This window comes from Tursiops truncatus, chromosome 10 (assembly GCF_011762595.2).
Source record: "Tursiops truncatus isolate mTurTru1 chromosome 10, mTurTru1.mat.Y, whole genome shotgun sequence".
Lineage (NCBI taxonomy): Eukaryota > Metazoa > Chordata > Mammalia > Artiodactyla > Delphinidae > Tursiops > Tursiops truncatus.
In genome coordinates, this window is record NC_047043.1 from 31,409,765 (window position 1) to 31,687,171 (window position 277,407).

Sequence of the window (277,407 nt, forward strand, 5' to 3'; positions counted from 1 at the left end):
TGTCTTCAAATAATTCCTTTTCTGCTTTGCTTCTTTTGTTTCTTTTCTCCTTCTCTTCCAGTTTTTAGTTGATCTACCATTTCACTTAAATTTTCTTGCACAGCTGTAACTAAAGTAAAGATCGTCACCATACCAAGGTTTTCTCTGTTTGTAATACTAATAATTTTTAAATGTCTGAGACATCATTATCTTCTAGGTTTTCCTGGGAGAGAATTTCCTAGAAGGGAGCTTCCTCTGGGTGCTTTTCCCTGTATGTAAACTTGAGGATAGTCTGGAAAGTTTCATCATTTTCTCCAGCCTCAGATGTCACAGTAATGGTGAAGCTGGTTGGGTTTTCTGATAATACTTAGCTAAAACACTACTGAAGGAGAAAGTGGTATCAGGAGAGTTCATTTCTATTTTGGAAGACCAGTTGTTAGGAGGGTTGGATCAATGTATAATCAAGCTCTGAAGGAGTCAGGATAGATGGACTCCAGAGCCTCCAGTTGCTCTGTTCCTCTTGATAATCTGTCACTGTGGCCCTCACTGCTGCCCATGGATTGTGCAGACACCCAGGTTGCCAGGCAGGGACAGGTGCAAAGTCCCTAGCTGGGAGGCCTGGGGCCCAAAGCCAGGCCAGGCCTGCTGAGCAATGTATGGTTATTTTTTAAGGTAAAATTTATATACAATGAAATAAACAAATCTTAAATGTACCATTTGATGAATTTTGACAAATGTCATCCCATGAGTTTCAATATATAGTATACTCTCTGTCATTCAGTTCTTGTGCTTTCTAATTTTCACTATGATTTCTTCTTTGATCTACCAGTTTTTATTTTGTTAATGACTGATTTCTTTATACGGCCAATACAATAGTAGGCTTATACTGATGAAAAAACAGATGCAATCACTACATGGGTCTTTGCATCTGAGTTTAGTTATTTGAAGGATAGAGGAGGATGTCAGCACAAGCAGGAAGCATAGCATATAGATCAATTCTAACAATTTCCTGGACAGAAGGAAGAGTGGGTTTCCAGACCCCCAAATCCTAATAGATAGGGTTGCCAGATTTAGTAAATAAAAATACAGTATTTTATCTGATAATCCTACAAACAAGAAACAACAATTCTAGATAATAACTCTTAAATGAGTGAACATCATATCATTCTTTCTGGATGGCTAACTGCCCCTCTCCTGGCCCAGCGTAATGTGTGCAAGGCTGGAGTCATTGCACACTGGAGCTAGTCTGGATATGCGCCAGCAATTCCGTCATCTATGCCAGTTGCCCTCGTTAATATCAGACTTAAAAAATATAAAACAGGATTAAGCAGTTGAGTCAAGTATAGTATGTACACAGGCATGAACACAGATTAATATTAAAAATATAGTGGACATAATCAACCTTCACCTACATCTTCAGCTCCCTTTCTCACTTTTCTTCTTTTTCTCTGCCCTCCAGTCACACTGGCCTTCTGTGTGGTCCTTGAAATCACTATGGTTTCTCCTGCCACAGGGCCTTTGCATATGGCAGAGCTTCCCAAACCTTATGTCAGGAATGGGTTACAGGTGTGTCAAGAAATGATTCCTCTCAGCCCTGGAGCGAGGATGGGTGGAGACTGAGTAGGTGGTTGGAGTGGACAGAGCCAAAGACAATGAAAAAGGTAAATGTAGGGAAACACTGGATGGGGGTTCCCTGTGCCTAGAAGGCTTTACTCTCCACTTCTACCTCCTACTTACCTTCAGATCTCAGTCAAACATCACTTCTCGGGGAAGCCCCCCTAACCCCTCTGACCATGTCAGATCTCCTTACTATATGTTCTCAGGCCATCCTGTGCCCTTTCTTCATTGTACTTATCACAGTTGTAATTTTGTATTTATTTATGTCTTCTCAGCTTGACCTTAAGTTTTATGAGAGCAGGGACTGTGTTTTCATATAGTTGTTGCATCTAGCGATAGTCTATTCTTTTTCATTGTTATAAGGTATTCCACTGTATGAATCTACTATAATGTATTCATCCTACAGCTGAAATTTTTACTTTTATAAATAATGCCATGAGAACATTTTTGTATATCTTTTTTATCGTGCTAAAACATACATAATATTTACCCTTTTAACCATTTTTAAGTGCACAATTCAGTGGCATTAAGTACATTCACGATGTTGTACAACTATCACCACTATCCATTTCCAGAACTTTTTCTGTACGTATCTTTTTGATGCACATATGGGCATATTTCTGATAAGCATACTTTTAGGAAATGCTGGATCATAGTGCATATATTCAACTTTAAAAAATATTGCCAAACAGTTTTCCAGAGTGGTAGTAATAATTTACATGAGCCCTGTATGACAGTTCCCATGGCTCTATGCCCTTGCTTACACCTGGTACTAGCGATCATTTAAATTTTAATTATTCTAGTAAATGTGCAGCGTATATTTTTCCATTTCTCTGATAACTAAGACAGTTTAGCATCTTATCACATACTTAATGATCATTTAGACAATAAAAAGGGCTAAAGAAACAGAAAGAAGACAACCTATAACTTATGAAATTTGAAGCTCAAGTAGTAGTATTTGTGTGCTAGCAAGCAATTTACGTTTCTAAACATATGTCTCTCATTGATCAAATTCCACCCCACAGGGCAATATCTCTCTCACACTTCCACATTGCACATATGAATTTATGTCTTAAAAGACAAACAAAACCCTTTACTGGCACTTTAGTGGGGTTTAGGGATGTAATAGTGACAAATGTATGGATCGAATCCACCATGTTTAACATAATATCATATTTTCTAATTGGTTATTACTGGTGTATAGGGTATCACACTATTGCCATTCCACTCACCGAGCAGGGAGTGCCTAGGCTCAATTCTCATCTACAGACTGTCAACATTTTTGTCCCACCCTCTTGGCACACAGCTTTCCATAAGGCTATAACCCCAAGCAGAAGGTTGACAATAGTTTTGTTCGAATGTATGTAGGGGCAGGGGTGTCCTTGGCTTCAAGCTGAAAACCTGGCCCTTGTCCCCACCTCCTAGGAGGCACTTATATCTCCATCTACAGGAGCCAAATCTCTGACTGCTACCCTTGCTTCCAGACTTCTTTCAAAGCCCGGGGGGTCTGTGGCTTCAGCAAATTCACAGGGGTGTTCATGTTTTAAAGCTTAGATATCTTTACCCTTTTCAAGTTTTATCTGTCATTGCTGTATGTCTGCTACATGGGGTGTGTGTGTGTGTGTGTGTGTGTGTGTGTGTGTGTGTGTGTGTCTGTGAGTGAAAGCCTTAAGCCATTTTACCATTTTCATCAGTCTAGTAAGAGTTTCTTGAATTGATGACAGACAAGAGTTGTGACAGGATGTTTAATTAGATTCTCCCTGTTTTCTGTGAGGTTTCTGCAAAGGCCTAAAAAGCAGAAAGCAAATAGATGCCAGGTAACCTCTTCCCCCATCCACCTCAAAGGGAGCTGGGAAGAGATTGTGAACCAGTCTGCCAGCATTACTAATTATCCACACTGAGTCAATACAAGAGAATGAGAATTGTGTTGGGGAGTTAACTGTGAGCTCTATATTTCCTCTCTCGCCATTCTAGGGAGGGACAAGTGAGATAGAGGCCTCCACTAGCACCTCTCAGAATGTTTGGCTTATATCCCCTGGGGTTTGGAAGTCCATAGGGACTAATGTTCTAACTCCCACCTGAGGTAGTCCAGATGCAAGGTGCTGGCTGACCGGCTTCCCTGGGATGGTGAGTAAGGTGGGTGGCATGGAGAGCGAGCTGCACTGCCCTTGCCAGCAAGGCAAAGACGCATGAGTTGTCCTGTGGGCCAAGTGTACCTAGAAGGAAACCAACTTGGAGTCATTTAAAAAGGGTCCTTCCCATGAGGGATACCCAGAGAGGAAAGGGACCTCAGGAGAATATGTTTTACATGGGATGAACCTCCAGAAGGCCAAGAAGTTGGGGGGAGAGGAGTCATAGGCAGTCAACCAGAGGAGCGGCATTGCCTAGGCCCCAGCAAGAGGGTCATAAAAAAGCCCACAGAGGTGACACACACAAGAGAGAAAGAGCCAACATTTGTGAGTCCTCCACGTCCATAGGGAACCAACTTCCAAAGATAATAGTATCCTGCACCAATTGGAAAAAACTGTACCCCTTTCCTTTAATCCCTTCTTCTCCTCACTAAACCCTGGGGGAGAGGGGTTCATAAATAGCAGCTGGCCAGCAGGAGAGGAGGAGTAAACTCTGAGCAGTAAAGGCCGGGATGTGGAGAAGCTCGGCACACCTTCCTTTATCACAGCAAGCATAACACCTGAAGCAGGCAAGAGATGGGCGAAGGGAGATCCTTTAGCTTGAATGAAGTTTAGAGTTGAGTTATGTTTAGGGCAGGTGTGAAGGGGAAGCAAGACAGTTTTCCAATTATATACCATGGAGTCCAGCTCCCTTGATAAAAATAGTTATTGAATATTAGAGAAGGATTGAGGAGGAAAAGTTGATACAGAGTATAACTAACCCTGATTTAGAATGTATGTACTCCAAGTATCTACACATACCTATTCACATTTTCTTCATATTTACTTAGATCCCACCAAAAGCATGGGTAACCAAAACTCATATACAGGTTAATAAAGACAGGGTATACACCTCTGGCAGAGTTTTAATTGGTACTCTGCTCTACACAGTCACTCAGGACCCAGGCTGATAGGCTGCACCATCTGGAACACGTAGCTTCCTCTGTTGCCACAGCAAGAGAAGAGCATCTTATAACTCGTCTTTCCTGATTGCCTGGAAGTGATACAAGGTGCTTCCATTCACAGCTTGTAGTGATTAGAAATAGTCATAAGACTCCCCTTTCTGAAATGGGGAAGGAAGCGTTGTCCTTGTGCCCAGCATGAGAGGAGCCCCAGATATCGGTGAGCCCTGGTAATGTCTCCTAGATCTCCTAATCCCACCAACCCAGAGATGACTAAAATCAACTTCCATGACATTTTACATGGCAGCTTCACTTACAGAGGCTGTCACCTTTCTCTGACAGACCTTTTATGCTGCTGAGCTGGTGTATCCGAATCTCTGATTGCAGGTCTCTGCTGCACAGGACACATTATGAAATACGTTTTTAGACTGTTTGGAAACCTTGTACATAACTCATATTTTCTGGTTAAGAGCTATCACTTTCTCAGATTGTTTACTTTCTTCTACTTTTACCATCAATCCTGGTAGTTTTCTTTTCCCAAAGAAATCACATTAAACATTTTTTTCTTTACTGTCAAATTACACAGTCAAAAGAAAACAATGGAATTGGATTGAGATGTGGACAATGGGCATTTAGCAGTGTTCATTCATTAGCTGATAACTCATTTCCTCACGATGACTTCCCAGTATACAGATAATCCCAATTCATGTTTCAAATAAAATTGGCTATCCATCTGTAAAAAATAATCTCAGATCTTAATTTAATGGATTATGTGAGGATTCACACAAAGAACTCCTTGTAAACTGAATATGGGTTAACAAAATATATGGAAGAATATATTAAGAAACTTGACACGATGGCCTTCTTAAGCGACAAAATCCAAAAGTCAGGAATTCGTAATTCAAATGCCTGGAGGGAGCAAGCAAGTAATGTTGAGAGAAGAAAGCTGAGTGTGAGACCAATCAAATTGTAAAAAATTTATTTTTACTGAGCTATGACATAAGCAAAAGCCATTATACAAACATGTGACACTGGATACTTTTTAAATTTAATATGAAAAATGTAAATTAGGAAATGGAAATCTTGGGGAATTCCCTGGAGGTCCAGTGGTTAGGACTCCGTGCTTTCACTGCCAGGCCGGGGTTCAATCCCTGGTCTGGGAACTAAGATTCTGCAAGCTCAGGAGAGGCCAAAAAAAAAAAAAGAAAAACAAAATGGAAACTTTTTATAATTAATATTTTCTTTGTCCTGCCTTTGCTTTGCAATCCCAAACCTGATTTTCATACCAATTTTGGGTTTTGTGTTTCTAGTTGATACATGAAAACTGTCAAGCCATTACTTTATTTTGAAGTTTCACTTGGTCAGGGTCAGCATTTTTTTTTTTCAGGTTTTGACCATTGCTTTTCTTCTTTTACGTGTTATCTTTTTTTTTTTTTTTTTTGACTTTTGTACTTAGCATGCAGGACCCTGAGACTGGGGACTACCACTACAGCCAGGCGTCCAGGAAAATTCTAGTCACAGACTGGGGGCTCCAAATCGCTCGCAAAAACTATCCAGGCCTCCTATCTGTCACGATGTGGACCCCTAGCGGTGAGTGACCTTCCCCGTAAGTACTCTGGGTTAGACAGCGACAATTCTACTCGGATGCCTGCTTTGAGTTTGATTCTCGCTCCCGAATCCGCCCCCATTCCGCACTTCCCCATCCTCAATTTCAGCCTCTAAGAAAACAGGCAAACTGGAAAGTAAACTGTTGGCCGTCGTGCGGCTTCTATGGGATCCGGGACTTCTTTGGTCGCTCTTGCCGAGGTGCGTAACTTCCAACATAACCTAACGCTTTGCGGGTTATTTATATTCCCATCATTTATAACCATTTATTGTCCCCACGTAAATTAACACCGTTGCGGGTAGGGAAAAGGCAAAGATGCTTCCGCTCCCTCGAAGCCCACAGCGTCCCAAGGCCTGGAGCATCCCCGGAAGACCCGGCTCCACTCCCGCTAATCCCTTCCCTTCCGCCAGGGCCAACCGGCGCGGAGCTCTCGGGGTCACGTGGTCGCCGGGGGAGGGGAAGTGGGCGGCTCGGCGGCCGCCATCTTGCCGGCTTGGAGGCGGAGCGTGAGGAGAGCAGGTCGCGCGCTTTCCCGCGCCTTCCCTCGCCCAGCCCCGCGCCGCCCTCCGTGCTCCTCCCCACTTCTGGCTCCTGTGGCCGCTCCCTGAGTGGAGGAGCGGGGAGCCCCGGAGGGCGGGGGGGGGTGTGTCGGGCGCGTGCTCGCGCCCTCCAACCGCCAGCCGCGGCCGCGGAGGCGCGCTTGGCCGGGCCCCAGGGGCGGCGCGGGGCGGCGGGGAGGGGGCTGCTCTGGGTGCGGGGGCGGTGCGCGGCGGCTGTGGCGGCCCGGGCTGCAGCTGCGGTGGCGCGCTGGGGGCCCGCGTCCAGGGCGCCCCCGGTCGGAGCTGCCGCCGTGGCCGCGGCTGCCGGAGCCATGTACCGCAGCGGCGCCCGCTCCTCCGTCTCTTCGCACCGGCCTAAAGAGAGCGGCGGGGGCGGCCCGCGCACCGGCCGCAGCTCCGGCTCCTCTTCAGGCCCGTCTCGCCGCACATCGCCGCCGTCCTCCGGCTCCTCCTCGTCGCGGACACCGGCTCGCCGACCCCGCTCGCCCTCAGGGCACCGTGGCCGCCGGGCCTCGCCGTCCCCTCCGCGGGGTCGCCGCGGCTCCCCGTCTCCGCCCCGCGGCCGCCGGGCCTCGCCGTCCCCGCCGCGGGGTCGTCGCCTCTCCCCGTCCCCGCCGCGGGCCCGTCGCGGCTCCCCGTCTCCGCCGCCGCCGCGGGGCCGACGACTCTTCCCGCCAGGCTCGGCCGGTTTCCGAGGGAGCAGCCGGGGGGAGTCTCGCGCCGATTTCGCCCGGGACGGCCGCGGAGACCATCCAGGCGACAGCGGCAGCCGGGTAATCCCACCCCCTCGACCCGGACTCCCTTTCTACTGCAGTCCTCTCGCCCGGGGTTCCCGCTTCCAGAAACGCCCTCAGCCCGGGCGACCCGAGGCCTCCAGGCCGGGGTCCCCACATCGAAGGCCATCCATCCCCCCCGGCCTCCTCAGCGACGCCCAAACCAGGAGGTTCCCGGTCAGCCCATGGAGCTTCATTTGCACAATAACGGACTCGGGACGCGCCCGGGCGCCGGGTCGGGAGGCAGTGCTGCATTTCCTGGCAATAGGTTGATTCTCTCACTCTGGGTGAGGTGTGGAAAAGTTTGCCGGGGCAAGGGGAATCTCCTCCAAGCCGTGTGCCTGATACTTTTTCAATAGTTGGTGTCCTCAGAGTTCCGTGGTTTTGTATCCCCTAGACCTGAGCTGCGCCCTGGATCTTGGAATGGCTGAAATGTCTTTGTGGCGAGTTAGGGTGGCTTACACAGTTCCAGGGTAGACACCGAGAGTGTAAACTGTTAGCTCTCTAAGTTAGAGCTGTGCCTCCGAAATCGAAGTGTGGGTACCCACAGTTATTGTAATAGCTGTTGCTGTAATAGCTACCTAGTTATGTGGCAGGAATGATGCTTAGCCCTTCACTTTACACGTTCTCTTTGAACATTAACGACCGTTTGAGGTGAGGGTTCCTCATCTAACAACTGAGGAACTCAGAGAGGTTTAAGTAACTTGATCAAGGCCACGCAGCTAAGAAGTGGTGGAGTGTGATTCAGTTCATCTCTGCCTGGTTCCCAACACCCTGATTTTAACTGTTATGTTTCCCTGCTAAAGGGACAGAGCATGAGGTTAAGAAGTTTAGTTTAGACGTAATATTGACTTCTCACCATAACCACCTTGCTAGTAGAGCCTCCTGGCAGAATCTGGTGTTTTGGAATTTGTTTTTATTATCAGTTCACCAATCTTTAAAAAACAAACCAAAAAAAACCCACCCCGTGACAAAGTTTCTGTCTTACTGAGTGGCTTTCTAACAGTATCTGGGTACTCTGGTCATAGATGAGTTGACTTGTCACTGTGTTAAGATTTTCATAGCTGAGCATGTATAGTCTGAATGTTAGTCACTACAGAGAAAGTAAGGAAGACAGAAAACTACTAGTTTGTATAACCTCCCCTTTCTTCTCCAACGCAAAACCTATTTGCTCCAGTCTTTTCCGTCTCAGTAAATGACATCACCCATTGCTCAGCCAGAAACAGTGAACATCTCCCTTCTCCCAATCCGTAAGAATAACTTCATCTATCTAACCTGTCAGCTGTACCTCCAAAATACATCCTCCAGACTGTCCTGCTGCCATCACTCTAGTCTAAACCCTATGACCTCTTGCCCAGGTTATTACATTAGTCTCCTTTACACTCTTGTTACCATCCAGTTTTTTCTGTACCCAGCAATCAAAATGATTTTTAAAGACCTTCATTTTATACATTTGAGAAGTATTTATTGAACATTTACCATGCTGTTCTGGGCACTGGGGATACAATACTGAACATACCTGTCAAAAACCCCTGCCCTCATAGAACTTATATTGTAACAGCAGGAGTCGGATAATAAATAAGAGAAGTAAAAAGTTTTGGCATGTTAAATATGATTAAGTGCTAAGAGAAAAAGAAAACAGAAGGGAGTTATAATTTTTGATAGGGTAGCCAGAGAAGGCCTTCTGGGAAGGTGACTTTTTAATAAAGACCTGAAGAAGATGAGGGTTATGGACAATATGAGCATCTGGAGGAAGTAATGTAGTTAGATCATATCACTCCCCTGCTTGAAACCCTTCTGTGGCTTGTTATACTAGGAATAAAAACCAAGTTCCCTAACTGTGACTTCTGACTCTCTTCTCCTATCACTTTGCTGCAGTCACACTGGCCACCTTTCTGTTGCCCAAAACATGCTAAGCTCATTACAGAGCATGTTCTTTTTGCCTGAAACATCTTCCATCTGTTCTTTGCAAGGCTGACATCTCATCATTCAGGCTTCAAATTAAGTAGTATCACCTCAGAAAGCCTCCTCTAACCAGCTTATCTGAAATAGCTCCTTTTCCCCAATCTCTTTCATGTTATTGTGTTTTAATGACTTTATACTGCTATCAGAAGTGCTTTATTTTTTTTTTAAACCTGTTTTTGGCTTGCCTCCTTTACTGGAAATGTATAGGTTCTGGCAGCAGGCTTAATTCACTCCTCTAGCCCCATGCCTGGTACCAGGAAATTAAAGAATAAGAGGTCACTGATTAGGAGGGTTGGAAGCATGGACCTTCATCTAAGAAAAATGATAATTTTTTTAAAGTCCTTTATTTTTGGAGTAGAATCTTACCGTAGCCATTTCACACCTTGTAGGACCACAACTTTGTGACTAGGGAGGAGAACATTTTTGAATGTAGAGATATCTTGACCTTATTGACTACTTATTGTGTTATTTTTTACTTTTGTAGAGACGCTCTCCTGGTCTGCGTTCTGACTCTTCTTTGGAACAGAGCTTAAGGATCACTGTTGGCAATGACCACTTCTGTGTTGGCATACCAGAACGGCGGCGGCTTAGTGATCGACTGGGGTCACCAGCGGATAATCTGGAGGATGTGGACAGGTAGGCTTCATCGGAGACAGGGCACACACCATAGTAGTGCTTGAAGTTAGAAATGTTGCTGTTTTCTGAATGATGTATTTGAAAGGGTGGCGACAGCACTGAAGTTATACCCTGCATCCAGTACAAAGTATAACATTGGAAAAGGGTTTTTCAATGGGGTAGACTCTGAAAGAATTATGTAGGACTTCCCTGGTGGTGCAGAGGTTAAGAATCCGCCTACCAATGCAGGGGACACGGGTTCGAGCCCTGGCCCGGGAAGATTCCACATGCTGCGGAGCAACTAAGCCCGTGTGCCACAACTACTGAGCCTGTGCTCTAGAGCTCGCAAGCCACAACTACTGAGCCCATGTGCTGCAACTGCTGAAGTCTGTGCGCCTAGAGCCCTGCTCCGCAACAAGAGAAGCCACTGCAATGAGAAGCCTGCACACCGCAACAAAGAGTAGCCCCCGCTCGACGCAACCGGAGAAAACCCGCATGTAGCAACAAAGACCCAACACAGCCAAAAATAAATAAATTAATGAATGAAAAAGAAAAGGTTTAGCTAAATTCATGATATATCTATATCTACCTATCTATATATGAAACATATACACATTAATAGAAAGTGAGAGATCTTTTAAAATGTGTGTTTTCTTTTTTATATTTTCTCGGCTGCGTCGTGTGGTATGTGGGATCTTAGTTTCCCCGACCAAGGATCGAACCCGTGCCCCTTGCATTGGAAACGCAGAGTCTTAACCACTGGACCTCCAGGGAAGTCCCTAAAATGTTTAATTTTAGTTACTACTTTACAACCACTGAGGGCTGAGGAAGGGCATTTAATACTCCATAATATTAAATATAGATCTCAGGTACTAGGAACTTAGGTATATCTGGGAAGTAAATAATCACATTAGGTGTTTTTCACCTCATAAAAGAGTAAGGATGGGAGTACAGGGAAGGCACTCTTTCTGAGAGCTGAGAACCATGTCTATTAATGGTCTCTGCCCAGTACACTAGGAGTTTTCACAAATGTTTAGCAGTACCAATAAATCAATATAATGTTCTTTCAAACTGAGATTGTCCATACAGTAGTGCACAGAGTATAGGCAGGCAGGTTGGGGACAGCTGGGCAGGAAATCTGAGGACCACTGCTGCCCTTTGGTAATATTTACTTCAAAGCTTCAGTGGCTATTCAATGTAGTGAAGCAAAGCGGGACAGTCACATAACAGTGAAACTTCTGAGTTTCAAGGTGTGTAACTATTAATTGAGGCAACAGCTCTTGCGTTTCTGGCTGCTTCTATTTTGGGAGATGATTGAGTAGGTGGTGCATGGTGTGATTCTCTTCCTTCCTTGCTGAGGTTTTGAGGTAACTTTAGCATTTCCTCTTGTTAGTTCTGGGTATCACCTCACTTTCCCATAAACTTTGTTATGCATGTGTGCTTCAGATAGCCAATTGTCTGTTTAAGTTATAAAAATTAAAAATTTCCTCTTAGGATGTTTGAGGTTGTAATCTTCTTTCACGAATCCTGTTTCAGAGAGACAAATTTATTTTAGAGAAAGTGAGATTAAGACTCTAAAAGGAGGTCCCAGGCCATTCTTTAGACTTTTTGCCCCCAGCACTCTTGCTCAATATAGTTTGTGTGGATAATAACTGTCGGCTAAAACCAGGCCATAGGAATGTTGGCACTCTCAAGATGTCTTCTCGACTGTGAGTCCACTGTTCAGTTGATGAAATGAGCCATTTCCATCCTTTGTATGTAGGTGTGTGTTTATTTTTTTCCTGAGACCCTCTATTCTTTCTCTTCCCATATTGAATTTGTTAAATTTTAATACCTGGTTTGGGTTATAGCCAAATCAAGGGTTGTCAGTCTCCTCACCATGGCAGCTCTGTGTGTACGATTGTAACTTACTCTGAAAAGGGAACGTGAACATGTTGTATGAAGACTCTTAGCTTCTAAAAACTTGTGGATGTGAGGTTGATTTCCCTTGTTTATCAAAGTACTACGCACATTATACGTTCCATTCATGGAATTCTCATCTCCTAACTCCTCCTTGCCCTGACGTAGGTTGAGGGAGTAGAATTTTTTCCCTCTGATTTGCCTTAGGGAACAGACAGAAGCAAACAACTTTCTTCAGGCATTTTGGGGATTCAGCAGAGGAAAATAATGGGAAGTTTGGGTTCTGGAGGACCTTTTTTTTTCCTTATATACATTTTAAGCAGCTTTATTTAGCCATAATTCACGTACCATACAATTCACTCATTTAGAGTGTACAGTTCAGTGACTTTTAGTATATTCATAGAGTTGTACATCTACCACTGTGATCAGTTTTATTTTTATTACCTTATCCTTAGCTATTAGTCTCACCGCCCGCCCCAAGCCTATTACTAATCCACTTTCTATCTCTATAGATTTACCTATGCTGGCCATTTCATAGAAATAGAATCATACAACGTGTGGTCCTTTGGTGACTGGCTTCTTTCGCTTAACATATGTTTTCAAGATTCACGTTTTTTCATATAACAGTGCGTCATTCCTTTTTTTTCTTTCATGTAACAGTGCGTCATTCCTTTTTTATTGCTGATAATAATTTCATTTTATGTGTTTTGTTTATTCATCAGTGGTGGATGGATAACATTTTAGTTGTTTCTGCTTTTTAGCTATTATGAATAATGCTTCTATGAACATTGGTGTACAAACTTATGTGGATGTATATTATATGTTTTTTTAATTTCTTTAATGGAATTTGTAAACACAGAAAAAGTAGAATAGTACACTGAGCCTCCATGTACCCATCCCTACATTGAACAATCAATTTTTTAAGTAGATTTTATTTTAGAAAAGAGTTGGACTTAACCAAAGCTTTCAGAGAGAGTTTGTCAGTGGACTATTCTGAGCTGCAGGGGATCGGGGCCCTTTTTAGGACTTACTTTTATTGCAGCCAATTCTCTTTCTTATCCTTTGGGAGAACTGGGGAAGGAGGACGTGAGCTTCTAATCAACCTGATTTCTGCCTGTATTTACATGATAGCTCATTCTTTTAACTGTTTCTATTCCTTCTTTCATTGTTTTTTGCCTCCTTTTGCTGGAGATTGCAAGTTTAAAGTGAGTCTTTCTGAGAGCCATTTCATTATTTCTAGCTTCTTGATATTTAATGTTGGATTAGATCTTGGGCTAGTATGTTGCTTGGTGGAGACATGTAAGAGTCCTGGTGAGGAGCAGAATGTGGGAGCATGGATGCACTTTCCACTACCCATGGAGCCTGTGATTTTCCTCTACACTAATGTGATCAGAGACTATGTATGGTAGATGGTGTTTTGGCAGTGCAGTGACTCAACTCATGGATGTTCCTCCCTGGAAATAGATGTCTTCGTGGCTGACAAACCTACAGAGTAAAATGTTTTACTCTAGTTACGTTCAATTTCGGAGATCATCCTTGGTCATTCTCATTCTTTCCTATTATTTCATAGTACATTGGGACCTCAGAATTCCCCAAATTCTTAGGGAGGAGGTGAATAACAGGAACCTCAATTCCCATATGTGGCATGCTTATAGAGGAGGTGATAAAGTTTATCCTTTATAGTCTTTCATAAAGTTATTTATAGCTGTTACCCAGGTCTAAAACTGAACAAAGACTGGGCTGGCGAATGAGAAAAAGCAACTCTTTGATGTTCTACTTAGTCCCAGAAATAGGAAAACAACTATAAAAAAAAAAGAAAAGTCATTTCTCAAAACTCACAAAAAAACAGAAGTAGCTACTAGCATGTAGAAGACAGCAATAATTACCATCCTCTGAACAGTAATTCACTCTGAAGTGTGAGTGACATGTAAGTTTTTCAAAGTGGTATGCTTAAAGTGCTAGGGGATCTTTATTTCTATCTGTGATTTAAGTCAGAAGCTTTTAGGGGGCAATAGAAACTCTGACCATAGTGCCCAAAAAGATTAGGATATTGTGTGTGATATAGAGATCTGCGCTAAAAGGACAGATGTCCAATCCTGTATTTTTACCTTCATGCCATGAAAGTCTAAGACCTTTTTATTTCTATAAAATAAAAATATATAGTGAGATAAACCATCACATACTCTTTCTGGGCCAAAGATTAGCAGAGTGCTTGTGGATATCCAGGCAAGGCAGGAAAGAGGGTAACAAACAGGCTGTGAGGGAGTTTTATGGTTTTTAATATATGAGCCAGCAAAACAAAGCATTGGAGAACCTTCTAAAACTTATGAGAAAATCGTGCCAATTGGATAGATCAATGGTTAAAAAAAACTTTTTCCCCACAGTGAAACTCTTTTTTCCCAAAGGAAATATTATATAGAACTTTATTATATAAACAGATAAAGTTGGGACCAGTATGATTTCAGTGAGGTGGAAGGCCCAGAGCCATGCAGGCTCTTAACCTCCTTCCTTTAGGCAGCTCCTGAGCACTCTTCAGAATCTCTGTGGAACACAGCTTGAAAATCATTGATCTGAACTGGTGTTTCTCAAATTTTAAAGTGCATACAGATCACCGGGAGGGCTTGTTAAAATGCAGATTCTGATTCAGTAGGCCTGAGTGGAACCTGAGAACCTGCATTTCTAAAAACTTCCTGGGTAATACTGATGTTGCTGATTCAGACCACAGTTTCAGTAGCAAAGAGCTAGAATTTAGCTAGTGTGAAGTTGGGTAACCCATGTCTCTTTGTAGTCTGGTAGTGGTGTTTTTGCGTCTCCCAGACCCTAGCATGATACTATGCATCCCCAAAGTCTAATCAGAGAGATTAGCCTAAGAATTCTGTCTAGATACATTAGTAGTATCTTTGGTTAGAGGCTCCAGCTGCTTGTGCCCTGGGGAAAGGGAGAAGAAGTATTCCATGTATATACATAGATTTGTTCTTGGACTTCATGATTATTGTCTTTTGTTCTAAGCATTCTACAGCCCCCTTGCCAGATGTCAGTCTCTTAGCCTTGTCTGGTCTTGCTCTTTCCAAGTCCATTATATTCAGTGATGCTTGTCTCTTTTCTCAGGGATGACCTGACTGATGATTCTGTCTTCACTCGAAGCTCCCAGTGCTCTCGAGGTCTTGAACGATATATTTCGCGGGAGGAGGCACCTCTCAGTCCCTTCTTGGGACAACTTGACGAGGACTACCGAGCAAGAGAAACTTTCCTGCATCGGTCTGATTATAGTCCCCATGTCAGTTGTCATGATGAGCTGTTGCGGGGAACAGAACGGAATAGAGACAAACTCAAAGGCTCCTACTCTATACGACCTGAGGAAAGGAGCCGGGAGGCCAAACGGCCCCGTTATGATGACACAGAGAAGATACACAGCATGGGAGGTGATCACACAAGTTTTACATCGGGGGCCCGCAACTATCGACAGCGTAGACGGAGCCCGAGTCCTAGGTTTTTAGACCCTGAGTTTCGAGAGCTGGACCTTGCCAGGCGAAAACGAGAGGAAGAGGAGGAACGAAGTAGGAGCTTGAGTCAGGAACTGGTGGGAGTTGATGGTGGTGGCACTAGCTGTCCCATCCCTGGATTGTCAGGTGCCCTAACAGCATCGGAGCCAGGATATTCTTTACATCGGCCAGAGGAAGTATCTGTGATGCCCAAGAAGTCAATTCTGAAAAAGCGGATTGAGGTGGACATGGAGCCTTCCATGCAGGTCTATGCTGCATTTCTTCTAGGGTCTCTTGCTAGTCCCTGTAATATTTTAAAGCCTAGTTACTTTCCTGGGGGCTGTGTCCCTAAGGTATCTTTGGAATATGTGTTGGACCAACATTGTTATGCCTATGAGCCGTACCTTCCAGGACTCTCCAAAGGAAACTGTAGGCTTCATAATGCAACAGTAGAGGGCTTCTACTGTCATGTATTAGGCTTTCTAAACAGACATTTTGGAGAGTATCTATTAAAGGTTTTTTTTTTCCGCCTCTAAATTGGATAGTCCTTTAGGATCTTTGAATATGGGTTTCTTGGAAATGAAGCTTGAAGAGCAAAGGGAGGAGCTGATCTGAATTTTCCTCATCTCTCTTTAAAGAGAAGAAAAAATGTATGAGTGGTAGGACAGTAGACCAGAAATCAGATGATTCTGATTCTGGACCCGTCTCTACCACCAACTTGCTGTGTGATTTTTAAATAAGTGACCTAACCATTCTGGACCTTGATATTTTTTTCTCACTTATGAAAAGATGGTCAGGCATGAGCACTTGTTTTTACCTGTCCTTTTAGGAGCTAAATGTTTCTGAAGAAGTGCCTGAGGGCACTTAGGGAAGTAAGGGAAGGCGATCAGTTAGGGTTAACAGAGTTTCCTGACCCTACTTCAACCAAAGTAGCTCTGCTTTTATGTTTTTTTCTTTCAGGGATCCATAAAAAAGAAAGCAAGTAAGCTAGGGCATCTCTAAAGTCCTTTTGAATTCAAATTCCTTGATAAAGACTACAACAAATGGGCAAAAATGAAGACTCAATCTGCCTTCTTTTCTGTTTCCCCCTGCTATGGCAGAACCATCTGGAGAAACGGGAACCCAAATCTTGAACCTGGCTAAGGACCTCCCTTTCATCCACATTTATCTTTTCCCTATTAATTCAAGAAGAGCAAAGTATTTATGTATTTATCTCAATCACTAGTTTTCTGAGATTCTGCATAGAGGCTAATTCAGTTATGTTTGTCTTTGCAGCTTGAGAGTTTTTCCAGCAGTACCAGCTCCAGCCAGGATCACTCCCTTTACTCTGGACACTCATCTCTTCCACTAAGTGGTGCTATTGCTGCTTTTGCCTCAGAGGTTGAAAACAACAAGGGAACTGTGGTAGAGACTACCCTGAAGGAATCTCAGGGCAACCTCTACCAATGGGGCCCCCTCTCTGGGATACCCAAAGACAGCAGTCCCCTCAGAGAGCAGTTTGGAAGTTTTCTGTGCCACGAGGAAAAATTGGATATGAAGGCTGAGGGACCAGAGCGACACACAGACTTCTTGCTTCCTCATGAGAGAGCTAGCCAGGATGGCAGTGGTTTCTCCTGCATTCTGAGCATGTTAGCAGATTCTACCAGTACACAGGAAAAGAGGCGACGTAGCTTCCCTGACATTGAGGATGAGGAGAAATTTCTCTATGGGGATGAAGAAGAGGATTTAAAGGCAGAATCTCCACCAAAGCCCCTTGGGGGCTCTGAAAGTGAAGTTATGAGGCAGAAGGGAAGCTCCCTACCCTCTTCAGCTCCAGCTGTAAAGCTAGAATCCATAGAAGAGACCAGTCCAGAATATGCAAAGATTCATGACTTGCTCAAGACCATAGGGCTGGATATTGGAGTAGCAGAGATTAGTAAACTGGCTGCACGCACCCAGGAACGACTTCATGGCAAGAAGCCATCACGTTCCTCTGCTGACCGCCGTTCCTCTGTTGACCGGCACTTTTCAGCAGACCGCTGTTCCTCAGTTGACCGCCGTTTCTCAGCTGATCGGCGCTCTGCAGATCCTCACAGACTGGAGAGTGGAGAGGCACACCATAGCAATACCCACTCCCCAGAGGTATCCCATCCACACCCAGTCTCCCCTGTGGATCCTTACCTGCTCACAAAAAACAGCCCCCCGTTCCTAAAGTCTGACCATCCAATGGGTCATATTGCAGGACCTGAGGTGGTTGGCAGTGGGTTTCAGTCATCTGTTGCAGTCAGGTGCATGTTGCCATCAGCCCCATCTGCCCCAATTAGACTTCCACACCCTGCTTCTTTATCTCAGTTTCATATGCCAAGGGCCTCTCAGTTTGCTGCAGCTCGGATACCTCCAAACTACCAGGGACCTGCCATTCCCCCTGCTTCCTTTGATGCCTATAGGCACTACATGGCATATGCAGCCTCAAGGTGGCCCATGTACCCTGCCTCCCAACCTTCAAACCACCCTCTACCTGAACCACACAGGATAATGCCAGTTACCAAACAAGCTACCCGTAGCCGTCCCAATCTCCGTGTGATCCCCACTGTGACTCCTGATGAGCCCAAGCAGGAGGAGTCAGTGCTGGGCTCAATTCCTCCTGCCCAAGTGCCTGTCCATGTGTCCATCCCATCACTCATAAGATATAATCCAGAGAAGATCTCGGATGAGAAGAACCGTGCTTCCCAGAAACAGAAGGTGAATATTAGCTTTGGGCATCCTGTGCCTGAATCTTCTATTTTAACATAAATTTTTATCTTTTAGAGGGAGCTGAAAATTTGCAAGGCCCAAGGCAGTCTTTAGAGACTGCTGTCTTACCATAATTTTTTCTTTTATGTTTTCTCATTTGGACTAAAGTCTGGCCGTAGGTCCCACTGTGATTGCTAGACTTCTTTTTTAAGTTTATTTCTCGATCTGAATTATCAGCCTTAGGACCCTATGGGTAGGAGCTGGGAACCTTGAAGTCTTTAATATGACCTCATCAGGGAGAGAGGAACCAAAATTGGGCTGGGTGAAAGAGAAATCAGGAAATCTATGTTTCATCCCAGTGAGTTTTGGATCTTTTTCCTGTAGTGATTATGGGGTTTAAAAACTAATAACTAGTTGTTGCTTGGTAATTAAACCAAGAAGTAAGCTTTGCTTATTCTGGTTTAACTTAGAGTCCAGGAATAATAATATTTTTTGATACTTTTTTTTTAAAGTAGTTTTTATAGTGTCAAAAATAGTTTTTATACTTTTTTTTAAAAAAGTAGTTTTTATACTGTTCATCGGGTTCCCAGGCTATAGAAAGGGAGCAGTGGCTGGGGTAAAGATATAATAATTCTAGATGCTTTAGAGCAGTAGGTAAAAATTATGTAGGGATGAGGAATACAGAATAGAAGAATTTTGAATAGAAAAATTAATATGTACTGTTAATTTTACAGGTCCTTAATAACTAAAAACTCATTTTGTTAAACAAGGTGACCTAAGGATGATAAAATTGTAATATGTGTAAATTTGGTTTGCTAATAAAATTAGAAGAATTTCGAATAGAAAAATTAATATGTACTGTTAATTTTACAGGTCCTTAATAACTAAAAACTCATTTTGTTAAACAAGGTGACCTAAGGATGATAAAATTGTAATATGTGTAAATTTGGTTTGCTAATAAAATAATTAAGACCTGAGGAGAAAAGTAGAAAAGGCAAAATTGTAGGCCTAATCTCATTTTTTTTCCAGTTGAACAGAAATTTAGCTAATCCTTGAGAAGACAAAAAACACCTCTTAATTTTCCATGGTACTTGGGTGCCCTGAACCTCAGTCTTTTGGTTTTTTTTTTTTAAGTCTTTTGGTAAATAGGAAGATACGTTCCATACAACAAAACCTAAGACTGCAGAAACACTGTCTGGAGACTAGTGCTTTCCCTTTACGTTTAAAAACCTAGTACTTAAGTCAGGGCTGACAATACACAGATTTTTCACATGAGCTCCTTATATAGACAAGCCATATTTGTTTGTCCATTTGGTGATAGTAATACAGTTGAAAGATCAGGGCTTTAGGGCATGCGTAGCTGGATTTTAAACCATCTTACTATATGATCTTTTGGTATGTTACTTAGTCTTTTGCAACCTCAATTTTCTTACCGTGAAACAGATAGTTTCATGACTAAATAAGATGATATATGTAATGCAGCTAACACAGTGCTTCATCCGGTAACACATATTAGTTCCCTTCTTGATGGCTCCTTTTGGGCTCAGAACTACTATCTAATAGTGTAGTGCTTCCTGTATGAAAAAAGTACTTTCCGGTCAGTACAGTTCTGGAAAGGATAATTCTATTCTGGCACTTGGATTGGAATGAACTATCACCTTCACTATAAAGTCAGAGCCTCTGTGTGCAGGCATTTGGATTCTTGCATTCAGATATTATCTAGTGTGAAGGTTTATGGAAAAGAACAATAGAAAAGGGATGTTGGAGGCTAAAGGATCTCTTACCATTTTGTACTTTGCAGGTTATTGAAGAGAGGGAAAAGCTGAAGAGTGACCGGGAAGCTCGCCAGAAGAAGATGTACTATCTCAGGACCGAGTTGGAGCGGCTTCATAAACAACAAGGTATCAGACACTTCTTTGCATGACTGCCTTTTGTAACTTTAGTAGGAGACCCAAATGGAGAGCTTTGGGGATTCTCAGACAGTTCATTGACACTGAAGCTTCACTTTCAAACAATTTTTGATATAATTAGACTTATAGAAAAGTTGCATTAATGGTGTAAAGAATTCTCAGGTTCCATGATTATTAACATTTTACTATATTTGCCTTATCCATTTTTCTCTCTCAGTTGTGTTTGTGCATATGTGTATATTTTTCCTGAACTGTTTAAGAGTAAGTTGTAGATATGTATTCCTTTACTCCTAAACACTTAAGTGTGTGTCTTCTAACAACAAAGAATTCCCTTGGATAACCACAGTATGCTTATCAAAATTAGAAAATTAACAGTAATATACTAGTCTACTGATCTTACTCATATTTCATCAGTTGTCCCAATGATGTCCTGAAGCAAAAGAAAATGAAAGATTACACATTGCATTCAGTTGTCATGTTCTTTTAGTCTCCTTTAATCTGTAGTAGTTCGCGAATCTCCAGAAGAGGTCACATGTTTTGTAGAATGTCCTTTAATTTTGGTTTGTCTGATGTGTCCTTATGATTAAATTCAGGTTATGCATTTTTGGCAGGAACATCACAGAAGTGATGCTAAGTTCATATCAGGTGTTGATTTGTCCCATACTGGTGTTGTCAACTTTGATCATTTGGTTAAGGTGACGTCTGCCAAGTTTCTCCACTGTAAGGTTACTATTTTACCCTTTTCAGTTAATAAGTATCTTATAGGGAAGATACTTTGAGACTATGTAAATATTCAGTTACTCCTCAAATTTTGGCCCACTAGTTTTAGCATTCATTGATGATCCTTGCCCAAATCAGTTATTATTATGATGGTTGTTAAATAGTAATTTTCTAATTTCATCATTCCATCTTCGTTAATTAGTTGGCTTTCTACTATGAGGAGGAGCTTTCCACCCACACCTCCTCCCCCATTTATCTGTCCATTTATAACAGTATGAACTCATGGATTCTTAATAGGTAATAATATTTTACTATTATTATTTATCTTCATGCTCAAATTGCCCCAGATTTGGTCAGTAAGACCCCCTTTAAGTTGACTCCGGTGTCCATCATTTTTTGAGTACTTCCTTTTTGGCACAAGAAGATGCTCCATGATGCCTCTATTGATTCCACCTCTTCATCTATGCTTTTAGGAATTCACATACACTAAGAACATAGCAAGGCTTCTATATTACAGCTTGGTGATAGCATGGAAGAGTAGAAGTGGGAGAATATATAATTTCTTCTGTTTGGGTTTGGGCTGTTTAGGGATGAGAAACTTAGTTATTAATCCTGTGAGAATTAATTCATGAGGACCTGCAATTTGGAATAGGAGATAACATTAGGTGAGCTTGAGGCAAAACCTAAAACTCAATGGAGGTATTGGTGAAGGGTCGTTAAATCAGGTAAAGTCAAATATGTGACTGAATGTTTTTTGCCCTCTGAGTAATTCTTTAGTTCTCTGAAGAGGACAGCCACAGGATTCATAGTCACACATGCACACAAACTTGTATATACCCTTTTAGGGATTCATGCGGTGCCTCCCTGAAACCTATCCATAGGTGCTTAGTTAATAACCCTTACATAAGAAATAATGTAATCACTCAATCACTTTACCTCCATAGGAGCTTCAACTAAACCAGCCCATGTGGAAGGCAAGTCTCACCTGCTTTTAGAATGTTTTATGGAGAAAGATTTTGTGACCATAAAGTCTTGAGAATTAGTACTTATGACTGAAATATGACTTGTTAACTTTCCTAGTGCTTCTTTCTGTTGACATTTGACTACTCAGGGGAAATGCTGCGTAAGAAACGAAGGGAGAAGGATGGTCACAAAGACCCACTCCTGGTAGAGGTGAGTCGGCTTCAGGATAACATTATGAAGGACATTGCAGAACTTCGACAAGAAGCAGAAGAGGCAGAAAAAAAGCAGTCTGAACTGGACAAAGTGGCTCAGATCTTGGGAATTAACATTTTGGATAAATCTCAGAAGTCTTCAAATGACAGTAGGGATCCTACAGAGAAGACTGGGAAAGCAGAAAAATCCAGGAGTCCAGAAAAGGTGTCATCATCCTCAAACTCCTTTTCCAACAGCAAGGTAACAACTCAACTTTTCCTTTTTTATTGTATCTTTTATTTCCATGGACTCCTAAAGAAGCCTTCTAACTAACCATTTTCTTAGCATCCTTTTCCAATCTGTTCTTAGTCTTGCTAGAGTTATCTTTGTAAAGCATAGTTCAGATCATGGTATTCTCCTTCAGAATTTTCGCAGTTCCCCATTGCCCACAAAGTAGAATCCTGGGCCCTCCATGTTCTAGTTCTAGCATTTACTCCTTAACTCACTCCAGTTTGGCTTCTAGTTTTCTCATAACTCGTAATGCCATTTTGTAGGTTCATATTTAGCAACAAGGTCACCACTATGTTGTACAGCCTCAAATTCAGTTCTCAAATCAGTATTTGATATAGGGAACCACTGTCCCCTAAAAAAATGTTTTCTTCCCTTGGCTCCTATCACATTTCTTTTCCTCCTATATGCTGGTTGCTCCTGTTTAATCTCCTGATCTTTAAATATTTTAGTTCTTCAGGGCTCAGTTCTAGCCTAATTCTCTAGAATTCTGCTTTCTCCCTAGGTCATTTCATTCAGTCCTATGCTGAAATACCATACTGACAACTTTCAGTTTTATACTCTAGCTCAGGTGATTCTTCTAAGGTTCAAATCTGAGTGTCCAACAGACTACTCACTATTTCCACTTCATTGTCTCATAAACACCTCAAAATCAATATATCCTAAAGTAAACTAAGATTGTGCTCAACCTCCCTCTAACCTTTTCTTCCTCTGTTGTTACCCATCTCAGTGAATGATACTACTATCCAACAGTTTTCATGCCAACAACCTGAAGAGCATGCTTAGTGCTTCCCCCCCGCAAACTGCTCCACACACCAAGTCAATTACAGATTCTGCCAATTTTCCCTCCAAAGTAAATCTCAATTCCATTCATCTCATCATCTCTATTGCCATCCAAGTTCAAGCCACCTTCAGTTCTTGCTTGTGCTGCTACACTCTTAATTCTTTCTCCATATTCAGCTGGTGATTGAGATACTTCCTTGCCTACCTCTTCAGCCTCATTTCACGCCTCTTTTTTCCTTTGCTCTCTGTAATTTCGTTACTGGCATTTTCATTCCTTAAATGTTTCATCATTAATGTCTTTGTGTCTTCTCCTCCTTCTGGTTACCATGTGAAACCCACTCTTCTTATCCTGTCTTCTAACTAACTCATATTCATCTTCAGATCGCAGATTAAATTATTTCCCTGACTCCCTTCCTTCATTTTCCAGGTTGTTAAATTTGCCTGATATACACTATCATAATACCTGACATTTTCCTTCTTAGCGTTTATGGCAGTTGTAATTATATAATTACATGTGTCCCCCAATTAGATTTTAAGGTTCAAGGGATCAGGGACCATATCTGTCTCATTCTCCTATATAGTCCCCAGTACATAGCTCAGTGCCTGGCATGTAGCAAATGGGTAGTGCTCAAGAAATATGACACTACACTTTATACTCCTGCCACCTTAGAATGCTTGCACTTTTCCAGATGTGCCTTATGCTATTGTGCCTCTCTAATTTTGCATTAATAATCTTCTTAGCCTGTCTCCCAACCCTACTCATCCACTAAGGTCCAACTTGAATACTACCACCTCCGTGAAGAATTCCTGAATTCCATACAGATTGAGTCAGCCCTTTTTTAGCACTCCCGTAGTATGTTACTTTGTTTCTTTATAAGATTTATTTCATTCTGTCTTATTGAAAACATGATTAAGGTCATGCCTGGGGGCTTCCCTGGTGGCGCAGTGGTTGAGCGTCCGCCTGCAGATGCAGGGGACACGGGTTCGTGCCCCGGTCCGGGAAAATCCCACATGATGGGCCCGTGAGCCATGGCCACTGAGCCTGCACGTCCAGAGCCTGTGCTCCGCAACAGGAGAGGCCACAACAGTGAGAGGCCCGCGTAGCGCAAAAAAAAAAAAAAAAAAAAAAAACATGCCTGTTCTCATGCCTGTGTCTTCCACTAAATGAGAGCTTCTTGAGAATAACAGAATATAACTTATTTATTTTTGTGTGTCCCATGGCATCTGGTATATCTAGTACATAGTAGATGGTCAGTTAATGTTGGGGGTTAGAGAAGAAGATATTCTGTATTCTCTGTCAGCCAAGCTCTAATTTTTTCATTTCTTCCTGGGAGAGTTCTCTTTCTCAACCAGGTAAGACTGTATTCTTATATCAGGATCACTGAGTTCAGGGCCTTTGATGGGAGAAGAGCTTGAAAGTTCCGACCCTTTGTAGCTGACTTACACGTTGTTTGGGGTTCCATTTATGCACCAACCCCATGATAATCTATCATCTTGACTTGAGTGAGCCTTCATGCTCTCTGAAGCTAACAAGGATATATTGCAATTGGATTTTCATTTCAGCAGTAAGGAATATTCTCTTTACAAGCTCTGTTTCCTACCTGTCCTTGGTATTTCTTCTTTCTTTGCCTCTTTTTATTTTATTATTTATTTATTTATTTTTTGCGGTACGCGGGCTTCTCACTGTTGTGGCCTCTCCCGCTGCGGAGCACAGGCTCCGGATGTGCAGGCTCAGCGGCCGTGGCTCACGGGCCCAGCCGCTCCATGGCATGTGGGATCTTCCCGGACCGGGGCACGAACCCGTGTCCCCTGCATCGGCAGGCGGACTCCCAACCACTGGGCCGCCAGGGAAGCCCTGCCTCTTTTTAAAATGCATAGTTGGTTTGAGATTTTCTTTCTCTTGAATAGGTCATTTCATAAAAATAAACACATACACACAATTCCACAGTTCCGTTCACCTAGACACAATTGTTACTAATACCTTGGTGTTTATTATTCCAAATTCCGTTCGTCCGTTCGTTCATTTAACAAATATTTCTTGATCTCCAAAAAAGTGCCAGACACTGTTGTAGATATGGGAAGTATAGCAGGGAACTATATAGACAAGGTCCTTATTCTAATGAAATGGGAGAAGATAGTCAATAAGTAAACAAGTGCAGGTTAGGTAATGACAAGTGCCTAAAAAAAAGAAAACAGGATAAGGGATATAGAGTAGTTAGGGAAAGTCTTTTGGATAAGGTGACATTTGACATTCTGTGCCTATTTACATATCTGTATTGATTATTCAGATGTATTTTGTTACTTACTTTCCTAGTCTATCATGAACATCTTTCCATGTCAATAAATAGACTTTTATAATATCATTTTTAGTGACCTTATTTTTGTTGTTGTATGGATACCAAAATTTATTTAACCAACGAAATCACCTGTAGTTTGACATAATTTTCTAAGGATAAATGTCAAGGAGTAGAATTGCTGGGTCAAGGGTATAAAGAATTTTGAGGTATGTAATATGTATTCCTAGGTTATCTTCTGGAAAGATGGTGCCCGTTAGTACTCACCAGCAGTGTATGCATGTGCCCATCCCTTACCTGCTGGGTGCGATCTCTTTAGTGACTCTTGAATAGGACTCTAATAGGGGAAGATTATCTTTGAAGTCTTAATTGTTTCCCTTTCTCCATATTGTCTTCCTCTCCCCACCAGCCAGTATTCAGGATGCCCAGTTCCCTGATCTTGTCTACTGTGGAACCTCATTCATACTTACCTTCTCTGTGTTCCAAAATTTACCGTTTGTCTGTGCCTCACTCCCCAGTGTTATTGGGGAAATTCTCATTTCCTGAATTATCTTGTTCCCAGCTTGCTGACAAATGATTTCATATTAAAGTATTTTTTAAATTTATTTATTTATTTTTTGGCTGCATTGGGTCTTTGTTGCTATGCGCAGGCCTTCTCTAGTTGAGGTGTGCGGGCTTCTCATTGCGGTGGCTTCTCTTGTTGCCGAGCACGGGCCCTAGATGTGTGGGCTTCAGTAGTTGCGGCACACAAGGCCCAGTAGTTGTGGCTCACAGGCGCTAGAGTGCAGGCTCAGCAGCTGTGGCGCACGGGCCTAGCTGCTCCGCGGCATGTGGGATCCTCCCGGACCAGGGCTCGAACCCGTGTCCCCTGTATTGGCAGGCAGACTCTTAACCACTGTGCCACCAGGGAAGCCTTAAAGTGTTTATTATTGATACTTAATGTTGGGGAGTTGATATGTTTTAAAAGAGGATTCATGTTAACTCAAAGGTGTTAAATTCTAATGGTGATACTTTAGGCAGGTAGAAATATTTTACCCAGATCCTTTTAAGTCATCCCACATAGATGACTATCCCCTTTGTCTATGCCAGCCTTACTCTCTAGTTATCTGTATCAGGATGTGTCTGTGATAAGAGAGTTCACTATCATCTGTTTTTTGCACTTGCTTAATCTGTCAGTTACCTTTTCCATTTTGGTTTTTCTTCCCTCCCTAGTTGTCATTACAGTTGATAAATTTAATGTATTTAATCGCATAGGTAGCACATTTAACATCTACCAAAGGGTATACGGTAAAAGACTCCTATCCATTTCTGTTCTGTATTACCCCTTCCCAGAGGCAACCAGTGTTTCCATAATCTTGAGTATTCTTCTAGATATTTTAGGATATATAAGTAAATATATTGCCATTATGATTTATTCTCCACGATGACATGGCACTATGGAATCTAATTAGTTCTGTTTGAGCCTTGCAGGAAGATTTCTCATGGGGTTATTCCTAGTTTGTGCAGTTTTAGGCACTGGAAATATGGTCATATGGTCCTATTTCTGTTATTGTGGTAGGCTATTTGCTTTTTCTGAGAGAAGACAGATCTAGACTACTTTGAATTCCTTCTTAGTGCAGGTTTTTCCCCCTCTAGGAATCAAAGGTAAACAATGAGAATTCCCACACTAAGAGCCCCAAGCCTGCCGAGAGCCCCCAGCCAGCTGCTAAGCAGTCTGATCAGCCCATTGCTACCTATGAGTATTATGATGCTGGCAATCACTGGTGCAAAGACTGCAACACCATCTGTGGGACCATGTTTGACTTCTTCACTCATATGCACAATAAGAAGCACACACAGGTAGGTATCCTGCCCTCTGTTATTTCCATTCTTGCCCTCCTTCCCCTCAAACTCCTATACCCCCATCTGCATTACAAAGCTGGAAAATGAAACATTCTCATATGGGCAGGAGCCCCAATCTGAAGAGCCAAGAGATACCAACAAAGGAGACACCATCCCCAGGGCTCAGTCCAGGGGACCTGCCTGTAACTAAACACCATGACAAGTGTAAGTGAGGCTTCTGCCTCTTTTGATTCCTTGAGTACCTGATTATTTGTTTCATTTTATCCATTGCTAGTACTTGCTCTAACATATGTTTACCTTTTCCACAGGTGATTTCCGTTTAAACAGTTGGCAGAGTGGGTGGGGGTGGTTAGCTGGGGGCTTCTTGTCCCCCTGGTGTGGGGGAGAGAAAGAGAGAGAAGTGGGTCATTGAGTTTTTAGTGCTGTGTGTGAGCACCTCTGCCTCTTGCAAATAGACACTGGATCCCTACAACAGACCTTGGGCTTCAAAGACCCAGAGTGAAGCCAAGCAAGATGCTGTAAAGCGCATTGACAAGATAACTGTTCCTGCAAAAGGTGTGTTTCCTCCCTGCCTTTTCTGTGGTTTCCTTACATTCAGTCAGGGAAGAGGTATCCTTGAACTAAGGTACAAGGAAGCAGCATAGAGTGAGACATAACCATTACTTCTAACAAAGCTGTAAGATTGCCTTCTATATGCAAAACTAGTTCCTAAAGAAATAAAGAGAGCTATAAGACAAGAATGATCTCTACCCATATGGCTAAAAATCTAACAGATGTTAAACATACACATTCCACTGAAAAATATAACTTCCTTTGTGCTTGCTTTGGCAGCATATAGACTAAAGTACGGCTTTCTTCGTCACTGGCTTATGCACCAAAATCTTATTTATTTGAAATCTAGGTAAAAAAGAACAGTCAGAGGTGCAATATGACTGCCTTTTCAACTAAGAACTATAAAATATTTTTGAATAGTTGTTATTAGGGGCTAAGTTGAGAAATAGAAAGTTTCTTTGTCTTTAAACTTCTTAATTTCTTACCTTTATAAGTAGTCAGTGCTGCTACATCCTTTACATCTGTAGAAGATAGATTCTTAAGTAATTAATACCAACATGAGAGATCCTCATACCAATAGTACTGGGCTATTTGGGAGTATAATTTTTAAATCTCCTAAGATGCTTAGTGCTAGTTGGAGTTTGAGGAGAATCAGCAACAGAATTGAGTCTGGCACAGAAAACTCCTGAATTAACCAGTTAGTGTTCCCAAAACGTAGAAGGGGTAGAGGTCCTGAGTACAAGCTTTAAGTTGGGAAGACATACCACTGGGATTCATCTAAATGCTCCTGACTTGAAAGTGAGTAAGGTCCTCTATACCATTAACCATTTTACTACAAAAGGGAAGTGGGATTTCCTTTGGTTTCTGTCATCTTGGGTAGAAATGACTTATTTTCTTGACTTTCTTCCACTTCTTCCAGGCTCTGAGTTTCTGATTCCCATCACTGGATATTACTGCCAGCTCTGTGAGGAATTTTTGGGGGATCCAATTTCTGGAGAGCAACATGTGAAGGGTTATCAACACAATGAGAAATATAAGGTTGGTCTTTGTAGTAGCTTATGGAGTTTCCTACTTTCTGCAGTAATCCTTTTGATGTTGTCAAACAAACTCAGAGGCAGAAAAAGTCATTAATATTTCAAATTCCATATAATCACTGGGATGTTCTCCTCAATCCTAGTAAGCAATGCTGACCTGAGAGAACCATTTATCCTTGAGGAAGATGACTCTGAGGATTTCCACTAAATGAATTCTAACAGTGGTAGGGCCAACTTTTCTCTCTTATAGTATTTTGACCAGTTATTGAGCCTTTATCTTTTCTCTTCCTAGAAATATGTGGTTGAAAACCCATTGTATGAGGAGCGGCGGAATCTGGACCGCCAAGCTGGCTTGGCTGTGGTCCTAGAGACAGAACGGCGACGGCAGAGTGAGCTAAAGCGCAAACTCAGTGAGAAACCAAAGGAAGAGAAGAAAGAAAAAAAGGCAAAGATCATGAAGGAAGTAAAGGAGGATGACAGGGTGTCTGAGGAATTAGAGGACCAAGTGTCTGAAGGTGGGAACTCCCCTGAAAAGGCTGAAAATAAAAGGAAGGCTAGCATCAAACTCCAATTAAAAGAAGAAGTAAAGAAAGAACCACCAACATCTTCCTCTTTTGGGAAATTCAGCTGGAAGAAGCCAGAAAAAGAGGAGGAAAAAAGTTCAGTGGCCCCAAGTATTCCCAAAGAAGAGACTGTGGAAAATAGTAAGGACAAAGAGGATGGCAGAGCTGAAGCTGGGAAGGCAAAGCCCATCAAAATCAAACTCTCTGGGAAAACTGTTGTTGCACATACAAGCCCTTGGATGCCTGTAGTGACAACTTCAACCCAGACTAAGATCCGACCCAACCTGCCTATCCCATCCACAGTCCTCCGCAAGTCAAGTTCAGCCACAGTAAGCAAGCCAGCTCCTCTTAACACCTTTCTATCCATCAAGTCCTCTGGAACCACTGCTAAGCCTCTGCCAGTGGTTAAAGAGTCTTCAGCTGATCTCCTCTTGCCTCCCGACATCATCTCTAAAGCATTTGGAGGGGAAGAGGTGATTCTAAAAGGGTCTCCAGAGGAAAAAATGGTGCTGGCTGAAAAGAATGAGCCATCACATGTACCTGAACAAATGCTACCACCTCCACCGCCACCACCTCCACCGCCACCTCCACCACCCCCAGTTATACCTCATCCAGCTGCCCCATCTCCTGCTCAAGCAAATGCTATTTTGGCTCCAGTAAAATCAAACCCAACTATATCTCACACTGTCAGCCCTGGCTTCCTGGGTCCTAACATTTTGAACCCAGTATTACCGGTAGCCATCATGGCCTCAGCACAGCCAGCTGCCATTCCTTCTGATGAGACGGCTCCTGGGGTGAGTGAGAGTGACCGGGACCAGACCCTATTCTCTGTGTTAGTGCGTCCTCCACCTCCCCTCTCAAGTGTGTTCAGTGAACAAGCCAAAAAATTGGAAAAGCGAAATTCATGCTTAGCCACAGCCAATGCTAAGGATCTGTATGACATATTCTACAGTAGTGGTGGAAAAGGGGCCCCTGAGACTAAGCTGAGTGGTGGTCCATTGGCTAATGGGGAAAATAGAGCTGAAAGTTCAGACATCTCTTCCACTTCTACTTTGAACAGCAGTGCATCCCAAGAGGAGTTGCCTCCAGATAGAAATTTGGTCTCTGCTCCTTTAGTCAGCAGCCCTGAAAAGCCCATTTCAAAACCTCTGGTGTCCCTAGGGAAGTGGTCGGTGGTAGAAAATGTAGACTCAAAAAGCAGAGGCAGCAGCTATGGCTTCTTACAGCCTCTGACAAGGTTGTGCCAAAACAGGCCTTATGAGACTGTTACCCCAAAGACAGAGACTTTGGCCATGTGGACTTCTAGTTCCTTCCAGAGTGATGCTAATAGGGATGTATCTCCAGAGGGGAAAATTGAACTTGACCTGGGAGACCCTGGGCCACCAGGTGTCAAGCCAGCCCCTGAGCTGTCACATGTACACTGTCATACCATGGAATCTCAGAAGCTGTTAGAAACCCACCTTGTGGAATCTAGTAACCAGGATGAGGAAAGCCAAGAGCTCCACCAATCTAAGGATTGTGGAAAAAGTGAAGTAGAGACAAGCGCTGAACTAAAAGAAGGGGGAGTGAAGCTCTCTGAGAGGACAGTGGGAGAGGGAACAGATACCAATGTTGGGCCCAATCGTGTAGAGGATTCTAATTTGAACCATGGGAACAGATACATGTGGGAAGGAGAAGTAGAACAGCCCAACATGCAAATGACTGACAAAAAGGCTAAACAGTCCAAGAAATTGATAACAGGAAGTAAAACTCAAAGTAAAGTAGTGACTGAATTGAACGCACAGGCGCTCTCTTCCACAAAGGCAAAAATAGACTCATTTCCGTCAGAAGCTAGGTCTTTACTCCAGAACCCACAAGATATACCTGTGAAAATTTCTGCCCCGGAATTGCTCCTTCAGTCCCCAGCCAGATCAGATATGTGTTTGAAAGATAGTGAACAGGAGCAAGGAGTTTCAACTGCTAGTGAGGAGTGGCTAGAAAATTCAGCTCCAGGATCAGCTTCTAGAGCCTCTAGGTACAGAAGCCTTAAACTGAAGAGAGAACGATCAAAAGAGTTTCAGGGTAAAATGATCTATGAACTGACTGTTTGGGATGAGAACAAGAAGCCAGAGACCTGGGAGAGCCCAGAGAAACCCAAAGCAGAAGCCCTGGATCTTCGAGATGTCCATCCAGAACTAACACTGACAATAGAAAGCAAGACCTTAGAAAACTTTGAAGTTACAAACTTAAAAGTAGAAGAGCTTGCTGCCCTGGGGAACCTGGGGGATATAGGTGTTGATTTCTGCAATACTCGGGTAGACCCAGCACATAGATCCGCAACTGCCCTGTCTCAGAAAGTACGTGAAGAGAATTCTGTGTCACCTATAGGAAGTAATCCCTCCACTCTCCCTGACTTTGAACCAATACCATCCTTTTCTGAGTTTCCATTAGATTCTCCCAAAACCCTGGTGCTTAACTTCGGAGCAGAGGGTGAACAAAACTCATCTAATCCTGGAACTGGGAGGATCACTCCTAACATTTTGAAAACTGGACTTTCTATAGGAAATGTTGGCCTTGGCTTGGGGAGCCTAGAGGGAACACACCAGGCCCTTGACCTGTTAGCAGGAGGAATGATGCCTGAGGAAATAGAAGAAACTTCTCAGTTAGAGAAACAAGATTCACTCAGATTGGAATCAGAAACAATTAATCCTTTAGGCCTTGGGCCATCTCCTTGCCTTCCGGACCTTGTTGACTTTGTCACACGGACATCTGGAGTTCAAAAAGAGAAGATATGTTCTCCTCTCTCTGAGCCAAGTGACCCTCCTGAGTGTAGTTCCCTGGAGATGGGACCACTACAGTTAGAAATACCGAATGCATCCGTCACGGAGGTAGCAATTCCTCAAGTAGCTGAGTACAATGACAGCCCTTTGAATATGGTAAAATCTATGGCTTCAGGGTCCCATACAAGGGAGCAGGTAGTTGGAGGCAATACAGTCCCTCAGGAAATAGCTGCACAAGAAGCTGCAGTTGATGACATCCAGGACCACACAGAATCCAGTGTTCACAACTGAGAATACAAATTCAGAGCTACTTGTGGATGAATCAAATTGGCTTCTAGAAATCAGGTGCCCAGATGATCCAGGACTAGTTGGCTCTCTCATCTGGAACCTACATCAAGAGATGCAGTCAGCATCTTAGAGTAAATGTTCGTGGAAGCTAAAAAATTTACCTCCTTTCCTTTTTTCCGTTTTCCTTAAGATACCAGACAAATCAATCATAATTTCTATACATATCTGTAAAAAAGTATTTTCTGTTAATTATTATTATTATTATTTTTGCCAATTTATTTTCTTCTACTTTGTCATTAAAATCAAATGTCTATCTGGCTCACCATATAGTGTGCTTTGATTGTATTTTGGCTTTGACTCTGCCATTTCTGGAATGTGGGGGAGGAGGGAGACAGAGCTGACTTCTCCAATTGCTGTGTTGTATTCCCACCCAATTTTTTGGGCAGCTGATGGATCTCTGGGAGAAACACAAGAAAACCTGCTGAAATGGAAAACTACTGCTGAAGGAAGGATTGTTCATCTCTTAGGCTTCCATTTGGATGGGCCTGCCTTAACATTGTTTGAAATGCAGCGTGAGTAGCTCTTTTGTTTACTGTTTACTTCCTTGTGGCATGTCAACCCCCCACACTTCCCTCATTCTGTTGCCTTTGCTTGAGATGGTCCTGCTAATCCACAAACCTGTTTGGAAATGGCCTCAGTAAACGTGGAAGAAAATCTAGCAGGCTCACTTTTCGAAGACGACAAATCGGTAAGGCTTATTCATGCCTCAGTGCCAGGAGCAGATATGCTTTTTGGGTCAGTTTTATTTTCGAAATGGCCTTTGTTCACTGTATTGTGATCCACTGACACTTTGTGTGAAATTGTTTAGCAGCCATTTCTGTTCTAAAGAGGTAGAAGATCTGAAACTTGCTTTGGGATTGGACTCATTTTCTCTTCCCACACTCATATGTATTTCTTCCTCTGCCTCTCCCTTTCCCAAGTTATTTCCACCATAGTGTGATGTTTTGGGTTGTACATTTTGTTCAAAAGATTAAAGATTTATGAGTGGCTTGGACAAGTTTAACTTTATTTTTAATGTATTAATTACTTGGAATAAATGCATTAATCTCATGTTTCTTTCTGGATTTTTGTTTTGAAACCACACACATTTGAACTCCACAGGGAAACTAGAACAATGCTGCTGCCCTATTGCCTGTCTCCCCCTCCCACCCTTCTTTCCCCAGTTGTTAGGGCTACTTTTGTTAGCTTATATAGTCTGTGCCCCAGTGCTTCCTGGTTGGGTAGTGAGTAGGCACCAGTGGTCTGGTTTTGGCATCTTTCTATTGTGAAGTTTTGTATATACCCTTATGTTGGCTCTCCCGATGCTCCTCTGGGAACTGAGCTCCCCAAGAATACTCATGTTCTTGCTGAGGGTGCTCTTGGGATCAGGGAGCTTGGTCCTTATATTTCTAATCTCTGCCCCAGTTTCCTCTTGATACCCTTGTTGTCAGCAATTCATAACCTGGCTCAACAGAGGCTTCAGAGTCTTGTTCTCCCACTCCTCAAACATAATGCAAAGTTGCTGATCTTTTTTCCTAAGAACTCTAGTTTTCCTGTTTCCTTGTGTGCAGAGCTACAGAATCCCTAGGTTGAGTGCGAGGAGGCTATTTTTCTTGACTAATTTAGAAGTTTAGAAGTTGTACAGGCCTCCCTTCTTCATCTTGTGGAAAGGGCACAGATTTGGAATAGTTAGGTCCTTGGATGTTCCTCGGCCATTTGCCTTGCTGTGGTTTTAGACAAGTTACTTTGCCTCACTGTGCCATAGGGTTTTTTTTTTTTCTTTAATATGGAGGATCATTATCTCCATCTCACACCAAATGTGTACAGGGTCAGGCCATCCTGAGCAGTCTTCTTAGGTCTGCTTTTTAGGCTGAAGCCTGAGTTCAATGCATCTTTCTGACCTGGAAACCATAGACAGACTCAGAAGATGCCCTTTAGCAGAACGTAAACCCAGGTGAGCTTCAGAGATATATTTGTTTCTCCAGAGAACTACTCCCTCTCCATTCTAGGAGCCTATCTACAGGAATTTAGAGAACATAAAAGAGTTTTAAAATGCCAGTTATTACTCATTTTCAGGCCTGTTCACTTAGTAAGTTCCACCTCCCTTTGGGGAGAGATGGGTGGGTTTAGGGTAAGCATGGAGAGGGGTTAATCCTATCCAGATCTCAGTCCTAAACTCACTCTGTTTCAGAAGGAGTCAGAATCTTACTCTCTAGGTTAGGAGAGGGCCACTTGAGAAGGGTGGAGAAGGGAAAAGAGGCAAAATCTAGGAAGGGCAGAACTAATTCAAGTAACTGGGTCTGGAGTACTTAGAGCCGCTCCTCTTGTACTCTCTTGATAACTCAAAGGCACCTACCCATCTTAGGCTTTTTCTAGAATAATGCCCACTTCTAAGAGTTGAAGCAACAGTGTTCTTCATATTTGCCTTGAACCAGCAGAGGGAGAGCTTTTAGGATTCTGTAGTTTGGGCGGGAAGTGTTGCTAGCTTCCTCTTTGATCAGTGGGATCAGGTTTTGGAGCCTATCTAGAGAAGCCATGTGAAAGGAAGGGCAGAACTCTAATCCAGTTGCCAGCGCCTAGAGGTAGGGCCTGTTTCTTTTTATTCAGTACTATCACAGTGCTGAATAAATTTTCGTCTTAGGAGACAAAGGCACATGCAAAGAGTGGGCCCTAATCTTCTCATGTGGCCTTTGGTGTCATATAACTATGGTTTAAATTTCTGCAAACATCAGAAGCAGTTTTTATTTGACTCCCTCAATTGTGAGAACAGGTGATCAGCAGTTAGTTTTAAATTTAGGCAAACACCAAGTTTTACCTAAGTTATGTAGATAACCCCCTAAAACTTCCCCTTGGCTTTGTGAATGGAGGCCTCTTGCAACCTCTTTCTTCACAGCTAGCTTCAGGACACATAATACTCTTAGTGACCTTTCTGCTAAGTATACCCATTTTACGCTATGCCACTCCATCTCTCTAAAACAAGTCAAAAAGTTAGCTAATGTTTTGGTAGTAAAGCATGCCAGAGCATATGTCCATTTATCAGACTGCCAGGTTAAGGGACTGAAAAAGAATGGGGAAGTGGGAATGGGGGGTTTGGATGTATAGGATACAGGAATCCAGTAGGGACATTAAGTGTGTTATAAAAAAAAAAAGCTGGAGGTGGGATCATGGAGACAGCATATAAATTATGGAACTAAGTGAGGTGGGGTTTTTAGAAAATACATATTCCAAAGCCCTGGTTCTCACTTTCACAGCGCTTACCTACCAAGCCCGGGATGGGAACCTAAGCAAGCTCTTCATTCATTGACAATTCTGTGAGAATATGGACAAATGAAAATAGTTTGGGATTGTGAGCACATTTCTTCTTTTAGAGTTTAATTTTACAATAATGTCTAATTTTTAACGAAAAAACCCTTATACACTTTCAAAGGACCATGTGCATTTTCATTGTAGCACTTAATGTGGTTGTACTTTTACATTTATGTGTTTCTTTGATTAATATGTGCGTCCTTCCCACCCATCCCCCCCCAACTAGATTATAAACTCTCGAAAGCAGGAAGTCTGTCTTTGCTTACTGTTTTTTCATCATTGTATTCACAGTGCACTGTTGCCTGGCACATTAAGAGTGCTCAATAAAAATTCATTAAAAGAATCAGTGTGGTAATAGTAGCTATTTTTTTAATTAACTGTGAATACTTAGCAATTTATAAGTGAGTAAAAGCTGTAAATTGCTGATTGTATTTGCTGGGTGCTTAATACTGCAGAAGCCAACTGTCCTCTTGCTTCTGTCCTAGATCTTTGTATACAAGGCACTGTCTATAGCAGTGAGTGCATATCAAGGCTGCCTGTGGCCCCTTCATTTCAACAGCATTTGGAATAGTGGTGCCAGGCCAGGAGGGGGACACATTGCCCCTGAAGCTCCTAGAAGAAAAACAGGATAGGAAGGGTAGGGGTACACTGACTTTAGAGTTAGCAGTAAAAGGCTTTGGGGACTCTGATTTTCAGATGGCTCCCTTTCTCCTTCCAGCCAGATTTCATAGGCATGTTGAAGTAAATTAAACCCCAAATCCCTCTGATGTAGCTGAAGGAGTAATTCAACTTTTCATGGCCCAGCATCCTCGTCATGTCATCAAAACTGTAAATCAAGCCATCAGTTTTATTTCTGGAAGGAAACCAAAAAATTAACCAGAAAAATTTGCCTTTGGAAGAGGAAGGAGTGATGCTTTCACTCTTTATTTTTTATCCTTTTTGTTTGAATATTCAGACCATGAAAATGCATTTTATATAAAATACAAATATTTTATACACATAAAATATGTACACACACATATAGGAAATTTTTATGTCAGTAGGGGTTATCTGGTGATGTGGAATTACAGACCAGGTTTTTTTTCTCTTCTGTATACTTTTATGTATTAAAAAACAGTGGTTTTTTTTAAAGTTGTGTCTCTTCCCACTCAGTGCATCTCTGTCTCCACTCCTCACATCAGTTTTCCATTATTACAAATAGGTCTTGCTGCTTTTCCCTCAAGATTTCCTAAATTCCTCTACTCCCATCAAGGCTAGGTTACATACATTCAAGAATACCACTCATCTTCCTCTCCTCCTCTTCCCTTTCTCTGGCTCCTACCTCTGTGGAGCTGGTTATGCATTTCCATTCATGCTGTACAAGCACTTGGACATTATATAAATCAAGATACCTGTCTTCACAAAGCTTACTTTAATGCAGGTACACAAAAGATACCACAAAGTCTTTGTTGCATGCAGAAAGACAGAAGATAACTCGTATCTAGATGTATTGATTGAAAGCTTTACAGGCTTTTACTCCTTCCACTCATGGAGCATCAGGCAAGAAAAGTGTTTTGTAGAAAACAAGGGAAATGAGCATGTTTAAGAGAAGTGAAAGAGCAGAGTAAAAAAAGAGACAGAGGGACTTCCCTGGCGGTCCAGGGGTTAGGACTCCGCGCTTCCACTGCAGGGGGCAGGGGTTCTATCCCTGGTTGGGGAACTAGGATCCCGCATGCCACACAGCGCGGCCAAATATAGAGACAGAGTTACGTTACAGTAGAAGAAGATAGCAAAAAAATTAAATCAAGCATATTCTGGTACTGTTTTCTTTCATCTCTCCGATACTTTGCCCCTCCTAAAGTTCAATCCAGCCCTCCCATAGCCGGTATACCTACATAAGGATGATTATGATGACATTTACCGACTCTAACCCACCTATCTTCCTTTCTTTTCAGGAGCAATTGCAGAAGTCTTCATATTTCTAGAAGGAAGGACTGCAGAAGACATTTTTGCCCCAGGGAGACAGGGATAGAAGCCACAGAAATGATGAGTACCCTTGGGGCCAATGGGCAGTCACCTCTAGGGTCTGACTTCCAGAAGGTGGGTATGGTTGCTGGGGCAGGAATGGGTTATGGAGAAGGCTCTGTTATTTTAGCTGCCAGGAAATGGTGAGTTGGGTGAGCGAATATGTTATTTATGTATGTCTATATCTTTGTACCGGTAGAGGAGGAACAAGATGAGGATAGGCATAGAAGGTGTATATTTTAAACTTTCCACTCCTCATCTCAAATTATCTCCTAACTTCCATCTCTCATTTTGTGCCACGATACTCACGTTAAAGCTGTGGAATTCAGATCTTCTCATCCCTCCTGGGCCCTGGGCCCTGAGCCCAATGCTCCCAGCTAGTAGAACATCTCCTATCTTGGCTTTAGCCTTCCTACCTGGTCCATACAAGAATCAGGGTAAAAATTGGGTATGTCCTTAGAGGAGTGGGGTATAAATAGACAAAGGAGTCTCAGGGAAGGGGGGACAATCACAAAGGATGTGTTTGAAAAATTCTGGGATTTCAGACTTCAAGACAGCTGTCTTGCAGTTTCCATTCAGTCTTACTACCTCTTCTACACACAGTAGAACTTTTGGTACACAGAAACAGGCAAGCATTTCAAAATACCAAGGAAACACCTTACTCTCTGTTCATCTAAAAAGCCAGTAGGTGTTTCTTTTACGCCCTTTTGTGCTTTGGAACTGGGCTCGGGAACACAGTGAGGATGAGAACCTGACCTTTAAGTCCTTTAAACTCTGAGATTTATTTAAATCTGAGCTGCCCCAACTCCAAATTTACCCTTAAAACTGTTAACCTAGTTTTATTTCTGATTTGTAAATGCTGGCACTTTTAGAGTCCTGGAGGTCTGCTTTACTGCCCAAATAAATCTGTGGTTTGGGTAACTTTTGGGACTACTCATAACACTATAAATATAAAGAACTGCATAATATACAATCAAAGCCATCGATAGAATAAGAAGGAAGAAGTAAGGGGTAAAAAGTATCTCAGGACCTCTTTTTGCTGAGCTTATATCAGTTAATGACTACTCATTCCTCAGGCATGACACTGTGGATGAAGCAATGGAAAGCAGCCTGGTGCCAGGGCTGCCAACACTTTGTCACCACTACTTTCTCTCCCTTGCTCCAGTCCAAGATCTGTTTCTCATCAGCTACCACATTCCTCTGCTCAGGGACAATCAAGGGTGTTGGTCACAGCTTTTATTCCTAAATGTGACTCACCTACCTACCAGCCTGTGGTTTGCTGCTTACACCTCCCTTCTTCAGTAATGTCTGGAGTCCACCTTTGAGATGTGCTGATCTAGGGCATGGGCAGAGGGAAAGGAAATATTTTTTAGAATAATATTTTTCCCCTTGGACTTTTAAAATTTGATATCCTAGAGTTCACATACATTATGAATGATTAAATATTTAAAATCTACTTTTTTATTGAAATATAATTCATATAACATTAAATTTCACATAAGATTAATCATTTTAAAGTGTGTACAAGAAGATCGTGTTGAAGATTGTGCAACAATCACTGTTATCTAATTCCAGAATATTTCCATCACCCCACTTAAAAACCGCAATTAGCAGACATTCCCAATTACCCCAAAGCCACCAGCAATCATCAGTCTGCTTTATGTCTCTATGAATTTACCTATTCTGGACAATTCTGGGGTCATATAATATGTGGTCTTTCGTGTTTGGCTTCTTTCACTTAGCATTTTCAAGATTCATCCATGTTGTACCATGTATCAGTACTTCATTGTTTGTAGTTGAATAATATTCCACTGTATAGATATAAACACATTTTGTTTATCCATTGGTTGGTAAACATTTGGATTATTTCCACTTTTTTGCTATTATGCTGCTGTGAACATTTGTGTACAAGTATTTGTGTGGACATACTTTTCAATTCTCTTGGGTATGTACTGGGTCATGACAACTCTAACTTTTTTAAAAATATAATTTTGTATTAAAGTATAAGGTACATATTACAAAACAAAAGCACACACAAGTGTTAAGCTCAATACTTTTCACACAGTGAACAGTTTGTGTAACACTTCGGGTAACCAACACCCAAATCAAAAAATGGAATGTGACCAACAGCCCTGAAGCCCCTCTCCTGTTCTCTTGCAGTCACTACTTTCCTGAAATATAACTGCTATCTCAGGTGCTTTTTGTTTTTGTTTTATGGAGCTGAAATTCACATAACATAAAGTTAGCCACTTTAAAGTGAACAGTTCAGTGGCATTTAGTACATTCACAGTGTTGTGCCACCGAAACCTTTGTCTAGTTGTAAAACATTTTCACCACCACAAAATAAAACCCTGTGTCCCTTATGCAGTTAGTTCCCATTCCTACCTCCCCACAGACCCTGGCAATCACCAGTCTTCCTTCTGTCTCTGTGGATTTACATATTCTGGATATTTCATTATAAATGGAGTCATACAATCAGTGACCTTTTCTATCTGCTTTCACTTAGAAGAATGTTTCTGAGGTTCATCCGTGCTATAGCAAGTATAGGTATTCCATTACTTTTTATGGCTAAGTAATATTCCATTGTCTGTGTATACCACAATTTATTGATCCATTAATTCATTGATAGACATTTGGGTTGTTTCCACCTTTTGGATATTATGCCTAGTATGCTATGAACATTCATGCATAAGTATTTGTTTGAGTACTTGTTTTCAGTTCTTTTCAGTATATACCTAGAAGTGGAATTTCTGAGTCATATGGTTATTCTATGTTTAACATTTTGAGGAACCACCAAACTGTTTTCCACAGCACCAGAGTCATTTTACATCCCTTCCAGTAAAATGTATGATGGTTCCAGTTTCTCCATATTCATAATACTTAATTTCCTTTTTCATATATTATAACCATCCCAATATTTCATTGTGGTTTTGATTTACTAATGTGGTTCTGATGACTAATGATATTGAGCATCTCTTCATGTGCTTTTTGGCCATTTTGTATCTTTTTTGGAAAAATGTCTAGTGAAGTCCTTTTCCATTTTTTAATTGGGTTGTTTGCCTTTTTGTTGTAGAATTATAAGAATTCTTTTTTTTTTTTTTTTTTTTTTTTTTGCGGTAAGGGGGCCTCTCATCGTTGTGGCCTCTCCCGTTGCGGAGCACAGGCTCCAGACGCGCAGGCTCAGCAGCCATGGCTCATGGGCCAAGCCGCTCCACGGCACGTGCGATCTTCCCAGACCGGGGCACGAACCCGTGTCCCCTGCATCGGCAGGCGGACTCTCAACCACTGCACCACCAGGGAAGCCCCAAGAATTCTTTATATATTCTAGATACTAGATCTTTACCAGGTATTTTCAAATATTTTCTCCCATTCTGTAGGTTGTCTTTTCACTTGCTTTTGTTAGCTCCGTTTTTTTCTAGTTCCTCAAGGTGTAAAAGTTAGGTTGTTGATTTGAGATCTTCTTTTTAAAAATGTTTACAGCTATAGTTTCCCTCTGAGCACTGTTTTCACTGCACCCCATACATTTTGATATATTGTGTTTTTATTTTCACACATCTCAAAGTATTTTATAATTTCTCTCTTGAATCTTTCTTTGACCCATTGGTTCTTTAAGAGTGTATTGTTTAATTTCCACATTTTGTGAATTTTCCAGTTTTCCTCCTGTTATTGATTTTTAGCTTTATTCCATTGTGGCTGGAGACGATCCTTTGTGTGATTTTAATCTTTTTAAATGTACAAAGACTTGTTTTGTGGCCTAACATATGATCTATCCTGGAGAATGTTTTATGTGAGCTTAAGAAGATTGTGTATTCTGCTGTTTGGGGATAAAGTATTCTGTATGTCTGTTAGATCTAGTTAATTTAGTATTGTTCAAGTCGTCTATTTCCTTAGTGAACTTCTGTCTAGATGTTCTATTCATTATTGGAGTATTGGAATCTCCAACTGTTATCGTAGAACTGTCTATTTCCCCTTCAATTATTTGAAGTCAATATTTGATTTAAAATATTTGTCTAATAAGTCCAGTGTCTGGGCTTCCTTGGTGATGGTTTCTATAAAATTCTTTTTTCCTGTGAATGAACAATACTTTATTCTTTTTATACCTTGTGATTTTTTGTTTAAAACTGGACATTTTGAATATTATGATGTGTCAATCTGGGAGTCAGATCCCCCTCCCAAGTTTTGCTGTTGTTGATTATTGAAGTCTGTAGTCATCATTTGTTTACTGACTTTTCCAAACTATTTTTGCTAAGACTGTATGCTTGTGTTTGGTCCTTAAATCTCTGTTCCAGTATCTCAGCAGTCAGTGACCTGACAGAGATTTCCTTAAATGCCTGGAATGAAAAAATGAACAAAAACAAACAGACAAAAACCCCACTTCTCTTGGTCTTTGCAGACACTGACCTGGGGCACCACTTTAATGCTAAGCCAATCTGCCTAAAACTCTGCCTTGGCCTTCACCTCCTGGCTGCCTGGAACCCAAAGTTCAGCCAAAGGTGCAAGCCTAGGGTCCTCTCAGGTCTTTTCTGAACTCTCATCTGTCTCTGGGCATATACTTTACATGCTGGATTTCCCCATACACATGGTAGCCCTTCAGAGTTCTTATTTCCCCATGTATCTTCCTCCTCAGACTCCTCCTTTCCAGACTTTTAGATCCGTCTGATGCTTGTTCCATTCGCTGTTTCTTTCTGTATGCAGCCACTGGTAGTATATGTCTTTAAATGCTTTCAATGGATGCTTTGAAAGCTGCTTCAGCTTGAGGGGGGCAAAACAAGGTCAGCCTCAGCACAGATTCCTCAGGGAACCGCTAGACAGGGCAAGATTCACAGCTACAATCTTTTGAGAACAAGGTGCATATTATCTTCCCCTGGCACCCGCAAGCCACACCAGGAATATGGGCTGCTGTCCCAATGGCCACCTCCAAGCTGCGGAATGGGGGATGTTAGATGGGTAAGCAAAAATGCTACAATGCTTTGTTACTGAAATTTTGCAGCTGCTTTTTTCATTAAGCACACCACTGGTTGGACTCCACTGTAAGTTTTTTATTAGATTCCAGAGTTCTGAAAAAGTTGATTCTGTCAGTTTTTGCCAGCTTAATGATAGCTTTAGTGGAGGAACTGATTCTTGGAGATCTCTGCGGTGCCATTTCTGTGACATTACAATATGTTGCTTTTTGAGGAGCTGTCAAACAAACTGTTTTCCACAGCAGCTGTACCACTTTATATTCCTACCAGGAATGTGAGGGTTTCATTTTTTCCACATCTTTCCAACACTTGTTATTTTCTGTTTTTCTTTTTTAATTATAGCCATCCTAGTGGGTATGAAGTGGTATCTCCTTATGGTTTTGATTTGCATTTCTTTAATGACTAATGATGTCAAGCATCTCTTCATATGCTTATTGGCCATTTGTATATCTTCTTTGGAGAACTGTCCAAATCCTTTGCCCATTTTTAATTGGATTACTTGTCTAAGATCCATTTCTTACATATTATTTTCTAGTCTTTTTCTTACAACGTTATCCTGAAAATCATGCATTAAGAAAATGTGTGTATATTGGGCTTCCCTGGTGGCGCAGTGGTTGAGAGTCCGCCTGCCGATGCAGGGGACGTGGGTTCGTGCCCTGGTCCGGGAAGATCCCACGTGCCGCGGAGTGGCTGGGCCCGTGAGCCATGGCCGCTGAGCCTGCGTGTCCGGAGCCTGTGCTCCGCAATGGGAGAGGCCACAACAGTGAGAGGCCCGCGTACTGAAAAAAAAGAAAATGTGTGTATAAAACTACCTACGGTTTCAGAACTTTACACAACGTGATGTAATTCTTAAACACAAGAAGAAGCACTTCTGTCTGTATAAAGATACATATTGTATTAATTAGGATTCTTTTGGTTGTAACAGAAACTAAACTCACACAAGCTTAAGAAAAAAAATGAATAGGTGGTAATTTGTGGTTTGGTAATTGGGAAACCGAGTCAGAATTAGATCCAGGAGGTCAGAGATGTCATCAGCACTCTTTGTTCCCCATTTCCTCAGCTCTGCTTAACTTCTTATTTTCTCTCCACTCAGATGCAAGTTAGCACCTGCAGGCTCAAGCTTCCATGGTTCTTATAGGCCTCTGTCTAGAAAATGAGGTGTATCTTTCCTTATAGCACCAAAAAAATCTCAGGGAGTATGTTGATTAGTGTGACTTGGGCCACATTTCTCTCTCTGAACAATTACTGTGACCAGGTGGATGAAGTATCCAGACCAGGCCCTGGTCATAAGCTCACCCTGGGAAGACAGGGTCTACCCTAAAGAGGAATCTAGACTAAGTTGAATTAATGTGCAGTGGGGGAAGATGAAGTTCTCCAAAGGAAATGCTTTCTAAGTAGAAAATAAAATGTCCCCTATAGAGCTGCGAAGATTCAGTGCCGCCTTTGTTTGTAGCCTTCCCTCTTTGTGGCTTTTTATCAAAAGATGGTGCTCAGGTTCTTATCCCCACTAAGATACTAGTAATTGCTGCCCTTTTTTTGGTGGTGAGGGTATGGGGTAGTAAGAGATTAGAAATAAAGATCTTACAGTTCTGCCTGTTCCAAAAGCTCAGGAGAAGAAGAGAAAAAGCCCAATCGTTTTGGAGTTGGGAAGAGGCTAGAACATGGCTTCTGATTCTGTGACCTTGAGCTTCATAGAGGAACCGAAAGACTCCTCTATAAAAAGGTAAGCATTTGCATTTGTCTGAATTCATAAGATTAAACTGTTTTTAGTCTTATTACATAGTCTCGTGACATGGAAGGACTATTCTTGTATATTGTAAAAAAAAATTACCCCCCAGACCTTAGTAAGAAGATGAGGAAGTTGCTGGTAGTTTCCACCAAGGAGCACTGTCACCATCTATCAGATTTATAAGTAAGCTGACCACCAAGTTTCACTCTTATTCTTCTCTCAGTTTCCAGAATATGGATACATTTTTCATGCTGCAAATTATTTGGAGGTCATTTTCTAAAATATACTTTCAGATGAAATATACATTCCCAAGTGATACTTGAGAGCCCAAATCCATCTTTGCATGGAAAACCATCATTTAAAGCTGTTGTTGATATCTTCACAAGCATAGGTTGAAGGCACACATGGTGAAGGGGCAAAAAGTCCTTTCCAGCAGTCTTGATTCTGAATTAGTCCAGCTGATACCACTGAATCACAAAATGTAGCTCACTCAATAGCCCTAAGCAGCTAACCACAAGTAGCTAATACAGAGTGCTCTCAACAGGTTCATATGATGGCAAGTTGATGCTGGGAAACAAGGGAAATATCGGACAGACTCTTGCAAGAGCCATAAATAATGTGTGATTATACAGCAGCAATTATCTACAGGTGGGAGGATTAGTGTATTTTAAGAAAGCATTTCAGTCTGGTTTTGTTTTGTGTGTATGTTTCTATTTTTATTTTTTGTTCATAAACTATAGAAAGTAAAACTTACTAGTTGTAGGGGATATTCAAAACATGGAGTGAGAAAGCACAAGGGTTATGGGTAATAAAGGTTGAGAAACACAACAATAAAGAGGTAAGACTGATTTTTCATTAACATACAGAACTGAGTGAAACCTTTTAAGAGTCATCCATAGATACAAATTTTGATAATGCCTTAAAGTGACAAGCATATGGCCATGTACTTGAACAAATCTACAAAGGTATAAAATGAGTGGAATTTATAGTTATAATCAAAACTCACTGCAGTGCCAACCTGACACATGATAGCAGCCATATTTGTAAGGTGCTTTACAGTTTACACAACACTTCCCTCATTCTCTCTTTTGCCATATATTTAATGATAGGCATAATTGTGCTACATGCTAATTAGGCTTAATTAGTAAGTTCTTGTGAATGGCTGTAAAGTGGGACTGATTTGCTGCCAAAGCAAATTTTCAGTTCTTTTTACTGTATTAGTCTCCTAGTATTTATAATCAGGATCAGTTTAAAGCGTATTCCATTTTGCATCATACATGCTGATCCTCATGTATATTAAGAAACAAACTCCTGAGTCTACTCCTAGACAACTGAGCTCCCCTTGCTCCAGGGCTTTTGTTATAACAAAACTCTCAACCCCTACCAGTCCACTCGTAATCGCACATCTCTCCCACTGGTCCTCATCTACTCACACTTGAGGGAGACTTGTGTGCAAAATTTAACATTCATTCACCAACAAATTTTTATTGAGCACCATGTGCTAGAGATTGAGCAAGGCATTGGAAGCATATGCAGTGGTTGGCAGAACAGTCCTGGTCCCTGCCCTCATAGGGCTCACAGAGTAATGAGGTACACAAAGCCTAGAATGTGGCGGGGGAGGTGGGTGGGAAGTTGGCAGACCTATTTTACCCTCCCACTAAGCTACAAACTCAGCTTTTATCATGGGGTCTCCATTTGACTTTTTCCCTCATTTGGTTCAGCACTCAGGCAGGGAAAACACAGCTGTCATAGATTGTACCCCCTTTACCCCCAGCACAAGATGCTATAGGAGGGAGTGCCTGGGGCCAATAACCTGGTATTGAATAGGTGAGGGGAGGGAGCAGAATTAGTGAGGTAAAGATATTGGACAAGCAAGTTCCCAGAAAAAAGATAGCTTTTGCAAAGGCCCCGAGGCAGGAAAGAACTTGGCAGATTTAAGAAGCTCATTTACTGTAATTACAGAGGTTGAGGCAACAGGAGAAATGACTTAGAAGACTGGAAAGGTGGAGGGTCCTAGAGCCAAGTTGAAAACTTTATCTTGAGGGTACCGAGAAGCCATGGAAAAGTTTTAATGACATTTCCCTGCCTCTTGTATCTCAACCCATTATTTACGTGGATAGGCCTTCTTATCAATTAGTACAGAGATGCTGTACAGACAAGAGTAGTATCCTTTCAGACTGAAACACATGGGTAGCTTAGCAGAAACCATGCTTAGGAACATCAAGTAGAAAAAGTATGAGTTCAAGAGTCACAACGCATGAGGGTCTGTATGGTGTTGAACCATTTCTTAACCTCTCCAAGCCACTTTCCTTTTCTGTACAGTTGGTAATGTAATGTTTAAATCCTTCATCAGGTTTTGTAGGATCAGAAATAATAAGTATAACGCCTACGACTGGCATTCCATAGGTGGTAGCTGTCACTATTTTAGCAATGCTCTCTTGCTAACACAGATTTCAAACTCTCTTGGGGAATGGAATCACAAAATAATACATCGTCAAGTTGTGAAGAAACCTTAAAGATCTGTCTGTATATGCTGCTTGCATTCCTTCTGCAACAATGACAATTAGTTGGTTTGTTCTCCGGCATTACTTATAACATCCAGAGACAGGAAGCTCACTACTTTCTGAAGCAGTCACTGCATATTTGGCTCTATTAGAAGGTTCTTTTTGTGGACTGAATCCAAATATGCTTCCCTGTGGCTTCTATCCAGGGGTCTCGGTAGTACCCCTAATGCCTCTTCCATGTGACAGTCCTCCAGGTATTTAAGGCCATTATCTCCCACTACCACTCACCTAGAGTTGAAAAGCTTGTTTCTTCAGCCTAAGAACAACAATAAAAGGGTCAATTCATCAAGAAAATACAACAATCTAAAACATATGTACCTGACAATAAAAACATGAAGAGTGTTAGTGGAAGATTTTAATAATAGTAGTAGTAGTAGTAACTATCATTTACTGAGCACCGCCACTATACTTGATACTATAGATACACAGATAAGTAAGTCTCAATCAATCCTGTTAACTGAAGAAAGTTAGAAAAGTAAATAAGTGTAACACAACATTACAGATACCGTGACAGAGGTCTGTGCAGGAAAAAAGTGGGGTGGGGCACCAAGGGAATAGTTATCTTTATGAAAGAGGGGTCTGCCTCTTATAAGAGATAATATAAACTACACCCTCTCAACTGAGTAGGCAATACTTACACTCAACTGGACTTATCCATTTGTGGTATTTGTTAAAACATCATTTTAGAAGTTTTAGTCACACAAAGTATTCAAAACAGCCACTGTTAGTGACTGCAAACACATTCCTACAAAGATGTTAATTCTCCCTGTTAACATTCTTTTTTTTTTTGGTACGCGGGCCTCTCACTGTTGTGGCCTCTCCCGTTGCGGAGCACAGGCTCCGGACGCGCAGGCTCAGGGGCCCAGCCGCTCCGCGGCATGTGGGATCTTCCCGGACCGGGGCACGAACCCGTGTCCCCTGAATCGGCAGGCAGACTCTCGACCACTGCGCCACCAAGGAAGCCCCTTGTTAACATTCTTTACAAAGACTTTTGGGTTAGGGGCTTCCCTGGTGGCGCAGTGGTCGAGAGTCTGCCTGCCGATTCAGGGGACACGGGTTCGTGCCCTGGTCCACATGCCGCGGAGCGGCTGGGCCCGTGAGCCATGGCCGCTGAGCCTGCGCGTCCGGAGCCTGTTGCTCCGCCACGGGAGAGGCCACAACAGTGAGAAGCCCGCGTACCGCAAAAAAAAAAAAAGACTCTTGGGTTAGAGTCAGAATAATGGAAGCCAGGCAAGGAAGAAGAGTGGAATACTGTGATTTGTTGTACCTGTAAATGGATGGCAAATATTTGAAAACGAGGAGCCTCAACTAGTCTTTCATAAGCACTGAAATAGAAAAGATGAGGCATACTGTGTTTGTTGTGGCCATGCAATATTGGAAGGCCACAGAAGATGGAGAGGAGTAAAGCACTTCAGTCCTTGTTTCTTTATATGGGGCCCTGTGCTGGATGCCAGGGTAAAGATGACCCAACTAAGAGGCTGAGGCATGGGCACAAGGCGACTGAATGCAGATAGAGGTGGGGAACCTTAGAAAAGGATTATTTGATGTGGCCTGGAAATTCTGAGGATAGATCCTTGGACAGATGAAGTTAGCCTTCCTAAAGGAGGCAGCTTGTCCAAGAATAAATACAACAGTGAAGTCCTCCCAGCCTCCTAATGTGGACCTTCTTCGTGTGAGCCTTAGAGAGCAAAAGGCAGTGAAACTTGAACTGCCGTCTTGAAGAAGAAACACATGAGAGGCGGAAACACGAGAGTAAAATAACAGTGGAAACTAAAACTAGTACTTTTCAAGTTCGTTAAAGAAGAATCCCTTCCAGAAACAGTTATAACACTAAGGATCTTGAAATGTTCCCCAAAACAAACAAATAATGAGAAAGTGTAGAAAAGTTCATTTCACAATGTGCAAGCCTTCCACCTTCAGAAGTCATCAAGGAGGATAAAGCAAGTGTTGTTAGAAGCAAAAAGTACTCATGGAGACAAGTGAGGAAACAGGAGTGTTAAGCAGAAGTTCAGAGACACCAGTCCCATCCCCATTGCCCATCTGAGGGGATTGAAGTCCAGAGAGGATCTCCAACTCCTAAGACACAGATAGGACTCCTTTCACCTAGCAGGGCACAGCGCTGCAACCCAGTGATGGGGTTAGTGCACGCCTCATTCAGCCATTTCTGAACTGACTTGACAAAACACAGGAACTTATTCCCGGAAAACTCTTCATTTCACCATGATACTTCATCGAGGAATTTTCTCCTCTGCTGGGGCCCTGGCACAAAGTAATCAAGGCCTCTCTTCTGCCCCTCATTTGCTGAGCTACCTTTTCTTGTTGTCGTTTTTTTATTTTGGGGGGCGGGGGGGGGGCACACCTCACAGCATGAGGAACTTCCCTGACCAGGGATTGAACTGATGGCGCATGCATTGGAAGTGTGGAGTCTTAACCACTGGACCACCAGGGAAGTCCACTGAGCTACATTTTTTTAAAAAAAGTTCCCTTCAGGCATAATTATTAAAACATTATCCACATACCATAAGTTTCACCTTTTTAAAGTGTACAAAGCTATGATTTTTAGTATATTCACAAGGTTGTGCAAATATCACCACTAATGCCAGATCATTTTCATGTCTCCTGTAAGGAGACTTGGTCCTCATTAGTAGATACTCCCAATTGTCCCTCCCCTAAACCCCTAGCAACCACTAATCTACTTTCTGTCATTATGGATTTACCTTTTTTGGACATTTCATATAAATGGAATCATACAATATGTGGTGTTATGTGTCCGGCTTCTTTCACTTAATGAAATGTTTTTGTGATCCATTCATGTTGTAGCATGCATCAGTACTTCATTCCTTTTTATGGCCAAATAATACGTGATTATAGATAGACCACATTTTATTCATCCATTCATCAGTTGATGGGCTTTGGGTTTTTCCATCTTTTGGCTGTTGTGAATAACAATACTATGAATATTCATTTCAAGTTTTTGTGCGGACATATGCTGTGTGTGTGTGTGTGTGTGGACAGTTGCACCCAGGAGTGCAACTGCTTGGTCATATGGTAACTCTAAGTTTTAACTCTTCGAGGACTTGCCGGACTATTTTTCGAAGGGCTACACATTTTACATTCTCATCAGCATCGTATGAGGGATCCAATTTTGCCACGTCCTCACTAACACTCTTTTTTTATTATAGCCATTCTAGTAGGTGTATAATATTACCTCATTGTGTTACTGATTTTCATTTCCCTAATGACAAATGATGCTGAGCATCTTTTCATGTGTTTGTTGACCTTTGTATATCTTCTTTGGAAAAATCTCTATTCAAATTCTTTTCCCATTTTTTAATTGGGTTGTCTTTTTATTGTTGAGTTGTAAAAATCCTTTCTATATTCTGATTACTAGACCCTTATCAGATATATGTTTGCAAATATTTTCTTTCATTCTGTGGGTTTACGTTTCTTGAAGTGTCCTTTGAAGCATTGCTGAGCTACTTTTAACAAATATTAAAACATCTTAAACCAAATTAGGAATATGTAATTGGTGTCTGAATTATACTTTTAAATTTAATAAATAAGCATTATAATTTTATGAGCAAACCATAGCATGCAGACCCCGTTTGGGGGCTTCCAAACTGAGTCTTGGGTTCACTATGGGATCCATCATAATGATAGTTACTGCTTTTATAGCATTTAGGTGCCACGTGCTGTTTGGGCACTTTGCAAGTATTAACTTATCTAATTCTCACCACAGTCCTATGAGGGAGAAACTTATTACTTTACTCATTGTACAGATAAGAAAACGGAGGCAGAGGGAGGTTAAGTAATTTGCCTGAAGCCAAAGAATGAGTAAGTAACAGAGATGGGCTCCAGATTCCGTAGCTCTTAACTATCTGCCACGGAGAAGGCGGAATGAAACCATTTCAAAGAATGCCTAACTCCTCGCTTTGGGGAAATAATGGTGTTTTCATGGCGTCTACACTCTGAACAGTTTTCCTCTCTGTACCAAGCCAGGAACTAGTGCCACCCTTCCAGGCGTCTTCATTACTCCCTCCCCTCCCAGTCTAGCTTCAGGATCTTCTCTCCTGTCCACCGGTCCGATACTTCAGTGTTTGGAAGTAACAGCAAATTTGCCTGCGTTCCCCAGGTGGAGTGGTTCTAAATTTCTGGCAGCCAGTGGGAACAGAGGAGCAGCGGATTCAGCCCAAAGAGGCTCAAGGCTGAGCCATGGGAGGGGCCAGCGAAGGGGGCGGGAACTGAACCCCGGAGGACTTGACCACAGTGTGCAGTGTGCGGCGCCGGCTGCTCAGAGCGGAGCCATGAGCTGGACCTGCCCACGTTGCCAGCAACCCGTTTTCTTTGGTGAGGCCTGGGCGGAGGAAGGGGAGAAGACGGGGCGAGTGAGAGCCTTTGGGCTCCATGAGGACGCAAGGAGCTGGCCACGGTGTGGTCCCAGCCCCCTTTTCCACCTATGGGGCGCACAGCACTCGGGCGGGATGGAACTGGCCTCCCAGAGACACTCCCCATCGTCTCTAGGAATCACGGTGGGGGGGAACAGGGGGGAAAGGAGGGCGCCTTGTGCTTGGACTGGCTCTGCCCGGTTGCACCTTGTCCCCCACAGCAGAGAAGGTGAGCTCCCTGGGCAAGAACTGGCACCCATTCTGTCTGAAATGTGAGCACTGCCACAGCGTCCTGTCCCCAGGAGGGCATGCAGAGGTGAGGCCGGGCTGGGGTGCACAGCCTTGTGTCTGTCACTGTCGCCGAGTCACCAGCCCCCGGTTTCAGCCCCACTGGCCCACCAAAGGCAACCTCAGCAGCCAACTCCCAAGATCACCTACCCCAATAGGCACCACACCAGCCAGCATGTGGGGAGCCTGAATTGTGCTGGTGGATCCCATGCCTTTCGTCAGGTGGGGGAGGGAAGCAGCACTGCTTCCTGAGCTGCTCTTTCCCTGTCTCCCTGACCACAATGGCAGTTCTGGCATGCCAGCCCACCCATCACTGCTCCCAGCCCCCGCAGCCCAGGCCAGTAGACAGACACACCTGGCAGCCTGTCCTGGGGAAAAGCCTGTGGGGCACAGGAGAGCCCCCTTGGGCCCTAAGCAGTCCTCTTCCCTCTGCTTGTGCCTAGCACAACGGAAGGCCGTATTGCCACAAGCCATGCTATGGGGCTCTCTTTGGACCCAGGGGTAAGTACCAGCCTGGAAGGGGCCAGGGGACAGCAGAACCCTCCGTGTGGCTGGGAGCTGGAGGCTCAAGCCTGACCTCCCCTCTTCTCTCTGCAGGGGTGAACATTGGTGGTGTGGGCTCCTACCTCTACAATTGCCCCACCCCCACCCCTGCCAGCGCTACTCCTCTTAGCCCCAGCAGCTTCAGCCCCCCCAGGCCCAGGACTGGCCTCCCCCAGGGCAAGAAAAGTAAGTGAGATCGAGCCCCAGCTACTCCTCCTCCTGACCCTTCCCCAGGATGGAACAGGGGATGGGGACCAGGTGGCAGTATCCCACCTAGTCCTTTGCTTCACATTCCTACAACTTTGTTCATGGCAAAGACTTCTCTTCTCTGTGGCCCCTTTTTTGATGTTTCCTCCTGTCAGCTGCTGAGTAAGAGGTAAATCGGGCAGGTGGCATTATCACCCCCATTTTACAGGTGAGAAAACTGAGGTCTGTAGAGGGCAAATGACCTTGTGCAGTCACACAGCTAGTCAGAGGCAAAGCTGGCCTGGAACTCAGGCCCCTCCCAGGCCAGGGCCATGGAAGGAATGACCTAGAGTAAGGGGTCATTGAGATGGGCCAGCCCCTCACATTCTTCCACTTCTCCCCTCCCCCTGTTCCTTCTTCCATCCCCTGGAGAGGGCAGTGACATTGTGCTCCCCAACACCTGACACCCCTGCCCTGGCCAGCTCCTATATCAGCTCAGGTTTCCTGAGGATTGAGTTGCTGACGGGGTTGGGCTGGTGGGCACCTGAGCCCCTGGGAGGATGAGAAGGAAGCAGGTGGTCCCTCCTGCAGGTAGGGATGGGGCAGGAAGTGGAGTCAGAGGGGACTCAGCTCTGCCTGAGGAAGGCAGGCTCATGTCCATGAGGGTGGGAGGCTCTGGGATGAGCATGGCTTTTGGAAGAGGACAGTGCCATATGCAGGGCAGGGCTGATGGGTCCTGTTTAGGCCTGGCCTCCACCTCAGCCCTAGCGGGGGCCTCTTCCCCTTAAAGGCCCTCCCCACACGAAGACGTTCACTGGGGAGACCTCGCTGTGCCCTGGCTGTAAGGAACCCGTCTATTTCGGTAAGTGACAACAGAAAGCTAGGAGAGAGGGGTGCAGGATGGGCATCAAAGGGCAGGGAGGTGGTACAAGGCAAGTGGGTCTCCCTGCCCTGCCCCTTGAACTACCATCTCTCCCCCACCAGCTGAGAAGGTGATGTCTTTGGGCAGAAATTGGCACCGACCCTGTCTGAGGTGCCAGCGGTGCCGGAAGACCCTGACTGCTGGGAGTCACGCTGAGGTGAGCAGGGCAGGGGTGGGTGATTATGCTGGGAGGAGGGAGGCTGGAGATGGGAAAAGAGCCAAGCTGAGATGTCTCTCTTTCTCTCTGTGTCCCAGCATGACGGCGTCCCCTACTGCCACATCCCCTGCTATGGCTACCTGTTTGGCCCCAAAGGTGGGCAGCCCCACCCCAAACAATGGGCCTAAAGTATGGCATGTGGGTCTGTGGGGATGTGTGGACAACTTCCCCTGTGGTCAAACACACCCCAGACCCCTCCCAATTCCCTCCAGCCTTCAGCCCAGCACCCTCCCCAGCCCCAAGGCCCTTGGTGATGCGGCTCTCTCCCTCAGGTGTGAACATTGGTGATGTGGGCTGCTACATCTATGACCCCGTGGAGATCAAATGAGATGCTCATAGCAGAGGTCACCCTAACTCAGGCCTCCCATCATCCTCTCCATGGTCCAATGGAAGCTACAGAATTCTCTAGTCCCACGAGGGTGGGAGAAGGTGTGATTCTGGCAGCCTGGGCCTAGGCTCCATGGTAGACCAGTCTACACTTTCTCTGCCAACTCCTCCCTTTCCCATTCCTATCTGGTCAGGCAACATAGGCCACCCCATTTGAAGGTTAGTGTCTTGGTCTTCCCAATCCCTTGACCCAGCAAATTCTGTAACTTCAAGGTACTCATAAAACTTGTGTTTATTTTGGCTTCTCCAATAAAATGTTGGCTCCCATGCCTTCAACTCTTCTTTGGGCATGAGGCCTAGACAGTGGGTTGGAGGGTGGGGAGTGTAGGGGTGTGGGGATGCATTACCCTGCAAAGTGACTGGGAGGTAGCAAAGCCAGCCATGGGAACAAAGAGCTCTGTTCTCCTGGTCCCCTGGCTCTGGCACTGGGCAGCTCCCAGCACCACGCAGTGGACAGCATGCCCACCAGCCCTGTTGGTACCAGAAGTCGTCATAGGACAGTTCTTTCTTTAGCACCATCTCTAGAGGAAGCACCTTATTCAGCATCTCATTTGAGCATGAGAGCAGATAGATCCTGCGGCGAGGTCTGCTAAGAGGCTTCATTATCCATTTGAGAGATGACCAGACAGACCCAGAGAGGGAAAGCCACATGCCCAAGGTCACCCAGAAATCAGTGACAAAGCTGGGACCAGAACCCAGGGCCAGACTCAGTGGCTTCCCATCCAGGGCTCATCCCACAGCTCCTCATTGTTGCCCTAACCCAAGGGGCACCTTTATTTACAGAATCCCCCCAGCCATGAGAGGGGTGCCAGAATTCTCAGCAGCCCACTGCATTCTGGGAAGTTGCTCTGTTGCTGGAGGCCAAATAGTCAAGGCTGGATGAGCACAGAGAGGGGGCAACTCCAGCCCTGGACAGGGGGCTCACTGCCCCCAGCCCTGGTCAGAGGGCCTGCCCTTCTGTTCTCCCAGCCCCTGCTGCAGAACTTCCATGGAGGGCCTGCCCCTGATTCCACTCAGTCCTGGACCTGCTTCATGGGCATCTCTTCCTCCTGAGGGTTGGATGGGGCACTGAGGAGGAAGGAGTCATGAGCAATGGTGGGGTTTATCCTCCCAGCCTACCACCCCAGCCTGCCCCATAGGGCTGGCCTAGGGCTCCCCCCAGCTCTTGATATACAAACACATGTACTCCCACAAGTGACTCCCACACATGCTTGACACATCCCTGACATGTAGGCATACCTGAGTGTGTGTACACATCCTCTTCTTCCTGGACACACACACAGGTATGGACTCATTTACACCTCTATACACGCAGTTTACATACCTCAGGTCACACACCCATGCACACGTGCATACATGCACCAGACACACATGTGCAGACATGTCTTCCTCTCTGAATCTTACCTAAGGTGTCAGGTACCTCAGCACCCATACCCACATGCATGTGCTCACACAGATACAGTCCTGTGCACACACCTCTTCCTCTCCACGTCTTGGATGGTCTCTGGTAGTTGTGCCTGCTTTGTCTCTGGTAGCAGGAGGGCAGTGCAGGCAGCCAGCAGGGCGATCCCCCCATAAGCGAGCTTGGGCAGTGACAGCCATACTCCGTCCAGCAAGGCTGCCAGTGGGGCCAAAGAGCCCCCCAGTCGGCCCACCAGTGCAGTCAGCCCCATCCCTGTCTGTCTGCTCAGAGAGAGAGGATGGAGGAGGGGGTTGGTGCTCACACCTACTTGCGGTCATGCCTCATGGGGCTCCCTTTCTGGGCTGGCAGGGCCTGGTGCCCCCTTCTCCCCAGACAGCTAAGAAAGCTGAGTCTTCTTTCAGGTGGTCTTCCCACCCACCCCTAGGCCAGGGGCCCCCAAGCCAGCACCCACCAGAGGATGGGCCCCCATTCTGATAGTACCAATCAGGTATTGCTGAAGGAAAAAAAAAGTCATCAGAAAGAGGATGGGGAAAGGGTAGCGTGAAAGGAAAGGGTCAGCAGCTGGAACAGACCCTGCCATGTTACAGGAGACACATGGCTTTCTAAACATGCCCAGCTGCCTACCCATCTCCTCCCCACCTGTCAATAGCTACCTGAAAGGGCCAGGGCCTTATGTCCAGAGACAACCCCCAAGGGCAGTTCTGCTTAGGCTGTGTTGAGTAGGATGGGATGGACAGATGGGGCCTTTTTTTTTTTTTTTTTTTTTTTGCGGTATGCGGGCCTCTCACTGTTGTGGCCTCTCCTCTTGCGGAGCACAGGCTCCAGACGCGCAGGCTCAGCGGCCATGGCTCACAGGCCCAGCCGCTCCGCGGCATGTGGGATCTTCCCGGACCGGGGCACGAACCCGTGTCCCCTGCATCGGCAGGCGGACTCTCAACCACTGTGCCACCAGGGAAGCCCCAGATGGGGCCTTTTGCGACTGTTTTCTTTTAAAGGAGGCCCAGAAAAGTTGTCTGACCTTGCTCAAGGTCACTTAGTAAAGAAGATTAAATGCCCCACCTCCTCCCAGACTTAGGCAAACACAAACAGCTCTGATTAGCTCTGTAAGGAATGGGCGACAGGGACTGGGGTGCAGTGTGTGTATGTAGGCGTGTTGATAAGAGTTGTGACTAACAAGCCCTCCCTCCAGGTGGCTTGCCTGGGACCCCTCACCTGAGCACGGTAGGGTACAACTCCGACGTGAAAAGGTAGGCAGTGGTGAAGGCAGCTTCAGAAAAACCTTTCCCCATCACCGCCAGGGCGGTGCTCCAGGACTTCACCTCTGGAGGAAAAGGGGTTCAGGCAGTGACGAGGCCTTGCAGAACAGAGGTTCTCCCAGGATAGGAGGTGGAGCCTCCGGAGAGGGCCAGACTTAGCTGGCCTTGAGTCGGGGCTTCCGGGAAAGAGCCGGGTGGCGGTGGGGGGCGGGGTTTTCTCGGCCAGAAGGCGGGGCCTACGGGAATGGGCGGGTCTTGGGGCGGGGCTCACCGGAGGACACCAACAGCCTGAAGCCCAAGGCGAGGGCGGCGCCGAGCAGCGTTCCTGCCAGCGTGAGGCGGCGTCCGGCGTGGCGCACCGACAGGTAGACCAGCAGCTTGGAGGGCAGCTCCACGGCCCCGAAGAGCAGCTGCGTCTGGTACACGTTCAGCCCTAGTCCCGACACATCCAGGCTCACGCCGTAATAGGAAAAGTTCACTCCAAACCTGAGGAGGGTCGCGATGCCACTCAGGGGTCCTCCTTCGCGCCCCCTTGTCCTCTCTTCTCAGGAGCCTTGGCCTTTTAGAGGGACCGTCTCCCCCACCTTCGGAGCCCGCTGCCCACGGTCTTCCGTGTCCCCATAATCCCTTCTGAGTGTGCAGCACATGCCAGTAGCCCAAGCACCTTTACCTAATCTTCACAGCAACCCTGTGAGATAGGAACTAATAGCGTCCGGTTGTACAGAAGAGGCACTGAGGCTCAGAGTGTTAAGTGACCTGTCAAAGGGCTCACAGTAAGGAGGTGGCAGAGCCTGAATTTAACCCCACGTGTCTCTGATGCCTGCTCCATCCTGACCTCCCAGAGCCCCCGTCCCCCCTAGAGGCGGATCCTCCTGCCATCCGCAGTTACAGTTTCACTTGTCCCTTGTCCTCTCACACTCAGCACCAGTGGAGTGTGCCCCTCCCCCACCCCACCAGGCCCAGGTCAGCCCCCGCCTCACCACACCACCATGCAGCACAATGAGATGTGTCGCAGCCTTGGAGTCCGGAACAGGTCTAGGTATGAGGGTGTTCGGACCACCCGCTCCGCAGCAGCCACTTTGCTCAGAGCCTGGTGGGGAGGGAGGAGAGTTTGTGACCTCGGAGTTGGCTATGTGGCCTGAACAAGGCACCTTGTTCTCCCTGGGTTTCCATCCTTCTCTTCTGCAGTAGTGGGGGAGGGGATGCACGTGGGAGCTGAGTAGGGTGGGTCCTGAGTCAAGGGTGTGGCCCACCAGGGCCAGTAGGACATCCTGAAGAGTTTGGAACACTCCATTGGGGGCCAGGAGCTTTTCTTGCACACAGAGTGGATCCCAGGAAGGGGACCCTTGACACAGGGCACACACACACACACACACACACACACACACACACGTACTTGCATGCACTCACACATACATTCACTCTCACCTCCTGGCTCAGGCCGTCCTCACCCAGAGGCCGCCCATTGAGCCTGGCACAGCGGAGCAGGTACCTGTGGGCCTCTTCCACACGGCCCTGGGTCAGAAGCCAGCGTGCAGACTCAGGCACCCACCTGGGGGGCAGGAGGAGGCCCTTCAGTCAGAGCACCCTAAGCCACATCTCCCTCCTGGGCACACCACAGGCTGTCAGTTTCCAGGCTCTTCCCCACACAGTCCCCTCAGCCTGGAATGTGTTCTCTTCCCAAGCCCTCCTCACCTGATGAACTATTATTCATCCCTTAAGGCCCAATTTCAAAGCCACCTCTTCCCACTCTTCCTTGCCCAGGCCTAGGTCCTCCACAGCCTGGGAGTCCCTCCTCTACTCAACTGAATTGGTCTTGCTCCCAAAACCTCAGGCCCCAGGACCAGCTACCCACGTCACCCACAGGTGACAAGAGGGCATAGGATGGAAGAGAGACAGACATACAGACATACCCACAGGGATCATCCAAAACCAGTTCACTTTGGGGAGGCAATGAAATGCCCACCTCACTCAGCCCCCCACCTCCTGCTTGGACTCCCTACCCCTGTGCTGGCTTGGCCGCCACCCCCACCCCTCCAGGGCGCCAGCCTGTCTGTGCTTGGCTCTGTCTCTTCTGTCACTCATGTGTTCATCTCTATCTGTGCCTCTGAGTCTGCCTTTCGGTCCTGGTTTCTCACTGTCTCTCAGTGGTTCTGTCTCTGTCATTCCATTTCTATCTCTCTATATTTTGTTCCCTGTTTCTCTGCTTCACATGCCTGGTGCCATCTTCTTTGTATTGATCTCTGTCTCTCTTTCTCTCTGTTGGTCACTGACAGTTTCTCTTCATCTCTCAGTCTGTCTTCGAATCTCAGCCTCTGATTAATTCTGTCTCTGGCCTCCTGTATCTCCCACTCCCCAGCTACCCCCAGGTCTCACCAGATGCTGAGGATGCCTGGGGCACAAGGCAGGGTGACAGCCAGCAGAAGCCATCGCCAGTCCCGTATCAGGTAGCCGACCAGTGCCAACAGCATCACACCCCCTGTCCAGAAGGTGCTGCTCAGGACACCTGCCACAGTACGGTGTCCCACGTCCAGCCACTCCAGCTCTGGACCCAGGGCGCAGTTGGAGACAGGAAGACAGTTAGCAAGGGCCAGAGGGGCTCAGTCTCACCCTTGACAACTGCCTCCCTGCAGTCTTCTAGGCCCTACCCGTCCTTTGCCTGCCTCACCCAGTGGCATCACGATGATGGTGAAGCCAGCCAGAGCCGTGCCAGTGAGGGTGCGAGTGATGGCAAACATGGTATAGCTGACTGAGGCTGCAGATGCCAGGCCCAGCACCAGGGAACTCACATAGGCCACGAGCAGCAGACGGCGCCGCCCAAACCTGCACAGGGGTCACGCAGGGTCAGCGCCCTGTAGAAGGGAAGTCCCAAGACAGAGGTATACTAGGCCCATACCCCAGCTAGTGGAAAGGGTTCCCCACCCCACACCCTTGTTGGCCCCCCTACCTCACCCCACCTGTCAGACAGGTATCCGAAGGCCACGGCCCCCACCAGCACACCGGCGAAGAAGAAGGTGGAAGTGGCTCTGTTCAGGCCTTTCTGCTCACACACCAGGTCCCACTGCAGGGACAGGCAGGGAGGGGCCTCCTATGGGCACAGGGCCCTCTCCAGCTGGTACCAATCCCTCTTCTCCTAGACCCCAGGTTCTTCTGAGGTCAACTGTGCCATCCTGGTACCTCCATGTCAGATAGCCCCCAACTATTCACCCCAGCTTGGGAGGGGTGGTGGAAAACTTTGCCCCTCCCCAATTCTGCAGCCTCAGTGTCTTCCCATAGAAGGCCTTGACCCTGACAACAGTTCTGCTCCTTCCCAGAGAGACTCTGCCCCCACCTGCACTCCTCTAGATGGATTATGCAAATCCTAGACCTGGGGCCCGGAAAAAAGGAAGAGGGAGGAGTCCTCTATTGTTTCTCCACCTCTTAGTACAGAGACACCCTTCTCAAATCTCTGCCCCAGCTCCCTAGAGCCATCTTAGCCCTCACCTGCCCTAATCACCTCCCAGTTAATGATAGCAGCTCTCACACAGGGGCTTTACTACAAGCCAGGAACGAAGCTCAGTACTTTGAATTTATAGATCCCATCTACAGATTGGTAAACTGAGACTCTAAACGGTAAAGTAATGTGTCTAATGCCCACATGGTAATCACCCAAGGCAATGGCAGGCCCATCCACTCGCATGTCCCCCAACCTCCCAGCTCGGGTACCTCAGTTGCAATGGTGGAGGAGAATTCCGAGTGGTCGTACTCCCAGCCCTGAGGGCAGGGCACTGTGGAGGGCTCATCCTCCAGCTGCTCCCCAGGGCTCTGCCCCCCTCCCCACAGCGTGGTGTTGGGGAGGGCCTGGAGATGGGTGAAGAGGAGGCAGGAGCTGAGCCTGCCATCAGGCTCCCGGGGCAGGTGGGCCTCCAGCCACTCGTCCTGGTGACTGAAGTTGGCAGGGACTCCAGGCAGGGCACAGCGGTGGGCTGGCACAGCAGCCAGGAAGATGGGCAGGAGGAAGTGCATGGGCAGCAGCACACGGGGCAGGGCCAGCAGTGCCACGTTCCGCAGCTGGAAGGGCCCAAAGCCTCCCACCTTGTGTAGCAGCTCCTCGAATCCCATGCTGCCCACCTACCAACCTTCTCCAGCACGGACTCCCTCTGTAGTGCCCAGCACAGCTCAAACTGCCCACCACTTGGACCCTTGGACTCTGGAGGCGGGAGTAGACTGACTGATGAGCAGAGAGCCTGCAGCCAGAATCCAGCCCTCAGGGGCTGGCCCAGGATTGGGCCCTCCCAGGCCACCCAGGTCTCCAGGGATCCCTGCCTGTCTGGCCCAGTGCCTGGGGGGAGGGGCTGCCATCCATTCAGAGGTCACTGACTCCGTGGCTCTGGGACTTACATATTGGTGCTCAAGGACCAAGTGGGGCAACCTTGTGCTGCCATGATGGGGTAGCTGGGTATGTAGGAGGTGAGGCCCTAGCCCCTTGGTCAGCAGAGCTTCCAAGGGTCCCTAAAAGGGGAGGTCCCCTGGAGCATAGTGCCAGCTCTCCCTGGTTGCCCTTTGTCCTGTGAAGCCTTAGTTCAGCTTGGTCTTTTTGCAGCCACAGCCTGACCAGCAGCTCAGGATGCAAGACTGACAGCCAGGTCCTAACCAGGTGAAGGGTTCTTCCTGCTGAGCCAGAAGGCCTCCTTGTACTCCTACCTGGAGCTTATGCCCTGGCCTGAGACACACCTGGAACCACACTGGACAGCCTGGCTGATCTGGGGGTCTGAGACCTATCACCCTCCCACTTCTTCACTCAGGGGCTCTTCTCATATACACAGTCCCTTCTGCCTGCCCTCTGTCCCTATTTCAGGAGCTTCCTAGATTACCCCGTGGTGTCTGGGGGGTGGGTGGTGGTGGTAGGGAAGGAAAGGGTTTGCCAAGGTCCTGGCATAGTTGCCTGCAATGAATGCCTAAGACTCAGAATTTGTCTGACTCCCCACTCAGTTCTCATTCATGTCCCCCTGCCGCGAAAGCACAGAGAAAGCCAGCAATGTCAGATTTATTCTGATCTGATTCTCCAAACACCAGGTTGGCAAATAAGCTTCTAAAGAGCCTAAGCGACAAAAACATTTGAAAACCTCTTATTTAATCTACCCCCCACTTTGAAGAGTTAAGATAAACTGTTTGGGAGGCTGGGAACACGGCTTGCTGGGTTCACACAGTGACTCAGCAGCAGAGCTGGAGAGAGGACCAGGACCCCTGACTCTTGCCCAGGCCTTTGACCCAAGCTGCTGAGCTGGAGATGTTCCAGTTTGCCCTAAGCTGGGCTCACTGAGAAAGCTCTGGGAAAAGAGCTAAATTGTTGACATGGTGTGTGTTAATGGTGATGCTAATAGGCTTGGGAGTGAGGGCAGTGATTTGGTGGTGGTGACAGAAGGTGATAATAGTAAAAGATATTGAGCCTCTTGTGCAACCTCAGCATTCTGTAAGGTACAATGATGCCTTGGCCACAGTCCCTGCCCCCAGTGAGCATGCAGTCTGGTGAGAGGGTTAAAATAAGTGATACAACCCCCCCTGCTTCCAGTCTCACCCCTCTCAACACACCCACCACAATGAACATTTTAAAACACAAATCTGACAGGGTAATATCTCTGTTTAAAACCCTTCACCGTGGTACTTCCCTGGCGGTCCAGTGATTAAGACTCCGCCTTGCAATGAAGGGGGTGCGGGTTCAATCCCTGGTCAGGGAGCTAGGATACCACATGCCTCGTGGCCAAAAAACCAAATCATAAAACAGAAGCAATATTGTAACAAATTCAATAGACTTTTTAAATGGTCCACATCAAAAGCAAACAAACAAAAAAACTCCTCACCAGCTCCCTCTGCTGGAGGGTGAAAGTCCAGCTCCCTAGCTTGGCCCATATGACCCTCCATATGACTCCTCTCCCCAAGCCTGTCTCTGACCCCTCCCCACCATGCCCCATTCCCTCCAGTACTCTGGGTGCGGTCCTGAAGGCAGCCCTGGCCTCCCTCCTATTCACCTGGTGCGTGCCCCAGCCACTCTGGAGACCAGCTCAAGAGTGAGAAACTCTTTCCCTCTTGCTCTCACCCATATGTGACCCCCACATTGTTGGTTCCTCCCTCATTTGATACTATGTAATCATTTCTATAAAAATATAAAATACCATAACTGTTTGCGGTTCCTGAGAGGTAAGTTTTGCAGCCATCTCATCACCATGGTCCCTCCAGCGACTCCACAGGGGAATACTCTGAGGTTTTTCCACAGCCAGAGAGAACAGCCAGTGAGGCCAACCCTGGGCATTGGCTGTGGTGCCTTCGTTTTCACAGTGGAGGGTTCTCTCCTGCCTTAACATGAGACGTAGCTAATAGTCACCTCTCTCTCTTTGCATTGGCTTCTAGGCAACTCAGATATAAATCTGAAGCCCCTTTCTACAGAGAGTAATTTGACATTAACTGTACCACCAGCTTCATCTTATTCCCTGCCTCCACCCCATATGGCAGCTCTCCTCTCTGATGTCATCAAGGAATGGTGGTGATAATGACCATGATGTTTGGAGGCTGGAAAAGCAAGGACAAGCAAGGTAGGAAATGCCAGGAGTCTAACCAGAGTACTGATCAGCTCTGAATCACCAGTCAAGAGCTGGTTTTGATTAAATTTTTAACCATCCCCATGCCCCTCCAACCTGGGAATCCAAACTTGGGCTCAGAGGCCAAGATAGAAGGAGACCCTCATTTATACCAGACTAGATGAGAAGGAGCCTTGTGCATGGGAAAAACAACTCCTTACTTGAAATTACACTAGAACTGTTGGAGGGTTTGGGAAAGAATAAGTTCCTGGGGTAAACAATTCCCTATTTGGGATTGCCTGCAATAGAGACTTCTTACACTTTAGTGTTTCTTACTCTTTTTCCTCTCTCTCCACTGAGTGACCTCCCTATCTTACTTGGGGCTTCACTGACCATTAATCATTGCTACAACCCAAGTAATCATTTCCTACATTGATGATGGTGGTGATGACAGAATCCATTGTAGTGGGAAATATGGTGATGGGATGGATGGTATACCAGTGATGGAGGTGGGCATACTGATGGCAGAAATGATGGTGACTGGAATAGGGATGAAGGGTATGGGGCTAGGGATAGTGGTAATAGTGATGTGGTTATGAGGGCAGTGGTGGTGATGATGGTGATAATGGTGGTGGTGGTCATGTTGAAGATATATAAGCTCCTGGAGAACAAGAATTTTGTCTCTCTTGTTAATCGTGTCATCAGAGCCTAGTAGTGGTGATGGTGATGGTGGTGGTGACTGCAGCTGATGGAGAAGGGTATCTGTGATTTGAGTGATAAGGGTGCTGGTAGTGGTGGGTAATAGAGTTAGAAGCAGGTAATGGAGATAGAGGTGGTGATTGTGGTAAAATTGATGGTGGTGACAATGGGTGATGTTACACTACTTCGGGCTTAATTGTACATGGGATGGAGAGGAATGCAGAAGATGCCACCTGGAACGGATGAAAATGTGCTTGTCTCATATTTCCCTCTGACTAATGGCCAAATTCCAATGACCATGCAGATTCTCCTCCCCCATCAGCACATCACCATGGGCAAGACTAGGCTCCTGCATCGGCTGAGGACTTAGAAGTTCATCTTGACCACCCTTCAGTCTTGGCTTGGTCTCAGCTCTTATCCTGGCCTTGACTCCTGAGTAGACAGTGGGAAAATCTCAGCAGGCCCCAGTGTATGACGATCAGAGACATGACACCCTCCACGTTCCCACTCTGGTCTCTTTTTTCCAGAGTGTCCCCCATGGACCTCTCTTTACTAACAAAGTCCCCTCCAGTGTCCTGGGTCTTTTGGCCCCTATCAAGCCCCTGATTGAGGAACCTTGCTCAAGCCACTCATTTCTCTGTGCCGCTGTCCTCAGAGCTCTCTTGGCCCTAGAACAGAAAAGACAGTCTTTCTGAGGGAGTGGAGAGAAGGTCAGCAGGGGGCTGGGCAGGTCCTCACCTGTGGAGCCAAGCTGTGAGGGAAGTGAGTGTGCCTCGCAGGTCTCAGGTTCCTGGGGGAGGAGGGCGGGCAGGGGTTCTCTGTAACCCTCTAAAGCTGTCCTCCTTGGCGTAGCCCACTCCTGCCACAGGCTTGGTCCTGCCCCCCCTCACTCCTCTCTCTACTCCCCGAATCACACCAGTGACCACCACACTGAACCACACATAGTCCTCACACCTCCACACCTTGCCCCCGCTGCTCTCTACGTGCCCAACTCCTGTTTCTCCTTCAAAATTCAGTCTAAGAGTCATATTCGTCGGAGGGCCTTCCTTCAAGTTTGCAGTCTGACCTGGGAGGCCCTACCTGAGCCTCAGGTATCAGCGCACATAGAGCCTCGTGTAAAGTGAAAGTTAATTTACAGCCACCTCCTAGAGGGCACACTCTGCCTTGTCTCAGTTCCTGGATGGTGTCCCATGTCTGGCATAGCTTCTGGTACATGTGGGGCTCAGAATTAGTTGAACGAATGAATGATTGAAGGAATTCTAAACAACAATGAATGAATAGTCCTTGGCATTCTTTCATTCATTCATAATAATAAAAGAAATTAAAAAATAGAACAAGATATTTTTCATCTACTTGATTATTCTGGGGATTTCTCCTAGAATTAGACGTAAGCAAAGATTGGAGCCAGGATGTTGATTTTGGCACTATTTGAAATAGTGAGAAGTTGGAAAGACTCTAATGAAAGCACAATGTGGAGCTGGTTAGATAGATGATAGAACATTCATGCCATGGACCATTACGTAGCCATTAAAAAGAACACGAGGATCCTCCTACATTGCTGGTGGGAAAGTAAAATGGTATAGCCCTTGTGGAAAAGTTTGGGAATTCCTCAACATATGAAACATAGAGTTACCATATGACCCAGCAATTCTACTTCTATATTCTACCTATATACTTAGAATATAGACCCAAGAGAAATGAAAACATATGCTCACACGAACACTCGTAAATGAATGTTCATAGCAGCATTATCCATAATAGCCAAAAGGTAGAAGCAACCCAAAGTCCATCAGTTGATGACTGGATAAACAAAATGTTGTCTATCCACACAACAGAATATCATTCAGCCCTGAAAAGGAATGAAGTACTGATAAAAAACTAAATATGATGAACCTTGGAAACATGCTGTGTAAAGAAGGCAGTCACAAGAGCCACATAGGGTGTGATTCCAGTGATATGAAATGTCCAAAACAGGCGAATCTATATAGAGCCAGAAAGTAGATTGCCTAGGGCTAGAGGGGTTGGGGGGAAATGGGAGTGACTGCTATAGGTATGGAGTTTCTTTCTGAGGTGATGGAAATGTTCTAAAATTGATTGTGATGATTGGTTGTACAACTCTATGATGTACTAAACACAAGGAAGATCTGTATTTGAAGACATTGCTGGGTGTAAAAATCATGTTTCCGAATAGTAGGTGTAACATGCTCCTCTATTTATAAGAAATATATGTGGAGAGAGTGCTATTATTATAAACATAAAAGAAGGTCTGAGATGGTGTACAGCAAGTGGGTCACAGGGGCCACCTGTAGATGGTCCCATCTGTGGGTGGGAGGCTTTCATGTCTGATTTTATATGCTTTTAGCACTTGCCTTTTTACTACAAATATGACCTGCTTTTGACATGTTTGAACAAGAAGGAAGGTAAAAGCACGTGGGGGCCCCACCGACAGCTAGTGAATCAGACCCTAGAGCCCCCTTGCATCGCGTCAAAAGAAAGGGGGGCCCAGGAAGTCACGGAGGGAAACAGGAGATGGTTACACAGGTTCTGGAATGTCAGAGCGGTGGTGGAGTGGTCTTCTCGGAGGGAGAGCAGGACATCAAAGCCTGGGCCCTTCTCTCTCTGATCTCAGACAGGGCTGGGAGCCTACCCTGGGACAGAAATTATTTACGTATTGCCTAGGTGAAAGATTCACACGTAGTGAACCTAGGGTCCAAAATGCAAGAAGTACAGCGAGTACACTACACGGCAGCCTCCCTCCCCCCAGCTCGCCTCCCAGAGCAGCCAGAGGCCTCTAACTCATCTGCCCAGCTGGACATTACACACACAGTTCTTTTACTGTACACAAAAAGCCGCCTCCTTCATGGTAGAGCTTCACAGTACCCCGCGATGTCACACGGGTGGCCATGTTCTACTAACAGGCCCCAATTAACGGACATTTAGATGACTTCTGAGCACTTGCTTTTACAGGTCTGCAGTCTCTTACCCAAACCATCGAAAATCTTTTAGAATCCAGAATATATTTATATTTAGAAAGGCAACTCGGTGCATATTCCATATATCATGAAACACCCTAGTAGGATCTAAGGCAGCGCCGTGCAAACACATGAATATTTCCACTGCAAACATGTATGGTAAATGGAATTAATAAAGACTATAAACGGTCTTGGCAGGTTTTGTTACCAAATGAGTTTATGCCAATCTAATGGGGAGACTCCCAAGTTTCAGAAACTTTTGGCTTTCGGAATTGCAGGTGAGGCTTTGCAGAGTTCAAAGAGTGCGGCCATGAATAACTTGGGACACATATAATTTTGCAAGTTTACAAGTATATCCATAGGATACATTTCTAGGAGTGGAGGCTCTGTTCATTTGTGATTTACATAGGTTTTGTTAGAATAATGACCATTTATCTTCCTTGCCTGTAAGCTGCTGTACTTTATGGTTTTCCAAACACTTGTATTTTTGTCTGTTAATTTGGGGGGCAATGAAAATTCTCCCTCCCTCCCTCTCTGCACAAAGCTAGACTTAGAGTCTCTGGGAGCCAGGGGAGCCAAGAGAGCCTGAGCTTTGCTGTCAGAGACAGCAGGACCATCCCCTTCCACCAGCGTAAGCCTGAGCAAATTTCCAGTATCCATCCTGAGCTTCCATATCCTTTTCTGTAGACAATCTGCCTCCATGACAGTCCCTCCCCACTTTCCCACCAACCTGCTCTCTTCTCTCCTGTCTACCCCCAGCCCCAGGGCCTGGGCTTTGCCCTCTCTCCCAAATGAAAAAGAGTCCAGGCCAACAGAAAGAAAGGTCCACAGGCTTTTTAATGGTGTGATGGCTACTTCCCTTCCGAGACCCGATCTAATCATGACAGGGGCTTCCAGGGGGTGGGGGTGGCGGGTGGACAGGTGCAAGGTGGGCAGAGGCCATGCAGTGACTAGGAGGGGTGGGGGAGGGTGTTACATTCTTTTTGGCATGTAAACATTCTTCAGTGGCTTCCCCAGGGAGAGGGCAAGGGCAACTCTCTGCCCCCTACCCCATGACCACCAGGGCTGGTCCCCGGAGCTGAGAAGACTGAGCAAGCCAGGCCCCTGCGAGGATCTGGGAAGGGGGCAGCCCACGTGTTTGGGGCCCGGCTCCTCGCCTGCACCTTCTTCGTGCACAGTGCGGCTGGGGAGGGGAGGCATGTTTTGGGGTGAGCAGACCTGCATCCGAGCCAGTGACACAGGCTGTGGTGATGAGGAAATGCTGGAGGGGTGTGGTGGTGGTGGTGTGACACTCTTTTATAGAGAAGGCGCTCAGGACTGGGAAGGCTTGGTGGCAGGGAATGGGTGCCCAAGGGGGAAGAAGCTGCAGCTGGGGGTGGGGGCACTGGAAGGTGTGGTTTCCTCTGCCCTGGATCCTTCTGAGGGAGAAGAGCAGAGTCAGTCCCCTAGCCCCCTCGCACACTCGCCCCTTCCTCTCCTCCCCCCACCTCAGTGACATTCAATGACGCAGAGGCCTGAGGTCAGTTGGGAGCCCTAGGGAGGTCCGGAATCCCAAAGGCAGACAGGGTTTTGTGTCTCTGCCCAGCTCCAGTGCTGGGTGAAGCGAGAGGGTGGGATGGGCCTGGGGCTCTCTCAGGCCGCCCCCTTTTCCCTCCCAACACCAAACCAGGGTGTTGTTGGTCCTGGGGCAGGGGTGAGGCTGGGGGCCCTACATTCACAGTTCGGTTGGTGGCAAGGAGCAGGCCCAGGACCTGGGCACCAGGGGTCATGCCCGGGTCCCCACCTGGCACGAGCTGATTGTCATTCGGAGAAGCTCTAGGTGGGAGGGAGTGGCCCTTCCTCCACCCCCTCTGCTGGATCCAGAGGGCAACAGAGGCCTTGGGAGGGTCTCGGGTTGACAAAGAGGGCTCTGTCCGGAGAGGTTTCCTGAGTGTTCTGGGAGCTTCTGCGTCAGCATTGGGTGAATCTCGAAGGCCATCCACCCTGGAGTCCTCCCCTGGGCTGGTCTGCAGAGAAACCACCACCTTGGCATAGAAGCAGCTGCCCAAGCTGCCGACTCTCCATCAGGGGCTTCAGCTGGCACCACCAGGCTTCTCTCGGGGCCAATTTCCTCACGGGCATCCTTCTAAGTGATGGTGGCTGGATGCTGCCAGATCACTGGGGCAGGCTGGGACCTTTCTTCCTCTTCCCTTGGTTGTCTTGCCTTGCTGTCTATGACCCAGGGAAGAACAGAGGGGCCAGGCCAGGGGACAGAGGCTGTGTGTGCTGAGGATGGAGAAGGCCTGCAGGGGACCTGTCCCAGATAGGCAGGGTTGGCTATCCCTCCTGCAGCCCCTTGGCCCAGATGTAGGCAGTTGAGGCTGATGATGAGTTGGGATGGACTATGCAGGAGCCAGACCCAGGAGGAGGCCCCGTATCCATTCACGGAGCAGCAGAGGCCTCACCCGCTGCAGGGACTGCTCAGCCACATGGGCTGGGATTAGGACAAGAGGGGACAGGCTGAAGGGTGAGCTGGAGGCGGAGGGGACTGGGGCTGGACCTATCACACAAGCATACAATCTGGAAGTTAAAAGGGCCTTTCTGCCTTGAGTCCAGGGGCCAGCTGTCTGTCTGCCTATTTCTGCTCTCTCTCCCACTGGGGGAGATGATGGTCTGATCCAGCCTACTCCCCACAGGCAGGAGGACAGGCATGGTGACCCAGCTAGAACTGAGTCCCTGAACCTCCAAAGGGCCAGTGCAGAGAAGATGATAACCAGCCGTTCTCCACCTCCACTGAATTCAGGAGAGAGAGAAGTTGGCTGAAACTGCAGTAGGCAAGATTGAGGTTAGATGGCAAGAAGGAATTCCTGATGGTGAGGGATCCTGAGCACTAGATCCGGGGACAAAGGGAAGGGGTGAAACCTTTTTTAAAGCCCCCCTCTAACTTCCCATTGGGAAACACTTGCCCAGGAAGGCAGCCCACACACACTTGATGGTTCCCACTGAGGTCCCACACAAACTAAGGGGGAGGGGGTCTTGGCACCCTAGAGGCGCAAGGGAGCACCCTTCCCCCATCACCTGTCCACTGCCTCCTACAGGGGTGTCCAGGATGACTGACTTTGGGGCAGGTCAGACCTGCCTCCTCACACCACAGTAGACCAATGGCTCCTAGGTCTCACCTCCCCAACCCCCATCTGGCAGCTGAGAAGAGCCCTTTCCAACCACCACAGCTCCCGGGAGATGTGAGATTAACCCCTAGTGGGAGGCTGGAGCCTCCACTTCTGGAATTTGAGGCTGCCTTTCCGAAAGGGTTGGGGCGTGTAGCTTTGGTTGGATGAGGGTCAGGAGGAGGGAAAGGCGCCGCAGGATGTGTAAGCAGAGTTCCCTGGGGGGGCTTGGAGAGCAGCAGAGGCCTGGTGGTTAGCAGGGCGTCCCCATTCGTGGAGTCCTTGGTGAAGAGTCGCTGAGCCTTCCCCGGGGCGTAGGGTGAGCCTGCCCCACCTGAAGGGCAGCAGGGGGAGGGGCGGAGACAGGGGAGGATGGGGAGGCGGACACTCCCGCCGCGGCGCCGCGTCCCCTTCCGCAGGGCCGGCGGGTGGGCGCGGCGTGTGCTGGCGCGCGTCCTCGCGGGTGCAGGCAGGAAGCTGGGGCCGCGGGTGGCGCGCGTCAGGCGCGTAAGGCTGTGCTGGGAGCTGTTCCAGTGTGGCCGGCTGCAGGTGGGGGGCCGGGGTGAGGGTGAGGGGCCACGGAGCGCCGCGCGCGTCATTATCTGGCCCCAGCCCGACCCTCCGCAACCCCCGCCCGGCCTTTGGTTGCGCGCTGAGTCTGGAGTTTCCCTCTGGGTCCTTTCTTGGGGGCCCCCGGGGAGGGGGTGCCTTCAGGCTGGGCCCGGGCCTGCGGGGCGCCCCGGGGTGGGGGGGCCCCCGGCCGGGCCTGGTGCGACGGGGAGGGGCTCTCTTTGCGGGACAGGGACCGGCTCCGGGGGGAGGCGCTGGGATGGTGCGCGGAGGAGGCGGGGAGGCCGGGACTGCGCGGGGCTGGGGGCCTGGTGCCGGCTTGGGCTCGCCCTGGGCCCGGGCCACGGCTCGCCCTGGGCCCGGGCCACGGCTGTTTGGGACGGAGGTCAGCAGCAATGGCCGTCCCTGGGGGCTTCTGCAGCTGGAGCCTGCGGGAGGTGCGGAGGGCAGAAGGCAAGAGACAAGAGGAGGGCAAAGAAACAAAAAGACATTTTCAGAATCTCTCTGGGCAATGAGCTCCAGAGTCCTGCATCCTCAGAGCTGGATGAAACTGAGGAGACCTTGGCACAGATGGATAAACTGAGGCATGGTGCCCCATCCTCCAGAACGGGACCTCTAAGGGCCACACACTCCCAGGCTGCTACCAAAAGAGCTTGCTCCAGGCTTTGTTTGATGTCTCTGTTTTATCTTTAAAATTCGCGTGGATTTTACATTCTACTCTATTATATACCCATGTTTATATTAATATGAATAATGTTTTCTCCCAGCTATTCTGGCCTTTATCCTTTGGCCTCAAATGCCCCATGGCACGCCAGAGGCTGTGTGTGCACCCCACTGGCCCCCATCAACCTTTTCCCAAGCCTGGCCTCCTTGGAACCCCTCCAGACACACTCACTGCAGCCACTCCCTTGAGCCCAGTGAGAGGGCTGGGACCTGAGTCAGAAGAGAGACTTAGTTGGGGAGGGGGTGGACAGGGGGTGTGGCTGAGGGTCCTTCCTGAATTATCAATGGCCCTTGGCTCCAGGGAAGCGTCTGCCGGTGGAGGCCTTCTGTAGTCACCCTCTGCCTGCCCTGGGACTAGCAGCAGTTTCTCACCTGCTGGTGATGGCTGTGTCAGATGCTGGGGCCGCACCTTGGGGTCTGTCAGGGGGCTGCTGGGCTGCGGCAGGCGTGGGCATGCGTATGCTGATGGGACGGGGGATCCGGCTCCGGGTGGCAGCTGCCCGCCCGGCTTTCCTGGGCACCGCGGGCTCAGAGGCAGGCGTGTCCTCCTCCGAGCCTGTGCCTGAGAGCGTCTCAGAGGCACGGCGCTGCTCCTCACTGGAAGAGGATGAGGCCCCAGAGGCCAGGCGCAGCAGTAGGCGGCCCTGCCTCTTCTCCATCACCAGCCGCGCCAGGTCCTGCTGTGGTCGCGCCCTCTTGCCCCACCGCTCTTTGGCCGACAGTGAGCCTGAGGGCTCCGAGCCTGTGTCCTCCTCAGACAGCAGGACAGGGATTCGGCTCCTGGGGCGAGGGCCTGGCCTGGCCTGGCGACTGGGGGAGATGGTGGCCAGTTTCTCGGGACCCGGCTCCAGCAGGGACGCTGGGGCTGGCCCATCGGCAAGGGCTGGGCCATTGGGCAGTGAGTCTGTGGTCACCTCCAAGGGGCTGCTCCCGGGGGGGGCGGACAGGACACAGCTCACCAGCCCTGATAGGGCAATGCCGTTCTCCAGGTACACGGAGGCCCCCTCCTCCACAGCCCTTCCATCAGAGGGCACCTCCAGGCCCAGCTCCCCCCCAGCGCTGAGCTCCTCAGACCGGGAGGCTTGTCCACCAGAAGACATGACATTGAGGTGGGTTTTCTCTGCAATGTGCACAAAGGTCCTCTCGACTTTGGTGAAGGGCGAGGAGGTGACTGCCACTCCCCCTGCCCCTATGGTCACTGCCCCAGCCCCCGGCCCTGTCCCGGTCCCAGGGGGCTTGGGCTCAGACTTGAGGACAGAGGACAGGGTGCCTGGCTCAGACACGTCCAGCTGGCTGCCAGTGGGCTGGGGCCGTTCGTGCTGAGGAGTGAGGGCAGCCAGAGTGCCCAGGTCAGGGTCGGGGGCCAGGTCGGCAGTGACAGGCGACTTCTTCATGTCGCCAGGGGAGACGAGCACCAGCGTTTTGGAGCCCTCCTCAGGCTCCAGGTCCCCGTCAGCCATGGAGGCTCGGCCCCTGGACTCTTTCTGATCATCGGCCAGCAGCGTGGACGGGGCGCCCTCCTGGCTCCGGTCCGTGCTCCTCTCGCTGCCCTCACTGCTGGAGCCACTGTGTGGCCCCAGCACCTCCCCCAGGGCCACTGCCTCCTCCTCCTCCTCTTCTTCCTCCTCCTCTTCCTCCTCCTCCTCCTCCTCCTCCTCCTCTTCTTCTTCCTCTTCTTCCTCCTCCTCCTCCTCCTCCTCCTCTTCCTCCTCCTCCTCCTCCTCTTCCTCCTTCCCATTCGTTTGAGGCTGAACAGGCGCCAGCGGGACCTGCGGGGTGGCAAGTAGCATGTGCGAGAAGTCCACCCTCCGGACCCTGTTGAGCAGCCGAGCCCGTTCGCGGTAATCGGAAAGATCCTTCTTGTAGTCCTGGTAGGGCAGGCTCAGGGGCACAGCTCGCGGGAGACCATTCACCTCAAACGGGGGCGCCACGGAGAACACCTGCAAGGGGCACACACAGGGACCCACTGAGGTCACCCCCCCATCCTGGGCCGGAGAAGGCCCGACTGCACTCCCAGGCTACGAGGCCCACGAGACTGTGAGTTCCACTAGAGCACATGCTGGGGCTGTTTTGCTCATCGCTCTGTCCCCAGGGCTTAGAATGGTCCCTGGCACCTAGTAAGTGCTCAATAAATCTCTGATGAATAACTGTGTTCATGCTCCAGGTCCCCTGAGGTCCCAGGCCTTGATCCTGGTGGCTTTTCTGTCTACCAGTCTTCCATTTACCCCCACTCTTCTGTATCCTATGTGTATCCTGAAACCCAGAGGCAGCTCTAGTTCAATCAACAGAAGAAAATGACAACTGCAAGCCATCATAGCCACCATGTAGGAAACCAGGTCCAGAGAGAGGCAGCAAGTGTCTGGGTCAGCCCTCACTGCCTCCTCACAGGGCACAGTTCCTCTGCAGCCAGGGAGCTGGCCACCAGGGCCACCAGAACCTGTCAGACAAGGGCAAAGTCCAGGCTGTCCTCCACCCCTTGAAGTGCAGGCTGGGCCCCTGGAGCTCCAGCCCCCTTCCCACCCCCTGACAGCCAGGAATTTTCCAGTCCTCTGTAGGTATGTGTTGAGTCCACACTTCCTCCAACAACTCACAGCCAGCCTGTGAAAGGCAGTTTCTTTTCACTTGATTAAGTTTTACCCTTTGAAGCTTTGTGCAGAGTTCTTGGCAATGTGATGGCATGTCCTTGGTTTTCTAGATTCTTGCCACATCTGCCCTTAGCCCCCTTCCTTCCAGACTCAAAAGGCCTGACCATCTCACCAGGACCTCAGCTGCTGTGTCTTCTCTAGCTCTGCCCTTGTCAATCACACACATCCCCAGGCACCCACAATGCACCAGGCCCCATTAGGGCGGACATGGCTTTGTTCCTGGTGGGATGGTACCGATGGTATCCAGCACTTCGTTAGCCTTTTGAACACACAGGGCCTCTGTTTTCCTAAACACAACCCAGGCAGACCAGAAGCCCTGGAGGGGCTCCAACACCTTCAGGTGCCATCCAGACTCTCAGGGAGTCCTGCCAGGCATTCCTCTTGAACATCTGTGTCTGCTGCCCTATGCCCCTGGGCACAGCCCTGTCCTGCCTCGTGGTTCCCCAGCCATCAGCCTTTTTCCATTCTGCATTGCCCATCCATTCTTTTTACAGCTGCCCAAGTGATCTTCCTGAAACTTAAATCTGATCCCATTTCTGTCTGCGTCAAACCTGCAGAAACCTATGGTGGGTCCCACAGTCCTCAGGAGACAGTTTCAGTCTTTGGCTTGGCACAAGAGCATCCCCACCCCCCCCACTTGTCCCCACCCCACCGCATGATCTGACTCCTACCTTGTGCTCCAACCTCACTTTGAGCAGCACCCTCTGGTCCCCCACTTACGTTCCAGCAGTTCTCTAAATGCCTCATGCATCTCACACTTCTGGGTCTTTCCCTAGGCAGTTTCCTTTGCTCAGGGGGTCCTCTCACTCTCTCTATTGACATGACAAATTCCTATTCTTCCTCCAGGACCCAGCTAAAACAGCTCATTTCCCCAAAAGCTGCTTGTCCACCCACCAAGCCGACTTCATCACTCTACTTGTTTTCCCACATCCTTCCGTTACAGAACCTTCCACCCTCTATTTCACAAACACGTGTTTACATGGCTCTCTTTCTTGATAAACACTGAGCCTCTTAAGGGTTTTTCATTCATTCATTCAAGAAGTCCTTGAATGTCTATTGCCTTGGCCGCTGTGTTAGAGGCTGTGAATTTGTGGATCAGCAAGACAGATCTGGTCCTTGTTTTCATGGAGTGTGAAATCTTTAGATTAGGAAATTAAATGGGGATAATACATTCTCCACAAAGGCTGTGACCATAAATGAGGTCATGTTAGCCATGAGGCTGACTTATAGCGGTTGACTGATAAATGTTAGCTCCCTCCCCACCCTGCCCCCCACCTCCTACCCCCACCCTGCTCACTCTGGTTTGAAGATCAATGATTCCTTCCTCAACCCCAGAAACTCCTGGATGCCACACCTGTGGGCGGGGGGTGGGGGGTGGGGAAAGAAGGGGCTCTCCCAGCTGAGGTCTCTGTGCAGTCAGCCCAAAGGCTGGTGGAGGGGAAGGAATCCCCAAGCCCAAGATTTGCTCGAGGCTGTGACTTCTCCCCTCCTTAACTGCCATAATCTTCCTCACAGTCAGACCATCAGTGAGGCCTTGATGGAGTGGGGAGGAGCGATGCAAGACAAAATAGCATCAGACACTGGACAGGACCCCAGCACACTCGGGGGTGTGTTCTGATTATGTTTTTATCCTGTCTGGCTCAGAGCTCACCCACCCAGCACTAGATACATCCTACCCAGCAGGGATGTCCTTCAGCCCCACCAAGCCATTCTTTCTCAGCAGAACCTCTGCCTATGTTCCCTGTCCCATCTCTGACACTTCGGGCATCCCTGTTAGAACCACCGTTTCCCTTGCCATCCGGCCAGTTTTTGGATCTCTCAGGAAGAGCCCCATCCGTAGGATGGATCCTCTCCTCACAGTGCCCACATTAGATGATCACAGCTGGAACCCTCTCTCCTTTCATCTCAAAGCCCTCCCCTTCCATCACATGAGGGATGAGAGCTGGAAATCAGGCATCGCCGATAATATCAGACGGGGAAACTGAGGCTTGGAGAGAAGCATCAACATGCCCAAGTCACAAAGCACACCACCCAGGGCAGCCCAGAGCTCAGGATTCTCTCCACTGCCTCACCGGCCTCCCATCCTCCCACGTGGAGAAACTCAGGACCCTCTGCCCTCTAGCAGAGCTGTGAACCTCAGAGTAGGGACAGGTTTGCCCTATGGATCACTGCCAAGCCCACCCTGGCCTGGGCATGCTGGGTTTTCTATTTCAAAGCCCCTCCCCATCTGGCTCCATGTTGGGGAGGGCCAGGGCTGGGCTCAAGTTCCTCCTTCCTCAGAGAGCGGGAGGTCCTCCCACGCCCCTTCTGGCCTCTCCTGGATGCCTGGGCCCAATGAGTATTCATGCATTTGCCCATGTGATCCTGTGCTCATTCAATCAGCCAACGGTCACTGGATAGCCTCTGTGTGATTGGCCCTATAGGCCTGAGGACACCATGGGAGGGGGACAGCAGTGACACTCTCCCAGTCTGTCTCAGAGGGAAGAAATAGTGCTGGGTGTCACCAAGCGGAAGTCGGGGTCTGGGGAAGCTCACACCTTCCTGCTCCCTTCCCAGGGCAGTGGCCCTTTATGATTCCAGTCTGCTTATCGTGGTACTCCAGCATGCTTGGCACAACGTGACTTGGGGGTGCTTTTTAAAAAAGCAGAGCCCTGAGTCCTACTCCCTAGATTCTGTAGGTCAGAGTTGAGGCCCAGAAACCTGTTTCAAAGCTCCCTGGTGAGCCAATGGAGTTTGGCCAAAGGCAGATGTGGTGAGGGTGAATAGTGTGGGAGGAGGAAAGGCAGGCCTTTGGAGCTGAGACAGAGAGAATGAAAGCCTCAGCCCTGCCCCTGCCTCCGCTGAGCCCAGAGCAGCGGCATGTGGCCTCACCAGCTTCAGAACTCAGCCCAAGCCCGTGTTTACTCCAGTCAGCCGGAGAAGTGAACAGAGGTAGACGGACCAGACTCCCAACTGCCCCTGCCACCAACAAAACTGGGCTCTCCTCAGCCTTGACTTCTCTGCTACTGACGCTGGAGACAGGTTACTCCACATACCCCCATCCCCACACAGCGTGCATTGAGCAACTCTCCTGCCTGGACCCTAGCCAGTCCCAGACATTGTGCACTGCACATCAGCCCACAGTCCCAAGGGCAAAGAAGGGGGGCTGCCGATGGACAAGAGGAGTGTGAACTCTGACACCCCGCCCCTCCCTCACTGCAGGGCGGGGAGGGCTTTGTGCCTCTCACAGCAGTGCCCCATCTCCTCCCTCAGCGGCTGCCCAGGGCATACCTCCCATCTCCCCTCCTCCCCTGGGGACCCCCCCCCCGCAATTGCCGTAATTTCCCAGACTGAAAATTGGAGGTGAGAAGTCAACAGGGTAGCTTCCTCTGCCCACCTCTGCCTTTCCCAGATTCTTCATCTGTCTGTCCGGGTCTCTATTCTCAAACCACGTCTGCCAAGCCAAGAGCCCTCCCTCTGCTCCTCCACCCCACACCCAGGGCTGCCCCCACCCCGGGCACACTGGCCTGTGGCAGTCATCTGCATGGAAGGGGTAAGATGACCTGGGAAGGCAGCTGCCTACCCTAGGTCTCTACAGATCCTCACATACTTGACCCCCAGATCTCAGTGTCCCCAACCCCTCCCTGGCTGCCCCAGGGCAAGGATCTGACAGCATGGGGACATTCTAAATGCTCTGCGGGTCAAGAAATGCAGCTGCAGCTTGCCCTTCCTCTACCCACACACTTGCTTTAGGCCCCGAGAAAAGCATCTTCCTCTTTTGGTGCTGTGGCTGCAGGCTTGCAGGGGTGGGGTGGGGGACAGAGAGAGGGTGAGCCCCCCTCCACTTTCACCCTCTCTCTGCAGTCTCCAAAGTCTCTGCGATCCTCTCCTTTGAGTCCCACCCCTCTCCTTGTCCTAGTTCTCCCTCAACCCACATTCTATCCCTGCATTCCCTTGGCTCTGCACAGTCCACTCTCTCACTGATCCCCCTCAACAGACCATTCTCCCCCAAGCCAGGGCTACTTCAGACCCCCCATTAAAGCAGGGGACGGGGGAAGGCTCCCGTGCCCTTCCCTCCCACAGGGCTCTCTGGCATTCTGGCTTCCCACCCCCAGCACACACTTGGCCTCAATTGTCTGATCCATAGAAAACTGATTAGTACGCCCACCTTCCTACTCCGCATCCCCCCTCCAGCAAGTTGGCGATTTGGAGTCGGCCCCAAAGACCAGAGTCCACCCCCGAAGCCCTCCTGCGGATGAAAGGAGACAGCCAGCCGCCTCCTGAGGGTTGCTCAAGTCCAACTAGGCTGAAACCTCCGGTCCCCTCCCGATCTAGCCCGTCTTAGCGGAGGTAAGAGGAGTGGGACTGGATCCATTGATCTGGAGTTTGCCCCCCACCCCATCCCTGAGTCAGCAGAAGACTAGACCCTGCCCTCTGCCCAGCCCGGCGACCCCAGAATTGGTTCTGCATCGAATGGTGGGTTAGGAAGGAGGAGGGTGAAAGAAAGCAGGCGCAGCGCAGGTTCCTGGAAGGCGTCTTTAATCAGGATTTGGTAGTACACAAGCTCTCCGGATTGTCTGCATTAACATACAGGGACTTTAAAAGGCACAAGATCCCTCGCACAGCGACGCCTGAAGGCGGGGCGCCCCCCACCCCCGCCTGTGCGTGGCCGTGTGCGCGGGGGTGCGTGGCCGTGTCCCACCCCCCTCCCCGGCGGCGCCGCGCGTGTGCGTGTCAGTTTCAAGTGTTGGATTTGTACAGTACTCGCAGTCTAGGGGCGGGGTCTCAGTGCATGCTCTTCTACCCGGGCCCGGGACCACCCCCCCGCCCCCGACGCCGCTTTGTACACTGAGGACGCACCCCGGAGAGAGAGAGAGAGAGAGAGAAAGAAAAAAAAAAGCGTCCCATCTTCCTGTGTGTGTGTGGTTTTGAGTTTTTCGCGCATGCTTATGCTGGCCGGGGTCGGGAAATAGTGCAAGCTTATAATACAGTATTATTGCAGTACAAAATGCGGGGGCGGGGGGGGGTGTGATGGGATGGGGAAGCCCAGGAATAAACAGGCTGGGATTCGGGACCTCCGGGAGGGAGGTCCTCTCACCAATCCCCTTCCTATCCCTCGCTCCCCTCCCCACCTCGATCAGGAAGTGTCTCCCAACAATGCGAGGGGGCTCCTTGGGTCCCTGGAGGGAAAGGGCTCAGGTGGGCCCCAGGGCTGAGCTTCCCCCATTCCACCAGTCTCACCTCTTAGGGGGCAGGGGCCAGCCCTCTCCTCGCTCAGTACTGTCAGCCACATGGGCCCCGAACCCCGCCTCTTCACCCTCGGAAGCCCCTCCAAGTGTGGGGGCAGGGGTCGACGGAGCAAGTGCAAAGGAAGCAGATGTTGGTCCCTGAGTTTTATTTTCGGGGGTGGGAAGAGAGAAGAGCTGGAAGTGGGGGCATGTTTGGGGACCCCCAGGGCCCTCAGTGGTGTAAGTGGGGTGGGGCAGGAGACATGGACGCAGGGACTTGGGCCAAAAGGGGGTGTTGGGTGGCTCTGAGAGACCTAGGCTCAAAGCTTGGGTCCCCCTCAACTCTGGGCTCTTTGGCATCCAATTGCAAGGCCAGTTATTTAGCGGGGGGAGGGGGCAGCTCTGTAGGCGGTGAGGTAACTGGAATCAGGGGTGGGCGACAGGGGCTCTTCGAGCCCGGAGAATTGGCCAGCTTCCACTCCCAGCCCTCGTCAGCATCCTGCCCTGAAGCCCTGAGGGGCGAGCTACCACTCCAGCCCCGCCCCGCCCTGGGCCAGGGACCCTGCGACCGAGAGCCTGCGGAGGGGAAGCTAACACAAGCACAGCGCGGGGCGGGGGCGGCGGGCGGCTGGGGGCGATAACCCGGGGGAGGACTTTAGCAGCAGGCAGCTCGGCGGGAGCGGGGCGCAGAGGCTGACACCCCCTCGGGCGCACACGTCGGGGCGCCCGGGAGGGCAGCTCTGGCGGCGTGAGGGGCGGGTCTCGAGCCCGGGGCTCGGAGGCCTGGCGGTACCCTGATCACGCCGCTTAGCAGCTAGTTAAAAAGACTGAACATACATTCGTGGTGCGACGGCCGCGGGGGCGGGTCCAGGGGTCGCGGACAAAGGGGAATGTGGTAGATGGGGGTCCCGATACAGTGATAAACCTGTGAGAGGGGCCCGGAAACACGATCCTCGTGCTCTCCTGGGCGGGGGGGCTGCTAGTTTGCTGTCCGGAGAGTGCATGAAGTGTGCCTGCAGCTATGGGTGTGTGTGTGTGTGTGCGCGTGTGCGTGTGTGTGTGTGTGTGAGAGAGAGGGGGGGGCTGTTAGTCGTGGCAAGGTGAACCCCAAGCCCCCCCACCCTCAGAGCCTGTGCAGGTAGAAGGGAGGGTACGTGGTGGGACGCACGGCGGAACCAAGTGGAAGCGGAGGTCTAGAAAGGTTCCCATAGTCCTTTGGGCTTCATTGCCCCTCTTCCCCCACTGCTTCTTAACTACTCACTTGGGGGGCTGGGGCCATTCAAGCCCAGGGGCTCCCTAAGCTGGGAAGCCCACTGGGTGGTGTGAGAAACCATTTGGGATATTTGAGGGATGTGGTCCTCAGACTGGGAGCCTCTCCCTTAGGGAGAAGGATGCTTTACAATTTTCAGAGGCTGACCCCACCAGTCCCAGGGGGCACCTCTGTCCCTAATGGGAATAATGCAAACTTTGGGGACGTGCCCCCCAACTTAAGAAGAGTGATTTGCCACACTCCTTGTTACCAAGGACTGCCCATGGGGGTGGGCTGATTCCTGCCCTATGGGCTGGAATCTCAGTGGAGTTTGGGGTGGGGTGGGGTGTTCGGGCTCTCCTTAGAGGTCTATTCTTCCATCCTCAGGTACCAAATCAACCGAAGGACAGCAGGAGATACAGCATTATGCTCCCACAGCCAGGGGCCCCCATATCCTCCCTAAGCATGGTCCCCTCCCCTGGCCACCCAATATAGACACATTGCCACAGCTCTTTCTGCACACCCCAGTAGCCCAGGCCCCCCCAACCACTGCCTGGGCAGACAGCACCACCCCTCCCCAGAAAAGGAGATCTAAGCAGGGCAGAGGAGAGAAATAGCAAAGGAGGGTCCTGGGCCCCTCCACAGAGAGGAACCCTGGCTTTTCCTGGGATTGGAGGGGCCTGCCCCTCTTGGCTGGGGGAGCAAGGGTTAAGGTACCAGCATGGCTCAGAGTTTCCGCTATTCCCCCATGTGCTGGGCAGGGCTATTCCCCTTTTCCCCACAACTGGAAACGCAAAGGAGATTGCTGGGTTCGGGATGCTAGCGGCAGGGGTGAGTGTTGAATGGTTATTGCTGTGACCCAAGCTGCCTTAAGTGGGTGGGGGGGTGTCTATTCATTACTGAGAATTTACTAGAGCATTTTTCACTGACTCAGGTTCCTGTCCCACAGAGAAAATACTGGTCCTCTGAGGAGGACCCCACTTGCCATGAACAAACCCACCGGCCCACACACACACTTAGGCACACACACCATGAGCTCACTGACATGTACACACAGCACCCGGCACACAGCCCCACTGGCCACGAACTGCCTTCTCTTAAGAAGCCCACCCAGTTTGAGTTCCTGGGGCAGAACACTGCCCCCATTTGAGTGCTACAGCCTTGGATAGATTTGGGGGGGTGAGTGAGTCCTCAGGCTCAGAGAGGTTCAAACTGAGTTCAGGGTCTCTGCCTGTAAACCGGTTTTGTTTAGCTCACACAGTGATTTTTCTTTAAAAAGTTGTTGCTTTTAAAAAATTAGATGCCACTAATTAAAAATTGTGAGATTTCACTTAAAAATTGGAAGATACTGGCAACAGTTGGCTGAGCTGAGGACTGGTGGTGGTCCTTCTGTTTACCACAATCCCCACAAGTGCCCTCTCCCTGACACTGCTCGGCTCCTGTTGACATGTGAGTTGGTGACATATCACATCTCCATGGTCAGTGGTCACCAATGCCAGTACCTGCCCTGCCTGTGAGCCTGACCCCAAGGATTCCACCAATACCACTGAGGACAGGGTTTTGAGCACCTGCTTTCTCACCAGAACTCTTACTCCACCCATCTAATCCCCAGAGCTGCTATGGGATGCTTGGGGCCATGTGGGATTGAGAGGTTGGGGTCTCTGGAGAGACAGGGTCCAGCCATTTCAACCAACCCCAGTACTCTGGAGTGACCCCCACCTGGACTCTGGGATGGAGAAGAAAGGAGAGTCTGACTCATAGACAACTTCCTTCTTCCTAGATAGAGCGAGGAGGGGCCAACCAGAAAGGACAGTAAATAGACCAATACACAGACTAAAATGCTTTAAAACTCCCGTCAAACAAGACCTCAGTTATTCGGCATTGGTGGGGTTTTTAATACGCTTTTGTAAATTAGATATTCTGATTAATCCACTTAATGCAGATAATCCTGGGATCTACTTCCTAGGCTATTGTGAGGATTAAACAAGTTATTTTTGTAAAGTGCTTAGATCACTGCCTGGCACATAATAATCTCTGTGCACCAGTGACTGTTAAATAAAATAAATTAATTCATAATTGGAAGCCACCACTACATGCAGGGTGTGACTTTAAAGTATGAAAATATCGTTTTCCAATACAACAAAGAGTACTGCTTCTTTTCAAAGCCGACCTTGGGGAGGCTATGTGCTTTCCCCAAGCAGGGTATCATTTCTTGAAACACGCTGACCTCTTCTTTGGGAAACCCAAAGGAGCCTGACAACACTGCAGGTCCCTACCCAGCCTGGGACCTAGAGACAGGCGCCCCAACTCCAAACCACGCAGGGTCGGCTGAGCTGCACATGAACTTGCTCCAACACACGTGGCTTCAAATGGCCTTAGATGTTCCAAAAGTCAAAACTACCTTCAAAAGGTAATCATTCCTAGATGGAGAGGGTGCTCTTGGCCCAGATAGCCTCAAAAAGAAACAGATTTTGGAGAAAGGAGAGTGGTGGGTGCAGGCTTAGCTCACATGGATGAGACATCCACGAGAACAGTCTGGCTCAGGGCACTGCCCACTCACTACAGCATCCCTAGGCTGGGGCAGGGGCCCTGAGATAATCTCAATATTATCAAGATCACTTCCTGTTAGTTCAGAGCTTTATGGCTTATAAGACAGTATCTCCTCCGCTACGGAGGACACGTAAAAGGATGTCCCCCAAAGGACAAAATGTTTTGAATCAAGATCTTACTTTAAAGGACACACCCTCTCCCACAGTTATCAGTTCTGGTGTGTGTGTGTGCGCGTGTGTGTGTGTGTGTGCGCGTGTGTGTGTGTTTGAAAATTCAGCCACTTTGGGGTTGCTAAACAGGATTCCCCACCTCCAAAAGCTTTGGAAACAGAAATATGTGTTTAATGCTAAAACGAGGCTGAAGCTAGTGCCACCGTCTTTGATATGTCACAAGGCACTTTGGGATCTTAGAGCACCTCAGGGTGCTGGTCACTGAGTGGGAGCTGTGCTCAGGGTCGGGTAGTGGACCCCTCTGGAAGGAAATGCCGGATAACAGAGTGCTTGGTTTCATCTAGTCCCAGATAACAGGGGCCCTGACCCCACTGCTGCTGACTTCTAGAGTGGCTGGTGGACAGACTCCTCTTCATTTCAGCCCCTGTCACTAGCTGGAGAGGATGGAAAGAGGGCCAGAGGGTAGCAGGGAGAGAGGGGGGCAGTGCCAGAAGACGGGGAGTAGGGCTACTGTCCATCCCACCCCCTCACCTTTGTGCTTTGTGTTTTCCCTCTTTTCTTGAGGGTCTACCCTGACCCTCCTCTACCTTCTGCCGCCGCAGGATGCAGAGCCACACAAAACATCCCGGAGGGCAACAGAGGCTTGGACTTGGGGAGGTTCAAAAATGAGCAGTCAGGATGGGGGTGGGCCCGAGTCTGGCTTTCATCCCTAGATGGAGAGGGTGCTCTTGGCCCAGATATCCTCAAAAAGAAACAGATTTTGGAGAAAGGAGAGTGGTGGGTGCAGGCTTAGCTCACATGGACAAGCCACGTAGGAGAACAGTTTGGCTCGGGGCACTGCCCACCCACTACAGCATCCCTAGGCTGGGGCAGGGGCCCTGAGGCCTCTACTGCAACCAGAGACAGGAGTTGAAGGGAGATGAGTTGGGAGGGAAGCAGACATCAAGAGAGGAAGGAGGGAGAAAGAGGAGCCAGGATGATAGTAGGTACATAGGAAACTACCAAGGACTGCACAGACATGTTTCTGACTCCCTAACACACACACACATGCGCACTCGTACACACCCACACACACAGGACTGCAGCACTGTGCAACTTCAGTGGATGCCATTCACGTTAGGGTCTATGTAAATGGCCGCGCACAGCCTGAGCATCTATCCGTGACAACCCTGCCACATGCACAAATGCTCGTACATAAGCACACTCGTACTCATAAGCGTCCCTGCATGCGCACAAGCACACACACAGGTGCAACCTTACTGCAGTCAACATTTTGCAAACCTTCAGGTCTCCTCCCCTCCTTCCCTCCCTATACAGGTGCTGCCCTTCTTGGAGCCATCTTCACCACTGCCGCATTCCCCAGGGGAACAGAGGTGCTGGCTGACATGGGCAGGAACGAAGAAAGAGAACCTTGGGGGTCCCTTCAGTGACAGGTAGGGTGCTGAGAAACAGGCAGAAAGAGCATAAGCAATCTGGCATCCTGATTCCCCCACCCATCTCCAGATCCCCATCTGATCAGCCTACCAGGTGCCCTGTTGCTCTGTCTTCACCACCGCCCCTGGGGGGCAAAAAGGTTGGCGGAGCACCCACAGGAATGAGTCACCCTCTGAGAGGGGCAGTGGTGGGACTGCTGTGTCTGGAATTTGTCCTGAGCTCACAGGTCCTACCTCATCCTTTACAACCACCCTCTCTGCCGCTGCTACTAGACGGGGTCCTTTCACGCCGAGGCTCCAGCTCGCTTTGAGAGGCAGATCCCAGGCCCCTGTTCATGCTTGCTCAGCTCCTAAGGAGCTGGGCCAGGCAACCAATCCCACCAGTGGATGGTGACACATATGCCTTGGGGGACGGGCAGCCTACAGTGGATTGAGCTCCAGGCCTCCTGGGTTGAGATGTGGGAGGGCAAGGACTCTGTCCTCTGTGACAATGGCATGGGAAGGGCTCACTGGGTTACAGGGCTGCTTCCTCCCATACCACTGAGTGTAGAGGCACTTTCCCACCAAGCCCCAAATATGGCTGGCCAGGCCCCCATCTCACACACAGGGCCACACACCTTGCCCCACGCAGATAGACAGACACACAGCACACCAAGAGGGACCCAGTCTCCTGGCACTCCCCTCAAGGGTGGACCAGGCCCAACTATGCCAAGAGATCACAGATTAAAAAGAATAAGCCTCATTCCAGACTGACTCTGACCCAGCATGCCTCTCCCTGACACCTTGGTTTCCACTGGACTCTGGACTCACTGGTGGCTCCAGCCCAGGGCCCCTGTCCTGTCCCAGAAGCTGCACCAACAGCCCCATCCCTCCCTGCACCATTTGGCTGGCGCCAAGCAAAGGGAGACGATGGGGGGTGAGGGGCGGGGCGTTACAGTACCTTGGGCCAACGTTATAGGGGGCTGTATTGCATGATGGGGAGGGACAGGGTGTATGAGTGTGTGATTATTGCGTCCTGGGAAGGAACCACGGTCTCTGCCTGCTCCCCACCCCCCCCACCTGCCCCCTCCAGGAGGGGGGGGGCCCAGCCTAGGTCTTGTGCGTGAAGCGGGCCCACACCTGCTGCAGCTGTGACCGCGAGATGCGGAGCACCGAGGGCACGAGTCTGTGGTTGCCGGCGGCCAGGGGCGCGTGGCGCCGGTGGGGCGCCCGCACGGGGCTGCTCTCCGCCGAGCGGCTGCGCTGAATGAGGGAACCGGAGGAGCCGCCGCCGCCAGGGTGAGGGTAATGCTCGGTCTCCAGCGTGGAGGAGGAGAAAACGGAGGACGCCAGTCGTCGCAGGGGGCTGTACCGCGGGAGGGAGTGCCCCGAGAGTCTGTCCTCCTCCAACTGAAAGAGACCAAGAGAGTGGAGGGAAAAGAGGCGTCAGGCACAGACTCGACAGCTCCGTCTCGGGGGGCCACCCCACCGCTGACAGCCCCTGCGGCACCGGCGTCCCGGGCAGGTCGGCAGGGTCCGGCAGGGTGCAGAGGGGTGCAGACTGTAGTACTTTCCTGCCTCACAATCTAGGCTCCGGCCTCCAGTGCCCTTTCCCGGCCTCCTCCTCACACCATGGTCTCCTTGCAGAGACCTTGGTCACTCACTTTCTCCAGGATGCCTTCCTGGCTTAGCTCTACATAGCTCGGGGTTCCCTCTGGGCTGGGGAAATCCTGCCCCCCAGGAAGGCTGCTCTAAAATGTATTAGCATCTGTGCACCATCTGTCTTCCCGGCTGGACTCCATGCCCTTCATGAGGTCTAGAGAACACCAGCTACATGCCCTCTGAGGTGGCACTCCTGCCCCCATGACAGGGGCAGCCAGGGTCTCAGTGACAACGTAGCAGAGGGTAGGACTCTGAGGTCCGACTACTTATGTTTGAATCCCAACTACACCACTTACTACCTGGGTGACCTCAAGCAAGTTACTTTACTTCTTCATGCCTCAGTTTCCTCATCTGTAAAATGGGGGTGACTATGGTTCCCACATCATAGGACCTTTATAAGGATCAGATGTTATAATATGCAAAGCCCTTGGAACAGTGCTGGCCATGGTGTAAATGCTGTGTCAGGTGAACTGTTTTATCACCCTTTAAATCACTCTTGAGAATGAAGAAAGGGATAGAGGACTGGAGGGTGGGGGAGTCGATTGAAATCATTTCTCCAAGGTGGCTTTTTCCCTGTCCTCTGCAAGGTCGAGCCACATGGCAGGGTGTGGCCGCCTCACTGGGCCACCGTTGGGAAGAATCACGCCTGTGCCCTGCTGCCCTCGTGCCCTCAAAGGGAAAAGGGAAAGTGGGGCTCGGTGTCCCAGGCTTATGGGGATGGAAATGGTGACTTGGCTGTCATCAGATGTTTCCCATCCTGACCCCTAGCTCTTCCTGGGACTGAGGCCAGTTTACATATCGTTAGGCGGGGCCAGTGAGGACTGGCTGGGCCAGCTGCTAGAGGGCTGAGGAGGAGGGGGCCCCTGAGGCCATTGAATGGGGGTCCAGGGACCCGGCATGGAACCTCCAGCAGAAAGGCGAGGAGACAGAACATTCTGTAGGATCGTCTTTGCCCTCACTCTACTTTCCCTTCCAGCTTCTTTGTGGTCAAGTCTAGGATCCTTCTGAACCGGTCCTGTCTGCACTAAGGGTTAGGGGTCCAAGGCCCACCTGGGGATACTGAGGGCCAGAGGTACCCACAGTTGCCCACAGTCCCTCTAGCAGCACAGGCGGGTGGCTCAAGTTCAGCATCTCAGCCAGAGTTTGGTCAGCTGCCAGAGGGATTTAATCCCAACATGCTCCTGCCCTTTCAGGCCAGGTACTTCTTGTGGCCACCTCCCTGTCCTCAGCACCCCACTGAAGTGTCATGTCTCTGAGGCCACCCCGGCTTCCCAGGCAGGCTGGCTCCCTGTTCCTAGCAGAGGAAAGTTCTCTGTTATCTCCCTATGTCCCTTGACTGTAAACATCGTGTCTCCACCTTTGCATCCCCACCCCACCCCCTTGACTGTGAGCTCCGATTCATCTTTGTCCCCCAGACCCTCGCACACGTGGCAGGGAAATGCTCTAGGGGCTGCCAAACAAAATGTCCATGTACTCAGGGAATGCTGACCCCCCGGGTTATCAGCCAGAGACAACCGCGAAGGAGGGTAAACATGCCTCCCCCAAATCACACACTCTGTCCGCTGCTCTCTCCTCTGCCCTGGCTTTCCCGGTCGCTTCTAATTTGCACCGTAAATTCCCGAGAGAAGAAAACGAGGTGTGTGTAAGAAAAAAATTAAAGTACCATGCGATGCACACCAAAGAACAATAGACGCTCTCAAACTGCCTGGTTCCACGTTATCCTCGTCCCTGCTCCCCACGGGGGCAGGTGCTCCTATCTTAGGAGCTGTTAGGAGAAAGTTCACGCGTCAGACACCAAGCCCACGGAGCTGGGACTAGGAGGGGCTTCCTTGCAGAAAGGCGGCAGGGTGGGGTCCCTATAGAGACTTCCTGCCTGCCCTGAGCCGCTTAATCTAGTTACATTACAGGATGGGGGGAGTTCCACAAACTGAGATTCCAGGGTGCAGCCAGTTTTGCATCCCCCACCCAGGCTGGGCTCAGGACTCTTTCCAGACCAAAAGAAGGAAAAAATGTGCCAGTCCATTCCTCCCTCTTCCCCTGCCCTTGGCGAAGGAAGGAGTCAGCTTCACCCTGCTGTACTGAAATACTCCAAGACATGTCCTGCCCCATGTGCTCAAACCCAGACACACACAGAGGCTGCACCACACGCAATGACACGCCCACAGGCACACCTGCTGCCACAGTCCAGCCAGCAGGCGCACACACATGTGTGCAACACACACACACATATACACCCCCCCCCACACACAAAGGCTCTTCCTGATCCCGCACAAGTCATCTGCTCTCTCTGGCCTGTGTTTGCTCCTCTCTTAAACACACAGGCCTCAGACTGTGTGGCTCCAGGCACAGCCCTGGAGCCAGCTGCCTGGATTCAAATCCTGCTTCTACCACTTAGCAGCTGGTGACCCTGGGCTAAAGACTTAGCTACTCTGAGCCTCAGTTTCCTTACCTTGTAAATGGGGATGGCCTCTGCACGGTACTGTTGTGAGGAATACGCATGTAGAATATGGAATTTCGGGAGTAGTGCCAGCTCTTATATCCTCATTAGAACTATCACTGTGATGATTACCCTGCCAGCTGTGACGTTCTAGGCTTCCATGGATCTCCACACGCTCGCAGACCCACTACGCGCTCTACACAGACACTCTGACATGTGCACCCACACGCGTGTGTACACACATGGACACGCCCACACACCGCTGCACGCTCTTGGGTAAGCTGACACCGACATTCTATGGCACACACGCAGCCATAGAATGCTGTACGCTGTGGGGAAACCAAGGCCCGCACACACCTAACATCCCTTCCAGGCTCACACGACTCATCAGCTCATCGCTCACTGAGACAGGCAATGCCCACCCTTGTCACGAGGAGGACCTGAGCCCAAGACTGACTGTACGACAGGCCTGAGTCTGCTCCCCCAAATCTCTCCTCACCCCCTTGGCTGGAATTCCCCAGTGGGAGGCTGACTCCTAGGACAAGGGGGGTGCATCTGAAGGTGAGAAAAACCTCCCAGATAGCTCAGCACCCCAAGTCTGAGACCCAGTTGGCCTACAGTCACCAGGAAGGGACTGGAAGAGCCCAGGTCCAGAACTCGGCCTCCTGATTTTAATTCTGGGCTTTCTCTCCACCCCACACCACCACCCCCTGTCTCCTTTCCTCCACTCTGCACGTCCCAAGAGCACGACCTATTGTGTGTCTGATCTCTGATGCCTCCGGTCCCCGGCACAGTGTAGTTACGCAGTAATAGGGAATGACTAGGTGATGAATGAGTGCATGAATGAATGAGAGGGGAGCAAGGGAGCCCAAACAGCTCTTGCTCCCTCTCCTGCTTCCCAGTGCTGGTTCTGGTGCGCACAGTGTCCAGGTCAGCAACACAGCCATGCTGCCCACATCCTGCCACAGCTGAGCCTCCAACTCAGGCTGGCTAGGACCCCTCTGGGTGGAAGCTCATGGTCCCCACTTTTTGAGCCCCCAATTTTCCAGTGTCCAGGGCAAGGCCAGGATGAACACTCCTCAGGATCTTGGGTCAGAGGTTGTCTCTTCTACACACAGGGATGGGGCGTAAAGACAGCCCTACTCGGAGCTGCCTTCTCCAGAGCACCTGCGATCTCCCGGCCAGACCTCCCGATTCTGAGCACACAGCAGAACTGGCCCCAGCCCTGCACCTGGCATCTCCCAGAGCCTTCTGCGTGCATGCCCCCGACGTGGGACAGTCCAGTGGAACGCGGCACAGCCCCTGAGCCCTCTAGCATCACCTCCTTGCTCTCCCCAGTCCTCTGAGGGAGCACAGACCCCATTCAACACCCAGGGTGAGTGCTGGAGCCATATTCCTGGATCAGAGGTCAGCCTCTACCCCACACAGAGAAGCCAGGCCAGGCCAGTGGCCTGCTGCCTATTCTGACACCCCATGTTTGCCAGAAGAAAATACCATGAGACGTGCTGCAGACCCTCCCCCTGGCATTTATGATGCAACCACCATCCGGCCCCTCCCTGCCCGTCCTGCCTTGTCCTGCAGTCCTCCCACACGAGAAGGTGCCATGGCAGTCTGACCGGGTCCACCCAGGGCCCCCAGCATGCCCGCCCCTGTGCCCACTTTAGGGTCCCTGCTGCCCAGGCTCCTTTTCTCCCCATCACTGTCTGAGCGTCCTGGTCCTCAGGGCTCACCCCCCGCATGGAGCCTGCCCTGACCACAGGACATCCCCTGCTGGCCTCACCCTCTTTCAGCAGCTCCTTCGCTGACTTCCAGGAGCCCTCTCCCCAGGTGTTCCACGCTCTGACCCCTTCAGCTCACTCGTTCTCAAGGGCTCCCTTTCCTTTCTCCTCCCCCCTCCCAGCTCTGCCTTCACCCTTGGCTCTCCCCACCATCTCGGGTGTCCTCTTGGGTGACATCATCCACTCCTGTGGACTACAAGACCCCCCAGTCCGTATCTCCCGGCGAGATCTCTCTGCTGAGCACTGATGCCTCCACAGTGGACATCACACAGGTACCACGAGGTCATTGCATCCAAAGCTGAGGTGATATTCCTTTTAAAGCCACTCAGTGACGGCACCGCCACCCACCCGGAACACCGGGCGTCTGGAGAGCCCCTCTGCTCCGTCACAGCTCCCTCAGTCCTCACCCAACACCTCTCGGCTGCATCCACCTTGCCCCAAATCCAAAGTCCCCGCCCTGGTCCAAGCCACCAGGACACTCTCCCACTGGCGCCTGCCACGTGGCCTTCCTGCTGAGAGTTTTGTGCCCCTTCAGTCCATTTTCCACACAGCAGCCAGAGGGATCCTTCAAAAGTACCCATGTCATCATGTCGCACCCCCGTTTAAAAGCCTGCGGTGGCTCACCAAGCCTTCAGCATCCAGCCCCAACCCCAAGGCCCTCCCAGACGGGGCACCAGGACCCACCTCGCAGCCTCATGTGCTGCGAAGTGCAAGCAGAGCAGTGCTTTCTGATGGCCACCTCCGGGCCTTTGCACACCCTGTCGCCTTGGCCTGGGAGGTCCTTCTCCTGCTATGTCACCTGGCTGACACCACCCAGAATGCAAGACTCAACTCAGACCCGGGAGGTACTTCCTCTGGGAAGCCTTGCTGCCCCCATAAGCTTGGTTTCAGACCCTTAAGCCTGTCTCCCTTCATCAGAGCTGCAACAGTTTGGTGCTAGTCGGCAGCCCCCAGGGAGCACACAGGAGCACTCCCGGCTACGTGCCAGGACTGCGGGCATCGGGCGTGGGGAGTGGGGTGCAAGCCCAACCTTACCTGTCTCTGAGGGCCCGTGGGATCCGACTCTCTCCGTCGAGGGCGGGGTCCGGAGTGCAGGGGCGAGTGGGAAGGGCTGCCGGGCGTGGGGGGCTGTGATGTCTCTGACCGGCCATCGGCCTGGTTCAGCTGGGGTGGCAGGGGCTGAGCCGGCATCAGTCGCAGGTCCTCCTCGGCCAGTGTGTGCATGCCGCGTCCCCGGGGCCGGACGGCGGGCTCCGGCCCTGGCCGCCGACGCTCCTCGCCCTCCTCGGGCAGCGGCCGCAGCTCCTCGGGCTCCTCGTCCGTGGTGCCCGACGTACTAGGCTCAGCCCCCGGGGGGAAGTCCTTCAGCTCTGTCTCCTTGTCAATGATGACCCACTCCTTGCTGTCGAAGTCCTCCTCCTCGGCCAGCGGCACCGAGCGGAAGGCATTGCTCAGGGCCTCCTGTTCCACGGAGGCTGACACGTCCATGCGGCCGCTAGCCTGCCGGTCGGCGTGGCCCGTGTCCACTGACAGCATCTGGGCCGGCTGCGAGGAACAGGCCTGGCGCGAGGGTGAGCCGGGCAGATCCATTCGTGACCTGCAAAGCCACCCAACATGGGGCTCAGTGCCCAGCCTCTCTGGACCCCCAAGGACCCCAAGGAGGTGGCAAGGCGGAAGCTGATGCCTGAGACCCCCTGACCACTGCACTTCTCCCACCCTGGGCCAGGCTCAGCCACGTCCTGGGTTGCCACCCTCCAACCTCAGTCCCTGCAAAGATCTCATTCATTCATTTAGTCATTCATTCAACACACAATTTTTTTTTTCTTCTTCTTTTTTTTTTTTTTTTGCGGTACACGGGCCTCTCACTGTCGTGGCCTCTCCCGTTGTGAAGCACAGTCTCCGGATGCGCAGGCTCAGTGGCCATGGCTCACGGGCCCAGCCGCTCCGCGGCATGTGGGATATTCCCGGACCGGGCACGAACCCGCGTCCCATGCATCGGCAGGCGGACTCTCAACCACTGCACCACCAGGGAAGCCCCAACACGCATTTTTGAATGCCTACTGTGTTCCAGGAATCTAAACAGGCAAAAAGTAAAATCCGGTTCCTGTGCCCAAGGAACACTGCCCTCCAAACCACGCCCCGGAAACTGGATCTTCTGACTTTCCTAAAGGCAATTTGATGTTTGCCCAGCTAGGGCTCCCACCCAATGCGGGCTCTCTCCCGCTGCACCCAGGGCAAACACACCCACCTGGCCCTCGAGTTTGCTGATGGTTTTCTAGCCTCTTTTACCACCACCCTTCAAGCCTACCTGGCTGGTTTCACCACCTCCAGCAAACTCCAGTGACTCCCAGCCCGGGACAAAGTCCGCATGCCTTAGTTTGGCATTCAAGGCCCCTGACGGCCAGCCAAAGGCCCCATTTCCCCCTTCCCCGAGCCAGACCCATCTCAAATTCATTTGCTTTTCCACAAATTGCTCACACCTCTGTGCCTTTACGAATGCCACTCCCCACACACAGCCTGTCCTCCCACGCTTTGCCGTCCACCCCAGCTCGATGTCACCTCCTGCAGGGAGCTGTTCCCTCTTGCATGATGGGGGTTAATTTGCCTTTCCAGCGCTGCCTGTGTCCCCTCTCGTCACAGAGAGGAGCATGTGTATGTTTACGAATCTGCCACCCCAGGAGACTGCGAGTTCTGCCAGGCAGGGGCTGGGTCCCTTCTGACATTTGCTTCTGGGACCTGGATCCTACCTGGGGACATCTCTTCCATCGTTATCTTAACCTGTGCTGTGAATCTCACGTTACTTGCAGAGGTTCTCAACTGGGGAGTACCAGCCCCAAGGTGAGGGTATTCCTGGTTGTAGGATGCTATACAAGGAAGAATTGTCCTCTCCCAGATGCCAGGGTGCCCCCCTGAGAACCACAGAGGCCTCACTCACACTCAGGCTGCGGACAGGGGGCGGACTGCCATCCTCCCCCCTGCATCGAGCCTGTGAGGGGAAGGGTGAGAGATCAAAGCCTCCCGTGGGGCTTTCTCAACATCGTACCCCAGCCTATGTGGGACCTGCCAACTCCAATCTGCACAACATTTTTATCAATTTGTTCATACGGCTTAAAATACAAGCCCCGGAGGGAGGTCACCCAGGTCTTACATTCATACTCCCATGTAAGTGGCTAATGTCACTTCCTTTCCCAAGAGCATGGTTTGTCTAAATAGATGTGAAGGAGAAAGGAAGCCAGAGGAAGACAGGGGCCGAAGACTGTGGGGGGAGCGGGAACTGAAGAAAGCAGGGAGGTGGGACACCCTGATCTCACCAGCTTCATAGGTTCTCCTGCTCCCAAGTGCCCCAGAGCACCCCAAACGCTTTTGCCCTGCCTGAGATCCTGAACCTTCCAGAAAATCTCTCCTCAGCCCTCTCCTCTCCCCAGCATCCCTGAAACAAGGGTTCAGTCTGAACCAAACCAATGTGCTCTTCAGGACTGTCTTTGCTCAGGGCATTTCCCACCTCCCTTCTCCACTCGTATCCCTTCCAAACTGCCCCTCCTGACTCCTCCCTGTTTCCTGAACCCTCTGGGCGATGATGGATGAAAATGTGGTCTTCTGGCCCGGGTAGTTCAACCTGTGAGAGTGTGAGTGTGGTGAGGGTGTGTGTGTATGAGTGTGTGAGTGTGGTGGGTGTGTGAAAATGAGTGTGTGTGCGTGTGAGAGTATGCGTGTGAGTGTGTGTGTGAGTGCGGTGGATGTGTGAAGGTGAGTGTGTGTGAGTGTGTGGACGTGAGTGTGAGAGTGTGCGTGTGAGTGTAGTGTGTGTGTGTGAGTATGAGCGTGGGGGTGTGTGTGGATGTGAGTGTGTGTGTGAGGGCTGTCGGCTCCCTCCGGACAGGGCCTGCGTCTCTTTGTCCTGGGGTCGCCACAGGGATTGGCACAGGACTGCCCTGACTCGGGCATCTCCACACCCCAGAGGGGCACTGTGCCCATCCCAGAGGGGACGTGCAGTTCGGGGCAGAGTCCAGATGGGGGTTCCTGGCTGAAGTGGGGCATGAGGAGGCAGGGACCTCCTACCCCAGGGCTGGGCCCCAGGAAGAGACCTCTTTCCTGGTGCAGAGAAGGCCTCCGCCTTGCTGTGAGGTGAAGCCCCACCCGGAGCCAAGGGAGGTGGGGTCATGTCTCCCACCCGAGGTTGTCCCACCCATCAGATCTAAGGTGAGGACGGGACCCTGGTCCCTAGTGGCCATCAGCCACCCAAGGTCAACCAGCCACCCTCTCATCCCCCATCCTAAAGGCTCACCTTAAGTCTAAACTCTCCAACACTGCCACCCACCAACCAGGTCCCTCCTTGACATTCAGATCCCCGAGGCCTGACCCCCAAAACTTGGTCTGTCTTCTCCTCAGGCTCTCCCGAACCCTTCTCCAGGCCCCTCCCCCAGAGCTGAAGGGGGAGGGGCCTGGAGAAGGCCCCAGCTGCTCTGAGGCATCTGTGATTAGTCCCCAGGGAAAGAGGTTCTGGAAGCACGCCCACCTACATCTCAGCTCTCACCTCCTCCTACACCTTCCTCCAGCCCCACGCCCCTCCGTGGTCTGAGCTGGGCCCTCTGCATCCCCCACCCCCTCTCCAGGCTGGTCACTGACTCTAACTGAGTCTGACCCCAGGCCCAAGTAGAACCCTCTTAACGCTTCCAAGGTCCCCCCACCTCTGCCTGGAATCTGAACTTTCCTCCAGACCAGGCGTGTGAAGGTGGAGGGGACCAGGGGCCCCTGACCATCCCCCTGGCTCCAGACCCACCTCCTCTCATGCAGTTCCACCCGCCCATCCGCCGTGGACAGCCTCTCCGACTCAGGGCTGTTGACCCTCCGGTAGTGCAGAGAACGGACTGGGGTTGTCGGTGAGTCTGGGGGGACACGCACCGGGGAGCCGGGGAGCCCCGCAACTCGGCTGTGCTCCTCCTCCACCACACAGGGGGTCTGCAGGGCAGGGGAGCTCCATGAGTGGGGCTGACAGGGCAGATGTGGGCAGGTGGTTTTCTGGGGTGAAGGAGAGAGAGGGAGGTCCGAGCACTGGGATGCCGGTGATCCTGGGATGGGGCCGGGCCAGGGAGGCAGGGCGAGCAGGCAGGCGGCTGGGGAGAGGGGCCCACGGGTGGGGAGCAAGGTGGGAGGGGGAAGGCCACCCGCGTCCCCCTCCGCAGCTGCAGTTACTTTGCCAATGTTGATCCGGAGTTTGTTCCGGTTGACATCTGTCTCCTCCCAGACTTCAGCCTCAGGACCCCCGGGGTGGGGGGCGAGGTGGGGGCTGGAGCCCGGCCCCTCGGGGGGCCGCCCCGGCAGGATCGGAGGTGCGTTCTCCTGGTCACTCAGGTGTTCGCCCTGCAGCACATCCTCAGTGTTTTCCCGGAGCAGGTCGCCGGGCACCGGCGTCACGTTGACCACCCTGTGGAGGCCAGGAGGGGGCCGTGGGCAAGGCTGGCAGGGGTGCCCTCTCCTCTTGCACAGGCCCCGGAGACCACCCGCCACCCATGAGAGTGGGCACAGGCAAGGTCTGGCAGAGTCGGGGCGTCCGTAGGCCCATCTCCATCCCTGGCTTGCAAACCCTCTGGGACCAGACCACCGTCAGGTGGCTCAGGTGGTCAGAGGGCTGGAGGGCAATTACGGCCCCACCTGGCTCGGTTTATTTAGGAGATCTCGATGCTCTCCGGCCCTGCCAGCTCCCCACTACATTTCGCTGGCTGGCTTCCTTGAGACTAGGAAATGGGTCTAAAGAAAGAATCACTTTGGAGTTCCTGGACCAATATCTTTACAGACCCGGCACCTCACGTGCTGGCAAGTCCTGTGGAGTCTCCGCAGTGTGTCCCCTGGCTCACCCCTAGGGCTGGGTGGGGAGCCCTTCTCACTCGGGCCCCTCCCTGGGCCACTCTATCTTTGTGCTTTTCAGTTAGATCTGAAATCGCTGACCCATCGATTACAAACATCCCAGACTCAACTAAGAGTGCCTGGAGGGCAGGGGCTGCACATCTCTTCTCTGAGCCCCCACAGGGCCTGGTGCCAGGGCTCAAGACCTGTTCCCTGAATGGATGCGTGTGACCACCAAGAAACAGACAGACTGTGGCGCTGGGGGAATCTCACTCAGGGCTCCCTGCTCCCCAGTAAGGTCCAGAACTCCAAATAAGGATGCCCCCTCCATCTCCAGATTGAAGGGAGAGATGTGGCAGAGCTCCCTGGGATTCAAGAACCCTGCTTCTGAGCACCAAGAACAGGAGAGACAGCCAGGTGTGTCCAGGTAGGAAGAGGAGGAGAGGACTGGCTTCTCAGGTGACACCTCGGGGCAGGGGTCATCTGCCCCCCGTCGCCCCTCCCAAGACTCACCCAAACATGGCTGCCGTCTGCCGGGTGTTCTGCTGGGGCGGGGTGGAGGTGCTCGTGGACAGGAGGGCGTCATTGCCCGCCTTCTCCCAGTCAAAGGCCTCGTTCTCCGCGATGCCCCGCTCCTTCATGCTGTTCTCAAACACTGACATGATCAACTGCAGGGATGGGGGTGGCGGGAGGACAGAGAGGTGACCCAGGGGCTAGCCAGGAGGAGGGGGCAGTTGCTGGGATTGCAGGGGGAAGAGAGGGGCCTTCCAGGACAGGGATGGGCCACGAGGGGGCATTGAAAGAAGGGCACATTGATTTTAAATGACAACATGCACAAAGTATGCAAATCAGCATGCAAATTATCATCTTGACTTAAGCTCCACTGGCTGGACACAAGCCCTTGGAGATCTGTCCCCTGATTTCCAGCCCCAGCCTCCTCTGCCAACTCCACATCTCAGCAGAAGCAGCAGGAGTAGTTTCCCAAACCCACCACATGGGGTCATGCCTCTGCACAGGCTGCTTCCTCTGCCTGCAGTGCCTTTCCCACTGTCTTCTCCACTCTGAAGCCTTCCCTGAATACCCCGCCCACACGATTGGGCACAGAGCAGCGGTTTGAATTGTTCACAGGCCTATCTGCCACCTCTACATTTCTAGCAGCCAGCCCAGGGCCCAGCACAGGGTGTGCTCGAAGCTGTGTGGTCTGGGGCAACCCATGAGGCTGAGCTAGGCCTGGGGGGCTTGGCCTCCCACTGCCCGAGTAAGGGACCTCTGCCAACAACTGGGTCCCTGGGTTCAGGAGGTGGCGGCCCCACAGACCTTTCCACTTCTGACTTAGGTCTCTCCAGAGGGTTGTCTCTGCTAGCAGGACCCCCTTCACTGCGAGCCCACTGTGTGCCTGACACTATCTGTGCTCCCTGCGGTGTGTAGCCGTGCCTCGCACATAGTGGATCCTAGGCAGAACATTCTCTGATCAGCGGGTCCCATAGGGGTGTAGTGATGGCGCCTTGGAAAGAGCACTGGACTTGGAGTCAGATGTGCCTGAGGCCTGCCCTGCTCCTAACCAGGCTGTCAGGCCTCAGTTTCCTCATCTATGAGATGGGGATAATCATCCCACTTGGCCTCCTGCAGAGTTTCAGTGTAAAGTCCTTGAAAGCACTTGGCTTCATTAATTGTTAAGTGCTGGAGTGATAACATAAAGAACACGCAATATCACCAAAGGCTTGTTTTAAAGCTTAAATGAGTTAATGCAGGAAAAGTACTGAGAACAGGGTGAGCTCTTGATAAATCTTAGCTGTGACTACTGTTTACAAGAGCACACAACAGTTTCTTTCGTGTGGTTGGAAGACCGGGGGAGGTGCTCAGGGCCAAGCCGGCAGGGGCGCAGGGCCTCAGCAGGATGGGTGGCGCTGGAGACAGTCACCCATAGAGAGGCGTCGGGGGCGCAGGAGCAGGCAGGCAGGCTCCCACCTGGTAATCGGGCTTGGTGAAATAGTCGAGGCTGGCGATGTGGTCCAGGAAAAGGTGGAACTCGGAGGGCATGTGCTTCAGCAGCATCCGGTGCTCGTACTTCTCCTTGATCATCCCTACCTGCTCCTGGAGACAAGAGGGCACTGGGAGATGCAGCCCCAGCTGCCCCACACGCCCTCCCTGCCCTCAGACCCAGCTGTACCGCCCTCACCTTGTCCTTGATCTTCCTCCAAGGCAGCTGACCCACTGCAAACTCCACAAGCATGTAGAAGAGGGACCACAGGTCATCGTGGCGGCCCATCTCCTGGGGGTGGGAGCAGGGAGGGGGTCACCCATGGCTCTCAGGTCCTTCCCTGGGAGTGGAGGCTGACCCTTCACTGAGGGACACCAGTCAGGGTGCCTATGGGCAGAGCTGGGGTCTCCCTGAAGTCACGGCTCCATTCCTGACCCGCCAACACACAGAATCCCACAGTCAAAAGTTCCGTGTGTGCTTTCTCATCCACAGAGATTTGTGATGGGACAGAGAGGAGGGGATCCCCAATACAAGGAAGAAGGTGACGTCAAGGGGAGACGCCCGCCGAGCCCTCTTCCAATCAGGGTCTCTGGAGGGGCATCTTCCAGCCCCTGCCCTGCACTCCTCTCCCCACCTCCCATCACAGCTGCCTGCCCTGCTCTCTTCCTCAGCAGCATATTCTGCCCCTGACCTCTGCCCTTACTGTTCCCACATCCCTCAGTCCCGCCCTGCCACTCACCCGGTTCTTGTGAGCATTGACCGAGGCATAGCGAACAGTCCCGCGAAACCCGGCCACATTCCGAGGCTGCAGAGGGGAGGACACCACCAGGAACGTCATCCACTGCCCCTGACCTCGGCCACATCTCAACCCTGCTTACCAAGCCTAATTCTGCCTACTTTAGCCCTGACCGCCTCCTCCCGCATCACCCCCCCACCCGCCACGGCACTCCCGAGTCGGCCTGGTCAGGAGCAACCTGACACACCAAGCCCAGTCCTAAACCCGTCTCCCGACCCTGCTCATTGCCCCTGCGTCTGCCCTTGACCAGGCAGACCACAGGGTGTGGAAGTGGCATCCACCCAGGCCAAGGGGGAGAGGGGGACAGGCCGCGTGTGGACCCAGCACTGAGTGACACCGAACACAAGGCCAGGCCTGTCTAGGCAGCTGCAGGGAAAACTGGTGAAGGGTCCCCAGATCAGGGCGTGGGGCGAGGATGCCAGGATTCCCGTGAGCGGCGGTACTCACGGGCCGAACGTCCCCCGTGGTGTTGGTGTACTGCCGGGCCAGCCCAAAATCCAACATGTAGCACTTTCTGTAGGTGGAGGGCAGCCTGCCCATGGCAAAGTTTGACTGGGGGAAGACAGTAGCTGTGAACCTTGGGGCTCCAGGCCCACCTCAGGGGACACCAAGAAACAGCTCTGGTGAGGGGCCTTCCACCCCACATACACTCACGTGAGGGTAAAACATCAATATGTACAGCAGGTCACGGACCTTATCTGAGGGGCAGGTGTGATTATGCTCATTTTAGATGGGAGGAAACTGAGAGCAAACTGCAGGCTTCTCCGAGATCACACAGCAAGAGGCAACCCAGCCAAGGTCGCCTGGCTCCGAATCCTTGGAACTCCCAGCAGGGCTGGGTGGCTTAGTGTAACTGTCCTGCTCTGAGGCATCAGGAGACCAGCATTGTTCTTGCTGTGTGACCTTGGGCCATTCAACCAACCTTTCTGGGCCTCAGTTTTCACCACTTTAAATTGGGTCCAAGCACCAAGATCCAAGATGTTACAAAATCAGCTACTTGGAATCTCTTACCAAGCCCCAGCCCCTCGTCGCCCTTCCTTCTTCAATCCCTCCATCCTTCCCCAACCCCTTCACCGTTCCAGGTTCAAGGACTATTCAGGTCAGGGGTGAGAAAAAGGAAGAGAAGAGAAAAGAGGGGAGGACACTGGCACGCCCAAGGGGCAGGCAGGGGTGTTCCTGAGAGGCAGGGGAGAGGAAGAGTTGGAACTTGGGATGGAGAGCAGGAGGAGGGGATGGGTAGAAGAGGCTGTCCCCACCCAACCACTGCCCTGGAGAAGAAACCAGGGGACCCAGGGAAGGAGAGGAGGCGGAGTGTGTGCTTCAGAGGAGGGGGCAGCCCTCACCGGCTTGATGTCGCGGTGCAGGAAGCCCACGGAGTGGATGGCCTCGATGGACTCCAGGATCTGCTTGCCCAGCCGCAGAGTGGTGCTCAGCGTGAAGGTGCCTCGAGGCTGGCTGCGTCGCAGGTCAGCCAGGTTCCGGCCCTGGGGTGGGGGTGGGGGTGGGGACAGGCCCAGCTCAGCTGCCATCCGACCACCACCGCCATGACACTCTGCCCAGCCTCGCCCCAAAGGCTTGCGCCCACTCCCCATTCCTCCCAGGGCCACAGTCTCCATCCACCCCAGGAGCTACCACCAGAGCTCCTGGGGGAGAGTGAAGGGAGGATGGGCCACGGGGACTCACCTGGAGCTGCATCACTACATAGTTAAACTTCTCGTTGCGGCCACAGCCAATGAACCTGCACACGTGGTCTTTCCCTGAGGGATACAGACAGGGGTCTCCCAACTCCTACTCCTTCTTCCTCACTCCCAGCCCTAAGGTGGGCTTCCCGTGCACTCTTGATTCCTGGTTCCCCCAGCCCTGGCCCCATGGCCACTTCTCCCACCTCCCCCTGCCCTTAGGCCCATCATCACTCTTGGACTCTGTTCCCACATCCCCTCGCCCATCACCTCTCAGCCCCTGGCTCCATCACCTCTTCCCTCCCATCTTGCCCTGGACCCGCACCTTGCAGCTTTTTGAGCACAGCCACCTCCATCTTGAGGACCTGCTTGGGCTGCTGGGCCGACTCCACCTTCAGGGCCACGTTCTCCCTGGTCAGCAGGTCCATGGCCTCGTAGATCTCACCAAAGCCCCCGCCCCCGATCTTTTTGAGCTACAGAGATGGGTGAAAGGGGAATAGGGGACACAGGGATCAGGCTGAACAGCTTCTCACCCCACCCATTACTGGGTCACTTCCTTCACTGATGGGGGCAGGGGCTGTCCTTGAAGGGGAGGACCCCGTGGCTCCCTTCTTCACCCCGCCCACCCATGCTCCCACCTCCTCTCCTAGTGCTGGAGACAGAGAGCTCAGCCCATGGGTGTACAACTATCCACAGACACAGACACAGACACACACACACACACACGCACACACACACGCACACGCATGGGGCTAGATGTCAGAGTGGGCAGTGGGAAAGTTATGAGACCTGAGACTCCACAGAGACAAGGAGACGAGCCGATGCAGGATTCTGAAGAGATAATGGGCCACCGTGAGCCTTTTAAGGACAGTAAATATCACGCTCCCCCCCTCCCCCACCTAGACTGAGCCGCCTCCGTCCGGAAGCCAAACTAATTTCAAGAACCTTGCAGCTTCAGGTGGGTCCCTCCCCCAGGGAGGCCAGCCCTTCCTGGGGTTGGCAGTCTCCTGAAAGATGCCACCAGGGGCAGAGAGCATTTAGAGGGAAGTGTTCGGGGGAGGGGACTCAGCAAAGGGTGTTCTCTGCCCAGGTCCCCTGCTGAAGCTCACGTCACTCCCGAGGCCCCAGGTCAGACGCCCCAAACCAGGGTGAGCCTCCTGTCCAGGGGAACATGGTGGGGATGGAGGTTTGAAGAGACTCTGTGTGTTCTCAGGGAGCATTGCAGTGGAGCTCTGATGTTCTGGGCAGGCAGTGAGAAAAGGCAGAGGGGAGAACGGTGACAGAGGCGGAATTGGCCAGGGGAGATGAGCAAAGCTGAGTTACGGGGCGGGATTAAGTCAGGGGCCCAGGGGTCTTGGAGAGTGAGGGTGCTGCTGGCAATGATGGGGGGACAGGGGAGAAGGTGCTGAGTTCTAAGTTGGGACTCATTTGGCTTAAGAAAGATGTACACCTCTTTCCGCCCTCTTTCCGTGTCGTCATAATGGTGCACACAAAGGTCCCGGCTGATGCTCTCAACAGCATCAACAAAAGTGAGGCAAAAGCCAGGTTCTTATTAGGCTTTGCTGCTCCAAAGTCACCGTCCAGTTTCTCACTGGGATGCTGAAGCATGGTTACACTGGCGAGTTTGAAATCACTGATGCTCACAGAGCTGGGAAAATTACTGTGAACCTCACAGGCAGGCTAAACAAGTGTAGAGTGACCAGCCCCGGATTTGATGTGCAGCTCAAAGAGCTAGAAAAATGGCAGAATAATCTGCTTCCGTCCCGTCAGTGTGGTTTCATTGTACTGATAACCTCAGCTGGCATCATGAACCGTGAGGAAGCAAGATGAAAAAACACAGGAGGGAAAATCCCGGAGTTCTTTTTCTAGGGATGTAACACATCTGTGCAAAGAAAATGCCTCAACAGAAAAAAAAAAAAAAGCTAAACAGTTCAATTCTCCCCTCCCAGGGAGCCCCCCCACCCATGGGTGGCCTGACCTCTTCCAGAGTCCTCACTTGTGCCCTGTTGGCTTGTAACGTGCCAGCCGCAGCTGATTGGATGGAGGCTGCTCTGAGCATCTCTAAACTCCTGACTCTAAGCCTCCTGCATCTGAGCCCGCCCCTTGGCAGTTATTCAGCACGCGGATGCCCAATAAATGTTTAATGGTGGTTGAAACATGGGAATGGTGAGAGATAGGGGGCAGGGCAGAGCTGAGGACTGCGAGTTCCCAGCAGGTTACAGTTGTAAACACTCTAGAAAAAGAGAGAAGGATGAAGGGAAGATTTGGAAGACAAGTGGAAGGCTGGTTGGGTTCTTGTGCCCAGGAAAGAGGAGGGAGGAAGAACAGTGATAAACCGGGGTCCCTCTCTACTTGAGATGAAAGTTAAGGTCAGACTTCTAGCAGAATTTCAGAACAGGAGGAGACAGATGCAAACTCAAGGGAAGCAATGGCATGTCTTCCTCTGGGAACGTGAAACTCAGGGGAGATTCTAGTATCTTCTAGATTCCTTTACGGTTTTCTTTGTGGGAACGTGGAGGAAACACCTCGTTTTCTGTGCTCCAGACTCACAGACATCATCTCAGCTCATCTCCAGAGGCTCCCAGCAACACAGGTAAGGAAGGTCACAGGAGTTGTCATTTTGCACAAAAGGAAAACTTAGGCACAGAGAGTTAAGTACCTTGCCCCAGTTCACACTGCTAGTAAGTTGCAAAGCCGGGTTTCACTTAAACCCAGGGAATCTGATGCAGAACCCACAGTCTTAACTGAAATAATAGGAACCATTGACTATACTGTGATTAACAGTGTGAGTGCTGAGATTCAAGGCCAGATCTGCCAGGCTCCAAAATCCTTGCTGGAGATGGTAAGGAGGGCTCGGGGCACCCAAGACATTTCTGACACCTACTGTCCATTTTCCCAGGATGCCAAAGGGTATTTCTCTACCACCTCCACTTCCAAACAGAGTCTGTTTCTCTTTCCTTAGTTCCTTCCTCACCCCCCACCCACCCATTACAGAACCTCTGGGGGCAGGGGAGTACTGCAGGCACCCTAATAATACTTTTAGGAGGCCATGAAAATGTTTTCATTTCTTTTACAATCAGAAGGGGGAAATGAACTTTTAGGTCAAAAAATTGTATTATATAGTATTAATTTATTCCTCATTATAGCAATGCAGTCATACAATTGCAATCTTTAGTACTTTATTATGTTGGAAGGGGCCGGTAAGGGCAAAAGTGCCCAAGGCCCACGAAAGTCACAAAACAGCTTTGCCCACAGCCCAGTGACAGGAATGTTCTCTCAACCTCCCTGCACCAGACCCTATTCCTCCCCTCCTAAATTTTTTCTGGAGCCTCTCCCCTGCCGAAGGACCTCAAGAAACATGACACAATAGGACTAGCATTCACTTAGGAAAAAGGAAACCAGGTTTCTTGGCCCAGCTCTGGGTGAACTGGGGTGAGTTTCTGCTTTTCCCCTTCTGTAAAATGAGAGTTGGACTAGAATATATGTCACAACTCTCCCTCCGTTCTCTGATCCTGATTCTCAGATGGGCTAATTCTTAGGAAGCAACATAGTTCAGTGACTGTTGCCCCAGCAGTCAGACAAACCTGGTTCCACCGACTAGTCACGGGAACTTGGCAAGTTAGCTAATCCCTGTGCCTCAGTTTCCACAACTGTGAAACGGGGATAATAACAGTATCTACTCCATAGGTTGTTGAGATAATGCATTTTGCATAGCGCCCGGCCACAGTAAGTGCTCAAAATGAATGCTAAGTTTTTATTGTTATTATACTTTGACGTTCTGATTCTAAGGGGCACCCCTCAAGAAGAAAAAAATGCTATTATTTTTAAATACTCCACCAAATGCCATGGACCCTCATTTTCTCTTGGCACAGCCCATCTGGGCAGTTTTCTTGGCTCCTGAGCTGTGCCTCACTCTCTGTCTGTCCCTCGTGGAGACTGGCTGAGGGCAGGCATCTGGCACCCCGCCCTCTCTATTTCTCCAGGGTCCAGGGAGGGAGGGGAAAGCGAGGTCACCTGGCAAAGACTGAGGGCTTGCCCCTATCCCCTCCCCCCCCCCCGCCACTTCTCTCCCCACTCATCTCCCACCCCCTCCCTCAAAAAGCACAGGAAATTTCTAACCCAATTTCACTATGTGCGTGAATACCCTCTTTTTCTCACCTATTCAATGCAAAAGTCCTCCTGCCTCCAATCTGCCAGAAACTATGCCCTGAGCAGGACCCGGAGGGGGTGAGGGTGGCGTCTTGGAGGAACACGCCTCACTTTGCCAGACCCTCATGCCTTTGATTACTGCCCTGGCTCCTCCTCTCCCAGTTTCTGTCCCCTTCCTCTCCCCCTCAGGAAGTCCCCCTCTGGGACATAGACAGCCCTTTCCCTCAGCTCTCGGGCCCCTCCAGCTCCATCCCTCACCTCCTCCGGTCCCAGAGACATCTCTGACAACGTTGCCACCTTTGCCCCTCTCCCTGGCCACTAGGAGACCTGCCCACTGGGTAGTTGTTGCCATGGAGACCTGCCCGCAGCCAGGCCCCATTCTCCTCTCAACCCCGCACCTCTGGTGAGCCGAGCACCCACCCTATGCAGACCCACAAGCTCACATAGTCACCCCAAATTCTGCCCCACATCATCCTGCCCCCATAAAAACAGGACATCAAAGTGCCCTCAAGCATCGGAAAGAAAAGGGGGGCGGTGGGACTGGGATTGATTTTTCATAGGTTCCGCTCAACATACACTACACTGCCTTTGCCTCGACCCTCATGTGTCGCCCTCCCATCCGAGAGGCAAAGCCCTGAAGAAGCTCGGACTACAACTCCCAGCAGACCGAGCAGCCCGAAGTCCTGGGCTGGAGGAGCAAGGCACGCTGGGAGATGGAGTCTCGGCATGTTGCACCTGCCGCAGGAAGCAGTGAAGGGAGGAGGATGGATAGAGAAGATGGAGTGCGGATGCGGTGGGAGCCGCCTTCAGGTCCTCTCTCCCCGAACCCAAGCTTTTCTGTCCTCTGCGGAAGAGGAGGGGCTCACTCATTGCCCTTCTCCAAGGTCCAGCAGAGAAACGGCCCCCTCCCCCACCCCGCCCTCCTCCCCTCAATGAGCTCTGCAGCTCCTGCTCTGACATCCAACCAGGAGTTGTTGCAGGCTGGGCCCGACCAACTTGACCTAGCGGGGAAAGGGGTGAGAGACGGCGGGGTTGGAGAGAGGGCACTGGGAGAAAGCGATTGTCCACAAGTGTAGGCAAAATAATGACCTGCAAGCCATATGCAAATGAGCTTAGGGGCACCTCCCTCTTAGGGTAGGGGCGCCAAGGCACCTCTTTTAACAGGTCTCCAGATCCTCTCCTCCCATCCTCCCCCACCCGTCCCTCTACCCTGCTGGGTCACTCACTCACCACCTTCCAGCGATCCTTGACCACGTAGTTGGCCGGCAGGATGTCGGCCTGCTCCCCTCCCCCACTCATGTTGGTTTCGTCCTTAAGAGCGGCCGCTAGGCACTGCATCCGCCAGCCGGAGGGAGGGGTGTCCGCAGGGCCTGCCCTGAGGGGGCCATCTACCTGGGGGAGTGGGGAGGGACTGTGAGGGGGGCAGGCTAGGACCCGGGACCCACTTGCAGATATGGAGGAGGGGAGTTCCATTCTCCTGGCAGGCATCTTTCCCTGGCCCACTGGGTGGATGCTCCAGGGGTCAATGGGGGAAACATTGTGTAAAAATCAAGTGGAGGTCAGAGGAGAAGACAGAAATGCCATTCACAGGAAGGGAGATACAAACTACAAACTGGAGATGTGAAAACCAGCAATGGGCACACACATGTAATGGAAAAAGGAGAGGAAAATGATTTGTGAACAGGCTGTGGGGAAAGGGTTTCCCAAAGAGACATGCTAACTAATGTGGGGAAGACTTGCTGACCGAGGGGCGCACCAGACTGGAATCAGTGCCTAGGCCGGGGAGACCTGAGCCAAGAAGGACCAGTCTGGGGATTCGATCTGTGGCCCCCACACCCGCACATTTCCCGTGCCACACCGTTCCCAAGGAACTGTGTATCTGAGGCTTATGGAAAGGGGAGACCTGCTGAACCAAAGGGTGACCCAGGGAAGACACACACCAGAGTGACAGAGACCTCCAATCAACCATGGGAGATGTGATTATCTGAAAATGAGGAGCTACCCAACAGCCCCTTGAGGACGGTGCTGAGTGAGGAGGCTGCCACCGTACTCAGAGCTGAGCCCAAACCACTGACACGGCCATGGGGGTGAGAAGCAAGGACGTGAGTGATGGGGTGAACATAAGGCGATGGATTCAAGACGTGGATTTTAGAGGTATGGCAGCCCTGTGGCCACTCAGAGGGAGAGAGGCAGGCTGAACTGGGGGGAGGTGAGGACAGTGGGGAAGTGGAAGCGACCTAAGAAAAGGCAGATGTGCCAGGGGGCAGTGGGTCTGGATGGCCAGTGGGTGAGAGAGCCTCTGCCCACACTTTTCTGTGTCTGCTAAGGAAGAAACACAGCTCTTGTCGCATTCGGATAGGTAGAAGTTGGATATCAGGGGGAGTGTCCCAAGTGTGAGGGCTGGGAAAGCCAGCCAGGGTTACCCAGGGGAATGTCAGTGTGCGCATGTGTGTGTCTGTGTGTGTACCCTCTGTGTGAGTGTGTATATGTCTTTGTGTGTCTTTTTGTGTGTGTCTATCTATGTGTCTGTGTCTTTGTGTCTGTACATCTGTGTCCACGTGTGCTTATGTGTGGTTTTGTGTCTGTTGGTGTGTGATGTGCCCGTGTGTAGGCAGGGTTGAGATCTCTTTGAGATCTCTGCCACCCCGGTACAGGAATGGATCTTTTCCTCTCTCCCTTCCCCCTACACTTTTTATAAGTACACGGCTCTGGCCTCCCAGTGACCCAGGACAGTCACAGATAGAAGGAAGCTCCTCAGGCTGGATATGGTGGGGGAGGTGGAGAGGAGGAAAGTGCCTAAGATACCAGTGGATGGGGCGGGAACTCCATGAGCCTGTCTTTACTTGGGATGGACTCATTCCCCAGGGCTCCTGTGTCTGACCATCCAGGTACAGGGGCAGCGTGGGATAGCGAAGGCGTGGAAACAACCTTCCACAGGTCATGGTGTGCTGTGAGGGATCTTCAGGGAGAGGGACACTGTCACTCTTGTTCTGCCAAATGACTCAGCTGACTGTTTCCTCCAATCCACACAACTTCAGAGTATCAGGACTGTGAGGATATTAAATAGGCCTCTGCCTTCCTTCTGCCAAGTGGCAAATGGGGCATCAGGAATTCAGAGGGCAGTGAGAGCAATGGCAGGATGAAGGGAGAGGGAGGGATGGGGGATTCTGAAATAAAGGTGGAGAGACAAGTTGAGGACAAGATCGAAGAAGCAATTGAACCAGTAGGGAGGGAGCCTTAAGGAGTTAAACAGGGTGACCTCTGGTGGGCCTTCCAGTCCTGTGATGGTGGATTCTATAGACTGATGAGGAAGATGTGAGTCCTGCCCCCATTCGACAGATGGGCAAGCATAGAGGAACAGGTGAGGTGGGAAAAGGGGGAGTGGAGGCAAGAGGATAAATGAGGGTTCCCTGCCTCTCCCTGCCCACCATCCTTCCCACTCTCTGCCTCAGAGGACTGCTCTCAGCCCAGGCTAGGGTTGGATGACACAGACACAAGGGACCTGACTGCCCCATGACCGCCCCCTCAGGACCCTTTAGTGTGTGGAGGGATGGGTGTGTGGAGAGAGAGGGCTTGTGGAGGAGGTTTTATATCTCTCAGCAAGTGTGTGTGTATGAGAGTGTGGGACCGATGATGTGTGTGTGTGCGTGCAGGTGTGTATGTTGGGGGTGTATATCTAGGTGGTTGCGAGCTCATCATGGCATGTGCATATAAGTGTTGGCGTGCACCTATGCAAGGTGTAAGCCAGGTGTGTGTGGGAATCTGGGAGCCCAGGTAAGGAGAGGTGAGGGAGATCAGTGAGGGGTAATGGGAACAGGTGAAGAGAAGTGTGGAAGGGGGCACAGGGAATGCAGGGGACAAGGGTGACAGGATCAGAGGAGGGGGTTGCATAAGACAGAGACAGGTGAGGGATAATCATGACAGGTGAACAGGGGACAAGACCATGAATGGGGCTTCTGGGCACAGTTGAAGAGATGAGGAAGTAGGCAAGGAGGCTGGTGGGAGGACGAGGGAGAGAGGTTATGGAGAGAGCAGGGAACGACTGTCAGGGATGCCAGGAGAGTGAAGCCATAGGGACGGGGACAGAGGTGAGAAGCGAGGAGCAAAACCCCTGGAGGACAGGCTGGAGAGGGTGGGTGTGCTGGGGGCAGGGCGCCGATCCAGGCCTCGGGATGCGGCCCAGGCTGTGTAGGCCAGCGTCCCACCTCGGGCGGAGACGGAGACGGCACAGGGAGGGGGAACTGGAGAAGGCTGCGCTGGGAGGTGAGCCAGGCCAGAGGCCCGATGGGTTCACAGAAGGAGACCCCTCCCCGACCCCCGCCCGGCCGGCCGGCCCCGCCCCGCCTCGCCTCGGCTCGCCTCGCCTCACCTGCTCTGAGCCCGCTGCGGCTGCGGCTGCGGCTGCGGCGGCGGAGGCAGCGGCTCCAGGCGGCGCATCCCCCGGGGACGGGGCGGAGAGGGGGCGGGGGCGGGGGCGGCTCAGTGCGGTGCTGGGAGTCCCGCTCCCTCCGGCGGCGGTGGCGGCGGCCTCCCGACCGGGACCATCCCGGCCCGGCCCGGCCCGGATCCTTCTCGGGCGACGGCGACGGCGGCGGCAGCGGCAGAGCGGGGAGCTGCCCACAATGCACTGCGCCGCCAGCATCAGCACCAGCCCTGACATCACCTCCTCACCGCCCCGGCTCTTACATCACCGCCCTTGCTCTGACATCACAGTCTACTCTGCTCCTTTCTCCACTCCTGCGGCCCTAGGACTCTTTCTCGTATGGACCTGTTTCTGATCATAGATTCTCTTCACTGGTCTCTGCCATTCGCTTGACCCCCATCCCCCAGTAGGGCCCTGTCACTCTTTACCTGTCCCCACAATCCTCACCTGTCTCCATCCTGGTTTATCTTCTCCACTCCCAGCGTGTCTCTATCACTCCTCACCTGTTCCCATCAGCCTCAACTGATTTTCCCACATAATCTTCCATACGTTCATGTTACTTTCCTCTAAACTCATTTCCCCTCACCTGTACCCATCCTCTCATAAGCCCCCCCCCCCATTTCTTCTAACACCATCCCTCACCTGTAACTCTCACCTCGCCGTATATATATATACACCTTACCTCCTGGCTCAGCCTGGCCCTTTCTTTCTTTGGTCCTTTCTCCCATCTGTTGACAAACTCTCGTTTCTCTTAGCAAATTAGATGCACACTCTTTACTGTGACATGAAACATTCTTCCCAATATGGGCCCAGAGAGGCTATTATTACCCTTCTGACAGATTGGATTACTCAACATTCCTGAGCATACTTTTGCAATTTGTCTCTCTCAGGTCCCTTCCTTCCATCCTTCTTGTCTTCAACAAATGCACACTGAGTAACTTCAACAGCAACCACAACGACAACAACAATAATAATAGCAGTAACGATTTACTCCTGCCAGACACTGTTCTGACCTTTCACATATTAACTCATTTAACCCTCATAACAACCCTTTGAGGTAGCGTATTAGTGTTATACCCACTGTATAGATGAGGAAACTAAGATGCAGAGAGGTTGAATAATTTGCCTTAAGTTACGTACACAGCTAACAAGTGGCAGAGCTGGGTTTCAAACCCTGGCCCCAGGGTGCATACTTCTAACCTCTATGCTGGCAAGAAGGATCATTGAATCTGCAAAAGTAGCCAGAAGAGACTTCTTGGAGGAGGTGCACTCGACTGTAATTTGAAGGATTAGTAGGAGTTTTTCAACAGATGAGTGGGGCCAGGGCAGAGGGTGGGACAGACTTCCAGGCTGAGAAGATAGTGTGTGGTGAGCTGGGGGTGACCTTGTGCAAGATCATTAATGATGGGCCTTGTGTGCTGTGCTAAGGAGATTAGATTCCCTCCATTTAGTTTTTGGAAGCATAGTGGACAATGTGGTGAGCCATCAGATCCTCCTTCAGAATCCAGGGACACATTTCCCTGGCTGCCTGGGGTGCTGCAGACTGGCTCTCTCAGCTCACTGTCTGTCTGGAATTGCCCTTGACCAAGGGAGCTGCCGTGCCCAAGATCATGTGCCCTTCCTGGGGCATCCCATAGCCAATCGATGATAGACCCGTGAGTACAAAGGCCTGGCACCATAACCCCAACTCAAGGCCACTCTGAAGGAACATCCCATTTGCGAACCCCCGATAGGGTGAGCCAAGGTTTCTGTTGAGGCTGCGTCAAAACTCAGCATCTACTCTGCCCAGTGCTGCTTCCTTCAGTCCTCCCCAGATGTTGATCCTCAGACCACATCCCAATAAGCCTACTGCATGAGCATCTCTGTCGCAGAGTCAATGTACAGAGGACTCAGACTTCTAGACAGGAAATCACTGAAGAACTTTGAGCAGAGATAAGACAGTCTGATCTGAGTAGACTTCTAGGTTAGACTTCTAGGTTGACTTTTTTCTTTTTCAGTATTTTAGAAACGTTGCTGTACTGTCTTCTAGCTTGCATTGCTTCTGATGAAAAATCTGCAGTTATCCTTATCTTTGCTTTCTCTGTATGTAATGTTTTCTACTCCTCTGGCTACTTTTACGATTTTCTCTTTATCGCTGTTTTTAAGCTACTTGATCATGATGTGCCTTGGTGTAGTTGTATGCATGTTTCTTCTTTTTTTAAGTTTTTAAAAAATATTTATTTGACTGCATCTGGTCTTAGTTGTGGCACATGGGATCTTTTGTTGCAGCACTTGGGCTTTGTTTCCGTGCCAAGCTTCTCTCTAGTTGTGGCATGCGGGCTTAGTTGCCTCTAGTTGTGGCATGGCATGCGGGATCTTCGTTCCCCAACCAGGGATCGAACCCGAGTCCCCTGCATTGGAAGGTGGATTCTTAACCACTGGGCCACCAGGGAAGTCCCTGTATGCATGTTTCTTGTGCTTGGGGTTTGTTGAGCATCTTGTATCTGTGGATTTATAGTTTTCATCAAGTTCAGAAAACTTCTGGCCACAATTTACTCAGATACTTTTTCTGCTCTTCTCTTTCCTTCAGGGACTCCAAACACTCTGTCTACTAGGCTGCTTGAAGTCGTCCTGCAGCTCACTGAGCTTTGCTCATTTTTTTCCCAGTCTTTTCTCTCACAGTGTTTCATTTTGGATAGTTTCTACTGCTATTTATTCAAGTTTATTCATCTTTGCTTTTGCAGCATGTAATCTGGTATGAATCCCATTCAATGTATTTTTTTATTGTAGTTTACATTTCTAGAAATTTGACCTGGATCTTTTAAAAATCTTCCATATTTAATTTTCCTTCTAACTTCTTAAACACATGGAATAGTAATAACTCTTTTAATGAACTGTCTACTAATTTTATTATCGGAATCATTTCTGAAACCATTTCAGTCGGTTCACCTTTGCACTGTAGGTCATACATTTCTGCTCCTTTCCATAGTGTAATTTTTTAAATGGGATGCCAAATATTGTTAATTTTACCTTGTGCTGTCCTGGATATTTTTGTGCTTCAGTAAATACTCTTGAGCTGGGCTTCCCTGGTGGCGCAGTGGTTGAGAGTCTGCCTGCCGATGCGGGGGACATGGGTTCATGCCCCGGTCCGGGAAGATCCCACATGCCGCGGAGCGGCTGGGCCCGTGAGCCATGGCCGCTGGGCCTGCGCGTCCGGAGCCTGTGCTCCGCAACGGGAGAGGCCACAACAGTGAGAGGCCCGCGTACCGCAAAAAAAAAAAAAAAATACTCTTGAGCTTTGTTCTGGGATGCAATTAATTTACTTAGAAACAGTTTGATCCTTTCAAAGCTTACTTTTTAAGTCTTCATTAGGAGGGAACTGAGAAGCATCTAGTCTGGGCCTAATTTTCCCCACCATTGAGGCAATCGCTTTGGTATCATCTACCCAATGCCCCAAGAATTATGAGGTTTTACCCCTTCATCTGGAGGGAAAGGCATGATTTCCACCTTGTGTGGGCTCCACAGATTGTTCTCTCTGTTCATTTCAGATGGTTCTTTTCCCACCTCAGATACTTTCCTCACACATATGTGCTGATCAGTCCTCAGCTGACTGTCCCAGGGAACCCTCTGAAGATTCCAGAGCTCGCTCTCCTATCCTGTGCTCTGTCCCGCAAGCTAGCTGCCTTGGCCTCCCCTTCCATCTCCTCAGCTCAAGGAGACAGCCAGGCTCAGCCTGGATCCCTCCTGCCTGCAGCCTAGAAACCCTGCAGACAATACTCTCACCTGGCTTGTTTCGTCTTTCAGGAGTCACTGTCTTAGGCCGACTGATAGCCAATGTTCAAACGTCGTTATTTCATGTATCCTCCCAGTTTTTTGGTTGTTAAACATGGGAAGGTATACAGCAAAGGAAACCATCAACAAGATGAAAAGGCAGCCTACGAAGTGGGAGAAAATATTACAAATCATATATCTGATGAGCAGCTAATATCTAAAAAATATAAAGAATTCATACAACTCGAAAAAATCTGATTTAAAAATGGATAAAGGATCTGAATAGACATTTTTCCAAAGAAGATGAACAAATGACCAACAGATACGTGAGAAGGTGCCTAACATGATTAATCATCAGGAAAATGTAAATCAAAACCACAATGAGGACTCCCCTGGTGGTGCAGTGGTTAAGAATCCACCTGCCAATGCAGGGGACATGGGTTCAAGCCCTGGTCCGGGAAGATCCCACGTGCCGAGGGGCAACTAAGCCCGCGCACCGCAACTACTGAGCCTGCGCTCTAGAGCCTGAGACCCATAACTACTGAGCCTGCACGCCACAACTACTGAAGCCAGCACACCTAGAGCCCATGCCCTGCAACAAGATAAGCCACCGCAATGAGAGGCCCGCGCACTGAAACGAAGAGTAGCCCCCACTCGCCGCAACTAGAGAAAGCCCGTGCGCAGCAATGAAGACCCAATGAAGCCAAAAATAAATAAATTAATTAATTAAAAAAAAAACATGAGGAGATACCACCTCACACTTGTCAGGATGGGTATTATCAAAAAGACAAGAGGAAGTGCCCTGGTGGCCCAGTGGTTAGGACTCTGCACTTTCACTGCCGTGGACCCAGGTTCAATCCCTGGACAGGGAACTAAGATCCATCAGGCCGCACAGTGTGGCCCAAAAAATAAATAAATAAATGACAAATAACAAGTGTTGGTGAGAATGTGGAGAAAAGGGAACACTTGTGCCCTGTCAGTGGAGATGTGTGTGTATGTATATATATATATATATATATATATATATATATATATATATATATATATATATATATATATATGCAATGGAGTATTATTCAGCCATAAAGAAAGGAAATCCAGCCAGTCACAACAACATGGATGGACCCTGAGGGCATTAAGCTAAGTGAAATAAGTCAGACAGAAAAACACAGATACTATATCATATCACTTATATGTGAAATCTGAAAAAAAATGACCTCATAGATACAGAGAACAGACTGATAGCTGCCAGAAGTGGAGTGTGGGGGTAGGTGAAATAGGTTGACGTGGTCAAAAAGTACAGACTTCCAGTAATAAGATAATAACGTCCAGGGGATGGTGACAGTAGTTAACAATACTGTATTGTATATTTGAAAGTTGCTAAGAGAGTAGATCTTAAAGTTCTCATCACAAGAAAACAAGCTGTGACTATGTGTGGTGATGGATGTTAACTAAACTTATTGTGGTGATCATTTCAAAATACATACATGTATCATATTATTGTATACTTGAAACTAATATGATGCTATAGGTCAATTATATCTCAAACTTCAAAAAATCCACATGGGAGAAAGCATGACAAACAAACAAAAAGAAGTGAGGAAAAAGCATAGTAAATATAAAGGATGAAACAGGATAATAGGAAAAACTTCCAAACATATAAGTAATCACAATAAATATAAGTTGACGAAGTTCACTGATTAATAGAACATCGGCTTTTTTAAAATGCAGATATAAGCTGCTTACTAATGACACACTTGGAATACAGAAAGGTTGAAACAAAAGGTGTAAAAATATATGAGTCCAAAAGAATTTATTAGGAAAAAAGTGGGTCACTTCATGAGGACAAAATGCATACCACCAAGAACATATAACAATTCTGAACTTGTACTCACCTACTAGTCTCAGAATACAAAGTAAAAATAGTTAAAATTACAAGAAAAAAAATTTTAAATCCACTGTCAAAGGGAGATTTTAACAAAATTACCTCAGTAGTTGATAAATAAAATAAGTAAAAAAAAAAATTGTAAGAATATAGAAGATTTGAAAATAAAACTATAACTAACGGGCTTCCCTGGTGGTGCAGTGGTTGACAGTCCGCCTGCCAATGCAGGGGACACGGGTTCGTGCCCCGGTCCGGGAAAATCCCACATGCCGCGGAGCGGCTGGGCCCGTGAGCCATGGCCACTGAACCTGCGCGTCCGGAGCCTGTGCTCCGCAACGGGAGAGGCCACGACAGTGAGAGGGCCTGCGTACGGCAAAAAAAACACAAAAACTATAACAAGCATGATCTAAGGTGTATGTGTGTATAGACTATCATATATATAAATAATATATTATCTACTATATTATATATTTAGGTATTAGGTTATTTTTATACAGAGATATCAATACTATATACATACATATATTATATACACAATACATAGTGTAATATATGTGTATTTATAATATTTATAATATAATATAATATATATGGATCTGAAATAGATATAACAAAATTTTAAGATTTGATGAAACTGGGTAGTGGATACAAGGATATTTGATAAACTATTCTTCATTCTTTTCTCATACTTGCTAAATTTTCTGATAAATTTTAAAATTCATAATTACTCACAAGAAAATACAAAACTGAGCACTAAGGCTGAGTCTCCTGTTTAGGCCTTTATAGATTCCAGACCCAGGAAACACAAGGACTAGGACCCCAGATGTTCCCCACTTTGACAAAATTGTCCTCATAAATGACGTCACCAGCAAGAAAACAGCCTAGACGCTGGGATGGGGAGGAAATCAAACTAAGAATGTACCTGAGGGGCTTCCCTGGTGGCGCAGTGGTTGAGAGTCCGCCTGGCGGTGCAGAGGATACGGGTTCATGCCCCGGTCCGGGAGGATCCCACATGCCGCGGAGCGGCTGGGTCCTTGAGCCATGGCCGCTGAGCCTGCGCGTCCGGAGCCCGTGCTCCTCAACGAGAGGGGCCCGCGTAATGCCAAAAAAAAAAAAAGAATGTACCTGAGTAGGTGGGTATAGTATATATTAGGTATAGTGCATATTGGGGCAGAAAATCTCAGCGCTGCTCTCCCTACAACATTCTGAGAAGGGAAAGTCACATTTGAAAAACAAAAAAACAAAATATAAGGGAGGGTAAATCTGCTGCCTGCCACTCCTTCTTGGCTGGAAGTGATATTTGATCTGGGAGTTAATGGCTGGAGTGCAAGGATAAACGGGAAGGGATACCCCCCCATGCTTGATTTCTACTTTCTTTGAATCGCTCCACTCATCGCACATCCCTGCATGACACTGATTTGATTTCTACTCTTGAGCTAACTCTGGCCCTTCTCCAAGCCAAACAGAGTCTCAAGTCTCAGACTCCTCTTCACTCCTTTATTTTTTAGTTCTTTGAGTGCCCACTGAGTGTCTCACACAAAACACATCCTTAAAAAAATGTATCCCCAAAGCTATAGCTTAAAAGAGATTTAAAAGGCCTATAAAACAATGAAGAAGGTTAAAGTATATGACGAGGGATGCACATTGGGTGATAAAACCATAAAGAAACATAAGGACGTTTATTTTTGTCCTTTACCGTAAAAGTATGGGCAGTGGTTACTTTTGGAGGGAATGAGGAGGCTGAGATTGGGATTGGGCACATGGAAACTTCTGAGTGGGAGAAGCTCTATTTCTTGACATGCATGAGTGGTGGTTATAAGAGTATTTTATTATACTTCATTTGCCTTAAGGTGGCTTTCTGCTGGTGAGTTTTATTTTAATATTAAGACATTTTTATTGGTGTATCCAATGAATGAATGAATGAATGGGTCTGGGCATTGACCATCCATGGTTGCTAACATCAAACAAGAGAGACATCCAGACATTCTGTGCCCCGTGATGGGAGCACACACCACCACCTGTGACGTAGTCTAACCCCAGATTGAACCTGAATCTGGTCACGCCTCTAGATCCAACTCCAATTTATAGCACAAAGGAACACTTTAAATGGCACTACAGGTATATCATCAGTCAACTCCAGACTGTAAGAACCTCTGCAGGACAGATGAGGGGAGGAGAGAAGATATGCAAGGGGAACGTGTTGATTAAAATAGACTTAAAAGGCATGTCAGCCAATCACAATGTGTGGACTTGATGTGGCTCCTGATTTTATTATTATTATTTATTTATTTATTTTTAATATTTGTTGTGTTTCTGTGAGTCCGGAATCAAGGTGTGTCTCTCATAGGTTGTAATCAAGTTATTTATTTATTTATTTGGCTGTGTTGGGTCTTCATTGCTGCGCGTGGGCTTTCTCTAGTTGCGGAGAACGGGGGTTTCTTTTTTTTGTGTTGCGTGAGCTTCTAGGTGTGGTGGCTTTTCTTGTTGCAGAGCACAGGGTCTAGAAGCATGGGCTTCAGTAGTTGTGGCTCGCAGGCTCTAGAGCGCAGGCTCAGTATGTGTGGCGCACGGGCTTAGTTGCTCTGCGACATGTGGGATCTTCCCGGACCAGGGCTCAAACCCGTGTCCCCTGCACTGGCAGGCGGATTCTTAACCACTGCGCCACCAGGGAGGTCCCGTGGCTCCTGATTTTAAACAGATAGCTTGTAAACAAACATTCATAACATTTATAACATAATTGGATATACCAATAAAAACAATTCAAATTTGAACATGGATAAAATATTTGATGACAAGTAAGAAAATCTTACTAAATTTTTCAGCTCTGATAATAGTATTATCGTTATATTTTTTAAAGAAAAAAGAGTATCTTTTAGAGACACATTAAAATATTTACAGGGCTTCCCTGGTGGCGCAGTGGTTAAGAATCCGCCTGCCAGTGCAGGGGACGCGGGTTCGAGCCCTGGCCCGGGAAGATCCCACATGCTGCGGAGCAACTAAGCCCGTGCGCCACTCATACTGAGCCTGCGCTCTAGAGCCCACGAGCTACAACTACTGAGCCCATGTGCCACAACTACTGAAGCCTGCGTGCCTAGAGCCCATGCTCCAAAACAAGAGAAGCCACCATGGTGAGAAGCCTGCACACTGCAAGGAAGAGTAGCTCCTGCTCGCTGCAACTAGAGAAAAAAGCCCGCACGCAGCAACGAAGACCCAACGCAGCAAAAAAAAAAAAAAATTACAAATGAATTAATATGATCTTCAATTTGCTTTTTCTCACAACTTCTTTTTAATTCATCTGTATTTGTTACAACTTTTAAAGGAGGATGTGACTTGAGCACTACATTTCCATTCACAAAACTTACTCTCAGTTACTTTTCAAACAGCTTTACAACATGCCTAGGTAGGCTTATAATCTTGCTACTCTAAACAATACTTTTCTTTGGAAAACAAGCCCTATGTATGGATAGTGACTCCCATCAAGTTGGTTCAGTTTAACATACTAATTTCTAGAGGCCTGGCACATGCAGTTGATAACTACAGGGGATAGAAGTTTTAAAAAGTAGATCCCAGAAGATGAAAAGTTGCTTTAACTAATATTTTTCTTTTAAACATCAAGGTATATGCTTCAGAACATTTCAGTGACAAAAGATTTGGTCTACTAAAGAATCCGCTTGATAGCTAGACACTTCAGACCACGAAGTTAACATAGGTTACATACACCTTACAACAAACGCTACTTCCGTCTGTTAAAATAAAATTCCATCTGTTAAAATGCCAATATGAAACTAGAAGAACTAGCTGTGCTTTAATGCCTAAAGTATCACAGTATCACACTTAGTAGAAAGAAATCTTATCTTCCCCTTAAGTAGTTGTCAAGCCATACAGATTTTTAAATGTAACAAAAAAATACCTGAAAACATATTATCAGAGGGAATGAAGACAGTGTTGAACACGTAGCCAATTTGCATCACAATAGGACAGCGAGGAAGTTGAATATGCATGTAGGTGAAACAAGATCATAAATTGGTCATAAATTGGTAATTGTTGAATCTCATTATATTGATACTACTTACTATTTTCAGTACTTTATTTTTGCCTTTTTAAAAACAGCGTTAGGGCTTCCCTGGTGGTGTAGTAGTTGGGAATCCGCCTGCCGATGCAGGAGACACAGGTTTGAGCCCTGATCCGGGAAGATCCCACATGCCGCGGAGCAACTAAGCCTGTGCGCCACAACTACTGAGCCTGCGCTTTAGAGCCCGTGAGCCACTACTGAGCCCATGTGCCACAACTACGGAAGCCCGCACGCCTAGAGCCCGTGCTCCGCAACAAGAGAAGCCACCGCAATGAGAAGCCCAGGCACCGCAATGAAGAGTAGCCCCCACTCGCCACAACCAGAGAAAAGCCCACGTGCAGCAATGAAGACACAACGCAGCCAAAAATAAAATAAATAAAATAAAATAAATTTATAAAAATAATTAAAACAGCTTTATGAGGAGTAACTTACATGTCAATAAAATCTGCCGTTTGTAAGTGTACAATTTAATATTTTGTAAATTTATAGAGCTATGCAATCTTCACTACAGTCCAGTTTTCGAATATCTCCATTACCCCAAAAGATTTCCTTGGGCCCTACCCTGCAGTCAGTTCCCACTCGCACCCCAGCCCTCCACTGCTCTGCTTTCTGTATCTCTAAATATGCCCTTTCTGGACATTTCACTTAAGTACAATCATGCAATAGATAGTCTTCTGCTGCTCCCTTTACTGTTATACAAGTTGGATACACTGACCTGCCCACCACCGTTGCTCCCCCAACCCATCACTTAGTGCCCTGTCCCTCCAACTCAGGCCTCTCTGCATTGAGGCAAGGATCTGAGCTGCCAGCCATGGCTGGCTCTGCCTCCTCACCCAACTCAACTGTGGACACAGAACCAATCGCAGGGCTTTATATCGCATTTAGAGAAACAGACAAAATATCTCTCTCCTCTTTCTCCTTCAGCCTGAGGTGGGGATGCTAGGCACATCAGAAGTGTGGGAGCTAAGGAGACGGAGGCCGGCTTATTTTCTTGAAGACACCGAGGCAGAAACAAGGTGCTCTGTGTCTATATGTGCACGTGTGTTCCTCACCTGTGGCGAGAACCAGAGGACGGCATGACCGAGGGTAGGGAGAGTGAAGGAAGTTGCCCCTCAAGGCCTCTGGCACCTGAGGCCAGCCTCCTAAGTATGCACCTGTGGCTGTGTGTGCGAAGGTGCTGAGAGCATTAGTGCACAGCTGTGCACACACGTTTGCCCCATGGTTCATGTATCTTCGGAGCTGGGCCCATCAGAGGACAGAGATAGCCTAAGATGTCTTTGCCTTCTCTTTGTGTCTTTGCATTTAAAACAAATGGTTATTGTGTCTGCTCTGTCACCCCATGCTTTGACATTTTATAGTTAATCAGGAAGAATTCAGAAGAAACCTCCGATGATGCGCTCCTCTGGGGAATGGGATTGGGGTCTCAGGTCTCCCTTTCCACTGTGTATTCTCTCATTCCCCTTGAAGTTTTTGTCCTATATTTGTGTAATTTTCAAAATAAAATGAGGGAGATATCATTGTTATTACCAGTGAGCCATGGTGTGTTTGCCTGGCTCCCTGCAGACTCTGCTTCTATTAGCTTAGTCCAGGGCTGAGCAGATTACAAAGTGCTATCAAATGCAGCTGCTCCTTTAATCCACTCATTCATTCAACACATATTTGGTAAGTGTTTCCTATGTGCCAGGCACAGTTTTAGAAGCTAGGGATAAAAAAACAGAGAAAAATGCCTGCCCTTCTGGGGACTTACATTCTACTGAGTGTAGAAAGACATACAACAAAATTAATCAGTTATATGGTAATGAGAGGAGAAAAGACAAGGCACAGGAGGGTGATAGGGATGGGAGGCTGCCATATTGAAGAGGGTGGTCAGGGAAGGTGACCTGAGCAGACTTGGAGGAGGTAAGGGAGTGACCAGGGAGCTCTCTGGGAGAAAAGGGCTCCAGAGAACAGCAAATGCAGAGGATCGGAGGCAAGAGCATGTCCAGCTTGCTTGAGGAAGAGCCAGAAAGGCAACATGACTGCAAAACACCCAGTGAGAGTAATGGAGCTGGGATGAGAGAGGCAAGCGGTCCCCAGATCCCGTGGGGCCGGTGGGCCACTGCAGGGGGTTGGGGTTTTACCCCAAGTGAGGTGGGAGCCGTTGGAGGGTTTGGCTGAGGAGGACATGACCTAACGAATATGTTCACAGGGTTCCCCCGCTGGAGACCAGACTGTGTAGCAGGGAAGTGAAGTGACCCTGAGGAGGCTGTTGAGAGAGGTGGTGGAGGTGTAACCACGCAGGACCTTATGGGGTCTTCCCGGGACAGACCCCGCTCCCATATCCTCTGCTCTAGCTGCTCTCTGAAGTGCCTATAGGTAACGGTATCTGCACATTTTCTGAGCTGTTGGGCAGATGCTCAAACCACCACCAAATGGAAGAAATTAACCACCTGATGACCATGAGCTCGTAGCCCCCAGACCTGAGGGAACCTGAGGATTGATAATGTTCACCCCCGTGACACAGCCCGTTACCTCACCATCAACCAGTCAGAGAATTGTGCTCGAGTTAATCTCCTACCCTGGGACTCCCCTCCCTCGCCTGGCCTTTAAAAATGCTTTCCTGAACCCCAAAGGGGAGTTTGGGTTTTTTGAACGCTCCTGTCCTGAACTCCTTGCTTGGAGCCCTGCCGTAATCGCTGCCCTTTCCTGCACCACAACCAGGTGTCTGCAGAGAGGCTTTACGGGGGGGGGGCGACCCAAGGTTGGTTCCCCAACAGGTGGGCGTCAGAGTCTGTATTTATTTGGAAAGGAGAAGCCACCCATAGAGGTTGCCGATAGATTGGAGGTAGGGTTTGGTGGAAAGAGAAGAGTCAAAACTGATTCCAAGCTTTGGGAGCTGAGGAGCTGGGAGGATGAAGTTGCCTTTGGCAGAGACGCGGTGGCCTGGGGGCGGCGGGGAGCAGTGTATAAGATCGGGAGGACCCCGCCTTCTGCCTGGACGAGTTAAAGAATTCCGGGAGGCAGTGGCTTCACACACGTGGGAACAGTTGACGTCTCCATTTCACAAGTGTGGACACTCCTGCACCGGAGCCCCCCGGGCTGGCCGCATCACGTGCCGTAGGCGGGCGCCCCCTGGCGCGGGGAGGGAAGTGCGGCGGCTGCGGCCGGAGCGCGCGGAGCCGGGCCGCCCCTCCTTGTACTTCGGCGGGAGCATCCCCGGCGGACGCGAGGACCGGGAGCTGTACGGGCGGATCGTGTCGCGGCTGCGGCGCTTTGGGGCGGAGCTCACCGAGCACTTGGCGGCCGCCGATCAGGGCGCGGGCGGTGAGGCTGCCGGGGCGCGGGGCGCGGACGGCCGGGAGGGCGAGGACAGGTCCGCCTCCTCGGCCCAGGCCCGCTCTCTTGCGGGGAAGCTCCCGGCAGGGCCCCTCCCCTGCCCGATAAGGAAAGGCTGCCCGCGTGCGTCCGACCTGTGAGCCCACTCTCCGCATTCAGTTACTATCTTGACCTTTGGGTCTTTGGAAAACTTTGTCGGGCTCTTTCCGGAGGCGTTTGTAGAGAGGAGCAGAACGGGAGTGGGCCGGGCTGCTTCAGCGAGATGCCTCACCCGCTGGCATCTCTCCCACCTAGGACTAAAGCTTTCCCTCCTGCTACCCCTCTTTGGGCCGAGGTATCAGCCCTCCCTCAGACCCGACAGACCCCAGCTCCCGCGACCACCGTCTCTCTCAGGCTCTCTGATCAGACTGTTACCAGTATGTGCTGCTCCTGTGGCGTGATTGGCCCGGAATCTGGCTGACTTTCTAGAAATGGTGCCAGAACTCTTGTACTTCTCAGAAAACCTTAAGTGTTTTCCCCTTTCCCCACCAGGGGCAGATCTAGGATCTGAGGGACCCAATGCAATTCTGGGCAACCTCTTTAAAGAGACGAAATCACAAATCACAATTGCTGGGGCTTTTGGAAGGGCCTGTGCAAGCCAGGGACCCTGAAGCTTAAGTCTTTTTGGTTTCAGGGTCTGTGCCCCCCTGCCTGGTGGCTCTCCAACTTTACTGTGCTCAACAATCATCTGCGGGAGCATGGTGAAAATGCAGATTCTGGGATAAAGCCTTAGAGTCTATTTTGAAGAAGTTCTCCAGTTATTCTGCTCTGATCTGGGGGGCTGTGAGCCTCGTGCTCCTGGTGGATTTTAATCAAGCTGGAAAGCTGGGCTCCTTGCCCTGTGACCCCAGCGCCTCTCCTGCCTTGCTTGCCAACACCCCTACTGGTTACACTCTGCATTCCAGCACTGGTTCTCAAACTTACCTGGCTATGAGAATCACCTGGAGATCGGCCTAGGCTCATCGACACCTGGGTCTTTGTAGTTTGGTCAGGTTCTTGGGTGGTTCTCATACCCAGCACAGTTTGAGAGCCTATGAGGCCCTAGTTTCCCTGCACGGGGCCAGCCTCTTGCTACTGCCTGCCTTTCCCCCACCTGGGATGCGATTCCTCCTTCTCTCCACCCCAATCACGGACCCACGGTGAATTAGTCCTTCCTTCCCTTCATCTCATCTGTATCACTCCCCTGGCCCTAATCACACATCCCCCTGCACAGGAGTAAATTTTTCTTTCGGGCTGTTTCATTTCCTCACTCATTTTCATGGAATCTTAGTGTTGGGTGGGCCCTTGGAGCTCATCTCTTCTGTCTCCCCGCTTCCATGAGCAGGGTGTGGCTGGGCAGGGGGTCGACATCAGAGGAGAGGAACTGAGGACCAGGGCGGGCCCTTGACCAGCTTTCCCTCAACCACAGGAGAAGAGGCTGCTGGGGGCGACAGGCTCATCCATGAGCAGGACCCGGCCTGGCTGCAGCAGGCAGAGGGTGAGTGGCGCCCCCCCTGCAAACTCCTCTGGGGTCTTAGATCCCCTGGACACGCCTGGCCTCCCCACCTAGAAGGGACTTTCTAGAGCTCCCTCCCCACTACAGCCAGACTCTCATGTCTCCCTTACAAACCCAAGTGAGCCTTGGTCTCCTCTTTCTTCCCAGTGGTTGTGTAGAAGTGGCCCAGCCCTCTCTGGGTATAGGCTACGAGCTGGACCGGGCCGTGGCCCGCAGTAAACCAGTCCTGTGCCTGTTCCGCCCGCAGTCTGACCGAAGTGAGCACCCCCAGCCCTGGGTGGCCGCCCCTGCCTCCCTCCCCAGCTCTCTGAGGACCCCACCCTCCGCTCCTTCCCACCCAAAAAGGGACAGGAAGGGGAGGGGAGGGGGGAGTGTGGGAGGCAGCCACCTTCACCTCCCTCCTCCTTCCCAGTGCTCTCGGACACGATCCGGGGAGTAGCCGAAGGCTCGCAGGTCCAGGTGTGGGGCTACGAGGCGGCAGAGGCGGCGGATCCTCCTGAGCGGTGGCTGCTCCCCTGACCCCACCACTTGACTTCACCCCAGCTTATTAAATTCTCCTGACCCCAGACTTGCTCTAGTACCATTCCTACCCCTTAGCCCCAGTACCAGATTCATGGCACGTTTACAATTCTAACTTTCCGTCTGTGTGAGAGTGGGGTGGGGGCAGGTCCCCCATAATATCCTCTTAACACCCCACTTCACTTCAAGATGTAGAGACCCTTTAAAGATCTACAGACCCCCAAGACGAGGATACTTCCTAACGCCCTCAAGCTCCCCCCAGGAACACTCAGGAGTGTGGAGGAAGCTGATCGATCATGGGAGTGGCCATTCCTCTCTGTCTCTGATGCAGGGCTGGGTCTGGGGCAAGTGGGCCAGCCTGTACCTGGCCCTGTTATCACGTGGACCTTTATTTCCCTTTATCGGTGTAAGTCACACAGGTCCGCCGTGGGCTTTCTCTGAGGATGGAAGTCTGGACGCCTGAAGAAAACAGTAAAGGAGGAGGAGGGCTGGGTGTGTGCGATGGAGGGGGAAGTTGAAGTGGCCCATTGAGGAAGCTGTCTGGTCTGCTTCCAGAGAAGTATATGAAAAAAAGAAGTTTATTCAGTGAACAGAAGACGGTGCCACAGACACTGGTAACCGCCTACCCTCACGACAGGGGGAAGGGTGCACTCCTGAGCCTGTGGCCCCAGGACTCTGGCGGCTCCAGCGCTCCCTGCATCCTACCCCTCAATCGTAGCCCTCGTCGTCTTCCTCCTCGTCGCCAAAGAAGAAAGTCTCTCGGTCCAGGTTCTCAGACTCCTCATCATAGGAGAAGCTGTCATTGTCCAGCTCCTCTTCAAACTCATCCTGCTGCCACTCAGGCACATCGTCCTCGTCGTCGTCCTCCTCCTCCTCCTCCACCTGCAGCCCCGAGGAGCCCTGGGGCCTGGGAGAGCGCCACGCTCAGCCCCAGAGGACGCCTGGCGCCTCCCACGCCCCCTCCGTGGCTCTGCCCCCTCCACTCACTGACTGCCGGGCACGTTGGATCCTTTCGCCTCCCGGGCCTCTGATGATGGGCTCTGGAGACCAACCCGGAAATCCTGGAAAGGAAACGGGAGGATGCGGGGAGCAGGAGAGTAGAGGACACAGGGCCTCTGTGCCCAGGCTCGCTTCACCCAGCATCCTCTGAGGGCCAAGGGGGGCCCGGCCCCTGCCAGGAATGCCCCCCGCTCAGCACCGCCCTCCACAAGCCACTGCCTCTGTGTAATGTGACTCAGAGGTGGTCTCCAGGGACCCAGGATACCGCGGTGAGGCACCACCCCCACTTCCCATGTATGTTCATGCCTTTTCTGCCCAAGTTACTACCAGTCCGCAAGCTCCCTGAGGGTGGGATTCCTAGTTTAGACTCGACAGCAGAGTGTTGGAGCAGAAAGAACCTCAGATCCCCTATTCTAGTGGATGCCAGTCCCTTGCCCCAAGTCCCAGGATTCTAAATCCCCATCTGCGAAGAATCTTCTGAAGAAGCTCCCCAACTGATTCTGGGGAGCAAGCAACTGGCCAAATACTCTTGATCTGGGATAACCAACTCCATTTTCCAGGAAACGCCCGGTGGCTAAGGGGCAGGCCTGGGAGCTGGGATGAACGCCAGGTCCATTTGCCCTTGACGCCTTTCCTTCAGGATCCCCCAGGGCGGCCGGGCCGGGTGGGCGGCTACCTGGGTGGAGTGCTGCAGGATGGCCAGCAGCCGCTCCTGGATCCGCCGCAGCAGCTCCAGGCCCGTGCTGAGGTGCTCCGCCCGCAGGAGGCGCAGCGAGGAGCCCAGGTCTCTGCAGCGCAGCAGGGTCTCTTCTGCAGAGGGGGCAGGGCACGGGGGCTCCCTCCCTTCTTCCCGTCCTTCCACAGATGCATACTGGACGCCCACTATGTGCCACCCACGTCTACTGGGGCCTAGCGCCTAGAGGTGGGGACAGGTCGTAACCAAAGCAAAGGTCGGGTGAAGGGCTGTGTACTGTGTACCTGAGGACCGGAACTTTGTAACAGTGATAAGGCTATGAAGGACAGGAAGGGGACAGAATAAAGGTGGGCAGCTGGCTCTGGTCACCCACCCGTTTGTGTGTCGGGGGTGGGTGCTGGGGGAGAGGGGGCAGGAGAGAGCACTGAGTGGGCAGGGGGCTCACCCAGGAGGATCTGCAGGGCGTTGGTGTGCAGCTCCAGGGCCTCGGTCTGCTGTTCCACCACGTCCATGTGCTCTGTGTCCTGGTTGTAGAAGCTGTACACGCAGGCGTAGGCCAGCACCTGCGGAGCCCAGGCCGCCGATCCCGCTGAGGCCGCCTCCCGCCAGCTTCTTCCTCCCTCTCCCAGCCCACCAGACCCCTGGGCACATCGTCCCCCCCGCCCCGCCCCGCCCCACACCTTTCGAGCTTGCTCGAGACCCCGGCAGGCGTCGCTGAGGAAGGTGAAGGATCTGGGCGGGGGCACCTCGTGGATGGCAGACACGCGGTTCTGCAAGTTCACAGCAAAGTCCTGCGCAGGGAAGGTGGTCAGTGCCAGCACGCGCAGCCCCACCCAGTCAGGAGAGCACTCGTCCCGCTGGGACCTCTAGCCTCTGCCCGGCCGTCTGGCCCAGCCCTCTGGCCTCCTCACCGACCCAGCCGTCTCCCCCGCTGCTCACCCGGGCCTGGTGATGGAAAGTACACCTCTCGTTATAGTCCTGGAACCGCTTCTCCTGGCGAGCTGCTTTGCTCACCTGGTAAAGACAGGTCGAGATGGCTGTCGGGTACTTGGCAGGACAGGATGAGGTTAATAATCAGACCAACTGCCATTCATGGAGGCCTTCTGATGCTTTACCCAGGTTTTCTCACTCAATTCTCATAACTGTGACGTAGGTCAGACTACCATCCCCTTTTACAGATAAGGGCGCTGAGGCCTGGACAGGTTAACTGAGTACACAGTGGGGCCAGGCTCTGACAGAGTCCTTGCTCTGCTCTGGGCTGGTGCTTCCTGGGAGCGCCCAGCCCGCCCCGGCCTCCTGTAGCCACCTCGGTGTGAGACGTCTGACTCCGGAGCTGAAGGTCTTCATGCACAGACCTCCCAAGATAGAACTCTCAGCACCCGTAGGCCCAGGTGGCTTCTGCCTTCTCCCCACCGAGCCTTCGCCCCAACAGCTGTTCGGCTGCTTGGGACACAGAGATGTCTGTGCCCAGGCCCTGCAGCAGCATCTCGTCCTCGCTGCCCTTGGGCCTCTGCCCCTCCTTCCGGCGCCGGCCCCTTACCATGGCAGAGCAGTTGTAATAGTCTTTGTGATTTGGCTTCCAGGACTTGAGGCAGCGCCAGCAGAATCCATGGTTGCATTTGGCACAAGTCATGCTGTGGAGGAAGCTAGCTGGTCAGAGGGCTCCTGCCTCTGGCCAGGGCCACACCAGGAATGCCCAGGGCCTGGACTCACCACTGAAGATGCCCCGGTCCCCCTCGTGCCCTCTTAGTCTCAACCTTACCAATCCTTACTGACCACACCCTGGCTTCTGAATTCCCCTATACAGCGTGGGCTTCAAAGTGGGGGAAGGAACACTCAGATCCAGGGAACACTCTGGAGGGTGCAGCGAAGGTGGCTGAGTAACTGCCCTTGTTTGCTGAGCTTTCGGGTAGGCCCACTGCCCCTTCCTTCCGCCAGGCCTCCCACCCTCTCCCATGCTCCCCGACCCTGCCGGTGCCCACAGTACCCCCTTCTTACTGCAGACACCCCTCGTTCTTCTCGATGGGAGCCTGACAGCTGGGACAGCGCTTGGAGATGAGCTTGGCCAGATGCTTGCTCTGGGCCTCCACGCTCATGCCATCGTAGTAGCCACCATCGTCCACCCACTGAGACATGTGGCCACAGCTGGCAGGGTAGTGTGCCTAGAGCAGGAGGGGCAGTGAGGACGCAGCCCACCCCTTACTGCAGGGAGGGAGGGGGAGGTCAGGTCTGGAGGACGGCAGTGTGGGGAAGACAGGGAAGAGTCCTTGTGGGTGGCAGGGAGAGGTGCGGATCCCGGCTCCAGGGCAGAGCCAGGGTGGGCACCCACCTCAGGGAAGCTACAGTTGAAGCAGGAGGCCCAGCCACACTTGGAGCAGCTGGTCCCACAGCCCAGGCCCTGGCGGCACAGGATGCGGTCGCAGCCCTGGGGGTTGGTGCACCAGGTCAGGTTGGCACAGCTCTCCACGTAGCCACGCAGGAGGGCCTTCTCGTACTGTGGGGACGCAGGTGCCACGAGGTGAGGGCCTGGCTCTCCGGATGCCACACCTCCGGGCCCCCCCACCCGGCACACTGCATGTCAGCCCACTCCCTGGGGCTGTGCACTGGAGCCTCTCCGAGGAGGCGGTACCTTGGAGATGACCTCTGGCGAGGAGATGATGGTGCGGATGAAGGCCCCCGTGGGCTGGGCGGGGCAGTCGGCAATGGGGCAGGTGCAGTTCAGCACAAGGTTCTGCTCAATTCGAGTTGTCAGGTACTCCTTCCAGCAAGACTGGGTGGGACACAGGAGCAGCCGCTCAGGGGCAGCGCGGGAGCAGCACAAGTGTGACTCACCTAGCACCCCTCCCCGACGGCGCACGAGGCCAGAGACAAGCCTGCTTCTACGTCAACCCGGAAACTGACCCTAAGCCAGAGACAAGCCTGCTTCTACGTCAACCCGGAAACTGACCCTAAGCTTTCCGGCCTCCATGAGTCTTCCTGAGATTGGCCCAAATTACAGTTCACTTTGAGGATGTGCAGGCCATGGTAATGTAATTATAATTATTGTTGGGATGGATGTGAAGGGAATGGGAAAAGAGAATCAGGAAAAAGGAGAAGATTCAAGTTCTAAGAAAGATTTGGAGACAGCAAGAAGGTCAGAGAGAAAGGAGGCCTGGGGGGCTGGCCAGGGTCACTGCGCCACAGCTGCAGCCTCGCCTCCCGGCTCCACTGCTCACCTCAGTGCCTGTCTCGATGATCCCGCTTCCCCAGACTCAGCCTCCTCCACAAAGCAGCCTTGCCAGCTGCACCCCCAAATCCTAATCAGCCACCCCACCGCTCCCCCAGTCCCCAGTGCTGGAACTGTCACAACTCCTGAATTTTTTTCTTGCTTCCACGTCACTGCCCCCGCCAACCCAGGCCACCATCCCCTCACCCCTCAACTGCCGCGGGAGCCGGTCCCATCAGTGTGCTTCCTTCCCCCATCGCTCCTGAAACCATGAGCACCCGAGCCTCCAGAAGACTCCATTAACGACCCTTTCCCTCACACAGCCAATGGCCGAGCTTCCCCAAATGATGCGTCCAACCCCTGGAGAGTCCCCCGGGTGGTTTCAAAGCTCCAGGATAAGTAAGAAACACTTCACCGGACTATTTTCACTCAAAGTACTAAACAAAACCAACCCCTTCTATAGTGAAACAAGCCCAGATAAACTGGGAAGTTGAATGCAAAATTCTTGCATTTTTGAGATCATACAGGGGAAATTTCTCCAAATTCAGACCCCCACGCTTGCAAGCACACAGGCCATGAGGGCCCCTCACCACCATGGGGTGGGAGCCCTGCCCTGTAGGACGAAGGCCAGCATCTCAGTTCAGAGCCCACTCCACTCCCACAAGGGGTGGACTGGACTCCCCCTCCCGCCCTCTGCCACTCAAGCCTCACCCCGGGGAGCCACCTCCGACTGCTCCAGACCCCAGGATTTCCCGTCTGATCGCTCCTGCACTGCCACTGGCTCCCCTTTGGCTGGGACCTCTGCCATCAGCCTGCTTTTCCTCAGTCCCATTTTCCGGCTCCCCATCTCTTCACCTCTACAGGGTCGGGGTACAGCTTGGGCCTGCTCTTCTCTCCCTGGGTGTTGCCAGCCAGGCCTCTCCACTTAATTCCAAATCCAAAGATCCACTGTCTGCTTCCCAGTCCCACTCAGGTGTCCAACAAAGCAAAAGCAGCTCAGACTTCACTTGGCCCAAACAGATGGAATTTCCCCTCAAAAACCTGCCCTCCAGCCCAAACACCTTCCCCAGCTCAGTAAAAGATGGCACATCCCCTACTCCCAGATGCTCAGGTAAAAAACCCAGAACTGCCTTGATTCCCTTGTCCTAAGCCACCAAAACCTGTCAGCTCCATCTCCACATGCGTCCCAATCCGTCCACTCCCCTCTTCACTGTCCCTAGGCCCAGCTGCCACCCACTCTTGCCTCTTTGTACAACAGTCTCCAAACCAGTGTCCCTACTTCCACTCTTGTTCCATCCAAGTCTTTTCTCCACAAAAAGTGATCTTTTCAAAAATGGAAATCACATCATATCATCTCCCTGCTTAAAACCCACCAGGGCTTCCCATAAATTAAAGGCCACTGTCCACCAACCCAACCCATCTGGGACCCTGTCCACCTCCCAAATCGCCTCTCCTTCCGCTGTCCCACCAGTTTGCTCACCTACCTCACAGAACTATTTTGGGAATTAAGCCAGATGATGTGTGTAAAACAGCACAATGGCCCAGAGTGAGTCCCCCATAAATATTAGCTGTGGTTAGTACTAGCTCTCGGGTCCTTGCCAGTTGGGGTTTCCCCACTCCCTCACGCAGCACCCAGAGCTGTGCACGTAGTAAGTCCATGACAAGTATTAGTTGAATGAAAAAGTGAAAGTGTAAAGGAAATAATTAAGAACCTGGAAAAAGGGAGCAGAGGCAACTATGTGAGAAGAGTAACCTGAAGCCGAGCAAAAGGGAAGGAGAAAAAAGTACAAGTACACACGCATGCAAACGCACACAGCCCCGGTCACCCACCACTGGGGCAGCGCTGCTGAGAGAGGCGACTAGAATTCAGGGCAACAAGGGAGCTCATCCTGCTAAGTAGATGGGTTTGGACACCGGTCCCACAAGCTGTGAGGCAGGGAAGATGAGGCACTCAGTACCCGGCTTCCTGCCTCAGCCCCTCCCCCTCTGAGGACTACTCCCTCTCCATCTACAGCCTTCTCTGCCTCAGCTTTCCAGCAGCCTGACTTCTCATGCTGCCCTCTGCTTTTGTGCTATTTTTTGGTTTAAACCATTCCTTCTTATTTTTATATTAAATGAGAGTATATATGGTAAAAATAAGTGATGATGTTCTGGGATAAAGAGCCTTGAATGGTGATAAGGAAACCACAAACTACAGTCATCACCAATTTCATAACACTTTTCATTTAGAAAGTACCTTGATTCTGTATATGTGTGTGTATATCTACCTACCTACCCACCTACCTACCTACCTACAGTTCTCAAATTTGGCTGAACACTGGAATCACCTGAGGAGCTCTTAAAACTCCAGATGCCTGGGTTTCACCTTCAGAGATTCTAATTGGTCTGGGCCATAGTTTGAGCATCGGGATTTTTCAAAGCTCCCAGTGATTACAATATGCAGCAAAGAGAGAACCACTGACACGTACCGCCAGATCCTAACAACCTGCAGGGTGTCAAGGCGCCACTTACGATGACAAAACCAGTTTAAGGGAGACTAAGAGACTCGTTCAACATTGCCCAGGATGGGAAATGGCAGTGCTGGGGCCGAAGCCCAGAAGTTCCCAAGGAGTTGTGCTGTCGGGCGAGAGCCGGGGCAGGAGAGCAGCTGGCAGGGCCTCACCTTACAGCAGTAATGCATGCAGCACAGAGAGGGCAAGTCGTCGTCGGGCTCCAGGGGGCTGACACACACAGGGCAGTGGTCCGGGCGTGCAGGGGCAGCCTGGGCCTGGGGGACGCACAGCCCGGCCGCCAGCAGCAGTGGCTCGGGGTCATCGCTGTAGCGCTGCAGCAGCTGTTCGGCGCCCCAATGGGAATGAGCCAGAAGGTGCTGAGCCACGTCTGGCTCTAGGTTCAGCGTCTCCTGCACCTGCCTCACCGTGTGCTCCATCAACCCTTCCACCTCCTGGGGGCTCATGGTGCGGCCCGCAGGCAGCTGTAGGGATGCCAGGGCAGCCACAACTTCCGGGCTTGAGGGACAGAAGAGTCAGCGGTCAGTCTCGCTGCCCTGCTTATCCAACCTGCTAGCTGAACCCCACCCTGGTCCCCCAGTCCCCGCTTGCACATCTCCATCCACACTTGCTTAACCAACCTGAGGATAACCATCCAACCGTCAGAGCACAGCCTCCACAGGAGCATTTGTAAGGGGGGGGGGCTGGCAGTTGCAATGACTGGGGGCACTACAGGAATCTAGTGGGCAGGGGTCACGATGCTAATTGACCTACAGTGGATGGGACAATCCTACTGCAGGTCCCGCCCAAAATACTACCAGGGTGTCTGGTGAGAAACAATCTACAGCTTTATGCCTCCAAGTGCGGTCTGTGGACCAGCAGCCTAAGTGTCACTGGGAGCTCAACTGAATTTGAACGTGTGTGCATGTGAAAGCTGGAGAAAGATTACTCTAGAGAACTTGTTTGACACACAGTGTGAACAGCAGGCATAAAAATAGAGCCGTAACAACTCCTGGTGAACTGGAGTTGATGTAAAAAGCTTTAGGGGTGCCAGCTACTTAGGGGAATCCTACGGCAAATTCCTCTGTAGAACAGACTTCCTGAAAGCTAGAATTTGTATACTTCACTGAGCAACGTGCATGGTTAGGACTCAATACATATCTGCGTAATATTTCAATTTTGCTTAGAATGAAAGACACCCAGAAAGGAGTTTACATGTCTGGGTCCCTTGCCTAAGGGCTGGCTTTAGGAGGCTGAGGAGAGCAAGGCCCCTGCTTGGGAAGGAGGCAAAGAAGGGGATGACAGTGCTGGGAGGGGGAATGAAGACTAGCAAAATGGGGGAGATAACAGGGACAGGGAAAATGGGGTTAGACAAAGAAAGAAATGAAATATTTTTCCACTGGGAGCCTGACTTTGGCACTACGACCCCTCCCATGTCACTGCAGTGCCGTCCGTCCTGCGTGGCAGTAAGGGGACAGAGCTAGGGGTGGCTACCTAGGCTTGGAGGTCTCGGAGGTCTGGCTGCCACATAAGGGGACCTCTGCCTGACCTCGGCAGGGCCCCATGGGCTCTGGGCTGGCATACATCAGGATCTGGGGGCGGTCATCCCGCCGTTCCACGTAGCCCTGGCCCAGGAGGTGCAGGATGCAAGAGAGGACATCGGTGCTGGTACAGGCCACGCCCCCGGCAACAGCACGGCCCAGGCTTCCAGGGGGATTTGGACCCTTCTGCCAGGCCTCCAGCACCTGGACGGGAGGAGAGGAAACAGGTGGGACGCTTTTACCCAGAGAAGCCAGCTTGCCTGGGTTCAAGGCCCGGCTCTGCCCTTACCAGCTGGGTGACTATGGATCAGTGCCTAATTCGTGCCTCATTTTTCTTATCTGTCAAATGAGAATAGTAATAATAATAGTAATAATAATAACAACTCCACCACCACCTGTCTCATAGTATTTTTGTGTGGATTAAATGACTTAATCACATAAACTCTTAGAATACAGCCTGGCACATGGTCAGCACTCATGTCTGGTCTCTACCTGTCGGGAATAGAAAACCCAAATGGAAATATCACCCTACCAGGTCTCGGGCTGAGACAGTTCACCTTCCCTGTGATGACCCCTGCCTCCAACCCCACCCCCAAGCACGACTCCCTCCCTCTCCCACCACCATCATGGTCTCCTCTGCCTACCAGACAAACCAGCTGGTCGATGTGGAGGCCCTTCTCTCCGTGGGCTTTGAGAATACGGACAAGAAGACAGCTCAAGAGGTTCCTCTTCTGCTCCAGGGTTTGGCCCTCATCCTCCTCTACGTTCAGGTACGTCTGGGGAGGTAGCAGCCACAGGGCCTCCCCGTGGGGCCAGAGCCCAGGCTCACGGAGCCGCAGCACACCTGGAACCCGCTCCCAGTCAGTGCCCGAAGAGGGGAAGGGACAGAGAAGTGGGGGCAGAGGGGACCCCATTCTCATTCCCTACACCACCCCCACCCGGAGAGCCCCGCCCCCTCGGAGCAGAGGCTCAGCCCAGCCCCCCTCAGACCTACCCCCACATGGGAAGTCCTGACCCTCCTGCAGGGTCAAAGGGCCGCTATCGGCGGTGAGGGGCAGGAGTGCCTGGAGCAGCAGCTTGGGGCTGAGGTCAGAATTCTTCAGCAAAGCCTCTACTGACACCTCCTGGTCAGGAGAAACAGGGCTAGTCAGGAGAAGACAGTCAAGGGAAAGGAAAATAAGAAGGAGGACAGAAAGAAGGAGGGAGACACTTGAGAAGAACAGTGACAGACAAAGAAGAGAAGATAGCGAGAGGCCAAGGAGCTGAGGCACCTCCGTCTGATTGAAATTCAGCAGCAGCCACATCTGCACGGTGGACACATGGAGGGTCTGGTCCCCAAACTGCAGCTCAGCCCGGCCCAGCCATGTCCACTGCAGTCGCCGATGTGGTCCCATATCCAGGACTGGATGGTTCTGACCTGGGAAAGTGTTGAGGGAAAATGTGGAGACAGAGTAGGGGAAACAAGGGGTCAGCGTTGAGGTGAGGGTGCACCATTTACCAAACTTTGCTAGTCTCTGTGGGGAGCAGGGCTCAGCATTCACAGACACAGAGGTGCCTCATCCAGCATCCAGGGCTCAGCCTCCTCTGTGTCTGCCACAGGGACCTGGGAGTCCACCCTGAGCCTAGCCCTGCGCCAGGCGAGCTCCACAGCAGAAACACCAGAGAGGAGAGCTGGGTTTTGCTCCCAGGGAGCTGATAGTTTTAAAGACCCGCTGGGCTGGGTCTCTTCCTTCTCCTGTGAGCCTGGGCTGTCTGCTCAGACTAGAAAACAAGGATGCTGTCAAAGGGAGAGGGTATCAAAAGGAGCCAGCCTGAGAGGTGCTCTCTGGCCAAAGATGGGACAATGTGAAGATCAAAAAAAAATAACACCTGCGATGAACTGAAACACATGAAATGTTTTAAAAGCCATGAGTTCAAAATGATATATTTTTTTAAAAAGACCTCACCAGTCATCTTTGGAGGAAGCTAGAGAACCAACACATTATTTTGAAAACTGGTTAAAAATAAGGGGGAGAAGAGAATCAAGCCTTTCCTGTATAAACAGTACTTCAGGGCAACCAAAAAGCTGATGAGAGGAAGTTTCTCTTTATAGAGGAAGCATTCTGGCTAACACATGGAGAGGGAATGACAAAAGCAGAATGTCACTAGTTCCTAACCCTAATGGCAATGAGAATGAATGAGCGTCTAGCAAACGGCTAATGGGAAATTATATATAAGGTATAAATTGGACAGACAACAGTGAAATCCACTGATCCACTTTAACATCACAGAGAGAGACAGCCTCCAGGAGGAAGTACACGATACTACCCATGAAGCGCCCTTGCCCGAGAAATCAACTCTGAATCTGAATAAGCTCCTACGTCTAAATATCGGTCTTCGGGAAAGCAGACAGAATACGGTGCCTAGAGGACACCGTGTAGACACAATCAGCAAAATTCAGTCAGTGGACAACCACCCAGTTTATTCTACAAACAATTGCAGGGGGAAGAAAACAGAGGCAGGAACCTATACATTAAGGGCGGCAGGAGATAGAACTCATCAAATGTAATGCGTGGGCTTTGCTTGGATCCTCAACAGGCAAAAAAAAAAACAACCTAATTTTAAAAGCTCGAGATAATTTGGGAAATATGAATATTGACTGTATATCTGATAATATTAGGAACTGTTACTAATTTCTGTAAGTTTGATAATTGTAGTGTCCTTGCTTTTAAAAAGAGAGTTCTTACCTTAAATTTGAGGGCTAGGGAAAGCGGGTGGGGTACAAATGAAGCAAAATCGGCCATGAATTGATAGATGTTGGTATACCGAAGTATATCTATTCTGTCTACTTAAAGTTTCTCATAGGGCTTCCCTGGTGGTGCAGTGGTTAAGAATCCACCTGCCGGGCTTCCCTGGTGGCGCAGTGGTTGAGGGTCCGCCTGCCGATGCAGGGGACGCGGGTTCGTGCCCCGGTCCGGGAGGATCCCACATGCCGCGGAGCGGCTGGGCCCGTGAGCCATGGCCGCTGGGCCTGCGCGTCCGGAGCCTGTGCTCCGCAACGGGAGGGGCGGCGGCAGTGAGAGGCCCATGTACCACAAAAAAAAAAAAAAAAAAAAAGAATCCACCTGCCTAAGGCAGGGGTCACGGGTTCAAGCCCTGGTCCGGGAAGATCCTACATGCCGCTGAACAACTGAGCCCGTGTACCACAACTACTGAGCTTGCGCTCTAGAGCCCGCGAGCCACAACTACTGAGGCCCTCGTGCCTAGAGCCCGTGCTCCGCAACAAGAGAAGCCACCAGAATGAGAAGCCCACATACCACCACGAAGAGTAGCCCCCTCTCGCCGCAACTAGAGAAAGTCCACGTGCAGCAAAGAAGACCCAATGCAGCCAAAAAGAAATTAATTAAATAAAAGTTCTCATAATAAAATGATTTTTTAAATGACGGTAAAAATAAGCCATTCTGAAATAAAAACTGATAAAAGTCTTCCAACAATATTCCATCAATTAAGAGACTTCTTCATAAACGAAGCGACAAAGGATTAATCTCCAAAATATACAAAAAATGAGCAGAACGATGCTTTGTGACCACCTAGAAGGGTGTGATAGGGAGGGTGGGAGGGGGGCGTAAGAGGGAGGGGATATGGGGATATGTGTATGTGTATGGCTGATTCACTTTGTTATATGGCAGAAGCTAACGCACCATTGTAGAGCAATTATACTCCAATAAAGATGTTGAAAAAAAAATCACTATGCTGTGACAGCCACCATCATCCATTTAAAAAGTACAAGACAAGCTCTTTAACAATCAGACATTTTACATCATTCCTTTTACTCCTTGAAATTATATTTCCATTTCACTTCCCCCACAGAATTTTATCCTGATGTAATACATTGATATTTTTATGCTTGTCAGTCTTTTACTGATCAGTGTCTCATATATCACAGCAACAAAACATGTATGCAAATTTGTTTAAAATTTGTTTCCTATAACTGTAAATAATAAATAATTATTACATTTTAAAAAAGGAGTGGAAGATCTAAATAGACCTTTCTCCAAAGAAGACATACAGATGGTCAAAAAGCACATGAAAAGATGCTCAACATCACTAATTATTACAGAAATGCAAATCAAAACTACAATGAGGTATCACCTCACACCGGTCAGAATGGCCATCATCAAAAAATCTACAAACAGGGCTTCCCTGGTGGCACAGTGTTTAAGAGTCCGCCTACCAATGCAGGGGTCACAGGTTCAAGACCTGGTTCGGGAAGATCCCACATACCATGGAGCAACTAAGCCTGTGCACCACAACTACCGAGTCTGTGCTCTAGAGCCCGCAAGCCACAACTACTGAAGCCCGTGTGCCTAGAGCCCGTGCTCTGCAACAAGAAAAGCCACCGCAATTAGAAGCCTGCAAATCGCAACGAAGAGTAGCCCCCGCCTGCTGCAACTAGAGAAAGCCCACACGTGGCAATGAAGACCCAACGCAGCCAAAAATAAAATAAAATAAATAATTTTTTTTTTAAATCTACAAACAATAAATGCTGGAGAGGGTGTGGAGAAAAGGGAACCCCTTCTACAGTGTTGGTGGGAATGTAAATTGGTACTGCCACTATGGAGAAGAGCACGAAGGTTCCTTAAAAAACTAAAAACAGAGCTACCATATGATCCAGCAATCCCACTCCTGGGTATATACCCAGAGAAAACCATAATTCGAAAAGATACATGCACCCCAGTGTTCACTGCAGCACTATTTACAATAGCCAGGACCTGGAAGCAACCTAAATGTCCACTGACAGAGGAATGGATAAAGAAGATGTGGTACATATATACAATGGAATATTACTCAGCCATAAACAAGAACGAAATAATGCCATTTGCAGCAACATGAATAGACCTACAGATTGTCTTACTGAGTGAAGTAAGTCAGACAGAGAAGGACAAATACCGTATAATATCACTTATATGCGGAATCTAAAAAACTGGTACAAATGAACTTACTTACAAAACAGAAATAGAGTCACAGATGTAGAAAACAAACTTATGGTTACCAGGAGGGAAGGGGGGTAGGGATAAATTGGGTGATTGGGATTGACATTTACATACTCCTTATATATAAAATAGATAACTAACAAGGACCTACTATACAGCACAGAGAACTCTACTCAATACTCTGTTATGACCTATATGGCAAAAGAGTCTAAAAAAGAGTGGATATATGTGTATGTATAACTGATTCATGTGCTGTACAGCAGAAAGTAACATGACACTGTAAATCAACTATACTCCAATAAAAATTTAAAAAGAAAAAAAAACTTGGGCTTCCCTGGTGGCGCAGTGGTTGAGAGTCCGCCTGCCAATGCAGGGGACACGGGTTTGTGCCCCGGTCCGGGAAGATCCCACATGCCGCGGAGCGGCTGGGCCCGTGAGCCATGGCCGCTGAGCCTGCACATCCGGAGCCTGTGCTCTGCAACGGGAGAGGCCACAACAGTGAGAGGCCCGCGTACCACAAAAAAACAAAAAAACAACTTCTAAAGGATGTACTTTAGGAATAAAATTGAACTCAGAAAGAAGGATCAAGATGCAAAAGGAGGGACTTCCCTGGTGGTGCAGTGGTACAGAACCTGCTTTCCAACACAGGGGACATGGGTTCAATCCCTGGTTGGGGAACTAAGATCCCACACGCCACAAGGCAACTAAGCCAGTGCGCCACAACTACTGAGCTCGCACGCCTCAATGAGAAAGTCCACGCACCACAACTACAGAGCCCATGTGCCACAACTACGGAGCCCTCACGCCGCGACTACAGAAAAGCCCGTGCACTGCAACGAAGAGCCTGCATGCCACAACAAAAAAATCCTGCATGCCGCAACTAAGACCTGACGTAGCCAAAAAAATAAATAAAATATTTTTCAAATATGCAAGAGGAATGGTGACTAAAGCAATTGTTATGATGGCAAATCCAAACTGAATAAAACAATAATAATGATGACCAGCTGGAAGGTAAAAAAAGATACAAGATGGGAGTTAGAGCTGGAATTAAGATTTTCTATGGTCCTTTTATTGTTCAGGAAGATGCAAAGTGATAGTAACAAGTTAAGTTTACATTAAAAATATAAGGGCAATCAACTATAGAAATAGAATGCATAACTTCCAAAACTGATAGAGACAAAAAAGGAATTTTTAAAATCCAAAATAATAAAATGCATAAAACCTCAGGGCAGAATCACATCAATAAAGGTGTTCCTTTTTTTTTTTTTTTTTGCTTTACCTGTACATTTTATATACTCTTTTGTGTATATGAAATAACTAAAATTTAAAACTAATAAGAAGAGTGAACTAAGAGGTTAAAAATAAAAGCCAAATACGTCATTACTCATAATAATTATAAATAGGCAAAAATTGACAATTCAAGAAGAGATTATTAGGTTGATTATAAAAACAAATTCTAGGTATTTATAAGGCACATTCCTAAAATATAAGAGTATGGTAAAGTTAAAAGTTAAATGAGGGAATTCCCTGGCAGTCCAGTTAGGACTCCATGCTCTCAGTGCAGGGGTCCGGACTCAATCCCTGGTTGGGGAACTAAGATCTGCAAGCCACAGAGGCAGCCAAAAAAAAAGTAAAATGCTACTGGGGGAAATTCTGATGACAGTAGAATATTGGCATGTTTTAAAGTATACTGCCAACAGATTGCTGATTTTTTTTTACCTTTTTATTTTATATTGGAGTAGAGCCGATTAACAATGTTGTGAATAGTTTCAGGTGCACAGCAAAGGGATTCGGCCATACACACACATGTATCCATTCTCCGCCAAACTCCTCTCCCATCCAGGCTGCCACATAACATTGAGTTCCCTGTGCTATACAGCAGGACCTTCAGATTGCTTATTAATAGTAGCAAGGGAAAAAATATTAACTATACAGTGGAGAAATCAAACAACCTCTTGACCAGGTTGTCAAAATTAACATCACAAACAAGGGGCAGATGGTAATCCTGTGCTTCCAGATGTAATACCCTAAGAAGTATATAATATCAGTTAGTACTCTGGCCAGGAATACATAACTTGAATCAATCATGAGGAAATATACCAACTTAAGATAGGAACTACTTAGAAAATTTTAAAGGACTATATTCTCCCAAAATGTCAACGTCACAAAAGACAAAGAACGGCCAAGGAATTGTTCCAGACTAAAGGAGACTAGAGACATGACAACTAAACATAACGGGTGATCCTAGACTGGATCCTCTCCTGGACTGGAAAAAAAAAAAAAAGATTTTGGAGTAATTGACAAAATTGGAATATGGAAAGTAGATTAAAAGTATTATATGAATGTTAAATATTTGAAAGTAATAAATGTACTGCGGTTTTATAAGAGAATATTTTATTCTGAGGAAATGTGTACTATTTAGGGGCAAAGAGCCAGCATATATGCAGCAGTTCATGAGAAAAAAGTATACACACACACATACCACATATACATACATATACACATTTATAGATACGTATATGTACACAAAGAGCAAACGATAAAAGCAAATGAGTGAAAAGTTAACGAAAAGTAAACTTGGATAAAGAATATATGAGTGCTCTTTGTATTATTCTTACAATTTTTCTGTAAATCTGAATTTCCAAATAAAATTTTCAAGTAAAGGAACAACTGAATTTTATACTTAAAATGGTTAAAATGGCAAACTTTGCTATTCATATTTTACCACAATAAAAGACACCTAAAAGAATGATGAATTCAAAAAAAAAAAGTAAAAGGATAGAAAAAGATATACTAGGAAGATACTAATCAAAGAAAGCTGGTATAGGGACTTCCCTGGCGGTCCAGGGGTTAAGACTCCGCGTTTCCACTGCAGGGGGCATGGGTTCCATCCCTGGTCGGTGAACTAAGATCCTGCATGCCGTGTGGCGTGCCCAAAAAAATTAAAAAGAAAAAGAAAGCTGGTATACTATTAGTACCAGATAAAAGTAGATCTTAAGAGAAAAAACTTTACTAGAAAGAAAGATGGTCATTTCACAATAATGAGGCTTAACTGACCATGAAGATTCTAAACCTGCACAGTCCATTACGGTAGCCACTAGCCATATGTGGCTCTTTAACTTTAAACTGGTTAAAGTACATAAAATTAAATATCGAGCTCCTCAGTCACACTAGTCCCATTTCAAGTGCTCAACAGACACAATTGGCTGTCATACTGAACAGCACAGAAAAGAACTTTTCCATCATGGCAGAAAGCTCTATTGGACAGCACTGTTAAATGATTTTAAGCTTGTATCTGATAATACAGTCAAAAAATATATAAAGCAAAACTGACATGATTAGAAGTTTAAAAATTCACTATTATAATGGTAGATTTTAGCATACTTCTCTAAGTAACAGAGCAAACAGACAAAAATGAGTAAGGTTACAGATTTGAACAACATAAGGTCAATTTAGTGGAATATACCGAAATCTATATCCAACAGTTAAAGAATGCACATTTTTCTTAATCACACATAGAACACTTATAAAATCTGACCATCTACTAGGCCATAAAGGAAGTCTCAATAAATTGCAAAGATTCAGAATCATAGAAATCGTGTTCTTTGGCCACAAGGGAATGAAGGTTAAAATCTAAACCAGATAGATAACTAAGCAAAATAAAAGTTTGGAAACTTAAAAATATACTTCCGGGACTTCCCTGGTGGTCCAGTGGTTGAGAATCCACCTTCCAATGCAGGGGACACAGGTTCGATCCCTGGTCGGGGAACTAAGATCCCACATGCCACGGGGCAACTAAACCCACGCACCACAACTAAAGAGCCCACGTGCCGCAACTACGAAGTCCACACACTCTGGAGCCTGCGTGCCACAACTAGAGATGCCACACGCTGCAACTACTGAGCCCGTGCGCCACAACTAAAGCCCACGTGCCTCAAGGAAAGATCCCGCATGCCGCAACTAAGACCCAACACAGCCAAATAAATAAATAAATAAATAAATATTTTAAAATATACTTCAAAGAAACTAATAAATCAAAGAAATAAAAATGGAAATTAGAAAATTCTTAGAACTAAACAATAATAAAGTACTACATGATAAAAACTTATGCAACATCCCAAATGTACATCATTCATGCAGTGGAATATGACTAAGCAATACAAAAGAACAACGTAATGACATAACTGACAACCTGAATAACTCCCACAGACGTTATGTTGAGTGAAAGATATCAGACACAGCAGAATACATACTCTATGATTCCACTTACCTGATGCTTAAAGGCAAAAATCTATGATGATAAAGGGAAAAAGAATAATTTCTCTTGGAAGAAGATGCTGACTAGAAAGGGGACATGAAGGAGGAAGCCTTTTGGGGTGCTGGAAATGTTCTGTATCTTGATCTGGGGAGTGGTTATGGGAGGGCATATGGACATTAAATTCATTAAGCTATAATTAAGATTTGTGCACTTCACTGAATATTAATTATACATCAAAAAAAAACTCTAAAAGAAAATAAAACCAAAAAACTTACTGAATGCAGCTAAAGTAATGTTGCGAGGGAAATGAATAGCCTTAAATAGTTTCATTTGAAAATCAGAAGCCTGAAAGGACTAAAAATTAAGTAAGCATGCAACTTGAAGTTAAAAAAAGAAAAATAGAACAAATTCATACAAAGGTGAAGAAAATAAGAGAGAAATTAATGAAGATCTAATCCACGCTTTTCCACCCTTCCTTAGGAGATGGTTCTCTCTAGAGGCTATTTTTCTTCATATCTACACATTCCTGTCCAAAGATCCTCTCCTCTTCCTCTCTGAGATGCCACCCCAAATCTCACCCCAGTCTCCAAATGCCTGCCCCTATCTCCTCACTCTGGTTGTAGAAATTGGAGAAGCGGTCAAGGGCATCACAGAATTCTGTGGGAAGGCACTTTCTGGGATGGTACAGGTAGCAGAGTGGAGAGACCGGCCAGCAGCGTGGTGACAGGACCAGTACAGAAACTGTTGGACTTGGATCTTCGATAAATAGTTCTTTCTCAGCCTTCTCTTCCTCCTCTTCCTCCTGAGAGACAGAAGGATTTCAAGGGCTCTTGGGCCCCCTTCTTTGGTCTAGTCTTCCCCTGCTCTCCCACTCTTTCCCTTGCTCTCACCTCCTCTTCTTCCAGGCCCTGTTCCTCCTCATCCTCCTGCTCCAAGAGCAGCTTGTCCAGCTGTTGGAGCTGGTACACATGGAACTGGCGCTGCAGCTCCTCCGAGGTGCTCAGGCTCCGCAACATCTGCTGGGGGAGGCGGTTGGGGAAGCAGGGGCCGATCTGCTCCAGCACGGCCCCCTCCAGCCAGCTCGAGCCCACGCTCAGGAGACGGTCCGCCATGTAGTGCCTGCAGCACACACAGCCCAGGCCGAGCCTCAGTGTGGGGGCTCGGCATGGCCCCCCCACTCCAGAACGTAGGTACTACCTCTGTTGTAGCCTGCCTGGGTCACAGGCCATCCCTCACCTTGTCCTTCCCACCAGTGCCACGGCCATCTCTGCATCTTAATCTCTCCTCCCTACTGCTCCTCCCTCACCTTCCCTCTAAGACTCAAGTCTCCCCCTTCTCTAGACTCTATGCCTCCCATGCCCTACTTCTCCAGCCCTGCACTCACTGGTAGAAGTGCTCAAAAGTCGTGGCCAGCTCCAGGCCAGAGAGGACCATGATGGGCTCCAGGTGCCACTGGAGCCGTCCCAGCATTTCCACTCCAGGAGTTCCACCCATCAGGCCACCCTGGATCTGCTGGTCGATGTGCCTGGCAAACTGCTCACTCATCTGGGGGCAACAGGAAGGGCAGCAGCAAACCATGAAGAGGGAGTGGAGTAGAAGGGTGGCGGGTGGAAGGAGGTGAAAACGCAGAGCAGAAATGGTCTGGGAAGCCGGCGGTCCCCAGCACTCACGTGGGCAGCGGTGAGGAAGGATTGCTGTAGCAAGGCGCCCGAGAAGCCGCTGCGCAGGGCCAGCATGAAGGCTGCTCGGGGCCCGAAGAGCTCCGAGCCTGCTCTCTGCAAGCGCCCATAGAGTTTACAGTAGCGGGGCACGAAGTCTGGCGCCCTCCAGGCCGCAGCCAGGAACCTGCTGACCTGAGGAGAAAGGGGAAACTGCATCCAAAGGGCAGCCCAGCAGCCTCGGTCCCGCCCAGACCTCAGCTCCCTCTGCCCACCTGCTCCTGCACCACACTCAGCCAGCACTGGGTTATGTTCCTCAGGCTGCTGCTTGGAAGAACTGGTGAAGGCCCAGGGCTCCGGTCCTGACCCTTACTGTTCTTGCTGACTGTGGACACAGAGGTCAAAGAACGGGGTTCATCTCAGTCCCTGGGCGAGTCCCAGCATCCTGGGAACTGACCCCTTGGAAGGCCCATGGCAAAGCAGAAAGGATGAGTAAAACCCAGGAGAGAGGAGTCAGATATCACCGCTGCCCAGATTCTTAGTTCAACTGGCCAGACTGGGACTCACAGGGCCGAGTGGACGGTTCAGGAGAAGGCCCAGGAGGAGGCTCCACGTGCACCAGCAAGTGGCAAAGGCGACGGACTCGAGAGGCAAAGGCTGCTGCTCGACTCAGGGGGTTCCGAGAGCTCTCTCTTTGCTCTAAGTACTGATCCAGCAGCCACCCCAGGGAGCTCACACCTTCCACATCTAAAAGGAGGTGGGTCAGGAACAGGTCTCCATGGGTGATGGGGAAGGGACAGCCCAGGAGAACGACAGAGAAGGAGTGATTGTACAAAAAGGATTTGGGGGCAGCAGGGCCTTCGTCCTCCCCTCACCAAGGTTTGCTTCAGCTGGAGTCTGGGGACATGGGAACAGGCTGGGGGTGGGGGTGGGGGTGGGGGTGGGGGTGAGAATTCAAATACCAGAGTTTCAGGGAGCAGTCCCTGGGGCAGGAAGGAGAGGAACACTGAGGTGACAAGCCTTCAGGGATAAAGACAGGAACCAAAAGAACCAAGAGCATTAACTCAGGTCAGCCCTGGGAATAATTACAAGGAGCGGGTTAGTTGGGCCAGGGGTGGGGACGGTTACCCGGGGAGGTGATGTTCTGCACCAGGGGGCTGACCAGGGCCTCCCAGCAGGTCTTGCCCAGTGCTTGGGCGGCCTCGTCGTCAGGGAGGAATCGATCGGCAAAATTCTGCTCGTGACGCAAAACCCTGTTCAGTCTGGGAACAAAGAGTGTCTGGTCAAGGATTACAGACTTCCCTGAGGCCTCCACTCAAGCCCGCTCAACTCCCAATCCCCCCGAGCTGAGCCAGTCCCTTACCCTGCTCCCCGCCTCAGCACACACTTCTCACCTCTGCTCTGTCCCCGATCCCGGCTGCTGCTTTACCCTTCAGACTCCCCTGAAGCACATCTCCTGCTCCCTTAACCATCCCCTCTCCTCCCTGCCTGCCTCCCGCCCACTCACCTGGGGCAGAGCTGGAGGAGGCGCTTGCGATCCTCTGCAATGTCCCGGCTCCAGGCTTGCGCCCGAATTGTGTAGAAGAGACATGTACGGCGACACAGCTGCTCTCGGAATAGTGGCCAGAAAGTGGGCTTGGGGCCCAGGACCTCCACGCCCCGAACCCGGGTGTCAATGCCGCCCTGCAATGTGCACATGTCTCATACCCTCGGCTCCCTGGAGACATTCCCGCATCTCTGGAACTCAACAGGTTCCTGGGCCATCCACGAGCAGACCAAGGGGGACCCTTGGCCTAAGCCTGGCCTGAATGCTGGAGAATCCAGGCACTGCGGAGACCCTGCGCTTCCTCCTGGTCCCCAGCCCCCAGCCTTTGCCCTCGCCCCACCTGCTGGCAGCGCTTTATGCGGATCTGGATGACAGGCCAGAAGCGGTTCAGGTTCTCCAGGAGGACCACCCGGCTGGCGGAGGGCATCACGTTCACCTGGTGGGGCAGGGGAGAAGAGTAAAGAGAGAGCTGTCACCTGCAGAAGTGGAACGGGAAGGGCTGTTGACAGCAACCACGTCTGTGACAGCGTGTGCCCTCACCTCTCCCGCCCTGCGCCCGTGGACCTACACGCCTCCACAGTCCTAATGCTATTCTCGCTGCTTACGAGGCAGTTGCCTGCCTGGGAGGAAGGGATGTGGGAGCTCCCCATGGACTGGGTCCTTCTGATAAGGCCCCGGGACCAACAAAAGGATGGAGAGTAAGGGGAAGCGGGGCACAGGGTCCCCACCGTGTTGAGCTCCGTGCTGATGCAGCTGACACCGTCACCCCCAAACACCACCACCCTGGCCGGCATGTAACTTGAGTCCTCGCTGGCCACCAGAAGAGTCAGCTGCCTGGCAGGGGAGAAAGGAATCAGTCAGAACCAGGGCCCTGGTCTTGGTTCAGAACTTCAGCCCACCACTTCCTCTTCAGACTCCTGTCCTCTGCTTAAGCGTCAGTTTTCCCCAGACCCCCGCTCTTACATTTATCCTCTCCCCAAGTGGCTTCATTTAAACCCATAGTTTCAGCTGAAAGTTCACAACCTAATGACTCCAAATCCACATCTCTACCCTAGACGGCTCTCCTGAGCTTTCACGCCATGCCTCCAACAGACATTTCTATGTCGCGCCCACAGGCAGCTCCAAGCCTACATGCCCATACAGACCGGTCGTCTGTCTGTAGAAACCTGCTCCTCTTCCTATTTCTCTCTCCTGGGAAAGAAAACTGCCATCCACCTAGTTCTCCAACTAGAACACATGGCTTCTCCCTCGCGGCCGCCCTCATCCAGTCAGTGGCAGGCGCTGTAGATGCCACCTCTCAAGCTCCCCCAGTCCACCGCCCCCTCGCCATCTATTCCCGTCCCCTCTGCCTCACTGAACGTTCATCACTCAGTATGCCTTCCAACTCTCTCCCAGCCTGCCACCCGAACTCGCACAGTTGCCAGAGTTCTCTAAATTAAAAAGCCTACTTTTGTCTCTTTCCCTCTTAAAATCCTTCAGTGGCTCCTCAAGTTTCAGAATAAAGCTCAGAGTTGTTAGATCAGAACTCTGTGGTCTGGCTCTGCCTCCGTTTCTGGCTTCCTCTCCTGCCACTTCACTACACATACCCTTCGTTCCAGCCAGACACAATTACTTAAGGTTCCCCCAAATACGTCATTGTTTCTTGCTTCCATTTTGCACATACGTTGTCCCTCGACCTGGAGTATCTGTTGCCCTCTCTTTACTACATCAATTTCTACTGCAAACTTAACCCAGTCAGCCCCTCCTTCCGGCAGCTTCCTCTGAGCTCTCAGTTGGCATCAGGATCCAGTGCACACATCAACCGTAACTTTTTTCTTACTCTATTTCTTACTGATTTTCCAGCCTGGCTCCCCAACAAGACTGTAAGTTCCCTGAAGACAGGTCCCTTATCTTACTGTCCGCGCAGCTCCAGACCCTTGCAGGGTGCCTGGCACAGAGTACACAATAAACAAATGCCCATGGGAGGAGTGGATAAGTGAGTCATTGCTCTCCCTCGACCAAAACCACAGGGCAGTGACATGTGACCTGTAGGGGGACTACGGCACAGGCTTGGGGAGTGAGGGGAGGTCTACACTTAGCTCAGGGAGATGAGGCCAACGTGTCTATGTTCACTGCACAAAATGGGTTTCAGCGTGTCCCTCAGGCATAGGGGTTCAGTCGGGGTTGTGTGTATGTGGGCAATCCGCTGAGGATGTGTACTGGGGCATATCAGAATATTCGCGTGTGTGCACATTCGCATGAGGGCACACATGCACACATGGACATGGGCACGCTCACACCTAACAAGAACACCGCGGTGCATGTGTAGGGTGATGTAGTGGGAGCCGGTGCTGCCGTTGGACTCCCAGTAGGTCTTGGGGTTGCGGTCCGTCAGCTTGCTGGCCCGGTGCGGGTTGGAGGACACCTCCACCTTCTCCCAGCACTTGTCCTCCTTCACCTCCACGCCGGAGCCTGCGGGCAGGCGGGAAGCCTGGTTAGTTGAGAGAGAAGAAAGGAAGGGGACTAGGGAGCACGAAGGGAAGGGGGGAACAGATGCTGGGGTGGCAGCAGGAGAAAGTAGATGGGGGCACGAACCCTGGCAGAGATGCCTAAGGAACACGTCAAAGAAGGGGATGTTGATGGGGCGGTAGGTTCGTCTGTGGTCTTCGATCTGGCCCAGCACCATCTGCAGCCCGGACATCAGAGAGAAGGGGTGCGCGGAGGGGGCAGAGACACGGAAACACATGTGGAGGAAGAATCAAGGGGCAACAGAACACTCAATCCCTTTCTTCCCAAAGTTTGGCAGAACAGAACCATGTGGGGTAAAGGTTGGGGAACAAGTGCCCTAGATTTGCTACTACTTATGCCAAACAGGGACAAGCACTGAACCACCCTCCCCTGCTTCTGGCTTACTTCTCAGCTCCGGACCCACACACCTCCTCACCTGGATGCAGCCAGCCAGGATGCTGGAGGTGAGGTTACTATAGAGCTGGGCGTGTTTCTCACACTCTGTCACCAGGTCCCGCAGCTCACAGGCCAGCAGCAGCTGAGCCGGGTGTTTGACCAGGACTTTGGCCAGGGCCTCTTTGGCTCCCAGGCAGCAGAGCACCACTGCATAGTCTTTGTGCATGGAGGCCAGGCGATACAGGAAGCAGAGCAGCTCCTGAACAATCTGGCCCAGAGCCACAGAGATTAACGTAGGGAAACAAAGGGCAGGCTGTACAGGCTGAGGGGTGGGTTTAGAAATGGGGATGTGGTGGCTGAGATTTTGGAGAACTTGAAAGCAGAGTACCAAAGCCAGGCTGGCACAGAACACTGGGGTGCCAGGACTCCAGAGTGAGGTGGCAGGGGCAGAGCTCAGGCGCAGCTCCCCAGGCTTCTTCCTGCCAGGACCAAGCTATCTCAGGAGCCAACCTCGGTGTCTGAGCCTTGTTCCACAAGGCACAAACCCCAAAGGCGGAGCGCAAGGACTGCGTGGACTGGTGAACGTGAGCTTCTCCTAAACCCAGAATCTTAAAATTCAGGTGCAGCCAGAAGGCCTCAGTTCTGGAGACGCTCAGATGACGCTGGTCTCCTTCCTACACACCCCTCCCAGTTTCCAGACTCATCCAGGAAGGCTGTGCTGTGCCCTCCAGAACCTCACTAGGTAGCTGGTGTCCAGAAGCTGCCTTTCCCTCCCCCACCCTTGCCAGGGCTCTGGTACCTCAAAGTCACTGCTAGGGCCACTCAGACAGTTGAGGCAGGGCTCCAAGACCTCGTGCCAGGGAAGGACCATGGCCTCCGGGTGATCCAGCAGCCGGGTCATGACCCTGGCAAGGGATGGAAACAAGTGAAGTCCCTGCAGTCTGCCAGCTGCCCTTGCCCCCGACGCACAGGTGCCCCCGAGCTGGCCTCTCACCTCAGCGCCGTCAGCAGCAGAGTTTTGTTGGGCCCGGGGGCGTCCAGAGTCCGCAGAAACAGGAGGAAGGGCTGGCTCTCCTGCTGGAGGCGCCTGAGGAGAGGTCTCACGGCACCCCCTGGGCTGCCCTCTCGGCACAGCACACGCTCCAAGTCCAGGAGGAGCTCTGCAGACGGGCCCCCCACCAGGGATCGGATCAGCAGCTCAGGGGACCCATCCTGGCCCTGGGCGCCAGGCGTTTCCAGTGCTGCTGCTCAGACACACAGGAGGCAAAAATGGGAAGGAAGGAGAGTCATACAAATTGGTCAAACTGAGAAACTGGCAGGTGCAGAAAATAACCGCCGCCCCCCACTTTTCCTCCCGTTGTGAGGATGTCTGACGTTTCTACTCAACTGTGGGGGATTTTCTTTTCTGGCACCAAATATATACCTAACTACATCTGTAAAAAAAATTAGTATGGCAAAAACTGTCAAGTTAAACAGCACAGTTTTAATCTCATACAGTCACACAACTACCTTTTATTATTAACTATCAGCTTTGTTATTACACAAGTTAATAACTATTAGCTACTACAGTCACATCCCTATACTACCTAGCATGGTGGCTTCAGATGTACAGACTAAAAGACACACAGTGCTTATTCTGATTTGCCCCCATACTTCCAGGTTTCACTTGTTTGTTAAATACAAAAGGTTTCTTCCCTATGGCATCAGTAGGTTCACATTCTAGTCACCAAATTTCTGTACCATAAGCTACAATTCCTCTACAGAAGGCCCCTCTAGAAGTTATTTCAACCAACCTTCCAGTGTCCAATAAGAGCGGACCAAACCCAGCCCAGAGAGATGGAACCCCTTTACGTTTAAAGCCATTTAGAGAAGGCAATTTCCTTGTACCTATCCTACAGTCCCCCTCTCCTCTTGGTCAGGAAGTTCTACTTGAGACCTAACTTGAGCACCAGAACCCTCACTCATTTCTGAAGGTTCATCGTGTCTTTCCAGCACGGTACTAGGATGTAAACCTGAGCCCTCCTGGCCGCGGGCGGGGACCGATTCCTCAGCACAACCACTGCCTCCCCGATGGTACCTGCACGCTCGGGACTGCCCGGTGGCTCCGAGTAGCGATTGAGAAGCATCATGAGGATGGTGCGTGTGGTGGGCATGGCTTCTGTCCCCGGTGCTATCCCTGAGTGTCTAAACAAGGTGTCTCTCAGCTCTCTGGTTATGATCTGGTCTCCCAGAGTGTGGTGGTTACACAAAAGCAGGTTGAGGAGGAGCAGGCCGTTTCTCACCGCGGAGGAGCACCTGGGAGGAGGGAGGTGACCCAGAAAGAAGTTGAAAGAGAGTGAATGCAATGGAAGCAGGAAGCCAGCCTCCTGGAGGGAGGAGCCCTGCAGCTGGGGAAGGAGGGGCTCCGGGGGTCCCCCTGAGGCCAGACATCTGGCCTCTTGACCTCAGGTCACTCCTCCCAACTCCAGGAAGGAAGATCAGGTGTCTCTGATCTCTCTGGAATCTCCCTACCCTCAACCACTGGCCTCTCTTCTAACAACAGCCAGAGAGGGCCACCACATTTCCTCCAGAGGCAACGACGTGAGGGGAATTTCTGTGGAATGCATGAGACCTGGGCAGGGGAGCAGCAGGGCTTGGGGCTTAGCAGGAGTTTGGAGTTTGGAAGGGGAGGTCCTGACCCCTCCGTGTTCAGCATCAGGATCACGGCAGCAGGGACGGCGAGGAGCAGGCTCTCAGAGCCCGGGCGTGTGGCCGAGTCAATGCTGGCAAAGATCTCCCTGGTCATCTGGGCATCAAACAAAGGGTGGATGGAATCTCGGCCGGCAACAAGAGTGGGGATCTCCGAGGAGCTGGCAATGGCCAGCATCTTCAGCGCCTGCGAGGGGATGTGAAGGCAGAGTAAGGAGTGGGCAAAGCCATCGTGCAGAGGAGGGGAGAGCCAGGCCATCATTCTAGGCCTCAAACTTTGGGGCAGCTGAGCTGTTTGCAAATAGAAATGAAAGAGGTAGTGATGGGACATCAAAAAGAAAGGAAAGAAAAGAAAGCCAACCACAACACCTAAGGCTCCACGGTAATGTGAGCCTGTAACTTCTCTCTGCCAGCACCGGGGCTCCCCGAGTGCTGGGGTGGCCACCCCTCCGCAGCTTCCCCTCAGGACAGAGCCCTTTCACAGCCTCTACTTGCCTTCAAGGCTTTCCTTTAAGCTGTCTTCCATCTCGCTTGGCCACTCCTCCCTTTGAAAAACCTCTCTTCCCTTGAGTTCCCTAACTTCTTGTCCTCCTGGTCGTCCTACCTCTCTGGAGTTTCTCTGCTGCCAGGTCCCAAATACGGAAGTTCCTTGTCCCCCTTCTCCTCGATCCCCGCACCCCCTCCCCACGCAACCTCGGCCATTCCCACAACTGCCGCTAGCACCTGTGTGCCAACACTCCCACCCCTATGTCCCCTGGCCTCCAAAGGCAGTAGCCAGCCTGCCTGGACGAGGCTACCTGTGCTGACTCACAGGCAGGGCAACTGGAATTATAGGAAAAAATACTGGTAATATGCCAACTTGTTTGCTGGTACTAAAGAGAATCTTAAATTAGGATGAACACTAAACCATCAGGGTGGAGAACGTCTTGGCTGGTGAAAGGGTTGACTCTTGAGAAGAAACCTTCTAAGGATGAAGTAAATTAGAAATAATTCTCAGGACGATCCCCCTTGTGAGGGCTGGACCCTTCAAGCAAATGCTACCTCATAATGAGGCTTTTTCCCTTTAGCTACCTCCCCCTCCCCCAAGCTGAATTCTGTAGACCTGAAGTTATATACAAAAAGATGCAATTCTGTTATAGGGCAAGAGTTCAAATTTAGAGGCGAATGTCGTATTTTGGTCATGCGGTTTGAAAGGATCAGGGAATTTTTTGAGCAGACACGGCCTCAACTAGGAAAGCTTGGCTGCTCTTGGGAGGAGCAGCACCAGGCTGGCCCCATAAAGGACGAGCCTCCCGGCCTCTCCCCGGGAAGCCTGCCCTAAGAGCACCTGTGTTCCAGTCCATGCTGCTGCCGTTACACTGCTGGAATCCATTCTCAGAACTGCTCTGGACGAGGTCTACCTGTCCCCTGCCCATACCTCCGTATCAGCCAGCCCTTCTGTCTGGAGTACTCAGGAAGCCAATTCTTCCTCCCTGAACGAGGGCCTCCTTTCACCATTCTCTGGGCCCGGGGAGGGGGCGGGGGATGGGGGTGGGGGGTGGGGCAAGGCAATGGCAATGCTGGCTGGGCTTTACCCACATCTGATGAGGAGGTAATTTCTGTGTACCGGTACCACTCAGACAAAAGGGTTAAAAAATACTCTGTCACATCTAGAAATTTAGTCTTTAATCAGACACCTAGTTGTAACTAAAAAGCCATGGGAAAGTCAGCATACCTAGAAACTCAACCTGACCTTCTCTCCACACCTCTTCCGCCTCCAACATTCTCCCCCTTGGCAAGTGACTGCCTCATCCATCCCTGCTGCTCAATTTTCAACCTGGGAGTCATTCTCAAAAACATCCTTCTCCCTTGCTCCAAATACACATTCAACCTCCAAGACTGTCCAGCTGGATCTCTTCCATCCACCTGCATCTTTCCATCCCAATGTCTCCTCCTTGTCCGAATCACCAGAGAACCTCCTTGAGATCAGCCACGCCCCCAACCTGCCCACCCTGCCCATCACTCTCTACCCCCAGGCCCGGTCCACTCACCGCCAGCCCTGCCTGCTGCACCAGGACAGAAGTCTTATATTCTTGCATGCAAACCAGCACAGCGTAGATGCCACCCTCCCTGGCGAAGAGTGGACGCCACTCGTGCTTGGTCATGAGCAGGTAGAGGAGGCGCAGGGCCAGCACCACCACCATCTTCTCTCCCACCTGGTTGGTCAGCAGCTCCACCAGCGTCTTCACTAGCTTCTCTCTGAGAGAGAAGAGACATCGGGGTCCCCCATCCCAAGAGTCATGTCTGACTGCCCGCCCAACCCTGTCCACCAAGATCCAGTCCATCACCCCCCACCCCCCTCCATCCTACTCTCCCTGCCTCAGTCCCAGTCCTGCTGCCCTCTCCTCTGCAGTCTGTCTCAGGCTCTTCACCTCATCAAGTAGGGAGTACTACAAAAAGGTTATGAACTCTGGTTCATCTTTTCAAATAAATCTATAAATTTAGTATAATGCTAATCAAAATGCCCAAAAGGTTTAAAAAAAAAATGACAGGCAGGTTTAGGTATAGGAAGAGAAAATGCAAGAATTGTCAAGAAATGTTTGGAAAGAAATAATTGTAGACTTGCCTACGACTTATCAAAACATAAACTTACAATAATTAAAACTCTGGAAACAATACAGGGTAGCCAAACAGATGAATAGATGAGAAGAGACATAAGGGTAGCATCTCAGACAGTGAGGACAGGAAGAACCATACAAAACGTGAGGCAGAGACATGTGGCTATCTATCTGAAAAAACGAAGGCTGGAGCTCTGCTTCACTCCATTTGCAAAAATAAACCTCAAACAGATTTTAAAATAAACATGAAAAGTAAAATCATAAATATTTTTAGAAAGTAAAAGGAAATATTTTTATAATCCTAGAATGGAATAGACCCTCTTAAAACCCAGAAGCCATTTTTTAAAAGTTGAAAATATAGCAACATGAAAATCTGAAACTTCAGCATAATGAAAGATACCACCCACAAAATTAAGAGCCCAGCCACATAAGCTAGAGAAAGGGTCCAGTGGAAATGCTGATCTGAAGGGAAGGAAGAAGTGTCTCCAGAGTTTCTAGATCACAGTGAGCATCACAAGAGGAAAAAAGCCGGGACTGACATTTTTCTCCACAGTGACAGAGATGTATATTGAGGAGGTGGCCTGGGAAATAGGAAGGAAAGGAGGACAAAAAGAGAAATTCTGGGAAATAAGGCAAATAAAAGCACTGAGAAAGTTCTGTGTTTATCTCTGTCTTTTTTGTTGTCATTGTACTGGGGTCTCGAGGTCCAGAGGTCCTGGGGTCCATAGAGCCCTAACTCGACCAGGTGCCGATGGGGACCAGCGGTCAGAGTGCTAACAGCCCCTCCCCATGTAGAGATGCTTTCTGTCTTCTCTCATGAGCTTTATGATGACTACAACGTGAATCGAAAAGTGCTTTAGATATATATCCCTCTCTGTAGCCATGATTTACTATAAACAAGTTAACATACATAGGAATGCATCTGAACATGAATAAATAAATATGAGTAAGGATGTTTACTAAAATGTTAACCGTGACTATCTCTGCATAAAGGGTTTTCAGATGATTGTTATCCTCACAATTTTCTATTTTTCTTACAGTGAGCATGTATTTTATATTCAGAAAATTAAGTTAATATGATTTTGAAAGAAAAAGACAAGCAAAATATTTGAAACAGAAGTAATGGATTAATATCCAAAATGTCTGTAAATTAAAAAAAAGGTTAAGGCCAGGGACTTCTCTGGTGTCACAGTGGTTAAGAATCCGCCTGCCGATGCAGGGGACACAGGTTCGTGCCCCGGTCCAGGAAGATCCCACATGCCGCGGAGAGGCTAGGCCTGTGAGCCATGGCCGCTGAGCCTGCGAGTCCAGAGCCTGTGCTCCGCAATGGGAGAGGCCACAACAGTGAGAGGCCCGCGTACCACAAAAAAAAAAAGAAAAAAAAGAATCCGCCTGCCAGTGCAGGGGACACAGGTTCGATCCCTGGTCCAGGAAGGTCCCAAATACCGAGGAGCAAGCCCGTGCACCACAACTGCTGAGCCTGCGCGCCACAACTACTGAGGCCCGTGCACCTAGAGCCCGTGCTCCGCAACAAGAGAAGCCACGGCAATGAGAAGCCCACGCACTGCAACAAAGACTAGCCCCCGCTTGCCGCAACTAGAGAAAGCCCACAAGCAGCAACAAAGACATAACGCAGCCAAAAATAAATTAACTAATTAAGAAAAATACATTAAAAAAAAAAGACTAAGACCCAATAAGAAAGTGGGCAAAAGATAAGAATATTTATAGAAGAAGAAATACAATACATGCAAATATGACTAACTTCTCTAGAACTAAGAAATTAAAACAAGGAGGTACCAATCACTTCAAATTTTCCCAACCCGATAGATTTAAAAAATGATTAATATCCAGTACTGGCAGATGTGAGGAAAAACAGATCGATCAGAACACTATTTGAGAGAACAGACTTGTGGTTGCCAAGTGGAGGAGGAGAATGGGGGGGGAAGGATTGGGAGTTTGGGATTAACAGAGGCAAACTATTATATATAGAATGGATAAACAACAAGGTCCTACTGTATAGCACGGGAACTATATTCAATATCCTGTAATAAAACATAATAGAAAAGAATATGAAAAAGTACATATATATGCATAACTGAATCATTTTGCTGTACAGCAGAAATTAACACAACATTGTAAATCAACTATACTTCAGTAAAATAAAATTTTTAAAAAGAACGCTATATTTGAACTTGGGTATAATCATACTGCAGAGTCCGAGGCAGTAGTGAAGAATGAGGTAGCACCATGCGGACTGACATACTGAGTGTAGACCTACTGCGTGCAGGGGGAAAGCTGCAGAAACAGGAAGAGTGAGATCACATATACGAAAACACAGACTCAGAAAACACACTAACAAATGTCAATCTCTATAAGGTCTGAAGGATATGTGCTGGGACATGACAACAGTGGTAAAAACGGACCTTGCCTTTTCATTCTGTTCTTTCATATGCTTTAGATCTTTTAAAATAAGAATGCAGTTGTGTATTATGTGTATAACTAAGAAGTATTTAAAATTTTTTTAATAGATAGAAAGCAGGGAGGGGGGAAAAAGAGGGGAGAAAAAAGAAAACTCAAGCTCAAAAGTCAAAAGGACCTAGATTTGAATCCTGGCTCTGTTATCTGTGAAACTGGGCAAGTTACTTAAATTCTCTAAGCCTCAGTTCCTGACACACACAATGGATAAGAACAGCATCAAGTTCTCCTCTGGAGATAGAAGGATTTAATGAGAGAATGCTTATAAAATTTTAAGCACAAGGCCTGGCACTGAACAAATGCTCCAAGAATATTAACCATCGTTAATATTCCACCCTTCTGCTCAGCTACCCCTCAGGCTGACCCTTCTTTCCTCCTAGCCTTTCTAACTCTTGATCTCATAGCTCCTTCCCTCCCCAACCATCCTCCCCCACTGACAGCTTAAACCATAACCCCCTCCACCTCTCCACGGTTCTAACCTTAGGGATCTGTCGGGACTGACCAGAGGGTGGTCCCGTTCAGTGACTTCCTCCACGGCCTGAGAGAGGGCATAGAGTCCCGAAAGCTGCAGATTTGTGTCCAAGCTGGATACCTGCACGGTGGCCACGACCGCTGCCACATGCTGATCCAGGGAACTGCGTGGCCCAGGACCCCGCAAGGCTCTAGCCATTTCTGAAAGCGGTGAGGGAAAGGCAGTGCCTTCAAAAAACTGTGGCACCTTCACGTTGGAAGTCTTTAAAGGTCAAGTCCAGTTATCCTACTGACATTTTAACACACTGTTCACTACTGTAGCTTACACCTAGAACTTTCCCAATTCTGTGTGAGGGATTTAATAGTCAAGCAATGAAGATGACAGTACTCTGGAATATGGACCCTCCTTTTCCAGGGATACTGAAGAAAGGGAGCAGTGATCAATTACCGATAATCAAGGTCGAAGGAAGGAAAATGGATGCACGCTTCCAAAGCATTTTCCCATACAAAAGTGACCTCCCTCCACGGCTTGCCCTCTGCCCTGACTACCCACTTCTCTGGGGACCACCCGGGACTTGCTCCAACCTCTTTGCCCTCACCTCCCAGCACCTGACTCACCACTGGCTGCCTCCTTCATCTCGGCGGGCAAAGCTATCCCCTCAGTCACCAGAAGCTGGTTAAACAGCTGCGAATCACTCTGTGCCATGGGGGGCTCAGTTTTTCCCCTGGCAGGCTCTGCCTCTAACTTAAGGGGCTTTGCTTTGGGGGACTCAGCCTCTTCCTCTGAGAAGTTGGCCTCTGACTTGGACTCCTCTTCCAGAACTGGAGAACTGGAGTGACTTCGTGAAGACGACGAGCTGCTCAGTGCCTTGGGTGGCAGCCCGTACTTGGTGTAGATCTGAGAGTTGAGCAGGTCGCTGAGGGCGCTGCCCTCAAACCGATTACTGAGAACCTGCAGCAGACCCTCAGCCATCGCTATGGGCACGGAGATTTCACCTAGGGCCTTCTCACCCAGGGTCTGGCAACAGAATGGTATGTATTTTTTAGGAAGGAGCAGACGCAAAGGCCTTGGGGACAGAAACAGAAGGGCGGCCACCTCCCACCGTGCCTTGCACACCTGCTACATACTAGACCCTCCCAGCATTTGCCTCCTCCCCCAGCAGGACCCCCCCCCACCGCGCCGGGCTCTCTAACCTCTCGCTTCAGCCTTCCCCTAGGCAGTCCCATATGGCAAACTACCTTAGAGGATCCCGCCTCCAATGCCATTGCAAACCCCCCAGGTATCGCAGGCCTGTAATACCTCATCCAGGTTCTCCCGAAGATTCTGGAAAATTGGCTGCTGCTCACATACATCCAACTTCTTGAGGAAGAAGAGGAGCTCCCACCACTCAGCCTGGGTCAGGTATCCCAGTTCCTCGTTCTTCTGAGGCTCGGGCTGGAGGTAGGGCAAAGAGTAGAGCCCATCCACCGGCTTCCAGTCCCAGGAGGGAAGCGCTGAGGAGACAGGCAGGAGGGGCCTCAGCTCCGCCAGGAACAGACTGAATTTCTGAATCTGTGGGGCAGTTCCTGGTCGGGAAGGGCTTCATTCCAGCCACTCCTCCTCTGTTCAGAGACACGACGTCCATGTCCCCTCCCTCCATGGCTCACCTGTGCCCAACACAGCGGTCCCCGCCCCCTTGGCCACAGCTGCTGAAGCCATATCCTCAGCAGTTTCCTCGGGGCCCAGGATCTCCAGCATGTGCCAGTGCACCCAGTAGGTACGGCCCGTTGACTGCCAAAAGACCTAGCGTGGAGGGAGAAAGAAAGAGAGAAGACAAGAGGGCTCAGCCCTGTGAACCCTGAGCTGTGCAGGCTGGAGAAGACATGGCTGGACCCAGACCTGGGCACACAGTCCTCAGGGGCACACCTGGCTAGGCTTGGGAAACCTCCGTTCAGCAAAAGGCTCCCTTCCCCTACCAGGCAGGCCCTGCCTCTCATCTCTTCCTAATCCGGATGGCCTCCGCGCCCACACTCCCTCCTAGCCAGCTCCACTGGTGGGGGTCAGGGTGTGTGAACATGTCAGCTCTGCTTCCTGGGTGGGAAGGAAGAACTGTTTCCTTGACCTCACAGCCCACCCACTCCTGCCAGATTTTCTCAGCCCTTCAAACAGCCCCCCCTCTCCATCACTGACCCCCTTTAAACCATTCCAATTTTCTTGGGGTTTTCTCCTTGGGTGGCCTGCAGGAGTCCCCTGTGTGGATGCCCCAGCTATGCCCCACCCAACACAGACCCCCAACGGTGGACCGCCACCGCACTCTTGCTCACCTGCACAGGGGGCACGCCATTGTTGCTCTGCCGGAACTCGCCCTCGTCCCCGGCACTGATCTCCTCGTAATCGTCCAGCATCCGCACTCGCATGCCCGGCTGCAGGGTCTGCTGCACGTACTCGCCGTAGCCACTACGGCTGGAGAATTCAGCGCGCTGGCGGAAGGCCCGCCCTTGCCTCCTGGGGGTGGCGATGTTGGTGGGGAGTAAAAGGCTGGGGCCTGAAATGCCGGGCTGAAAGATGGACCGGGTTGGCCGGGGTGGCGATGCGGCCTGTTCACTGAGGTTCCGGGCCCAGCCCATGTTCCGCATGAGCTCTGAGATGAGGTTGCCCACAGCCATACTGAACTCCAGCTCCCGCTGCCCCCGGCTTTTCTCCCGGCCAAAATCCTCCCTTGAGGGTCGGGAGCCTCGGTCTCCAGTCCCTGGCTCTGGACTGTTATTCAGCTGATCCAGCAGGGAAGTGACACATAGGTATCGTTTCACCAGGGAGAAGAGCAGCTTTCCTGGGATCTGGAGGACACAGTCCATGGTGTAGGCTCCTCTTCTCCCGGCTTTAGCCCCTCTCCCTTCCCCTCAATATCACCCTCTCCAGAAAAAGATAAAGGCCTCATCCCCACACCTGTAGTTCTCAAACTGTGATTTATAGAAGAAATACACAAGGAGTGCCCTAAAACAGAGATTCCTGATTCTCATCTCAGAGATTCTGAGTGGGGAGGGTAGCACGAACCTTCATTTTAATAAGCTCCCCAGGCTGACGCAGTCCTGAACCACATTTTCAGAAATGATGCCATAGGCCTTGTACACAGCATTTCCCCCACAGCTGCCAGGGTACCTGAGGCAGATGAATGCCCTCAAAGGCCATGCAGTGCTCCTCAGAAGACGTGGTCTCTGCAAACAGCTCCAACAAAGTATAGCGGCTGTCAAAATCCATGTGCTGCTCGATGCCATCTTGCTGGCTCAGTGACAGAAGGACGTGAGCCCGACTCCCTGCAATCCACACCCAATCTGTATCTTCTCCTCAGTCCCCACTACTTACCCACTGCCTTCCCCCAGACTCTATCCCCTACCCCCAGAGGCTTTCAAACTTCTCTCTGACTGAGACTCACAGGAACACACACATTTTACATGGTAACCTAATGCAAGTGTACACATATAAAACTGAAACATATACTTCAGGTTACAAAACCTACACTACCAAGTGCCATGTACTGATATGTTACATTTTAAAAAATGTTGGTTACAACCCACCAAACTGATTTCATAACCAACTAACAAATCTCAAACCAGTTTAAAAATATAAATTTATTCCCTTCTCTTCTCTGCCACTGCACTGAGAATGGACAGATAAACCAGGTGCTATCATTTTATCCTGTTTACGCACCTGTGATAGCTTAGCTTATATTTTTCCCTTTGCAATGAAACTGATGTCCACCAAATACTAGGTATTCTTACAGAGCTGGGAAATCCCTCCTCTTCCTGTTCTTACTCCTGTAGCCTCATTCTCCCCAGTGTTTACCTTCTTCCCCTGGCTGTCTCTTACCAGCATCATGGGCTGCCAGCGCCTGCAGCATCTTGCCCGCACTCCGACGGATCTGAGGCTCAGGGTTGCACAACATGTGCATGAGCAGGTCTAGGGCGCCTGTCTCCCTGAAGACACCAGTGAGGGGCCCGATGCTGGCGTAGGCGCTGAGCACATGGATGGTGTGGAGCACAGCGGCCGTGAGGCTCGAGGTCCCACCTTCTGCCAGCTGCCTGGCAGCCCTGCGCACCAGCGCCCGCACATCAGCCTCCATCTCTCCCATTGCCACATCATCCAGGCCTCCCGGATCTCGGGGAAAGCTTCCGGAACCCCCAGCTGTTTCATGCTGAGGTCCCTTAGGTAATGCCCGCTCACCTAACAACATGGGGCAGTTGGCGTAGACCTCGGGGGCTGACAGCCACATGAGGATGTGCTCTGCCTTGCCCTCTTCCACACCCACTCTTCCCACTTCCTCACACTTCAGGACACTCCATCGGATCAGGTATTCAGGACGCCCATCATGCCCAGGCCGCTGTCGAAGAAGTTCTTCAGGATATGCTTGCAGCCGGGGCCCCAAGGGCACCATGAGGTCCCCAGGGCGCCGTTCCCCCACCATCTTCACTTCCTGGGACACACAAGGAGAAAGACAGAGGCTGTGTTGGAAAGGGAAAAGGCTACATGAAGGGGGTGGAATCTTGAGGCGTAGACAGGGTGGGTGGTGATTGGTAGGTTGCATGGAATTTAGAGGCCAAAGAGAAAAGGCCAAGAATAGGATGGAATGAATCACTTGAACACACTTTGGGATTTATAAGAGAAGGAGAATGGAGTGAAAAATGGCGATAGAAGGAAATGAAAAGATTTAAGAAATACAAGAAATTACAAAAGAGGATGAGAAGGATAAAAGGCAAGGTGACAAGAAGAGTTGACAGTTAATCAGGACAATTTGGGCAGAACAGCAGGGTGGCTGAGGGGTACAGATCAGGACTTAGAAGGATGACACGGGTGAGCAGGTAGGACAGCAGCCTGTGAGACAGTGGGGCCAGAACAAGCCAGGAAAGTCAGGATGGGGAAGTGGCAGGACAAGGAGTATAAATGACAGGGTAAAACTGGACTGTGGATATAAAAGGGTGGGCCACAGCAGACACAGAGAACAGAGATGAAAGGAGGCCCCCAGGTGCAGATGGCTGAATGGGAAAGGGGTATGAGAATATTGTGAAAGGGGGAGGGGACTAGGGGGCCAAGTAAAATCATGGGAGAAAAAAAACAGGTCCCACCCTGCACTTATGCAATAGGTACGGTGAGGCTCTAAGTCAGGTAGTTATAGACAGAGATGGTAATCGTGGAGTTGAAGGCTAGGGAATGAGGTCAGGAGACAGTAGAGATTCTAGAGAGGCAATATATCAACAGTACAGATTCAGAGTCAGATAAATGGGACTCTGAATTCTGGCTCTTTCACTTACTGTGTGCATGCTTTTGGACAAGTTACTTAACTTCTACGCCACAGTTCCCTCCTCTGAAAGATGGTAATAATATTCATACCCAACTCACGAAGTTGTTGTAAAAACTAAAATCGCTACATAAAGCATTTAGAACAGCCTCTAACATACAGTGAGCGCTTAGTAAACAGAATCTAATATTATTATTCTTAGAGAAGGAGAAGGTAGGATCAGTCCCCAGATAAACGGAACGCTGTTAAGCCAGAAAGGATTATAAATACGTGTGGGGTGATGGCTATGCTAGTGGTCAGGAAACACTATGAAGCAGTGGGGGACAACAGGGAATGATGAGGATAAGAACGGAGGATAAACCAAGATGAAGAAATGGTGATCAGGGCAGGGGTCATGTTGGGGTACAGGGATAGAAGATGAGAACAGAAGGCGTGAAGAGGAGGGGAAACATGGGATGTGGACCTCGATGGGGGTAGGGGTCCAGTTAGCATGGGGGGCAGGACAGGGAGGTAACCAGAGATGTGCGATGGACAACTGACGAGCAGGGTGAAGTAACACCATCGGAAAGGCCTAAATGGGGGGAGAGGGAGGGCTTAGAACAGGAGCAATAAACTGAGGTGTGGAGTCGAGGTCTGGATGCGGGGATGAGACAGCAGGTAGGCGTAGGTGGCAAGATCAGGCCCGAGCTTGCAGGCCCAGGGGCCGTAGAGGAGGCCCGTATCGCCACAGGAACGGGCTTGGGGGGCGGGGTGAGGATGGAGAGGCGCGGTCGCAGGAGGCTGACTGGTCCGAACGAATCTCAGCAAGACCTGGCTCCTGTCGTAAGCCCCACGGAGAGTGGGCAAGGGACCGGGGAGGGAACGAGGCAGGGACCGGGTCGTCGCAGAACTCTCCTCTCACCTCCCACCGCCCGGCTCGGCCCTGCTGGGACACAGCGCTGGTTCTGCCGTCCTGGCCCCGCCGTCCTGGCCCCGCCGTCCTGGTCCCTCCGTCCTGACCCCGCCGTCCTGGCCCCGCCGTCCTGGCCCCGCCTCCTCAGCAGCTCCCTTCCGGGTCACGTCGCGAGTGCACGCACTGCCCGGCGGCTACGGGTCCCACCGCGGCCCACAGCCGAGCGCGGCAGCAGCGCAGCGCGCAAGCGGAGCATGCGTAGTACTCGGGGGCTGCTGCGCTGGGGCGAGCGGCCGGGGGAGGGGTGAGTGGGCGGTTGCCCGCGGAGCCCGGGGTAGTGGTCACATTGCTCCTTTCTCAGCAGCCGTAGGCAACCCTTTCCATCCAATATCAACTTTGAAGCCCTCCCTCCCCTTCACTAGGTCTGCCTTCCTCATCTCCCACTGAAACTCACACTCCCACCCTAGGGCTTTCCTCTTATTTTGCACTAGGTCACGTGGCCCTGAGTTTCCCAAACCCGATACTTTGGATTGGTTGCGTCACTTTTCCTATTAATTAAAATTGCTCCTCTCTGTGTTGACCTAAGCACCTAGCACAGCTGGGGCCAAAGATAAATGCCCGAGCCCCCCCGGAAATGTTCCTCAAGTATAATCCTAGAATTTCAACAGCCCAAAGCACCCCTTAGCATTTCATCAAACAGACAGGCTTGCTTCTCAGAGCAGCAACTTTTGGGGTTTGATTCATGTTCACACCTCCCTCCCTCCAATATGGGAAAACAAAGGCAAAGACCCCACAGTCTGTGCACAAAAATGATACATTTATTGAAAGAGTATTTTTTCTTAATACAAAAGAAAGCTCTGTACATAGGACTGTGACCATGTCCACTATTCCTGGGTCAGCATCCCAGGGAAGTAGAAACCACTAACATACACACCCCACATTCACACACACACATTCACTCAGGCACACACACACACCCCAGAGCCACCAAGGAAGGGAAACACCAAGGGTCGCTGCACATATAAATGCCACCTCATCCCTGACGCACACATGTTCTCCCAAGGCCACGCTCACACAACACACATTATAAGCACTTTGCCTGATTCACTCACTGGGTCTGTCTTTTGTGGGAAGGAGAGGAGGAATTCATCAAGGTCTCCTCCCCTGGGTGAGAGGGGGGAGTGAGTGAGTGATGGTGGAGTGAAAACAAGAGCAGAGAAAAGGGGCTGGGCAGTTACAGACCTGAGTCCCAAGCTCCCCCACTCTCTAGCCCCTGATTTGCCATGCCCCAATCTTGTAAGCCACCCATAAGCCCCCAGCTACCTCCAGGAGAAAGCCAGAAAGATGACTTCCATCTTGGCACCCCAAACTGGGGCAAGACAGCAACGGGGGTTAGAGGTTCGGAGGTTCTCAAACATGTCGGCAAATCACCCCCTTGATAACTAGGCTGTGCGTAAAAATTTCCCCCACCCCTTCACCTAATCACAGAAGCAGGCTTGTTCCTACTGAAGGCAGTCCTAAGGGGTTAATAAAACTCCACTCCACCGCTGCCCTGTTCTGAAAAAGCTCCCTCTCTGGATACAGGTGGTAAAGGTAGGCTCTGACACAGGGTAAAAGACCCTCCCCCTATGTTGGCCCACCCTCAAGGTCTACCCCGAAGCAGGTAGAGGGGGTGGGGCACGGCCCCTGTACAAATTACATAAATACTGAGGTTACACTTAGAAAAATAAAGTCATTTTCTTCAAGGCTTTTTGTCTTAATTTTAAAAAGTTACAGTAGCTGCTCACTCCCTGGGAGAGCTGCCATTTCTGGCTCCCCTATCCCCACACTCAGCCCAAGAGCTGCTCCCATTTCTTCTGCCCCCCCATTCCTGCCTTCCGCCCCCTCCCAGACCCCACCCTGCTCACTGCAACTTGGGCCCCAGGCAGCTGCAGGCCTGGGGGCACACAAGGCTGCAATGCCCATGCGTGTGGCACAAATGAAGTCGGTTGCCTCTGACACCCTCCCACCCCCATCCCCACATTTGGTCTCCCTTTTCCCTCTCCCTAGCAACAGCCCTGAAGGACAAAAAGAGGCCCAGAGCTGTGGGTCACCCTCCCCACCCCGTTGGGGCATGGCCTGAGGGCCCCTCCCCCGGTTTTCTCCTGGAAACAACCCAGGACCGGGTGATCCCAGCATCTCCCCCATACACTGGCGGGCCCCAAGCTCATGGGGCAGCTCTGTCCACAGAAGCCCAGCCAGCTCCAGGGAGCCCCAGGGCTCCCCAGGGAAGGGGAGCTTGGGCAGGGAGGGGGACGAGAAAAACGCCATAAAAAAAAGTTAAATATTTTAAAAATATATATTTATAGATTTGTTTTCACTTCGTCTCCTCAAATAAAAAGTTCAAAATCAACTTTAAGTAAAGCAGCTGGGAGGACGGGGGGGAAGACGGGGAGAGGGAACACCGGTGGTTCCCTCCAACCCAGTAGCCCCCGGAGTTCCGAGGGGAGCGGCTGGGCAGGGCAGGTCACCCAAGGAATCTGCTCCGCGCACAGGCCCCGCTACTCAGGAGCTGCAGGGGCCACAGGCACGGGCAAGTCTTGAGGGAAGAAGCCCCATCTCCCCAGCTGGCTCCCTGAGCGGCAGGGTTAGGGCTCTTTTGACCCAGCCTGTGGCAGACGCAGAGCTGACGTGGGGTCAGCAAGGAGGCTGGGGAGAGGACCCCGACCGCTTCCTCAGGGGGACACAGTGCCTCGTCCCACAGAGACCTGTGTGTGGGAGGGGGAGCACGGTCCCATTGGGTAAGCTAATACTCATGGCAAACATGGAGCCAAGCTGGCAAGGGGAGTCTGAGGAGGCAGGACAGCCCCACCATCAACAGAGATGGGAGGTGGAGCTAGAAGGAGGGGAGGGTGAGGGAGGATGGGGTGGAGGGCAGGCTGGCCCATTTCTTTGGCTGGAGTGAGAGGGCTCAGTCCTGTGGCTGCCCACTGCTCCTCCCCGCCTCCCTCCTGCGGCCCGTCAACATGTGTGTAAAGAAAACGTGAAAAGGCAACAATAAATAAGTGGTGCCGTCCCTTGGGCCATCTGTCCAGGGCGGCAGGGCGGATCAGTCACTCTTGGTGCTGTGGGCGGCATCCAGGTTCACCACCTGTAATTCGGTGAGGTTGCTGCTGCTCCCGGCCTGCTGCCCTATCACAGCCATCTGGAGGGAAGGGGATGTGTGAGGAGGACGTAGGGGGCTGGACCTGACCAGCCAGCTCAGGCTGCCCCCTGCTCACCTGCCTGCCTGCCCACCACACAGGCCTGACCAGGCAAATGGAGAGGCCTCTTGGCTAAGGATCTTGGCTTGGACCACCCAGTAATGGAACCCCTGAGGTCAAGATAAAGAAGGGGCTGGCTGACTGGGGTGAAAGGTGCCCCCACCTACCTGGTGAAGCTGAACTGCAGAAACAGGGATCTGCACTGTCCCAGATGGCGCTGTCAGAAACACCTGGGGGACGCCACCTGCATTAAAAAGCCACAGGAGAAACTCAAATCACTTGCTCAAGAGAAACTTCCAGATCTTGGAGGTGTGGTGATAAATGCACAAGTGACTGGGTGAGTCTCAGATGTAAGTGCCCAAAGGTAAGTGTCCAAATGTGTCTAAGTATGTATGTGGGTGTGGGTGTTCAAGTGTGCATGAGTGTCCAAGTGGACAGCCTGGGTGCTGGAGTATGTGTGCAAGCATCTGTGTGTGTAAATGTGTAGGTATATGTGTGAGCACCTGGTTTGGGTTACGTGTGAGTGTGTGCATCTGAGTTGGGGGAGGCATTTGAGTGTGAGTGTGTGAGTGTGTGTATGTGTGTGTGTGTGTGTGTGTGTGTAAGGGAGGAAATGGCCCTCCTTTCAGCAGCCCTGCCCCCCCAAAACTCACCTTGCTCCTGGACCTGGCTGTGGGACACCTGCATGGTGGATGGTGCCTGGGAGAAGGCATTGAGCACGGTGAGGCTGCCATCAGCCAGGCCCGAGGTGGGTGCATACATCACTGCATGGGGGCTGGGGTACATCATGTGGCCTCCCACAGTTGTGGGCACAGATGACGTCATGATGGTGGCGGGCAACGTCACTGGCAAACACAAACACCCGTCAGGGAGGTCGGCACTGGTCCATATTAACATCCCCCATCCCACCCCCGGGAACCCCAGGCCTCCGGAGCCCTCTTGCCATTTCCCAGGTCAAAAGCTAGATAAAACTTATTCCTCGGTTCCCTGTCATCAACTAAGAATATCCTTATTTTTTCTTGAACACAACCACACCAACCTTTAAGTGTATCCTATCACATTGTTCTATTCCATTATCTATCTGCTCTGTTCCAAGACCCCAAGGCCCTGGGAAAAGCAAAGATTACAATGACTGACCCAACCCAAGGAAACTCAGATACTCTTCTTTTAGAGAGCTCCCTCATCCCGTTTTTCACTTGTTCTCACTCCTCTTCCCTCTTCCTCAACATGTGGCTAACAGATTCAGCTTTTAAATAAGCACTTCTCCAATGTTAACGTGCATACAGTCACCGGGGGAACTTGTTAAAAGTGTGGATTCTCATTCAGTAGGTTTGGGGTGAGGCTAAAGAGTCTGCATTTCTATCAAGCTCCCAGGTGATGCTGTGATACTGGTCCTCTTTCCACAGACCAAACTTCGTGTAACAAGGTTGCAAATAACTTAAAGTACTTAAAAGTACTTTTATTGTGAAAGTGTCTCGTCATTTCTGAAATGACTAGAGACACAGAGGGGAATTATGGTTACTCAAAACCTAGAACACCCTCCCACAAGGAGATAACTACTCTAGAAGTCCTTCCTGGTAATTGAGCAAACGTGTGTCTTTGGGCAAGTAACTTCTCCTTTCTGGGCCTCAGGCTTCTCACCTAAGTAAGGAGTGTAGCTTCAATGGTCCCTAATTTCTTCCTGAAATCCACAGCCCTACTGCAGGGCAGGAGTCAAAACCCAACCATCCTCACCTGACTTTCTCATAAGGATTAGGGTAAGGGTTAACCCCAAAGCCTCAGTCTCCACATGAAGAAATTCTCTGACCTTAGTTATGGGATGGATACTGCTGGGCACCTGCTGCTAGGCCTCATGAAGGAGGCAGAGCAGGGAGGTGACAGAGCTTCGAGCTATACCTGTCCCGCTGGAGGAGGTCTGCGTGAGGTCTGTGCTGCTGTCGCGAGAGGGAGACGCTTGCTGTGGGGCCTGGTGCACCTGAATGGCCTGCACTGGGACCTGCTGGGCCACTGCCCCACCTATGAGACACAGAGACTTACTCGTGCTCTGTCCTACCCAGCCACCACCTGCACCAAGCACCCTCAAACACCCCCAGGCCCAAGGTCTGGCATTCTATCCCCGACTCCCATCACTATCTTTCCTGGGAGCCAAAGAAGCCCTTCATGACCAGAATCTTGTCTCCAGGGGCTTCCACACTCTGCTCTTGCCCTTCCCTCCTCCTCCTGGCCTAGGCCCTGACTCTACCCTCTTCAGTTGACACAGGAGCAGGCACTGACCCATCAAGGACATGACCTGCCTTCCAGTCAAGGTAAGGAAGTGGTAGAATGTCTGCTGTCCTTGTGGCAATGGAGGCACAGGGCTGGCTTGCTAGACAAGGCCAGAGCATATGGCTGAAACTTACTGACAAGGATAGTTCAAGTCCCAGTGGGGAGGGACCCAGTGCCTACCAATGGGACATAAGAGGCTTCTCTCAGGCTCTAGCCCCTGTTCACCCTCCTTCTGAGTGAGGAAAGTCATTCTGCTTGTGCCAGCCCTAAACCCACTCTTAGCATGCTCAGTTTGCCCCTTGTGACTCACCAGGCATCAGGGTGAAGCTGGTAGGCAGCTGCATGAGGCCCCCAGAGGAAACAGGGCCACTGCCTGTACTCTTCAGCACAGTCCCGTTGGCACTGCTGACAGCGCTGGGGCTGACGCTAGCAGACACTGGTGCCAGGTAGTTGGTGATGGGAAAGGAGGGGCCGCTGCTGACTTGCATGGTGGTAGAGGTGCTGGGTGCTGTCTGGATGGTGGAGGTGGTACCCGGCAGGTTGGTGACAGTAAAGGCCGGTTTCAGTGTATCCTACACCCAGAGTAAAGATGGAGTGGTGAGCCTCTACCAGACCCTGCCCCTTCAAGAAACTGTGTGGATTGACAGCCCAGAATGGAACCAGTGTGCTTGCGTTCAAATCCCAAGTCCACCATTTACCTGCAGCCTGACTCTTAGACAAGTTATTGAGCTGCTGAGCTTTTTTCTTTAGTCTTCTGTCTGTAAAAGAAGGATAATACCTACCCCATAGGTGTTGTGAAGATTAAAGAGGTTAACATATGTAAAACACTTAGAATAGTGCCTGGCTCATAAAAAAGCAGTATTTGCTGCTCTTATAATGATGACAATGATAATGTCACCTGAGGTCTGTTCCCAGCTCTGGCAATGATATCCTGTGTGACCCTTGGAAAACCTCTTCTTTCTGAGCCTCAGTTTTCTTCTTCTGTAAACATGAGGGGGCTGGGCTACTATGTCATCCTTAAAAGGGTCCTTCCAGATCTGAATTGCCAGGCTTCTGAGATAGGGACCGACAGTTTTTCAGGGAATTTAGGGTTTGAGAGCGATCTTGGGGGTTTGGCAAGGAAGCACCAAAAGAATTTATTCATTCAGCAAAATTTCATGCGAATAAATTAGCCCTACTGCTAAAAGAGTGGGGAGCCTAGAGCACTGACTCGCCCCTCAGGGAGGCTTTGTTCTTAGAAGAGGAAAGAGGAAGCCACGAGCTGAGAACCAGGCCCAGAGAACTGAGGGGGCTCCGATACTGGAGCTGGGTCAGCGCGGGATGTTTGCTAAGCAGTGGAGCTTGAAGCCCCTGATTGGCGGAGGCGTTGCTAAGGCAAACAGTGCTGCTTCCTCCGATTGGCCAGTTAGTGAAGGGCCACACAGAAGGTGGAGCTCCCCAGAGCAGCAAGGGAGGAAGCTCCGCCCCCTCTCCTTACCGGGAAAAGGAAGGGGGAGGCGTAACCACGGCTGGCATCCCTAGCAGCCGGGCGAATACACTCCCTAACGTGCGCAGACCCGGACATCCTGAAGAGGCAGGCGGCTGGCTAGCAAGGTAGTCTCCAGCCTAGTCAGCCAGTCTGCCTGCTGACAGTGCTGGCTTCCCAGGACCCTGGAACCCATGAGCACTCCCTTCCTACTCCCCGGCCACCCAGCCGGCCAGGAGGGCAGGGCTAAGCGACGCCCCCGCCCCCAGCAGGGAGACAGCTGGCGGGAGGAATGCAAGGGCCCTGCCAGGCAGGCGGGCTGCAGGCGGGAGGCCGGCGTGGAGCCGGAGCCGGCCTTATATGGGCACGGAGGCCGCCCGCTTATCTAGGGGGCCAGCCTCCTGTCAGAATAGAGAGGATGGACACCTGTACCCTAAGATGCGGGGCACTAACCCGGCTCCACTCCACATCAGTAGGCACCTATCCACCTGTCCTGGGCGAGGGAGAGAGACCCCTTCCCCTCTCTGCCGGTCAAGTCCCTCCCCTTCCTTCCCCTCAGACAGGGGACCCAAACACACCTTGGTCTCCCCACTGCTGTCGGACTCCGACACCTGGTAGGTGAGATCTGTTTCTTCAAAGCCCGTGGCACTCATTCTCTGGTCTGTGGTGGGGTCTGAGCGGGGTGGAGAGTCTGGCGAGTTGAGGCAGGTCTGAATCAGTGCCTTGCCAGTCTCACTGGTGATCATGGGCTGCAGTTTGCGGGTGGCAAAGGTATACACATGGCCTGTCTCACTGGCCACCAGCAACAGCACCTGTGTCCCTGTCAGCGTGGACAGCTCATAGGCCTGGGGGTAGGGGGGGGAGATGGGTAGGTCAGCAAAACTTTTAATCTCTACCTTCCTTGGGTAGTGGGAAAGAGAGGGAAGTACACAGTGATCTCAAGCCCCCACTCCCATAATTACCTTCCTCTCCAGTGACTCTATAGGGGTCTTATCTGAAGGATATCTGAAGGTGAGCTGAAGAGTAGAAAAACCCCATGCTTCTCTTTTGAGGAACAGCCTCACTGACCTGCAGATACCCCAAGCAAATAGCCACAGCTCCCGGTGACAGAACATATAACACCTCAGCAGACATGGAGGGGCCCAGGTAGCTGCTCCTCATTACAGCTTGGTGCCCAGAGACTCACAAAGAGATGGCTTCCACTACCTCTTCACTGTCACAGGGACCAGGATGAAGTCGCTACTACACTGGAAGTCACATAGATATTAGGGATAAGGGGCCACCTAAGCTCTAAAATGTCCCATGTTTCTTCCCAGAAACTGCACAGGCACTAACCTGTTGCCATTTTGTCCTGCTCTATAATACTCTGCTCCCCCTTTTCTCTTTCTTTGTCTTGATTCAACAGTGTCTGGAATGAGGGGAGATGGCAGCTAGATTAGCAGCTACTACCCTGCCATAAACCCAGGAAGGGGACCTTCACAGACCTTCAAGGATGGCCCCATAGGTAGCATCCTCACTCCCAACAAAGTTCCACAACCCACTGGAAGCAGCCTTGGTTTCTATATGGGATAAATATAAACACCGGCCAATGTTCCCAGAGTTCTAGCTTCTTGTTTCCCAGTTCCTCTGCTTTCATCCCTTCCCATGTCTTCTATACCCCAAGACAACTCCTTTCCTCATCCTTTTCACTGGATAATCAGCCAGAAGAGGAGGCATTTCTAGGTACCTCTGCAAACCTTCTCCCCAAACTCCGTGCACAGATTTTTCCCTAGGGCTGGAAATCCCACTTGTTCCAAGGGCAAATGGTTCTGAAGCCTGTCCTGCAGGGAGTGTGCCAGCTTCCAGTGGATGCACGGAAGACACATGGCCATCTCAGGACTTGGTTTCTGATGCTCAGGGCAGCATCAGGTCTCCTGCCCTGCTCCCTTACCTGGGGCTCTTAAGCCCCATTCGGTCATCAGCCCTGCCCATCCTTCCAGCCTGCACTACTCTAGTGATGCCCACCTTCCTCCCACACATGTTCGCTCATTGTTGTTATGCAGCTCCAACCTCCTCACCCCCATACCTTCTCTTCTCCCTGCTTTTCCGGCGCCTTCCCCCCAACACCAGAGCGCACTGGACCTACTGACCCCCGGGTCTCATTAACCACCTCCCGGGCAGCCCCGCAGCCTCCCATTACCACTCCTCACTCCTCCGCTCTACGAGGGCCCCGTTCCTCTCTGGCGCCCGTCACTCCCACCTCGGCGCCTTTCCTCTCTTTTCCGGACGTTCCCGGCATCTCCCCTCTCCCCACATTTCCCTGGCGGCCCCTCCCCTTTCACCCTCCTGGGGCAACAGCCATCCCCTCCCACACACCTCCTGCGGACTCGCCGCCTCTCACCTCCGCCTCGGCTCTGCCTCCTTCCCGGGCTCCCCTTGCGCGTCCCCACCCTCCCGGTCTCCCGTGGCCAGCCAGCCTCCCGGCCCGGTACCTTCTTCATGATGCCCGTCTTCCTCTTGCTGAAGGTCGTGTAGCGCCGCAGCTTGTTGTCGATGAACTCCATCTTGATCTTCACGCGGCCCCGAGTCTTCTTACCCGGCTTGGCGCCGCTCACTGCGCCGCTCACCGGCCCGTAGCCCCCAGTGGCCGCCGCCGCCGCCTCGGGCCCACCGACCACCACGCCGAGCTCCATCTCGCTCAGGCTCCGCTTCAGGCCGCGCCGCTCCGCGCCCAGCTCCTCCTCCTCGCCCGACTCCGAGTCACCCTCGCTGCCGCTGTAGAGGGCCCCCGCGGTGGGCGCCGGGGTGGTTGTCGCTGCTGCTGCAGCCTCCCGCTCAAGGCGGCCCGGGCCAAGCCCCGCGCCGTTCCCGGGGACCCGGCCCCCGTTAGCCCCGCGAGTCCCGCCGCCGCCTCCACCGCCTGGCCGCCCCGTCGGGGTCCGGTTCAGGCTGCCCCCCAGGGCCGAGCCCCGGCCCAGCGCCGCCGCGGCCCCAGCTTGGCTCGGTAACATGGCGCTCAAAGTAGGAGGGCGGACGGGCAGTCAGCGAGGAATCGGAGCCGCCGCCGCCGCCGCCATCGGCTTCCCGGCTCAACCCGGCGCTCCCGCTGCTGCTTAGTGCCGCTATCGCTGCCGCCGCTGCCGCTGCGAACCCGGGGCCCCTGCACGCCCGGGCCGACCTGGGCCCTCACTTTCCTGCCCCTGTGGCCCGGGTTGCCCCAGGCCGCGCGGAGCGCCCCCTGTCCGTACTCTAGGGCGGCGCGCCCGGCGGCCGTCAGCGTCCCCCGGGGGGCAGGGGCTGCTGGCCGCGGCCGAGACGGCGGGTGGAGGGGGCCGGGACCACGCGCTGGTGGCGAGGGATCCCCCGACCCTTCCCCCCATATAAAGAGATACAATGTTTCCTTTTATGGCGAGGCCGCTCCTTATATGGTGAGCCCCTGCACCCCCGCCCCATTGGTCCGCGGTTCCAGCACCTCCGCTCCCCATTGGCCCACAGGGAGCGCTTATTTGCATAGACATACCGAACTCGCTGCTGTCATCACGCGTCAGACGGCTACTCCGAAAGGGGAGGAGCCGACGCCTCTTAAAGGAACAGGAGAGGAGATACGACTCCGCCCCCCTGACCAGAGAATGGTAGAGAATTGGGAGGAACCTGCGGTAGAGGAAGCCTGGCAGAGCACTGGAGCGCAGTCTTGCGGAGGAGAGGGAGCGGTACTGGGAACCCGGAGCTGGAAGGGCTGGAAGCTAACACTGGGATAGTCCCTGAGTGGATTGTGCGGATTGCAGTAAATGATATGCAGCCCAAATTCCCAGGGACTGCAGGGATTAGAGCATTTCCCCACGCCTTCCCGAGGGAGTCAACGTTACTGGCGGAGCAAAGGGGGCTTGTGTCCCCGCTGTCTACACTCTTCGCCCTGCGGCCTCTCTGCTCCACCGCTTCCCCTCCCCCCCCCCACCACTTCCTTTCCCTTTCCCTCTCTTTTCAAGGCGACGACACTTTCCCACCAGGCCAGCTCCCCGGTCCTCATTCATCATTCTCTATACTGGTTTGGGGGGGGGCGGGGATCTTTGGCAGACGTACATCTGGAAAAGACCGGGGGAGACAGTCGGCCTCCCGGTCCCCAATGGGGGCAGGGAGGAGAGATGATGATCTGTAAAGACTTCCAGCTGCGGCCTGGGCTGGGGGAGGGGGTGGTCGCGGGGATAAAGCCCACCCCTCAACCAGTGCCTGGGAAAAAGTGTAGCCGGACAGAAAGTTTAAGCAAGCAAGCAAGTGCATGCGTCACACACACACACACACACAGACACACACGCACACGCACACACACACGCCCTTCTTTTGAAAGCCAAGCAAAGCCCATAGGAGGAAAAAAAAAAAGAGTGGAGTGCTGCAAAACCCAGGTTCAGGGTCTGGGTCTGGTTCTTAGCTCCAAGGCAGTAAAAATAGCTTGAGCTTTACTATTACAGAAATTATTAAAATCTGGAAGCTGCCTCTTCCCAGCCCTGTGCCTGGAAACAAGTTTTTGACCTCTCCAAACTCCACATTACTCATTGTCGTTATGAGGTCCTTAAATAGATGAAATATAGATTAAAGTGCAGTGGTGGTCTAAGTAAGTGGTTAGGGAGTTAATCACCTTGTCCCTAGGATAAACAGCCTCTTGTGTTTAAGGGGATGGCATAGGGTGATGATTCCCGCCTTAAAAATTGTTATGAAGATTAAATAAAGCAGTCAGTTGTGAATAAAGTGGTAGTGATAGTGAAATCAATTTAGTACACTGCAACCAGCATTTAAATTAATAAAGTAATGGGTCTCACAAAAAAAAGAGACAAGAGTAAATATTGTTGCATAAAACTTTTCTTTGCATTATTTTTAGTTTGAACCATAAAAAATTGCCATTTTATAGGTCAAGAGGGTAGGATACTGTCAGTTTCATATGATTCAATGTGTGTATACGGGATGACAACGTCAAATGCATTTCTTACTGTGAATCGCAATCCAAAGACTGAAAAATACTGAAATAAAGTATGTTCAAGTGATTTGTGAGATATCATGTGTGTATATATACATACATATACACATACATACTAAAAACATGGCTTGTTCATCAAACCCCTAAATACAGGAATTAAGAGCCCTCCTCTCCCCCCTTTCCCAATAGTTTTCTAAAGAGGTTTTTTTTCTTCTCTTTTCCTAATTTACTCTGCACAACAGGTAGTTAAACATATGGAATGTGTTAGCTCAAGAGGAAGAACAGGTCAAATAGATAAATAGGTTCCAGACGGGCTTCAGGAGCCACAAACATTTGCTTGGGGTTTGTCTAAGCCGCACAGTCAAAATCACAGCTGTTGGGGTTCATTCTTGCCTGGCTTCTAAAGACTTTTCCATTTGAAAAACCTACTTTAGACACGCAGGGTGGACAGCCCTAAGCGGTGGCACTCCACTCAACAGAGGTCGACAGCCGTCTGCCACGTCCACAGGGAAGGGGGTCCAGGATGACAAAAGTACTCAGCTTCCCTTCACAGAGGCTGCCGTCTCTCCCAGTTCACCGAACCCCAGGGTAATTGCACAGCAGCATTAGTGCCACAGCTCCTTCACAGCCCTTTATCACCGGCGGGGGAAGGGGGGCACCACTCCACCCACACCACATTACTGCAGGTTCAGGAAACAAAACTGCTGACGTGGATAGTTACAATCATAAACTGGCTCATAGGTGTGTCTTCTTTGGACCATAGAATATTTTAAAATCAGGAGATTTTACATAGAAATCTGATTATCTGGCCTCTCTCAAAAAATTGGAATTTTTAGCAACCCCGGGCCTACGCGCCTGCAGGAGCCCAATATTATGGAGCAGAGTTGAATGGTGGCCAGAGAAGAGGCATCTGCTCCCAGGTTCACTATAGACTCTGCACAGCCCACTGAACTCAGATAAGTCCCCTGCCTGGCCTCCCTGGAATGTGAGTTTGGTGCTTCTCCGATAAGGCCTCAATCGCAGTAGCCCCCTGTCCATCCAGACCATGAAGGACCTCCAGAAGGGCATCAGAATTTCAGCCAGATCCCCTCATTCTACACCATTCCCACCCTGAACTTTCTTTCTCCTGATTTTTATCACCCAAATAAAATTGGAACAAAAATTTATTACTTTTTTAAAAAATTAATTTATTTTTTGGCTGTGTTGGGTCTTTGTGGCTGCATGCGGGCTTTCTCTAGTTGCAGCGAGCGGGGGCTAATCTTCGTTGCGGTGCGCAGGCCTCTCATTGCGGTGGCTTCTTTTGTTGTGGAGCACGGGCTCTAGGCCGCAGGCTTCAGTAGTTGTGGCACGCGGACTTGCACATGGGCTTCAGTAGTTGTGGTTCTCGGGCTCTAGAGTGCAGACTCAGTAGCTGTGGTGCACGGGCTTAGGTGCTCTGCGGCACGTGGGATCTTCCCGGACCAGGGCTCGAACCCTTGTCCCCTGCATTGGCAGGTGGATTCTTAACCACTGCGACACCAGGAAAGTCCAAGATTGCTTTTAAAAAAATTGCTATCACCAAAAAAAAAAAAAAAAAAATTTGTAACACTCTAAAACTGTTTTCATTGGGAAATAACCAATTAACAACGTTGTGATAGTCTCAGGTGCACAGCAAAACGACTCAGCCGTACATATACACATATCCATTCTCCCCCAGACTCCCCTCCCATCCAGGCTGCCACATAAGATTAAGCAGAATTCTACACAGGAATTCTTAACTTCACATAGAAGAAAAGAGGTCTCAATGGTGATGGCAGCATTAGGGGGAATGGAAAGGTCATGAGTCAGTGTGCCCAGGAAATTTCAGGAAAAGCCACACTGCAAACACTCATCGTGCTTTCCATCAGACAAGAGGAATGTGTTTAATTTTTACTGGCGTATAGTTGCTTTACGATGTCGTGTTAATTTCTGTACAGTAATGTGAATCAGTTATACGTAAAAATATATCCCTTCTTTTTTTTTTGCGGTACGCCGGCCTCTCACTGTTGTGGCCTCTCCCGTTGCAGAGCACAGGCTCCGGACGCGCAGGCCCACCAGCCATGGCCCACGGGCCCAGCCACTCCGCAGCACGCGGGATCCTCCCGGACCGGGGCACGAACCCGCGTCCCCTGCATCGGCAGGCGGACCCTCTACCACTGCGCCACCAGGGAAGACCTATCCCTTCTTTTTTAAGAGTTCTTTCCCATTTAGGTTACCAGAGAGCATTGAGTAGAATTCCCTGTGCTATACAGTAGGTTCTCATTAGTTATCTATTTTATACATAGTAGTGTATATATGTCAATCCCAATCTCCAAATTCATCCCACCCCCCTCTTCCGCCCTTAGTATCCATGAGTTTGTTCTCTACATCTGTGTCTCTATTTCTGCTTTGCAAATAAGTTCATTTTTTGGATTCCTTTTATTTCTTTTTCTTCTCTGATTGCCATGGCTAGGACTTCCAGAACTATGTGGAATAATAGTGGCAAGAGTGGACATTCTTGTCTTGTTCCTGATCTCAGAGGAAATGCTTTCAGTTTTTCACCTTTGAGAATGATGTTTGCTGTAGGTTTGTCATATATGGCCTTTATTATGTTGAGGTAGTTTCCCTCTGTGTCCACTATCTGGAGAGTTTTTAATCATAAAACGGTGTTAAATTTTGTCAAAAGCTTTTTCTGCATCTATTGAGATGATCACATGGTTTTTATTCTTCAATTTGTTAATATGGTGTATCACATTGATTGATTTGCGTATATTGAAGAATCCTTGCATCCCTTGGATAAATCCCACTTGATCATGGTATATGATTCTTTTAATGTGTTGCTGGATTCTGTTTGCTAGTATTTTGTTGAGGATTTTTGTGTCTATGTTCATCAGTGATGTTGGCCTGTAATTTTCTTTTTTTGTGAAATCTTTGTCTGGTTTTGGTATCAGGGTGATAGTGGTCTTGTAGAATGAGCTTGGGTGTGTTCCTTCTAGAGGAATGTATTTTTTGCTTTACGCAAGTCTATACCACTTGACTTCTTCCATGATCAGTAGTATTACTTCTATGTGAAAATTTTTCTCTTAAAATTAAGCAAAGGGCTTCCCTGGTGGCGCAGTGGTTGAGAATCTGCCTGCCAATGCAGGGAACACGGGTTCGGGCCCTGGTCTGGGAGGATCCCACATGCTGCGGAGCAACTAGGCCCGTGAGCCACAACTACTGAGCCTGCGCGTCTGGAGCTTGTGCTCCACAACAAGAGAGGCCGCGACAGTGAGAGGCCCGCACACTGCGATGAAGAGTGGCCCCCGCTTGCCACAACTAGAGAAAGCCCTCGCACAGAAACGAAGACCCAACACAGCCAAAATTAATTAATTAATTAATTAACCAAAGATAGAAACAGGGCAGAGGTAGAATAAATGGATCTTGGTGATGGCCTGCATGGGAAGGGGGTGCACAGAGAAGAGGGCTCATGATGGGTTGAGATTCTAAGTAAGGGTGACTATTCTCCACCAATAATGGGAACAGGGAACTTGGCTTAAAGAACAGGTTTGGGAGAGAGGTAAGTTCAGTTTGGGCCCAGGGAAACAGGTAGAGAGAAATGTCCTGTAGAAAAAGGGGAGCGTGAGTCTGAAGCTTGAGGTAGAGGCTGGAACTGGAGCTAATGCTTTGGGAACTGTCCACACTAAAGGGCCAGTTAAAGTCACATGAGGTAAGATGAGATTCCTGAGGGTGAGAATGTCGAGAGAGGAAGGCCAAGGACAGAAGCCAGTGGAACAGCCATCTCTGGGGCAGGCAGAAGAAGGAAGCCACAACCAGGGATGGAGAAGGCCTGGTCAGAGAAGGTGGATACGGCGTACCATCACCAAAGGCAAGAGAGGAGAATTTGAAAAGGCAGATGTGGCCAGCAGTGTTAGCCACTGCAGAGCGGTCAAGGAAGACCAGGCATCTTCCTTGATGCCTCTAAGAAGAGGCTTAGTGATAAATGACCTTCTACAGTACTGCCTTCCCAGTACTTCTGAGTGCATCCCACAGGAGGAAATAATTTTTACATCACAACATCGAGTGAATTCAATTATTGTATCCCATTTTTACACCCTGTGTTGGAATAAGATATCCACATCCTTTGCAGTCACATCCTACTAGTGCTGATGTTGGGTTTTGACATGTGACTTGCTTTGGCTGATAAAATGTTAATAGACCGACGCTTTTAAATGTGCTGGCATGATCTGGCGGGACTTCTTGTGCTCCTGCTACTGCATGGGAGCATGCTCTGGGGGCCAGCAGAGTAGACCCAAACCAGACCTACCACCTGGTGCCAAGCCCGCCTGAACTCAGCTAAGTCCAGCCAAGATCAGCCAAACCTCACCAACTTGCAGATCTGTGAGAAAAATAAATTGTTGTTGTGAGATTTGGGGTTTTTATGCCGCAGCACCACCCCCATAGTTGACATAAGCTAACATACCCAAACACATATCAAATATAACAAACAAAATTTTGTAAAACAATACTTACCCATGAGGTATACAATGTACTCAGATAGTTTTTTATTGTTTCATATTTTTAAAATGATGGTTACAACCCACAATTTGAAAAGCACTGCTCTAGAGATATTGTTCTTATGGGTTTTTCTTGTTTTTGTTTTTGTTTTTTTACACTCCAACACACCTGAGGGATGTACCACACTGTATATCTACAACAGTGGCTCACTTACCATTTAACCTTAGGGAAACTACCTGACCTCCCTGAGCCTTGGTTTCCTAATCTGTGAAATGGGAACAATAATATCTGGCTAACAGAGTGGTCACAGAAGTTCAATAAGATAATGCATGCTAAGTGCTTAGCAAAGTGACTGGTACAGAGCAAGTATTTAATAAAAGCTGTTCTTTTCATTACTGAGAAATTTGGTGAGGAAAAGAAGGAACTAGGGCAATTCCAGAGGTCAGGACTTATCTCTTTAGGATGGGGAACCATGCTGAAGTTACGATATGGTAGAGTGTAACTGATGACACAAGGTCTAGGTAATGAAGAGGCAGGAATCAAACCAGCTGAGGGCTGAAAGCCCTGGAGCAGTGAGGCATTAAGCGCATCTCTGCTCAGCCTTATCTCCTCCATCACCTTCCTAGAGTCTTAAAAGGGATTCAGAGACCTGAATCTGTCACTAACTCCTTCTCCAATCCCACTCTAACTAGTTCCCTCCTCACACTTCTACGCCCAATACCTGAGTGTGAGTACCAGGCCAGCCAGCAGAGAATAATTAGTTGGCATCAAAGAGCAACACAGGGTCACATGAACAAGAGGTGGCCTCACCTCCTCTGAGCCCACATTCTCAACTTCCCCAGGAGGAAACTCCCTGGCAGTCCAGTGGTTAGGACTCCATGTTTTCACTGCTGTGGCCCGGATTCAATCCCTGGTTGGGGAACTAAGACCCCGCAAGCCACGCAGTGTGGCCAAAAAAAAAAAAAAGTATTCAACTGCTCCACAAACCAGAGAGAAGGACCAGTGTCTGCCAGTTATCCCTGCCCAAGCACCCCCCAAGACTCCGGGAAGGCACATGGCTCCTTCCGATAAGCGAGGGAAGAAGGCACATCATTTATGGGCAAAAAGTAGGGAATGAGCATCAGAAGCAGGTTGTAAAAAAGGCTTCTTTATTGAGAGCAGCGAGTGTAAAAAAAAAACCAAAACAAACAAACAAACAACAACAACAACAATAAAGGTGTGAGGCAGGGGTGGCCCACTGTCCCATCTCCTCCAGGACCCACCCCTACGTCCCATGCCCTCCCACCCCACACTGCAATTACATACAAAAGCCGCCCACGGTGCATACAAAAAGGGCGGGTTATATAGTGTCAAAAGCTCCTGAAAACTCCTTCATCTGCCAGGCACTTAGGATGAGAAAAGGGAGAAGGGTGGGTAGGAGGCGCAGGTCTGGGTCAGCGTGCACATGTCCATGGCGGGGGTGGGGGTGGGGGGGGACTCGCTGGCTGGGTCCTCCATGATCCTAGTGCAGACCCCACAGTGGTCCCCAGAGGCCAGAACAATCCAGGACTTGAGTATATTAAGGAAATCCCCTTGAAGCCAGCTCACCTCCAGCCTAGCCCTCCCCCGATGAAGTTGGCAGGTGAGTGGCAGAACTGGACCTGGTGGAAGGGAGGAGACCCAGGCCAGAAATTGGGTTTACCTGAGGCACCCACACTGCCCCTGATGGGGGAAGGGGTGGTAGAGAAAGCTGCCCAGCCCAAAGCCCCAGTCACCCAGTCTGGGTCCAAATCAGCCTCCCCAAGGGCTGAGAGTGAGGAAGAGGAAGAAAGCCCAGGCCCTGCCTGACCTCAGCAGTGCCTGTGGTGCCCGGGCGGGGCCCCTAGGGCCCGAGAGGACCAGAATCTTGCCCATCATGCTGTGGGCACCCCTCAGGAGGTCCTCCCCTGCCCACGCCATCCTGAGGCACAGCCTGCCTGGGCTCCCTCCTCACGGCTTGTTATCCGCGGGGTTGTCTCCCAGGGTGTTGGCGATCTCGCTGAAGGAGGGCCGGTCCTTGGGGCTGAGGGCCCAGCAGCGCTGCATCAGCCGGTAGAGTTTGGAAGGGCAGCCCTCAGGCTGCGGGAGTCTGGCCTTCCCAGCCTGCAAGTCTGCAGAAAGACGGTGGGAAGAGGGTTAGTCAAAATATTTAACCACCTGTCCAATACTCTGTGGAGCCTGCAGTTCCCACAGGCAGCCACGTGAGGGAGACTCTGAGGGACGCTGGCCAGTGTGGATGAGCAAGGATTCAGGGAGTTTATAGAAAGCATCTTGCAAGCAAAGGGGAGGACTCCCCTGATCCCAGCTCTCTCTGGCTGGCGGGGGCAGGGTCCAAGCAGCACAAGAAGCAGCCAATACACAAGGGCTGAAGTGGGGTCAATAGGCAGGCACCAGAGTAGCTGGAGTGAACACTGGGGACAAGGGCTATTTACCAACCAGTATGAAGGTATTTCGGTAATCTAACAAGTGGAGTGGCCATATCCACGTACGTGCTGATACCAGCCCTGAGAGAGGAGGGCGGGGGCTGAACTGGCCCCGGGACCCTGAGCAAGCTCTCCACCTAGAGAACATCTGGAACTGTCTCTCGGAAACAGAGCTGCCTACCTGCCAGCACTTCGTCGTCTGCCTGCCCTCCGTGGGGCATTTCCCCGTGAGTGAACACTTCCCACATCAGCACACCGAAGGCCCAGACATCAGACTTGGTGGAGAAGTCGCCCTCCAGGATGGCCTCAGGGGACATCCAGCGCAGCGGCACCCAGGCCTGGCGGAAGTGGTAGTACTCACTGTGGGACAAGAGGACACACAGGCATGGGGGTAGGGGGGTGAGGGGCACAGCCTGGGATCCCCACCTCATCCCAGGTCTGGGTCTCATACCCAAGCTACAGCCCAGATTTTCTGTATCAAGGCATTCAGGGAAATTGGAAACGTTTTTGCTTAGCAAGGGGTGGGGTGGGGGGGTTGTATACTGGATGAAACCTGGAGGCATCCACATGGGGTCTGACGGTTAAAAAATTCCCTTAAGAATCAGACTTCGCCTAATGTCAATATTTAAAAGCTAATAATCGTACATACTTTCTATATTAGTTTAAAAGTGTGAAAAATCAACACGTTAAATGGAAAGAAATCTTAAAGAGCTTTAGTAGTGATAACCCAATCATGACTAAAGCAACGGTCAGACAAACCAGGGTGAGTCAAAACTGGGATGACTCGAGGGGAAGCTCCCGGAGGCACCAGGTAATGTATATTCCAGCGCGATCTCTGGCTACGGGTGCTGAGCTTTAAGTCTTAGCCTTAAAAATAACTACTGAGTTCAGGAAGTTACAGAGAGAACCATATGAATAGTTAAATTCTATAGAAAACCACATAAAGTGTGACTAGTTACTTTTGAAAAAGGTTTATAATTTTTTTATCACTAGAGAAAATGTGTAAGATGAGGGAGCTGTGGTCCACTGGTTGGGATGCCTACTGCACCCTTGGGAGAGGGTGGGAAGGTTCTGCCCCTCCAGGGGCCTCCAGCTTTGGACTAAGCCCTTTCCCACCCCCCCACCAGCTGTGTCTGCCCTCTGCCCCTCGCCCACTCCACCTGTGCCCCCTACCTGTTGTACACGTCCTTGCTGAGCCCCAGGGCCGACACCTTCACCTGTCTCTGAGCGCTGACCAGGCAGTTTCGAGCGGCCAGGTCCTTGTGCACAAAGCGGTTGTTGGACAGGTGCTCCATTCCCAGGGCCACTTGGGTACACAGAGCCACCTGGAACGAGAAAGGGGGCTGTGAGAGCACATCAGGACTGGGGTACTGGCGGACCGCCCTTGACACAGCTCTTGGTGGGGTCTCAGCACCATTAATGTGATGCTGAAGGAAGCCCCAAAACAAAGGCACAACAGCCTGTTCCCTTCTCTGTAAAATGGGAATAACAGGACCTGGGCCTCCTGGGTTGTTGGAGAACTGAATTGAATGAAATAAAGTTTTCGGCCCCACGCCCATGCACAGCAGGTGCTAGATTGAGTGAGTGGCAGGTGGGGTGGGGAGACCACATAGTGACCATCTGCTGAGTGAAAAATAACTGGGCAGTAAGTATAGCTCACATCTTTATGGGCTGCTCCTTTTTTTTTTTACTTCAAAGTTACATATTTTCTACTAGTTGCATTTCATAAAAAACAAAATAAACAATCATATATATCTATATATAAAATATATGTGTGAGCGAAGGTAGATAGAGACACACACACACACACACACACACACACACACACACACACACACACACAGGTTGCCTCTGAGAAGGGTAGCTGGAGGCCAGAGAGAAAAGGTAGGGAAACTTTTGGTTTACATTTTGGTGTGAACTACATATAGAAAAGTTCATAAAATATGTCTACTTTCACGAATAACTATAACGCCCACACCCAGGTAACAGTCACCAAGTTAAAAAAAGAAACCAATGATAGGCCCCCAGAAGCTCCTCACTGGCTCCTTCCCCATCACAAATTCTCCTCTCTCCTCAAGAGGTAATCACTATCCTGACTTGTATGAAAATAATGTCTTGTCTGTTCTTTACAGTTTTACCGCTGATGCGTATGCTCCTAAACAAACAATACAATTCCATTTTGCCTGTTTTAGAGCCAGATAAGGCTGCAATCATACAAATACGTATATTCCTTTGTGCCTTGATTCTGTCACTTAACATTGCAAGGTTCATCCTTTTTTTGGGATATCATTGTACTGAGTTCTTTCTCATCATAAACACATCATAATTTATTCCTTCTAATGTCAGTGGAAATTTGTTTCCCCCCGCCCCCTGCCAGATTTTCACTATTAAGAACAGTGCTGGGCAACTACTGAGCCCACGTGCCACAACTACTGAAGTGCCTAGAGCCCGTGCTCCACAACAAGAGAACCCACCACAATGAGAAACCCACGCACCGCAACGAAGAGTAGCCCCCGCTCGCCACAACCAGAGAAAAGCCCGCGTGCGGCAACGAAGACCCAACGCAGCCAAAAATAAAATTAAAAAAAAAAAAAAAGAACAGTACTGGGTACTTCCCTGGTGGCGCAGTGGTTAGACTCCGAGCTCCCAATGCAGGGGGCCCAGGTTCGATCCCTGGTCAGGGAACTAGATCCTACATGCATGCCACAACTAAGGAGCCCACGTGCCACAACTAAGGAGCTGGCAAGCCTCAACTAAGGAGCTGGCAAGCCTCAACTAAGGAGCCCACCAGCCACAATTAAGGAGCCCACCGGCCACAACTAAGACCCGGCACAACTAAATAAATAAATAAATAAGTAAATAAGAGCATGACCTCTCTCTTCCTCCCTCCCTTCCTCCCTCCCTCCCTCTTTAAAAAAAAAAACAGTGCTGTTATGAATGTTCTTATGAGTGTATATATGCATGAGTTTCTCTAAGATACCTTGTGGGGGGTCATGGACTGTGAGTAGCTCTAGCATTACAAAACAATGCAATACTATTTTCCAAAGTGTAAGACAGTTGGGGAGATTTTTCACTGACACCTTTTAAAAGTTTTTGAGCCATGTGAATGTATTACATATAATACATTATATAACATATTAAGTGTAATTATAATTAAGAAATATTAACATTTAAAAAATATACACCAATGCACTGAACGAATATCAACTGAGCATCTACTATACACCACATACAATTGGGTGCTGATGGAATATGACAGGGATGGCAAGACTGGGCTCCTGGTGAGAGGGCAGTCTAGAAGGGAGGTAAGAATTGTACCTGCAGAAGGGTATCACCAATTGGGGGAAGGTGAGCCATGCCAAACAGAGGTAAAATCGGAGCACCAGGAGAGTGCCTGTAAAGACCAATGGTCCCTATGCCTCTGTCACCTTATCCAATCCTTGGGAGCAACACCAAGGGACACAGGACATGTAGCATTTCCTTGTGTATAAAAACAAGGCAAACAGAAATGCAAAGAGGTCCGCGTGGAAGGTTATTTAACAAGTTACTGGCCAGCTGTGTATTTCTTCCAGCACACAGACTCACTTTCAGGATCCATAAGGGAGAAGCCACCCACCACATACTAAATCACGGAGAGACAAACGTGGCTAAGGACCAGTATCATGGGTGACCAAGAAAATACTAATCAAGACCTGACAAGGTATCATTTGCCACACATCTGATTGCAAAAGGTCAGAAGTCGGCCTCTAACCTACCTCCAATGGTTCAGAAAAATGCATAATAATAATAATATACAGACACAGAGAACAATAAAGCAAATGGGGCAAAACGTAAACAACTGAATCTGGCTAAAGGGTTTGTAGGAGCTCCTTGAACCATTCTTACAGTCTTTTAAGTTTGAAATATCAAAGTGAAACAAACATACACACATACATACACAAGTCAATAAAAAGATTAAAAAAATAACAATAAGTAAGTAAAAGCAGCCTGTGTGTGGACCAATGACAGTATGTCACCGATTAACCAAGATTATGGTTTATCTGATTCTATGTCCCTGAAGTTCAAAAAGGAACAAAGGTGAATGTGAGTGGTAGAAGGGCTGCTCCCACATTACCCAGGGCAAGGAGGAGACCAAGCAGTCAGAGAGAAGGGGGTGGGAACACTTGTTGTGCACCTACTGTGTGCCCGGGCCCTGAGCCAAGCTAGCCGCTCCCCTTCTTGCTCTCTGTGAGGTGGGCTCCTCCTCAGCTTTGCCCACAGTCCCAGCCGAATGCCAAAGCCTGGCTCTTTCCTCAACACTGCAGCCGCCTTTCCTGGGTCACCTCACTGTGGATGGGGGCACAGGAAGGGCTGTCTGCCATCAGTGACCCCAGGGGTGGGGTGCTGGCTGTGGACTGGCCCTTCGGCATCCCTGGCTGGCTCCAAGCAGCTTCACCGGCCTGGCTCCCAGGGTTACGGAAAGGCCAGGAGAGGAGCTGAGTCCAAACACTGGGAGAGGGGTCACTCCAAAAACAGATCTTCTCAGTCTGTGTGCTCTGACCAGTGAGATCCCTGCAGGCCCCACTGCCTCCACTGGAGAGTTGCTAATTGTGGTCACAACCTACTAGTATGGCATAAAACCCATTTAGTGAATCTTAACCAGCATTTTTTTTTTAAAGGAATAGAAAATATCAGAGTGTATCACACGTGGTAAGGATAACTATCATTCATGGAACTTTTTTCATTTTTTAAATATACACGTCTGGGACTTCCCTGGTGGCGCAGTGGTTAAGAATCCACCTGCTAATGCAGGGGACAACGGCTCAAGCCCTGCTCCGGGAAGATCCCACATGCCGAGGAGCAACTAAGTCCGTGTGCCACAACTACTGAGCCTGCGCTCTAGAGCCCGCGAGCCACAACTACTGAGCCCACGTGCCACAACTACTGGAGCCCGTGCGCCTAGAGCCTGTGCTCTGCAACTAGAGAAGCCACCGCAATGAGAAGCCCGTGCACCGCAATGAAGAACAGCCACCACTCGTCACAACTAGAGAAAAGCCCGCACGCAGCAACAAAGACCCAACGCAACCAAAAATAAATAAATTAATTTTAAAAAAGTGATACTTTAGAATATTTAAAATAAATAAATAAATATGCACATCTGTGTTGCATTGTGATGTAAAATGTGCTCTCTTCTCTTTTTCTTTTTTTTGCTACTGTGGGTCTCAGTCAAAAAAAGTTTAAAAACAATGGTCTACACCTGCGCTGTCCAAAACAGTAGCCCCCTAGACCCGTGTGGCTATTTCAGTTAATTAAAACTTAATAAAATAAAAAACTCAGCTCCTCCGTCTCTCTAGCCACATGCTAAGTGCTCAGTAGCCACGTGGGGCTGGTGACCACTGCACTGGACAGCACAGGTATGGAATGTTTCCACCACCTATTCTATTCAGTTCTATTAGGCAGCACTGATCCCAACCACAACCAGTCTGGACCCATTACATATCCAACATATCGACTGACACTGCATATGCAGACGGGCTGAACGCGGGCCACTACCAAGAGTTAGGGGAAATCTCATCTTTTTGGTGCATTTTCTTTATCAAAAGTGAAGCCACGGGCTTCCCTGGTGGCGCAGTGGTTGGGAGTCCGCCTGCCGATGCAGGGGACGTGGGTTCGTGCCCCAGTCTGGGAAGATCCCACATGCCGCGGAGCGGCTGGGCCCGTGAGCCATGGCCGCTGAGCCTGCGCGTCCGGAGCCTGTGCTCCACAACGGGTGAGGCCACAACAGTGAGAGGTCCGCCTACCGCAAAAAAAAAAAAAAACGAAACGCCAGGGCATTGTCCAGCCTTGCCCCGTTGTCCGTAAGGGGCAGACAAAGGATTTTGTAACAAGCCCTCATCAGACTTGGCTTTCCCCTCAGCCTGCCCTCTCTGCTCTGGCTCACAAGCTAAACAATCTGCTGCTAGTCATGGGAACAGAAGACAGAGGTCTTGGCCCAGTGACTAACTTGCTATCTTTCCAGAGAAGCAGTGCTTCTGGAAATACTGGCTAAGCGAGGACAGTAAAAGGGAATTCTGTTAACCCAAGCCAGTTAAGTGTTTCCTTACTGCTGGGCAAGCTGCCATCAGATGGCCACGGGATTAATTTTCAAATGCTGTTATAAACACCTGCAGTTTGGTAAAGACCAGATCCACCCCTCCTTTCCAACTTTAACACCCTGGGGGCTCGCCCAAGTTCTGGCTAAGCCACCGTGATGCTTCCCTGCTCTTCCCAAACAGGCTGCTGCTTCCTATCCGGCATCTGACTGCTTAAAGCAAAGCGTTGTCCACCAGGTGTGCTAAGCGGCCCCTGCTCCTGGTCCCATCATTAGCTTGCAGGTGATCCATGGAGAAATCACAGGTTACAGTGCTCCAACTTCAACATCTCCATTATCTTATCAGCTACTCTAACAAGCATCACCTACAATTATGCCACCACCCAGGGCCTGTGTCTTTGATTGCTATCACGATCCCACAGCTACCCTGGAATCCTCCTGAGGCTCCTCCCCGTCCAGGCACAGCGCCCTCATTCCAGCTCTAGCTGGCCAGGGAGCACCCTGCTTACCACTCCACCACCTCCCTTTAAAAACTGAACGTTAAAAAAAAAAAAAAAAAAAAAAAAAAACTGAACGTTGGGCTTCCCTGGTGGCGCAGTGGTTGAGAGACCGCCTGCCAATACAGGGGACAAGGGTTTGTGCCCCAGTCCGGGAAGATCCCACATGCCGCGGAGTGGCTGGGCCCATGAGCCATGGCCGCTGAGCCTGCGCGTCCGGAGCCTGTGCTCCGCAACGGGAGAGGCCACGCCAGTGAGAGGCCCGCGTACCGCAAAAAAAAAAAAAAAAAAAAAAAAAAAAAACCTGAACGTTTTCTCCTTCTATTCCCCCAGAACCCTAGGAATATAAAGTGGCACAGCAGCTCACTAAATTATTAGCGCCAGAAAGCATCTACAAATTTTAATATAGCTTTCCTAAGAATTTTCATTTTCATGGAATCCCCCAAAAGAAGTGTTTTTCAAACTACTGATCGAGACCCATATGGGTCTGAAAACCAATTTAGTGGGTTAAAAAAAAAAAAAGGATAGGATAGGAAATATTAAGTGCATCAAATACAGGGTTGTGAAAGATTAATTTTAGTTGTGTGTGTGTGTATGTGTGTGTTTGCTGGGCCATGATGTAAAATGCATTTTTTTTTTTTTTTTTTTTTTTTTTGCGGTACGCGGGCCTCTCACTGTTGTGGCCTCTCCCGTTGCGGAGCACAGGCTCCGGACGCGCAGGCTCAGCGGCCAAGGCTCACGGGCCCAGCCGCTCCGCGGCATGTGGGATCTTCCCGGACCGAGGCACGAACCCGTGTCCCCTGCATCGGCAGGCGGACTCTCAACCACTGCGCCACCAGGGAAGCCCTAAAATGCATTTTTTTAAATAAATTTATTTATTATTTTTGGCTGCGTTGGAGTCTTCGTTGCTGCGTGCGGGCTTTCTCTAGTTGCGGCGAGCAGGGGCCACTCTTTGTTGCGGTGTGCGGGCTTCTCATTGTGGTGGCTTCTCTGGTTGCGGAGCACAGGCTCTAGGCACAAGGGCTTTAGTAGTTGTGGCTTGCGGGCTCTAGAGCGCAGGCTCGGTAGTTGTGGTATACGGGCTTAGTTGCTCTGTGGCATGTGGGATCTTCCTGGACCAGGGCACAAACCCATGTCCCCTGCATCGGCAGGAGGATTCTTAACCACTGCGACACCAGGGAAGCCCTAAAATGCATTTCTTACAGGGGACTTTAACCAAAACCATTACAAAGCCACTATCCTACTCCTGGGCTCCTTGAACCTTAATGAGCTTAAGAATCAGCTGGAGAGCTTGTTTAAAAAGTGCGGATCCGGGCTTCCCTGGTGGCGCAGTGGTTGAGAGTCTGCCTGCCGATACAGGGGACACGGGTTCGTGCCCCGGTCCGGGAAGAGCCCACATGCCGTGGAGCGGCTGGGCCCGTGAGCCATGGCCGCTGAGCCTGCGCATCCGGAGCCTCTGCTCCCCAATGGGAGAGGCCACAACAGTGAGAGGCCCGCATACCGCAAAAAAAAAAAAAAAAAATGCAGATCCTCAGACCCCACTCTCACAGATTCCGCAAGTCTGAGGTACAGTCCATAAACCTCCAATTTTTTTTTAAAGCAATGCCCTTCCCCCACCATCCAATGCAGAATATTGTCCTTGGAGAGTATGAAACCCAACTTACTGCATTTTCCCCATCAAGTTCAAGACACTTGGGCAAAAAAGTGTGGAGAGATCTTCAGCAACAGTGGTGATGGCTCTCAGCCAAAGAGAGTCCCTCGGATCACGTGATGGAAATAACTTCCCGTCACCTGCCTACGCCCCTGTCCCAGCCAAAGCAACATACCTAAACTCCTCTTCTTCCCACCATTCACCTACTTCTTGTCCTTGAGACTTGAACTCGAATGCCTTTCTCTACCAGGAGACCTTCTTTGTTAACCACACTCTCTGTCCACCTAAAGGACGTGGATGTCTTCAACGTCTCTTATTTTATGTCTCTCACTTGCTTTCTGTGTCTTACCTGAAGTCTGTAAGGCACGCGCCATACTCACTTACCCAAGCTCTCCCACTAGATCCTAAGTGCCCCAAGGACAGGCACAGTCTCAATTTTGCATCCCCAAGGGCCCATCATGCCAGATTCACTGGCTCCACGCGTGCCCTGATTTGTGAGCTCTGGGGTCCTGACATCCCACCCACCTGGAGAAGCACGTCCTGTCCTGTGGCTTTCCACATACAGCCATAGCAGACAATCCTGTGGATTCTCGGAGATGGAGGCAGGGGCACCATGTCAGGAGGCCAGTTCACACGCGGAGGATGAAGCAACACGCTCAGGGCCACGCCCAGCCCCGAAGGCCCCTAGACGCCCAGGCTGCCTGCTGCTCCTCCAGCTCAGCGTCCAAGGCAGGCGACAGAAGTCCTGCTCCAGCGGCCAAGGTGAAGGGCAGCTCTTCTCTCCGAAAGCAACATGGCCACACAAAGGCACTCACAGGCTCCATGACTGGGACAAGTCACCTAATCTCTCTAAACCTTGGCGTCTTCACCCACAACTCGGACAGCGACATGTATCGCAGAGGATCACCGTGATCGCTGAGGTAAGTACTTACACGAGGCCTGGCCCACAGGATGCCTTCAACCAGTGCACTGCTGTTAGGTAACCGCCCCGGGTCCTGGCCCACCTTGGGGGCCTCGACCCGCCCCCGTCCTCACCTTCTGCTTCGTGCTGAGGGGCTGCGACTTCAACTTTTCATCCTTGCTCTTGGAAATCCTCAGGAACTGTTTGAGGTCTCCCTGAGGAAAAGCCAAGCGTCCCTGTCAAGTCAGAGTCCAGCCGGTATCTCCAAAGCATCCAACCCAGCAGGTGCTCACAAGGTACCCGCCCCGGGGGGATGGTGGGTGGGTGGGGGGGTTGAGGAGCTCTGACCTGAACGCCCAATCCCCAGCCCAGACCCCCTCCCATGGGGAGTGTCCAGTGGGAATTAAAAACTATAGGAAGTGCCTCCTAGAAGCTCTCACGTCGGAAAGGGAGGAGGACGGTCATTGCGGCCCTCAGGGGAGGCCCCAGATGGGCAGGTGAGGAAGCCCCTGCCCTGAGGGAGCCAGGAGAGGAAAACCCCACAGCCCCCAACCCTCCGTCCTCACGGGGTCTTCACGGACCCCAGACAGGAAGGCTGTGTCCTCCAGACATAACAAAGAGGGGACACCAGCGGCAAAAACATGCACAAAGTGCTCACGAGCACTCGCTAACAGAAAGACGAGGGTCACTCTGCCCCCTTCCTGCCCCGAGCTGGGGAGTTTGACAAGCAGCAGCTCGAAGACCAAGGGGATTAGGCCTAGATGGGCGAGGGAATGAAGGGTGAGGGGTGGAGCTGGGCATGCCAAGCAGGGTGGAAAGAGAAGGCTAGTAGCTGGGTTAACACTGTCCCTCAAGTGGTGCGGGCTGCAGGGAAAGAAGGAAAGCCAGTTTCTGAGCAGCGGGCAGAGGGAGAAGCCGGAAGAACCTGGGTCTCACCCCCAGACCTGGGGCTGGCAGACGGGGTGCGGGTCAACGAAAGGTGGGTGTCGGAGAGCTGGGGGGACAGGAGGCTGAGCATCTCAAGGTGGTGACAGCAGGTTCCCACGGTGCCCCCCACCCCCCAGGTCAGAGCACTGCCCAGCCCGAGGCAAGCAGGGCCCCGGCCAGCAGCATACCAGGTCCACATACTCCAGCACCATGTAGTGGGGCTCGGCCTCCCGGCACAGTCCCAGCAGCCTCACCACGTTGGCGTGGTTCAGCTTCCCAAACATCTCGAACTCCCTCCGGAAGTCCAGCTGCTGCTGCTCGTCCCGGCTCTGCAGGCTCTTCACAAGCACCAGGGTCTCTGGCACCCCCTCTTCCAAGCCCTGCGCCTTTGCCAGGAACACCTCCCCAAACTCGCTCTTCCCTGCGGGCACACGTCTGAGTCGGCCAGCAGCCTTCCCCCGAGCAGAGAAAGCCCCTGACTTGGGAGGCACCTGGCCTGTGTCACACAGCAGGGAGTCTCTCTGCTCCACCCACCTGGACCGGGCGGTGGCCCCAGCTGTGTGGGTGACCCTGAGCAAACCACTTCCCCTTCTGCCCTGGGCCTGGCAGTTGCTAACAGTGAAATAAAGGGGTCAGATTAATGGTACTTTCTAGAGGGTGGTCTGTATGAGAATTTTAGGTCATTCACCATAAATAGATCTTAGTTCTACATTCTAACCTATGCTCAGAAAACATTTAACTAGCACAGATCCGTAACTTTCAGAGTCATTCCTAAAACAAAGCTAACTTTAGTTGATTTCTTTTTAAAGGTGAGGGAGAGTCAATCTAAATAAAACATCAAGTGAATAATACACAGGAATGACAAAATCTGTGGAGGTGGGGTGTGGACAACAGGTGGGGGACACACTGGACCGGGCCTCTCCAAAGCTCCCTCCATTTCTGATGTTCTGGGCCTCAGGGACTCCAGAGCCACCAGCCCTGGCGCAGCCCCAAGACAGACCAGAGCCTGTAGTTAAGCAGGGGTGATGATGGCCAAGGCAACACACCCAGTGTGGTGATGGGCTGCAGGCTGGCCCGAGGGAAGTGCATCTTGTCACTTGTGCTGTGGCGTTTGTTGGTGGCCGCGGAGCTGGAGCCCAAGCTGGTCAAGGCCACTTCCTCTTGGATCTCTGCTGAGGGCTGTCCATTCTGCAGAGGGCCACCTGGGAAGAAGGGGCAGGGAGGGTGTCAGGATAAGACCTGACACTCTGGCCACCATGGCGGGGACTGCAGTTCTTTTCCACAATCTCCCACTTCCACCAAAGGGGTCCAATCCTGGGGTCCCACACAAAATCCACACACAATCCAACCGATGAACTGATAGGGCTGGGGCGAGGGAGACAGGCATCCCTTAGGGTATGGCCACTTATTGACACAGCCGATTACAACTTTTGAAATGGAAAAAACTGCACAAGTCTTATCTGAGTCAATGGTCCCTGGACAGCATGGTGACATAAGGGTTTTTGCTTTCATAGGGTCTCCTGCAGGCACAAAGGGAAAATCACAACAAGGGAAACCCAGGCCCTGCTCCTGAACTCCTAAACTGAGAGGGGAGACCCAGCAATGTCCCCAGGGGGCTCCCAGTCGGAGGAGAGAATGGCAGGAGGAGGGAAACAGGCAGACAGATCGCCCCTGGGGAATCTCAAAGACTAATGGGGGGAGACAAGGTGTGCAAAGAAACATGAACACACATACTTAAATTATGTCTGTGGTTTCGAACTGCAGGGAGAAGGCAGGGAAACGTAGGAGGCTGGCCCAAGAGGCTCCAACGAGCAAGATGTAAGCCAGGTTGCGCAGAAGCCAAGGCCCAGGGAATCGGCCAACTCCAGGCTTCCAGCTGGGATTGGGACAGGGGGGCGGCGGGGGAAGAGGAGGGGGGCGGTGCGGAGCGGCTCTGCTCTGGCTCCAGCAGTTCCCTCCAGCGCCACAGCGCTGTCCTCCGTGGCCACGGGAGGGCGCTCAGCACCTGCGCACAGCACCGCCTCCCTCTTCCTGGGCCTCCCTCCTCCAGGGCCCCTCACCGTTGAGGCACTCCATCTCTGGCTCCTCGCCCTCCGGCTGCTTCTGAAGCCGCTTGGCCTTGCAGCGCTTCTTGCAGTAGAACATGAGGCCCAGCACGGCAATGATGTAGGCCACGGCGGCGCCCACCGACAGCCCAATAGTCTGGATCATCTTGTAAGGTGGAGGGCTGCCCAGGCCCTCCGACTCCTCCAGCACCGGCTTGTCTGAGAGACATACAGATAGGTGTGAGCAGGGGCCGCTGAAGCAAGCCCAGCCCTACTTCTCTACTGGCTGCTCCCTACTGCACACATAAGACAACCTCCCAGACACTTGGCCTGACCAAGCCAGAGCGACCCAGGGAGGGTCACCACCAGCAATGGCATCAACAAGGGCCAGGTCCTCAGGGCCCCACCAAGGCCAGAGGGAGCTCTGCAGGAGTTGAGGCCAGTGATTCCCAAGCTGGCTCTGCATCTGGACACGAGGCCGGGGACACATCTAAGAGGCACATCTGTCGGCCCCACCACAAACCCACACTGTTTGCTAACAAGCTTCCTTAATGACTTAACATCATGAGTCAGGCTCTGAAGAGCTGCATCTGGGAACTTTTGGTTTAGAATCCCAGTCATCGCCCAGCACAGAGTGGTTCTTCAAGAAAAGTATTGGTAGGGACTTCCCTGGCGGTCCAGTGGTTAGGGCTCTGCACTTCCACTGCAGGGGGCATGGGTTCAATCCCTGGTCAGGGAACTAAGACCTTTCATGTGCGGCATGGCCAAAAAAAAAAAAAAAAAAAAAATTAAAAAAAGAGAAACGTATTTGCAGAAGGGATCTTCTAGTCTAGGGGCTTTCAGTGGCTTCGGGTCCCATGGAGAAAGAGGTGCCTGGAGGGAGAGAGGCCCAAGGGGGAGGCCATGCAGGATTCCCCAACTCTCACACACACCCAGTGGCTTCAACCAAGGAGGCTGTCACTTCACCTTACTCATTTAAAGTTCCACATAAAACTTTGTCTAGAAAACCAGTTCTGCTGCTAAACCAAAAAAAGTTTGAAACCTCTCATTTAAACCACGCCCACCTTACAGACAGAGAAAAAAGCCCCTGGGGAGGAAATAACACCTGCAAGGGCACAGAGGTGGTTAACAAGAGAGGCCAGACCCAAACCCCAAGTCCCTGACCCTAGTCAGGGTGTTTCACCTGACACACCATCCTCTCTGGGCCTCCAGGGTAAAGGAAACTTGTGCTGCTGCTTCCTGGCCTGATCCCCTCCCTGCCCACCCAGGGACCTGTAGGGAGACCTGGGAGGAAGCATTTTAGGACAAGGGCACCATCCCCTGACTTCCCCGGAACAGGCACACACCCACTAGCTGTGGAATGTTTAAGGGAGAGCCCAGGTCCAGGCAAGGAACCTGAGACTGATGGTGAGGTGGCCTGGTGGAGGGGACACAGCTGAATGCCCGCGCCCACCGCAAAAATGGTTTCGTGCCTTCTGTGTACAGGGGCCGATGAGCACAAGGATGAGAAAGAAGTGAGGTGCCCCCACTTCCTGTGCAGGACACCCCTCCGGGTCCCATACCCACGACATAAAGGGGGGCCTCCGTGTGCTTGATGTTGCAGCTGTTGCCCGCGATGCAGGTGTAGCGGCCCGAGTCCTCGGGGGCAACATCGTGGATCACCAGGGAGCCGTTCTGGAAGATGTGCATCCTGCCAGGAGAGAAGTCACAGCGTTGCCCACCAGGCCAGCTCCAGGGAGACTGGGCTGCAGGAGAGGCAGGGTGGGTGTGGGAAGGAGACAGCCTACCTGGGTCCCAGCTTGGTGGGGTCCAGGATACGGTCTTTGCCCTTCCACTGAATGAGTGGCTTGGGGTCCCCCTGGGCCTCGCACCGCAGCAGGGCCGTGTGGCCCTGGTACACGGTCGTGCGCTCCGGCTCCACCTTGAAGGTGATGAACACTGGATGGGAAGAGCCCGGTGAGGGGCAGGGAGCACTGAGCAAAGGGGCTGGCGGGGTGCAGGCAGCTGCCCCACAGGGCCCGCCAGCCCCAGCCCCAGCCCCCTGCACGGTCGCACCTGCCACGGTGAGCTGGACGTGGGCACGGATCTGGCCCTGCAGCCCATTGGAGGCGATGCAAGTGTAGTTGCCGGCATCATTGCGGGTCACCCTGGCGAAGTGCAAGGTCCCAGCGTTGTCCGTCACCCACTCTGGAAGGCTGCTCCCATCTACAGGGGCAACATTGGGGAATGATGGGATGGACCAGAGTCCCATGAGTGGCCAGCAAAGCCCTCAGTCACTCGCCTCTACTGAAAAACACGGCATCGCTCCTGGCTATTCACAGACAAGATCCAAACGCCTGAGCCAGGCATTGGGAGTCCCTATTACTTACTCCTTTTCTAATTTTTCAGTCTCACGTCCTTCTACTGCCCTGTATAACGTTCCACTTCCACCAAACCGGACTTCTGGTTGGGCTTGGAATGTGCCTTGCTCTCACCCTCACTGCCTGTCACTCTCCACTCCTAGAACCCATTCCTGCTCTTTGCCATCGTCCCACCCATTCTGAGTTCCACCCCCCACAGACAGCTCCCCCAGACACCTGAGCAGAGACAGCCCACTTGCTGCTCAGAATCTACAACCCCCCTCTCTCTCACTGTTAATGGGAATGTAAAAACCTTTTAAAAAACAATTTGGCCATTCGCATCAAGGGTTGTAATGATGTGCATACCCTTTTATACATAATTATTCCATTTCTGGGAATCTTTCCCAAACGAAATAAACCCAAGTCCAGAAAAAACTCTGCCTCAAGATGTTTATTGCAGCAATAAAAAGACAGAGAGAGAGAGAGAGAGAGAAAGAGGCAGAGAAAGGGAGGGAGGAAGGGAGGGTGGTTAACAACCCAAATGTCCAACATTTAGGGGATATTTAAGTAAATTACAGTGAATCCAATCATTGGAATATTATTGCAATCATCAAAACCAATGTTTATGTACAAAACCACGGGGAAATGCTTGATAATGTTAAGTAAAAAAAGATAAAATTACATACAGTTATCTGCATCTTCTATTTCTATAGTAAGCATGACTCAACTCATGGAAGTATAATAAGTGAAAATTATATGTACAGTAAAACTGCTATGTAAAAACAAAAAGATGTACACACAAAAAGGTACACACCCAGAGATGACTGATGGTGGGATTATGCATTATTTTCTGCCAAAATTTTCTAAAGGATTACTTTTACATTGGAAAGGATGACTATTTTGAAAAGAGGGAAAGGACTTTACGGCCCTGTCTGGACCAATCCAATCATTTGTTGCCTTGAGTCGTCTTATATGTTGTTTAATGCTGTAACCTGACCTCTTTTGTGTCTGGCTTTTTTTTTTCTAACTGGACCATAAATCGGCCCCTACATTTCTTGTCTATCCCAAAGTTTTGGGCACTCAGCTCGTCCTCAGACAGGCATACATCTGACCAGTGGACTGCCTGCTGCCCCCACCCCATGCTCACACAGTACCCACCTGCCCGGACCCACTTAATAGTGGGCTTCTCTCGGCCTGTGGCTGAGCAGGGAACCGTGGCCTCCTTGTCAAACTCCATGCACTGCTGCGGCCGGGGCGGTGGTGTGAACTTGAGCTTTTCTGTTTCAGTAGCAGAAAAGGGGAGGAATTGAGGCGGCAGGCCTGAAGATTCTGGACGCTGCTGCTCCCTCCCTGGTCCTCTCCTGCCCAGGAGGCCAGGCGCCAGCTCACCCAGCACTTGGACGCGGGCCTGGGCCTCGATGCTGCCAGCGGGGGTGCTGCTCACGCAGCGGTACCACGTCCCGTCGTACACCTCCACGCTGTTGATGCGCAAGGTCCCGTTCTTGAAGACCTCGAACCGCGAGTCCTGCAGCACAGAAGATGTGCCTGAGAGCAGGTCTCGGCCTACCCCCCACCATCATCTCCCTGGGGGACAGCCTCGGGGTGGGGGGAAGCGAGCCTTGGAGGTGAGCACAGAGGACTCCGTGTCCCCGCCCCACCCCCCCAGCAGTAATCCCCGTTCTCACCTCCGAGATGAGCATCTGGTTTCTGTACCAGGAGACTGTGGGTTTGGGTGTGGCCTGGGTCAGGCAATGCAAGTAGCCTGGCTTGCCCTCCTCCAGCTGGCTGTCTTGGGGCTTCTCTAGCCACGTGGGCACAGCTTAGAGGGACAGGGAGGAAACAGAAGGTTGACCAACCCATCTACAAAACCAACAGATCCAATCCCAAGAAATTCTAATACCCTCCCCCCCAACCCCGGCCCTGAGTTTAGAAACCCTTGTCTGCTCCGGCAATAACTGCAGCCATGACCCCTTAGTGAAGGCCCATGTGCCGGTACCTTTTGAACATTATCCTAGCTAATGATCACAATATACCCCCCAGGTATTTATTTTTATACCCATTTTATAGGTAAGACAACAGAGGTTCAAAGAAGTAATGGTGATTTATTAATCCATGATAGAGAGAGGATTGAAAACTCTGGTCTGCATGACTCCAAAATCCTTGCTTTCTTTATTACACCATAACGTTCCGAGGCTCGGTCCCTGAATCTCTGTTCCGTTTTAGCCATGCTCATCCCCTGAATGATCTCATCCAGTCCACGGCCTTCAGTACCATCCAAGTGGATGAGTCCCAAATACACAGCCTGGCTCCTGGCCTCCCCCCAATGAACTTCAGACCTGCAAATCCTACCGGCGTTTCCAACTGGATATCTAATAGGCACTTCAGGCTTTATACGTGCAAAAGAGAATGCTCAGTTTCTCCCCAAACCTGCTCATCACAGTTTTCTCTATCTCAGTAAATAGCACCACTATCCAGCCAACTGTATAAGCCAAAAACTTAGTTGACTTCTCTCTCTACGGCTCCCCCCGCCATCACATTCATTCTATACAAACCTCATCTACCTCAGCTCTAAAATGTATCCTAACTTTCACCACCTCCCACCTCCACCGCTACCACCTCTGTTCAAGCCCCTTAAACACCTCCCCTAGACGATTACAGTCATCTATTAACTGGTTTCCTGTTTAGACTCTTGCCCCTAACAGTCTAGTCTTCTCAGAATAGCCAGAGTCACCTTTTGAAAATGTCACTCTCACACTCAGTCCCTGCAAGGACTTCTCATCCTCTGACTTGGTGGGGCAGACTTTGCAAAGGTGGCTTTAAACAGTCCTCCCATCTCTTGCTTCTCTTTGTAATGTGGCGTTGCCACTTTCCCATCAAGAGGCAGGGTCTATTTCTCTACTGCCTGGAATCTGGGTGGCCTGAGACTTGCCCGGTCCAATAGAATATAGTGGACAATGTCTAAGCTAATGCCTTGAGAAGGCTTGCAGCATCCAGTTTTGCACTCTTGGAACCCAGCCTCCACGTGAGAAGCCTGAGCTAGTCTGTTGGAGTGGCTGTGTGGAAGGGAACCAAGGCACCCTGGTCGATATCCTCCCTCAACTGCCAGACTGAGCGAGGCACCTGAGGGAGGACATCAGGGAACAGCCAGCCACCAACTGACGTACCAGCTGCCGCCAACAGCACATGGAGCTGAACCATACCCACAGAATCAATCATGAGCAAATCGGTGGCTATTGTTTCATGTTTTGGACTGGTTTGTTACACAGCAGTAGCTAACTGGTACACTTGTATTACAAACCAAAGTCCTTACCATGTTCTTACAAAGCTTCATATGATCTAATCTCTGCCTCTCAGACAACCTCAACCACACTCACCATCACTTATTCAACACAAGCCACACAGGCTACTGCTGTCCCTTCAATTTACAAGCCCAGTTCTTGCTCAGGGCCCGTCCACGTGGTTCCCTCTTTAATTTAAGCATCAGCTCAAATACCACCTTCTAAAGAAGCCTTCTCTAAACTCCCCCTGGCCCTCATGCCATCTCTCTGTCACTTACCCTATTTGATTTTTCTTCATGGCTCTGCTGCCACCTAAAATCATATATTTGTTCATTCAATTGTTTTCCTTGCTTGCTTTGTTGCTATTAGACTACGAGCTCCACAAGGGGAAGGATTTTTGTCTGCTTTGTTCATTGCTGCATTCCCAGTACTGGGAGCAGTGCCCAGCACAAAGAAGGCACTCGATAAAGCTGTTGATGGAATGCAGGGATGGAGTCCTTCCTCCCCCGAACTGTACCCACTACCCCTTCGCACCAGTCCAGCCCTGCGTGCGTCACGCACTCTCTCTAATTCCACAGGTCTTCTCAGGGAGCAGTGCAGGCACAGGGCACTGTTGGTGCCTGTCAAAAGACTGATCAAAGCCAGCACTCCCACCTCCAGCACGCATATGCCTCACTTGGAGCATATGCTGAACACTCTTTGTCTGGGCCCACCCCCAGAGAGGCCGGGGGCAGGAGATGTGGAGTGTGGTCCCAGATTCTGTATTTTTAAAAGCATCCCCGGGACTTCCCTGGTGGCGCAGTGCTTAAGAAACCGCCTGCCAATGCAGGGGACATGGGTTCGATCCTGGTCCAGGAAGATGCCACATGCCGCGGAACAACTAAGCCCATGAGCCACAACTACTGAGCCCACGTGCCACACTACTGAAGCCCGCATGCCTAGAGCCCGTGCTCTGCAACAAGAGAAGTCACCACAATGAGAAGCCTGCACACCACAATGAAGAGTAGCCCCTGCTCACTGCAACTAGAGAAAGCCCGCAAACAGTAACGAAGTAACAAAGATCCAACGCAGCCAAAAATAATTAAAAATAAATAAATAAAATGCAAAATTAAAAAATAATAAAAAAATAAAAGCGTCCCCAATGAAACAGGTGAACAACAGACCCCGACTGGAGAAAGGCTGATCATGGCTGCTTGCATTTGTCTGCACGTCGCTGTGGAAGTGTCCTGAGCGCATGTTACCTGGATGCTGCAGCTTCCCACCCGAACCAGGTACCTGAGCACGAAAGTGCATGTCTCCTAGGTTTTAATATCTTAATGGGAATAATACCATCACAACTTCCAAGTGTACAAAGCTCTTTTCATGTTTGAAATCTTTTTGAATTTTTGCAATTTACCTACTTGGAAAGATGTAGAGGTAAATGGAAGAAGCAGGTTGCAAAATGGTATGTGTGTGTGTATGAATTTGTCTCGGATATCCTTTTAAATTATCATAAACGTTTGACACAGGCATGGTATAAATAAATAAATCTCTATGCCTGTAGCAAGGGTATATAGGTCTTTATCATTTATTTCACAAGTCATATGTTCACTGTAGAAATTTGGAAAGTATAACAACAAATAAAATAATTACTACCTATAATTCTGACACATCACCTTCCCCAAAAAGAAAAGGAAAGATCTTTTTTATCTACTTCACTGATCTTTCTGGCCATCTAGTAGGGAAGGTAGTGAGTTATTAAGCCCTATTTTATGGATGAGGAAACTGACGCCTGGCAAGGCAGGTGACTTTCTACCCGTGGTCATTCCATGCACTGGGGACGGAGTGGGACCTGGGTCTCAAGACTCCCACTCTGTTGCTTTGTCCTCTGCAGCCAGAGGACCACTTTTCTGGCACCACAACCTCTGTGCCTGACTCGCCACTGTCCACTCCAATATCACCTCCCAACGGCTGACTGGTTCCCAAGCCGGCAGGGCTCAGAGCTGAGGCAGGGCCTCAGGTGAGCACCAGGGAAGCCTCTATCCATCACACCCAGAGCCCAAGACCTCCTGGGACCTGGGCTCCCCTCCTCGCCTCGCCCTTCAGGGCAAAGGTGCTCACTGGCCACGGTGATGTTGACATCCTGTCTCCGCCAACCAGCCAGGTTGGCTGCATGGCAGGTATAGACACCAGCATCGCTCTCGGCAGTGCTGGCAAATACCAGCTCATGGCCCTGCTGGTAGACTCTGCCGTGGGCAGGCAGACGGGCTCCCGCGTGCTCCCACCACACACTGGGCTCCGGCAGACCCTGGGGGGGCGGGCAGGCCACACGCTCCTCGCTGCCAGCCGTGAACACCCGTGGCTCAAATGGTGGCATATCTTCAATCTCTGCAGGGATGGGAGCAGACAGCCTGGTTACTGTGGGGCCCAGGGTACCTGACGTTCTCCCGCAGCAAGCCTTGCCCTTTCCAGCACGAGCCCTCCCCGTGACCTTCAGCATTTCCTCTTCCAAGCCCAGCATCCTCTTCCTCCCTCTGCCCTCCAAGCTGCTCTGAGTGGAAACAGGAGCCTAAATCTCTACGTGCCCACAACGTTGAAGGCGGCTCCCACCTCGGCACCCCAGACCCAGGGACCCACCTGCCAGGTGGAGAGTGGCCTCCAGGATGACAGGAGGGCCCCTCTGGCCCTGGCCTACGCAGCGGTAGACCCCTGCATTGCGCGGCCGGACCTGGGTCAGCAGCAGGGACCCGTTGGCAAACACCGTGGCTCTGCGGACGTGCGGGGGGCTGTGGAGGGGAGAGAGTGCTCTTTGAAAGGAGTGGCCCACAGGCCTTCTTCTGGAGGGCGGCCAGTGGAACCCCATCCTGCACAGGTCAGATATGCAGGAAGGAATCAACCAGGAACAGGGCAGAGAGAAGGAAGCCAACACGCCACTCTGGTGTGTGCGTGTGTGCCTGTGTGTGCACGTGTGTGCGTGCGCTTGTCCGCGTGTATGTGGAGGTGTGTATTCTAATTACAAGAGACGCAGCTTTGGGGCAGCCAGGCGAGCAGCAGTGCAAGTGGGAGGCAGCAAGCAATCAATGTGGAGACAGTGTCAAGATACGCCTGCTGGTAAAGCAGCAACTCCAGCACCAGAAGTCCTTCAGACGCACCAGACGGACTACTGATGATGTCCTCAGGGCTGCAGCCAGGCGGGATCCCAGCCCACAGCCTAGGGAGCCACACCTCCAAAGGACCATGGCCACACCTGACACCACACAGGTGGTGTGGTCTCTGCTCTCATAGGGCCTGGATGAGGACAGAAGTCCCTATAGAGGGCCTGACACCTCCCGGCACCTTCTAGTAATGTCTGCTTCTTCCAAAAAATGTGCGTGTGCGTGCATGTGTGTGAGTAAGGTATCCTTGCCCTCCAGGACCTTCCTGTGCAGACTGTGATCCCCCAGGTCCCCTGTGTCCCTCCACCCTTGGGTCTCTACCCCCCATCCCAGAGGACCCATGTGGGCAGAAGGGGAGGAGAGAAAGTAGCAGAGCCATCGCTGGCTCACACAGTGTGTCTGCGGGAACTGGAAAAAGATACCCTTCCTGGAGACCCTTCCCTTTGTTGGAATCATTTTGTAACAGGAAGACATTCTACTGCCATCTGCTGGAAAGTCAAAGTAATACACGTATAGATCTATGATGTCTGCGATAAGAACTTCATTCCCTTTTAGAGAACCATACACAACTTCTATCACCATACTGGAAAGCTGCTGCCAGATGCCTTACCGGCTGCGGTTAGTGATGGGAGTCTCATCCTCAAAGACCCACTGCAGGCTCGGGGGCGGGTGGGCTGAGAACTGACAGTGGAACATGGCCTCCTCATTCCTTGCCACTACCACGTCCTGGGGGGCCAGTACCACCCTGGCAAAGCTCTCATCTGGGGTGAGGGAGGCACAGACACATGAGCAGGCAAGGTGGGGAGGCCCCTCCCCCATCCCCAACTCACCTTCTCCATCCCTGCCCCAGGCTCACCGGCAATGCTCAAGGTGAAGTTCTGACTGCTGCAGGCCTGGCCAAAGGCATTGTGGGCACAGCAGGAGTAGATGCCACTGTGCTCAGGGCCGGCTGGCCGGAGGGTCAGGTTCTTCTCCTTACTGCTGACCGTGTGGTTGCTCTGACCATCAGACAGGGCGCTCCCATCTTGGAACCACTGGTAGGTGGGCCTGAGGGGCCGAGGGGGTCAGTAGCAGGGGGGCAGGGGGGTCTCAGGTGGCCGGCAGGGAGGGCCAGAATCAGAGGGTCAGGGCTAGACCCCTCAGTTTACAAATGGGGAAACTGAGGCCTGGAGAGGGACCGTGACTTGCACAGAGGCACACAATTCAGGGGCAGAATCTGGCTGAGATTCTAGATTTCACAGCTCCCAGAATCCAGGATCACTCCTCAGCACAAGGCCGCCCCTTCTCTGGTGACCAGGGCCCAGTGTGGAGCAGCATGGGGCAGGGGCGGTGGCAGAGTCCACAGTTTGGGGAGACAGCTCTTGACATCAGTCCAGAATAACCCTTTCCCTCCCCACCCTCAGTGTCTCCTTACCGAGGGTGCCCGTCAATGTGACAACGCAACATGACCTGGGTCTGTGGCTGGATCTCGGCTTCCGAGGCTGGATGCTTCAGGACCACGGGACCGGACTCAATCCCTGGAGCAGAGGCCATGGTTGCAGAGTGAGGGGCGGGGCAGAGCAAGGGTGAGAGAGCAGAGGAGGAGGACAAGCAGGAAACGATGGAACCTGGAGGCTCTGGAGCCGAGGGACACTGGGGCACACTGCCTCACTGCTCCTGCCATTTGCAAAAGTATCTGGCAGATCAATGGGTTCAAGACTTGAAGGGGAAAAAAAATAAGTTCTGGAAAAATTAAAACTTTTTAACTTCCTCTTATCCACACAAGCAGAGAGCTGACCCCAACTGCATTCTCCCTGCCCCATTCAACTGGAAATGGGAGAAGCTGAGGCAAAGGAGGAGTCCCGCAGGGCTCGGGAGTTGAGGGTCTAGAGGGAGGGGGCGGGCACAGCTCCCGGCTCTCACATTTGATGTTGAAGGAGGCGTTGGCACTGCGGGCCTCCTCTCCGGTGGCATCATCCCGCGCCACGCACTGGAAGGCTCCCGAGTCCTGCAGCCGGTCCACAGCTGCGAAGCTCAGGCTGCTGCCCTGGGCGAAGCGCCGTTCGGTGTCCTGGACTGGGGCCCCATCCAGCAGCCAGTACACGTGCACTGGGCCTGGGGCCTCGACCTCACAGCGGAGCAGCGCCCGGCGCCCCTGCAGCGCATCCTGGGAGGATGGCTCCTTGATGAAGACAATGGTTGCCTGGGCACCTGCAGATGGGGAACACGGGAGAGGCAGGGTCAGGGGGAGCTGCAGCCACTGTTCTAACACAGGTCACCCACTGTCCTGTGCACAGGAGACGTCCAGTAAGTGCAAGTGAGAAGGATCATTAGACCACAATTGCAAGTGTCCACTGAGGAACGTTTACACTGTGCTGGGCGCTCCGCAGGATACAAAGATGCGGTACCCTCCAGGACGCTAGTCTGCAGGCGGACCCAGGATAAGGCAAAGCTCGTGCCAAATGAATGCTGTGGGCAGTCGGTGCCTCTAGAACACCGAAGAGGGAGGGAGCCCCAAGGGCTAGGGGAAGGAGGGGATTAATGCCACATGGGACACTCCCTAGAGGAAGAGGGCCTTGGAGCTACGGGACCAGATCACAGGAAATGCCAGACCAAGGAGCGGGGAACATCAGCAAGCAACCCTCCCACCATCTTCAGAATGCAGGACACTGAGCAAAGTTAAATCATGATCCAAAGAGCTTCTTGGAAGGATTACTGGCACTCACATACCCGCTGAGGGTCCAGCATCAGAGCTGGCCACAGGTCAGGGAGGCGGCTCTGAATCCCATCCACAGACCACTCTGCAGCCCAGCATTCCCCAGGGGCGTCTTTGGGAGAACCCATCCCATCACAGGAGAAGCCAATATTCTCTTGAACTGGCATTATTCCCAAAGACATGCCAGGGCCACCCCCACGTCCTTCTCTCCATCCTTAAGGATCCGTCTGTGGCCAAGGCTGGCTCTTCTGTGCTAGGTGAGAGGTGAGCTAAGTGGTCCCAGGCTTTCACCTGAATCCACTCCTCCTCCTGCATGGCTACAGTTCAGCTCTGGCAGGGGTCAGGGGGGCACCCTCGGAGGAAGGGGCCCTGCAATCAAAGGTGGAACTGTAGCCAAACAAAGGGGAGAGTGAAGAGCCTGTGCAGAGTGGCAGATGGGCTGGGGAGGCGGAGGGCAGGGCCACGCAGGTGGCATAGTTACCAAGCCAGGAATAATACACCGGGCTTTGTTCCTGGTCCGTGTGGGCGCCCTGCAGAGGCCCAGAGCTGCAGAGCCCGGGACACCAGCCGCCTGGGGAGTTTGGCAGGTGGGGGGGGGGGCGGTGATGGCACAGAGGAGGATGTGTTACCCCTCCAGGAAGAAGGAACAGGCCACCTGGGGCTGCTACGTGAAGAAGCAGGCTCTGCCTCTGGCCAAACTGGGCCCAGTAAGGGCCGGAAGGAAGAGGCTAATGGGGTTCTGCCCATCCCATCCCAAACCACTGGAGACTGATCTTGGCCCAAAGAGCACCCTTCCCAGTCCCTGGGCGGAGCCGGGGGAGGGGGGGGTTGGTTCTTTAGGGCACAAGAACCTGTCTCCTCATAAAGTCAGTTTCAAGACAAGTTCAGGATCCCCCAGGGCTGGGGCCAGAGGAGGGGCTGACCCGATGTTGGTCTGCTTCCCAGCGTTCCAGAGGGGCCGGCCCGCAAGACACACAGAGCTGAAAGGGGCTGGGAGCTCCCGCATTACTTCTCATTGGGTTCCTGCTGGCTCTCTGGATGGGACAATTCTCCACCACGCTGGGCTACCCCACCCACTGTGCAAGTTAGCAAATCTGCACCCAGTCACCCTAACAGCCCAAACAACCCCGCTCAGTTCCAATATCTGCACAGGAGTGCGGTCCTGCCCCCGCTGAGCAACATGGTACAACCCTGTGTAGTACGGATGGGTGGGTCAACTGAGGTCCAGAGAGATCAAACAGCTAATTGGTGGCAGAGCCAGGACCATGATCCAAGGAGGCCAACTCCATACCCCACGCTCTTCCCAGCCCCGTCCAGGAACTCAAAACCAATCCTGGAAGTATCTGATCTCAGAATGGGTCTCACTCCCCGCAGCCAGGTAGAAAGCTAGACACACCTCCTGCAGACGCCAGGCTCACAGAGGCACTCAGCGAACACTAGCTGAACTGGGGTGACCTCAGAGGAAGCGTGGGGCAAGAGCTGGCGGACACAGGGGCATCCGAAACACTTCCCGACCCCCACTCCTGACACAGATGGGCAGCCTCGCACCGAGGCCTCAGCAGGCCTCTGCAAACGTGACTCACCCAAATCTTGGGGCCCTCGACCCAGAACTAAAGATGCTCATCAAAGACCAGAGAGAGATCATCTGCCTCAAAGTGTAGGTGACTCGCCACTTCCCAGCTCAGCTTCTCCAGACACAGTGGGGGCCAGGAGTCTCGTCCATACACAGGAGCGTTAGTTAAGCGTTTGCAGTCAGGTCCGACTCGATCCTGACCATCACACTCGGTCTGCCTGACCTTGGGTAAGGAACACAGACCGTGCCCCAGCTTCCTCTGCCTCTCCCATGAGGCCGTCGTGACTCAAAAACGCAGTAACACGTGTGAAGTGTCTTGGATGAGCTCACTCGGCGGGCGGCTACCGTGATCCTTACCACTGTCACCCATCCTGCCCAAGGACTCGAGTTTTAGGGATATTAGGAAGCTCCCCCCAGGCAAGGCCCAGCACCATCTCAGACCCCAGATGGGAAAGGGATAATCAGGTGGGGGGTAGGATGGAGGGAAAGGGGCTGTGGGGTTGCAGGAACCACAGACCACTTGCCACAGAAACCTGAGCTGGGAGAAGAGATGGCATGACTCAGAGGGACCCCAGCTCAGCCTCCAGCATCCCGTCCTGTCCCGGGGCTGGAGCTGCAGGAGCTGTGGTGAGACGCTGCATTCCCAGACTGCCACTCAGAGCCCCCGCCGCACCCCCAAGACAGGGCCTGGGAAACATCAAAGCCGGCCCCGCGGGGCCCTCTGTCCTGACGTCAGCTCACAGCAGGTCCTGGTTAGTGCTTGGCTGGGGCAGACTTTAGATGTAACAAAAGGCAGGGAGGGCAGCCACCAGGCCTCCTCTAAGACCCCTGGCCACCAGGCTTCTCACGCAGGAGCCTGGCCCAGTGCTGTGGCACCCACGTTTACTGCGCCCAGTCTGGCCATCTGCACGGTCTGCAGGAGAGGCTGGTCTGTTGTTTTGTTTGAGGGGAAACGGGCAGGCCGAGGAGCCCCTGGCAGATATGCCAGACTCCAGACAGGGAGGGGCTGGGAAGCGAGGGACTCTTCAGAAGCTTCGGCTGAATGACAGAGAAGGAGGAAGGCTCTGGGGATCGAGGTGGTACCTGCCTCGAGGTGGCACAGTCCCCAGCACATCCCTGTCCCTGCACCACCTGACTTGAGGATGCCCCCAGGGCTGTGGTCCAGGGAAGGCCCACTCTGGAAGCACACCGGTCCTGGGCTTCCCAAAGCCTCCCCCCTTTCAGAGTCCGGTCCTCCGTGCATGACACCTTCTGCACCCTCACGGAACACCTGGCCCACGTGCTCCTCAAGGAAGCCGCTCAGCATAGCAGCAGCCAGTGGCCCTGCCGCTCCCTAGCAATGCCACCTCCGCTGGCCTCTCCCTTGACATGAAATGAGGACCCCAAGCCTACCACTCAGGGGCTGTGTGAGGCTAAGTGGGTTCATAAACGCAAAGCCCGAAGCACAGAGAGGGCATGGTGGGCTCAGGAAGCACTGGCACCGTGACCGGCAGGCAGAGTCATCTGCCCACATCAGGCACGACCCCAACAGAGCTGGCGCTGCGAATACCCAATAAGGACATTTTCCAAGCCATTTCCTTGGCTCCTCGACAGCCATCTACATGCAGACACTCACTCTGCCTGCGCCCTGGCCCCAGCCCCCTGAGAAAGGCCTGTGTGGGCAGCAGCCCAGCTCCCGTCCCCCACTCACCAGCAAGCGGCTGGTCTGGTGCCCACCTTCCTTGATGCTCTCTGGGCTCCAGGCCCAGTCGACTCACGTGTATATACGTGTGCATCTGCGCACACACATGTGTAAACATGATTTTGTGGAGAGCAGAGAGCAGCAGGAAGTTTTTCTGCTCTGATAATTTCAGCTACTTCGGTCCAAGTAACCATCTGGGCCACTCAACTACCTGTCTCCCAGAGACCAGTCCTCTTGGTCTTGGAAAGACAACCCCTGAATCTGTACAGGTCCCAGAACCTGCCAAGTAACCATCTGGGCCACTCAACTACCTGTCTCCCAGAGACCAGTCCTCTTGGTCTTGGAAAGACAACCCCTGAATCTGTACAGGTCCCAGAACCTGCCAAACCTGACCAGTTGATTCCATCTACCTTCTCTCCCTCCTACTAAAGAAATTCCATCCTTCAGACAGCTGCCTTGGCACCAGGCAGAGGTACCAAGATGACCCTGGGTGGCCCGGGCATGGGCATTCTGCACGGATGTGTGTAATCACGAGTGACTGTGACCTTTCTCACGCACGAGGCCAACGAGCCACAGGCAGGAAGCTGACTCCTCCATCCCCGAGACTCAGTCCTTGGTTCCAGGGCCCACGTCCCTGTGGGGACATCCTGCCTCCCGGATGACCTCGAGAGCACAGGCCAAGACAGCTCCTATTGGGCATATGGTCCCCTGAGGGAGAGGTTTGCCAACTTCCTGTGTCCCATGTGGGGTGACAGCATCAGGACACAGGCCAGGAGAGACAGCCCTCAACCCAAGAGGCACAAATGCTCTGTTCCAGGAAAGAGAGCAGCCCCAGGGCTCCTCACCCACACGAGGATGGCCCTGTTCACAGGTTCCCTCCATGTGGAAACTCTAAGGACACCAAATGAGAGGCCCCAGGGGTACCAGGGTCCCTGCCCCACCTCTCCTCCCCAAGGGGCCAATGCACCACTGGACTTTGGCCTTCAGGGTCTAACTGGTGCACTTTCACCTGCTCTGGGACACTCCAAGGGTCCACGGCTCATAGGCGTGCATCATTTTTTTGAGGGACAAATCTCAGTCTCTGTAAGAACAAGTCGTTTGCATGAACAGCAAGCCCTCCCCAGTGCACCTGGGCCGGCAGGAACACAAAATGCTGCAGTGGGGTTTGTGAATCTGGGGATCTGGAATGTCCCCCTCCACCGCCACCAGTCCACCACCAATATACCACAGGTGGGTTTAGCACCAACAACCCTGTATGATGATAAGCCCCAGAAAATCAGGGTTCAGAGGGTCGCTGAAAATCCACCACCGCTGACTCAGAGACCCAGAGGCAGAGCACAAAGTTCTAGCTGCCCCCCCACCTCGGCCCCCTCTCCCGAGTGTCTACAGAAGGCCCCAGGTTCGCCGACAGCAGCCCCGCAGCCCTCCACAAGCCATCACAGCCCTCGCTTGGAGACATGCGGGAGGGAGCAGAGCCAGGGACCGGGCTGAGTTTTCCTGTCCTGGGATTTAACTGTAAATATCTGGAGAGGCTCCCACGTCCGGATTAGAGAAACAGAACAAAATCACCAGGGATTAGCACAGAAACAACCTAGCGGGCCAGCTCTTCTACCTTAGATGAAAACCACAGCTCAGCCTTGCCCTGCCCACTCCTGGGAGGCCCTGGAGGGGGAAGATCAACCTCTGACGGCAGAAGCGGGTCCTCGTGTCCAGTATCACGCGGCATCCGAGCCCAGAGGGGCAGGTACACTGGCTGGGAGATGTGCTTTAAGAAGCTCCTCAGCCAGCAGCCACACCACCTGATCCTCGAACCAGCCTGTCTTCTGCTGGGGCTCAGAGGGCCACACCTAGGACACATCTCTCACCCTTAGTAACCCTCAGATGGCTGCAATGTCTCCAAGGAAGCGGCAATAAATTAAAAGCTCAGCCAGAGTGACGTGGTGTGATCAGGCAGAAGGAACATGGGGTAGAGAGACCTGGGTTCTAGTCTCGATACAATCCCTCACAAGTAGGGTGACCCTGACAACCACCACCCGCCACCAGGTAGTTTTATTATCTGTAAAATTAGAGAACTGAAAGGATGTGACTGGACAGTCACCAAGACCTAGTCCTGGATTCGCTGGCACTGAGCCTGAGACGCAGTTACAGAAACAAAGGGCTCACTCCCCAGAGTCCCCTTCCTGCCCCCCAGCCTCCAGCTGCACAGCCGGCCCCTAAAGCCCACACACCACATGTAGGGCCAGCCCCGGGAGGGATTAAAAGTGATGCTATAAATGGCAGGTGTGCAGTTAGAGGCAGCTGGGAGTCGCAAACTGGGACCCAGCATCACTGCTGATGAGCTACTCCCATTCCTGCGGCTCAGCTTGCATCCTGCCTCCCCAGGAGATCCCGCCTCTGCCTCGGCCACACACTTGCACTGCCAGCTCACTGCCCGTGACACCCCTGATACGCCCGCCTGTGCTGTGACCAAGAGCCATATCTTCCAAGCTAGACTGCAAGCTCAAGGTGAGCTTGAATGGGCACCTTCTATGCCCATTCTCGGCTCCAAGGAGAGAGAGAGACAGCAGCCAGCTGTCTCCTGAAGACGCCAGTGAGCGGCCTGCAGAAATAATCTACGTTGCGGGAAGGCAACGGGGCTGCTGGACCACGAGACTGGGAAATGATCCAGGAGCTCAGGCCCAGGAAGACTTTTGGGATGCTCAGATGGTGTGCTCAAAGAGTCCGCCCTCATCATCCAAAGATGGAAAGGGACTCGCTGCAGGTTCCACAGCCATTCATTAGGTGGGCCCAGACCCAGGCCCCAACCAGGTCTTCCTCCCAGGTGCAGTGGGGAGGGGCCCAGGGACACCACAGCAAGAACAGTGCCAGGGTGAGCTTCCCACGGTCCTTCTTGTGCAAGCAGAGGGCAAACTAAATGACAGTCTGGGGACTGGTTGGACCTGACTTCATCTATTCATTTTCAAGACAGGCTCAGAAAACTCTGGGAGACTCTGTTTTCTGAGCTCTTTCTACTCATCTCTGAGGCACACGCCCTAAACTCCCTATGCAGGGAGAACATGATTCCCTGCCCTTTAGGTGGAGTGGCCTCAACTGCACTCAATGAAGGAAAATCCTCCCTGGCTCCTAAAGACAGTAAAACATCCCTTCGGCCTGTTCTGTCCAATATGGCAGCCACTAGCCACATGGAGCTATTCAAATGTAACTTAATCAAAATGAAACAAAACTGAAAACTCATTGCTTCTGTTCCACTAGCCATATTTTTAGTGCTCGGGAGCTGCACGTGGCTAGTGGCCACCGTACTGAACAGCGCCGATGCAGAACAGTTCTGTCCCCACAAAAAGTCCCATCAGTCAGCGCTGCCTTAGCTACTCTGACCGTCTGCTTCTTGCCGGCCCTTATTACATGGACGCATTACTTCTCATCCAAAGAACCCTCCACACGGACCAGCCTCATTTCACAGAGGAGGAAACTGGGGTCAAGGCCATCCCAGTAATGGCAGGGTCGGGAACTGCCCCTGGATCTGTCTGGCTCCCACGTCTGTGTTCTTTCCACGCTGCCACGCTAGCTGCTCTTCATTTCTTTCACTTTACTCCCTTTTATCCAGGTCCCCCCGACAACCATTCTGTCCTGTTTCAGGTAGGTCCTCTCTTTGTATGTGCTCTGGTCAAATGTGATGTTGTTTCGTGCACAGCTATTCTTAACCCATATAAATGATCTTGCATTATCTCTCATTCTGCCTCTCACTTTATTCCATTCGGCACTATGTTTTGAAGCGCCTTCCCTGGGGCCATCACCTACATCCTGCTGTTTTTCCCAGTAGAAGAACATACTGTTGGGTCTGGAGAAGCAAGAAGCAAATGAAATTTTTGAAAACAAGTTAAGTGGCTGAACATAGCTGCCCAAAGTTTGAAAATCAGTCTTTGAGCCTTCACCCTCCTCTCTGCCCGGGCCTCCAGCACTGCACCTAGCCTCACGCCGTGCCCCGGCACGCATACGGGTATCAGCAGAGCCTGGGGAAACACGCATGCAGGCGCACCCCCCCAGCTTCTCCCGTGCCCCTTCCTCCTCCCACCAAACCCCAAAAGTGACTAAAGAGGTTGGTCCTCAGCTGGTTCCAAAGGGATAAGAGAAAGAGGCAGTCTCATACTTTTATATTTAGAAGTGCTCTGCAAACCACTTCCTGGAGCAGACAAGAGTGGGGAATGTGAGGACATCGCTTTGCTATGTGTGATGTGGAAAGCACGAGCCACCCAGGGCCTGCAGCAATGGGCTGCGTGTACCACACACCCGATGACATGCGGCGATGCCGAACACATGTGCAGGAGATGAACGTGGCCCTCGGCAGCCTGGCCATCCCCTCGGGGCCAGGGCACAAGGCAGGGCCCAGGAGTCGGAGCCGGACACAGTCCTCCAAGTGCCCCTCTCCCAGCCTTCCTTTCTTTCCTTCTCCACCTGTCTGACCAACAGCTGCTTCTGGAAACCAACCCTTCTCCCCAGGGAAAGGGTTGCTCCAGGCTTTAAGCCTCAATCTGAAACACAAAGAGAAGAATCCCGACTGAAGGAGGCGGTTTGGAAGAGCCAGTGTCTTCAAGAAGCAAGGGTGCCCTCCTCGCCTCTAGGCTGCTGGGGGGGGGTGGGGGGCAGGATTTTGCACAGTGTCCACTGCCTTCTTCTGAAGGTAGACCTGCTGCTGCCATCAAAGGCCCTCCCCTCAGCCACCTCTGCTACCACGTGTGGCTGGAAAAATGTCGGAGGGGGAAGCTATCTGGAGGTGGGGATCGACTACTGTGGCCGTGCTCACTGCTCCGACATCACTCAGATGTAACTGATGCTTGCCCAGTTGGGGGAGGGCGTGGTCAGGGGACAGAGGGGGGAGGGGAAGGCAGGCCAGCTGCTTAATTAGAGTCAAAGCATCAGACTCCTTATAAACTTCACTTTACAGCTTAAAATATAAACTCTCTAGTAAGACAAAATCAATTTTATTCTTTTATTTCTTAACTGCATCACTGATGATTTGCTCCTTTATTGTTTAAAAGAACATAACCAAAAAAGAGTCGTTTTTGAAAAATCAGCTGTTCTGAAAAAGCATTCTGGCTAAAGATGGCAAAATATGTATTTCAATCTCCAAATCAGTAACAACAGATGAAAAAAATACAATCTGATGAATAACAGACAGAAACAATTCCTTGTAAGTTATTTTTAAAAGCACCAAAAACTTGCAACACATTACCAGATGCTTAAAGCCTAGGGATAACTGACTTTTGGGGGCCGGGGGGCGGGGTGGTGTTATAAAACATAAAGCACACACAAATAGCTAAAGAAAAAAACAGCCCCTAGGAGTGGCTGATGCAATAACTGAATAGCCAAAAAAATGACAAAGACCTAAAGTTTATTTTATGCCTACTCTGTGGATCTTGAAGTCAGGGTCTGGAAGGTACCAAGATCTGGCTTCACTTAAGTCTGGAACCGGCTGCCCCTCCATCCCAGGAGGTGCCTCTTACAGGCCTCTAAAGTCACGCAGAGAGAGAGAGAGAGAGAGAGAGAAGCAGACACTGATGGAGAAAGACAGAGGGAGACAGGAAGATGAGAAGAAGGGGGCTGGAGGGAGATTGATGGTGTGGGCGGGGGAAGGGAGGGAGGAGCAGAGGAAGGGAGGGAGGGGGGAGGGACGGGGACAGAGAGACACAGAGAGACCCAGATCAACAGAGAGACACGGACAAACTGAGAGACAGAGAGTAACATACAGTCCTAGAGAGACCCAGAGAAAGGGACAAAAAAAACAAAGGCCCAGAGCACACACATGTGCACACACACACGTAAGCACACAAAAGGCTCCCCATGCCTGTAGAGCAGCCCCCAGCCCCACATTGACCCCAGCTTCCCCCCCACCCCCGGCCAAGTAAACCCCCCACAGGGCTTTCCCTGCATCTCTAGTAGGGAGGGTCCTCCCCACTCCCTCCTGCCACCCAACCCAGTGGCCACAGGGACTCCAAACTCAAGAGAGTTTGGCAGCCACGGGGCTGCCCAGTGTAACACTAGACACGGAAGGTTACAGCAAACCTGTAGCTGGGAGACCGGGGGAGTGAGAGGAGTCAGGAGGGACTCTAGATACACCCGATTCAGACCACTCCTAGTGGAGAGCCTCAAATTAGAGGCTCCTGGTAAATAATTCACCAGGAAAAATACAGCACCTTCCCTGCGCTCATCCATTATTCACCAAGATAAATGTACCATATTGTTACACTTCCTGACATCTAAAAATGGTCTGAGCCATTAGGCCAGGAGCAAGAAGACAGCAGGGCACTTTCTACCCAACTCTTCCAGAACCCCTGACCCAGCAGTCCTGGCGCTCTTGGAACACACTCTGTTGCTCCTCACACAAAGGCAAAGACGTCAACTTCCAGAAACGGCCACAGCCTGGGCTCAGACCATGAGATCCCGAGAGCAGGCCCGCCTCCACAGCCCTCAGGAGCCCAGCAAAGTCCTAAGTAAGACGCCCCCTGTTCACCAGACCCCGGAGGGGTCAGCCCTCTCAAAGGGAAAAGGCAACCACTGTCTGTACCTGTCTAAGAGCAATTCTGTTCCTAGGAGGTTCAAAGAGTTTGACTCTGATGCCAAACGAGTGTCACCTACAGAAAGACCTGCATCTGACTTGCACAGACGGCTCTGAGCAAATCACTCTCTCCTTCAGGCCTCAGTTTCCCCATCTGTAAAGCCAGCTGCTCCTTATCCTGCAGGGACGAAATGCCCCCTGGGAAGTCTGAAGAGCTGCACCACTTTAAGGCCCTGGCTCACCGTGTACAGGCAGGACCGAGGTGCGACAAGAGCTCAGAGTCTGGAGTCAGACTGTCTGCACTTCAATTCTCCTCTCCCACTTACCGAGCATATGACCTTGGGCAAGCTGTTTATCCTCTCGGTGTCTCCGTTTCTGTAGCTATAAAATGGTGCTAATAACAGTATCTACCTCCTAGGCTTGCGAAAAGTAAATTCACATGTTAACCAATGTAGCGTGTTTGGAACAGTGCCTGGCACGTATTAAGTATCATATGAGTTTGGGCTCTTAGCCATTCTTGCTCGTCATTATTATGTTCAAGATTTTTTTTTTTTAATCTTTTAAGGGCCTCCGTCCCATGACAACCACCTCTCACCCAGTGCAGGCCTTGGTCGGCACCCCTCTCACGCAGACCGTCTGCAGCTGCCGGCTGCCCTGTTTGACTCGCCACCCACTCGATCTCTGCCATGTGGGTGTATAGGTTCTGAACAGACCCTGGGGTCCAAAACTTTGTCCCGCAGCTGCCCCATGGAGCCTTGGAGCTGGCGGGTCACTTCAGCGGGTCTCCACAGGGAAACAGCTGACTGCTGGGACCTCTGCGCTCTCTGGCCCACTGCCCCGGGAACCTCCAGGCAGTGCCCAGATTAGCAGTTGCTCATCGTTTCAGTCACTCCCCCACCTTCACTATGAAGAAGAGTCAGAGCGAGTCTGTCTGGGTGAAAATATGGATCCAGACCATGTTGGAAGGAGGCAGGACTCTGGCCTCAAGGGACCCAACGGTAGTTAGGTGAGGACAGCACAGTGAATGTTTGGGTGCCAACTAATGCCTGGAGATAACTCTTAGGGTTCAGCTTTCTGATCCCGGAAGTCCCCAATGAGAGAGGACTGGAAAATGCTTTATAAAGGAAAATATCTGACTACATAAAATAGAAGTTGTAATCAACTCTCAATGGCAAACGACCGATTAGGAAAATGGTTTCTAGCAATCGACAGAAAAGGGGCTGCTGGCCTTGATACACAGTTACAAATCAATCATAATAACTACTAAAATTCTAATAGTAACATGGTCAAAACAGCACGTCTTCTCAAAACAAATATAAATGATTAATAAAGATAAGAAAACATTCCGATGCACCAGTAACCTAATGAATGCAAATTGGAACATAAATGCAAATAAGAAATGCAAATCATTCTGCCCTATCAAATGAATGCCAAGTTTTTAAAATAACACTCAACACTGGTTGAGTATATGGAGAAAATGGTCCTCATGCCTTGAAGATGGGAGGGTAAATGATAATAATGTCCTTCTGGAACGTGGTTTGGTAATATTGTACCAGTATCCTAAAAAATACATGCCCTCTTCCTTGGAGAAGTACCTGATTCCAGGTCTGGGCAGGAAATGCGCCAAATGAACCTGGAACATCTTATCATACGAGGAAATGAGCAAAGACAAGCAGGGCCGCATCAAAAGGCTCAGGGCCAGCTTGAAGAGGCTCCCGCGAGGCCAAGAAGGGACCTTTTAAGCTTCATAAGGGTAAGAACTACATGGCCTTAACACACTGGTAAGTTTAAAATCTGTGAGTTCATAATGATATTTTTAAAAAAAGAGCCCAGGGCTTCCCTGGTGGTGCAGTAGTTGAGAGTCCGCCTGCCGATGCAGGGGACACGGGTTCGTGCCCCAGTCCGGGAAGATCCTACATGCCACGGAGCGGCTGGGCCCATGAGCCATGGCCGCTGAGCCTGCGCGTCCAGAGCCTGTGCTCCGCAATGGGAGAGGCCACAATGGTGAGAGGCCCGCGTACCGCCAAAAAACAAGAGCCCAGAGGGGAGGGATAAATTGGGAGATTGGTATTGACATATACACACTACTATATATAAAATAGATAACTAATGAGAACCTACTGTATAGCACAGAGAAGTCTACTCAGTACTGTGTAATAGCCTACATGGGCAAAGAATCTAAGAAAAGAGTGGATATATGTATAACTGATTCACTTTGCTGTACTCCTAAAACTAACACAACATTGTAAATCAACTATACTCCAATAAAAATTTTTTAAAAAGACACCGGTAATGCCAAATCATAAGATTTTAAAAATTAAAAAAGTTTTTAAAATTAAAAAAAAAAGAGCCCAAAGTCCTCCATTGGTCACCTTTGAAGGATGCTAGAAAACCAACTCATTATTTTATTTTATTTTATTTTTTGGTAAGAGACGTAAGCGTTTATTTCCTTGTTTCACAAATAAAGCCGGCTGAGTTGGCTGCTTTTTGGCGACTAGTCAAAGAGACCAAATCCCATATACTCGTCCGACTCCTCCGACTCTTCCTTTGCTTCAACCTTGGCTGGGGCTGCAGCAGCAGCAGCAGGAGCAACAGTGGTGGCAGCAGCCACAAATGCAGACGGATCAGCCAAGAAGGCCTTGACCTTTTCAGCAAGTGGGAAGGTGTAATCAGTCTCCACAGACAAAGCCAGGACCCACCTGTACCCACTGATGATAGAAGGGGGTACAGATGCAACAGCTGGGTAACCAATCTGCAGACATACACTGGCAACATTGCGGACACCCTCCAGGAAGCGAGAATGCAGAGTTTCCTCTGTGATGTCGAGCCCTTCAAGGTTACAGATGCTGCCATTGTCAAACACCTGCTGGATGACCGGCCCAAAGGAGAAGGGGGAGATGTTCAGCAACGGGGCTTCACTGGCTCCCAATGTGTCTCCAATCTTAATCAGCTGCACATCACTCAGGATTTCGATGGTGCCCCTGGAGATTTTAGTGTATTGCCTAAAGCCTGGAAGAAGGAGGTCTTCTCAGGGCCCAGACCAGTGTTCTGGACCAGCACAGTGACTTTGCAGGGCGGCAGGCGGCACGTCATTGGCCAGCAGCATGTCCCTGATCTCAGTGAGGTCCTCCTTGGTGAACACAAAGCCCACGTTCCCCTGGATGTGAGACAACAGTTTCTCCAAAGCTGGGTTGTTTCCCAGATGCCCTCGCATCACCTTGTCCATCATCGTGTTCTTGCCCATCAGCAGCACAGCCTTCCTGCGGAGGGACACGCGGATCTGCTGCATCTGCCTGGAGCCCACATTGTCTGCTCCCACAGTGAAGCATTTCGGATAATCATTCAGAAGTTGGATGATCTTAAGGAAGTAGTTGGACTTCCAGGTTGCCCTGTCTTCCCTGGGCATCACGGCGGTGCCTCAGGGATTGCCACGCAGGGTTTAAAGACGATGTCACTCACTCGAGGACACCTGGCAAGAGACTCATTATTTTAAAAACTGGTCAAGAAGCATTTACTCTCCCTTTCATGAACAGCTATACCTCAGGGTAACCAAACAGTTAATAAGGGGCGGTTTATCTTTATAGAAGTCTCCAGCTGATAAACAGAATATCACCATTTTATAGTCCCTAATGAAATACTGGATCTAGCAAAGATTATTGACGGCTGCTAATTCCAGAGAGACAACCAGATGTTATGTGCCTACTGAGAAAGTATATCTGGAAAAAAAAAAAATCAAATCTGACCCTGACGAAGCCTCCAGATCTATGTTTCATTATTAAAAAGAAGCTCTCTATGGGACTTCCCTGGTGGCGCAGTGGTTAAGAATCTGCCTGCTAATGCAGGGGACAAGGGTTCAAGCCCTGCTCCGGGAAGATCCCACATGTCACGGAGCAACTAAGCCCGTGCACCACAACTACCGAGCCTGCGCTCTAGAGTCCGTGAGCCACAACTACTGAGCCCGTGTGTCACAACTACTGAAGCCCGCGCGGCTAGAGCCCACGCTCCGCAACAAGGGACGCCACCGCAATGAGAAGCCCACGCACCACGACGAAGAGTAGCCCCCGCTCGCCCCAACTGGAGAAAGCCCACACACAGCAACGAAGACCCAAAGTAGCCAAAAATAAATAAATAAATTTATTTTAAAAAAAGAAGCTCTCTAGAAAGAATTTGGAAAACAAGGGCTGAAATAGTTAACTGTGAATGCACATTCTTCTGTTGCTCCCACAAACGGTTAAGACCTAATATTGTTGTTGTTAATGTTTCGTGCGCTTCCACCATCTTCTCCACCAGATTCTCAGCTCCCTGAGGTCAGGGGCTGGACGTCCACTCTTCCATCCCCTCCACTGTGGACGCCTTGCCCATTGGAGGAGCTTGGGAAATACCAGCTGATCTGTGGTGGGTTCACTGGCCCCTGCATGATGTGAATCCAAACAGAGTTGAGCCCAATATGGGATCCTGGTCGGCAATTACATTAATTATCATTATTAATTCAACAAACATTTATTTAATGCCTACCATGTGCCAAGTACTCTGCAAGACACTGGGGATGGAGAGAGAAAAATACAATTACTGCCTTTAAGTATCTCTGTTTAGTGGGGGAGTCAGACAAGTAAACATATAATTACAACAGCGAAGGCTTACTGACCGCTTATTACGTGCCAGCCACTATTGCGAGAGCTTTAACCCCATTGTTAATGCTTAAAACCACCCAGTGAGGTCGGTACTACGACCCCCATTATGCAGATGAGGAAACTGAGGCACAGAAAGGTGAAGCCACTTGCTCAAGGTAACATAGCTGGTAAGTGACAAATGCAGGATTCAAATCTCCGGTCATCTGGCTCCAAAGGAAAACCTATCATAATCACTAGGCTTTACCACATTATCACACAGCATGATGGGTGGGTGCACGATGGGTGGGTGCACAAGGCAGGCTTTTAACTCAGAGTGAGGGTATAAGGGGGCAGAGAAGCATCCTGGAAGAAGGCTCTTCAAAACAAAATTTTAAGAAGGAACAGGGCTTGGGGACTTCCCTGGCGGTCCAGTGGTTAAGATTCTGCAATTACAATGCAGGGGGCATGGGTTCAATCCCTTGCCAAGGAACTAATATCCCACATGCCACACAGAGTGGCCAAAAAATAAAAAAATTAAAAACACAAAAAAAGAAGGAACAGGGCTTGGCAAATAGAACAAGAAGCACAAAAACAAAACACGAACTCAGGGTAATTCCAGATGCTCAGAGTTTAAGGGATGATGAGGGGGAACACAGCAAAAGGCCACTAGGACACTGGTTTGTGAGGGGTGGAGAAGGCAAAGGAGGTGAAATCCAAGTTTACCCTGCTTAGGCTGTCCCCGGACAAAAAAAAATCACCAATACAGTGAGTCCCCGTTTCCAAGGAGGTGGCTGTTAGGTTAGAAGATGGACTGAAGAAGCTCTTTGTCACGGTACATTCACAGAAGGCATGATCATGGGATAACGTCATACCTGGTCTATTAGTTTCCTAGGGCTGCTGTAACAAATGACCACAGCTGGGTGGCTTAAAAAAACAGAAGCTTATTCTCTCACAGTTTTGGAGGCCAGAGGTGCCAAATCAAGGTGTCGGCAGGGCTGGTTCCCTCTGGAGGCTCTAGGAAGAGTCTGTTCCATGCCCCTCTCCCAGCTTCTGGTGGTTGCAGGCAATCCCTGGTGCTCCTTGGCTTGTGGCTGCATCACTCCAAGCTCTGCCTCCGTCATCATGTGACCTTCTTCCCTCTGTGCGCGTCTGTGTCTCTTCTCTTCTTGTAAGGACATCACCAGTCACATAGGATTAGAGCCCACCTTAATGACATCTCTTTACTTGATTACATCTACAAAGGCCCTATTTCCAAATAAAGTCATGGTCACAGGTCACAGGGCTTAGGACTTGAACATACCCTTTTAGGAGACACCATTCAACCTATGAACACCTGCTATTCTGCAAACTGCTTTTTTTGCCCTACAGCTAGCCACAGGTATTTTTCCGTGTCTGTTCACATGGTTCTGGCCCATTCATTTCAACCACCGTATGTTATTTCACTGTATCGGTGACCCAAAATCTATTTGTCTAACACCCTAATCATGGACATTCAGATGGTTTTCAATTTTTTGCCATTACAAACAATGCCCCAGCTGAATCTCTCTGTACAGGCACCTATGCACATTGGTAATGGGAATGTTTCTTGTAGTATGACTTCCTAGAAACAGGACTCCCCCTGGACCAAAGAGAACACAATTTCAGGGCTTTGATAAATGACAAATTGCTCTTTAAAAAGGCTGTACCAATTTATGCTTCCTTACCAACACTGATACTTATTAATCTTTGCCAATTTGAGAGACGTAAAATAATACTTCGTTTTATTCTGCAACTCATTTAAGACATTTAGTCTGTTCTTAACAACATAAAGCCATCTTTTGTATGTTCACGGGTTAGCTGAATTTTCTATTCAACTTCCTTGTCTACTTTTTTCCTTGTTTATTTTTACTGTTATCTTTTTCTTATTAATTTATAATCAATAAGATCACTAATATAAGGCCTTTTCTGCATTTCATGTTACACTTTTCCCCCCCGAGAATGGTCATTAAGTTACTGAATGCCTACTAAGTGCCAGGCATTGTTCTAAGTGTTGGGAATACAGCAGTGAACAGGGCAGTGAGGCTTCCTGTTCTCAAATGTTACTTAACTACTCAGAAGAAAATGTGTTTGCATATAATTTGGGCTTGGAAATAGATAGGAAGTGAATTTTCACCCTTGGGTGCAAAGCTGCCTTGGAATTCATTTAAATACTGTCCTGTTTTGCTTCGAGAGCCTTTTAGGGGGAAATCTACTCTGTTCTCCAGGTGTTCTGGAAGCACCCACAAAGGAGCAGTGTGGTTAGTGAAGGTGGAAGCAGGAACAGCTGACAGCTGTGCCCTTTCCTTGAAAGAGCCACACCCCAGGCACCCACACCTCCTAGAAGTCCAGGGCCTTCAACAATTAAGCCCTGGTGAGCTCAGAGAGCAAAGGAAGTTTTAAGGAGGAATAACTCTTCCCCATTTCAGTGGAGGGGGTACCACTGGAGTCTCACTCCACCTCCTCCCAGAAGTTCCAGGGAGGTGTGATGTCTCCCCGAGTATGTTTGGCTCTGATCCTTCCTCTCCTGCCCACTTGGGGGAGGGGGAATATACCCCCTGCAGACACACACACACACACACACCCTAATTCAGGGATGAATCAGACAAGCTTATCCTGTTCAGATTACAGCCTTGTTCCTCAACCTAGCCTTTATCTGTAATAAAGGTGATACATTAATTTCCATCTGTCTGATTCCTGTCTGTCTTTCTTTCCTCCCTACATCCACTGGTTTAAAATTCAGAGGAAAGAAGTGTGTTATTTACTGACTCCTTCACCATACAGTTTCCATTCTATTGCTGTACGCCTGCGTATTTTATGGGTTTTCTTATTGTTGTTGATTTTGTGAATGGGATAAACGTTTCCATTGTATTTTCGAAAAGGTTACTTGCTGATAACTAGTGAAACTTCTGGGTTTTGTGTAGTTTTGTATTTGGCCAAGTGACTCAACTCTCTTACTGATTCTAATGGTTTTCAGTGGATACTTGGGTTTCACATGTAAAAATAATGGCACCACCTGCAAAGAGCATTAACTTTGACTTTCGTTTTCTTACAGTATTATCTCAGCTACAATTTCCAGAATAATGTTCAACAGTAGAGACTTTATTATTTTAATGTAGTGACTTCTTTAAAGAGAATAGCATTAAAATTTCATTTTTTAAAATTTATTTATTATTTTTTGGCTGCGTTGGGTCTTTGCTGCTGCACGCGGGCTTTCCCTAGTTGCGGCGAGCGGGGGCTACTCTTCGTTTCGGTGCGCGGGCTTCTCATCGCCGTGACTTCTCTCGTTTCGGAGTACAGGCTCTAGGCGCATGGGCGTCAGTAGTTGCGGCACGCGGGATCAGTAGTTGTGGCTTGCGGGCTCTTGAGCGCAGGCTCAACAGCTGTGGCGCACGGGCTTAGTCGCTCCGCCGCATGTGGGATCTTCCCGGACCAGGGCTCAAACCCGTGTCCCCTGCATTGGCAGGCGGATTCTTAACCACTGTGCCATCAGGGAAGTCCCTATAATTTCATTTTAAAATACGTTAGCTGTTGTTTAAGATTAAAAAAAAAACAGGAATGGATGTTAATTTGTATCTAATGTCATTTTCACATCTACTGAGATAACTGTGTGACTCCTCTGACTTCTTATTTTGATGAATTACATTAAAATAAACCATCCATGCCATTTTTGGAGTAAATCCTAATTATTTATGGTACATTATCTTTAACATAGTATTTGCCAATATTTTCTTTAGACTTTCATACCAATATTTCTAAGTAGTGTATTTTCCTCTTCCGCACTGTCAAGTCAGCATTTGGGATCAAGGTCATATCAACTTTGTGACATGCACGGGGTGGCCATCCATCTGTTCCTTGGCTCTGTGACTGCCTATACAGCACTACAAGGCTCGATTTTCTACATTTTTCAAAATTTCCCCTCAAGGCCCTCTGATACAACAGTTTGGTGGGGGGTGTTTTGTTTATTTTCTCACTATCTTTCAATTGCTTTTAACAGTTACTGGTCTAGTTAGTCATCCTAATGGCTCATTACATTTCAATAATTTATACTCTCCTAGCATCGACTTCTCAGCACAGCATTGAACATGGTAACCCTTTGTAACTTAAAAAATCTTCTCCATGGCAATTACCACAACTGTAATTATTAGTACACTTTTTCATAAGCCCTCCCCACTAAATGGTAAGTTCTATCTCATTCCCTGCTCTAAGTCCCCAGAATCTACCAGGTACCTAGTATGTTGAAATTGGCCTCAAGAAATTGTTGTGAGGCCAGGATGAGGTTAAAGCTTCTTTTTCCTTTCTTGCTTTGCTTATTGACCATGTCTCTCCTTTTCTTGACTGCATTGGCCAAAGTTTTGTTTCTTTTGTTTTTTCTGAAGCAATGGAACTTACCAATTCTATATTTTTTCATTTCAAATTTATTAATTTCCAAGCTGTACTCAGAAGAAAATTAACAACCTTAAAATTCTTTCCTAAATAATAAGTGAAATAAATTAAGCTATTGGTCTAAAGTTAAAAAAAAGAATAAAATGAACTCTGTCTGTATTTTAGGTTTGTCTCATGTAAAGAACATGAAACTTTTCTAACTCAACCTTAATTTTGTCTTACCTCTGTGGGAGACATATTCCACTGAAGTTTATCATACTAACTGCTATATTTACCTCTGCTTTTATCTGGTTTATGTTTTAATACTACAATTCTTCCTTTGTTATATGTATTGTGTTTTATTTGCCTCTTAGGATTTGCTTTTTAATTCTACTTGTATATCCTTTGTTTATTCCTTTTTAAAATCTTGAATCTATTTCTCTAATTATCACATTTTTTTCATCGTTTTCATCTCACTGTACATTTTCCTCTGGAATCTGAGAGCTCCTCAACTGCATGACATTGATTAGATTAACTGCAGTGCTGATTCAGCTCCTTAAAGTGAATACTGGAAACTGAATTCTGCTATTGCATTTTTTGTCTCCTCATACTCCTTCATTATCTCGGCCAGTCCTCTTATTACTTCTTCATCCTTCTCGGTCAGCTTCCTTTTTATCTCAGTCTGTTGAGACTCACCGGATGTTTTTATCTTAGGTTTCATGAAGTGCATGACTTCTTGACATTTTTGAGAGGGAAAAAAAGATGCTGCCTTCAAAAACTCACTTCTTTTTTCCAGCAGTATTCCAAGGGAGAAATGGCAAAGCCACAGACAATAGGATAAAAGGGGAGGGAATAGATACGAGAGCAATTAAAGGGATGGTAATAACTGGAGAAGTGGAAAACACAAATCTACAGCCAGCAATGCTCAAGGGCTCCCAAGTCTATGTCAATAAGGAGTGACAACACATGTCAATATGTGTGTCCCTGAAGCCTGCCTCCCACAAACAAAGGCCACGCTGCAACACCCCTGCACAAACGTTCCTTCATTAGACCCTCACCATAGCTCTATGAGGTGGATATTATCATTGTCATCCTGCAGATTAAGAAATGGAATTCAGGGACTTCCCTGGTGGCACAGTGGCTAAGACTCCACGCTCCCAATGCAGGTGCCCTGGGTTCGATCCCTGGTCAGGGAACTAGATCCCACATGCATGCCACAACTAAGGAGCCTGCCTGCTGCAACTAAGACCCGGTGCAACCAAATAAATAAATAAATATTTTTTAAAAAAAGAAAAGAAGAGAAATGGAATTCAGAAGTTACAGTGCTTCCAGGACTCAAATTCTGGCCTTGGGAATCCAAGAACAACTTGAACAACCACTGAGCATCTGGGAAAACAAAGGTCAGGAACTGGACCCACCCTACTAAGCTCATCATCAAGTTGGGAGCAACAAAAAGACCACAGCTGCTAGAATGGAAAAGAAAATGGAGCAGGTAATTCAGAGCTCCATGGTGTAGAAGAGAGAACATATATGGTCCCAGAGATCAGGGGAAGAGATCTTGGTGGGCACTGGGCTACCATCCTCCCAAGTTACCTGGAACAACCCTGGCTTATGCAGGTTGTCTTCGCATAATTATTAACAATGCCCCAGGTTGGATGATAAATTCTCCAGTCACCCCAGCAATGTCTCACATCTGAACCATGCTTACTAGTTTTCACACTTTAACCCGTGCAATTTTCACAGGCCCACTGTACAGCAGGGATTCAGAAATTTGATGAAAGCTATAAACACCCTCCCCAGAAAAATAACATAAATACAGAATGCTGTACCCAGTTGTGATATATTCCTATTCTTTGACAGAGCAGCTCCACTTCTGGGAATTTACCCTTCAGGTACACAAGCACAAGGGTACAGATAGATACAAGGATATCTGTGGTGGCACTGTTTACAAGAGCAAACCCTCAGAGACAGCCTAAAGTCCATCAGTAGGGAACAGGGGGTGGGTGGGGTGAATGGAGACAGCACTTGCTTTCGGCTAAGCTTCCCCTTAAAATACGTAGGAGCCTTCCTGCCCCCGCTTGTGCCCCCAACTCAGCAAGGTCCCAGGGGAGGAAGAGACACGAGCAAACTCGCAGGAGGAGGCTAAATAATGAATTGTAAGTGTATGTTTTCTTTGGCCAGGGCAGTCTGGCCAAGCTCTGGGGGCTTCTGGGCAGACATTTTTCATATTTTAGCAGCTGGCCTATGCCCAAGGCAGTCAGAAGTTAAGTAAGCTCTGAATGAGCTACGCCCATCCACTCCCCGGCCCCAAGAATTCTTAATGAGGCTCTAAGGCAGCAGCCTCCACTATCACTCACCCTTCGCTACTTTTTTTTTTTTTTTTTTTTTTTGTGGTACGCGGGCCTCTCACTGTTGTGGCCTCTCCCATTGTGGAGCACAGGCTCCGGACGCGCAGGCTCAGCGGCCATGGCTCATGGGCCCAGCCGCTCCGCAGCATGTGGGATCTTCCCGGACCGGGGCACGAACCTGCGTCCCCTGCATCGGCAGGCAGACTCTCAACCACTGCGCCACCAGGAAAGCCCACCCTTCAAAGCCCACCCTTCGCTACTTTTAATGAATGCAAATGATTCAGCAACAAAACACTTAGCCTGCAGTGAAATCCATCTCTGTGCGCCTGGTTTCTCCAGCTTATAGCCCAGCTCAGGTGGGGCCCTACCGGGAGGGCAGCCCAGCACAGCCCGGGGTGCCCAGGCTAGCCCAGGCAGACCCCTGCACACCAGGACAGTGGGAGCAGGATGCAGGAAGCGCACAGCGGGAGGGAAGACACCCCCCCCACCGCCCCGCCTCCACCTACCACCCCAACTACCAGATGCAGACCCTCACAACTCCACCTCTTTACGACTCTGGCTCCAGGGCAGAGGAAAGTGTGAGCAGAAAAACAAAAGGTATTTCTTTGATCTAATGAAAGAGGCTGGTCCCAGGCACCTCAAAGGCCTGTCCAGTCACCACACTTCCTGCATTCAAGGGCACTTCACCCCACATGCCCACCCCCTCCTCCTCTTCACCTGATGTCAGGTACCAGAGGAACCTGAAAAGCTCCCTTGGACTGGCGCCCTCCTCCACCAACCTCATGGAAGCAACAAAAACAGAGACAGTGTCAATAACCCATACACCGCGTTTTCTGCCGAGTTCTCTTTTGGCAGCAAAAACTGAAAACAATTTGTCAGGAGTCTGAGAGCAACGTTTAACTAATGTACTTCCAACCTGGGGCTCAGGGGGATTTGTTGCCCCATCAGCCTCATCAACACCTCTCCCCAAGGCTGAGGCAGCGGCCTGGCCCAGAACGGACGGCTGTTAACGCAGCTGCCACAGCCGTCACCCTCAAGGCCAGCAGCTGGCAGGAGCCCCAGAGAGGTCCAGACAAGCCCTCTCAAGGCTTCTCAAACTGGACAACTAGTTACACTTAGGACAATGGAGGGCCCCCCGGGTAGTGCTCTGGGTGCTTGAGATACAAAAAGGGCTTCAAAGAATTTGTTGACCTGGTTTAAAAAGAACCCCTGCCTCCCAGGACAGACGCTGGGAAGATCAGCTTCCCCAGAAGTTTCAGAGTTTTGTCAAAATACATTTTTATATCATCAAAAATGCCCTGAAAAGAGCACTGGAATTTTCTTAACCTCAATGCTCTTCTTCCTGATTGTTCAAGGCACATCATCTGCAACACTTTATTCTCCTTCAAAACATTCCCAAAGGAAGTAAAGAAGAGCACTGACTCCATGGAGGGGCTGAGTCTCTAGACCCTGGGACTTCTGCGTTCTTGCCCTCCAGGCGAGCCCTTCATCAGCCCCTTTCCTAGCTGGGCACACCTACCAAGGGTTAAAGTTTTGGGCAACCACACAGAAAGAATGCATTCTGAAACTCCTGTAAGGTGAGGTGCCTAAAACACATATCTACACAGCGATCTACTAAAAAAGAAAAGCAGCTTTGCTCTCGATATCCACTAACACATACAAAAGGGACATATTTTTGTCTTTTCATGTGCCATCCAAACCCCAACCTGACAGCCAATCCATCCCACCATCAGATGAACCAAAACTCAAGCAAAGGAAGAACTCCCCAGCCTTTGGGCCACTTGTGTCCTGAGGGGGAACGGCACCACCCAGCCAATGCTCGGGTAGCACCAAGCAGAATGATTAGCACCAGCTGTCTCCACAAAGCTTCTATCAACCCCATGCAACTGTGCGGCTGTGAGCGGAAGCCCATGCTACCACCCCCTGTGCGTCTCCCGCATGCCCCCCTCAGGTCTTCATCCTCTGAGCACCTGGCATTTACTGTGTCCCCCCCCCTTTGGTGCTTCTCTGTGTCCTTGCCTTGTTCATTACCCTCTTCTGGTTCTGTCTCAGTTTGCCTACCAGACAATCCATTCCTGGAGTGAGTCTCCAGTCTCCCCCACGGAATAGCTCAGCCTTTTTATGTCTTTTTTTTTTTTTTTTTTTTTTTTGGCCGCATGGCTTGTGGGATCTTAGTTCCCTGACCAGGGATCAAACCCTGGCGCCAGCAGTAAAAGCGGCAAGTCCTAACCACTGGACCGCCAGGGAATTCCCCGCTCAGCCTTTTTAATTTTTTTTAATATTTTATTTATTTGGCTGTGCTGGGTCTTAGCTGCAGCATGCGGGATTTTTTTTTTTTTTTTTTTTTTAGTTGCAGCATGCATGCGGGATCTATTCCTTGACCAGGGATGGAACCCGGGCCCCCTGCACTGGGAGCATGGAGTCTTACCCACTGGACCACCAGGGAAGTCCCTCAACTTAGCCTTTTTAAATGGAGACTCTAGGGGAATTCCCCGCCCAGGCCCAGGTTCAATCCCTGGTTGGGGAAACGGGATCTCCTATGCCAGGTGGTGTGGCTAAATAAATAAATAAATAACTAGAGACTCTACCATAAGAGAGGTATTTTCTTTCCACAAGAGACTGTTTGCCCTCTTAGGGACAGCTACCTCATCTTCTGGGTATAGCTTGCTTTTTAAGGATTTAGAAGTTCCCCGACCTCCCCTCCCACATTACCTAGCATGAGGCCTTCTGTCTTAAACATCCTTTGTTATTTATGTGCCAGACTAAAAGGAAGACAGCTTCAATTGGAAGTTACTAATAGGCAGGAAGCAAAAACAGGTCTGTAATGAAATCACATTCTAACTACCTTCTATCAAGTATTCACAATAGGACAGACAAGTCCTTTGCATACACTGAATTTCAAAGATGTCACTGATTTTAAGATGCACCATTATTTATGTTCCAGCAAAAGGAAATGGTACCAGTTAAACTAAGACACATTACATAATTATCTCACAACCAAAGAAGTGAAACTGGGGAGGGGGAGAGAGAGCATCTTAGAGTTCGTGAAATACAGTACTAGCTCATTTAATTCTCACAAGACCTCTAAAGGGATGGGTATTACCACCACCATCTTACAAAAGAAGAAACTGAGGCTCAGAGAGGCGAAGTGAACTAAGGTCTCTCGGGGAGCAAGCTGCAAAGCCAGAACTCAGTTCCTGAACAGATTTCTGAATTTCCGGGGTCGGGGCGGGGGGCATGGGGGTTGGCGCGGGGCAGCCAGGCCTCAGACAGACCAGCCTTGGTTAAGCTGCCCCGCCCCTTCAAGGGCAAACAACACTTGCTTGCCGATTCCTGAAATTAGGGTCTTTTTGCAATTGCACCTTCACAGATCCTACCTCCAAAAACAACAAAAGGAAAACAGGTTTTCCTAGCTCCTTCCTCACAAAACTGGCTGGAAATGAAGGGGGGAAGCTCTCAGCCAACTTGTTATACATAAAGCACATTTAATGAGCCTTTCAAGCTCTGGGAGTGGGAGAAGGAAGGGTTCATTGGAAATCTGATACTTTGGCAGCCAAGTGAGAGGGGCAAGGCCCTGAGCATCAACCCTGGGGATTAAACACCATCCCAAACCCCTTTGTCTGCCAGAAGGAGATACTTCCTGGGGGGCAGGAGGCAGCAATGCTTTTTATGGCAAAGCCCACCTAACAACAACCCTCCACCGGAGACCTGGCTGGGGCCTCTGTACAACCCACCTAACCATAAACCCTCTGTCCTCTCCCAAACTTGCTGGGGTTCCTCTTCCCACAAATACCTGTGACCGTCATAAACGCCCTTAAACAGCCCCCGTTTACTGCCCAGCCTGCCTGCTGCTAAATGAGGGCATTTGTTTCAAATTTGCAAATACCAAGAGCGCTGGAAACCTAAGTCCACTCCTAAAATGAAATGTTCTGCATTCCTCTGGGCCGAAGCTCCGCGCTTCAAAAGCTGCAAGAGGCCCTGGCTGTTTACTCACTGGTGGGGCTATTGGGAGAGGCATTTCCCTGCTCCCTGAGGAGGCTGCTTTGATCCCGGCCGGGTGGGAAGGGGACCGAGGGAGGTGCCACCCAAGCCCAGGCCCGGCTGGGCCCAGGCTCTCCTGCCCCCTTTCTGGGTCGCCAGTGGCAACTTTGGGGGGCCTGGGGAAGTGAGTCTCATGGGGAGGCTCAAGTGGAGACTCACCGGAGACAGAGCAGGCCAGCTCAGCGGACCTTTCGGACCATCTTCAAAAGGCCCTCGAAACAAAGGCAAAGAGAGTAAGGGAAGGCACGGAGGCTGAGAAGCAGCTGACGCCACCCCAACCTCTTACACAGAAATAAAGAGGCAAACTCCCCACCCATCCCCCTTGCAGCACCAAGCAACTCAGGACACTGCATTGGGCTGGGTGCCAAGCGGGTGTTTACTAAATAAAAGCCTTTTGTTTTAAGGAGGGTTTTTTTTTGGTGGGGGGGGGGTAAAGAAAAGACAGAGATCCTCCTCCAGGCCCCCAGGGCTGTTCCAAGGCACAGCATTCCCCCCTCCCCTCCAAGCTCCTCCTGCAGGAGGCCCGAACCCCTACGGTAGAGGAGGAGCCCAGATCACAGGCTACAAAACTGCTGGCAAGTTGGGCATTTTTTAAATTGGTCAGTTTAACAATTGGTTTAATCTGCTAAATTAACCAAACAGAATGATTTGCTCTTTGTAGCTGCAGCTCCAAGACCAACAGCATTTCCTTTCCCCGCCCCCCCCCCGCCCCCCGCAAGACTGTAAGACAACCGTTTTCTTTGTCTGTGATTTGTTTTGTTATGCAGGTGGCTGGAAGTGAACTTGGGATCACAAATGCCATCCTAGCACACCACCTCTCAATGGAACTGCCAGCCTGAAGGAGCCTACTCTTTCTTCTCCCAGCTGGGAAACAGCTCATCTTTGTGGGTTTTTTTAATAGATGAGCTACAAAAGAATCAGAACACTGAAGTGTCGCTTTGCACCCTCCATGATAGAGCGTAAGTTCCCGTGTTGCAACCTGAGAACTTCAGAAGCGGAAGAACAAACAGCGGGATTGCCAAGCACGGTCAACGGCTGAGCCAAAGGGAGATACACCTGGCACCAAAGAACCTACGTCTCTCAGGATGTCGAGGTCTTTGTTCAACCTCTTCCGAAACCTCTTGAGAATTAAGACTCGCCTCCAAAGTCAGAAATGGAAGGAAACCTACATCCATCAAGCCCCTACTATGTGCCAGGGCACGGGCACATCTCTCTATACAAAAGACGTTAGAGGCAGTAAACTGAGAGCAGAGATGATTCTGTTACCACCTACGTAGTCTCCACCGCAGCATAACCCAGTATGCAACTCTCAGCAGGCACATCAGTCTGGAATGTGGCAGCACACCTGCAAGCCCGGGCCTGTAACTGCCCATGACCTTCCAGAAGCACCAGGCGGAAGAGACTCAGGACTTGTGGGTTCATGAGAAAAGCTCAAATCTTGGGGATGCAGGCATAGAGTTCTGGACTTCTAGATTACATATAGTCTGATCATAACACTAAAAACTTTAAGACGTATACACACCTCTGAATGGGCCATCGAAAACTTTAACCTGACTGTTGTAACCAAAAAGGCGGGGGTGGGGGGGGAGAAAGATGAGCAATCCTGAATGCTGTGTCCCAAAAGATCTCTCCAGGTTTAAGTTATGGACACACTCCCTCTGACTCTAGCAGGGTTGCCTCTAAGCCCACCCAGAGAGTCATCTCGGCTGCAAAATCCACTCCCCGATATTTACCTGGTTCCAAGGCGTATGTGCAACATTTCATAGCCTCTAGTGATGACATACATACAAGGACATATGAGAGCACGGAAACAGCTCTATTACTTACCATCTCTGCAGTCCTGAGCGGATCGTATTTTGTGCCTCAGCTTCTTTACCTCTCAAATGCCTCCCACCCCCACTCCTCCGGAAACAAACAAACAAACAAAACCCAACCACCCTCATCCTGCCTCTGGGGCTTGATAGGATGGAAAGTCAGTGCGAGTGAAAGCATTCTGTAAACTGCAAAGCTGAGTACAGCTGTCGGTTATCACGGACGAGGCTCTCCCAAAGCACACCCAACCCCTCTTCCCAACTCCAAGCCTCCCTCCAGTTGTCCTCCCTTCTGTGCAAAAGAAGAAAAGGGGTTCCCCACCCGGACACTGGTTCCTCAAATACTGAGACTGAAATGAACCAGGTAAAGATTGCTGCATTCCCATACTCAGATAAAAACTCTCGTGTTTTTTTTTCTCCTAAGAACTCCCTCCCCAAACTCTCCAAACCTTTCATTCCCTTTGGCACCCAGGGAATGACACCCTAATTCCAGCTGATCGAGTCCAGACGCATCTGTGCCCATGCACTAGACACTCCAGGATAAAACGCAGTCCTCAGACGCAAATGCTGTCCCAGCACTGAGAGCGAGGAGGACAACCTTACAAGGTGTGGCAGAAGCACAGCTGGGGGTTGTGGATGGTAAGGCTGCGCTTGGCCTCAACGGTCACCACAGGCAAGGTCCTCCAAGGGCTTCTCAAGTTGAGGCCCGAGAGGTAGGTGGGATTTGCCCAAGGTCACACAAGCAGTCTGGGGCAAATGTGGAAGCAGGGTCCACATCTCCCAAGTCCCAACCCGGTGCTCCTCACAATGTCTCCTCAGGCTAAGAGGGAGGAACACCCGTAGGGTACCCAGAACTAAAGTCCAGCAAGACCTAGGACCCATCCTTTCCACTGAAGTGACACCACTTCTACTGCAGGAATTCCTCTGAATCAGGAATGCCCACACACTTTACCTGGGGCTGTGGGAGGCCCCGGGGTCCCAAGAGAGAGAGGACACAGGAGAGAGGTAAGCATGAAGCTCCTTAATGAAATGGGAAATAAACTGTGAGCAGCATTTCTTCCCTGAAGACAGCCAGTCTTCTACATCAGTGATCACATCAGGCTAGATGCCTGAATCTGCAAGGCAGCAAATCTTCTGGCGGGGAAAAGAGCCCAGAAACAGGCCAAGACCTCAGCAGCCACAGACATATACTATGGAATGGGTACAGCACTGGGGGCCCAGACTCCCAGGCTTCTCCTAGCGTATGTTATGAGCAGTAGTGCCCCACGCCCCCACCACAGGAGACAGGAGAACAGTAGTGAAAAGGGCTCCTATGAAACATATTATTAGAATAGAGGTCGCCAAAATCATCTTGGCCTACCAACTGGGAAGCAAAGAGCAACTAGTTGCAAGGCTCTCATTCCAATGGCACAGCCACGTACGACCGTACAGGTTGTGCACTGCTCAAATGCCCGGCCAAGGGAGTAATACTGAAATACTGCCTGTGCTCCACTAGCCAAAGCCCTGTGTCCTGGTGCAGGGCTGCAGTCACTTGGAGGAAGGGTGCCTATTTCTAATTTGCACAAAGGCACCTTATGAGCTAGCTGCTAGGACATCCCAGAAGTCCCAAGAGCAGACAAGCATTCTCCTCGTTGCCCCACCACCACCACCACCACCACCACCAATCCAAGAAGGGGACAAAAGAGTCAGTGTCTCCTGGAGGAGAAGCGGTGTATGCCAGCGCCCACTCTGGCCACCTTAACCCCCTCATAGGGAGACCACACCGCACCTCGGGAACCTCCCCATGGTTCTCATAGGAGGAGTTCCTGCAAGTTATACAGAGTAACTGATGGGGGAGACCCCACAGCCATCCTGTGATGATAAACACCCTCCCTTGGGTATTATAAAAGTCCGCCTCGGCTGCAAGAAGCACACTTTCCTACTCACTCCCTGGAAGAACCTCAGCAGGCCGAGGGAGGTGGCCCTGAACCAGCATTCATCACCCTGGGGAGAATCTGCCACCGGGATAGAGGGAGGAAGAGTTCCTACCAGGAAACGCGAAGTGGCTGTGCCCACATTTCCGAGCTGCTGTTGGAATACTGAGACCCGTTTAGAAAATCTGTGCTTTCGAATGAGAAAACCTTTTCTAAAGCTATCGGTCAAGAGTGACCAGGTTGAGCCCTCGCAAACCATTCTAGACAGACGGGAGTGGAACGAAAGGCTGACACCTTAAAGGGAGACGGAAGGTCAGGACCGTCTCTGGGAAGAGACAGCAGGGCTGGCCAGAGGGGCTGCTTCCCCGGTCAACCACCTTCACAGCTGTGACTGCTACACCCTAACTTCCCGGAGGCGGGCAAGGCAGGGGTCAGCATCATTTGCATTTTGCAGAGGAGAAAACTGAGGCTCGGAAAGGTTAACTAAACAGTTCAGGGTCGTGTGACCAGCAGCAGTGAGCCAATAGGTGTCACTTCTCTTCCTTTATCGTGTGTGTATCAGCAGAGAGCCACCCAAGTTTTCAGAGTCTTGATCCAATGCCTTTCCGTCATTCTGATCAGTCACCACAGACTACAGCTACTAGCAAAGTGAATCCTTTCTCCTCTCTGAAGCCCTCCCACTGCCCCCAGTTGCTCCTGCATCGTGGACTCACCTTCCTACACATTCTGGAATGTTATTCCATCTATTTAGCACCTTACCAAGTGTTGCCTCCCATTATATTTCATCTGATTCTCATCATTTTGTCTCCTTCCTGCCTCCTGCGCCACCTGAAACAGCTTCACCCAAAGAAGACACCCAAAAGCTTTGAATTGAGTCCATCCTCAACCCCTCTCAGCATCAATACCTCTTTCTCATCACCACACCGCCACTTTAGACAAATTCTCCTTATGGCTACACAGTGGTTCTCAAACTTGAGAGTAGATAGGAATCTGCTGGGAAGCTCTTTTAAAATGCAGTTTCCTTTTGAGACTTGAACTATGTGAGAGGACTGGCTATTCAAACAATACAATGTAATCTAACAAATGGGAAAATAAACTACACGTTCTGGCTCCTCCCCCAACGACTCTGATGGGCAGACCTGCAGTTAAGGTTCAGGCGACTCAAATTTTAACCAGTACCTCTGGCTACCTGCCCTCCCACTATATTCCCCAATGGTCTCTGGACCACGTATCTGAGAAACACAAACCCGCGTCTTCTTAATGTGCGACTCACAAACCCTACCCCAAAGACTCAGGACCCAGTTATCAGAAGTTACATACACACCAGAGCCAGCCAGTTCATGTCCTGCACATCAGGGTCTAAGTTTCTGGCAGGGAACGTAGGATCTGCAGGACAGCCGGTAGATTGCATTCCACTCACCTGTGCGTTCACTCAGTTAATGCACCCAGGGACACAAGAGCTCCGGGACCCCAAACCAAGCTGCGAGAGGGGGAAGGCGCCCGCATAGGTCAGCCCTTCCAGCACAGCTTCCTCCCTGCCCCACTGCCGCTGTGTAGCATTACTGGGAGGGAAGTGGCCTGAACTCAGAGAAGAAAAGAGGATGGAAAAAGTGACAGACTACAGAGGGCTTCCTCAAACCACTGATTAGCTGTAGCAGCTCCTGCGCCAGCTCCACCAAAGCGCCAGGGGGCTCGGCGGGGCTGAACGTGCACTGAGCAGTGAACGCCGAGAACCCCAAGGCGGGACTCTACCTCAGCCACACGGCAGAACCCCCATACCCTCGGGACAAAGGACCAGACAGCTGCGGGGTGGGGGGCAGCGCAGGACTCAAGGAGAGAGGCAGGCTGGCAGCCCAGAGCCCATGCCAGCAACCATGGTCCCACCACGTGGCTCTGCCGGGCAACAGAGCAGAGAGGCATGTACTGAGGTTAGGGAGAGCCGAGGGAGGCTAAGGGATGCAGGCCAAGGATACCCAGCCGGGTTTAATGACCCTTTCCTCCATCAGGAACACACCAAAGACTGAATCCCTGGTCCCACACTGCTCTTGGCTCAAATATTAGAGTCTGAACTGGCCACCCTCCCTCCCAGATGAGTCTCACAGAAGCTCTACTGGCTTAAAAACACACAACTCACCCAAACCCGCCCCACTCCAAAATATGAAATCCTCCAAAACTTTAACAACTACAACTGTTGCAGCCCAGTGGAGACATTGCCTCCCTTTATGAACCAAACGTATTCCTGAAAAGTCGTCCACAGACCAAACTTCTTCCTAACAAATCCAATTTCTCCACTGGCTCTCTTTATAAATTGAGACACACGCTCCTCTAGGAAAAGCTCCCAGAGGAACAGAGCTCCACCCTTAGTGTTGCAAATCCTCTGGAGTCACACCTTTTTAATGGACAAGTTTCCTGACAAAATCCAATTCAAATTCAACCCAAAGTGAGATCATTTTTAAGTGTATAATATCACACCGGAGAGTTCACATGAACTAAAGGTTATTTAAGCTAAGTCTTCAAATACTGTGCAAGAGCTAGTGCTCCTGATTCGTACTGTTGCAACGGGAAAGCTCTGTACCTCGAGTTTCTATATAAGGAAGGATGCTTAGAGCAGGACTTCTGGAACCTTGGGTGCAGTCACCTGGGGAGCTTGTTAAAATGCAGTCTGGAACTCCGATTCATGCTCTCAGGGAATGCTGATGATGCTGGTCTTTGGCCCTTGGTTTTTTTTTTTAATAATTTTATTTATTTATTTTATATTTATTTTTGGCTGCGTTGGGTCTTCATTGCTGCGCGGGCTTTTCTCTCGTTGCAGTGAGCGGGGCTACTCTTCGTTGCGGTGCACGGGCTTCTCATTGCAGTGGCTTCTCTTGTTGCCGAGCACGGGCTCTAAGCACGCGGGTTCAGTAGTTGTGGCTGCGGGCTCTAGAGCACAGGCTCAGTAGTTGTGGCGCACGGGCTTAGTTGCTCCGCGGCATGTGGGATCTTCCCGGAGCAGGGCTCAAACTTGTGTCCCCTGCATTGGCAGGCGGATTCTTAACCACTGCGCCACCAGGGAAGTCCCTGGCCCTCGTTCTGAGTGGCAAAGTTGTAGATAATCTAGGCCCCTATATAGCTCATGGTGGTTAAGCTGTGGCCTTTCCAGGCAGGTCAGCTCCATATGCAGAGGTGGATGCCCATGCCTAGCACTCTTAGAGAAAGCCAGAAGCCCTGCCACATCAAAACTCAGAAAACCGCCGCAGAGGACAGACAGCCCAGAGACAGGGAAGGAAGATCTGGTCCCTTGACTGGGTCACAGTAGAACAGGCACAAGGAGAGGGGACAGGCAACCCCAACCCAGAGAAGTGGGAAAGGGCACAAAAGACCCCCCCACTGCCTAGCAGGCAAAGGGGCTGTTTACCTTTGCCATTGGTCACTCTGCCCTGTACCCAAATGCTTCATTCACTTTTTAATAAACCTAGATAAGGATCTACTATAAATAAGATACCACCATAATAAATTCTACAGTAAGTTAAATCCCTTCAGCAAGTTAAAATCCAAGTGGGGCAAAAATATGGAAGATGGCCTAAGAGTCCAGAGGTTCTCCAGGCATCCACCTTCTGGTAGGAGAGATGGGACAGCTTCAGGAAGGAAGTGGAGGTGGGGCTGGGCAAAAGAGATGGGGAAGGCGGCATATACCAGGAGACCGGCCAGAGAGAAAAGAAAGGTCTGCGAAACCCCGTATGTTTTAGGGGATGGGAAAGAGACTAGTTGGGCTGGAATGGAGGGTTCCAGTGAGTGGAACATGTTTATTGTTGGGGGTGACTGTCAAGCTGGAAAGGTATGCTGGCAGACACCACCAGAGAGGGAAGAACAAGAAAGGGGCCCTTTATATACTTCATTACATTTGATCCTGAGCACAACTCCAGGAAGTAAGTCCCTTTACAGAGGAGGCAAACTGTGAGGTGAAGAAATCTGCCAGGGCCTGTCAAAGAACCTCGAGTTGCTGTTTTGGCAAACACTTCGTCCCGATGGCCTGGGCTCTCTCCACCACTCAGCCCTGCTCTGAACGCCAGGAGTCTGACTAGATCCTTTGGCAAGGGATGAGCAGAAATTACTGTAGCCCTCCCGCCATACTTCCCAACATCTGAGAAAGCCCATCACTGATAAAAGGGCTGAATTACAGGCTGCGGAAGCCATCTCAGGACGTGACAATTCCATTTCCCCAAAGAAACAAGATCCTGGAGGAAAGAACCCAGTGTCGGGGGTGGGAAGAGGGATGGGTGGTGACCCCAACCAACCACTCCAGCGGCGAGGCGAAGAATCCCAGGTTTCAAACGTCAAGCCCTCTCCGCCTCCTCCACCATGTTTATCACAACGGGGACCTCAAAGTTCGGAAAGTTCCTCAGCCGTTTACAGCATAATTACCCAAACTTCAAAATGGCCTAATCCACAAACCTAGCCGGCCTAGGTCCCCTACTCCTGCCTTATTAGCAGCGGGGTCTCACTACAAATCCAGCTAATTACACAATGAGATGGAAAAATCTACCGTTTTCTATTGAAAAATCATAGCCCGCTGAAGTCATGCCATCCAGGGGCGGGTTGAGCCCCCGGATTTCACCAGAAGACAGACAGCAAGCGCCTCAGCCTCGATTGAAACTGTTTACAGCGCATGGGCAGGTTCCACACTAAGACACATCTGATGGGACTGATTTAAGGCTCTCATTAAAATGTTCCTTTGTTGAGCACAAGACATCTCCCCACCCCCAGAGGAGATTCCAGACCTCCAGTCCCCAGCCCTCAGCCTGCCCTAACTCCCCCCACCAGAACCCACCCCTTCGCTAAACGCCAGTCACCGGATTAACATCGCTTAACATCAGAGTCGTCTTCTCACGGAAGGAATTTAGGAATTTAGCATTTGTTGAACAAGAGCCCCGTCTCCACCAGAATCTTCCCCAGAACTCTAAACATCAGCAGCGAGGGCAGCCATATCTGGCACCCCACACACCAAAACCCAAACAGCCTGCAGACCTAGGAAGCCTGTGAGCTGGCCCATATGGCTGGGCCCCCTATGCTGGCTGTGCAAAAAACTTCCATACTTCCTCCCGGAGCAGATGTGGGTTCTGCCGTGAGCATTACCACCCCACACATCAGAAGGAACACGGGGCAGCTCCAGAAACACCTCCTCCGAATCCCAGGAACTTGTTCTTACCTCTGGGTCCTGGGTTACAATTACCTCCCCTTTTACAACTAGGGGTGTGGGAGATGTTCCATTCCATCAGCACCAAACCCCTCAACAGCTGGCAGGCCAGGGAGATGTCAGAAAAGGCAATTCTCTACCCCCACCCTCCCCATGGCCACTCTTCAAAAGAGGAGGAAAGTGATAAGCTTGGACCAGGTCTCTTGGGCAGAGTTGCCCCAGAGAGGGCTGCTGCCAGGATCATCACCAAAGATCGTGGGTTTTGGAAGGGGACACGGGGTGCGAGGGGCATACTTCCAGTCCAGAGTGTTTGGGGTGTGCGGGTAGCTTGGGGCTTTCCTCTAAAGCACTTCAACACCTCGGTGGTGACTCTCAGGTGTGACCAAGCCAGGAAATAAAGCGAGGGGAGGGTTCGGGTCCAGTCTGCCCTAGAGATAGGGGCCACACCCTCATCAAAATGCTGAGGCCCTCCAAGAAGACGGAATGAACTCTTTTTGCCTTTCTGCCCGTAGAAAGAGAGATTTTCTTTCCTTGCTGGGGAGAGAGAGGATGGAAATCCAGGAAGGAGCAGAACCAACCCCGTCCGCACCTTTGCAGGCCGGCCATGCCCGATTTTGGCAGCGGCCTTCACACATGAGTCACCGAGACAGCCTGGGACTCTCAGCTCCCAGATCCGACCCTGGGAGGGAGTGGGCTCAGGGCTGGGGCCGGGAGCTGGAGGAGATGGGACGGACCCTCACTCTTCTTTCCCTTCTTCCGCCCTCACCAGCACGGCCGTCTGGGTCCCAGCCTGGCCCAGGAACTTGGAGGAGGGAAGCCGGGAGCGTCGGGCCGGCATAGGTAACAAAGCTCCGCGCTCCGCGCGCCGGTCGGTCCCGCATCCGGCCACAGGCCGGCCTCCCTCACCTAGGCTGAGCCTGCCGGGGGGACTCCATCTCCCCCACCCTCAGCCACCGCGCTGCACCCCCTAAGTGGGGGGGCGGCGCCGTTTCTCCCCCGCAAAGAAACGCCCCACTGGAGCCCGGGAGCCGGCAACTCCCGGCAGTTCCCGAGCAAACTCTCGGCTCGGGCAGGGAAAACTCCGGGGAGGCTGGAAACGCGTCCTCGCGGGCGCGGGGACGAGAGGGGCCCGGCCGAGTAAGCGGGGGCTTCGCCATCTCCCGGCCGCCGGGACCTCGTCCCCCGCCCAGCGAGCCCCTGCCCTACGCCCGTGTGTCTCCCCTGCTCCAGTTGTCCAAGCCCACCTCCACGGCGCCCCCTTTGGCCCTAGGGGCTCCCGCGCTCCCCCAGCTCGCCGGGACTCACCGCCCAGCAGCGGCAGCAGCAGGACACTGAGCAGAGGCAGCCGGCGAGGGCTGCTCGGGGTTCCGCGCGCGGCTCCCATCCCGGCGGGCCCGGGAAAGGGGGCGGGCGGGCGCACGGCGGGCTAGCGGTCAGCGCTCCCCGGCGGGCCCAGGAGGCCGAGCGCACCGGAGCGCGGGTACCGCTGCAGCAGCCGCAACCAGAGTCAGAGCCCGAGGCGTCCCGAGCTGGAGCCGCGCGCGCCCGGTACCTCCGTCCGAGCCGTCGCGCGCCGCCGCCGTCGCCGCCGCCGCCGCCGCCAAGCCCCGCCCCGCGACGCCCCCTCGACGCCCCCCTCCCCGCCGTTGTGGGGAGGAGCTCCTACTTGGGGGAGGGGTCTGGAGACGGATGGGGGACAGAGAGAAGGAGGCCCCGGGGGAGTGTGGGGACCTGAGAGAGATAGGGGAGCGGATGCTGTGCCTACCACCTAGTGTGCAGGGACTCAGGGGACCTAAAGTGACTTTTGTGATTCCGTGGCTCCTGGGGAAGATCGTGGTTTCTGGGCTTTCCTGAGGGCTGTGACCAACAGTTCCCCCAAATTCTCCGGGTGGGAGGTGAAAGGGTGGGTTCTGGCTCACTTCTCAGCAACCTGAAATCCGGAGGGAGATCCAGAACAGAAGGGTGTCCTTGGTGTCCCCAAGCAAGGTAAACTGGAGATACTGTGGCGCCCCAGGAGAGAAGTAGCCTGGAGAAGAGGAGGACCAGTGCATGGCTAGGGTCTGGTTTGGCTCTGGACCAATCTGAACCCAAAGGTAGAGAGAGACTGGGCTCTCTGAACACCAGGCTGAAGGCTGTTAAACTGACAGATTCATCCCAAGTCCATCTCCAGGCAGTCTGGGCTGTGTCAGGGCATGGCCAAGTCTCCAGCTGTGGGGAGGCCCAGTACAGCCCTTGTTCCAGGCGCCCCCCACCCCCAGCGCCACCACCCCCACATTCTTTCTTTGTTGTGAAAGCAGCAAGGGGTGTAGGAGGCGGGTCAGGAGGAGTCAAGCTTTGGAAGATGGGCCCCAGCTGCTGCTGGGCCTCCAGGATATGCCGAGAGGGTATGGATAGTAAGTGCCTCATCCCCCTCTGGCTCCAGAGGGCCCCCCAGGCCTGCTTAGACCTCCCTTCCCCCAAGCAGCTGGGAGGAGGAGGGGCCACCACAGAGGGCCTCACAGGCCAGGAGCAGTGGCGCCAGGACTCCAGGGTCCTGCCACATGGCCGCCACATGTCCCTGACAACGCAGTCCACAGCACCTTCTCCTTGGGTTGTGGGCCTCCCCCCATCCCCCAGACGCCTGCCTGCAGGCCCTGCTGGAGAGGATACAAACAGGGGAAGGAAGAGAGGAGAGATCCAAGAAGCAACATTCCTCCTATTGCCCCATCCATCACTGCCCCTCACCCTTCTGTGAGGGGCCCCAACACCACCCTTGCTTCCTACCCTCTTCAGTTAGGACTCAAGTGGCTGAATGGTTACCTGATTCTTTTATTTAGGTAAAGTGAAATACACGGACCTGAAGTGAGGCAGCAGAGGGAACAAGAGAGGCCAGGGCAAGGCAGGTTGGCTGGCCAGCCCCAAACCCTCTGACAGAAAAGCCAGCTGCAGGCTGCATCTCTGAGGTGCAGACCCGCTCCTTACCCACTCTGGGGCCCCTAGTAGCAGAGCTAGCTACTCTAGAGTACCACAGGGTGGGGAGAGGATGTCCTGAGGGTCCTTCCTGAGGGGGATTCCTGAGGAGGGAGCTGAGACCCTAAGGGCAGCAGCAATCTTCTGGTTAACTGCTCCCCCTTCACTGTCCCACCTTGGGGCTGGAAGAGCCAGGAGCAATAGGGAATGCTGTGAGGACTGTGTGGGGGACCCAGCAGACCTGGGGGGGTGGGATGAATGTCAGCTGCTTGAAGAGAGGTCCATACTGCTGGCACTGAGGCCTCGGGAGACCTGAAATAGACAATAGCATGCCATCAGCCCAGGGACCTCAGCCTCCCAAAGACTGTCCCCTGGAGTCTTATCCATCTCACGGCTGCAGTCTCTCTCTGGACCTAGGATGGAGCCCGTAACCTCAACCCCAAGCTCTGGGCTTTGTTTAGTCTTTGCTACGATTTCCCAGAAGGCCACAATCTGGTGGAGAAAATACCTGGAAGAACCACATGAATATTGGCATATACTTTGAATGTGTTGATACAGGTGGTCGTTTCCCATTAAAATGTCATTGCTACTTCTTTAACAGAGACTCATTTCTTTTTATATAACTTGTACAGTCTTTATACGATCTCTACAATATCATGATGTAAAAGTGCTTCGGGGTAACCTTATAGAGACTAATTCTCATCAATACATCCTTTGCATAATTTCTCACTGACGTCGCTAATGAGATAAAGCAGAGAACTCTTCTCCAAAAAAAAAAAAAAAAAAAAGTCATTGCTGTTTTCTCAAATGGAGATGAGTTAATGCTTTTTTTTTCTTTTTCCCTTCTCATCTACTGCTGAGTCCCCAAGGTGAGGAGTATGGTGGCTATAGGAGGAGACCAATTAGTATCCCCAAATCATTCCTGAATTATTCATAATTCCAAAGTACCCATTTAGAGAACATTCATTCCTGTTCCCCTCCTGATTAATTTATCTGCTACTATCTCTGGCCCGAAACTGTCCCTTGGCGGTCACCACCCCCAACAAGCTGCTTGATTCCTGTCTGCCCACCTCCAATTCCCTGGCAAAGCCTTCATCCCAGATGATTCTCGACTCTCCCCTCTCCCCACTGGGCTTATCCCTTCTTTCTCACCCACCAACACACTCACGAGCACTGCTCTCACCTGGAGGGGTGCTGCACTTGGTTGGTTCAGATAGTTCAAGGAGGCTGCCCGCTTCATGTTGCCGCTACAATGGAAAAGAAAGAATCGAGGCCTCTTCTCTTCCCATGGGTGGCCCTAACGCTTGGGACTCTTGGGCACCACCATACACACTCAGATCATTGCCTCCCCACCATCTGACCCCCCGCCCCCGCACACATACACGCACTCTCTTGTCTTCATCAGTCACCAGCATCTTCTCAGGTACTGTTGTCCCCGCACTGGGGCACCCATTTTTCCCACACTCTCTCTCCACAGCCACCCCAGTGACCTCCTCCATGTTTCTCTCCAAGATTCTTCTCCTCCAGAGGTGAGGGGCCAAGCGGAGTTGGAGGCCAGGGCTCACCTGCCCACTCTGCCATATCTCAGTCTCAGTGTGTACCTGGAGGGCCGGGGCTCGGTCCCCTGGAGCTTCCTCACCAGGAGTTCGCTGCTTCTACGAAGCACATCTCGGATCTTGCCCAGAGAGCCGCTCCTCTGCAGGGCCCCACTGCCATCCTGCCAGAGAGGGATGGGGAACAGAAGCTAAAGGGATCCCAGGCAGACTGGCCTCTGAGTCCACTCCTGCCATTTATTCTGCACACCTCCCCCTCCCCCCAAAAGCCCAGCGACTGAAAACAAGAGCCTGGTCAACAGTTGGCTTGCAGAGAGACCCCTGAGAGGGATGGGCTAACTGAACTGGGACGGGGACAACATCCCCTCCGACACGCACATCCTACACGCATCCTACAGGCTCAGAGCCTCTCACCACCACCAGCAGGAGAGGCAGGAGAGATCAAGGGGCGACGATCAGACTTACCCCTGACCACTCCACAGCCACTGAGGCATCTTCACCTCCCTCGAATTTCACACTGCCACCAAGGCCCTCCTGGGAGGTCCTTCCACTGTCACCCTCCCCAAGCAGCTCAGCCACCTTGGTCTGGCTGATAGGGTCAGTGCCCTGGAAGGAAAAGGAAGGAGCTGGGACTTCCCGCTTCTGAACTCCTCAGGATGGGGCTTCCAAACTTTTTCTCACCATCAGCCGCAACAAAGAATACATTTTTCTTTGAGACTTCCCAGTACACACATACTGGAAAGGAGACACTCACCTTTTCCATTTGCAATGCGTTCCTACATAAAGATACACATCCATCTTTAGCCGAGGCCCACACTGAACTGATTTCAGGACCCACTGAGTCAAGACCCTCAACTTGAGAAACTCCGATTCAGGGCTCCCCTCAACCACAACCCTCTCACCCACACTGCCCGTGCCCCGCCTCAGAAGATTCTTCACATTATCAAAAGGCAGGGCTTTCCATAATAGTCCCATTTAGTGAAATGAACCTTGGAGTCCTGACCACAAAGGGCAGGTAGGGGGTAAGAACACACTTAAAAAACAACCACGGTCACAAAAGAGTCTCACCTGCCTGTCCTGTCTTCCTCCTCAGCCTCTCCTCTTACCCTTCAGAGAGTCACAAGCAGCCTCAGTGGTCCTCCATCCTGTCCCCAGGGCCCTACCTTGCAGACCTCCTTCCCCTCTTGGTCTCTGACCTGTTTCCGGGAACGCAGGGCACATTCCTCCAGGGTCTCAGCTGCCTCCAGCTTTCCCTGGCGCCTGTACAGAGCTCCGAGGTTTCTCAGGGTCGTGTTTACTGTGGGGCTGTGACAGGGGAGACCAGGGAAGGAAAAGAAGATGGACTCAGAAAACAAGCAGGAGAGAGAGGGAGCAGAGCTAAGGCCGAGGGAAGGTCCAAGGGAAGAAGGGGAAGGTCCAGGAAGCCGGAAGCCAGGCTTGGATGGAGGGCATCGGTGGCCAAGCCGGCTGCTCACCCGCAGCTCACCTGCTCACTTTGCAGGCCTTGTACCAGCCTCCATACTCGGCGTAGGGCGTACTGCCCTCACGGTGCCGGCTCTGCAGGAGGACAGAGGGGGAGGTGAAGCCAGAGATGAGAGTACCGAGACGCTTGGGTACAAGCTGGCACAGGGCCGGGGTGCAAGCTGGGCTGGGGAAGGCACCATGCACCTGGGGCTGGTGCTTGGATGGGAAATGAGGGGCTGGGCTGGGTCAGGAGTAAGTCAGAGGCCCTGGTAGCCTCGGGCTCCCCAGGCTGGGCCCCCCACTCACTTTGCTCATTTCCTCCCGCTCCTCTGCATGCATCCAGATGGGCTTGTGGTCGTCTGGGGGTGATACATGGGATGGGATGGCACGGTTAGAGAACGGAGCTGGACAGTACGGGGGAGCCAGGACCCAGAGGCCGACAGGGCTGGACTAAAGGGGTCTGGTTCCCCCTTGGGAACCACTGTGGTCAACCCCCCAACCTTTGGTCTGCATTTCCTTTCCTCCCTGCAGCTCCCTGCCCAGGCCCTCACCACTCACCATCCACAGACCCAAACTCCTGCACATGGGCACGGGTCAGGATCTCTTTGTAGAGTGTCTCAGCCTCAGCATACTTCCCTTGTTTCAGGTAACAGGAAGCCTGGGGGCAGGAAGGCAAAAACACAGGAGCAAGAGGTAGAGATAAGGTCTCGGCCAGGCCTGGGATTTCCACTTCTTGGTCTCTTTATGACTTTCCCCAGAGATCCACCTCACACCTCTTTGTCTAGCTGCAGGGTCCAGGGTGTTCCCACTCCACTCCACTCCCAAGAGGCTACGGAACTTCTGCCTTCCCATGGGAAGGAAGCAGACCCCTCAGCCCCAAAGGCAGCCCCAGAGCTGGGCACAAAGGCGATGAGGTCAGTGTACCAGACTGTGATGCTCCCCCTTCCCTCCTCCCACCACCTTTGCCCTCACCAGGTTGTTCTTGGTCCGGGCTACATTAGGGTTGTCCGGCCCCAGCTGCCCCTCGTAGATGGCCAGTGCCCGCCGGTAATAGCGCTCCACAGCCTCATACTTGCCCTGGTTTTGGCACAACAGGGCCAGGTTGTTCAGCTGCTTTGCCACATCTGGGTGGTTGGTGCCCAGGACCTGGAGGAGTACAAAGGACAGACAGCTGGCTGTGACTATGTGTGTGCTTGTGTGTGTGTGCGTGTGCATGTGTGTGTGTGTGCATGTGCCCATGCAGGGAGCAGGGGGAAGGGAATGATGGAACAGGGAATAAGGCAGAGATGGGGGGTGAGACGAAAAGAAGTGAGGGGCAAGGGTAGATCAGAAGAGAGATGGTGGACGAGGGGTCACCGCAACAGGGAAGAACAGGCAGAGGGCACAAGCACCTTTTCTCGAATCTCCAGGGCCCGCTGGCACAGCGGCTCCGCCTCCTTGTATTTGCCCCTCTTGCCATAGAGCACAGCCAGATTGTTGAGTGTGGCAGCCACCTAGGAAGACAGGCCTGCCCCCATCAGAAACTGGATGCAAAGGACCTTGAACAGCAGGGCCCCACACTGCACAACGCCTAGACAAGTGGACTCTGCCACCCGAACCAGAGGCGGCGGAGGGGAAAGTACTGACACCCGTGGCTCTGAGGTTCTCCATGGGGGTGGTATCACCCTCTAAATAGACTTTTAGACATTTCTGGAGGCAGGGTATTTTTGGTTGCCATAAATATTGGGGGCCTTTGGGGAGGCAAGGATGCTACAGATGTACTGCCTGTGTGGGACAGCTCAGGCAACTTTTGAATGTCCTGCCAGGCTTTCAAACACTGAATATAAGCTTTGAAGCTTGGTGGGATATCAAGACAGGAGTTATGTTTTCTGAGATACATCATCCCTGCCTATCATGCGTCATAACACAGGGAATTCTTTTTCCACAGTCAGCTCATTTTCAAAAATATCTTATTTCTCATTGTCTCCACTTTGACAAATCTAGCATTTGTCTTGGCATGCTATCCCTACTTAAGGTTATTTCTCTCTCTCTCTTATCACAGACAAAGAAATCTGGTCCATTATTACTTATTCTAACACTGGATTTTAATCTTGCATGCGCCAATTCTTCTGCTCTGTCATTTTTCTAATATGTACTTTTATGTAGAATGACTTACTGGTTTTACTTCTTCTAAATCTAAAGTTATTCAGTCATTATATATCAGACTACTATATTATGTCTTCTAGCATTGTTGTACTCAACACAACTGTTATTGTTTTGCATTTTCATCTTACTGTAATGTATTATACATATTATTTTATTATAAACTACCTTCCTTGTTTCTTTTTTATATTAATAGGGTATCATTCAACTTTTGAGGAAATTATACGGGTAGGTTGGTTACATTATCTACGAGTTAAGTTTTAAGAAAATATTCATTATAAGGAGTCATTGGGTCTCAGAGTTGAGACCACTGGGATCAGCAGACAGTGCCTAGGAGAAATGAGTCTTCATGCCTCCCTCCTGAGAAGCCCCAGGGAGTGGGCTGAGGGAAGCAGATGAACAAGCTGAGAGAGCACAGGGGAAGGAGGGCAAGGAATACTGACAGCAGGGTGGTCCCGGCCCAAGGTGCTCTCCCGGATGCTGAGGGCATCATTCAGCAGGAGGGCAGCTTCCTTATACTTATTCTGGTCCCTGTAAGAGGACAAAAGTGGCAAGGGGTTAGCCCGAACTGTGGCCCTAAGCCATCTCCTTACTTCCTTCCCTTTGGGACAATTGAGGTACATTTAGGGATTGGGGCCCCCCCCATGAGGAGACAGGAAGCCTGGTGGGAGCAGTGAGAGGGGTTCACTGACGCACACTGAGAGTTGCCATGCCCAGAGAAGGCCATAAGGCATAAGATGCAAGAGACAGAAACAGAGAAGGAGACCCTCCCCAGAGGAGAGATGAGAGAAGCAAAAAACCTGAGGGATGAGTATTCTCTGAGGTCAAGGGCTCAGGTATGAAAGAATAAGAGTCTGGTATAGAAGAAAGCCCCCAGGTGGGAGGGAGAAGAGGTTCCCTGTGGAGAGGAGGAATGAGAGCCAAAGGCGGATCAAGGCGGGAACGTGGAGGCAGGTTCGTGCGAGGAGGACCCCGTACTCACCGATACACCAGAGCCAGGATGTTGAGCATAGTGGCCACGTCGGGGTGGCCGCGGCCGGACGTGCGCTCCAGGTCCTCCAGTGCCTGCTTGCAGAGTGGCACAGCTACCTCATAGCGACCCTGGGCTGCATACTGGATCACCAAGTTGTGCAGTGTCCGCAACCTTGCCGGGATCTCATAGCCACTGTGCTGGGCACCCGGGCCACGGGCCACTACACCGTCGCAGAAAAAGACAGGAGACTTCCTCAGATGACGCTGCCTCTCCCTTTGCTGTCTGCCCTCCCCACCCCACTCCAAGACTTCTTCCGTGCCTGTGCCTACCCCCCACCAGGCTCCCTGCATAGACCTGCCTCAGCTGCTACTCTTTTGACCATTCCCTTGCCCCGTACCCATCACAATCCCATTTGTTCACCCATTCATTCAACAAACTACTCAATAAGCATGAGGCATGGGCTGCCAGGGATACAAAGTTAAGAAAGACCTGGTCGTTTCCCTTGAGGAGCTCATACTCTTCCCCTCCAGGGTCACTCTTCCACTTGACTGTGAGCTCCTTACTGGCAAGACCTGTGTCATGCTCATCTTCGTCTCCCTGGTGCCCAGCACAGTGCCTGACACAGCCTACGTGCTTAATACATGTTGATGAATAAGGGGGAAGCTGAGGAAATCAAAGTACTAGTCCCTGGCCCATCTCCAGAGGAAGTGGAAAGCCTATTCCTGGATGGTGAGCATCCTGTGTTCAGGGTAGGCCACAGCTGCGACCAGCCTCCTGACGCCCCTCCTTCACCCTCCAACTCACAGCCATTGCTGGGGTCCTCTTCCTCCTCATTGGGGAAGAGGTCATCCAGGGAATCCTTGGAGGCATCACCTTCCTTCTCCTCCTGGAAGGGAGGAAGCAGCATGTCTGGGCCAAGATAGCCTCAGCAGCCTCTTCACGCCCCCTCTAAACCATGAAATCATTGACAGGTGGGGCCTAGTCCCTTGTTCATGTCCCTGCCCCTGGGAAGGCCAGCATCTGTCCCGCCAAGCTTAGGCCTCTCTTGTTCATAAAAAATGAGAGATGGGGACTTCCCTGGCGGTCCAGTGTTTAAGACGCCGTGCTTCCACTGCAGGGGGCACGGGTACGATCCCTGGTCCAGGAACTAAGATGCCGCATGCCGCACGGCACAGCCCAAAAAACAAAAAATAACAACGAAACAAAAACAAGAGATGCTTCGGCCAAAATGTCATGACTTTCCCTTCCTTCACATCCAGAGAGCTTCCTTCCTTCCTAAGCACCCTCACCCTCCACCTCTCTCCCCCTCAACTCTTGTAATTATAGTCCCGTGTTGATCCCTGTGTGTTTACACTGATTACATGTCTGTCCTGTCTCTCCTGAGGGCAGGAGTGTGTCCTATCTTATTGACACGTACCCAAAGTGTCTAGCTCAGCCTGACACCCTTATCTGCCACCACTAACTCTGTATGTAGTGCCCAATCCTCACTGAATAACCTTTCACACCAGGCAAAAATGCTTCACCCCACCAGGCACTGCAGCCTTGTACAAACACTTGCAACTCTCCTGCCCAGATTCACCAGTGTGTCCCATACAAATCATCCCACTTTCCCTGGGTCAGACCACCTTTCCAGCCCTGGCGCCTTATCTATGAATCTATCTCACACACACACACAGACACACAGACACACACATACACAGACACACACACACAGGTCTAGAAAACTCCTCCCTCTCCCTCATAGACGACCAACATCCATCCCAATTCCTAAACCAAATAAATAAAATAAAATTTAAAAAATCCAACCTAAATCTTGCCCATCCCTGTTCCCCGCCTCTTCTGTGAATCTTTCAGACCATTCCAGCCCCCAGGAACCTACCTCCTTGGGACCCTCCCACACTGACTGAACCACTCCTCCAGCACTGGGCACTTCCTGTTTGTGTTGTCACATACGTGTTCTCACACGTAAGCCTTGTTCCTACACCTACACTATAAGCTCAAGAAGGCAGAAACTCTCTTTTGTAGTTCCTTACATCTACCTGCCACACATCTTCTTGCATTGCCTAAGGCACAGAGATATACAAATGCCTGTTGAGTGAGGGTTAAATTCCACACATTTTGAGAGCAAATTTTAGGACTTGCTCAACTGGGCTGTGCTTTCCCTAATTGCAGAGCTCAGGATTCTGAACTGGAATTGTCCAAATGCCTATCTGTCCCCCTCAAAAAAACCTATTACTGTCAGAGCAGGAACCCTGCCTTGTTTACTTTGCATCCCCAACAGAGTGCACTGCGCCTGACATATAGTAGTCATTTGATCAAATGTTGACTGAATGAGTGACTCTTGTTTCTCCCTTGCTGTCATCTGGAGTTGGTGTCAGGACCTGAATTCTGCCAGGTGGGGGCAGGCTGGGCAGGGCTGCTGGCCCTTATGGATGATGGAGCAATTGCCCACGTTTGTGGTGACTCCCAGCTGTCCGCCCCCCAGCCAGCCTCGCCTGCACGTGCTCACCGCGGTGTGCCCATCCTCGTCATACTGACGCAGCTGTCCCAGGAACTCTAGGTGCTTCTTTTCCTCCTCCAGCTGAGCCACGGCCTGTTCGCTGCGCTGCAGCCGCTGCTGGGTGCCCGCCAGCTCGTCCCGGAGCCACTGGTTCTCCTGGCACAGCCGCCGGACCTGAGCCCGCAGCTTCTGTTTCTCCGACTCCACTGTGCTCAGGTGGTTGGCCAAAGCCAGCATCACCTAGGTGGGCAATCCTGTGAGCGCCGGGCTCTGGATAGGAGTGTTGAGGGATAGGCGGGAGAGAAGCCGGCAAGACTGGCAGGGGCCAGGAGGAAGGGGTGGGTAGTGATGACTCTACCTTCAAAACATACCCTGAATCCAATTTCTCACCACCTCCAGAGCTACCGCCCTGGGCCAAGCCACCATCAGGTCCCACCTGGATTATGAGAATTGCCTCCTCACTGGCCTCCCTGTTTCTGCCCTTGTTCCCCTAGAGTCTGGTCTCAACCCTGCAGCCAAATGATCCTTTTAAAATGTTAAACCACATCACTTCTCCACTCAAAACATTCCAATAGCTTCCGTCTCACTCAAAGTGGAAGCCAAGTCCTTACAATGGCCTACAGTTCTACAGGATCTGTCCCCTGCCTCCACCACCTCTCCAACTTCATTTTCTATTTTGCTTGCCCTCGTTCACTGTCCTGCAGCCACATTGGCCTCTCAGTGAACTCATCGGGAAGGCTCCAGGTCGGGGCCTTTGCACTTGCTGTCCACTCTGTTTAGGATGCTCTTCCCCCATTTACTGTATGACTCATTCTCTCATCTTCAAATCTTTGCTCAAATGGTGCCTTTTCAATGAGACTTTTATTGACCACCCTATCTCAAACTGTATCCTCTCCCCATACGCCCCAGTCCCCTTCCTTGCTTTATTTTTATCCTTTTACTCTTAACAGTTATCATTGTGGCATACTGAATCACTTATTTATTCATGTATTGTCTGCCTCCCCCAGCTACAACGTAAGCTCCAAGATGGCAAAGGTTTATGGCTGTTCTTGTTCAGTGATGTGTCTCTAGTGTCCAGGAGAGTAGTGCCTAGCACATGGTAGAAGCTTAATACATATTTACTGGGTGAATGAACGCAAGCAATTACTAGGACAAGGGGATCCCGAGTGACCTCAAAGCCCTAATCAGACAACTGCTCCTCCATCTACCCTGGGCCACGTGGCACCACCTCCACCCCCTCACCTGGGCCTCACTCAGCCCCAGCTCGATGTTTTCCATGGAACGGCGCAGCTGCCGGGCCTTCTCATGCACCAGCCCTTCTTCATGGCCACCCTGCTGCAGACACTCGATGGTTTGGGAGAGGCTTTGCAGCACAGCCTGGTGTTCACTGTGGAGGGCCTCCAGCCCTTGGCTCACCAGACGAGTGCTCCCCAGGATCTCCTCCTGGCTGAGCCGGTGCCCTGCAGGCTCATCCCGCTGTCCCAATACCAGGCCCGACATCCTGGCTGGGGGACCTTGCCTGGGCTACAGAGAAACAACAGAGCTCAGGCGGGGTAAAGATTGGAAAGAGTGGCTGAGCGCCTTGGGTGGGAGGGATCCAAATGAAGGGATGAGAACCAGTAGGGGGGGACCCTGTGGTTTAATTGGAGAGGGAGAGTGACCAGTGGGGAGGCAGCCTGTGATGACACTAGACACAAACTAAGGTCGTGGGAAAGAGAGAGGGAGACAAATTGACTTGAACGAAAAACTGTAGAAAGAACAAAGGTGCTGAGAAGTAGCAGAGGGATTTAGAACTAAGGAACACAATAGAAGAGGAGCTGGAGAGAGAGCTTGGGTTAGGAAAAGGAATCAAGAGAGGAGAGACAGCACTATAGGGAACACAGAGGGTGTCTGAGAGAGCTGCAAAGGGAATGGAGTTAAAGCAGACCAGAGGTATGCAGAAAATAGTGCAGAGTTTTCAAAAAAGGGGAAGGAATAGTTTTCAAAGTTAAACCAAGAAAGAGAGGGAGAAGAAAAGGAGAGGAGCCTTCATCACAAGACCCAGATGAGAGGGGCCTAGAGGCTCAAAGTCTTCAGGCTGCATCACCCACGGGGCTAAGCCCAGCATCTCCAAACCTGGTCAGCTCTGCCTCTTTCCCCACTAGCCTGAAACCCCAGGTCTCAGGCAGTCTTCCTACTTCCTCAAAAGGGCCTTGTTTCTCATCTTTGAAGTTTTCTTACCTGTATACAGCCCTTGGTTGTGGTGTTCAGGCAGGAGCTCAGAGGAAACTCTGTTCAAACAGCCAGGAACTCAGAAGGATCTGCCCTGCCCAAAGTCCAGAAGCCCAGAGTTCCCACCCCTTCTCTCACCACTTCACAGCCACCCAGAGGACCTGGCATGGAGCCCCACCCAGGACAAACGCCCTCCCTCCCCTGCCTACAGGTCTTCAAAGACTACCAATGTCCCTCCTCCTTCCCCAAGCCAACCTCCCACCCCAAGCCTGGGGAGCTATTTTCTCCCAAGAAGGGAGTGAGATTTGATCTGAGACCTGCGGCAAGGGGCGTGTCTGGGAAAGGGTGAGGAGGAAGACCTGGTCACTCCTAGCCCAGTCATTTCTATGGTTTTGTGTCTATCATGATCACATACTAACAGGCTCTGAGAGGAGTCACCTTAGGGTACCTCCCAGACGCCCGACGATGCAGGGAAGAACGGCAAGTCTGCTGAGCGGCTGCGGGATCACAGGGAAACGCGGCGCTGGGAGCTGGTCTCCCGGGCCTGGGAATGCGGTGGAGAAGTGTCCCAGGCTGTCGACCTGCCCTGAGGCCCAGGGTGGGGATAGAGTGAGATGGGCAGAGGTGACGGGAGGTGGTGCGGATGGACGGCCGAGGTCCGCGTCACGGACGAGGACACGGGACTGTCAATCCCGAGGTCACTGAGTCAGTCTGTAGCGCAGGGGGCGGGGCAGGCCGTCTGTCCCTCTGTCTAGACGCCGAGGGGCGGGAAGAATCGCGGGGGGGGGGCGGAGTTTTTAAGGCTGACTGGAGTTGTGTAAGTTCGGTCGGAGGGGCTTATTTGTTCATTTGTCTGGGAGTGCAGGAAAGAGGTAGCGGGACTTCAACTCTCAGCCCCAGAGGTACCCTCAAAGACTCACCCGCAGTCCGTCGGTCTGGCTGCCGCTCTTGCCGGTACTGCGCCTTTAAATCCATCATGGCTGCCGCTCGAGGCAATTGTTTTGACGGCTCCAAGGGGCGGGGCCTGTTCCACAGTCACGCGACCTAAGAGCCACCCGGGGATTGGCTCTACCGCGAGCAGGGAGCGTAAGAGGTGTGTGTCCAGCTTTGTCTCGGGTTCTCTGACTGCCTCTTTTTACGTCATTAAGGAGCGACAGAACGGGGACCTGTTAGAGTCATCCAGTAGCACCAGACGGCCTGGCTACAGGTAATGGTGGCGTGCTGAGCCCAGCCGAGCCTGGCCCAACTCATGGCCCTGCGGGCACTGACCCGCGCTCTTGGCTCTCTGAGCCTGACGCCCCGGATTGCCGCCGTCCCCAGCCCAAGCCTGCTCCTGGCCACCCAGGTAATCCACCTTACCCGGGAATGTGGCTGTTTCCGTTCGGGCAGCCGGAGAGGGGGCTCCAGGAGAAGCGAGGTGGGGGATGCGAGTCTGGTTAGGAGTCACGCCGGCCTGTGACCTTGGATAAGTCACTCTCAACCTCAGCTTTCTCCTCTGTAAGTGTTGCTATCTCACAGGGTCCCTGGATTCCTCAGACAAGATACTGGAGGTGAAAGTGCTTTACAGACAAATGTACAGGTTTCAATAATAATTAACATTTATTGTCTCTCATAAGCCAAGCATAAGTAATAGACGTTTTAAATAAATGAATTCCTTTCAATCACTTTACAAATTAGTTATTATATTCCCATTTTACATATGAGAAAACATAAGTAGTCGAAGGTCATACACCAACCATTGGAGCTAGGTAATCTGGCTTCAAAGCCTAGGCTCCTTAACCGTTATTATAACCTTTAAGGATGAGTTACTACTGAGATTAGAGAATTCAGGGCAAGATACCAAGAATAGGAGCCTAACATGAAGATATCTCAAGGTTCCTAGCGGGCGACTGGTGAGTTACAGAAAAGAGAAGTTAAGTCTTACCTTCCCGGACCTTTCAGACTTATGGTAGAGTTTGGCAGATGCATACTTAAAATTCAAAACCAAACCAGCCTGGGAATTCAGCAGGGAACAAGACATAAATGATCTCTCCCCTCCATTCATATCTGAAAAACTCTCAGAAACATGCAGCAAAATGGGCAGAAGGTATTGATGCCAATGGTGGTACATGGGTGTATGGAAGTTACCAGCCCTGGAGAAGGGAGTTGTTTAGGGAAGGAAAAGTTTCTTAGAGAAGAAGAGTTTTGAGCCAAATTTGGAAGAAGATGCACCAAGGGGAGAACATTCCATTGAAGAAATACTTGAGAGGTGAGAGGATCAGATGAAGAGCGGTAATCAACACACATACACCTAGATGAACATTCCGAACTGGTATTTGTGCAAGCTGTGATGGGTGGAGTTTTTGGATAGCTGGTCTGGGACTTCCAGGAGGAAGGAGGCTACAAGCTAAACTTTGTGCCCTCTCCCTTGGTTCTCTGAAGCTTTTCCTTCAATTAGCTTTCAAGTGAAAGAGATTTCTGTTTATCTCTAGGTGACAAACAATGTCCTCCTTCCGCTGCCCTCTCCCTCGATGTTGCTTCCCTGCCGCCCAGTCCTTACCTCTGTGGCCCTTAGTGCTAAGTTTGTGTCCTGGAAGAGTCGTACCAAGTATACCGTTATGCCAGTGAAGATGAGGAAGTCTGGGGGCCGAAACCACACAGGTGGGAGCAAGGACACGAAGATTTCAGCAGTAAAGGGCAAAAACGTGGCAGGATCCTAGGCCTGTATTTTGTTACAGGCAGAGGAATGTAATTAAAAAGCATTTATTGGACTCCTTCTGCATGTAGTATGTGTGTAAGAGTGAGAGAGTAGAATACAAAGCAATAAACAAGTGGTCTGTGCTTCTAAAGATAATGTAGGTAGTTGAAGAAAACTGGACATACTCAGGAAGTTATATGACATTTCTCTTCACACCCTTCAAAAATTGACAATAGTTGAAATTGAACACGAGTTACATGGCTCTCAGTAAACTTACTGAATTCAGTAATTTGTAGAGATTTTATCTGGATGTTTTATACAATTTCAATATCATAATTATGTTTTTACCAAGCTCCATGTAGGTGTTCACCCTGACCCCATTGTGCTGTGCAAATTTTTATCATTTTCTGCTTATGTCATAATGTTGGGGAGCGCTGCTCTCTGCCTAGGATGGGTCTGTTCCCAATGCTGGGAACTGACTCGTCTGACTGGGGTCATGTCCCTGCACTGTCCTGACCACAGGCCGAATCCAAGTGCACGGTATTGGTGGGGGCCACAAGCAACGTTATCGAATGATTGACTTTCTGCGGTTCCGGCCTGAGCAGCAATCCAAGCCAGGACCCTTTGAGGAGAAGGTCATCACTGTCCGCTATGATCCCTGTAGGCAAGTTTGGGATGTGAGGTGGTGGTATGGCTGAATGACTGCTCTGTGGCTTTTCAGGAGATGTGAGGCTGCCTAGATGGTCTGCTTACCTGTGCCTCACTCTGAACAGGTCATCAGACATAGCTCTGGTTGCTGGGGGCAACCGGAAACGCTGGATCATTGCCACAGAAAACATGCAAGCTGGAGATACAATCCTGAACTCTGACCACATAGGCCGAATGGCAGGTGAGAGATGGCTGCCAGGTGTGTGTGGCCTGGGAGGCTGCAAGGGTTCTGGTGCTGATGAAATTCTGTCTTTTAGTTGCTGCTCGGGAAGGGGATGCACACCCTCTTGGGGCCTTGCCAGTGGGGACCCTCATCAACAATGTGGAGAGTGAGCCAGGCCGGGGGGCCCAGTATATCCGAGCCGCAGGTATGAAGAAAGGAGCTGCTTGGGATCTTACAGTTTGGAAGGCCAAGGGGTACCTGCGGTTGCAACTCTCTGAACCCATGGGCCCACATCTGGTCCAATGGCAGAGAAAAAGAAGGAAAAACAAGGCTGAAGAGGTGCTTGTGTTTTGACCTAAAACCTTACATGCATCCTGCTTCAGTGTTTCTCCTCCTCAGAGTGTGTGGGGTGTGGCCCCTTGGAAATCTGCCCCCCACCTCCTGCTCTGTGGAGGGTTGCAAAGCTGTTTCTCCCTTTCCCAGGGACCTGTGGTGTGCTGCTACGGAAGGTGAATGGGACAGCCATCATCCAGCTGCCCTCTAAGAGGCAGATGCAGGTGTGTGTGGGGTGCAGGTGGGAGGGATCAGCGAGGGAGGAATTTTTGGAATGTACCTAACCTGTCCAGGATAGCTCCCAGGTGTTTTATGTTGAGAACTGCCTCGAGCTGGGTCTGTCCTTTTCTGCCATGTGACTAGGCGTGCCTTGTCAGGCTGGCACCATGATGGAGTAGGGAACAGTGCCTTCTGTTTTCAACTACTGTAGGACTTGCACTCAGGTTCAATTATGTTGTGCTTTCCCCCTCTCCTCTCCTTTCTCTCCTTAAGTGTAAGAAGTCTCCCAAGAGTCCATGCCCTCAACAATGTCAGGCTCTTTCCCCCCACGGTGCATTCCCCTCCATCTGCTTTCTCTGTCAGGTGCTGGAAACGTGCATAGCAACAGTGGGCCGAGTATCCAACGTTGATCATAACAAACGGGTCATCGGCAAAGCTGGGCGGAACCGCTGGCTGGGAAAGAGGCCCAACAGTGGGCGATGGCACCGCAAGGGGGGCTGGGCTGGCCGGAAGATCCGGCCACTGCCCCCCATGAAGAGTTACGTGAAGCTGCCCTCAGCTGCTGCCCAAAGCTGATATCCCTGGACTCTAATAAAATGGCCCCCATTTTTATCTGTTTCTGGTTTTTGTGGGAGGGAGGAGGTACATACTGGATTGGGGGGGGGCCGCGGGGACAGAAGCAAACAACCGTTGGCGGAAGGAGAAAGGAAAGCAAAGTATGGGGCAAAAACGGGCCGTTCCCTTCTCATTTCCAGTGCCCCCGCCCCACCTTGCTCCGTGCCTTTATATGTAATGGAGGAGGGGGGAATAAATCACCTCCAAAGTCTTTCCCAATTCTGACTTTGGGAAGCGGGGAAGGCGCTTCCGGTGCCAGGAGGAGGGAGACGGAAAGGGCGGAGGAGGAGGTGCCGCGCGTCGCCGAGGTGGCACCGGCGGCTCCGCCCCGGCGCTCTCCCAGGGCCCCTAGCTTTCCGCTGGGCCTGGCGGAAATGAGCGGCGGCTCCGGGCGGGCGGGCGACGGGCCCCCAGAGCTAGGCGGGCGGCGCCGCTGGTTGGGGACAGGCCCCGCCCCGCCAGGCCCCGGAGGCCGCAGACCTGCGCGGAGGCCGGGAGCTGACGGCGCCACGCCCCCAGAGCGTTCGATCCCGCGCGCCACGCCCCCTGCGGCCGCCTGGCCTGCGGAAACACGCCCCCTCCCGCCTCTACGCCTCGACCCCTTCGGGGGGCCCAGGCGGGGCCCAAATCTCCGCCAGCGCTGCCGCCATAGTCTGCGCCGCGTCCTTAGCTCGGCGAAGGACAGGCCTCACGCCGGGACCCCCATCGACTTCTGAGGTGGCCACAGCCCCGCCGCGGCCCCCTGCCCCGAGTCCGGGTTTTCCTCCGCCCACTCGCCCACCGGGCCTCGCGCCCCCGATTCCGCCGCGCCTCGGGATTCTTGTTTATCTGGCCTAGCCCCCTCCCCCGCACCTTGCCGCGCGCCCCTGGCTTCTCCTGTCTTCGACCCGGTCCTACAAGCCTCGCGCCCCTCACCCATCGGGTCTCCTGTGCACCCTGTTCGGGGCCTCACGTCGCCCCCACTGGCCTTGGCTGCTTAAGCGCCTCCAATCTTGGGCGCCTCCAGCCTACCAGCAGCCCCTTCTCCCAGCCCGTCGCGCCCTGCACCCTCACTCCACCACCAGGTGTCTGGGTCTTTTGCCCCTGCAGACTCACTCTCCGATGCTTCAGTCATTGGAGCTAGCACCCCTTCCCATAGTCACTCGGGGTCTCGATCCCCAACTCCCCAAAACACACCCACCCCTCTGGGCTTCGCATACCCCCTTCTCAGGTCTGCTGGCGCCTGTCCCAGGGCCCTGGGATTCACTTTAATTCTAAGGCTGCCCTGCCTCCACTGTCCCCTTTCCTCTGCTCCAAACCAACTCGCTCCATGCTGCATGCAGGGCCTTGGAGCCTCCTTTTAGCCCCCAAATTTTGAGTTCTTTCAGAACAAACACCCCAGTGTTCCTCTGCGTAGGCCTGGCCCCACCCAGCATGCAGCAGGCAACTCCTGGGCCCTACTTTACCCCACCCAGCCCGACAGCTGTTGCCACATTTGCTGTCCCAACTTCTGGGTGTCCTTGATTTTCTGACCTCCCCTCTCACTCTAGCTTGCCTATTCTCTTTTCCTTGTGTTGCCAGGTGCCAGGATGGTGGGGGAACTCCGCTACAGGGAATTCAGGGTGCCCTTGGGGCCCGGCTTGCATGCCTATCCTGATGAGCTGATACGCCAGCGAGTGGGCCATGATGGGCATCCTGAGTACCAGATCCGCTGGCTCATCCTCCGGCGTGGGGATGACGGGGAAGGGGGTTCTAACCAAGTTGACTGCAAGGCTGAGCACATCCTGCTATGGATGTCCAATGACGAGATCTATGCCAACTGCCACAAGATGCTGGGCGAAGATGGCCAGGTCATCGGGCCTTCCCAGGAGACAGCAGGGGAGGCTGGAGCCCTGGACAAATCTGTGCTGGGGGAGATGGAAACCGATGTGAAGTCTCTGATTCAGAGGGCCCTTCGGCAGCTGGAGGAATGTGAGGGCACCATTCCTCCCGCCCCTCTGCTTCACACTGTCCATGTGCTCAGCGCCTACGCCAGCATTGAGCCCCTCACGGGCGTCTTCAAAGACCCAAGGGTCCTGGACTTGCTCATGCACATGCTCAGTAGTCCCGATTATCAAATTCGCTGGAGCGCAGGCCGGATGATACAAGCCCTGGCTTCCCATGATGCTGGTGAGGGGCAGTGTGGGGAGGAAAGGGGAGCAGGACAGGGACTGGGTCAGCTTAGCGTCTCACAGGTCCCTGTGACAGAAGCCTCTGATCTCATCAGTACGTAAATGATTCTGTTGCCCTTGTCTTAGGATTGGAAGAAAAGGAGGTGGGATGGTGAGTGTGGGCATCTCGGCAGAAAGGGGAGACTGAATCCTCAAGAACTTCCTATTAACTGTCTTTCTATGCAGAGGAAGAGTTTAGACTATTAGATTATTGCATATGAGACAGTAATAGGATAGGATAAGATAGTAAGTTTTGGCTTTTGAAGCAAATCAGCAAATCATGTCATTCTTAGTGTGTGGCAGCAGAAGGAGTGAGAGAGTAGAGCGTCTAAGAGAGATGCCTGGGAAGGGCAAGGTTAGGGAGCTGTTACTGATTGGGTTGTGGGTTACAGGGACCCGGACCCAGATCCTTCTGTCACTGAGCCAGCAGGAGGCCATTGAGAAACACCTGGATTTTGACAGCCGCTGTGCTCTGCTGGCACTGTTTGCACAGGCCACGCTCTCTGAACATCCCATGTCTTTCGAGGGCATTCAGCTGCCACAGGTATTCTGTGCGGAGTGTTGGGAGGTGGCTGTGGACAAAATCTAGGGATCAGGCCTTTGCACCTGTCCACAGAGGACAGTGTGGAAAGAGGCACTAAAGCTGGAGCAAGGGGGACATAGGTCAAAGATTGTGTCCTACAGGTCCCAGGAAGGCTGCTCTTCTCCCTGGTGAAGCGCTATTTGCACGTCACCTCCCTCCTGGATCAGTTGAATGACAGTGCTGTGGAACCAGGAGCCCAGAGCTCCACTCCCGAGGAGTTGAGTGGGGAGAGGGGTCGGCTGGAGCTGGAGTTCAGCATGGCCATGGGCACCCTGATCTCGGAGCTGGTACAGGCCATGCGCTGGGACTGGGCCTCGAGCAGACAGGGGCCCTCGGCACGGCCCTCCTGTTCCATCTTCCAGCCCCAGCTGGCAGATGCAGGCCCGGGGCACCCACCTGCCCAGGCCCTGCCCTCCCTTAGGAGGTCAAGGCGGTTTCGCCCTCGCTCTGAGTTCGCAAGTGGCAATACCTATGCCTTGTACGTGCGGGACGCGCTGCAGCCGGGCATGCGAGTGCGGATGCTGGACGATTACGAGGAGATCAGTGCTGGGGACGAGGGCGAGTTCCGGCAGAGCAACAGTGGCGTGCCCCCTGTGCAGGTGAGCAGAGCGCGGTGGCGGGCCACCGTTGGGGGTCTGTCTTGGGTGGGGCATAGCTGGGGCTTCAAGCTGGGGCCTCTGGCGGGCCACTCAAAGCGAAAACCCTCAGTAAGCTGGGTATGGTAAAAGGGGGTCAGCAATTGAGAGGGGAGCCGTTTGGAGGGCTGAGAAAATCTGCCTTTAGGAGACTCTGAGGTCAGGAGGACTCACTCCCAGGAAGAAGACTGATACAGCAAGACCATCCCAAAGGTCAAGTTCAGGAAGACAGTGTGGTTAAGGCCAGGAGGAAGTGTGGGGCATAAGCCACCAAGGATAGGTGAGGGGAGAGAGCCTGTTCCCGTTTGGGGAAGGCATCCTTTGCGTGCGTGTACGTGTTCTCCATATACCACAGGTTTTGCTCTTTAGAGGTTTTTCCACACCTGGCCAGGTGGTCACCCTGAGGGCTGTGAGGGCTGTGTGTCCCCATCATCGGGCCACAGCCAGTCATTAGGTGAGCTCTCTTCCCCTTCCCTCTCTTTTTTCCCATATCCCCCAGGTGTTGTGGGAGTCAACAGGCCGCACCTATTGGGTACACTGGCACATGCTGGAGATTCTGGGCTTTGAAGAAGACATCGAAGACGTGGTTGAGGCTGATGAGTACCAGGGGGCAGCGGTCAGTGGAGCTGTGGGTGTAGGTGAGCCCAGAGGGGAAGCAGGGATCAACTCTATGCAGAGGAGCGGCGGTCTGGCTGGGCGGGCAGTGACGTCCCTGTGCCCCTCTCATTTCCACAGCCCTGCCCTCCTGGCGGTGGAAGCCCATGGCAGAGCTCTACGCCGTGCCCTGCGTGCTGCCTGAGGATGAGGACGCTGAGGAGAGTGAACACCTGAGCCAGGCCGAGTGGTGGGAGCTCCTCTTCTTCATCAAGAAGCTGGACGGACCCGACCATCAGGAGGTTCTCCAGATCCTCCAGGAGAACCTTGATGGGGAGGTAGAGCTGCCCAGAGACACACAGAGGTTGGAGGGCTGGACTGTGACAGAGCATTTGGAAGACTCGGGATGGGAAGTGGAGGGTGATAGCATGAGGGCTGCAGGGGAGGGGTCTAGGATGTTCGGAGATGTTGGCGAGCTGTTCGGGAGGCGCCCCCATGAGAGACTGGGGATGGAGAAGGTGTATGCAGAACTCCTTTCCCCTGGCAAGTGCCTCTGGAGCCTCTGCGCCGGCAGAGCCGCCTGCAGTGAGAGCTTCTCCCCGATGACAGATTCTGGATGACGAGATCCTGGCCGAGCTGGCAGTGCCCATGGAGTTGGCCCAGGACCTGCTGCTGGCTCTGCCACAGCGACTCGATGACAGCGCTCTCAGGGACCTGCTCAACTGCCATGTCTACAGGAAATACGGGCTCGAGGCCCTGGCAGGGCAGCTGGCCTACCCATCCCTGCTGGAAGCCCAGGCCCAGCCTCAGGAATCAGCAGATGCAGCCAGAGTGGAAGGTGGGGTGCCAAACAGACAGCAGCTCTGCACACTGGCCTCTGGGAGGGCATTAGCCTGGGAGAGACGTCTGTGCTGGTTTTTGTGCAAATCCTGTCTGGAAGAGATGGCACTTTAGGAAGAATCTGAAATTTCGAGATAAGCAGTGCATGGAGAAGCAGACATTGTCCTCCCTCCAAAGTATGAAGGAGAGTGTCAAGTTAGAACATTGCAAGAAATTTGAAGCCTTGAAAGCCCTCACATTGAATTTTTTCTATTGTAGAGAAAAACAGATTATTGCATGCTTCCAGATATAGGGAAATGTTCTGCTATTTGCAGATAGGAAGCTCCTTTGCTATTTTGAGAATACAAAATCAAAAGTTTGTCATGAAGCTGTCTTAAAAGTACATTAAGAGGGCTTCCCTGGTGGCGCACTGGTTGAGAGTCCGCCTGCTGATGCAGGGGACACGGGTTCGTGCCCCGGTCCGGGAAGATCCCACATGCCGTGAAGTGGCTAGGCCCGTGAGCCATGGCCACTGAGCCTGCGCGTCCGGAGCCTGTGCTCCGCGACGGGAGAGGCCACAACAGTGAGAGGCCTGCGTACTGCAAAAAAAAAAAAGTACATTAAGAGATGCTATGAGATCCCCAAAACCTGGCGTTTAGGGGGGAAGAAATGTAAAATATTTTTGGGAGAAATGAGGAAACAAGAGTTGAGAGTTATGAATGTCTCTCCTTTTATGATCTTTCACGTCACTAACAATGGCCAACTCTTGTGACTTCTCCTTTCCTGTAGCAAAAGAAGCCCCGACTCAGTGCCCCAACACTCCCCTGCAGCATCTGGTGGAGGGTTACGGTCTGGCTGGGAAAATCTTCCTGGATCTGGAGCAAGCTCTCAGCTCAGAGGGGCCCCAGGAGAGCGAGGTCAAGCCACTCCTGCTGCAACTGCAGCGGCAGCCCCAGCCCTTCCTCGCGCTGATGCGGAGCCTTGACGCTCCCGTGGCCAACAAGGCCCTGCACCTGGCCGTTCTGAGGTGAGGGGGTGGTGAGGGGCGCTGCTGGGCAGAGGGGTCTCTGAGGCAGGCTGCACATCTCTCTCCTACTGCCCCCTGCTCCCCAGAATCCTGATGCGGCTGGTGGACTTTCCCGAGGCATTGCTGCTCCCCTGGCATGAGGCCATGGACGCCTGCATGGCCTGCCTGCGGTCCCCAGACACTGACCGAGAGGTACCCCTGCCCTGCCCTGAGGAGATACTGAGAGGGGGAGGATACCAGGCAGCTTCTGGCAAGGCAGACCCCCGGGCAGGGCTCGAGAGGGCACCATGGAGCCTTTGTGCTCTTGGTTTGGGTTTCATTTTTAAAATTGAATTGTAGTTTTAAAAATAGGTTGTACGTTCACACAGTTCACAAATCAAAACAATATAACAAGGTAGAAACAAAATTCTCACTCCCACCTGAGTCCCTGTCCTCCCAATGCCACCCATATGCCCCTTACAAATGGTAACCATTTGTGTTAATTTATGTATCTTTCCTGTATTTTATTTTGCAGATATAACCCAAATGGGGGATCTTATTTGCCATATCTTTTGTTACATAAAGGATGATATCTATATTACATTAAGAGCCTCAGTGGCTCCTGTTTGGCTGGGCCTGTGAAGGAAAGGGGGGTGAAGGAGGCAGAGGGGACCATCACATCCCAGAGTCCCTTGCCACAGAGCGCTCCTGAGCACAGAAGGCTTGGGAAGCGGTCAGAGAACTAGGGTCATGGAGGCAGCGGGTGTCTGCAGCACACACCTTTGGCGGCTACCCAGATTTTAGCTCTGTGGTGGGCTTACTGAGTGTCCACACATACATCTGGTCCCTCTCGGCCCCCTCTTTGCTGTCACGTGTCTGTGCTTGGGAGCTGAGCATCTCATAACACAGCCCCACAGCTGGTTCTTGTGACAGCTGGGCCTGAAAAGAAACAACCGGGGATGCCCCCTGCACCTATTGCCAGCGTAATCAGTAGTCAAGACCCCCAGGGTCCAGGGCACCTCTTGGCTTTTCCATTGCAGTTTGTTTGGTTCTCTAATTCCACCGAGCCCTCATGTCTCCTCATCCTTGTCTTTACTTCCTCACTCTGTGAACTGCAGTAGCCCTGGCACCCAGCACACAGTAGGTGTGTAGTCAGTACTACTGAAGACGCTTGTGGTCTGTCCCCTTTATCCACCTCCCCCTGCCTCCTTCCCAGGTGCTCCAGGAGCTGATCCTCTTCCTGCACCACCTGGCCTCGGTGAGCAGGGACTATGCCGTGGTGCTGAATCAGCTGGGAGCCCGAGATGCCATCTCCAAAGCCCTGGAAAAGCACCTGGGAAAGCTGGAGCTGGCTCAGGAGCTGCGAGACATGGTGTTCAAGTGTGAGAAGCATGCGCACCTGTACCGGAAACTCACCACCAACATCCTGGGAGGCTGTATCCAGGTCAGGAGGGAGGGCAGGGGGAAGCCTTTGGGTTCACAGCTGGGTAAGAGTATGACACCCAAGCAGTGGCAGGGGAAGGGGCTGTGTTCCTGAAGTTGGAAGGCAGGTGAATCTAGTGAACCTGGGGGCGTTTGTTCCTGGCCCCGCTTTCCCAGCTGCTCCTGCTCTGCCAGTGTTACGGAGTTAGTCCCGCTGCTGCTGGGGTTTTTCCTCCACGTGCGTTTCCATGTTCCTGCCCCCTCCCCGCACCCCTTCTCTCCGATGTCCGGGCTGCAGATGGTGCTGGGCCAGATCGAAGACCACAGACGAACGCACCGCCCCATCAACATCCCCTTCTTTGACGTGTTCCTCAGATACCTGTGCCAGGGTTCGTGCCTGTCCCCCCGTCACCCCGCGTCCCCACACCTCCGTGTGTTTTCCCTCCACACCTGCCAGGGCTGTGACCGCCACCCCTTCCCGCCTGCCCGCAGGCTCCAGCGTGGAGGTGAAGGAGGACAAGTGCTGGGAGAAGGTGGAGGTGTCCTCCAACCCGCACCGGGCCAGCAAGCTGACGGACCGCAACCCCAAGACCTACTGGGAGTCCAGCGGCAGCACCGGCTCCCACTACATCACCCTACACATGCAACAGGGCGTCCTCGTCAGGTAACGTGCTCCACGCCTGTGCCTAGACACACACCCAGGCTGTCCTGTGACTTCCCTGCCGTTTGTCTTGGGGAAGCACCCACACCCCCCTGAAGGTGACCAGAGTCCCCTCGGCTGTGTCTGTGAGAACACGACTGGATCCGGTTCCGATTGGTCCCTCTGCCCTGCTCCCAGGCAGCTGGCTCTGCTGGTGGCTGGCGAAGACTCAAGCTACATGCCGGCCAGGGTGGTGGTGTTCGGGGGCGACAGCGCCACCTCCCTTAACACGGAACTCAACTCGGTAGGGACCCCTGTGCCATTAGGCCACCCCTCAAGGGATCCACCCTCCTGCCCAGACCCCAAAATGCCTATATTCCTCCCTGCTTTGAGCCCCATAGTAGATGAAGTCCATCCCTGTGCCCGTGTGGCAGCATCAGGCCCTGAGCAGTGAGGGTGGCATTAGGACCCCTCGGTCAGGACCCCCCAGGGCTGGGGGAGGGAGGGACACAGCAGGCAACAGGAGCAGACTAGGGTTCTTTCAGCACTCCCATCCACACGCGTGATGGCGCTCTCTGCCTGCCACCCCCTTGCCACCAGGTGAACGTGATGCCCTCCGCCAGCCGGGTGGTCCTCCTGGAGAACCTGAACCGCTTCTGGCCTGTCATCCAGATCCGCATAAAGCGCTGCCAGCAGGTGGGGCCGCGGGAGGGGGGCAGCCGTGGGCAGGAGGCTCTGCGGCCTGTAACCATTGCAGATCTTGGGCCACCTCTCCAGCCCCTCCTGAGGAGAGTATGGGGCCGGCGGAAATGGGCCTTTGCACATTGCAGGGCGGCATCGACACGCGCATTCGGGGATTAGAGGTCCTGGGCCCCAAGCCCACGTTCTGGCCGGTGTTCCGGGAGCAGCTGTGTCGCCACACACGCCTCTTCTACATGGTCAGGGCGCAGGCTTGGAGCCAGGACATCGCGGAGGACCGCAGGAGCCTCCTGCACCTGAGCTCTAGGTGTGTGTGAGTGCGTGTGTACCTGTGTGTGTGAGAGGGGTAGCTGGCGATCTTAGGCTGGTGGACTCTTAGGCCTAAGGACTCACTTAGGCCTCCAGCCCCCAACACCTTCCTCCCCACTCTTCTCCCCAGACTCAACGGGGCTCTACGTCAGGAGCAGAATTTTGCCGATCGCTTCCTCCCAGACAGTGAAGCTGCCCGAGCACTGGGCAAGACCTGCTGGGAGGCCCTGGTCAGCCCCCTGGTGCAGAACATCACCTCCCCCGGTAACTGTCCCTGCCCCTGGCCCCTTTACTATCCCGTTGCTCGGCCCTGCTCATCAGCCCCTTCTTGCTCTGGCCTAGAGCCACCTGGGTTATGCTCTTGGCCCTATGGATACCTGCATTCATTCAGTACCCCCAAGCCCCCTCTTCACAGCCCAGGGGCCGCCTCCTTTTCCGTGTCTCCCGGCTGCCAGCTGACACCACATGGTCAGGAGGGACCTCGCTACCTCCCTTGCCATATCGCTCTGTCCTGCTGCTCTTTCTTGGCACTGCTGTCCAGCCCAGCTTCCCCACTGCCCTGGAGACATGCCCTGCCTTGGCTTGTTTTTCCCCCGCCTCCAGATGAGGATGGTGTCAGCCCCCTGGGCTGGTTGCTGGACCAGTACCTGGAGTGTCGGGAGGCTGCCCACAACCCGCAGAGCCGCGCAGCAGCTTTCTCCTCACGAGTGCGCCGCCTCACCCACCTGCTGGTGCATGTGGAGCCCTGCGAGGCAGCCCCTCCAGTGGTGGCCGCTCCTCGGCCCAGTGAGTGCTGGGGGCTCAGGCGGGAGCTCGGTTGGGGGCCTTCCCTCCCCCAACTCACATACTACAGGTGTCTGTCCCTCCTCACCCCCCGCTCCCTGCATGCTCAAGCTGTTCATCTTCTGGTTTGTGTCACCCCCACCTGGGAGCATCATTTTGGGTGGCAGAATGTCAGGAAAGAACCCTAGGCTCACCCTCGAATAGGGACCCGGGGGCTGAGGGCTGCCACCGCCTTGCCTCTGCCCCTTCCCCTGTCTCCACAGAGGGCAGAAACAGAAGCCATGACTGGAGCTCCCTGGCCACCCGGGGGCTTCCTGGCAGCATCATGAGAAACCTGACCCGCTGCTGGCGGGCAGTGGTGGAGGAGCAGGTGGGCAGGAACGGTGGAGGGGGGGCGGGGAGGGAGGGTGGAACCGTGCCGTTGGTTTGTTGGGTTGCCCTACACTGCCGCCCCTTCCCACCCTCCAGGTCAGCAGTTTTCTGACCTCACACTGGCGGGATGATGACTTTGTGCCCCGCTACTGCGAACACTTCAGTAATCTGCAGAAGTCAAGCTCCGAGCTGTTTGGGCCACGGGCAGCCTTCTTGCTGGCGCTGCAGAATGGCTGTGCTGGTGCCCTGCTGAAGCTCCCTTTCCTCAGAGCTGCCCACGTAAGCCTCCCATCCGCCCCTCCCCTGGGGCCTCTCCCCCAAAACTCTCCCTTCCCCTTCTCAGAATGGCCCACCCTTCCATTCCCACGCAACAAGGAGCATGTACAATACTAATGTAGAACCATGTTATCAAAAATTCAAAAAAACAGGAATACCCTGGTGGTCCAGTGGTTAGGACTCTGCACTTTCACTGCTGTGGGCCCAGGTTCCATCCCTGGTCGGGGAACTAAGTTCCCATAAGCCATGCCCACAGCGCCCCCCTCCACCCCGCAAAAAAAAAAGGAAGGTAAAAGAAAGAAATGACCCGCTTTGTACCATCCTAATACATCTCGGCATACTTTCTTCTACTTGTGTGCTTGATTTCACATAGTTTATTCACAAGTAGCTAAAATGCTTTATCCTGTTTTCTTTTGACCCTTACATGAAAAGCCATTTTCAGTGTTGCTGCTTGTCTTCAAATTTTGGTATAAATTCCATCCAATAGATGTATCAATACTATAATTTACTCCACCATTCCTGTCATTCCACAAATATTTAATAGGCACTTACAATGTGTCAGGCACTGAGATAAGACCTGAAGATAGATGAAATCCCTTCCCTCAAAGTTTACAGTCTCCTAGAGAAGATGCACAGTTAAGCAGAGTGCCTTGGTAAGCAGAGAACAGCGAAGTGGGAGCCAGAAGCATGGCTGTAACAACGTGGTGTGACCATCTTTGTGCACATAACTTACAGGAATACCTCCTTTTATTGCTCTTCGCTTTATTGTGCTTTGCAAATAATGCATTTTTTGGCAAATTGAAGGTTTGTGGCAACCCTGTGTTGTCAGGTGATGGTCAGCATTTCTTAGCAATAAAGTATTGTTTAAGGTATGTACGCTGTTTTTTAGGCATAATGCTATTGCACACTTAATACACTATGGTATAATGTAAACATCCTTTTGTATGCGCTGGGAAACCAGAAAATTTGCGTGACTTGCTTTATTGCGGTGGCAAACCCGCCATATCTCTGAGGTGTGCTTGTGTCTCCTTGCATTGAGTTACTATTGTTAGTTTGATTTTAGACATGCTAAATGTGAAAAAAACAGTTTTCAGGGCTTCCCTGGTGGCACAGTGGTTGAGAATCTGCCTGCTAATGCAGGGGACACGGGTTCGAGCCCTGGTCTGGGAGGATCCCACATGCCGCAGAGCAACTAGGCCCGTGAGCCACAACTATTGAGCCTGCGTGTCTGGAGCCTGTGCTCCGCAACAAGAGAGGCCACGATAGTGAGAGGCCTGCGCACCGCGATGAAGAGTGGCCCCCACTTGCCACAGCTAGAGAAAGCCCTCGCACAGAAACGAAGACCCAACACAGGAAAAATAAATTAATTAATTAATAAACTCCTACCCCCAACATCTTCTTTAAAAAACAAACAAAAAACAGTTTTCATCATTTTAGTATTGTTAATGTACGCAGTTGTTAATGATTTTATAAGAGTTTTATAAAATCGCTGACCAGTTGATGAACCTGCTGGCCATTCATATCTCCTTCCTCAGACCCTCCCCCTGTTCCCACTCACCTCCTCCGTTCTCTCCTTCATAGTTTTCCTGTGCTCTCCCCACTGCCCAGGTAAGCGAGCAGTTTGCGCGGCACATCGACCAGCGGATCCAGGGCAGCCGGATCGGTGGGGCCCGGGGGATGGAGATGCTGGCCCAACTGCAGCGATGCCTGGAAACGGTCCTGATCTTCTCTGGCCTGGAGATAGCCACCACTTTCGAGCATTACTACCAGTGAGTGTGGACCAAGGGAGTGGGAGGTGGGGGGACGCAGGATGACGGGCAGGGCCAGCCCTTGGGGCTGGGAGGCCGGGTTCCCGGCAGGCTGGAGTCCCGGAGCCGGGGGGCCATGCCGAGCCCCCACACTGAGGCTCGGCCTGGGCTGTGCGCGCTGCAGGCACTACATGGCGGACCGTCTCCTGAGCGTGGGCTCGAGCTGGCTGGAGGGGGCCGTGCTGGAGCAGATCGGCCCCTGCTTCCCCAACCGCCTCCCCCAGCAGATGTTGCGGAGCCTGAGCACCTCGGAGGAGCTGCAGCGCCAGTTCCACGTGTACCAGCTCCAGCGGCTTGATCAGGAACTCCTGAAGCTGGAGGACACAGAGAAGAAAATACAGGTGGGCGCTGGGGAAGGGAATTAGCAAGTGGGAGGGTGGGAGGCACAGAGAGAGGCATGGGGCAGACCAGAGGAGCCGCTGGCTTTGGGGCGCCCTGTGTTCCGTCGTCTTCAGGTGAGCCACGAGGCCAGCGGCAGGGGGCACGAGAGAGGGACCGGAGAGGAAGCTGAGCTGGAAGCTGGGGCAGCATCGGCGGCCGGCGGGGCGGGAGAGGAGGCAGCGGAGGAGGAGGATGAGAACGAGGACCTTTACTATGAAGGGGCGATGCCAGAAGTGTCTGTGCTCGTCCTGTCACCACGCTGCTGGCCCACTGCCTCCATCTGCCACACGCTCAACCCCAGAACCTGCCTGCCTGCCTACCTGAGGGGCACCTTGAACCGATACTCCAACTTCTACAACAAGAGTGAGCAGTGGGCCAAGAGAACTGGGGGCTGGGACACCGGGAAAGAACCTGGGCTTGGGGGTGACCCCTGGGGCTGGCAGCCTTCACGGGGTAGATTTGAGGAAAAGGGCAGGAGCTTAGGTTCGGGGTGGGGCTACAGGCAGCAGATCCCCAGCCTGTTGTCTTTTCTGTCTTTAAAATGAGAGCCAGGACTCCCTTTGTGGGTGGTGGGGAGGATGGAGGCAGGAGGCACCTGAGACCACCAGAGAGTGGTGGGTGTCTCGTTCCTGGTCAGTCATCGTAACCTAAGCTCCCCAGTGGGGGCTGATCCTGGGCTGGGCAGCGACAAAGGAAAGGGGGTTAGACTTAGACCCTGCCCTCAGGGAGCTCCTACACTCCTGGGGGAGACGTTTCCAGTTTGATGAGAGCCCCAGTCCTTCCTCACTTCATGGTTTTGTCTCCCTTAAAAATTGGGGAACTCCTCGAAGGCACTGATCACAGCCTGCCTGGCACAGGGTGGGCTCCCCTTACTCAGCAGGCAGACACAGAGAGGGCTGAGCTCTGGAAGCTCAGACCAGGAACCACAGTGTCCAGAAACACTGGGCCCCAGACTCTGCAGAGATTAACGGGGACAAAGCTCCACCGATGGTGCGTCCTCACCAGCCCCCCTGACTCCCTCCTCCTCCCTGACACTCAGGTCAGAGCTACCCTGCCCTAGAGCAGGCCCCGCAGAGGCGACTGCAGTGGACATGGCTGGGCCGGGCTGAACTGCAGTTTGGGGACCAGACGCTGCATGTGTCCACCGTGCAGATGTGGCTGCTGCTGCATCTCAATGAGCTGAAGGTGGCCCAGCCCCTCACGCCTCCCTGCTCTCTCCCACCTGTCCTTCCTTTCCTTCCCTCCACCCTCTCTGCTCCACCTCCTGGGGAGGCCCTGATGCTTCCCTTCTCTTCCTAAGGCCGTCTCCGTGGAGAGTCTGCTGGCGCTCTCGGGGCTGTCTCCAGACATGCTGAATCAGGCAGTTGGGCCTCTTACCTCTTCAAGGGGCCCCCTGGACCTTCACGAGACAAAAGATGCCCCAGGAGGTCTGTACTTAGGGCCCCGGGGCCTCTGCCCTGAGCTGGGGCCAGCGTCCTCGAGGCCCCCTCCCACCAAGTGACCAGCGCTTATTTCAGGGGTGCTCAAGATTCGAGATGGTAGCGAGGAACCCAGGCCTCGGAGGGGCAACGTGTGGCTCATCCCAGCTCAGACATACCTGAAAGCTGAGGACGAAGAGGGCCGGAACTTGGAGAAGAGACGGAACCTTCTCAACTGCCTCATTGTCCGAATCCTCAAGGCCCATGGGGACGAGGGCCTGCACGTTGACCAGCTTGTCTGCCGGGTAGGCGGGGGTGGGTGTTGGGTGAGGAGGCTTTGCCGGGGGCAGGGGGCAGTCCACAGGAGGAGATGGATCCACATTTGAAGTCCCTGGCTCACTGTAGAGCCTCTAGTGGGTGAGGAGTGGGGCTGGGGTGCCCCTCATGGCCTCGCTGTCCCGGGGCTGGGAGCTAGAGGTACGGTAAGCTGGGCGGCTGATGTATCGTTTCTCCTCCCCGCTCCATACCAGGTGCTGGAAGCTTGGCAGAAGGGCCCGTGTCCTCCCAGGGGCTTGGTTAGCAGCCTTGGCAGGGGGTCCACCTGCAGCAGTGCTGATGTCCTCTCCTGTGTCTTGCACCTCCTGGGCAAGGGCACAGTGAGACGCCAGGATGACCGGCCCCAGATGCTGTCCTACGCAGTCCCCGTGACTGTGATGGAGCCGCACACCGAGTCCCTGAACCCCGGCTCCTCGGGCCCAAACCCACCCCTCACCTTCCACACCCTGCAGATTCGCTCCCGGGGCGTGCCCTATGCCTCCTGCACAAGCACCCAGAGCTTCTCCACCTTCCGGTAGCCCTGGAGACGGGCTCAGGGTTATGTAGGGCGGCGCTTTCTACAGAATAAAATGCAGCAGTTTGATTACTTGGCCTGTGTGGTGACTGCGAGGGAGCTGACAGGGACAGGGGCTTTCCTGGCTGGAAGGGGAGAAGAGCCCTCCGCTCTGAGGCAGTCTCATGAGGAGAGACTCATGAGGAGTCTCTCTTCGGGTGAGGATGGCAGGCTGGGGAGGAGGGTAGAGGGAGCCGGGTGTGACTGAGCATCCCCCTCCTGGCCGGGGGATAAAGTGGACTCCGGGGATGGGTCTTCTCGGAGGGTATGTGGTCAGTAGTGCTTTCACCTTGGCAGGGTGGCGATTCAAGCCCACCTTGCCACGCGCTGGATGGCTTGCAACTTCGGCAGATCATCCAGCAGGGCTCCATTTCACTTGTTTGTGGAATTGGACAGTCACTATGGGACTCACGTGTGGGAGCCTTTGACATGGTGAAGGCTTTGCCACCAAGTCCCTCTTCTGGCCACCACGCTCAGCAGTGTGGTGCACGGCGCCGTCCCGAGGTAAGGCTGACAAGGGGACGGTGAGGTAAAGGACCCTTGTGGCCACTACAAGCACCCAGGACCCTAACGTGTTCCCCACGGACGCTCTAGGGTCTGGGTTAGAAGCTGACCTAGAAGGATCTGCAGCTCCCACGGGCTCCTCCTCTTTGCCCCTCTCTACTCCCCTGCCTCTGCCCCCCTCTGACTGTGCAGAGCTGCACCCCAGCTAGCTCCAGAGGCAGGCCTGTTGCTCTGTGCTGCCGATTGGCCCCCCAGCCCCACCCACACTGAGGCAGGGTAGGTCGGGCTAGGGGACCCAGTGCCAGGGGTGGAGCTCTGTGTCTGGGCAGGGCCCTTAGCGCAGGAGGGAAGGAGTGACCCAGGCGTCCTGAATCCATGACTAAGTGACTAGGAGAAAGCTACAGAAGAGTCAGGTGGTGGGAGAGGGCACATCGGCCGGAGGGAACTGGGTGCCACCCAGGACTGACATTTGGAATAAAATCTGTAAGGGAAAACACAGCCAGGGCTTGGGAGTCAGGATGCCCAGGATGAGGCAACAAAGCAAAGTGTGGACACAGAGGGCCCCTGCTTGCTTTGCAGTGTGGTGGCCCTGTGGTGCCACTGGTGGTTCTCACATCGGTGGTGGTTCTCACAGCAGAGCCGCCCTGTTGGTCCGTGCTATTCTGAGGCAGCAGACAGGCAGCAGCAGGCTGGGGCAGCAGTGGGCACACTGGAGTTGCTGCACTTTGTCACTTGGTTGCTCCTCCACCTTTGTGCCAGAGATCATGGCCTGTCTCTCTTTCACTGGCCCAGGCCATGTCCTCCTTTTTGAGCCAGCTCTGTGGGGCCAGCGCCTTTTGCTTCTCTGGGTTCTCATGCTCTTTATGAGCCTATCCTTTCCCACAGAAACCCAGAGAGCCCCCGGGCTCTAGTAGCCAGGCCAGCATGCGGCACATGCGGGGACCAGGTGGGACTTTCTCCCACTGCCACCTCCTGTACTGCTGCTGTCCCACGGGCTCTGGTGTGGGCTGAGCTCCAGGCCACTAGTCTCATCCACGGCGTTTGCTCAACCCCTTGTTCGTCCCACTCAGTCACAAAGTCTCCCACAGGGTACCCACCTGCTCATCTGCAATGGACAAACCTCCAACAGTCCTTAAAGGAAGAGCCCACCAGCCATGATGCCAAAACCCTGCACATTCCTGTCCTCAGTCCTGCTCCTACATTGCCCACTGTCCTCCACACAGTCTAACCCCACTTTGATCTGCCTGATCTGGTACCCAAATCCAGCCACCCAGGTGAGCAGTCCTGATTGCCCTTCTCTCACCTGCACCAGTAAAGATCTGAGCCTCCTTCCCTGCCCTCAGGGCTTTCCATCTCTACAGGGCAAACACTTCCTGGCTGACTCGGGATGAAAGTTTGCTTCCCTGATCCCCTTGTGAGACCATCCTCACAGCCTCAATTCCTTATATCCCTTTAGCTGGTTTGCACACCAAGGACCACATAATGATCCCATTTATGTGAAATGTCCCCAAATCGGCAAATCTAGAGACGGAATGTGGTTTAGTGGTTGCCTAGAGTTGGGGGGATTGGGAAGAACTGAGGAGTGACTGCTAGAAGGTACGGGGTTTCTTTTTGGGGTGTCACAAATGTTACAAAATTGTGGTGATGGTCACACAATTCTGTGAATATACTAAAAACCACTGAATTGTACACTTTAAATGGATACACTGTATGGTATGTGAATGATATCTCAACAAAGCTGTTAACAATAAAAACCAGAACCAACCAGACCAACCCACAGCTGCAGCTCAGGGCTCTCCATCTCCTCTGGCTCCTCGTTGAAGGGGAAAAGTAGCAGTTTGGAGGCTTGGGGACCAATACAGCCGTGTGGTGGACATACATTACGGTTTCTTGACTGCCCTTCACCTGAACCCCCTTCTTGTGCTTAGAAACTCCCTACCGCAAACCTAGGGAGAAGGTAGAGCCCACCTCCCACCATATGAAAGACCAGACACTTGGCTTTCCCAGCATCGCCTTTGCAGCCAGGTGACTCGATGCCTCTGCCAGGAATGCCTCAGTCTAGCGCAGAGCAGGGGGAAGTGGGGCACCTCTGGTGTCGGCACTGACATCTTCACGTCGCACTGGTTCCCGCACCGGTAGGGCTTACAGTGCTTTTAACTGCTCTGACTTTATCCCCCACTCCTTTTTTGGAGCTTCTCTCCAGCCTTCTTAGTGTTTCTGTGAGCCCAGTAGTTCAAGTCTATTTCTGCTTTTATCAGCCAGAATCGGTCTTTTGGCTTTAAACTAGGATTGACACATGTGACACTGGGGACCCTGTAGCACTGGCTCCCTCACTCCCTCTGGGACAGGCGAACTATCCTGGTAGCCAGAGCCCTCATCTAACAATCACTGGGAGAAGCGCACTTTATGCATTTCTGTCATTCGAACTACATCTTTTCCCCCATCCCAGAAGCATCAAGCAGTAACAGATGTCTTAGCTTCTAATTCTACCTCTTCCTTTCCCTTACAGCTGCTTTTTATTTTTTAAATTATTATTTTTTTGGCTGCGCCACACAGCACACAGAATTTTAGTTCCCTGACCAGGGAGCCCCCTGCAGTGGAAGCTGGGTCCTAAACATTGGACTGGCAGGGAATTCCCTATAGCTGCTTTTTAGATGTTAATCTTTCTAATGTTCTGTAGTTTTTGTGATTTATCTAGGTCCCCAACCCCACCGTCTGTGATTAACTGGTGTTCCTGATTCTTAGGGTTTATAAATTATCAATTATAATTCTCATCCCCTTTAACATACTCTCTGCTTCTGGAACTCTGATTTGTCTCACATCTCCTCACTCTATCCTCCGTGTTGTTTAACCTCTTTTCCTCAGTTTCCATTTCTCTCTATCCCTGGGCTCCATCTGTGTAACTTCACATCTACTTCCAGTTCATTCTCCTTCTAGGTGTGTCTAATCTGCAGCTTAACCATAAAGTTTCTAACTTCAAATAATATATTTTTCATTAAAAAAATTTTTTTTATCAATCTGGTCCTTTTTGATATTTTTTTCATCAGTCATAGCTTTTCTTTAAATGTAAGTAAAATATTTTGTATTTTATACTTCTAACATCTCAGTCTTTGCTGGTCTGATTCTCTTGCCTGTTGTTCCTAATGACTCTTGCTTATGGGGTTTTTTTTTCCTTGTTTGCTTTGTTTTCACTGTAAGCTTAGATTCCTTGAAATTTTATCTGAAGGAATTCCTTGAGGCCTGGGTTTAAAGTACAATCCTCAAGAGAGGAATGCATTTGCTTCTGCCAGGTGCCTGAAGGCACTATCAACCTGAGATCACTTTAAACTGAATTGTCAGCTCCAGGATTTTCCAGTCCACACAGGCCATATGAATTCTCCACCCAAACAGTACTGAGAGCCAGCTGTGCTTACATATTATCATATTTTTGTCCCCACCTTCTACCTCCCCTGCATCCAAGACCAAAGCTAAGTAGATGAGTTGTGGGATTGGTTCCGTCTTTGAATGATCGTGTCATCTGTTCAGTTTAAATAGGAAGGGTCTCTGATCTGACTTCCCACTTTGTAGGAGCATTAGATTTATTGCCCACCCAACACGTGGCCCCTGAAATGGTAATTCTAGGTCACCCACAAAAGAAGCAGAATAAAAAGATGAGTGACACGAGTGTTTATGAACTGGCTCCTACATATAAAGTCCCAGTCCCGGGAGCCACTCACAGACTCTATGGCCTTCAACTGGCCTCAATGTCACTCACCAGTCCTTTTCCTTCTATACCAGAATCATTATTTTAAGGCAAGAATGGGAGGACTTGAGGACATGATGACCCAGATCCAAGCAGAAGAAGTGTGGAATGGCAGAAGGTTGAGCTGCTCTTCTTGTCCAGCCCTCAGGCAGTCCAAGAGCCTTCTAGTCATCTCTGAGCCAGTTGGGCTCCCAGGCAGCTGTCACCCTTGCCCTTGAATGGGAAAGAGTAGAAGGGGCCAAGCCCAAATGTGTCCCCACAGATGCATTTCTCACTGGGACAGTGGCAGAGCTGAGGACAGCTCCTTACTACTC

At 51.1% G+C, this 277,407-nt stretch overlaps 12 protein-coding genes, 1 long non-coding RNA gene and 3 pseudogenes across 40 annotated transcripts in view; 7 read left to right on the plus strand and 9 right to left on the minus strand.

Moving 5' to 3' along the window:
• LOC101338367 (RWD domain-containing protein 1 pseudogene) overlaps positions 1 to 131 on the minus strand; it is a 420-nt pseudogene extending 289 nt beyond the window's left edge.
• Positions 132 to 6,611: 6,480 nt separating this feature from the next.
• ZNF318 (zinc finger protein 318) lies at positions 6,612 to 37,854 on the plus strand. 10 transcript variants are annotated; one of them, XR_002179346.3, is made up of 10 exons: positions 6,724 to 7,605; positions 10,055 to 10,206; positions 15,193 to 15,832; positions 16,842 to 18,287; positions 20,080 to 20,179; positions 22,020 to 22,324; positions 27,064 to 27,267; positions 27,377 to 27,474; positions 27,579 to 27,825; positions 28,742 to 28,789. XR_002179346.3 is itself a non-coding variant. In XM_019949903.3 (10 exons), the coding sequence occupies exons 1-10, from the start codon at positions 7,144 to 7,146 to the stop codon at positions 32,467 to 32,469; spliced, it is 6,849 nt and encodes a 2,282-aa protein (XP_019805462.1). In that variant the 5' UTR covers positions 7,009 to 7,143; the 3' UTR covers positions 32,470 to 33,576. The 10 variants fall into 10 exon arrangements, 5 of the variants coding, with proteins under 5 accessions (XP_019805469.1, XP_019805468.1, XP_073666793.1 ...); XR_012334449.1 differs by having other exon boundaries at positions 27,726 to 27,825; positions 28,742 to 28,756; XM_019949903.3 differs by lacking the exon at positions 27,377 to 27,474 and adding an exon at positions 29,149 to 33,576 and having other exon boundaries at positions 7,009 to 7,605; positions 27,726 to 27,825; positions 28,742 to 28,860.
• Positions 37,768 to 54,264, plus strand: CRIP3 (cysteine rich protein 3). Of its 4 annotated transcripts, none has more exons than XM_033864208.2 (10): positions 37,768 to 37,890; positions 44,387 to 44,499; positions 51,202 to 51,416; positions 51,676 to 51,770; positions 52,186 to 52,243; positions 52,340 to 52,471; positions 53,262 to 53,333; positions 53,456 to 53,550; positions 53,649 to 53,706; positions 53,883 to 54,264. In XM_033864208.2, the coding sequence occupies exons 2-10, from the start codon at positions 44,438 to 44,440 to the stop codon at positions 53,936 to 53,938; spliced, it is 843 nt and encodes a 280-aa protein (XP_033720099.1). In that variant the 5' UTR covers positions 37,768 to 37,890; positions 44,387 to 44,437; the 3' UTR covers positions 53,939 to 54,264. The 4 variants fall into 4 exon arrangements, with proteins under 4 accessions (XP_033720099.1, XP_033720098.1, XP_033720100.1 ...); XM_033864207.2 differs by having other exon boundaries at positions 37,776 to 37,890; positions 44,382 to 44,499; XM_073810693.1 differs by lacking the exon at positions 37,768 to 37,890 and adding an exon at positions 45,050 to 45,153 and having other exon boundaries at positions 41,149 to 44,499.
• Positions 54,260 to 60,777, minus strand: SLC22A7 (solute carrier family 22 member 7). Of its 2 annotated transcripts, none has more exons than XM_033864205.2 (10): positions 60,382 to 60,777; positions 59,634 to 59,737; positions 59,345 to 59,499; positions 59,053 to 59,221; positions 58,105 to 58,228; positions 57,657 to 57,766; positions 56,948 to 57,162; positions 56,633 to 56,741; positions 55,474 to 55,680; positions 54,260 to 55,065 (listed from the first exon to the last, which is right to left on the minus strand). In XM_033864205.2, exons 1-10 carry the CDS (start codon positions 60,775 to 60,777, stop codon positions 55,011 to 55,013), a joined length of 1,644 nt encoding a protein of 547 aa, XP_033720096.1. In that variant the 3' UTR covers positions 54,260 to 55,010. The 2 variants fall into 2 exon arrangements, with proteins under 2 accessions (XP_033720096.1, XP_033720095.1); XM_033864204.2 differs by having other exon boundaries at positions 59,634 to 59,761.
• A 9,543-nt stretch (positions 60,778 to 70,320) lies between these two features.
• TTBK1 (tau tubulin kinase 1) lies at positions 70,321 to 106,237 on the minus strand. Its single transcript, XM_033863682.2, has 14 exons — positions 106,130 to 106,237; positions 101,076 to 101,223; positions 100,755 to 100,828; positions 100,415 to 100,555; positions 99,519 to 99,623; positions 99,015 to 99,080; positions 98,474 to 98,566; positions 98,263 to 98,388; positions 96,808 to 96,962; positions 95,644 to 95,875; positions 95,231 to 95,409; positions 91,486 to 92,047; positions 71,713 to 73,280; positions 70,321 to 71,045 (listed from the first exon to the last, which is right to left on the minus strand). The coding sequence occupies exons 1-14, from the start codon at positions 106,235 to 106,237 to the stop codon at positions 70,646 to 70,648; spliced, it is 3,957 nt and encodes a 1,318-aa protein (XP_033719573.1). The 3' UTR covers positions 70,321 to 70,645.
• LOC117313744 (small ribosomal subunit protein uS8-like) lies at positions 102,231 to 102,619 on the plus strand (annotated as a pseudogene).
• A 2,946-nt stretch (positions 106,238 to 109,183) lies between the features above and the next one.
• On the plus strand, positions 109,184 to 124,942 carry DNPH1 (2'-deoxynucleoside 5'-phosphate N-hydrolase 1). The gene is made up of 5 exons (XM_033863660.2): positions 109,184 to 109,504; positions 122,077 to 122,332; positions 123,792 to 123,860; positions 124,037 to 124,135; positions 124,291 to 124,942. Exons 1-5 carry the CDS (start codon positions 109,184 to 109,186, stop codon positions 124,395 to 124,397), a joined length of 852 nt encoding a protein of 283 aa, XP_033719551.1. The 3' UTR covers positions 124,398 to 124,942.
• A 15-nt stretch (positions 124,943 to 124,957) lies between these two features.
• On the minus strand, positions 124,958 to 163,198 carry CUL9 (cullin 9). Of its 7 annotated transcripts, XM_073810694.1 has the most exons (42): positions 163,049 to 163,198; positions 160,722 to 161,325; positions 160,014 to 160,168; positions 159,179 to 159,691; positions 158,522 to 158,657; positions 158,175 to 158,368; positions 157,493 to 157,892; positions 156,883 to 157,075; positions 153,362 to 153,569; positions 151,322 to 151,518; positions 150,721 to 150,938; positions 149,638 to 149,887; positions 149,443 to 149,548; positions 148,684 to 148,911; positions 148,335 to 148,425; positions 148,040 to 148,211; positions 147,592 to 147,687; positions 146,489 to 146,594; positions 146,101 to 146,196; positions 145,722 to 145,897; positions 145,343 to 145,476; positions 144,782 to 144,961; positions 144,490 to 144,599; positions 144,227 to 144,409; positions 143,941 to 144,101; positions 143,447 to 143,675; positions 143,169 to 143,358; positions 134,597 to 134,742; positions 134,320 to 134,449; positions 133,970 to 134,169; positions 133,279 to 133,529; positions 131,958 to 132,303; positions 128,720 to 128,860; positions 128,420 to 128,584; positions 128,089 to 128,252; positions 127,631 to 127,724; positions 127,030 to 127,104; positions 126,771 to 126,881; positions 126,536 to 126,653; positions 126,073 to 126,206; positions 125,385 to 125,458; positions 124,958 to 125,304 (listed from the first exon to the last, which is right to left on the minus strand). In XM_073810694.1, exons 2-42 carry the CDS (start codon positions 161,314 to 161,316, stop codon positions 125,106 to 125,108), a joined length of 7,665 nt encoding a protein of 2,554 aa, XP_073666795.1. In that variant the 5' UTR covers positions 161,317 to 161,325; positions 163,049 to 163,198; the 3' UTR covers positions 124,958 to 125,105. The 7 variants fall into 7 exon arrangements, with proteins under 7 accessions (XP_073666795.1, XP_033720101.1, XP_073666796.1 ...); XM_033864210.2 differs by lacking the exon at positions 147,592 to 147,687; XM_073810695.1 differs by lacking the exon at positions 144,782 to 144,961.
• Positions 163,199 to 163,835: 637 nt separating this feature from the next.
• On the minus strand, positions 163,836 to 173,386 carry SRF (serum response factor). Of its 3 annotated transcripts, XM_019949931.3 has the most exons (8): positions 172,483 to 173,384; positions 171,496 to 171,570; positions 170,590 to 170,856; positions 168,857 to 169,118; positions 168,178 to 168,297; positions 166,935 to 167,126; positions 166,449 to 166,525; positions 163,836 to 166,223 (listed from the first exon to the last, which is right to left on the minus strand). In XM_019949931.3, the coding sequence occupies exons 1-8, from the start codon at positions 172,999 to 173,001 to the stop codon at positions 166,128 to 166,130; spliced, it is 1,608 nt and encodes a 535-aa protein (XP_019805490.1). In that variant the 5' UTR covers positions 173,002 to 173,384; the 3' UTR covers positions 163,836 to 166,127. The 3 variants fall into 3 exon arrangements, with proteins under 3 accessions (XP_019805490.1, XP_019805492.1, XP_019805491.1); XM_019949933.3 differs by lacking the exon at positions 168,178 to 168,297 and having other exon boundaries at positions 172,483 to 173,386; XM_019949932.3 differs by lacking the exon at positions 171,496 to 171,570 and having other exon boundaries at positions 172,483 to 173,383.
• A 7,194-nt stretch (positions 173,387 to 180,580) lies between these two features.
• Positions 180,581 to 241,098, minus strand: PTK7 (protein tyrosine kinase 7 (inactive)). Its single transcript, XM_033864218.2, has 20 exons — positions 240,823 to 241,098; positions 204,639 to 204,926; positions 204,151 to 204,253; positions 203,593 to 203,783; positions 203,347 to 203,497; positions 202,219 to 202,367; positions 201,703 to 201,969; positions 198,010 to 198,143; positions 197,714 to 197,849; positions 197,483 to 197,602; positions 196,041 to 196,190; positions 195,773 to 195,923; positions 195,548 to 195,675; positions 194,001 to 194,204; positions 192,987 to 193,142; positions 192,129 to 192,361; positions 191,148 to 191,228; positions 183,068 to 183,219; positions 182,076 to 182,254; positions 180,581 to 181,582 (listed from the first exon to the last, which is right to left on the minus strand). The coding sequence occupies exons 1-20, from the start codon at positions 240,899 to 240,901 to the stop codon at positions 181,422 to 181,424; spliced, it is 3,213 nt and encodes a 1,070-aa protein (XP_033720109.1). The 5' UTR covers positions 240,902 to 241,098; the 3' UTR covers positions 180,581 to 181,421.
• On the minus strand, positions 217,249 to 226,653 carry LOC141279730 (large ribosomal subunit protein uL10 pseudogene; annotated as a pseudogene).
• Positions 239,935 to 243,064, plus strand: LOC117313849 (uncharacterized). 2 transcript variants are annotated; one of them, XR_004528420.2, is made up of 2 exons: positions 239,935 to 240,357; positions 240,748 to 243,064. It is a non-coding gene; the product is annotated as an uncharacterized lncRNA (long non-coding RNA). The 2 variants fall into 2 exon arrangements; XR_012334451.1 differs by having other exon boundaries at positions 240,788 to 243,064.
• On the minus strand, positions 242,306 to 254,292 carry KLC4 (kinesin light chain 4). Of its 5 annotated transcripts, none has more exons than XM_033864224.2 (17): positions 254,230 to 254,292; positions 253,748 to 253,895; positions 252,341 to 252,622; positions 251,108 to 251,338; positions 249,403 to 249,484; positions 248,608 to 248,818; positions 248,069 to 248,156; positions 246,875 to 246,976; positions 246,456 to 246,629; positions 246,042 to 246,141; positions 245,790 to 245,842; positions 245,506 to 245,576; positions 245,216 to 245,324; positions 244,485 to 244,625; positions 244,068 to 244,183; positions 243,650 to 243,713; positions 242,306 to 242,778 (listed from the first exon to the last, which is right to left on the minus strand). In XM_033864224.2, exons 3-17 carry the CDS (start codon positions 252,596 to 252,598, stop codon positions 242,728 to 242,730), a joined length of 1,851 nt encoding a protein of 616 aa, XP_033720115.1. In that variant the 5' UTR covers positions 252,599 to 252,622; positions 253,748 to 253,895; positions 254,230 to 254,292; the 3' UTR covers positions 242,306 to 242,727. The 5 variants fall into 5 exon arrangements, with proteins under 5 accessions (XP_033720115.1, XP_033720113.1, XP_033720112.1 ...); XM_033864222.2 differs by lacking the exon at positions 254,230 to 254,292 and adding an exon at positions 253,319 to 253,398 and having other exon boundaries at positions 253,748 to 254,216; XM_033864221.2 differs by lacking the exon at positions 254,230 to 254,292 and adding an exon at positions 253,319 to 253,403 and having other exon boundaries at positions 253,748 to 254,216.
• Positions 254,293 to 254,457: 165 nt separating this feature from the next.
• On the plus strand, positions 254,458 to 258,021 carry MRPL2 (mitochondrial ribosomal protein L2). Its single transcript, XM_004319340.3, has 7 exons — positions 254,458 to 254,654; positions 255,781 to 255,949; positions 256,509 to 256,650; positions 256,760 to 256,875; positions 256,952 to 257,062; positions 257,341 to 257,414; positions 257,773 to 258,021. The coding sequence occupies exons 1-7, from the start codon at positions 254,559 to 254,561 to the stop codon at positions 257,983 to 257,985; spliced, it is 921 nt and encodes a 306-aa protein (XP_004319388.1). The 5' UTR covers positions 254,458 to 254,558; the 3' UTR covers positions 257,986 to 258,021.
• Positions 258,022 to 258,366: 345 nt separating this feature from the next.
• Positions 258,367 to 272,880, plus strand: CUL7 (cullin 7). 2 transcript variants are annotated; one of them, XM_033864216.2, is made up of 26 exons: positions 258,373 to 258,741; positions 259,585 to 260,172; positions 260,606 to 260,757; positions 260,898 to 261,395; positions 261,931 to 262,069; positions 262,167 to 262,363; positions 262,635 to 262,863; positions 263,634 to 263,871; positions 263,958 to 264,063; positions 265,067 to 265,294; positions 265,571 to 265,661; positions 265,765 to 265,936; positions 266,111 to 266,216; positions 266,513 to 266,608; positions 266,743 to 266,918; positions 267,051 to 267,184; positions 267,524 to 267,706; positions 267,967 to 268,073; positions 268,172 to 268,354; positions 269,960 to 270,120; positions 270,284 to 270,500; positions 270,615 to 270,903; positions 271,580 to 271,725; positions 271,841 to 271,967; positions 272,058 to 272,263; positions 272,489 to 272,880. In XM_033864216.2, the coding sequence occupies exons 2-26, from the start codon at positions 259,593 to 259,595 to the stop codon at positions 272,810 to 272,812; spliced, it is 5,085 nt and encodes a 1,694-aa protein (XP_033720107.1). In that variant the 5' UTR covers positions 258,373 to 258,741; positions 259,585 to 259,592; the 3' UTR covers positions 272,813 to 272,880. The 2 variants fall into 2 exon arrangements, with proteins under 2 accessions (XP_033720108.1, XP_033720107.1); XM_033864217.2 differs by lacking the exons at positions 271,841 to 271,967; positions 272,058 to 272,263; positions 272,489 to 272,880 and having other exon boundaries at positions 258,367 to 258,741; positions 270,760 to 270,903; positions 271,580 to 271,719.
• Positions 272,881 to 277,002: 4,122 nt separating this feature from the next.
• Positions 277,003 to 277,407, minus strand: part of LOC101324439 (kelch domain-containing protein 3) — an 11,146-nt gene continuing 10,741 nt past the window's right edge. Inside the window, exon 15 of the mRNA XM_073810702.1 lies at positions 277,003 to 277,407. This exon is cut by the window's right edge and continues 131 nt beyond it. Within this exon, the coding sequence (XP_073666803.1) occupies positions 277,402 to 277,407 (6 nt within the window). The 3' untranslated portion in view covers positions 277,003 to 277,401.

What these genes read in the sequence shown, in the direction of transcription:
- MRPL2 (XM_004319340.3), top strand. Translation starts at nt 254,559, where the DNA reads ATGGCCCTGCGGGCACTGACCCGCGCTCTTGGCTCTCTGAGCCTGACG. An exon ending in CCAGTATATCCGAGCCGCAG is followed by an intron (nt 257,063 to 257,340) that starts GTATGAAGAAAG and finishes TCCCTTTCCCAG; the next exon opens with GGACCTGTGGTGTGCTGCTA. An exon ending in CCTCTAAGAGGCAGATGCAG is followed by an intron (nt 257,415 to 257,772) that starts GTGTGTGTGGGG and finishes TTTCTCTGTCAG; the next exon opens with GTGCTGGAAACGTGCATAGC.
- SLC22A7 (XM_033864204.2), bottom strand. Translation starts at nt 60,777, where the DNA reads ATGGGATTCGAGGAGCTGCTACACAAGGTGGGAGGCTTTGGGCCCTTC. An exon ending in CCAGGCATCCTCAGCATCTG is followed by an intron (nt 58,229 to 59,052) that starts GTGAGACCTGGG and finishes CCTGCCCCCCAG; the next exon opens with GTGGGTGCCTGAGTCTGCAC. An exon ending in AGGACGGCCTGAGCCAGGAG is followed by an intron (nt 57,767 to 58,104) that starts GTGAGAGTGAAT and finishes CCTCCCCACCAG; the next exon opens with GCTCTGAGCAAAGTGGCTGC.
- DNPH1 (XM_033863660.2), top strand. Translation starts at nt 109,184, where the DNA reads ATGGGTTCACAGAAGGAGACCCCTCCCCGACCCCCGCCCGGCCGGCCG. An exon ending in ACGGCGGCGGCAGCGGCAGA is followed by an intron (nt 109,505 to 122,076) that starts GCGGGGAGCTGC and finishes CCATTTCACAAG; the next exon opens with TGTGGACACTCCTGCACCGG. An exon ending in CGCCGATCAGGGCGCGGGCG is followed by an intron (nt 122,333 to 123,791) that starts GTGAGGCTGCCG and finishes CCTCAACCACAG; the next exon opens with GAGAAGAGGCTGCTGGGGGC.
- ZNF318 (XM_019949903.3), top strand. Translation starts at nt 7,144, where the DNA reads ATGTACCGCAGCGGCGCCCGCTCCTCCGTCTCTTCGCACCGGCCTAAA. An exon ending in CAGGCGACAGCGGCAGCCGG is followed by an intron (nt 7,606 to 10,054) that starts GTAATCCCACCC and finishes TTACTTTTGTAG; the next exon opens with AGACGCTCTCCTGGTCTGCG. An exon ending in ACTCCTTTTCCAACAGCAAG is followed by an intron (nt 22,325 to 27,063) that starts GTAACAACTCAA and finishes TTCCCCCTCTAG; the next exon opens with GAATCAAAGGTAAACAATGA.
- TTBK1 (XM_033863682.2), bottom strand. Translation starts at nt 106,237, where the DNA reads ATGCAGTGCCTAGCGGCCGCTCTTAAGGACGAAACCAACATGAGTGGG. An exon ending in CAGACGGCAGCCATGTTTGG is followed by an intron (nt 95,876 to 96,807) that starts GTGAGTCTTGGG and finishes TGGCCTCCACAG; the next exon opens with GGTGGTCAACGTGACGCCGG. An exon ending in GACACAGCCATCACCAGCAG is followed by an intron (nt 71,046 to 71,712) that starts GTGAGAAACTGC and finishes CACCTCCCGCAG; the next exon opens with GCTCCAGCTGCAGAAGCCCC.
- KLC4 (XM_033864224.2), bottom strand. Translation starts at nt 252,598, where the DNA reads ATGTCGGGCCTGGTATTGGGACAGCGGGATGAGCCTGCAGGGCACCGG. An exon ending in AGAGGACCCCAGCAATGGCT is followed by an intron (nt 248,819 to 249,402) that starts GTGAGTTGGAGG and finishes GCGACGGTGTAG; the next exon opens with TGGCCCGTGGCCCGGGTGCC. An exon ending in CCCGGACCAAGAACAACCTG is followed by an intron (nt 246,142 to 246,455) that starts GTGAGGGCAAAG and finishes TCCTGCCCCCAG; the next exon opens with GCTTCCTGTTACCTGAAACA.
- SRF (XM_019949931.3), bottom strand. Translation starts at nt 173,001, where the DNA reads ATGTTACCGAGCCAAGCTGGGGCCGCGGCGGCGCTGGGCCGGGGCTCG. An exon ending in AGACGGGCATCATGAAGAAG is followed by an intron (nt 171,571 to 172,482) that starts GTACCGGGCCGG and finishes TATCCCATATAG; the next exon opens with AAACCAAGGCTGCTTCCAGT. An exon ending in ACAGCAGTGGGGAGACCAAG is followed by an intron (nt 169,119 to 170,589) that starts GTGTGTTTGGGT and finishes CTCTGGGTGTAG; the next exon opens with GATACACTGAAACCGGCCTT.
- CUL7 (XM_033864216.2), top strand. Translation starts at nt 259,593, where the DNA reads ATGGTGGGGGAACTCCGCTACAGGGAATTCAGGGTGCCCTTGGGGCCC. An exon ending in AGGGCATTCAGCTGCCACAG is followed by an intron (nt 260,758 to 260,897) that starts GTATTCTGTGCG and finishes TGTGTCCTACAG; the next exon opens with GTCCCAGGAAGGCTGCTCTT. An exon ending in AGATGCAGCCAGAGTGGAAG is followed by an intron (nt 262,864 to 263,633) that starts GTGGGGTGCCAA and finishes CCTTTCCTGTAG; the next exon opens with CAAAAGAAGCCCCGACTCAG.
- CUL9 (XM_073810694.1), bottom strand. Translation starts at nt 161,316, where the DNA reads ATGGTGGGGGAACGGCGCCCTGGGGACCTCATGGTGCCCTTGGGGCCC. An exon ending in GACCGCTGTGTTGGGCACAG is followed by an intron (nt 158,369 to 158,521) that starts GTGAGCCATGGA and finishes CTGTCTCCTCAG; the next exon opens with CGCTTCCCTCCTGGGACTGG. An exon ending in TCCTGGCTGGCTGCATCCAG is followed by an intron (nt 148,426 to 148,683) that starts GTGAGGAGGTGT and finishes TCCGGGCTGCAG; the next exon opens with ATGGTGCTGGGCCAGATCGA.
- CRIP3 (XM_033864208.2), top strand. Translation starts at nt 44,438, where the DNA reads ATGGCTTCTGATTCTGTGACCTTGAGCTTCATAGAGGAACCGAAAGAC. An exon ending in GGCTCTCTTTGGACCCAGGG is followed by an intron (nt 52,244 to 52,339) that starts GTAAGTACCAGC and finishes TTCTCTCTGCAG; the next exon opens with GGGTGAACATTGGTGGTGTG. An exon ending in TAAGGAACCCGTCTATTTCG is followed by an intron (nt 53,334 to 53,455) that starts GTAAGTGACAAC and finishes CTCCCCCACCAG; the next exon opens with CTGAGAAGGTGATGTCTTTG.
- PTK7 (XM_033864218.2), bottom strand. Translation starts at nt 240,901, where the DNA reads ATGGGAGCCGCGCGCGGAACCCCGAGCAGCCCTCGCCGGCTGCCTCTG. An exon ending in CACATTGACGGGCACCCTCG is followed by an intron (nt 203,784 to 204,150) that starts GTAAGGAGACAC and finishes TCGGCCCCTCAG; the next exon opens with GCCCACCTACCAGTGGTTCC. An exon ending in CCCACCAAGCTGGGACCCAG is followed by an intron (nt 195,676 to 195,772) that starts GTAGGCTGTCTC and finishes CTCTCCTGGCAG; the next exon opens with GATGCACATCTTCCAGAACG.